The following is a 288,358-nucleotide window of genomic DNA, read 5'->3' on the forward strand; positions in this document are numbered from 1 at the left end:
CTTAAAGCCTGGCTCTTCGCTGTTTCAAAATCTCTGACTCACCATTTGTACTGAACAAAAATGACCAGGACTCCAGAGGATAAAAGTACGTTCACAAGTTACAGCCATGGTAGTATCTCTGCCCTGCCAGGGTTCAAGGTTCAGGTTTTACCTAAAGGCCTCAAGGACTTGATACCTGTGATTCCTGGACTACTGTCTTAGGCCTTTTAACAAACTCCACCTTGGTGCTTCTTGTTAGTTAGACTGGTCTTGCTGACTCTCTGAATCTGGAGTCTCACTTTTGACACCAGGGAAACTGCCTGTTCCTCCCTGCCTTGTCTGCTTCAGAGCATTGGTCAGTAAGCGACAAGTCATAGGTTTGATTCCTGATGCAGAGATTTGATAGTTTTGGCTGCATGGGCAAGTCAGCTTAACCTCTTTGAGTCTCTATGTCTTTTTATTTTTTAATCTGCAGAACGGGATTTCATGAATTTCTCCATATGGATGTTACGATAATTAAATAAAATAATAAATGCAGAAGTTGCTTTTACAACAACTGGTATATGAGATGGTCTCAAGCAATATTAGTTAAAGTTGGGTGTTTATCTGTGCCTCCCATATCTGCCTCCTTATAGTTTCCATATCCTCCAGATGCTTCTAGTGCAGACCTCAGCTGCCTTGCCCTTCTTCATTGTTATTTATACTCCTTCAAGTGCACACACTGACCTTTGCATTTGATGCCTGGAAAATAATTTGTCCCAGCATTCTAAGTCTATGTCAATTAAAATAAATTTAATGCATTTTTCAAGTCCTCCACATTCATTTCTACTGGAAAAATCCAAATGCAAATGAGACATCTGGTTCTCATGTACAGATGGTCTGTGCATTATTTGCATCTTTGTCAAATCAAGCTAATGTGAAACCTCATGTCATATGGTCTTCACGTCCTCTGTTTCTTTGCTAGGGATTAAATATGATGAAAAAATATGACCAGGATATGATGAAAATATTTTCCAAAGTCACACTAATTTGTGTTTTGCTGTAAGTCGAATCATTTGATTGCTCTGATAAAATATTTGTCGTGTTTTCCCATGTCTGTGGCACTGTTTTTGATTCTGTGGGAAATTCAAGAAAACCACGCTGTAGACTCTGCTCAGGAGGGTAACATCAGAAGCCCTGTCGTTTCATAGAGAAAGCATAGGATTATGCATTGCAAATCCTAGGACTGGGTTTTGTCCTTGGAGTCAAATTTTCCAAACTCTAGGTCTGATGATTAATTTAAAATCAATTAAAATTTAGTAAAGATTTTCAAAATGTATACTATTACTACTAGTAGTATACGTTCAGTGATGAACAAGCTTCAGTCCTTGCCCTTTAAGAGTTTTCAGTTTGATCGAGAGAGGCAGACAAGTAACTGGATAATTGTAATACAGTGGGATTAGTGCAAACGTCATTCCTATAAGAAGGCATTGAAAACATGCACTTACACACACATACAAGAGCTAGGGTGGATTTTAGTCCCAGCTCAAATGCCAGCTTCCTCCTCTCAACTCCCCCAGCGTTTTATCTGAACGTCCATGATGTCCCTGTTCCATTTTTGCATCCTCCGCAAGTATTTGTAGAATGAATGAACAATTTCCTTACCTTTTCCAAACACAGGAAGCTGGTATCTATAGCTGAATAGTTACTGCTCGATATCTGATCCTGCATACTATTAGGCAAGCTGCTAGCAGAGTGATAAAGTCCCTTGGAACCTCACCCCTGAGAACTTATATCTTTGCGTGACCCTGAAAAGGGTGGGAATTCAATGAAATGAGTAAATTATCAAAAACAAACAAGAAGAACCAAACTCTGGAATTTTAAACACGGATGACCTTGCCTCACATCATGCTGAGGTCATATGAAAGCCCACTTTGGCCAAAGCATCTTCCCAAATATCCACCCAAGAACACCCTCCTTCCTTCCCTTCACCCATGGTCCCCATACTCCTCAGTTTGCTTCTCCAGCCCCTGGGTTTACTCTGGCTTCTATCTCTGTGCCTGACCCTTCTCAGGTCTAGAGACTGGCCGTGGCGCCCGTATCTGATCTTTGTTTCCACCTTTATTCTCTGCTGTTTCTGTCCTCTTGACCTGAGTGTTACGTACGACTTCAAGTAAAGAACTCCTATAAGGTGGCTTCCTCTCTAAGAAACTCTCAGCCTAGGCAGGTCCCCAGTTTTCCACTAGGGAGGGAGAGTTTGGATAAGTAAAGAAGGATGGGATTGAGGTGTCTGGGTTCCAGGAACAGCACTTACCAAATGCGTAATCTCAGATAATGGGTTTTACCTATATTTTGCCTACTTTCCCATCTGTAAAAATGGAGGTAGTACCTACCTCAGGTGCTTGTGAAAATCAAACTTGAATCAATGTATGTATAAGTGCTTCAGAGGAAGATAACATTAAAAAAACAGCAGTTCTTTCCTCTCTCACCTCTCCCTCATGTGGCCTCAGTTTCCTCCCAGGCCCGAGTGTCAATGTGATATTCTTCTTAACGCAGAAGGATTAGGAAGTCCCCTTCCTAAGGACATTCCAGGCTTACCTATCTTTGATGCTTCTTCCTGGTCTTCAAAGATTATTTCCTGTTCACTCTCTCAATTCATTTCAGGAACACTGAAGTATCCCCCAGTCCAATGCTTGCCAATTATTTTGCAGCTAACTCATTGACAGTTGAACATGACATAAATCCAGGTATTGATAATAATAACCAAAAGAATCAAGGTCAGCAAGAAAGGACTCATGATGTGTTACATCATTTCCAATGGTATCAAGTAGAACTGTTCTGGCTATCTTACTTTTTACTTTTACCTTAAGGATTTTTTACTGCCTTTGTGTGTGCATAATTTTTGCCTTAGTCATCTGGATCTAAGTGGTTCCTTATCCCCTGAGCCTGACCCTGATGCTCTCTTGAGGAGGAATTTGTAATCCTTTGCTGACACACTAGCAGTGTGGGTGCATCAAGAAAGAGAAGCAATTAGAGGGGTTGCTAAAAAAGCCAAGAGTGCATTCCAAGACATGGAATCAAAAGAATATGTCAGAAGGAGCCCAAGTTTTCAACAATTTGGCTTTTATCCTCTACCTTCCAGAACTATGACTAAATAAATATCCTTGTCCTTGATCTTTAAAGGCAAATGCGACATTTACCCCATTATGTATTAGTCTATGTCCATCTCCATCTCCATCTTGTCTCTGTCTCTGTCTCTGCCTCTGTCTCTGTCACTAATCAATGTAGAGAGGTGTACCAATGTCTTTTGGGAAGTTTCTGCACCTGTATGGCCGTTGTATGTCATGCTATGTATGTGAGTGGATAGGTCTGCCTTTGTATTTTTTTCTACAATTAAGTGCATACACAAGAGCCAGTGAGCTCCCTATAATACAGGTTTTTGTGTTTGGGACGTAAGCACTGATTTCTGGATCTTGGAGTTGAATGCCATCATTGACAGGAAGGAGCGAGGTCAGTTGCCCTTCAGTCCAAGAGGTAGAAGGACTCCCAAGCCATTACATTCCCAGGCAGACAAATGAAACTATTACAGAGGCTGCTTCTCAGGCCCCCAGTCTTTCCATCCAGACTTTATTTAATGGCAGATGAGCATGCTCTAAAATGTGAAGAAGATGAGAAAGTCTATTGAGGATCAGCCTTGAAAAGATCTTGTCCTTCTACCATATTCAGCAATCAGTGAAGCATAGAAGAGAGGGTACACATGCTCTCCCTGGAGGAAGTACAACCTAGCACTGAGGCCAGTGTCTGTAGAGCCAGGCTGCCTACTTCCACATTCTGCCCTGAGCCCCTTATTTCCTAGCTAGGTGACTTTGAGCAAATTATTTATCTCCTTGGACTCCATTTTTCTCAGTTAGTAATATTGCTAATTTCATAGTGAAGTCTAATGCTATAAAGGACTTAGAACAGTGGCTATTTACAGGTAGAGCTCAGGGAAGAGTTATCTATTATTCTATGTCCTAAAATCTAATGAAGGGCTTATATTCTTTGCTCTCCTTCCTCAATCTCACATCTATCCCGCAAAATGTCTGGGAAGTTATTTTCCCTGATTTTTAAGCATAGAAACTGAGGCCTGAGTAAACAAGGGGAAATGGTCTGGGTAAGAATGAAGCTATCTAAATACAGAAACCAAAGCTCATGTTTTCTCCTATAAACCATTCTACAACATTACTTGCTCTTTAGGATGGGAAGAAAGGCATCATTTTAACCCAAATTCTCCCAAAATAGTTTGGGGTTTCTTTGTTAATACTCCTCTTATTGTTCCTCCTCTACCTCCAAAGATGCCTTCAACTTTTCCTTGAGTGGAGGAAAAATAATGTCTGCATCATACATATACAGCAAAAAGCCTGTCTCTCATCCACCCCCCATCCCCTGGTTATATACAACAAAATATCACGAATGCAAGGTGTCTTAAGGCAGGGATTTTAAAAATTGCTATATCCTCCACCAGATATTTGTTGAATAAATGGATGGTTGATGATTCATTTGTTTTGGTCTCCTTTTATCAGGATCTCATTAGGTGTCTGGTACTTCACTCTCTCAAGAAACACTTATTAAAAGCCGAGTATGGTCCCGCCACGATAGCAGATGCCAGGGGTGCAAAGACAGAGACAGAACTGGTGCTTTCAAGAGCCCAGAATCCAGCAAGGAAAGTGGGAAATGTAGAGAGATTTGGGGACACAAGGAGTGTTCAACTTTTGACATTACAACAGAGTGAAGGAATTGATCTGAAAATCTCAGCTTGCATTATGTTTGTAGTGTAAACCGAATGGAAATCGTCACATTAGAAAACTTAGCAAAACAATAGATGCTGAACCCTAAGAAACATAAAAAATATGTAGAGAAAGGAAACAATGCTATGCCATTTTTCTGTAGGTAAGAAGTGGTTCAACCAGATTGTTGTTGTTGTTGTTGGTTTGAAGGAACTATCTCCCTGAAATGTTTACATATGTCCTTTGCAGGCTTCCCTTTGCCACTATGTATGGACCAATTCATTGAGGTTCCTAATCAGCCCAAGGACTCAGAAATAAGAGCAACCCTACAGCTAACCACTCTATCTACCGTACCTCATAAGGATATAACTGAGCCTCTTCTGGCTATATCCACTAGGCCTGTTCTTGGCTTAACTGAGCTAACTGGCCGTAGGCTTGATTGAACTTGAGAAATGAGATTTTGGAAAGAAAATGTGACCTTTATCAAGGATCCTTATTAAGTATCTACCAGTATGTGGGTGCTGCCAGATCAGTGAAGACTGTGTCATTCTGCCTGCCTTCTGATGGCTCTTAATCTAGATGTTCCATGTATATAGATAAAGGATGGTAAAGGGGCTTGACCCTTTGGCAGTTGCATTCATGGCCTTCCAGAGGAATCCAGGGGCCTGCTCTTTGGCTTATCTAAGCATCAGGATCTCATTAAGCCTCCACGTGTGAGTGAGACCAGATCTCTTGACCCAGATACTTTCAAGTTGTGTCAAAGAACATACATACTTGCCTATCATTGAAATATCAGCATCACAGGACACCCAGAAACACCACACAAAGGGAACAGAAGAATTTGAAGAAACAAACTCTATCCATCCAGAAACCGGTCCATCGTTGGCATCTAGAGAGAGGTAGAAAAGAAAATAATGATGTGGAGACCAAAGGGCTTGCATTCTGCCTGAGTCTAGAGCAGACACCACCAATTGCTCCACAGCTAGCAGACCATAATCCTTTGCACACAACATGGTTATCATCCAGATGGAAATCCCAACATTGTAAAGTATGTCTGGGGTGATAAAACACATTGCTGGAGCAACCCTGTTTCTGAGAGGAGTTTCTCCAGGGAAAGTTGAACTCCTTTCTCTCCACACTGCCACACAACCTAGGTACAATGTAGCCAGGTAACCAACATTATGCACACATTCTAGTCTCTTTTTCAGACCTATCCAGGTTAAGTGACTTGCCTGAGACCACCCAGCAAACAGGTGATTCACTGGTGCTTATCCTTGCCAGCCTTTTATTTCTAGCCACATCTTCTCTATTCATTGTTTCTTCTCAGTCTAAATGAATCTCTTCTTTCTCTCCAATATAAACTTTTTACTCAAGCCAGGCCAGTTTACTCAGGCACCTTATCTAGAGTACGTTTTCATTTCTCCCTTGTCCACTTCATGCTTTTATAATTTGGCACAGAGGTCACCTGCATTAGCAAATATTTTCCAAAAACCCTGACTTACATTGGGCTCTAAATGAGGAAGGAAGGAGATGTAACAACAGGGCTAAGTGGGCTGGGGCCGAGCATAGTGGCTCATGCCTGTAATCTCAGCACTTTGGGAGGCTGACGTGGGTGGATTACTTGAACCTAAGGGGTAGAGAGCAGCTTGGGCAACACGGCAAAAGCCTGTCTCCACCAAAAATACAAAAATTATCCAGGCTTGGTAGAGTATGCCAGCCTCCCAGCTACTCAGGAGGTTAAGGTGGGAGGATCACCTGAGCCCAGGAAGGCAGAGGGTGCAGTGAGCCAAGATTGTTCCACTGCACTCCAGGCTGGGTGACAGAGTGAGACCCTGTCTCAAAAACAAAAACAAAAACAAAAAACAGAACTAGGAATGGGGTTCAGACAGGAGTTGATTAATAGATAGATGTCAGATTTTTAATAGATAGATGTCAGATTTGTGTGTGTGTGTTGTTTCCATTTCCTCAGCCAGAACTTTTACATCAGCCTTTACATCCATGCACATGCAGTCCAGTTTGCTTTGTGCATTTCATAGGAGATGAAACCAAGGCTCATAAAGGTGAAATGAATTTCCCAAGGTCACATAACTAGTTAATAAAAGCTAGAATCTAGGTATTTTTTTCAGTGAAGTCTTCTATTTTACAGGAAATGGCGAAGACTACTCCTCACACGCTTCTCCAAGTTTTCACCATTAGAATGCTGATTTCCATAAAAGGAATGTTATGTACTGCTGTTCCCAAAGCTGCTTGTCCTATCTCCTGACGCTGGTCCTTCCTTCTGCTGCATCCAGGTGGCACCGCCACCACGGGACACCTCCATCATCATTGCTAGTACAATGGGAGCCCCAAACCTTGGTTTGGTCACCTCCTATTCCCCTTGTTGGTGAGGGAGGAATTACCACCTTAGGATTTGCGGAGTGTCTGGCCCTGGACAGATGATATTTACAGTTCACTAGCTACATACACTCACAGTCTGGCAAAGGACCACAACACATACCATGCAGGACCACGCAGTGCTTGCCCTTAAGAACAGAGGGAATGACCAAGGTATGGGAGACAGGCTTTACAGTAACAAAAGGGCAAGGTGCCCCTGCTTCTTATGGGAGAAAACGATTGGCTTATTTGAATAACTCCCTGGGCTGGCAGGGATCTGAAATCCACTATTCAGGAATAAGCAGGAACTGCACGTGGTCCATTTGATGAATATTGCTTGGCTGGGGGACGTTATCTGTGGGAGCAGAGTGAGGAGAGGAACGTGTAGTTACGCCTTTTTGAGGTGCTCCTGGTTTCACCAAATGTCAAAGCAGCACGTAACACTGGCCCTGAATTTCAGGCCTTATGCACCAGCCCATCTGTGTTCTCACCAAGGGGAGAATGCCTCCCTCCCCTGTGCTTTACAGTTTGTTGAAGGCTTACCAAAGCAGGGTTTTCAGTATAAACAGTTCTTTCACTTTTGTTTTGTTTTACTACTCATAGAATCCCTCTTAACAGGGAAGACATCCAAATTACAGATACAAAGCTGTACTCACAAACCCCAGACCCCTTTGGACACTGGGACTTTGTTTCTGGTAAGCTCATCTGTCTGCCTCCCTCAGTCCTTTCCCAGGGGTCTTCTCAAGCTCTCAAGCAAATAGATCCACGGTTGGCCCTGCCCAGGAGCCTGGCCAGTGTTCACAGATTTAACAGACTCCAGAAGTGGTCAGGGTCTCAAATTGACATCTCTGTCCTACTAGCACTGCGTATTCAAGAGCAAGAGCAAACCATGTTAAGAGTCAGGGAAAGTAGCAGCTACTTAGTCCCTGTAGCTATTTTTGTTCATGCAGCCCCAGGCATTTCTGGTTGAATGCTGCCACTCACAGCATTCACACAAGATCTGGAAGCTATTTGGAGTTCAAAGGCACCCACAGACTTTAGCAAAGAAAAGCTGGAGTCAGCTCCCGGCTGGACAAAGGATATTAACATATATGTCCGTTTAAGGGGCTTGGAGGGTTCTCGGTAGAGTTTCTAGATGGAAAGTCACCACAGAAAATTCATGCCTGCAACATTTGCTCTGAGCCCAAACTCGGGTGGGTTTGGAATAGGACTGGGAAGCACCCTTAGCGAAATTATGCAGTGTCCAGAGTGAGATCTGTCAAAGGTCAGGAAATGAGGGTCCCTGTCCACCCTCTTCTCAGCACGCAAATGGCAAGGACTCCTGATTGCTCAGGATGCAAATGGGATCCCAGAATGCATTTAACCCAGAGTCTATTTTTGCTCCTTGGAGCACACAGCAGACTTCATGTGATGCTCAGATTTGGAGTTTCTGAACCAACAGCAAAAAGATAATGCTCAATTCTGCTTCTTATTTAGTAACTTCCCTTCTCTTTCCTTCCTTTCCTTTGTTTTTTTTCTCCTTTATGCTCTGTCTTCTTACCACGTCTTATTCATCCTCCCTCTCCCCTTCCTACCATTAGTTCCTCCCACATCCTTTTCTCCCTCCTCCTTTCTTTTCTTTCTCCCCTCCCTCCTATTCTCTCTTACTTCTGATCCTCTCAGAGCTGCACTTTGGCAGAGGCTGGCACAAGACCACTTAATCTAGAATCTCACCTTCTTGATCAGAGTCCAGTGGTCCTTCATAACTGAGAGGGAAGAGTGCATTCCTCCGGTGTTCATGAGTCTGAGCCCTGAGCTCAGAAGAAGATTGCTTCCAGCAATCTTGCTAACAACTCATCTCTCCACTGAGAAGCTGGACAGACTTCAAGAGTGAGACATGGAGGCAGAAACCACTGGGTAGACTCCTTGGGGCAGGCGTTAAGGAGAGGGAGGGCATGGAACCTGGAGAGAATCAGATAACCTGTGGTCTGATCCTTACTTTCCTTTTTGTGAGCTTTCGGGTAGGCACCTTCCCTCTCTGCATCTCAGAGTTCTAGCTGCAAAAATAATAATGCTGGACTCAAACAGCCTTATCAGTTCCTTAATTTCTGATCCCTTTTGTTTTAGCATTGCCATAAAACTTCAGGCTTTATCCCCACGTAATAAATGTTATCCTCTTCGATGAATGAACAGGCTTATAATGAGAGTGGCTTTGACAGAATTTCCAAGCAGAGATAGGAAAGCAGATTTGACCCCAGGACTATGGATTGCAGATTCTGCCTTGTCTTCTTCCCAGCTGCTGCAGTCTCTGGCTCCCACCCCAGTGGCCCCTTTCTTACTGACACAACCCACTGGCCCCAGGAAATGCTGACCTCCTCCTCTCTCCAGTGTGTCTGTGTGTGTGTGTGTTGGAGGAATCTTCCTTTTAGAAACTCAGAAGCAGGTTTGGAGGTTAAAAAAATGAATATTTACTGAAGGCAATACTACAAGGGGAAAAAACGTCTTTCTGAATTCAAGCTTTTGAATATATTTGGGTGCCAAGCCAGGATAAACTCTGGATTTAGGTTGTTTGGGGGCCAACTGAGTTTCCAGATCTGATGAGATCTTCAGACTGTCTTGGAAGACTTGCTTCCTCCAATTTTTATGGAAAATAAATTCCAGTGTTACCACAAGACTTCTCACAATCCCCAAAGCTGGCTTATGGGAATATGATCAATGTTTACTAAAAGTAGAGTCATCTATTGATGGCAGGGCGATGGTCAGGGGCCCATCAAAGATCACCCTCCTTCTGCAGAGAAGAGGGTGATCTTTACCACAGATTCTGCACACCTAGACCAAGGTTCTGGTCTTAGATCCCTCTGTAGGATACAAATGAAGAAAATATCAGCCTTTCTGTTCCATGGCCAGTGAAGTGTCGAGGGATGGAAAACTTAATCAGGAATTCATTTGGGGAAAGAATCACTGGCTTGTTGATTTGTTTTCTTGTCATCAGACTTCTTTTTGTCCCTGTTCATAACAGATCATTCCCATTGCCCTGATATGAGCCAGACCTACATGAGGGGTGTCAGTTATAGCCTTGGTCTTCGCTCCATTTCTGTGGTGAGGTGCTGCCAAGAGCTGTGGGGAAAGGAGTGGGGCTCAGAGCTGATGCCCATTTGTAGAAAAATAAAATAAAAGTTAAAGCAAATGACTTGTGTGAGAAAATGGATTGTGAGGAAGGAGATCTTAGAAGAAATGAATCAGGATAGAAAACAGATGCTGCTCCTGATTCACTGAATTGTAAAATGACCTGGTCTAGTTTCTTCTTTCTAATGTATTTCAACTTCAAATTCTTTGATTGATGGTACCTGGAGAGCATTGGCAACAGACGTCTATGATGTTCATACTTCTGTATCTCTTTAAACCTTACACTCTTCTTAAATTATTACATGAAGAGATTAATGGAGATATAGCCCTTATCCTTGTGATATGGTTTGGCTCTGTGTCCCCACCCACATCTCACCTTGAATTGTCATAATCCCCACATGTCAAGAGTGGGACCAGGTGGAGATAATTGAATCATTTACTGTATTCATTCTCATGTTTTCATGCTTCTATGAGGAAATAACCAGGACTGGGTAATTTATTTTAAAAAAAGAGGTTTAATTGACTTGGAGTTCCACATGGTTGGGGAGGCCTCAGGAAACTTACAATCATGGCAGAAGGCACCTCTTCACAGACTGTCATGAGACAGAATTACAGAGCAAAGAGGAGAAAGCCCCTTATAAAACCATCAGATCTCATGAGAACTCACTCGCTATCATGAGAAGGCATGGGAGAATGGCCTCCATGATCTAATCCCATGATTCAATTATCTCCACCTGATCCTGCCCTTGACACATAAGGATTTTTATAATTCAAGTTGAGAGTTTGGTGGAGACACAGAGTCAAACCATATCATTCCACCACTGGCCCCTCCTAAACCTCATGTCCTTACATTTCAAAACACAAACATACCCTCCCAACAGTCCCCCAAAGTCTTAACCCATTCCAGTACTAACCCAAAAGTCCAAGTCTAGAGTCTAATCTGAGACAACACAAGTCCTTTCCAACTATGAGCCTGTAAAATCAAAAGCAAGTTAGTTATTTCCTAGATAAATAGGGGTACAGGCATTGGGTAAATACAGATATTCTAAATGGGAGAAAATGGCCAAAACAAAGGGGCCACAGGTCCCATGCAAGTCCAAAATCCAATAGGGCAGTCATTATACCTTAAAGTTCCAAAATCATCTTCTTTGATTCCACTTCTCACATCTAGGTCATGCTGATGCAAGAGGTAGGCTCCCACAGCCTTGGGCAGCTCTGCCTCTGTGGCTTTGCAGGGTACTGCCCCCTTCCTGGCTGCTTTCACAGCTGGCATTGAGTGTCTGCGGCTTTTCCAGGCACACAATGCAAGCTGTTGGTGTATCTACCATTCTGGGGTCTGGAGGACAATGGCCCTCTTCTCATAGCTCCACTAGGCAGTGCCCCAGTGGGAACTCTGTTTGGGGGCTCCAACCCCAACACTTTCCTTCCACACTGCCCTAGCAGAGGTTCTCCCTGAGGGCTCTGCCCCTGCAGCAGGCTTCTGCCTGGACATCCGTGTGTTTCCATACATCCTTTGAAATCTAGTTGGAGGTTCCCAAACCTCAATCATTGTCTTCTGCGTACCCTCAGGACAAACACCATGTGGAAGCTGCCAAGGCTAGAGGCTTGCACCCTCTGAAGCAACAGCCTGAGCTGTACCTGAGCCCCTTTTAGCCACAGCCGGAACTGAAGCAGCTGGGACACAGGGTACCATGTTCTGAGGCTGCACAGAGCAGGGGGGCCCTGGGCCAGGCCCACTAAACCATTTTTCCCTTCTAGGCCTCTGAGACTGTGATGGGAGGGGCTGCTGTGAAGGTCTCTGACAAGCCCTGGAAACATTTTCCCCATTGTCTTGGTGACTAACATTCAGCTCCTCATTACTTATGCAAATTTCTGCAGCTGGCTTAAATTTCTCAATTTGTCTTCTCTATTGCATCGTGAGGCTGCAAATTTTCCAAACTTTTATGCTCTCCTTTCTAAGCTTTGCTGCTTAGAAATTTCTTCTGCCAGATGTTGTGTATCATCTCTCTCAAGTTCAAAGTTTCACAGGTCTCTAGGGCAGGGGCAAAATGCCACCAATCCTTTGCTAAAACATAGAAAGAGTCACCTTTGCTCCAGTTCCCAAGAAGTTCCTCATTTCCATCTGAGACCATCTCAGCTTGGACTTCATTGTTCATATCACTGTCAGCATTTTGGTCGAGACCATTCAACAAGTCTCTAGGAATTTCCAAACTTTTCCACATCTTCCTGTCTTCTTCTGAGCCCTCCAAACTATTCCAGCCTCTGCCTGTTACCCAATTCCAAAGTCACTTCCTCATTTTCAGGTATCTTTATAGCAGCACCCCACTCTCTGTGGTACCAATTTACCATCTTAGTTTGTTCTCACACTGCTATGAATAAAGTCCTGAGACTGGGTAATTTATAAGAAAAAGAGGTTTACTTGGCTCACTGTTCTGAATGGTTGGAGAGGCCTCAGGAAACTTATGTTCATAGCAGAAGGCACTTCTTCTCTCTCCTGCTGTCCTGTGAAGAGGTGCCTTCTGCCATGATTGTAAGTTTCCTGAGGCCTCCCCAGCCATGCAGTACTGTGAGTCCATCACATCTCTTTTCTTTATAACTTACCCAGTCTCAGGTATTTCTTCACAGTAGTGTGATAATGAACTAACACACCTTGTTACTATGCCTAGAAATGCTTGGGATGGAACAGAATTGGCCTCTCATTTCTCCTTCAAATGCCTTGTAATAATCATGACTGCCCCCCAGATCTCTTGGACTTATGTCAATACACTTATTTTTCTTTCACAGTTAAAAAACAAAGCCAAGTGACTTTTTATGACTTGATACACTGGGGTAGTATTAGAAATGAGACACTATCAAATGCTGCAACTTTCTGATACTTGTCCTACTTTGAAACGCAGGAATGTGAAAGAATGTTAGATATACATGTTCTCATTCAGAACCTCCCTTTGTAAAGCCCTGCCAATATCCCAGGGTGCATAATTTCCAGTCAAAATGGACACTGAGGTGAATGTAGATACTATGCTTGGGCAGTAGTATGTGCAAGACTGTTAACTGTTAGGAAAATCAATACCAGGAACACCTGAGATTCAAGGAAACCCCCTAAAGCTACATTTCTTTAATTGTTCTTGCTGCTATTTGAGTAATTTCCTGCCTTTCCTGTCACTCTTCCCATTAAGGGTTTATTCTTCAAAGACAAGGCCTCTGGGAACATCACCCTACCCCTTTTGTGGCTCCTCCCCATTGTTTCTTGGGCCAGATGGTCAGAGCTGACTTTACTACAGTGTGTGAAAATATCAGGCTATAACTCTCTCCTGGTGAGTAAGGATGTGCCTGCACTCATTACTCAGTTCGGCTCTGGTTGCTGCAGGGATAGTTTCATCATCCTCTGCATTTCAACTTCCTATTTCATGCTATCTACCACCCGCTCTGCTACCCTTTCCTGCCTCTTAAGTGAGAAATCTCTCTCATGCTCTCCCTTCATCCTCAGCTACCAAAGACAAACAAGAGTCTTTCTAGATGAATCTCAACTTCATAGGCTGTGTCTGTGCAAGACAGGTCTCCCCAAAATAAAATAACTCTTGACTTGGAAGTTTCTCTGGATTATACCCCCAGGATTTCCAGACATAGAGTTTTCCTTTCATGGCATAGACCCCAAGGGGAAAAAATCAAAGAAATATACTTCCAAGATGTTCTTTCTTTCAGTAATTATTCTGCCCTTTGCACGTCTGTCATCAGACAATGTGTAAATTTTTGCCTGCAATTTCTCCAAATCCTCGTACTTTTTAATCCACCACACAAGTCATTGAAGTATTTGAATAAGTTTCCATTTCCATATGATCGTCAATATAAATATGCATATATATATAACCTAATTATTTAAACTAAAATTGACACACATGTATAGTTTCTTCTTCCTGTGTCTGTTAAAGAAGACGTACTCATGTATATATCTGGGGGGATTTACTTTAAAAAATTTTTGGTTATTTGAATTATAAAAATAAAAGGTACATGTTTTAAAACTCAAAAGCATAAAAGGCTCTACAATTAAATTAATGGTCTCATGTCTTCCTCCTCCAGTCCCACAGTGAGAGGTATCCAGTGACATAGTATACACAAATAGATGAATACAAGTAATGTTTTTATTCAAAATTTGAAAATACGCTACCTTTTATTAGTCTTTAACTCTGTTTTTCACTAAATGATGTATCATGACTATTTTTCTTTATTAATATATGAATTTTCATGTTTCTGTTGTTTTAAATTACTTGTTTTAAGAGTAGATAAACTATGTAAAGAATATCTAGCCAGGAGCGGTGGCTTGTGCCTGTAGTTCCAGCTACTCAGGAGGCCGAGGCAGGATGGCTTCAGGCCAAGAGTTTGAGACCAGCCTGGGCAACATAGTGAGACTCTAAAAAAAGTTATCCAAAAAAAATTGGTGGGTGTGGTGGCACACTCCTGTAGTCCTAGCTACTCACGAGGCTGAGGTGAAAGAATCACTTGATCTCAGGAGACTGAGGTCTACAGTGGGCTATGATTGCACCACTGCACTACAGCCTGGACAACAGAGCAGGATTCTGTTTCTAAAAGTAAAAAAATTAAAGAAATAAATTTATGGTCTAATGGGCCGACTAGACAAGGGATTGAAAAATTTCCTCTTGCTTGGCCAGACGCGGTGGCTCAAGCCTGTAATCTCAGCACTTTGGGAGGCTGAAGCGGGCAGATCACGAGGTCAGGAGATTGAGACCATCCTGGCTAACACAGTGAAACCCTGTCTCTACTAAAAATACAAAAAGTTAGCCGGGCGTGGTGGCGGACACCTGTAGTCCCAGCTGCTTGGGAGGCTGAGGCAGGAGAATGGCGTGAACCCGGGTTGTTGAACTTGCAGTGAGCCGATATCACACCACTGCACTCCAGCCTGGGCGAGAGTGGGAGACTCTGTCTTAAAAAAAAAAAAAAAAAAAAAAAATTCCTCTTGCCTTCCCTCCAGTTAATGCTCTGAAAGAGATTTGGGCAGTGTGCTAAAGGAAGCACATTCCCTCTTTATATTTACTGCAAACTGTGGATTCCAATATTGACAGGCAAAGATCCCTCTGCTTGACTTGTTTAACCTTGCCTTGGCTCATCCCATACTAAATTCTCTATATCCCAAATCCAGTTTCTCTATGGTGGTTATATCAGACAAAATTATTTCAATGGTTTTCAGGTACATCACATACTGGGGAGTGAGGAGTTTGGGCTCAGAGTATGACTGAGTTTGTGGTTCAGATCAGTCACATCACTGGGAGAAGGAAGCCATTTGGGTTAATTTGGGTCTCAAGAAACACAACCTTTGGCATCTGCATAAATTGAAGCCCTTTTTAGGGAGGCAGCTGGGTATCTGATGGATTTCTAAAATAAGAGTTCCATTAACAAGGTTGCTGTGTTGTACTGTTATGTTAGCAATTATCACAGAGGAAGTTAGTCTGGGATTAGGACCAGATTTTCCAAAGTGGGACTTGTAAACACTATGGAAGTAGACTTTCCTGTTGGTGATAGAAAGATTGACATTTAACAGCAGCCTTTTGTGCAGCAGCAACAGGTCTGATTATCCTGAAATTTGACCAAGTGTGTAGGTTGATTAGATTACGGTTTAGTGGATGTCTCGATTTTCAGCTCACCAAGAGCTAGCTATAACCTGTGGGTCCAAAAATTTAATTTCTAATACATTTGTGCTGCACTAGCCTATGTGACATTTGTAGGTGAAGGGAAGGTTCTAGATTGTGTTAACTACTTAAAATTAAAGAGGAAGATCATAACACAGGCTAGTCATGGAAATCCCAGTCCTGTCACCCCAAATAGGCTAAAAGTTCTCATGAAACCAATTTGTACTTTTTATTCCAGAAGAATTTATGCTCCACTTCAGAATTTAAAAATTAAGCAATGCGTGTATTCACTAAATATTGGAAATAAGAGAGTGCACACATTATCTTTTTCCAAACTCAAATTGAATGAACTAAATCTTATTCTGTTGAAGAAATAGTCTCTTAGTTTCAAACAGTACCTAATATCTGGAACAGATTAAAATGGTAAGAAGCTTAATGTTGTTTACTTTTGAGCCAACAAAGTAAAACATTGGTGAAAAACAACTCTATTACGCAGAAGAGAGAGAAATGGGAAAGATTTCCAATTAGGTCAACTCCCAAAGAATGTTTTGACCTTACCTTATTAACTTATCCTGGACCACAAAAGGAGAAGTAAAAGCTGTTAATAAAAATAGTTATCATGCTAGCATTAATGAGGTAAACTTTTGATGTTATTCGGTGCATTATAAAAGAAACACTCAGATATCATTTTGTTTCAAGCTGGCTGATTATCTACAAAACCAGATTTAAGACACATGCTGAGAGAGTTTAGCAATGTACAAAAATCATCTATAATTAGTCAGTTCTTTCAAAGTGTTGTGGAATAAACTTAGAGACACATGGTGAAACATAAGGTTTAATATGGAGCAGAGTCTAATTTGAAGTCAGTGTTGATGCTAGTGTAATGAAAATTATTCCTAATGGTACTCACAAACCACTGAAATTAATAATAATATCAAAACCCAATGGACACGCTCTTTTGCTGGGTGATGTAAGTAATAACAGGGACTGCTATTTGTGATCACAGTGAAACTGGGCTGCACAAACTGATGATTATGTTGGCAGCTTACCCTTGGAGTCTCTTACTGCTGCAGGAAACAAGAAAAGTGGTGAGGAAAGACTGAGAAATGTTTTCATTAGCAGTGAGTCTCATGAAAGTCTGTGGCTTTCTCCAACAAGATGACACTAAAAGACATCTCAGTGACCCTGGATATTGTGATATAGCAGCTCAAATATTGAGGTGGGTATGAACCAACAAAATGCCAAAATAAGGTTTCTAGAAAAATATTAAATGGATAGTAGGTATGAATAGGAATGTGACATACTTTCTATAAATCCTAATAGTATAGAAACCTACAACTGTTTTCTAGACTTCCCTGCCTGTGTCTTCAGCTTTTCAGTTTTGCTTCTTCCTCTCAACCTGTGAAAATGTTTGTTTTTAGAGCTTCTGTTAGGATAATTTATTTTTAGAGCTATTGCTTTTATTCTTTCCTATCATCCTTAAATGTCTGAAAGGTTAGTATGCTTTTGTTATATGTATTTCCTTATCTGTATATTTTTGAATTGACTAAAATCTATGTTTACAATAACGTCTCTTGCTCAAGTCATCAATGACTTCCTAATTTCCCAATGCCAAAATCAGTAAGTGCCCTACATCCTCATCCTCTTTGATCTCTAATGCACTAACACTATTATGACTTCTTTTAAAACTCCTCTTTTCCTTTGAATTTTGGAGAACTTTTCCTTTTCCTTCTGGGTTGCCTCCTATCTCTGGTTCCCAGCCTTTTTTACGTGGGCTTCCCTTCTTCTTCCTTAGACGTCAGCATTCCATTAGGTTCTGTCCTAGCCTTCTCCTCAGCCATTAGGAACAGGCTCACTCCTTCCATGGCTTTAACAAATACTAATTTCCATCCCATGATTCCTAAAGTTCAATGACCATTTATAAGTTCAACATTCATCGATCAACTTATTGTGTGATAGGCAATGGAGAGATAATGAACAGGAAAGGGTATCTGACTTATGGACCTTAAAGGTCAGTGTGGAAACAGATACAAACAGAACGATAAAGGCAGAGACATAAATGGAATTATGCTTAAAGAACTACGTGAACACAGAAAAACACCTTCTTTTAGCTTCCATCTCCCTTTTAATTTCACATGTATATTTCCAACATCTTTAATTGAATATTTCTCAATTGCCACAAACTCAATATGCTGAAGTGAGAATAATGAGTTCCTCCATCCCACACTCACCCAATATCCCAAACCCACATCTTGTACTGTATTCCCTATATTGGCTAATACAGTGACAGAAACAATACATGTGCTTGTCTAAGCTTGGAGTTCTGTAAGCTTTTTCATCCATTTCTTCTTTCTCATTCTTTACATTCAAGTAGTTATCTCCTAAGTACCTCTCAAATGTATTTTTTCTTTTCTCCTTTTCATGTTTTTATCCTCTTCTCATTTTGATTTCTCTTCCTCTCTCCTATATTGTTCAGTCTCCTGAATGGCCTCTTTGTCCCCCAAATCTTCCTCTTCAACTCAAATTATCTTTAGAGTTAACATTTTAAATGTCAGGATTGTTTATGTTGCTACCTTGACTAGGAAGCCCAGCTGTGACAGCTGTACTTTTAGATGTCTCCAAACTTTTTGCAGCCAATGAGGCCCAGGGCATGTAAGAGACCCTACAAGTCATAGCACTTTCTATCTTCTTCTGCATTCCCTGGGACTGATTCTACTTTATAGAACTGGACTTCCTTTTGGGCATTTCTCATTTATCCTCAATATTACTGCATAATATTTAGTATCCCCATAGAACTAAGCGCATTCATGAACCCCAGATATTTTTTCCTTATTATTCTACCTATCACATCCATTTTGCTCATCTAGCCATGTAGTCACCTCAAAAATCCTTTGTTGAGCTCCTCTGAGGTACTATCCATTATACTAGGCACCGGGGATATAAATGTGTATAGAACTAACTCCTAGCCTTAGGAGACTCATGATCTCATGGGGACAAAATGTTCATTTAAAAAATAATTTCAATACTTCACATACAAAAAATTGGTAAAACAGGAGAATGCAAAAATATACAAAATTAGAGGGATTGTCATTCTGTATTTTCCAAATTCCCTACAACGACCCCTTATTACACTTGTAATTACTAAAGTGATCAACTCACAGAATGAAATCTCAAGATGGCATGTGGAGTACTTACGAAATTCTCCATAGGAATTCTTTGGGAATAGAAAAAAGATGAACTTAAAGCAGCTACTTTTTAGCCAAATAAAATAAAAATTCAAAGTATAAGTTTCTATGTAGACTTTATCTAATACCATATATTTTAATACAGCAGTTACATTTGCTCCGTGAGTGATACACTGGTATCACTTTCTCACTTTGTATCAGAAGTAAGAAAGAAACCAGGAAGGAAGCTGTTCCTCACTGACTCTTAGCCTCAGATTGCCCCCTTCCCTCTTGCTCCGAGCCCTCAGCAACCTAGATTCTTTCTGTCTTTGGAAACTCCTGTGTCCCCTCTCGCCTCAGGGCCTTCGCACGTAATGCAGCTTCCTCTATGTGACACTCTCCTGTCCCAACACAAACCCATGGCTGTGAACTTATGCATACTTTAGGTCAGCTGTTCTCAAGTGTGTGTGTGTGTGTGTGTGTGTGTGTGTGTGTGTGTGTGAACTGGATTGTTCCCCGGAGAATACTTGGAAATGTCTGGAGACATTTTTGGTTGTCACAACAGGGTGGTGGTGTTAGTGTCATCTAGTGGGTAGAGCACAGGGATGCTGCTAAATAACTCCCAGTCCTATAGGATAGTCAGCAACAACAGAAAACTATTTTGCCTTAAATGTCACTACCTCTAAGGTGAGAGAACTCTGTTTTAGGCCACAACTCAGGGAGATTTCTTTGCCAAAATTAGAACTCCTTGTCAACCTTTCTCAAACCACATTACTTTTCTTCAAAGGACCTCTCTTTGTAATAATGTATCATTTGAGGGTAGATTCCATGCCTATGTAGCTTGCCATTTTATCCTCAGTGCCTAGCTCAGAGTTAAATCAACTGAAAATTTGTTTGAAGGAAGAAAGAGGAAAAGCAGAGAGAAGGCAGGCAAAGGAAACAAGACAGGAGGAGAGACCTGGGTGTTCTAAGCCCTTCATCTGTTATAAATTTACTGATATAAGTCACACATTTTCCCCTCATTTGTAAGTCAGAAATTCTAATCCATTCTGTTTCCATGGGTTGGGTTATGTGAGAAATAAATGTGCTTCACTCTGTGATCAATCATAGCATGAAAAATGGTGGTGAAAAGCCTCTGATGCAGCAATCTGTACAGACGCAGATCTGGAGAGAAAGGGGTAGCATAGCGTCAGTCACCACAGAGAAGAAGCAACAGCAACAGTAGCAACAGTGCTCAGGAGTGAGATATTCATAGACTGGAACCACCTGCATACCCTGGCTGAGATGGCCAAAAACATGGCAAGTACCATCTACAGAGACAAGGTTAAAATCTTTAGGCAGGAGAATAGAAAGCTGATACAACTACCCAAGAAGAAAGAAGAAGCACAAAATGAAAACAAGGGTTAAACTCGTACAAAACTTCATATAAGCATTTCAGCTTCAAAAAGAGCATTTAGTAGACAAGGAAAGAGAGAGGATTCTATGAGGAGAGAACTCCAAAGGGTCTTATTTAAAGGATGATGACCTTGTAAGAAGATGGAAAGCATGTGATTAACTTGTATTCCAGTATGGGGGAGGTGAGCCGACCTGGTGAGTCTGCTCCTTGTGAGAGAAGCAGTGGAGTGAGGTCAGGAGAGGGAGCTTAGAACACATCTTCCAAAGAACCCCATCATGGGAAGTAGCAGAGCAGGAAAGAGAGCCAAAAAGTTGGCAAAGAACGATGGGCGTGCAGTGAGATCCACTGTCCTGTGACATTCCCATATTTTGCATAAAGTGGTTGAATACCATGCCATTCTTATGAATGCATTTCTTGTGGAAAAGACAGAGGACAGAATTTGAGATCTGAGTATGGTGTGGGATAGACCTGTGGAAGCTGCAGGGACCTGGGAGAAGTGGCAGAGAGAGGCCAAGGAGATAATAAATAAAATTATGGGAGGAGCTTTGCAGGCATTGCTCTCAGGTCTTGAGCCTCACCCTCTGAAGATCTGGGGATGTAGGCTTACTCTGGGATAAGGGCAGATATTGAGTGAGAAATTATGTAGTGGGGACATGGATGTTCAATTACATTGTAACACAATCTATAGATATAATATGGAACTTTCAATGAACTCCAGATTGAAAAGGAAACTGAATCTGCTTTTCTTAAAATTGATACATAGTATTTTACATATTTATGGGGGTACATGTGATATTTTGTTGCATGCATAGAATGTGTAGTGGTCTTTGGTGAAAAGGGCCTAGAAGTGTTGGAAGTAATTTTTTAACAAGCTAAGAAGAAAGAATCTCTTTTTCTTACAAACAACAAAATGTCATAAAGATATATATATATATATACACACACATATATGCTATATAAACATAAAATAGATATATATAACCTATTTATATCTGTATCTATCTATATATTTATGTATAATAAACAAAATTGTTATAAAAAGAAAGCACTTCCAAGAAAAATAAAATTTACAATTTGAATAAGATGGGAGCAAATATTTGAAATACAAGGCAGAATATAAACCATGCCATGAAAGGAATTTAAACAAAGAGCCCAGGGATTTAGGGATAAGGAGAGGTCAACTCCAGTTTCAATATCAAAAAAGGCTCTCTGTATGAGAAGTTTTGGAGCTGCCTCATACCTTCCATCAGAAATTCTATATAGAGACCTCATAAACCTCTCTTTAAAACTCCAAAGGTGAAGAAGATTAGTGTATGTTCAGAAACTATTGTTCCAGGAACCACAAGATGCTACAGTACATTATCTATTTAATTCTTACAAGAAACCCGTAAGATAGATATTTTTTAACCTCCGTTTTACAGATGAGGAAACTAAGGTTTAAATAAGTTAGTTAACTTGGCCAACTTCTTGCCCCAGAAGGTAGCAAAAGCCAGAATTGGAACTTAAACCTCTGGATTTCTGGTCCTACCTCAAGGGGCTCATTCTTAAGGAGCCTCAGCATTTACTAAAGAAGAATTGGGTTTGTAGCAAACTCAAATGAAGTGGGTGCAGATCGGTCATGAGCGCCATGAGAAACACAGGGCACGATTAGTTATGTAATTGGGAGTTGAAAAAAGGAACTGCTTATAAAGCCATAGGCAACAGTATCATGCCATTGATAGGAAAGGAATGACAGAGTACCTTGGGGGCTGGTAATAGCGAGATGCCACTCACCTCTAGGCTGAAGGGGTAGGGGAGGGGATGGTCACCAAGACCTGAGGCAGAGAGCTGTGAGGAGAGGACCACCTGAAGGATGAAACTGAAGGATGCTGCCAGCCAACAATGACCCTGCAGAGGGGGAGAGATGGGAATAAATATCTTGACACCACATTCCACTCAACCTCTGATCTCTTGCTGTGCTCTCCATTGGCCAAACTTGACTTGGCTCAGGGCAGATCTTGAGGAGGCTTCAAATAAAAGGAAGAGGAATGTGGGAAATAGCATCATGGTACCTTGGCTGAGACCATTAGGCTTGATATTGCTGTGATTCCTACATACAACAATGAACTTTCAAATTGTCCTGGTAGGCTGAGTTTTTCAAATTAAAGGATTATATCTCATACATCTTTCTATTCCCAATTTGAACATGAAGCCTAGAATGTTAGCAGGCTGTTAATACATGCTTACTAAATTGACTTGAATTAATAAAGGAATTTTGCCACCTGACAGTTATCAATCTAAAATGTTTTAGAAATATAATAGTCATCTGGCAAGTGATGCTCCCAAATTTCTCAGATTTCCAGGCTCACTGTAGGATTAGAAACTGAATAAGGAGCTCAAAAAAATGTAATTGGATAACTAAGAGATTTTGTGGGTGGCTCTCAAGAATGACCTGTCATTTGTAGACGGAGTTTTTATTGATTCCTCATGTCATTCCGTGGGAAGAAGGGACTCAGCATTAGTCTCTCAGCATTAGGGACTCAGCAAAGGAGGCTGACTCAGCATTAATGCATCTATTCACAATCACTGAACACATGCAGAAGAGCAAAGGCGATGCTGTCAACACCTCCTCATGGAGCAACATGGAAGATTCCAACACAGTGCATGTTGCTGTAAACAGTCCCTCCAAGCAACGCGCAGTGGGCATGGTGTGATGAGCTCTCAGATCCCCCTCTCTACTACTTAACGTTTTTCTTCCTGGAAAACACTCCTAACCATTCTCACTTTTAATCTCAAGCAGCTATGCAATACAATTTTTAAAGTGAGGGTATTCTAGATCCAAAGGATCCCTAAATATATTTTATTGTATCTTTTCATCCTGCAGAAGAGGAAACTGAGACCCAACATAAACATTTGTGGAATGCCTGACCGGATAAACCCTCACAGGACCAACATGTTGAAGCCCATCCCAAGGAAATGAAGTGTTCAAAAACCTTTGTCCTCCAAATTACTCTGGCTAATGAAAAGTGTTGTTCTCAACCAGAGTCTTACTTTTTGGAACCTCAGTTTCCTCATCTTAGAAGATGAGATCATAGTAACTTCCTCCTAAGGTTATGATGCAAATGAGTGAATGGATATAAGTTTTATAAACTCTAAAATGTAATAAAATTCATTCAATTATTTACTAATAAGTGAACAATACTTTCTGACAGCCTTCCTCTATTTAGGATTTGAAAATCAGGTTCTTTCAAGGATTTCGCTCCTAAATGTTCTCTTTCTCCTGCCTCATTTTTTAAAAATAAACCTTTTGTTTTAGAATAGTTTTAGATTTACAAAAAAAAAAAATAGGAAGATGATACAGAATTCCCAAATACCCCATATCCTGCCTCATCAATTTTTTCTCTCTCTGTAGCCCTTTGCAATCTGTACACAGACATAAGGGAGAGTGCCTTCCGTCTTAAAACAGCAGAGAAATGTCTTTTTCCTGTACATCTCTCTTCAATTGATATCCAGTTTCATCCACTTCACAGCAAAACTACTTAAAGAGGTATTTATCTCTATTTCTTATCTACTTCACCCCCATTATTGCCATCATCCACTTTTGTCCCCATGACTCCACTCATGCAGAATTGTCAAAATCCTCCTTGTTGCCTAGACCAGGGGTCACTTCTGTGTCTTTGTCTTATGCAATGTCTCATCAGCATTCATTTCGATTTATTTCTTCCTCCTTCTTAGAAGCCTCTCTTTCCTTGGCTTCTGTGATCCCACAAACTCTTATTTCACTGGTTGTCTTTCTTTAGTCTCTTTTGCAATCTACTTCTTCTCTGTGTGCTCTCTGAATGTTGACCTGCCTCTGGGCATGTCAGAACCTTCTTCCTCCCCCTGTCTCTTTCAATTCCTAGAAGATCTCTTTCATTTCATGGCTTCTATCCACTTTATATCCAATGACTCCCACGTTGATATTTCCAGTCGTCATCTCAATTTGGAGGACTGAAATATCTTCACCTACAGACTTTGTATCTCCACTTGGATGTCTAGTAGTTATGTCAAGTTTTGTACGGTCAAAACAGAACTCTCTGTCACTCCCTCTTCCAATCTGAACCTTCCTCAGTTGTACCTCTGTAAATGGTACTATCCAGTGGTCCAAACTAAAGAGACAGACATTGTCCTTGATTCTTCATTGTCTTGATCCCCTCAACTCTTCACATTCAATCTACCAGCATGTCCCTTCAACCTTACTTCAAACATATTCTCAACCCATTCACATTTTTTCCATCTCCAACATCCCACTTCACTTTATGTCACCAGCCAGCCTGCTGAAATGGCCTCCGAAGTGGTTTCCTTGCTTGCATTATTATCCACTTCCTACCTTCACTAAACTCATTCCCCACATGGCAGACAGAGTGATATTAAGTCATTGACCATATCCTGTCACTTTAAACTATTCAGTGGCTTGATAGTGCATTCAAAATAAATCCAAACTATCAAACATCTCTTGGCCTCCAGGGCTCTCTGCATGATCTGGCCTCATTTTCTTCTCTCTCTCAGATATTATGTCCTATCACTCTTTTCTTGCACATTAGCCACTCTGGCCTGCTTTATGTTTCGCAAATACAGGAAGGTTGTTTCTAAGAGTTTTTCTCTTGCCATTCTCTTGGCATAGCACACTCTACTCCACAAGATTATTCTATGATCAGCTCTTTACTATCTGGTTGGAGAGACTTTTCTTCACTACCTTTTGAAAAGAAACTTCTTCTCCCCTCCCTTTGTTACTCACCATTTTATATCCCTGTTTTAATTTTTTCATTGCACATATCATGGTTTAAATCTTGTTTATTTTAGAGCAGACACCCATCTCGCTTATTTACTACCTTCCCTGGAGCCTCAACACTGCTAGTATACAGTAAGGTGCTTGGTAGGTACATGAATGATGAAATGCATAAATGTCTTCAGTGATAGAGATGTAGTAGTAAACAAATCTAAAAGCTTGTGATGACTTTTACTATGTTCACAGCAGGGTACTTTTGATAGTGACCATATGATGTGGTTTGGCTACGTCCCCACCCAAATCTCATCTTGAATTGTAACTCCCACAATTCTCACCTGTCATGGGAGGAACACAGTGGGAGTTGATTGAATTATGGGGGTGGGTCTTTCTTGCACTGTTCTAGTGATAGTGAATGAGTCTCATGAGATCTGATGGTTTTCAAAATGGGAGTCTCCTTGCATAAGCTCTCTTCTTTTGTCTGCCACCACATGAGACATGCCTTTCACCTTCTGCCATGATTGAGAGGCCTCCTCAGCTATGTGAAACTGTAAGTCCATTAAATCTCTTTTGTAAACTGCCCAGTCTCAGGTATATCTTTATCAGCAGTGTGAAAATGGACTAATACAGTAAATTGGTACCAGTAGAGTGGGTTGCTGCTGAAAAGATACCCAAAGATGTGAAAGTGACTTTGGAACTGCATAACAGGCAGAGCTTGGAACAGTTTGGAGGGCTCAGAAGAAGACAGGAAAATATGGAAACCTTTGGAACTTCCTAGAGACTTGTTGAATGACTGCCCAAAATGCTGATAGTGATATGGACAGTAAAGTCCAGGCTGAGGTGGTCTCAGATGGAAATGACGAACTTATTGGAAACTGGAGCAAAGGTGACTCTTGCTATGTTTTAGCAAAGAGACTGGCAGCATTTTGCCCCTGCCAAAGAGATTTTTGGAACTTTGAACTTGAGACAGATGGTTTAGGGTATCTGGTGGAAGAAGTTTCTAAGCAGCAAACCATTCAAGAGGTGACTTGGGTGCTGTTAAAGGCATTCAGTTTTATAACGGAAGCAGAGTATAAGAGTTCAGGAAATTTGCAGCCTGACAATGTGATAGAAAAGAAAATCCCATTTTCTGAGGAGAAATTCAAGCCAGCTGCAGAAATTTGCATAAGTAACTGGCAGTTGAATGTTAATCCCCAAGATAATGGGGAAAATGTGTCCAGGGTATGTCAGAGGTCTTCACAGCAGCCCCTCCCATCACAGGCCTAGAGGCCTAGGAGGAAAAAGTGGTTTCATGGATGGGGCCCAGGGTTCCTGTGCCGTGTGCAGCCTGGGGACTTGGTGCCCTGTGTCCCAGCCACTTCAGCTGTGGCTGAAAGAAGCCAATGTAGAGCTTGGTCCATGGCTTCAGAGAGTGCAAGCCTGAACCCTTGGCAGCTTCTATGTGGTGTTGAGACTGCAAGTTCACAGAAGTCAAGAATTGAAGTTTGGGAACCTCTTCCCAGATTTCAGAAGATGTATGGAAATGCCTGGATGCCCAGGCAGAAGTTTGCAGAACAGGTGAGATCCTCATGGAGAACCTCTGCTAAGGCAATGCAGAAGGGAAATATGAGGTGGAAGCCCCACACAGAGTCTCTACTGGGGCACTGCCTAGTGGAGTTGTGAGAAGAGGGCCATCATCCTCCAGATCAAAGAATGATAGATTAACTGACAGCTTATACCGTGTGCCTGCAAAAGCTCCACTCAGTGCCACCATGAAAGCAACCAGGAGGGAGGCTGTACCCTGCAAAGCCACAGGGGCGGAGCTGCCCAAGACCATGGGAACCCACATTTTGCATCATCATGATCTGGATGTGAGACATGGAGTCAAAGGAGATCGTTTTGGAGCTTTAAGATTTGACTGCCCCGTTGGATTTCAGACTTGCATGGGGCCCGTAGCCCCTTTGTTTTGGCCAATTTCTTCCATTTGGAAAGGCTGTATTTACCCAATACCTGTATCTCCCTTGTATCTAGGAAGTAACTAACTTGCTTTTGATTACATAGGCTCACAGGCAGAAAGGGCTTACCTTGTCTCAGATGAGACACTGGACTCTGGACTTTTGAGTTAATGCTGAAATGAGTTAAGACTTTGGAGGCCAGGCGCGGTGGCTCACGCTTGTAATCCCAGCACTTTGGGAGGCCAAGGCGGGCGGATCACGAGGTCAGGAGATTGAGACCACGGTGAGACCACGGTGAAACCCCATGTCTGGGAAGTGAGGAGCGCCTCTGCCCAGCCACCTATCATCTGGGAAGAAGTGAGGAGCGCCTCTGCCCGGCCGCCCCGTGTCTGGGAAGAAGTGAGGAGCGCCTCTGCCCGGCCGCTCCGTCTGGGAGGTCTACCACGGAGGCCAGAAGCAATGTGGGGGCTGGACGTGGTGGCTCACGCCTGTGGTCCCAGCACTCTGGGGGGCGAGGCGGGTTGATCACTTCGGGCTAGGAGTTCGAGACCAGTCTGGCCAACTTGGCAAAACATGAAAAATACAACAGACAAACCAACCAACCAACTCAGTGACAACAAAACAGGTCTACCCTGGAGTCATACTCTAATTTTTTCTATTTTCCTCCCTTTCTGATCCTTTATCCCACTTTCTTTTTCTTCCTCTTCTCCCTCTTCTTTGTCAAATAGAGGATTGAGTTATTTTCACTGATCCATATAAAGTCCCTCTCTCATTTATTTTAACTCCCACCCCCCATTTCTATTCCCCGACTTCCCATGTGTAACCTTCCTAATATGTTTGATACGCATCTTTTTGTTTGTATGTATTTTTAGAAAATGTTTATTGTTTTTGTGTGCAAAAAAAATTAATAAAAAAATGTAAAAAAAATAAAAAGACTTTGAGTGACTGTTGAGAAGGCATGATTGGTTTTGAAATGTGATTACACAAGATTTAGGAGGGGCAAGGGGCAGAATGATATGGTTTGGCTGTGTCCCCACCCAAATGTCATTTTGAATTGTAACTCCCACAATTCCCAGGCATTGTGGGAGGAACCCAGTGGGAGGTGATTAAATTATAGGAGTGGGTCTTTCCTGTGCTGTTCTCCTGAAAGTAAATGAGTCATAAGATCCAATGGTTTTAAAAATGGGAGTCTCCCTGCACAAGCCTTTTTTGTCTGCTGCCATGTGAGACATGCCTTTCACCTTCCATCATGATTGTGAGCCTTCCCCAGCCACATGAAACTGTAAGTCCATTAAATCTTTTTCTTTTGTAAATTGCCCAGTCTCAGGTATGTCTTTATCAGCACTGTGAAAATGGAATAGTACACTATAGTTTCAAAAACCCACCCATGCAGGTATTTCCAAACTGCTTGGCCATGCAACCTGAAAAGAAGAATGAATTGAATGTTAAGAGTCTTGTGGTTGATTAGTGGATGGGAGGGGGTGGCTCTCAGATAACTAAAGGCTCCCTGGATAAGACTGATAGTTTTTAAGGATGTCAATACTATTCATCTACTTAGCAGTACAGAGGCATACAGAGTTCTATGCTGGGAGCCCTGCTCAGTGTTTCTCTCAGATTATCTCACTGAAGAATCTCAATAATCTCACAAAGCATCTTCCCATTTTGTAGATAAAATAACTGAGACAGAGGGGAGTCAAGTAAGTTGCAAAAAGTTACAAAACTGGTCAATGACAAATCAGAGATTTCAAAGCCTGTTTTCACGCTATTGCATATTTCAATTTTGACAACTAAGACATATTATCCAGATTATAGTAGCAGACAGGTGAACTAATAATTGGAGTCCAGGTGCCAGGAAGTCTAGAATTATCCAAGTTACTTCTAGTTTGGGTTGAATCTAAAGTGTCCCAGATACTGGCAAGATGAAGGATGTTTTGTGAGAAACTTAAATGATTATAAACAAGGGATTAGGAATTAAAATGAGCATTCTTCCTCACTTTATTCATTTCCCCAACTTCTAGGATTAACTGAGAGCCTACTATGTGCCAGGTACCTGCTGGATTCTGGGGATATAGTAGTGACAAGACAGACACAATGTCCTCTGGAAGTTTCCTTTTGAAGAAATGAGGGGACATTTAATCTTTCACTTATACCATCCACTTTCAGTTCCTTCGTAGCAATTGGGTTCTTAATAGAAATGTGATATGGTGTCAGCCAGGAATTTGTGAATAAGCATGCTCCAGAGGTCTCTATGGAGATGCTACCTAATGCAGAGCATCAGTGATGGAATCAAATGGTACCATTCCCAGCTAGGCCATCTTTGGTTCAGCTTGTGAGTGTGGTTTTCTTTAGTTAGTTAAGCTTTACAAATATTTGCTTATAGTGAAGAAATTCTTCCTGATACACTGTAAATTTATTGCATGAGTTAGGGAAATGTTTAGGAATTGGTATTGACAGTCTTTGGTGATTGCACGGATATGAAGAGGATGAAGAAATGGAAGAGTCAAGGATAATTTCCAGGCTTTGGGTTTGAACAATGGGGTGATTGGCAGTGTCATTTACCAAGAGGAAATACACTGGAAAAGAAGCAAAATGTTTTGTTTTGTTTTATTTTGTCTCATTTAGGAGAAAGATCATGACGTCTGTTTCAGATATGTTGAGATAGAGCTGTTTATAGACATTCAAGGGATGTTCAGTAGGCAACTGAATACAGGATGGGATTTCAAAAGAGATTTAGCGAAAATTTCCGGAAATTGTCAATAAATAATAATAGTCACAAAGCTGGAAAAATGTGTCTTTTGAGAAGTGTACCATGGAATTCAGTAATCTATATAGAGAGAGTAGTTTTTGCTATTTAGGCAAGGCATTTTTCATTTTGTGGCTTTTTTTTCTTTTTTGCCTTTAACATTCAAGTTTCTTCCCTTGGGGGGAAAATTCAACCAGTAAAAAAAAACAAAGCAAACAAAAACAAAAACCTACTACCACCTTCTCTTATAATATTGCCTTTAAACAAGCTTATCTTGCTGAGTCCTTTCAGCATCAAGTCAAATAATCATTTCCCCCAAGGGAAGAAGGCAAGCATGGAAATTGAATTAAATTCTAACAAAACAAGCCAATATATTTCCCCTCCACTTATGTGCAATCTGTTTCATCCCAGTTGTGACTGATGCCTCAGATAAAAGAGCCAGGCATCTGTGACTGATTTGCACAGAGTTATGCAACACACACTCTGTTATGATGAAAACTCTTGTTTTCTTTGAATTTTGTGTTGTTTGAAAGGGAGATTTTTCAGTTCTGCTTTTACTTGAGAAAAATGGTAGGATGCACGTGGATTTTGAGATAGAAGGTCTAGCTTTATCTCCCAGCTCTGCAGGTTTCCACTGAACAATTTTAGTCCATTCTTTCAGAAATGAGGTAACAATTGCTTTTAGGGGGTTCTGAGACTCACACATGCCCAGTGAAGGAGGGAGCTCATGGCAGACACAGTTAGTTGCCTGCCCAGTGTCTATGCTCCCCCTCTTTTTTTCCATTAGAACCCCAGTTTTCTTCAGGACCCTAATGGGCCCAACTCTGAATCTGAGATTGCCTCTTTGTTGGTTAAAAATGCTCAAATATTGGTTATTTCAAGTGGTTCATTCTCAAACAGATATCTCTTTCTTGCCTTTCTTGCAGCTTACGGTGGCACAGGGTTCTTCTGGTCAATGAGGTATTAGAGGAGGGATGTATGGAGGTGGCCTTTTCTAAATAAAAAAGTGAAGCCCATTTTATCCTTCCAGGGTATAGACATGATGCCTGGAGGAACAATTGACATATTTCAACTGTGAGAATGAAAATCATGCAATAGAGATGTGGAACAGAAAGCTAGAAGAATAATTCACTCAACAAATAAAACTTTTACTAGTTTAAGCCACAGATTAGTTTAGGTTTTCTGTTGCTTGCAGCTGACTGAAATACTTTATGATACTGTATTCACAAACTGTTAGTTTCTTTTCACCTCCTCCTTTAATAATCATCCCATTTTTTAAAATTCCAAGATGAGTAGGGGCCTGAGGCAGGGCTTCCTCTATCATTATTGGAGCAAGTTCAAGCTACTAGACTTACTAGTAGATCTCAGTCTGCGGAAGCTATTTGATGAAATGGCCTTGCCCTCAGAACAATCACTATTGTTTTTTGAGCACACACAGTGTGCCAGGCATCATGCTAAGCCCTTTGCATACAAGATCTCATTTAATTCCTGACAACAAGGCTATAGGAAAATAATACAAATCAGTACCCACCTTTTGTAGCAAAGGAAGATCAGGAAGAGAGTTTAAGTAACTTGTTCAAACCAACCAGCTTCTAACAGGCTAAAACGTGTAGCATTCACATGTCTTTCTAGCTGCTATGTCATAATGTTTTGGTTCATCCATTGTGCTATGACCAGTCCAGCTACCAATTTTCTTCTTCGCAGAGCTGTTTATTTTATTCTTCTATTCTGTCTTTCTCCATAACCGTGCTGTCAAATAGAACTTTCTGCCATGAGAGCAATGCTCTATATTTGCCCACTTCAGATATAGTAGCTACTAGCCACATGTGATTACTGAGGACTTGAAATATAAATAATGCAACTAAGGAATGACGTTTTAATTTTGTTTAATTGTAAGTGGTTTAAATTGAATAGTCACATGTGACAAATAGCTGCCATGTTGAACAATGCCACTTTAGAAGACCACAACCAGATGCTGCCCTGGCCAGGGCAAGCCAGGCATTAGATGCCTGCTCCCAGCCACTCTGCCCTTGAGAGTCCTGGTATTTTCCAGGACTGGTGGCTGTCCTCCACAGCCCTTTCTTGTGGAGCTGACTAGAGGGGATCAAGCCTTTCAGCAACACTCATACCTTTCTTCAAACTCAGCACTATAAACATGACAACATCTGGCTTCCCTGTGTCATGTGCAACCCTTGGAACAGAGGTAAAATATCAAAGTCACTGTGAAATGATGATAATAAATGTGTGACATTTTTGTGGGTTACAAAAGGTTATGAGACCATCAGTTTTTGAGGCGAGTGATTTATCTAGAGAATGTGAATATTTAAAAGGCACAGGGATAGGAAATAAAAACCAAATGAAAGTATAAAATCCCGTAATACTTTTATATTTCAAAGCTAGAATATCACCCATAATTTTTCTACTTGCAACCTGGGTATTGACCTCACTTTTATTTCATAATTGAGTTCTGGATGGTTTCTGACACTACCAGTTAGGTCTCTGCATCAGGAAGCAATTGATCTACTCAGTGGAATTTCTTAAGAAAACTATTTGTGTAGAGTCAAGTAGTTGGGACAGATACATGGCTATTTACAAACTTCCTTCTAGTGATCAAGTTGTGTGGTGTCTCAGGGCAGAAATGGTGATTACTCTTTTAGTTCCCTAACTGGAGACAGGGGATTAGAACCGTTAGATGTAGGGAAATAGCAAGAGCATGATGTAAGGGTTTAGGAAACCTGAATTTCCACAAAGTTGCTGTTACTTTGGGCAAGTCATTTAACCTCTCTCAACGTGTTTCATCATATAAAAGTCGAAATAATTAAGACGGTTGTTCCCTCTTCCAAAGTTTGCATTTTAAGGTGCTGGTGCACCCTGAGATAGAAGCAACATGGTGCTTGGGGTGAGCCAAGGAATATTGAGAGATTCCAGAAACTGTTGCAGTGGCTCGAGTCAATCCGCTAAGATGAGGAAATGGAGGAGGATGATCTTGAGGGCTTCTATAACAATAAGTCAGTGGTGAAAATTTGGAAAGAGACAACTAAGCCACAAGAGCAGTGGCGCGACTACAGAAGTTCGCATCCATGGATTCCTGAAATTTCTTCTTGTCTGACGTTGACAAGGGGTGTATTGTCTAATAGAATGTTTAAAGAAAAGAAAAGAACAAGCACACTGAAAAAAAGTGTGGAGGAGAACAGGGAAGGGAAAGATCCTAGAAGAGAGGAACAAAAGAAGAAGTGAGGTCGCAGAGGAAAACTCTAAGAAAAGAAAATTTGGCTTGCTATTATCTGCCATAAGTATCTTTTATCACAATTCTGGACATACACTAGTTCTGGCCACAGTCTTCACCCGTCTGGATGATTGCAATAAAGTCCTAATTGTTGCCTCTGCCTTTGATCTTGCCTCCTTCATGGCATTCTGCATATGCAGCTAAAGTGATTGTCCTAACACACAAATCTGATGGTCACATCACTCTCTTGCTTAAACTCCTTTGTCAGCCTTCCCATTGCTCCTCAGAATAAAGTTGAATGACCATCATGATCTGACTGTGTCATACCCCTCTAGCAGTGGTTGACTAATGTTTTCTGTAAAAGCCCATCCAGTAAACATTTTCTGCTCTGAAGGCCAAATGGTCTGTGTGGCAACTACTCAACTCTGCTGTCACAGCAAGAAAGCAGCTTAGGCAATATGTAAACGAATGGGTATGGCTGTGTTCCAACAAAACTTTACTTACAAAAACTGGGCCCCTCCTGCAGGCCCAGGCCTTAGTTTACTGACTCCTGCCCCATAGTCTCAAAATCAACTCCCTCACCCAACGCCTTAAATCTCTGTACCCAAGACCCATGGAAGGACTTGCAATTCCCTAACCATGCTCTGCTCTCTCTCAATATTGTACTTTTGCACATAATCTTCCCTCAGTCTAGCTCATCTTCCACCTAACTCATTGTCCAGTTAACCTCCAGTTATTTTGCGATTCCACTTGAACTTCCTTCACCAATCTCACTTGAACCTGTATTCTCACTTATCACACTCATAGACAATTTACCTGTTTGCATATGTCTCTCATACCTCATTATACCATAGGCTATTGGAGAGAAGGTACAATATGTTACTCATTTCTGTAATAACCACAGTGTCCCTGGCAATGAATGGACAATAAAATCTATTTCTCACTATAAGGACTTAATAGTCAAGATTTGTATGTCTTGCTCTATTGCCTAGCTACAGAATGAATACATGCCACTGACTGGTGAGTAATTGAGTTTACAAAATTAGAGGCCATATCTTTGACAGTTTCAGGTTCTAGAAGTAAAGAGTTTGATATAAAGCTCCAGAAAGAAGAAACTGAACTTAATTTGGAGCGCATTTTAGGAGAAAAGAGGGCAAAGGCACTGACAACATCATCTGACTTTATGAAAGACTATGGGTCACTTAAAGAGATATTGTGAGGAATGCACATAGTAAATTTAGCAGACAGATTTGAAATTTGGACTGGACAACAAATGAGCAGTAGCACTGTGACAAGGAGAGGATGCACCTGCCATGTCATTTTCATTAGAAACAGAGAACAGTTTTAGCTGGAAGAGCTGACAGCCAGATGCATGCCAAGTAAATAATCTGCATAGGGGGTGTAAGAATGCAAAAACATTTCCGACACGCAGAACAAGGCCTTGGCAGAGTTTTCTGTGAAAAGAGATTGTGAATAAGCCTCCATGAATGTGAAAATCACCCAAAAGGTTGCCCTAAGAAGAGGAGGAGCAATACTAACATTTTGTTGGGTGACTACTGTGCCAAGTACTATCTTACCACGAATAATCCTCACAAAAACTCTTGAAGAATGTTACAATTTTATGGGGGATAAAAATGAGGCTCAGAGGGCTTAAGCAACTTCTATAGAGTCACAAATCTCCATTCTTTCCAGTACACTAGCAGATGCAGCACAACCAGTGTCTAGTGTCCAAGAAAGGGAAATGAAAAGAACTAAGGTAGTAATGCCTGGCCAACTGAGTGTAGAGTGTCTACCTGGATTTGCAAAAGAAAGACAGGAGACTAAAATCTCATATTGGGCACCTACATTTTTATGTTTACCAGCATTCGGTCCCCTTCCTGGCAGCACTCCAATTTCCTGTTGGAGAATCACCCATGCCATTTTGTTTAATCTTGTTGGGGTTGTAAATATAAATGGCTGTCCCTTTCTTTTCTGTATGGGAGTTTAAGGGATGCCTGGAGGCTATTTCTACCAGATCTTTTCTAAAATCTCCCTGATACCTAGGCTTGGGCAATCACACTCCATCTCTCAGGACTTTAAATATTAAGTGGATAGACATAGGCTAAGGAAATGGCTGGAGTTCATTCCAGCAGCATTTCGAAGATTGATAGTTCCTATCGTATTTTAAACCTATTTGTCCAGCTTCCCCACTGATTCTCTGAGTCCTCAATTACCTCCCAGTAAATCTCCATTTTTGGCCAGCATTACTTTCTATTGCTGACAATAAAAGATGTAACTTGTTGCCTTGTTACCAAAAACAAACAAACAACAAAAACAGAATAAATGATACACAGTCAGCACTAAGATACATGCTTTGTAAAAATTCATCAAGCTGTATATAAAAGATTTGTGCTCTTTATTGTACGTTATAATTCAATTAAAATGTTTACAAACCTACTTCTCAATTCCAAAAAGAGTAGATGGTTTCCTTAGAAATAACAAGGGAAAAATGAAAACATATGCCGTACTATGAGGCAGAAAACCAGGTAAACCGCAAGACAACTAAAAAAATAAGCAAATGTAGTAGGAATAAGATCAAATAAATCAATTATGACAGTAATGTGGACAGGATTATCTTTTTTTACTAAAATCTCACACCCTTGCAATGGGCTGAAAAGTCACAATAAACTTTATGCCATCTTCAAGCAATACAAGGAAAAGAATGCAAAACAGAAATGTCATGCATTAAAGGTGTGAAAGGATATTGTAAGCAAACATTAATTAGAGGGATAACTCTTAATATCAAAAATATACACATTAGGCAAAGATGATAATGAAAATGCAATAGCTTTGGAATGTTAGGCAACAAATAATATCACTCAACCTGTCTTTCTCTCTTTTGCTTTCTCAAAAAAGAGAAATATTTCAGGTATACAAACATAACATACAGCCACGTTCTCACCAACTAGTTTACAGAATTAAAAAATATGGTTATTTCCACAAATTAATCTCCTCAGTAGTTACTGAACTAAATTTTCTAACCCTACTATCCTCTAAAGAATGTTTGTTGTGACACTTTGGCAATTGATGGGCCATTGTAGTGAATTGTGTGAATTATTTTTACTGATGATTCATTCAATACCATCATTATTTCTTTTTAGATACCATACCTCTACCAAACTAACTTATTACTTATAACCATCTTCAAAATTGTGGTTAGAGGGGATTGCTTTATCCTCTACAATTTCCATTAGCAACCCCCTCCCCTTTTATATACCTGAAACCAATTCTTTATTTTAAGGAATTATCATCTCAATTTTGTGAGATAGTGCTATGCAAACTCAGGATCAAACACTCCCTACCAACCTGATTACTGCCCCCAAGGACCCCTAGATAGAAATTCTGAAGCCAACCCTGCTTCTAAAGAATTAATTTTTAAAACTTTTTATTACTGAATATTTTACACATATATTAAAGTAAAGACAGTAGTATAATGACCTTCCTTGAACCTAGTTTTAATCATTATTTTTGGCCAATCTTTCACCTGTACTTCCCTTTGCTGTCTCCTCTTCAGATTATTTTGAAGCAAGTTCTAAATACCGTATTATATCATAGAACTTTTAAATATTTCAATATACAACTCTAAAAGGCTAGGAAATAAAAAGTAATTTTCCAGGTTGTTGTTTTTTGACTTCTCCATAAAATAACAGAACAGATCTATTTCCATTCACCATTGTATCTTTAGTTCTTATATAGTGTCTAGAATACTCTGAATAAATACTCTTAAATGAATACGTAAGTGAATCAAGAGAGGGTTTTTTATGTAAATTAATACTGGGCTGCTTCTCTGCTTGGGTCATAAAAAAGATTGTGCTTAGAAATAACAAAGTATGGTTAGAAATAACAAAGTATAGTTATAAATATTTTAGGAAAAAAATTTTTAAAGGGTGTATTGTACCTAACATGGCAGAAATATTGAGACCTGTAATATAACTATGAAAAAAAATTACTCCAGAAAGTAAAGTAATAAATATCATAGTAGGAAGAGAAATGGGAGAAACCAAAACAAAGGCTGATTTTGTAGGATGAGCTTGTAAGACATTGGAAATTTGACTAATTTGGCAATCAGAAGACAATATTAACTAAGAAGCTGTATTTAGCATGTATGTCATTTACTAACGACAGTGACAAGGATGAATGATTGAATAGATGTGAACATTGTTGTAAAACTATTAAAGACTATCTTTAAGTTTCAATAACTTTTTTTTTTTTGAGATGGAGTTTTGCTCTTGCTGCTCAGGCTGGAGTGCAATGGAGTGATCTCTGCTCGCCGCAACTTCTGCCTCCCAGGTTCAAGTGATTCTCCTGCCTCAGCCTCCAGAGTAGCTGGGATTACAGGCATGTGCCACCACGCCTGGCTAATTTTTTGTATTTTTAGTAGAGACGGGGTTCCTTTATGTTGGTCAGGCTGGTCTCAAACTCCCTACCTCAAGTGATCCACCCACCTCGGCCTCTCAAAGTGCTAAGATTACAGGCATGAGCCATCATGCCCAGCCTAAGCATTTTTTTTAGTTCCCCCAGGTTTAAAAGGGATCCAGAGTTGGAAGATATTTCTGACCTCAGGAGTTCAACTTGAAGTCAAAACTGAGATGAAACGAAAAAAATTGCCTGTGGTATTGATCATTTGTGCACCAGAAACTGTATGAATGTGCCAGATGCCTTCCACTTGCTCCTTGAGACGCTGTCTCCCCTCTCCACTCACCCTTTTCTCTGTCCCAGGATGTTGGCTTGCAGGAACCCCTCTGGCTCCTGGTGGGTATAGTCAGTGGGGCATGCTCTCAGGAGATGAGAGGGAGGGAAGAGAATGAGGTCTAGGTGTTTATTTCCCCACCTCCATCCTTGCAGGTTGCTTTACCCTGGCTGCTGCTCCTCTCACGTTGGTCCTCTACAGATTGATCCCCTGTTAGGATTCCATAATTCTCTCTGTATTAGTCTGTTTTCATGTTGCTGATAAAGACATACCCAAGACTAGGCAGTCTATAAAGAAAAAGAGGTTTAATGGACTCACAGTTCCATGTGGCTGGGGACACCTCACAATCATGGCAGAAGGGTACCTCTTACACGGCGGCAGACAAGAGAATGACAGCCACGTGAAAGGGGAAACTCCTTACAAGATCATCAGATCTCGTGAGACTTATTCACTACCATGAGAACAGTATGGGGGAACCGCCCCCATGATTCAATTGTCTCCCACTGGGTCCCTCCCACAACACGTGGAAATTATGGGAGCTACAATTCAGATGAGATTTGGGTGGGGACACAGCCAAACCACATCATTCTCCTATCTCATATCTTTGAGCCCTGGGTGATAACACATCTTCGTCTTCTGTTATCCCTGAGGAAGCTCACTGATAGCTTTGATGACAATTCCTTTATAGACTACCCTCAAATTATCCCATATTTTTTTCTTTTTAACTTTTACTTTAGATTCAGGGGGTACACATGCAGGTAAATTATCCTAATTTGAGTGTGTGCCTGTCTCTCCCTGGGTCTCTAACTGAGAAGCACTGGCAGGTATCATATTTTTAATCGTATTGGCATTTCTACTGCTCCTAGCCAGCTACTTTTGCGCCAGCCTGTAGTTACAACTCCTTGAGAACCCATGTTTCTTTCACCTTGTTGCCTAAAACCTGCTAATAAGAAATAGAAAATCAAATTGACAGGGATAAATGTGATAAGAGGTGGCAAGGAGGAAGCCCAATTGCATAAAGAGAAATCATGTGGAAATTAAAAACAAAACATAATAATAATCCAGGGGTCTGGGAGTTGAAAAGGGAAGTTTTATGTAATTCTAGCCAGTTGATGCCATTATAGCCAGTTCTCTGGCCAGGGAGGCCAGGGGAAGGGAGGATGTGAAGGTGAGAAGGACTCAGTCATTCTCCTTTAGATCTGAGGCTCAGCCTTATGTGTGCAACATTAGGTCAGTGAGAACAAAGGGATGTGTCTGAGCAACAGCCAAGGCCATTTCCCTGCAGAGATGGTTCCGCAGTCCCAAAGAGGGGCCCACTGTGAGTTAAACCTCTGTCATCCCTTTTGTGTCTCCTCCTCCCTCAGCCTGTCTTTCTGTGGCCTCCCAAGCCCATCCATGCAATGGCAACGCCTCTCAGGCTTCCAGCTCATCTGTGTTCAGGAATGGGAGGGTCGGGGCCACTGACACACACCAGTATCCTGCAGCCTATTATTTCCTGCCTGTCCTGGCTCCCCTCCAAGACTCAACATGACAGGTGGATGAAGTTCACAAGAAAGCACTGCAATGGGCCACTTTTCCAGGAATGCTGCTGCTAACTGGATTCACAAACTAAGCCAACTCCCACCACCCTAGGCTGAATGAGGAGGCAGCTGAATGGTGCAGAATTGATTTTTTTTTTCTTTACTTTTTTACCCTCTGTCTCCAGTCTAAATCCTGTGATTGTTCCAGCTGGTATAAGTGACTCCCTACTCAGACTCCAGGGTTCTAAGTGCTTCCAAGGCCTGTGCAAGAAACAAAGACGCTTAACTCATGGCTCTTATTTCCAAACCAATGACCCACAACTGAGAACTGGAGGGGAAAACAATCTGTGCCATTGTGGAGCGTGGGGGTGCGGGGGTGTGAGGGCTTCAGTCTGCTCTAGCAAGAAAAGTCTCAGAGTAATTTGATAATATGATTGTGGAAGGAGAAGATAGAGAAAAGCAAAAAAAAAAAAAATCACAATTGGCACTCTTACTTGGCAATCCAGAAAGATTTAGAGAGCCAGATTACGTTTAGAGAGGTAAATTATTTCATTTGAACAGAGTTTGGAGATTGTAAAAGTGGCTGATCATCCAATATACTTGTGACTCTTTTTTTTTTTCAAGTAAAACTGTGAGCTAATAGGGCAAATAACCATGCAGACGCTTCTTGTCCACTCCCTACGCTGAGCAGTTTAAAGCAATCCCAAAGTCATCACCTATGGTCCATTCAAAAGAGCATTCACTGCCTACCTAATCTTTGCCTCCCTTCATGCTGAGAGGGAAAGGAGAAGGGAGGATAAAGGGAAAACAAATATAAATCCCTACCCCTCCCCGGAGCTCCCAGGCAAGCAAGAAAAGCAGAGATGTAAATGTATAGATTATAATATGATGTGGCTAGCATTGAGGTAGAAGATGTGAAAATACCAGGACAACCTAGAGGAAGGATACCAGTAAAAAATACCAATGCTGAGGGCATGACAGTTGCCCTCTTTTCAATTCTGGGTAAACAATCCCAGATTAGGATGGGTCTGGCCCCAGATTTTAAGGTAGTAAGCCTGCTAATGGAACTGACAGTCAGAAAGGTGACTGGGTAAAACTACAACCTGTGGGCTAGGGTCAACATCTATTTATCTTGGGCTCTCATTGGATACTAAATAATTACCACCTCCTACTACTATGAGCTCAGGCACTAACTGAGTAGGCATTTTCAGAAGTCCTTAGAAAGTCCCCAAGAATCAGGATAGCTCCTGGAGGAGCTAGTTTTAGACTTCACAGATATCTTAGAGATCTGGGGGGAAGTTATTTAGGATAGATGTATGTATTCCAAGGCCCTGGCTAGTATCTAAATAGCTTACTTTTGTTGTTGCCTCCATGGTTAAATATTAAATATGTCTCCCCATGCTATAGCATTAGTGCAAAGGAATGAACCAGAAGAGCCAACCATCTTCAACCCCAAACCACTTTCACCCCACCCACAGATGGAAATGGGGAGGTAACTTGGATTTAAGGCTAATAAACTCTCCTACTTTTTCTGGACAAGATTTAGAAGGATGAGCAAAGGGATTGACTCAGCTGTGCATATGTAAAATACCTGCATCTTGGTAATAAGGTATTTGAAGATTATGTTTTATACAGGAAAATGTTTCACTTTTAAATAAGGATCTAGATTACATTTTTGAAATATTAATGTTTATTCTTGAAAGGAGGGGAGTATTTATGTATGTGCATACACCTGTGTGTGCCTTTGAAGCAATATTTATTTGCTTAGAAACTAGGACAAAAAATAAAGAATATCTGAATGTCACATTGCTAAGGATTTATTAAAAGGGACAACAGAGTCCCAAAGTCCACCCTGGGATGTTACTGGATCTTACTGAAATCTGAAAGTCCAGCCTTGACTGCCTTCCCAAAGTCCCTGTCATGTCCCCTATTTTCCCTTTCCCTCCCTGAGGTATTAGTCCAAAAGGAATAGATGAGGCTTTGTAAAATTACTGTAAGTTATTGTGTTGTAGTAATTATGCTGTTGTGATTGGCACAGAGATGAAAATGAATCCTATCTCTCTGAGAAGAGTGGAAGATTGTATTAGTCCATTCTTGCATTGCTAGAAAGAACTACTGGAGGCTGAGTAATTTATGAATAAAAGAGGTTTAATTGGCTCACAATTCCACACGCTATACAGGAAGCATGGCTAGGGAGGCCTCAGGAAACTTAAAAATCATGGTGGAAGGCAAAGAGGAAGCGGGCATGTCCTACAAGGCTGGAGCAGGAGGAAGACAGAAAAGGGGGAGGTGCTCCACACTTTTAAACAACCAGATCTCATGAGAACTCACCTACTTTACAAAAACAGCAAGGGGGAAGTCCACCCCCAGGGAGGGGCTTCCCACCAGGTCCCTCCTCCAACACTGGGGATTACAATTTGACATGAGATTTGGGCGGGGACAGAAATCCAAACCATATCAAAGATTCCAAAAGATTAAGGTTATTTGCAATGTAAAGGTTTAATACAAAAGCCAAAAGCATCACTCAGAGGAAAGGCCAGTCTTAGGACAGAAGAGTCAGGCTAGCTAGAGAGTAGAGATTATGCCCACAAGGGGCTTCCTCTGTGATGGTTTTAAATTATCTTGGTCCCTTGCTTTCCTCTACAAAAACAGTAGTATTTATTTCTCCTTTGTAAGTCCTGTCTTATTATGAGGGGAATTATAAGGCTGATTTCTCCTTTGTAATTCCCCTTTTATTAAAACAATGCTTTGGTAAAATTTAAAGGCTTTTGGGAATGGCATTTTAGAAATCAGAGTTTTTCTGTGTTTTTGTTTGTTGATTGAGATCCTTGTTTTATTAATAGCATCATCTTAAGAAGAAGAGTAGTCCAGCATTCTTGATGGGAGTAAGTCTGAGACAAAAGATCTTTTCCAAAAATACACCAGAGGTGATGGTGAAACCAGCTGGGCTTCTGGGTCAGGTGGGGACTTGGAGAACTTTTGTGTCTAGCTAAAGGATTGCAAATGCACTAATCAGCGTTCTGTGTCTAGCTAAAGGATTGTAAATGCACTAATCAGCACTCTGTAAAATTGCACCAATCAGCACTCTGTGTCTAGCTAAAGGATTGTAAACACACTAATCAGCACTCTGTAAAATGGACCAATCAGCACTCTGTAAAATGGACCAATCAGCAGGATGTGGGTGGGGCCAAATAAGGAAATAAAAGCTGGCCACCTGAGCCAGCAGCAGCAACCTACTCGGGTGCCCTTCCATGCTGTGGAAGCTTTGTTCTTTCGCTTTTCACAATAAATCTTGCTGCTGCTCACTCTTTGGGTCCACACTACCTTTATGAGCTGTAACACTGACTGCAAAGGTCTGCAGCTTCATTCCTGAAGTCAGCGAGACCATGAACCCACCATGAAGAAGAAACTCCAGACACATCTGAACATCTGAAGGAACAAACTCTGGATACACCATCTTTAAGAACTGTAACACTCACCATGAGGGTCTGCGGCTTCATTCTCGAAGTAAGTGAGACCAAGAACCCATGGGAAGGAATGAATTCTGGACACAGAGGGAGAGCATGTTTGAAAAGAATTGGATATTTAGATACAAGAGGGATTGCAAGAGAAAAAGAAAAAAGAAAAAAATCTCATGACTCTGCAACTCCTAAGGAAATTCTAATGTACTCAAGAGCATAAAGCATACAGTCATCAACTTTTCCACCTGAAGGGATCATTTGCCCACCCTGCCTTGCCCCAATTCGCTTTCCGTATTGTACCCCTATGTTTAAGAATGGAGTACAATCCCATCCACCCAGTCCAAGCCAGAAACTTGGGTACCAGGTTTGATTGGTTCCTTTTCCTCATTTCCCACCCCACACACAAATAATCTCAAAGTCCCATTGGTTCTATCCTCCCAGATACTTGTGATCTTTTCATTTGTTATGTCTACAGTGACATTGGAGAAGATAAGAGAATGAGGAAGCCACTGGATTTTGCAACCAGAAGAGCTTTACAGACCGATGAGGGAGGAATTTCAATAGCCAGATTACAAGGGGTAAGCCTGTATGGGTGAGAAGAAGAGAATATGGCCATTGTATCTGACAAATATTTTGGAGCAATGTTATTCATTCAGTATATACGCAACGCTTTTCAAAAGTCTAAATTATGTCTTCCCTAAAGAAACGAACACGCACTCTCCTTATTCCACTGCTTTATTTCACAATTTCTTTTTCCTTCTTAAAATTAATTTTACCTTCTGATAAATTAAGTATAAAAATTATAGTAATAATAATTTATAGAAATGTTAGCCTTTCTTACTGTGAGAGTCTGGGTAGAAAATCCTTGACCATTACTCCAAATGAATTTTTGCTCTAATGTCGATCTAATTCATTTACTGTCTAAGTAAAGTATACTCTCTTTTGGCTATCCAACAATTCAATCACCATACCTTCTTATTTTGGGGAGAATCCCCCTGTTATGTTATTTTTGGTGGGAGGTGATGTTAAATGCTCCATCTCTCCCCTCCCTGCTTCCATGGTACGAGCACTGACTTAGGCTTAGCCAGTCAGATGCTGTCTTCCCAGTGTTATGAAAACTGAGTGAGTGATGCAAAGACAAAGTGACAGTTGGAATTCATTGAAAGCTGTGGTCATGGGGTTGGCTGGGTCCTCTGGCAGTTGCAGTAGCAGTAGCATCTGGCTGGATTCTTTTGGTTACAAGTCTGTTGTGCTTCCTGCCACTGGGCCCTTGGAAATACCTTTGCTTCCAACTTCTTCTAAGCCTGGTCCTCTAGCTTTCTGATGGTTCTGTAAGCCATTGCTATTATCCCAATACATTCTCATTGTTCTTCTTACAGATGGAGATGGTTTCTGTTGCTTTCAGCCCCAGGAATCCTAACTTATATATTTCCAAATATGTCTTGTTGTTTCCACCACTGTGCTTTTTCCATGCCAATGGTGCATCTAGATTGCCCTTCTCACTTCTCTGTTTTTCCATATCCAGCTCAAATTTCATCTTTCTTGATCATCATAACATTTTCTGAGTCCACTATATGAACCAGGTCTTGGGCTAGGAGACAAAAAAGATATAGCCACTGTACTCAGGAAGATGTTATGTATAGTGAATGGCACACATGTAAAGAACAGTCACATTTCAAAAAGTTAAGAGCCAGCTTGGAGGTATGTGCTAGGCACGTTACAGTGCCGAAGCAAAAGTTCTTACTTCTGGTAAGCTTCCATAGAGAGAGAGCCAACCAGGCATTGAACTCAGGGAAGGGCAATGAAGGCACAAGGTGGGCACGAGCCATGAAGTGTCAAAAAAAAAACCTTAGACAAATTAAATTTAACAGAGGTTAATTGAGCAAAGGACACTCCATGAATCAGCCTCCCAAACCAGAATAGATTCAGAAAGACTCCAACACAGCCAAAGTGGTGGAAGAAGGTTTATGGCAGAAAAAGGAAAAAGACGTACAGAAATTGGAAGCGAGGTACAGAAACAGCCAGATTGATTACAGCTCATCGTTTGTCTTATTTCAACATAGTTTGAACAGTTGGTTGCCGAAACTTGGTGATTGATACAAGAGTAGGTTACAGTCTGTTTACATATCCAGTTAGGTGACTATTCACTGTGTATGGAGAAACCTTTAAGCTGAACCTAAAATATGTAAGGAGACAGTTTTAGGCTAAACTTAATTTAACAGAGGTGGGAAAGGACATAGCAATGCTGAGGAATGGCTGAGGTTCAGTGTGACTACAACATGAGGTGTGAGGGGAAGGAGGGTAGTAAGAGATAAAGCCGGGGAAGTGGATTCCCTATCTGACAAATTGAAGGATGTGGGCCCCATCCTCTAAGCCACAGACACCAAAACGTTTTGCTTGTGCAACCCATCAATAAAGTGCTTTGAGCTTCCCCCTAAATATATGTACACTTACTTATAAATTTTATACAGTGCTATGATTGATCCATATATGATGTACTAATAATATTAATTTCATATTGAAGGAAAAAAGTAACACTAAATGAAAGGCTAATATAGTCTTTCCACACTCAGAAGGATTGTCTTGCTTAGCCTTAATCTGTTGTATTAGAAGAGTTTATTGGAGGGCAATGGTATATTTGCGTTTTCATAGGATAACTCTGCCAGCGGCATGGAAGGACTGGAGCAGAATTCTTGAGCTTTAATATGTGTAAAATTAGGTGAATCTAGATTGCTTTAAAAATAAAGAGCCATAGTCCGCAATAAGTTAGTGGAACTGAGCAATGATCATCAATAGCTACTCATATTACAAAAAGACAACCAGATGCGTAGTGCCCCCAGATGGAAGCATTTGAAACTTCACACCACCTGTATTCTTGCCAAAAACATCAACTCTGAATCTAATGAAGACTTTACAATTAATGAATAATAAAATTGTTATTAGCTATTATATACTATAATAAAATATATAGTGGACTACAAAGTTAATTTTTTATAAATTATTATATAAACTAAAGGAAACATTGGGTCAAAGGACATGTTAAATGTACCACAAGGATATAACCAGCAAAATGCAAACCATGGGAAGTTCTATGGGACAAACAACCCAGTTTCTGCAACAAATAAGAAGCAAGGGGGAAAAAAGAGTGATGGAAGATGATATATTTGGTCTGTGTTCCCACCCAAAACTCATCTCAAATTGTAATCTGCATAATCCCCACATGTTGAGGGAGGGACCAGGTGGGAGGTGATTGGATCATGGGGATGGTTCCTGCCATGCTGTTCTCATGATAGTGAATGAGTGCTCATGAGATCTGATGGTTTTATAAGCATCTGGCATTTCCCTTGCTTGCACTCCTTCTCTCTCCTGCTGCCATCTGAAGAAGGTCCTTGCTTCCCCTTTGCCTTCGGCCATGACTGTAAGTTTCCTGAGGCTTCCCCAGCCATGCAGAACTGTGAGTCAATTCAACCTCTTTGTTTATAAATTGCCCAGCCTCAGGTAGTATGTTTATAGCAGTGTGCAGATGACTAATACAGAAGAGCAAACAAAAGAGGCAAGAGATGCATCAGCAGTTGCAATGCAGGACAGTTATTTGGTTTTTGATGCAAAAAATTGTGAGACAACGTAAGAAATTCGAACACTGGCTAGATATTTGATATAAAGGGAATATTGTTAATTTGTTAAGGTATGATAATGGTTTTTAGATTTTTTAAGTTTTTATCATTCAGAGGTACATGCTGAAATATTTACAGATGAAATGATATCTGGGACTTGCCACAGAATAATCACAGATGGGATATTAATCAAATAAGATTGGGCATAATTTGATAGTTATTGAAGATGGGTAATAGTTACATGGTGGTCCATTGTATTTTTCTCTTTGTTTTGGAATATCCTTCAAATTTTCCTAGTAAAAGGTATTTAAATTCCGGTATTTTGGTTTCATCTTCTAGAAATTCTGATACCATAGATCTAAGGTAGTGCTTAGAAATCCAAATTTTTAACAAGCACTCAAGGGAATTCAGAATCAGATGGCCACTAAGACCACAATGTGAGAAAATTAGACTAGACAGTGCAATGACTTAAATGGAGGAAATCAAGTAGGAGAAGTTGACAGTGTCTTTCATGGGGTAAGTGTTCATGATAAATATCTGCCAATTTTCTTTGATGATTATTTATAAATATTCAGCCTAGATCTTAATAGTGTTTGTGTATAATAATCATTTAGGGTGCAGTTACCAGTGCTATTTCCTGACTTGGGCCTTTTCTTTTTCCTATTAGATTTTTAAGAGTCCTTTAATGCTTGCCACATGAACCAAGGCTAATTCCCTGATTAGATAATTATCCTCGTGAACGCTTTCTTCATAATCACAATGGCAGGAGAGGTGTTGCCAGGTCTTTCAGGAAGGGAGAGACACCCAGTTGTGACCCAATAAATTGGCATCAGCTCTTACTCCACCCCTTCCAGGAGGAAAGGATTTAAAACCTTGGGAAGGGGAGGGAGCCGAGAGGTGACCCATCTATCCCAATGCTGTCAGGTCACATCACAAGGTACTCACTCCCCACCCTTTTTTCTTTCCACATTGGAGACCTTTTCAACTGGAAAGCGTCCTCAGCTCAGGGGCTGAGGTGTGTAATGAAGACAGAGCTGGCCGTGTTATAACGTAAACAAAATAAAAACTGGAAACTTCTGTCATAGCTCCTCAGAGCATGGGTCCCTCTCCAGCCATTAACTGCAGGTGGCACTTCCAGCAAAGTAACACAAAATGCTGCTACTGGCTGAGCCTCTCTGGAATTGCAAACATGCTTTCTATCTAAACTGAGCTCTGCCGTGCTGCCAGCAGGCAGTCTTCCAGAGGAATCTCCTTATCATGAGGGGTTCTGGGCTTCAGACCCATCTGGGATCAGCTCAGCTCAGGGTAGGTAGTTGCAGTGGCTGCATTCCACCCCACTCTAACACACCGTGAGCTGCAGTGGCCTTACCTCTCCTGCACAAGGCAGGGAAACCTCATTATGCCCCATTGATAAGGTAATGAAATAACAACAGCAAGAGATGGGCACTGTTCACAGCCTGATTTTATAGACAAAGACCTTGAGGTTTAAGGTCTCAGTGACTCCTCCAAAGTCACTCAGCTCAGGGTCAGAGCCAGGATCTTGATAATCTTGCTCCAGATTTTGTGCATTTAACCCCATCAGAAGTTATTTTATTTGCCTTGATGCAATCAACTTGTCTTCTAAGTCCTATTCTCCTCTGCCCTAAAGATAACCTACTCTTTCTCTAAATGAACTGCATGTGTTTCCCTGAACCTGTTCTACCTGTTCTTATATACTTCCTTTTTCTTTAGCCTTTTCTTCTTCTTGAAGAAACTTTCTTTCTCTCAATCCCAATTTTACCTATTGAAATTCTGCCCCAGCTTCATGGCCCATGTCAGATGCTATTTCTTCCAAGAAGCCTTTCATTCCTCCACTCTCATCTATAAGAAACATTTCCCCACTTTGCATCTTCATCACATTCTGCTGATAACATTTTTTTGTCACTCAGTTTGTTTCCTTTTCTTGGATTTAGTTGTTGTTGTTGCACTATGGCCGTGTTTGTATTTGCCTTATGATGTCTGTTATGTTGCAAATTTCCTGAGCCCAGTGACCATTTATTTTTATTTTTTATTTTTTATTTTTTTGCTTTTCTTATTCATATGGTCTAGCTTTGACCAGTGACCATTTATTACTCAACTTTTTATTTCCCCCAGGGTTTACAACAGTGCTTTGCATATACTATGAGCTTAAAAATACCTATTGGGTTGAATATGTGCAATACTGAAACACATATAACTTAGTTTGCATTTATGAGAATATAATTGAATGCATTGCGGAAGTTAGGTGCTGCACATGAGTAACCCTATGATTCATCTTTATGGAATTAAAACAAAAAAACTCCTTAAATATTGTAATTTATATCTTTGCTAAATCTGTATTTGTGTTTATTAAAAAATTGGAAATAAATGGCCACTGTGTTTTTAATGTTTTGCTTTCACTTCTCCCCATTACATAGATGAGACAGAGCTGCAGAGCTGCCTAGAAAGTTAATGTATTTGGTTGCTCACTCCCAACCTTCCTTGCCCTTTGATGATTCCGGATTGGATTGAGTGTGGGAGGAGGGAAAGGGCAGCTCTCTGGGGAGATTAATAATATGGTCTGAAGGATGAAGATCAAAGAGAAACCTTGGCTATAGACCACGCAGTGACCGTAGTAACCGGCAGAGCCTCTCTGATCTCCGTGCTCCTCGGTACCCCCTGTAATCTCACACTGCATTTTGCACCCTTTCCTGGGGTCAGCACTCATCTCAGTTACACATCTCCACTCCACCCTTGCTTCTCCAAAGCTCCACCTCCCGCAAGACTACAGATCTGCTGTTTATTCATGTATAACTCATTGTCCAGTCATCAGAGTACCACCAAAAAGAGGTTAACCAAACTGATATGAACCTGATAAAAATTCAGGGGAAATTTGTTTAAATATTTTTTTTAAAAAGTACTGCTTAAAAAGTAAAAATACTTAAAAAATACCTAATTGGTCTCCTGTAGACAGTATCTAACTTGACTAATTAAACTACAGCCAATCATAAGCCTTATAAAAGTTTGATTGTAAATCATCTATTGCATGTTGTCTGGGATATACTGCAAAATAATCTGGTGGTAGGTGGGAGTTGAGAATTGTTGAAACCAAAGATAGTTCCTTGGGGTTCATTACACTATGCTCTCTTGCTTTAGTATAGGTTCTTAATTTTTTCTTAATAAGTTCTTTTCTTTAAAAAAATTGGTTTTGTTTTCAAATTCTGCCACCAAATATTGCAGTGTGGTTAATTTTTCTGTTTTGGAATACGGGAATCACTTAGTTGAGTTCTCCGCCCCTTCTGCCTTCTTCATTGTCTCAACTTCTATCCTTGCCTTTCCTTTACCTAACTTGGTGAAACAGGGCTCTACCTGCTTGGTGAATCTCAATTACTGTCCACAGAATGGCCCAAGAACCTTGGGTATTGCCAGACTGAATGTTCAGACTCCTTTCGTAACCGTTTAAAAATATGCCATGGTAGCAGGAGTTCCAAGCTCGAGGGTTTTATTTTCACTGGGAACTTCAAATACCGCCACTGGGCTGCAAATAGAAACTAGGATGGTGGCTTGTTTCTGAAAGTCACAGTGTTTGTTCCTTTTCTCTTTTCTCTTTCCTTCTCTCTCTCTCTTTTTTCCCATGTTGGAAAAGCATCTATTGGAGAGCGATTAGCAATTCGGGGATACAAGAACTCTCTGGTGTTAAATATTTCCCAGGACATCAATAGCCAAGCTCTTTGGACTGCTATGAATGACATAGTAAACTGCCACCCTTTGTCCTCATTTTGGAGACGTATACCATACTGTTGGTCTGGGAGGAGAACAAGCTCCTAAACCAAACATAAGACCCCAGGGAAAAAGGTGACACGTATGTTGTACTTCGCAGGTGTTTTGGCACCAGCAAGTCAAACAGGGCATTTATTAAATCAGATGAGCAGACAGACTTGCCATTTGATCCACAGCAGAGTTTGTTCTGTACAAACCAAGTCCAAAATATTATTCTACGCAGTAGGCAGCTCTTTGCAACACCACTGATTGGCAGGCATCCCTTGAAAGCTGCTCTTGGAAACCTCTGAGGTGTTGCCTTTCTCTAATGTTTGTCTGACTCTGTGAGGCCAAAGAGTATTCCTTGAACAGCCAAGAAAGGCAAAATAAAGAAAAAGAGCAGTTCAAATGGTTAGAACCTTGAACTGTGGAAGAAGATGCACCAAAGAGCCTGGATTTACAAATGTCAATCATCCCTCTTATTTTACACAGGAAAGGCATTTCTTTAATCCACCTGTTCAATTATTTATCATGCTATGTGTTTCCTCTTAGTTGTCACTTGGGCAAAGCCTTTATGCTGTAAGGGGACACCCTCGTATTTTTTAATGACCTTAGGGAAAGTGATTGACACTAGATCCTGGAGTCAGATGTTCCTAGTGACGCAACTTGTTCTCCTAGTAGCAGAAAAGCTTCCTGCCATGATTAAGCTAGAGCTGTGAAAGTGCTAAAATGTGTAGTCAGCCTTCCTCTGATGCAAGCACTTTTATTATAGGGCCTAGTTGCGGAGAAGTGTAGCAACACAAACCCTGTCTCCAAATACCCCTTTTCTCTCTGAATTAGCCACTCGGTAGAGAAAGGCAATATGCTCTATCCACGTGCTGAGCACTTGAAATACTCATAATCACAGTTACATCTTCTCTATACTTATAGTTTTTCTGGCTCTACCCCTTTACTCTTGTCTACTTGTTTTTCTGAGTTCATACCACAATGTGATCACAATTGATTTATGACTGGCAGGCTGCCAGTCTCTGAACCCTCATCAACTACTCTAGTCAAGCAAAACAAGAAGCAATCCATTCTGTATTTGAACTTGAAATGGAAAATCATCTGTGTTTGCTTTTCTCGATAGGAGGCTGAGATGGAGCGAAAGTGTCATTGTATTTTTTTTGGACATGGCCTACACTTCCCATTGAAAATGTTTGAGAACTTGTGAGCAATGGGTGTCAGATCCACGGCTGCTCAACACTGGATGATCCACTCCGTGTTAAAACAACACAGAGGGCTTTCTCAACTCCTCTTGTTTTGGTTTTCTTCTCTGTGCCCACTACTTTTCAGGATTCCTTAGGCAAAGGGTATTTTTAGGATGTGACTATCTCCTGAGTGGCTGGATCATGAATAGTCTCTATTATCGCTGATTCATTTAGGTACCAATGTTGTACCACAACTAAGGCAATAAGACTAGAAGACACATGAGGCTATGGCCCATGAAAATTTGTGATTAACTTGGAAAGGAAGGGGATATCAACAGAAAGTAGGTTTTACTCCCATTACTTTTGTGCTCAAAGTATTATTACTTTTATCCTACTTTGAGCCTACTAAACCAGAATTTCTGGGGTCAGCACCTAAGATGAGTCTGATGCAGTCAGTACTCAAAAAGCATTTGGAAACCACCAGTCAAGACCATCTCTTAAGTTCTGATGCAGTCAGTACTCAGACAGGCGTTTGGAAACGACCAGTCAAGACCATCTCTTAAGTTCTGTTGAGATGTAAGCTTCTATTATTAAAAACAACAACAACAGCCAGGCGTGGTGGCTCATGCCTGTAATCCCAGCACTTTGAGAGGCCGAGGCAGGCGGATCACGAGGTCAGGAGATCGAGACCATCCTGGCTAACATGGTGAAACCCCGTCTCTACTAAAAATACAAAAAAAATTAGCCAGGCGTGGTGGCGGGTGCCTGTAGTCTCAGTTACTCAGGAGGCTGAGGCAGGAGAATGGCATGAACCCGGAAGGTGGAGGTTGCAGTGAGCCAAGATTGCGCCATTGCACTCCAGCCTGGGCAACAGAGAGAGACATCGTCTCAGAAAAAAAAAACAAAAAAAAAAACTAACAACAACAAAAATGAAAAGCTTCAAACAACAATAACAGAAACCTCAAAAGCAACAAGAGCCTGTTAGTAAAAAACTACATTGCATGATCATGTTTTATTTTCTACGTGATTTCTACACTTATTATAGATATTGATGCAAATTTTAATTCACCACTGTAATTTTTTTTTTTTCACATCTGGTACAATCAGAAAGAATGTAACTGTAGACACAACCAGTTTCAAGACTTGATGAACCATCCTTAACTGCATGGCCCAAGGGAGGACATTCCATGAGAACCTACAATGCCTGCATTAGCAAGACAGTGGCAAAATTGCAATGGAAAGAAGAGCTCTAGATCTGAGTATGAATTGTTTGTATCACATATGCACTATTTGATCATGAGCAAGCCATTTAATCTCTTCAAGTCTCAGTTACCACATCAAAAAATGAGGATAACATTTTATAGAGCGTCTGGAAGGAATTAGCAAGGCAATGCAAGTGAAAATGCTATGTCCACCTTAAAGCACCAGGCAAATGCTAATTGGCCCTCTATTAGGTAGTTTGATAGCATCAAAGTTATTTTTTAGCTATATAAATTTGGATATAGATATGCTAAATACAAAGAACCTTTGGTTTGGCCAAAAAAGTTGATATATGCGTGGATTTGAATTTTCTCTCAGTATTTGCAATTTATTTTTTTTAGACTTTATTATGAGCTTAAGTATTTGCAATTTTGCTCATGACATAAGCTGCTGTTTTTCTATTAATGTCCTATTTGACTGATTTCCTTGTAGCTTCTGTAGTTTTATATGTCACACAGATTCACTCAAAGCATATGTCAACTTTGAGACAGACAATAATCCTACCTAATGTATTGAGTAGCAGGCACTGTCATAAGCACTTTATATCTATTAACTCAATTAGCAATTACTACAACCCTATTATGAACCAACATTATTCCCATTTTGTTAATGAGGAAACTGAGGCAGAGAGAAACTGACTTGTGCAGAGATACACAGGTAGTAAGTGATAAAGCTGGATTCCAAGCCCAGGTATTTTAACCACAGTGCTACGGTGTCTTTAGGAAGATAGTACATGATATGATGATGAGGAGAAAGATTTTAGTTATAATAATTTTTTTTAATTAATGATCCCCAAGTACTTATGCAATATAAGAACCTGAACACTTGGCTGGACACAGTGGCTCACGCCTGTAATCCCAGCACTTTGGGAGGCCGAGGTGGTCGGATCACTTGAGGTCAGGAATTCAAGGCCAGCCTGGCCAACATAGTGAAATCCCGTCTCTAGTAAAAATACAAAAATTAGCCGGGCATGGTGGCGGGCGCCTGTAATCCCAGCTACTTGGGAGACTGAGGCAGGAGAATCACTTGAACCTGGGAGGCAGAGATTGCAGTGAGTCAAAATGGCACCGTTGCACTCCAGCCTGGGTGACAGAGTAAGACTCTGTCTCAAAAAAAAAAAAAAAAACAAAAAAACCTGAACATTTGATTATCTGATTATAGGTTTGAGCTCTATGGATATTGGAGTTATTTAACCCCTTTGCTTGGACAGAATTTTGTGGTTGATAGATAGCCTTAACAAATTCTTTAATTTTCACCCAGTGAGCTGGAGAGGCTGAAAGCTAGCTCTCACCATCACCTTTCGGTGTTCACTCATGGTGTTCCCTCTGTGAGTGCTCCTGATTGCTCCTCCTAAATTCCCCTCACCTGGTTAACTCCTTTATCTGTCCTGGGCTTATCAAGTCACTGCCTGCAGGAAGCCTTCTTTGATTTCCCCTGACATGTGTTATGTTCCAGATACGCACTTCCTTCGCACTGTGCATCTAGTGGCAGGCTGAGTCTGGCTTATAGTCTGAATCTTGAATTTGCCACAAGGGAAACTTAAGGAGGATGAGAATGAAAGCATCAGCCATATCTTTGGTGGCAGAAGATGTGGCTGGGGTCCTGAGCCTCATAAGACTCAGGAGAGAGTGTTTTGATATTTGTTAAATGCTACAAATAAATGGAGGTTGTCAGAAAAAGTCCTGGCTTCAGGTGGCAAATCATCCCATAATAATCTCTAATTTTAGTCCAGGTTTCTCAAAACTGTTACTGACCTTACTCTTTTTTTTTTTTTTTTTTTTTTTTGAGACAGAGTTTTTTGCTCTTTCGTCCAGGCTGGAGTGCAATGGTGCGATCTCAGCCCCCTGCAACCTCTGCCTTCTGGTTTCAAGCGATTCTCCTGCCTCAGCCTCCTGAGTAGCTGGGATTACAGGTACCCGCCACCACGCCCGGCTAATTTTCTTGTATTTTTAGTACAGACTGGGTTTCACCATGTTTGCCAGGCTGGTCTCGAACTCCTGACCTCGTGATCCACCCGCCTCAGTCTCCTAAAGTGCTGGGATTACAGGCGTGAGCCACCGCGCCCGGCCCTACTCTTTAGCTTAGACTCCTGAGACTGTGTTGCTCAGCTTCTACTTGAGACAGTCCTTCAAGAAGCAGGTACTGACAGTTTACTGTGTACCAGTCAGGATAGGCAATGTGGTTAAGTGAGTGGGATCTGGGTTTTGAACTCAGGCCCTAAGTTGTGCTCACCATGTGATCTCAATTAATTGGCTTCATCTTTGTCTCAGTTTCCTTATCTGCGAAATGACAATAATGGTATCTATTTCACTAGGCTGCTGTGAGGATCAAATGAGATATTCCATGTGGAGCTCAGAATATGACCTTTGGAGCATAACAGATGCTTGATAAATGCTGACGCTGGGACTGCCACGACGTAAACTTCCAGTCTCTAGTTTGGTTTCCTGATCTCCAGAGCAGTTCCCGAGAATTTCTCTCTCACTGCTTTGCTCCTCCAAAGTCCAAATCTAAATCCTACTTTCCCATTCCAAATCCTCCTCCTATCTCTAACTTGCTCTGCTGTATCGAGCCCACATTCTTGTGCTACGTCTCCTTTCTCAATACTTCAAAAGCAGATGTTACACTCATAAAAATGGCTAAAATGAAAAAAGATGAAAAATACTAAAAAATGGCTGAAGATGTGGTGCATCCAGACCCTGAAGAGTGCTGGCAGGAGAGTACACTGACTCAACCACTTTGGAAAACTTTCTGGCAATAAGGCTGAACATATACTGTCCTTTGATCCAGGAATTCCACACCTAGGTCTACCCTCAACAGAAACATGCACATACGTACATCAAAAATCATGTAGAAGAAATTTCATCAGAGCACAATATTAGCTACCTACTGCTGCAAAACATATTACCCTCAAGCTTAGCGACTTAAAACAACAGACATTTATTATCTCACAGTTTCTGTGGGTGAGGAATCTGGGAATAACTTAGCTGGGTTCAGGGCCAAGGTACGCGTTAGGTACGGCAGGCACCAGGCCTAGGGCCCACGATGCTTGTTAGTACAATTTCCTCCTTCCAGTGAGTGAGATACTTCCTTTCTGTTGTAATGGAGGAAGGGGCCTACAAAGACAAAAGTGCGTATGTCCCATAAAGTCACCATGCAGCCCTGGCTGGGTGGGTTTCTCATGAGGCCTGTCAAGCTGTCATCCGGGAACATGGTCCTTGAAAGGCTCCCCTGGGAAAAGATCCACTTCCATGCTCACTCAGGTAGTGGCTGGCAGTTCTCAGTCCTTCTCTACTTGTTGGCTGGAGGCCTCAGTTTCTCACCACATGGGCCCTTCCATGGCTGCCTAGGTATCTGCAGGACATGGTAGATGGCTTCCCTCAGAGAAAGAGGGAGAGGGAGAGCGGGAGCAATCAAAAGAGAGAAAAACCAAGATGTCTTTTATAACCTAATCTTGGAAGTCAACTACTATCCCTTCTGCCATATTCTATTGTTTACACAAACCAACTCTGGGACAGTGTGGGAGGAGGCCACAGAATCTGTGAATACCAGGAGTCCGGGATCATGTGATACCCTGTTAGAGGCTGGCTACCAAAAATACTATCTTCAGTCGTTAAAAACTAGAAACTATCCAAATGTCTATCAACAGTAAAAAGACTAAATAAATGATACTGTATTTGTACAACGGAATTCTACACAGCAATAAGAATGAACCATTTATAACTACATACAACCATATAGATTGTAGCTCATAAATATAATGCTGCAAGAAGAAGCCAGGAACAAATAGTATACTTGATATGATTCCACTGATGCAAAATTAAAAAAACAGGCAACACAACTCTGGGTGTTAGAGGCCACATAGTGGTTTCGCCTGGAGAGATACTGATGGAAAGTAGATACAAAGGGAGCTTTTGGGTGCTGGCAATATTCAGTATCTTTGTCTGGATATTAATTCCACAAGTTTATGAAAATTCGTTGAGCTATACAACTTTCTCTGTGTAAATTATACTTTAACAAGAGTTTTTCAAAAGTAGATGTTGTAATACCTGTATTGTCTCCTTTTGCTAAAGAGACATTCTAGAAATGATTTTGGTTATGGCTAAGCATAAAACTAGGTGCTATAGGCCGGGCATGGTGGCTCACACCTGTAATCCCCGCACTTTTGCATGCCAAGGCGGGCGGATCATGAGGTAAGGAGTTGGGGACCAGCCTGACCAATATGGTGAAACCCCGTCTCTACTAAAAATACACACAAAAAATTAGCCAGGCATGGTGGTGGGCACCTGTAGTCCCAGCTACTCAGGAGGCTGAGGCAGAAGAATCACTTGAACCTGGGAGGCAGAGGTTGCAGTGAGCCGAGATGGCGCCATTGCACTCCAACCTGGGCAATGGAGCGAGACTCCGTCTCAGAAAAGAAACAAACAAACCAACCAACAAACAAAACAACTGGGTGCTATAGACTGAATGTCTGTTCCCTTCCGTCCCCCAATTTATATGTTGAAATCTCATCTTCAATGTGGTATTTGGAGGTGGGGCTTTTGGGAGTTGATTTGGTTATGAAGGTGAAATTCTCATGAATGGGATTACCACCCTTGTAAAACAGGCCACAGAGAACTCCTTTGCCCCTTCTACCATCTGAGGGCACAGCAAGAAGGCTTCACTTATGAACCAGAGAGTGGGCCTTCCCCAGACATGGAATATACTGGCACCTTGATATTGGACCTCGCAGCCTTCAGAATTGTGAGAGAGAAACATTTCTGTTGTTTATAAGCCACCCGGTCTATGGTACTTTTGTTATAGCAGCCCAAAGGTTTAAGACACTGGGGCAACTACAATGTGTGGTCAACCTCTTGGTCCTGGTGCTAGGCCTCGCCTGCTGTGAGATCTTAGCTGAACAGTCACTTAAACTCTCTGAACTATAGTTTCCTCAATTGTAAAGTGGAGTGAACACTTACACTCCTAGCCTCAGAGTGTGGTGAAGAATATCAGTACGGTTGAGTGCTGTTACACTATCGAGCACTATAATATCAAGATCTTCCAAGTTCAAAACCATAATACTTGCCTGGAGACCAGGATATCTATCGTCTGTTTAACATCTCTCTCTGCTGTATTCCTCTCTTTCTCTTTAGGGATGGTGGGGGGGTGGAAAGTAGGTTTGAGGCTTTGTGATCTGGCTCTCTGGGGTTCATCCTTTGGCCTCAAACTTCTGTGCTATCACATGATCTCCTTGAGCAGTTTCTCTAGGCAGGATTCCCTAGATTAACCAAGAGAGTAAGGTGGGGAGCAGAGCCACCACACAGCTGTGATTCTCACCTGGGCCAGAGACCAGCTGCACAGAACAAGGTTAAAAGTTGTTTCTGTGCACTCTGGGATGTCTGGGTTTAGGGAGGAATTCCACTAGGTGATATAGCTGGTTTCTGATATTCTAGGGAGGAGTCAGATTATCTTTTTAATACATTTATGCATACATTTTATATGCATTCATTTATTTTCTGTCGCACCTGCATATTTGTATATAATACAACCATTTGCAAAGATAGACCTTACCCAATAAAAACATGTTATGAGATAATTGTGATAATTTGTAATCCCAATTTGGGTTTATTCTCCTCGTGGGAGTTGGGGTTCACAGCGTGTAGAACTATCTCTGCGCCGTGCAGCTCTGTAACAATATATACCTTTTAATGTGACTAGAAGCTCCCTACACGGAGCAAGTCTTTCCCGTACTAACAGAACCCCAAGATAGCCACTGTGAAGTGGCTTAGGGAAGTGTGTAAGGGTGGGATAAATGGAGAATCTCCATCAACTCCTCACGTCTAGGAGAGGTTTGATCCCATTTTGGTTATTACAATTTAGGTCTTTCCATAGAACTGTTTCTTTGGGGACTCAAATAGCAGCATGGGGCCCCCTGGTGGCCGGAAATAATTCACGCGTTTGCTTTTCAAGCATTTTGAAGGCCAGGTCAGGCTAGAGAAGTATAGAGAGTGAATATTCGCCTCCAACTGCTGCTTACAGTGGAGGCGTAATAGAGAGTGAGATGGCCTCTTCGGGGGAAAAATGAGAACTAAACTTTTTTCTTTAACAAGATTAGAATGGACTATAATTCTGGATAAACCATTCACTTTCTGATTTTTTATTCTTTGGCTCATTTAGCATCTTAATTAGGTACTTATTGAGTACTTAACCTCTGTAAGCCATTATGTTAGGCATTACACCAGGGTTAAAAATAGGATCTATCGCACACTTCTAAGGAGCTTTGGAATAAGGATAAAACTTATGCCACCAACACGACAGAAGATAAAAGGTGCCATCAGAGAATAAAAGATGAACTCACGAAAGAGCATTTACTTTCAGATAAAAGGGAAGACTTCCGGGAAGAGGTAGCATTTGAGCTGAGTGCTGATGAGAAGCAGGATTTGGGGAGATTAAAATCAAGGAAACAATGGCACTATAAGCGAGGGGGGAAACACAAGTTTGGACAGACATAGAGGCAGGAAAACCAGAGTTGGGTGCAAGAATGGTGAATAGTCTATTCTGGCTAACTCATAAGGAGGTTTGGGGGTTAGAGTGAGCATGAAAACTGGATACATCCTTTTGGATCAGACTGGAGAATCTTGAACCTTGTCTGAGTAATTTCATACAGCAATGCGGCGGCGGGGTGGGGGGTGGGCTTTGAGTATCTTTGCACGAGAAGAGGCATGTGAAGGCACAGACTCACTTGCGTTGAAATGAGCACAGCCCCCTAAACTTGCATTTGGTTGGGAGGAATGTTGATCTGTACGTGACACCATCTGACCCGCAAAGTCATTTTTAGGGTGTTTCCACTTAACCAAAACTACCTGAGCATGAGGGAGTAGTAAGGGACCCAGGGCTCCTGCCATGTTTAATTAAATTTCTGGATAGAAAGACTTTCAATGATTGTGCTATGCTAGGCTGATTTTGTTTTCCAAGTTTTAAGAAACCTTCACGCCTATCTTTTGATTCTAGTTTAAGGTGGTTTAAACTACATGAATGAGCTGTATTTCTGGCTGGAGTTACAGGGTAGAGTCCTAGCTGTGGACTAGCTCAATGTCCACTGAAGAATTCAAGCAGTAACTTTATTTGCATTGTATTAGATCTAACTGAGTAAGAAACCTGAGAATCTACATTATGCCTGGCATATAGTTGGTGCTGGCATATGTGTTAAGCAAATAATTAACAACTGATTCCATAAAAATGTAATATTCATTTAATAGCACATTATAAAATTCCTGACCAAAGACATTGATTTCCTAATTATAATAGCACAGAACTCCTTTAGAATTTAGTAAACGTAATTAAGACTATTCAGAAGTAATGAAAAACCAATATGATAAAAACAAAAATCCTCCAGTAAAGAAGAAGGAACCTGTCCATTTGAGAGAAATACAATTGAGAACTTGCAAATGAGACAAGGGAAGACGGCAATTTGGAACTGCAATAGAAATAACTATAACAGAAATAACCATTTAAGAAGTTTTAGCAGCAATAAGTATTTATTATTCTGAATGAAATGTACAGTTGACTTTTATATAAAAATCATCAAAAGTGCTATATTGGATTATTTTACTATTAATTTAACCCCCAACGGCATCTATTAGCTATAACTTTAATGGGTTTTTCTTTACTTCTGATACATCATTACAACTGGTTAAACTGTCCGATGTTAAAATATAAAAAATATTAGTTAACTCTTCAAGATAAAGTACCACCAGTGACGAGTTATTAAAAGTGAAAAATGAAAACAGATGCCAGTGAATCAATGTATTGAAAAACATTATCACAGAATTTCATAGACATATGCGAAACCAAAGGTAATTTAGATCCTTGGCAGAATGTTTTTATGATACATCTTAAGACTGTGGGTTATTTCTTTTGGAGGCAAATGTCTAGTGTGCCAGGCCTATCTTGTTATTTTCTCATCTTTTCTTGGCTACTTTACAGGGTGAACCAAATACTGTCTAATGCCGTGCACTCCCATGACCCCCGAAGTGTTTAATGTAAATAGAAAGCTGATTTTTCAGTCTCAGAAATAGCCCTTAGGGTTAAGTTTGTCATTAAAGAAGACATGAGTCATTCCTCACAAAGGAGAAGCCCCTCCACCCTCCCACCCCCATACTTCCAGTCTGCTCCAACGCCAAGTCTGTTCTCTCCCACCATGGTTCTGGGTGAATTGGGTGACAAAGTCAGAGCACGCTTTCCAGGCCCAATGGCCCATTTGGTCGTATTCAGTCTCAAGCAAACAAGCTTCTCTGATTTGCCACGAGAGCTGTCTGACTCTCCCGTCTCTTGGCTTTCTTGCTTCTTTGTCTCACTTTCCAGCACAAGGCGCTGGAGGCTAGTAAAAAAAGTCCAGATGACAGAACAACCAGGCCAAAGATGGAGATAATAGACCCATGGGAATTGAAGCTGTAAGCCACCGCGGTGACCACGATGCCGGCGATGAAGACAACCACAGCGAAGGGGATGACGCAGCGGTAGCAGGAGAGCTCGGTACCCCCTGTAGCAGCCATCAACTGAATCTCACTGACCAGGGGGACTGTAGTGACCACAACTTCACTCTTGGGGCTCTTCTCCGTCGTCGCCACCATGTGAGCCTTTGGGGCTCCCAGGATCTCCTTGATGGGCTCTTCAGTCATTTTTACAACTTCTAAGCTGGGTTTACAGACTAAATCTGGACAGTCTCACCAGGGTGAAAGCTGTGAAGATAACAGGAGATGTCAGCTACATGTATCAGAATGAACCCTGTAAGCAGAAATGAAAAGCTGGGGAGGCACCTCCTTTCCAGGAGGCACAGATCCATGTGAAAAGCAACTTTACTCTTTTTTTGAATTGGTTGTATTCTCTTTGCATTTAGGTAAAAAATAAGATGAAGCAGATGCATATGAAGGGAAGACAGAAAAAGCAGGAAGCACTTATAGTGTTTAATATACCCTGGCGGTCTACAAATGTTTTACAAGCTTTTCTGCTTTGTCTATTGCTTCTCCTTCCTCTGAACACACAGAAATGCCTGAATCCTAATCCAAAGATGGTCTCATTCAAGAGGAGAATACATTACAAACAATATTTCGTACCATTAATCCCAGAACTTACAGCAACTCAGACTCCGCCAGTCTTGCTGGGCATAACATGCATTCTTTCCAAACTATCACCCATTGGCTGCCCACGAAATCAATGTCAAGGCAAGTGGCCAGCAACAAATGATGTTCTTCTCCATTGAATGACAGCCAACAAATCTTTATTGTGTTACTATTACACACAGTGCAACCTGCTCCCTGGGGTCTTTTTATTACGCATTTTAGGTGGACAGTTCAGCAAAAAATTCATTGACAATGAGGTGGGGATTTGTGGTCTGAAATGTAACAATATCTTCCAATCTGCTATCAAAGAGAAAAAATAAGAAAAAAAATTCAACCCCTTCATAGGATATAATTTTGTGCTTTCTCCTGGCAAAAATAAAATCAATTATTTGAGTAATTAGCTGTCAATTCACACATTTTCTATTAAGCTCAACACAAAATTTCGATATTATGTATACTACAACATGCAGAAACAAATAAGCACGCTAGATTTTCAGGAAAATTTCACAACCTTCATTTTCCTCCATGCCTTTGTGTGTAAAACTTGCTGCAATGACCCTTTCTAAGTATTTTGAACCTGAACATTTCAGGACAAAGCTGGAGACTTTTGATCAAAAGTGTCTGGTTGAAATGTTGTGTATGAGAAATCAGTGAAAACTTGTCTGCTGCTCAGACATGGTTGAATCACCGTCTTCCATTCTCAAAAAGCTATCTAGCTGCTACACAGTTGAGCAGTTGTAGTTACTGAACAAGTTTAAAGAAACATTCTTGAGACCATTTCAATGAGATTCATACTTTGAATATATTAAGCATCCACTGAAAACAAATTCAACTCCAAATCAAACCTCACTGGTTCTTCCCTGCTCTGGAAAGTCAAAATATCACTCCCTGAGCAATGAAACTAAATCTTAGAGCTGCCTACTCACATGTCATTTTTAATCACCAAACTAATTAATCACTGGTGTCCAATGACACCCTAACTTCTGGTGAGGCCAGTTAAAAGATATTTGAGATTATATCTGAAAAAAATATCTTCACCCCAAAGCTGAGATTGAGCTAACCTGAAAATCAAGATCTGTCCCCAAATTACTTACACTCACCTCGGAGAGAGGCAATCCATTACCAGAGTAACCACTTGACTTGGAAGAGAAGAAACAGCAACGCTTGAGCCTCTTCGTCCAACTTCTGGGAAAGAGCCTCTAACAGCAAGGCTGTCAATAAAACAATAGGTTAGGGATCTCTTCTGGGGAAAAGAAAAGATGTAAAAATACTTTACTATAGGGTCTGGTCTGGTTTGGGATCCTGAAGTTCCTGCTTCTTTCAGGCTACCTCTGTTCCTAAATGACGCTTGTCTTTCCCTCCCTCTCTCTTTTTATTCCCTCCCCCTCCGGTTTGCCCCTCCCTAACATTTTTTTTTTTTTTTTCCTTCGTTCTTTTCCTTGCCAGCAGATTCGGAGTTTTGGCTTCCCCCAACTTTGCTCAGTGACATGATAAGTCCGAATCATTTCTACAGATTCCCCAGAGACAGGAGCCAGCTTTTACTTTTCTCTTGCAGCATTTACTAAGTGGACTGCTTTGTGAATCTGAATGACTCATTTTTTCCCCCGCCGACCTCCAGATCTTCCTCCCGTCCATCAGGCATTTTTATAAGAAAATCCCAGAGTCAGCGTTGCAGACCCAGCTGAGGGGACAGAGCCGAGGGGACAGACATTCTAGGGTGGCAGAAACAGCTGTGAAGTCATCAGGCAGCTGAATTCAGTCTCTAAGCCAGCAAAAATCCATGTTCCTAGGTTTTCCCATTATTCTTTATATGCGTGTGATAGTCATCTGAAGCTTAAAACCCCACTTGTTCAGTGTTAATTCATTTAGGAATGAGGGCGGGAGGCACAAATGTTTGTGGTTAAGGGGGAAAGCCAGTTATATTGATTTAAACATGATTGTTTACTGCTTTTGCAAGGAGGTAACTTTAGCAGCACCAAGATTATCATCATCATGATAATTGCTACCATTTATAGAGCACCTACTCTGGACCTGGCACAATAGTAAGAAATGTCACATATTAACATTAATTCTCACTAGTTCATAAATGAGGAAACAGGCTCAGAGAGGTTAAGTAATTTAACAGAGATCACCCAGTAACGGAGAAACCCGTGGTTTGAACCCTAATCTTTAATGGATACATATATCATTTGGGGAGATTGTTAAATTTAGATTCTGATTCAGTAAGTCTGTAACAAGCTCCCTGCCTATGTTGAGACCTCTGTTCCTTGGCCCACTTTAAGGAACAAGGTATTTTAAACATTCAAACATATACAACTTGACACATCATACACTCAAACAATAAAGTTAAACATCTATTTCCCACCCCGTAAACCTATAAGTGACTTTATAGGCTTATGCTTTCTTACAGACAAACTGTGAAATTTTTAAAACCTTGAAATACATAAAGCCCAAGATTGTCTTTTTGAGGAGAAAAGATAATACTGGGAGGTCATCCTACACTTTGTAGTTAAAAGTTTTCATCCTCCATTTTTTCATCTGCACAAGTGTTAATAACCCCTTCTAATTAATACTGTGAACCACAAATCCAAATTAACTCTTGGAAGATATTTGTTTTCCGTCTTTCTCTCAAATTGTTAGATTTCTCTAATAGCTGGCAAAGGGCTTGGATGTTCTCAAACATCTCACCTCTCCTCTATCAAAGCACACTCTCTCCAGCCTTGCCTTGTAGCAATACCCTGATGACTTGTGACAAAAAGAGAGGGACCAGAAGTTGTTTATTCTAGAGTGAAAGCCAGAGAGAGGGTATGTCATTGTAAAAAATAAAGTTGAAAAGTCCCTGAGGTTTGGGGGAGTCATGGCAAGTACCTGGAGGCCTTGGTCACCATGATCCTCACACTTTAAAAATGTCAGACCTAAAGAGACAGCTTTCATCCCTGAGGAGTACTGTCACTTGGTGTTGAGTGTCAGGAATACTTAAAACCAGGGCATTTCAGAACTTGCCAAAGTTGCCCCCGGAAGATGGTGAGATGGGGGCCGCTGGCTACGTACAATGGAGGTTCTTGAGAAGCTCCTTAACAGAGCTGTCTTCTCACTTGCAAACTCTGGCCCTTGAGGGCAATTCCCCTCTATTTTCTAGTACCACTTTGCCTGCAAGATAGCCCAGTAACTGCACTGAAGCTCTGAATATCACCTTATTCTGTTGAAAAGCATGCTTTCCTGTTACCAAAGCTAAAGGTGCAAACATTGAACTTCTACAGAGAGGACAATGGCACCTTTTTTCATGGTAAGCCCTTGACTGAGTCTACAATGAGGCACAGTGAGTGTGTCTGTGCCCTGGGAGCACGAATCTGTCATCACTTCCAATACCAAAGCTTTCTTCAACCTTGTCAGGCTCAGGTGCCTCATTCACACCGATGCTCCTCCACAGGGTGTGTGCACCTGCCTTGGTACACAGGTACACATCTGTAGACTCTGAGTAGACAACCGATGATTCGTATGTTAAATTCAAAGAGGTAGAAAGTTTTGGTATAAGGCAGACATTGTATCAGAAGAATAGATGCCTGTCATCCTAACCACTGACACACGCAGCTTTAACTGACTTTACCTCTTCAAATTGAAATTCAAAGAGAATTCCTAGTGATCTATGCCTGTTGCCTCTGAATGTTTATTCCTCCTTCCACTCTGTGTCTACAAGGTATGAAACACCCCTGGGCATCCTTTGGGGACACCTGCCCCCAAATGCAAAATTTCATCCACAATGCAACCAGCCTTATTTTTGCGAGCCCTCTATTTTCACAAAGAAGAGGAAATCTCTCTACTTCTTTCTAAAGCACGTGGCTTTAGGAGACTCCTTTAAGTTTGGAGAGCTTTTCTCAAAGCCTCCAATGCATGAATTATATCTATGCCCCTAACCCCCATAGGCATTCAACATTTCCTTCCCAGATCTTTCAAAAAGCAAAGCAAAGATCCTTACCTTTCCCAGCCAGAGTTAGACTGAGACAGCTGCCTGCCCCGCCAAGAGCAACCCAGAGAGGGGGATGCAAATCACCACATTAGGGACCGTAAACAAAGTACTCAGCAAGGCTTAAACACAATTAAGGGACCGGAGACAATTTGGTGAGAGGAAATCCCTTAAATGCTGCTGGATTTTACTCTGTTGTCCTCCATGAAAATGTAACCCATATGTGTGTGTGTGTGTGTGTGTGTGTGTGCGTGTGTGTGTGCGTGTGTGCGTGTGTGTGTGTGCGTGTGGCGTGTGTGTGTGTGTGTGTATACAGAGAGAGAGAGAAAGGGCATCAAGTTCGAGAAGAATATCTTCCTTCACTTTTCTCTTTTTATATCTTTATTCAGGCACTAATTTGCGAGGCTTTTCCCATCCAAAGCTCCAGTTCTGACGCTCTCCTCTGTGAATCAGAACCTGCAGAAAAGAATTTGTAATCTTTGCTCTACATTTCTAAGGGAGTATGGGGCTGGAAAGTGTGTATGTAGGGGAATGGGACCATAAACTATCCTCTTTCACCATAACAGGCAGGTAATAAAAGGAGTACAAGGAAGATAAGGATTAGTGGTGAAAATGGCATTTGGTGCCTGAGTGGACCCTCTCTCTAATGTCAGGGGAGTGGTCCTGTTGGTGCTGTTCATCAGAGGTTGTCAAGACACCATAGAAACTATGTTATACTGAAAAATCACACCTCCGAGGTGACCTTCCACCAAAGGCATTGTAAACGGCAGAGCTGGGAACATTTGCTGTTCCAGAGACAATGCCCCAGATTGCAAAAATCTCTCTTTTTTTTTTTTTTAGAAACAAAATGAAAGACAAAGTTACTTAGGGGAGAGGGGTCTAGAAGTGGAGGAGGGCAGAGAGCACGGTGGGTACTATGACAAAGAGGTCATTTTGCCCATTTCCCTAAAGTGGAAGCCAAAGATTCAGGCTCTAAGGTTGCAAAAGGGGATGTTTTGATTTTCCCATTGAGTTTATGCTGTTGAAGACCTGGAAATTTCTCCTCTGGGAACACATGAAGTTTGCATTTTGTGAAGCATGCCCCCATGTGCATTCGATTACTTGCCTGTCTTTATTTCCAATTTGCTTTTGCTTGGTGTGTTTGAGCTGGCTAATTTCCAGCAGCCTTGAGGATGCCAGTTCCTCTTGGCCTTCTGTCCAATCACCACATGCCTTTGATCTCAGTCATCACCCAGTCCAATTGGATACAGGGAGATTTGGGAAGCTGGCCAGGTTTTCTCCTCTCTAATGCTTCTTTTAAGGGTGTGCCTGCATTTATGTTCTGAAATCATGGACATTTTGGAAAGTGATCTGTGCTTCTGTGTTCATTTTGGATAGCAGGTCATGTTATTATTCCCCCTTTTCTTTTTTTCTCCTCCAAAGCACTTTTCTTTGAGGTCTAGGACATTAAATAGAGAGATCTGATAGTACCAAGAGGAACAATGAATGTGCCTTAGATATAAATATGTATTTTACTAATTGGTGGTCAGTTTCTAGGTATTGGAATCTCGTAAGATCCATGTGAATATAGAAGGGGAAACATACATCTTTTAGATGCACATTACAGTCCCCATTCTCTTATCCCATTTTGTTCTGAGTAACTATGAAAGGTCACATAAACATAAAAAAATAGAGCTGAGTAAATAATCTCTCACTTCAACAAGAACTAATTGCCATTCTGGCCTCAGATGAGAAGAATTGATTTTCTTGTCTCAAAATCAGAATATACACCGAAACTCCTGTCATCCTGATACAACCCCATAAATTTTGCATAGCATTTTATGTTTATGTACGTTATTCTTTGGAGGCCAAAGATGAGGAAGCCCGAAGTACGAGAGTTACTTCAAAATGGGCTGGCACTTTCTTTCCTAAGACAAATGTACACTCCTAGGGTCAGCCTCCCTTAGTGAGTGAGCCTCCCTTAGTGAGTGGGGCTTGCAGGAAACACACCATACTTGTTTTTTTTCAGGGAGGAGAAGGGAAGGGATCACAATGACCTCACCCCTTTGCCACTCCTCCCTATACCTGATAGCATGGAGCCCTTTGATGCCCGTTTACAGGAGAAATCTCCCCCTAGGCTCTGGTGCCAAATATCACTTGTCTTGGTCATAAAATGATGTACATAAACATTGTGTGGCACCCAATCAACTCCTAATCAGTGTACAATTTCTAGGCTTCGACACCAATCTGGTACTGGAAATTGGAAATCACCTTGCAACATGTAAAGTGTCCTAAAACCTGATAATCAATGGTATCTCTGTAAGGGCCAGTTAGCTTTTCCCCCATTCCATAGTCAAAGAGCAGAATATACCTTCCAACCGGATTGGCCTTGTCCTAGTTAGGTAGCACTGGCCTTAAAATGACTGGCTCAGGACGGGCTCATCAGTTTTGGCCTCCTCCAAATAATTGAAAGTACAATTTAAACCACAAGTTTTAAGTTGCAGGCTTGGTAAGAGGAGCATGGAGGATATTTTTCATGAATAACATTTTAATTCTCTATTTTGCTGAGAAAGAAATGGAGGGAAAAAAAAGACATGGAGGTTCAGAGACTGGCCCTGTTTCTGGGTTTAACTCCAGAACCTGGGCTCCTTCCTTCTGAACTGACCCACACAGTATGCTCAGTTTGAAGAGGAAAGGGGCACGTTAACACAAGCGTCTAACACGCACTACCCATAACACAGTCATCTCTCAGGTATTTGTATTTTATTTATAGAGAAAGTGGCAGAGCCAGGTTTCAAATCTAGGTACTTCTTTCTTCTTCTATGTTGCGTTGTGAGGAATTCATTTTTAAAATTAGATTATGTACATTTTCCGAAGTTTAGCTTAAGTCTCATTTTCTTGGGTTCAGGGTGATATACTCTCACTAGATTTAGTTTTGGAAAAGTGCTCTGAAAAGGGGTGCCTACTGCTTCTGGAATGATTAAACCATGTATTTCGCCCTGTATACATCTGGGCATTAAAATAGAGCTGCATTACTAAGCAGATTTGGGTAGGTTTGAGGCTGGGACAGACATAGGCCTGGTACCTGCGGAATCCGTGGAAGATGCCGTAGCAGTCGGGCCACTTCAAAAGTCACCCAGGCCATTCCTCTGCCTTCAGGAGCATTTTAGTTGCTGTGCTCCTTTGGGTGCCAGGAACTTGCTAAATGCTCTAGCTGAGCAGACGCAAAACAGTGGGCAAAGCATGGTCTCTGCTTTCATGGAGTTTACCATCCAGAACAGGAAAGTCACGGGGACACCAATGTGGGTAATCCTTTTCTAGAAGGAATAACAAACGGCTGTGGGAGGCCCAGGGAAGATGAAATCAATTCAGGCCCAGGGGTATGTGTGTGTAGGTGGTAGGGGGTGGTGGTGGTTGGAATCTTCATGGCACACAGGCGTTTAACATTATAAATAGAAAAGGAAAGAACACGATTCTAGGTGGAAGAAACAGCCTGTATTCAAGCATAGCTTTGAAAAGTGCAAGTCTTCTACAAAGAGCACTGAGTAGCTTGTTTGGCAGAATTTTAAAGAGCGCAGGGCAGGCAGAGAGCAGTCAAAATAAGACCGGAAATGGTTTATGGTCGGATTATCGCCTCGATGGCGAGTTTGGACTTTATTTTGAGAGCAATGTGGTTTTGAACGGGATTGCACAGTCAGCTCTGTGCATTCTAAACAGTAGCCTGACTTTATAGAGTGTTGGGATGTCCTAGGGAAAGTCAATATGGGGAAGAGGGAAAGCAGGTTGAGACACCAGTTGGGATGCCTCTGTGATCGTCCAGGTAAGAGGCAATGAGCACCTGGTATTGGGAAATGCGGACAGGTAGGAAATCACTGCAATGGTAGAATCAGCAAAAGTCAGCAATGAATTTCAAGTGGGGAAAGTTATCAAGGGAGAGGAGTTTGTAAGGTTTTAAATTAAGTAATTAATAGCTTGAGGTTGCTGTGAGCAGAAATGGGTGAGGACAAGGAGTAGATGTGGGGTGAGGAATATGTGATCGTTTTGTTAGCATAGCTATTCACTTCTCCAGTGGAGAGGCAAATGCCAGAGAAGGTTGGCATTACTGCCTAACTAGTAAGTTATGATGCATCATGTGAATCGTCAAAAAATTCTGTTATAGGCTCACGAATAAAATTTCCAGTAAAATTATGAATAATTTTACAATTCACTTCATTCCATATGCATATGCACACACACACAATTGCTGACACACATATAATATATACGCACAGGATGTGAGATTGCTAATGTTTTGCATAGAATAAAAAAAAATTTAAGAATTCCAATTTGAGACTTTATTTTTATTGAGCATATGCAAAGAATTTATTGATTATATGTTCAATTTTAAATTCCTTGAAAATAAGAACATAACTGTGCAATTCTTTTTTACAGTGTTAGACATTATTTTAAAATAAGCACTACATAGATATTTTCTGGTAATGAAAATATTTTCTCCAGTGGTTATTACTCTAAGGTACTACTCATGAAGAAGGAATATATAGAAGGTTCTTGTTTCACCACTTCACATATGGAGAAATGCTTTTGCCTTACTAAGAACTAATTGTATGTTGCCCCCATGAGTGAATGCTTTAAAAAATAGTAATCCAAATCCACTACAGATTTATTTTGAAATGTCCTGTTTTGGGCCTCATGCAATGGAAGCAAGCTTTTATGTTGAGGGGTTTACCATGGTCATGTTGGTTGGGAAATCATCTGTCAGTTCCTCAAGGACATTATCATCAATTTTGCATGCTTAGAAAGTCATTGCCAAATAAGTCAATGAATAAATAAAATAATGACTCTACATTGAAATCGGATGTAAATTTAAAACTTAGATAATTATTTAAATGGGTTATTTTAAGGTATCCAGATATTTAGTGCTAAGTACATTAATTATTCCTTATCATTATAATGATAAATATTAATTTATAAATGAATAGTAATTATGATAATTATTCAATTACATTTGGAAAATGGTGCCTAGGACTAGAACCAAAGTCTGATTGATGCCAAAGCATGTCTTCCTAATCCCTGTGGAATATCGTTTCTGTGTTCAAATGATGGCACGCTTTCTGTAGCTCATAAGGAGTAAACTTGCCTTCGAATAATCTCTTGGGTTTTAAAATGATTGCTTCGCCAGAAAAAAAAAATGTCATTGCCTTCCCACAGAACCTCTGTAGTGTTATATTAATTGAGGATAGAACTAGCTCAACAAATCTTTTGGGAGCATTTTTATCCTTTTAAAAAGTCTTTGATATTCACGATGTGTGTGGGTAGTAGGAAACAGAACAATTTGCCCAGCTGAACTGAGTTCAAAATAGAACTGTTTATCTTATGAACTTATCTTATGGAACAATGCAGAGAACAGATCTCTTGCTCTCTTTCTTTAGATAAAATTTTTAAAGTCTCGTTTTGTAAAGGAGACAGAACTTTGCTGTCTCCTTCTTGTTTACTTAAATAAACTATACAGGAAACAGGCATTATTGTCTTTGAAAAAGCAATGTAAAAACTTGGTAAAACCAATGATCCCCAGAGAGTACGCAGCCACAGAATGAGAACACGATGTTTCTTCCATCAGGGCACACAGAAGGGCACCGAGTCTACTTTGAATTCCAACTGTACATTTGTACCCAGTTAATGAATCTGCTGTTGATAACTTTGCATGACTTCCAGTATGATGGACTCAGCAGTCTCAGGGAAACCTTGCTTCCCTGATTTATTTCTTGCTATTTATTTTCTAAGTTTAACTTAGTTTGCAAAACTTTCTTTACAGTACTGACAGGGCTTGATTACCTTTTTTTAGAGCGCTAATAGGGCTCGATCATCTTTTTTCTAGAATCTAGCATAAGGTTTTGGATCGCTTCCACAATAAAATGAACATTTCTGACTCTCCGATATTGTTGTGCAATTAAAAGTAGCCATTAACTGAAAGTCGAGAAACTTGAGTTTGATTCTTTTCCTCTTTGTGGCTTGGGCAAGTCACCCAACTTCTGAGTGCCCCATTGTCAGATCTCAGGATTCCATCTGTAGATACTTTATTATTCTTTTCTTAGAAAAAAAAATCCTATCTGGGCTCAGAATATCAGAGAACTGAGACAAGACAACTTGGGGAAATAGCTAACACTACTACCCAAGCTACCAGAACAGCTGTAGGAAGCCTCTTTTTTAAAAAAATATTCCCTGATGCAACATCTGTCAGCAAAGCCACTGACCTTTTACTGTGGATATTCATCTATTTCCATGTGAAGAGAGTCACAGGCGTCTGGCTCAGGGACTGACTGCAGCACAAAGGTTTTCTTCAGTCCCGATCAGAAATTCTAGGTTTTCAGGTTTGCACACTAATTTTCACTCTTTGTTACCCAAAGCCAATGCAGTAAGGAGCGTGGGGTGTCCAATACCATAATAAACCGTAAACTGCATTTGAAAGGAAAGCAGCAGGGGCCAGAACTCACACTTGTGGAGCCTCACCCTGCTGTGACTGACATGACGTAAGTCGGAGACCTCGGTTCACAGTTTTATGTGACAGGACACAGGAGCAGCCAACTTTAGGGAAGACCGATAGGAAAGCCCAAGGGTGAATCTCTCTGGGAACAGGAAGCAGGTACCGCCGGACCAACAAGGCTTTTGGACAGAGGACTTTGACGGGTTTTGTAGAAGCAACTGGGCTCCCCTGAGGCTGCCAAGAGGGTGTGCTCTGATCACATGGACTGTGCATTTCCTTAGAGCACCTCCCTTCCCAGCCCACGGAATCCAGAAAGAAGCTGCTGTGCTGCTGTGTGACTTCCATCAGTGCAGTGGATTCCTTATAAGCACACGGTTCTCCTAAGCAGAGAAAAATATAACACTGTATATTCCTCTCTTCTCCAAATTTTCTTATTTTCTTTTTGGTAAGATAACAATCTTACCACTGTCAAATATGTCCTGTACACCAGGGAGGATTTGTGCTGCCTGCCTCAGAATCACACAGGGTGCTTGCAAAAAATACAGGTTTCTGGGCTCCACCCCAGACCTACTACATTACTGCGTCAGGATAGTGTGTGTGTGTGTGTGTGTGTGTGTGTGTGTGTGTGTGTGTGTTGAAAGGTCAGGAACTTGCGTTTTTTATCTGCATCCACATGAAGTTTGAGATCCTCTGCTTAATGCTAATACAGCAAGCTATCAAGTTTGCAAATCCGGCCTCACCCCTCTTTAAAACCTATCCATGATTCCCCCTCATCTGAGGTCTAGAATCTCTGCATGACATACAAATCTTCCCATGAGCTGGCCTCTCCCTTCCTTTCCAGCCTCAGCTCCAGCTTGGATCAAATTACAAATCACAAACAGCACATTATTTTATGTTTGTCATGCTTTGTTGGTTCCTACTCTTGAAGGCTCAAGATGATGTCTACTCATCTTTTCATGACTACCTCAAGCATCACCTGCTTCTAGAAACCTTCCCTGGTAAGTCCTCCTCTATTTTCAGATGAGGCAGCTTGAACTCCCTTCCCCCAAGTTCCTGTAATGTTTATGCCAGTGTTTCTCAATCTGGGTACTTTTGACATTTGGGGCTGGATAATTATTTATTGTGAGGAGCTGTCCTGTTCACTGCAGAATGTTTAGCAGCACCTCTGGCCTATACCCACTCTATGCCAGTAGCAACCCCTTCTCTCCTGCACAGTTGTGACAACCAATAATGTCTTCAGACATTGCCAAATCACCCTGGCGTGAAAATATTCCTGGCTGAAAATACTGCTCTGTGCTTACATGTATCATAGCCCTCAACAAATAGTGTGGAAAGTGGCTGTTTGCTTGTTTATCTTCTCTAATCTAAAAGACTGAGAGTTTCTCAAGAGTAACCAGTATACAAAATTAATCTTTGTGTCCCCTGCACTAAAGCACAACATCTAATGCATAGTTAGACATAAAATACACATTTCTCGAGCAAAACCTTACTGACGGACTAGATGTCAGAAACCCCAGCCAATCTTGGCTCTACTGCTTGCAATGTTGTGACTGTGGACAAATAAGTTAACAGCTCCGTGCCTCAGTTTCCCTTATTTGGAAAAGGGGGATAATAGTGCCCTCCTTGCATATTTGGGTCTTTATGCAGGTATGGGAAAGTATAAAGTGCAGGAAGAAGCCTGGTTACAGTAATGTGACCTAAAGGTTGCTGCTCTCATGTTTGCCTTCTCTGGATAACATTGAAAGTTCAGGGCCACCCACACATTGTCATCCACTTTAACAATAGCTGGAGGATTTCATTAATGCATAACATTATAAGTGTGAGAAATCTTATGGAAAATGATTGAACCTCCAGTATGGAATGAGACCAACATAATTGTTTAAAGAGTTCTCTTAACATAATGCTCTACAGCACACTATGAATATCCTATAGGTCAAACGCTCTCTTCCGTATCTGTTATGCCTCCTGCTAAAGACTCAACCAGGCCTAAAGGAGCCTTCTCTGCTACAGACCTGTCTGATTTTCTGTCCTTGAGGAACTGCCAATCCCATTCTTTGCACCCTCTTCTGTCCTCGTTCCTTTCTGCTCTGTGCTAGGACAGCCAGCTGCTTCCTTGCTTCCTGACTCTTAATATCAGTTATAGGAAACTAGCAGGTTTTGCATTGGGATGCCTCTCCTATCATTTATTACCTTCAAGAAGAGCTTTGTCTGTCTCTCTCATTGTCTCTTTCTCCATCTCTCTCAGTCTCTCTGTATCTCTGTCTCTCTCTCTCTCATTCTCTCTCTGACTTTCTGTCTCTCTCTCTCTCTGATTATTTTATGACTTCCTTTTATACTTTGGCCATTCCACCACTGTTGCCTCTGTGCTATCCCAGCACTGTGGTAAGCTGATTTATATACAGTATCATTCTCCCTACTTTTACAGAAATAATTAGCTTCCAGATTGTGTTCAGCTAAGAAGGACCACTGTTGCATGGAAATGTGGACTGCGCTTCTCCCTGCACCACCATCAACCCCCACCCCCCACCAGCTGCAGCTGCCCAGGCTTTCTTGTTAACCATTTCATGCCCCAAACACTTAGAGTACAAAAGCACTTAAAAACTGTAACATTCTGTACAAACGTGTCAAAAAGTCCTAAACACATATGCTGATAGTGCAGCAAGAAGGCTTGGAAATTATCTAATCTAGCTCTTTCACTTTAGACTTGGGAATATTGAAACCTGAAGAGATTAAGTGACTTACTCGTTACAATTTTCTTTGCATTTCTAATAATCTCAAAAGGCAACCTGAATCATTCTGTTATCTTTTTAGTGTATCACGACTAATCTTTATTTTCCAATCTTTCCTATACTTCATGGTCCCCTCTTTTAAGCTTAAAACAGTAAGTTCCTTTTAGTATAGGCTTTGGAGATGTTTCATCTGAAAGAGGTGATAGATGTTGTTTTTAAAACACTGAGTTCTATGTATCTGTTTTTACAAGTAGCACAAGGTTTAGGGTAATTAACAAGTTTTTATTTTTTGCATATATTTAGCTATGGGAGAATATATATCCATGTTTAGATTTACTATGGTACGTCTATTTATTTATTTTAAAATTTTATTGTGGAAAGAACATTTAATATGAGAACTACTCAATCATTGTTGACTATATCAGAATCGAGTCAGTTTTCCATATTATCCAGTACAGTATGTTCACTTTGAAAAAATTTTTCAATGTGCATTTTGCTATATTTTTCCCAAAGGCATGGAAATTCTTATTTAAATATTTCCTTTTTAGCTCATTGTATTAGTCTGTTCTCACGCTGCTGATAAAGACATATTGAGACTGGGCAATTTATAAAGGAAAGAGGTTTTATTGACTCACAGTTCAGCATGGCTGGGGAGGCCTCAGGAAACTTACAATCATGACAGAAAGAGAAGCAAACGTGTCTTTTTTCACATGGCAGCATCAAGGAGAAGAATGAATGCTCAGCGAAGGGGGAAGCTCCCTATAAAACCATCAGATCTCATGAGAACTAATTCACTATTATGAGAACAGGATGGGAGAAACTGACCCTATGATTCAATTATCTCCACCTGGTCCCTCCCAGGACATGTGGGGATCATGGGAACCACAGTTCAAGACGAAATTTGGGTGGGGACACAGCCAACTCATAGTACTCATTAACCTTAATACATCATTTGCTATCCTTTGAAAAAAATCCTTCTCAAGGCTGTGTTAATCTGTTTATAACCTACGATTAAAGTTTTCAAAATAAATTTTAAATAGGAGACTGCAGTGTATAAAGTATATGTCAGTGCCTGGCATAAACTAGACACTCATTTATTTTTAGTTCCCTATACCCACTAAAAGTATATGTTTTGACTTTCCCTATAAAATAATGCCAAACATTTCACGATGTGATAGCCAAACTGAAATTATGCGTCTATGATCTTTCAGCAATGTTCTTGGATAAATGAGTGAAAAGGAAATAAAAATAACCTTTAAGTGTTAGGAAACCTTTCAATCCAGCTACACACCAGCTTTACTCACTCACTTCCTTCTCTCTTCTGCGCCCTCTACCGACTACCGACTGCAAGTCTGTATTAAATTAGCAAATTTAACTGTTTTGAACAACAAAAAAGCAATTTTCCCCAGCCTATGCCTGAAAGTCATTAAAACACAAATGATTGCTTTAAAGAATCATGCTGTCTTTTTTCTTTTTTTAGTGGCACCAGGAAAACCTAGCTATAATGTAAAAAATGAGATAATATAGATAAACCTAAGTAAAAAATAAAAATCACATCAACTCCACCTTCAATAGAGCTACCAATATTTTTTGTATCTTCACTCTACCTTCTCTACATAATATGTACATTATTTTTCTTATAAAAATAGGATTATATATTTTGCATATAATTTGTATAAACTTTCTCTTTTTGTATTAACCATCCATGGCAAACTCTTTCCATGTCAATAAATGGATAATCAGAAATGGCTATATCGTGTTCCATTGCAAGGATGTCCCACAATATCTTTGTGGGAACACATTAAGTCTGCTTCCAGCTTTTCTTGTTGCATTTTTAAAAAATTTCCTCTCATGTCTCATCTTCTCCATGAACACATGATAGAAGCTAGGGCCAATAGTGATAATAATTAATCTCAGGGGCTACAAATGACAGGTATCTCAATATACACACTCTTTTGTTAAATACTTCTGCCTCATTCCGTTTCCTATACTGCTTATTCTTTCCTACTAAATTGCATCCAAATATGCAGTATTAGTGCACATTTAGTGTGCACACAATAGTGAACATTTTGTAAAGATGTAAATTTTTTTCTCAATTAAATTCAAGAAGACTTTTCACCTCCAAAAATGAGAATTGGCAGTCATGAAGAAGGTAAAATCTCAATACATAAAAATAATGAGAGAAAAAGATAAGAAATAAGGGCTCCTAATCCAAGGGATTTAATCTATGCAAAGTAGAAATTCCAGAGAATATAATGGAACTGAAAGAACAAAAGCAAAGGTGAAAACAATAGAAGGAGAACATTTTGAGCCAAAGAAATATTTAAATTTGTTACTTAAAAAGATTAACTGAAAAGAAATGGAAAAAATATCCCCACATTTCTAGGTATATCCAGGCAAAATTCTTGAATATAAAAGACAAAACCTTCTATGAGAATCAAGGCTTTACGCCTGTAATCCTAGCTCTTTGGGAGGCCGAGGCAGGCGGATCACAAGGTCAGGAGATCGAGACCATCCTGGCTAACACGGTGAAACCCCATTTCTACTAAAAATACAAAAAATTTGCCAGACGAGGTGGCGCGCGGCTATAATCCCAGCTACTCAGGAGGCTGAAGCAGGAGAATGGCATGAACCCCGGAGGCGGAGCTTGCAGTGATCTGAGATCGCTCCACTGCACTCCAGCCTGGGCGACAGAGAGAGACTCTGTCTCAAAAATAAATAAATAAATAAATAAAATAAAAAGAATCAAGGCTTTAAGAGCCCCATGTATTCTATAAGGGAATAGAAGTCAAGCCATTTTCCCCAAAGCTGAATGCCAAGCAGTCACTGTTTACAGAATTTTGAGCATGAAATCAAATTAGGAACTCATGAATAGTGAAGATGTAGTTTACAAGTACTCAAAGTAAGCAATAAAGTCATGCTTTGAAAACATTTTACAAATGCAAAAATATAATTCTTTACAGAGAACAGGCATGTTTTAAACCATAATAATACTAATCCAGATTTTTATTCCAAGGTATAAGCAAATCCAGGAAATGGCAGATGTTAGTGAGAGGAAGTATAAACTTACTATATTTATTTTACACAGAGAAAGTCGGCAACAATTTTTTTTCTTTATACTAACATACATGATATATCTATTCAAAACCTAAAGGTGACTATTAATAAGATTTTCTCTTTTTTAAAATAATTTCATTTCTTCATTTCTAATGTTCCTTCTTTTAAAAGACAGTCATATAGGATGGATGTCTTCTATTTTAGTTATCTATTCCTGCATAATAAACAACCCCAAATATCAGTGGCTTAAAAGAACAATAGTTATTTATTTTGCTTGTGAATCTGGAATTTAGCCCAGGCTTAGTAGTGACAGCTCATCTCTGCTCCAGATAGTGTTAGCTGGGGAAGCCCGACAGGATTGGGTGGGTGGGTGGGAGCATCTGCTTTCAAGAGGACGCCTTGATATGGTTGGCAAGTTGGTGCTAACTGCGGCTGGGGAGCTCAGGCTCCAGGGCTGCTGAGGCCAGGCTGTTGGCCAGGCCCTTTAGATGTCCTCCAAGACATCCTCTTCACAAGATGCTTGGGCTTCCTCCTGGGATGGTGTCTGGGTTTTGGGTTCTAAAATGATGTCCGAGTTCTGACTTTGCAGGCAAGACGTTTGAATTGTATTTAATGCACTGTCAAGTCATTGGAGAGTTTTAGGGAGGGAGTGCCATGATGTCTGGGTTCTGAGAGAGCTCCAAAAGAAACAGGAAGCTGTTTCATCTTTTATGACCAAGTCTTAGAGGTCACAGAACATCACTTCTGATGTAGTCAGAAGTCTGCTCCAACTTAAGGTGAAGGGACACAGGCTCTACCTCTTGGCGAGAGGAGTGTTAAAGTCATATAAGAGATTATGTGGGAAGAAAAATACTGTTGTGGCCATTTTTGAAAAATACAATGAGTCCATCTTCAAAATGCTAAAGGAAAAAAACTTTTTTAATTTTAAATTTAGTTTTATATTTTTAGAGATGGGTTTCACTCTGTCACCCACGCTGGCACAAGCATAACTCATTATAACCTCCAATTCCTGGGCTCAAGTGATCCTCCTGCCTCAGCCTCCCAAATAGCTGGGACTTATACCTGAGCCACTGTGCCTGGCCCAACAAAGTATTTTTAAAATCCCCAGATAGGTGCTCTTATTTGGCTTGGTGGTTATGAGAAATGCCTTGGAATAGAGGGATCGGGATTTGAATTCCATTTGTAATATTTACTTTCTGTATATCTTTAGAGATGTCCTTTAGTCTTCTTAAACCATCTGTTAAGTGGAAATGGAAATACTGATACTTAATTCACTGGGTTTGTAGTGAGATAATATACTTTTAAGTACTGAGCATAGTCACTGACACATATTATACAGTTAATAAATGGTACTTTTTAGTTTCTTGTTTTTTTTTTTTTTTTTTTTTTTTTTTGAGATGGAGTCTCGCCCTGTCACCCAGGCTGGAGTGCAATGGCGCGATCTCGGCTCACTGCAAATTCCACCTCCTGGGTTCAAGCAATTCTCCTGCCTCAGCCCCCTGAGTAGCTGGGACTTGACAGGTGCACATCAACACGCCTGGCTAATTTTTTGTATCTTTAGTAGAGATGGGGTTTCACCATGTTGGTCAGGCTGGTCTCAAACTTCTGACCTCGTGATCCGCCCTCTTCGGCCTCCCAAAGTGCTGGGATTACAGGCATAAGCCACCGTGCCCAGCCTAAATGGTAGTTTTTAAAAAGACAAGAAAGACTGCAATACTACTGTTTACATTGCTTGGGAGTTCTAGCCCAGTGATTGTCAAGTTTGTTTTTATCAGAAGAACCCTTTGCCTCTCTGGCCAGGTGCAATGCCTGTAATGCCAGCACTTTGGAAAGCCAAGGTGGGAGGATGGCTTGAGGCCCGAAGTTTGAGACCAGCCTAAGCAACACAGTGATATCCTTGTCTCTACAAAAATAAATAAATAAAAACCTTTGCTTCTCATAAACATTTCTTCAGAGTCTGAATGCAGAAAACCAACAACTTAGCTTTTATTTGTAAAGCAAAGATGACAGAGCCTAGAGCTCTGTACCTGCTAGTTTACCCTACTTCCTGCAAAGACATCAGGAGCATCTGCTGAGACATTATGAAAACCATTGTTTCAGCCCAGCTCATTTAATATCATGGGAAAGAAGAATGATTGGTACAGCTATTAGAAAAGCTATGGTAAAGTTATCTCCTTTTTTCCCCTTAACAATATGATTGTCTATTTAGAAAACTGAGGAGAACAACTTAAAAACTATTAGAACTAACAAAAGAATTTAGTTTGGTGACTAATTCATTTATCATTTATAAACACACATATATATACACACACACATATAGATCTATAGCTCTAGATCCAAATCTCTCTCCCTCTGTATGTACATATATATATATATATTCTAGATATATGTCCAGAATTCTTATATTATTTCACCCAATAGATATTTGCATACTTATTATGTGCCAGGTGTGTGCTAGTGACCAGGGAGGCAGTGGTGAGTAGGGTAGCAGGTCTCACTGTCCAGCTTATGCTCTGATGTGGGAGACAGACACTTAACTAATTACTAACTAACTGAGATTAGTGTTGGAAAGCAATTAATATTTATTTATTTATTTATTTATTTATTCACTTTTTATTGTTTTCCTCCTACCCCTACTGGGGTACAAATCCAATAATAAATGCAATAAATTTCATGCAAGAAGAAAAGGAAAGGCTGAAATAAAAAAAAAAAAAGAGTTGAGGGAGGGTTGGGATTAGGGGAGGAGAGTCTGTGGAAGGAGTGCTCAAGCTGATACCCAGAGGGTAAGGATGGCTGAAGTGCTGAGGAGGACAGGTGAAGAGGAGAGAACAGCCTGGGGGTGGCGTGATTGAAAAGAGAACACAGGACTTTGTAGGCAAGGAGTTTGAATTATATTTAATGCTCTGTGAGGGTGTGGCATGATCTCCTTAGCATTTTAACACAGCTCTCTGTCTCTGTGTAGGGAGTGGATCCAGCAGGGAGATGTCAGAAGGTCACTGAATCATCAGGGCAACATTGATAGTGGCTTCAGCTGGGTGGGCAGTCCAGATAGAAAGAAATGAACAGATTTCAGCTATGTGGGAAGTAGAAATGGAAAAATTGTTGACAAATCAGATATAGGGTTTGAAGAAAGCAGAAGAATATAGTTGTAAGGTTTTCAAACTTCCAAACAAATCTGATTTGTCCTCATGGACACACAACCTTAGTGAAAAAGCAAGTAGGAGGTGCCCAAATACGTTTTCTTCCCTGGTGGAAGTGGCCTATGTTAAGTCTGCTGAAGTCACCCAGAGCATAGTCTACTTTCCCAGAGAAAGACAGCCAGGACTCTGATCCAAGCTTGAGACCTCCACTATAAAGAGAAGATTTCAGGTGCAGGAAAAAAGGCACCGACATTTACGCTGATTAGTATGAGGGTGCAGTTCTGTAGTCTGGGGATCACAGCCCAAGTGTAACTCTAGACTTTCGGGCTGAAATATCCTGGTGTTGAACTTGGATCTCCTGCCATGATGAATCAGGGAACGGAAGGGACTTCGTAATACAATACACCCAGCTTGTCTGTGGAATCCCGTTACTGGAAGAAAGGTGAATGGTGACTTTATTCTTTGATCCCTTCCAGGATTCAAACAAACCTAGTGTTCTGAACTGTCAATTTTATTTAGTGAGTTTCACATAAAGTATCTGTATTAACAGGCAAAACTGTAAACTCATCTTTCTTAACATCTGATTTTCATGTTCTTATTTTACTTATGTTAGCAGGCTAAATATACCATGGACTCTCAGTCTTTATGGATGTACGACAACATGGTTTGACTAACTGAATAACAAAGTTGTTATCCGATGTATCCTTGTGCCTCAATTCCCTTATCTGTAAAATGAAAGTGGTAGACTCGATAACACATAACATATACATAAAATGATTTCTCCAATTCGTTGTTTGTGTTCATGTGTTTACATGGACTACTGGTTAAGGATGAGATTTGGCATCTGATACACCTTTGTACTCTACAACAGCCATTAGGGCCATGAAACCATAAAAATTCAAACTGAAGGAGCTTTCAGATGTAGCCTTTAATGTATTCTTGTATCTATTAGTGTACTCACTCATTTGACAAATATTTATTAATGATAAATACACAATTGTCAAGTGAATGAATACATAAATATGAAAGAGAATACATTAAAGGTGATATCTGAATTATTTTTCAGCATGACATTATATGAGATTTATGGCTATAATGGTTCATAAAAAGCCTTTTGGTAATGAAGACCTTTATAAATGTAATGGGGTTAGAAGCTATGTTCACTGTTTCATGCCTGCAGATTCGACATCCATAATAGATGCCCAAAACATGAGAAAGGGGGCTTTAAAATCTCACAGAACTGACTCTAAACTCCAACTCTGCCTTTGACCTGCCCATGAGACCTTGGACAAGTTACTTCACTTCTCTAAACCTCAGTTTCTTCCTGTGCAACCTGGAGATTATAATAGAACTGACTTCACAGTGGCATTGTTGGGATTAAATGAAAACACTTAGCATAGTTCCTAGTCCATAATGAGTACTCGGCAGGCTTAAACTGTTATTAACTGACTGTTGCAAGTTATTTTATAAGCTTTAGAGGCCAGCAACAGTTCTCTCTAAAGCTTATAAAATGACATTTTTTTTTTGCTTCTCCATTGCCCTACCATGATAAAACTCTAGTGCTTTTGTGTGTGTGTGTGTGTGTGTGTGTGTGTGTGTGTGACGTACTCTCACTTTGTCCTCCAGGCAGGAGTGCAGTGGCGCAATCTTGGCTCACTGTAACCTCTGCCTCCTGGGTTCCAATGATTCTCCTGCCTCAGCCTCCTGAGTAGCTGGGATTACAGGTGTGCTACTGTACTTTAATAGGAGTAGACATTCAGTAGTACAGGTTGAATAGACTAGAACTAAACTGATTTGGATGGCAATTGAAACATTAAAATCCACTCTGCTGTAGAATTTAGAAATGCATATCAAGTTTTCACTTTCACTTTTCAGAGTGCTTTTGCTCATGTTATCTGTTTAATCATGTCAGCAAGTCCTTGAGATTGGCATTATTATTTTTACATCACTGTTAAGTAAACAGGTTTAAAAAATTAAAGTGACTTGTCTGGTTCTTAAAGTGACTAGAACTTGTCCTTGACTCTTATCTTGGGAATCCACATACCAAATTAATTCTGCAATGTGAAAAATATCTTTAGGGACAGTGACAAGTTCTGATCTTACCCAGATGTTTTCTCTATGATATCACATATTTCATTCACTTCTCAATTGCTTGGTGCACAATAGCTTTTACTAGTAAATGAGAACAGATACAGTAGCCTCCCCTTAGCTATGGTTTCCTTTTCCCAGGTTTCAGTTACTTTCAACTGAGATCTGAAAATATTTAATGGAAAAATTCCAGAAATAATTCATAAGTTTTAAACTGTGTACCATTCTAAACAGCGTGGTGAAATCTTGCACCACCTCACCCCCTTCCACCTGGGACATGAATTATTCCTTTGTCCAGTGTATCCACTCTGTCTATGTTAAGTGACTCACCTGCTGGAAGGCAGCCAGCTCAGTTATCAGGTTGTCATGATAATTCAGTGCCTTTCTTCAAGTAACCCTTATTTTACTTAATTATCCTATGTGGTTATTAGTTATTGTTGTTAATTTCTTACTGTGCATAATTTATGAACTAAATTTTATCATAGGTATGTATAGGTAGGGAAAAAACGTAGTGTATATAGGGTTCAGTAAAGAAAAATCATAGTGTTTGTAGGGTTCAGTACTATCTGTGGTTTCTGGTACCCACTGGGGGTCTTGAAACACATCCCCTGAGGATAAGGGGGGACTACTGTATACTTTTAATATCTCAATTTTTTGAAAAAAAATTGATCAACAGGTAATGCTTGTGTGTTCTCTATGCAGCTAGACATCTGTGAACATGCATTCATTCATTTTTAATAGCATTCCAAAATGGTGTTTTTTCTGCTATTTTTTCATTACATCTTTATTAGAATTTTTAAATTTAAATTATGTGTAATTCAAAAACACCAAAAAGGGCAGATAGTAAAAGAACATTCATGAACCCACCACTCAGCATATACATTAATATTATGCCTTATTTAGTTTATACTTTTTTAAAAAAATAAAATATTACAGCTACCACTGAAGTTAATCTGAATCCCTCCTATTTACATTTGAAACACTTCAGGGCATATGTATAGTTTATAAACACTATAAAGTTTCTTACCCTGTACATCCTTCTGTGACTTGCTTTTTTCATTTAACAGTTTTCAAGATTTATCCATGATATACAAGTATATATATTTTTTATTTCAAAAACTATCAGATGAACATATTTATTATTTACTCTGTGGTTGGTGGATATTTATGTTGTTTCCAAGTTTTTTCCACTAAAATAATGTGCATCCTTATGCAATATTGTCACTTCTCTCAGGTATACTCAAAAGTGGAACTGCTGGGTCAGACTCTGTGTATTCTCACATTTAATAGGTCTTGTTGAGTTGTTTTTAAAATTACTACTTGCACTTTAACCAGAATGTTTTATGTTGGAACTTTCATTTCCCTGAAAATTCACCAACACCTAAAGTTAGATTTTAAAGTTTTTGCCAATTTTCTGTAAATGAAGTGGTACAACTGATTTTGCATTTTTCCAATTACTATGTAAGTAGAACAGCTTTTCCTTGTTTATATGCTGTTTGGGTTTTTTTCCACTGTTCATATTTTCAGTTGCATTATTTGGGCTTTCTTATTGATTTCTAAAATTTCATTGTATATTTTCAATATTGATCCTTTATTGGCTATGTGATTAACAAATGTCTTCTACCAATCTATGTGATGGATTTTAGTTTATAGTGTGTAACTGAACAGGAATTCTTGCTTTTTAAAGTAGGCAATAATTGATCTTTTATGGTTTGTTCTGTGTTGTGTCTTTAAGAATTTTTTTAACTGTTAGGTAATAAAGCTTTACTCCTATATTATAATTTAAAATTTTCCACGTTTTGCCTTACGCAGTTGGTTCTTAATATTTCTGAAATTTCCATTATTTTACGATATGACACAGGAATATAATTTTAAAAATAAGGATAGCCAGTTGTGCCAACAGCAGTTTTAAAATTGTCCATTCTTGCTTATGTACTGTGTTTCAAAACGTACATGGATTTGATGATGGATAGAAAGCTGCTACATGAGTTTTTTTAAAATCATTTTTTCCCTAGCCCTAGGTCAATATTATATTATTTTCTTTATGATAAATCCTAATATCTTATAGGGAATATTTTTATTTTTTCCCTCCTACTTTAAAAAATTGCTTTCCTGTGTTTTCAAATTGCTTGACCTTTAACACTTTCTTATAAATTTTAGAATTGGTGTGTCAAGTTCCTTGAACACCCTTTATGGAAATCTATTTAAATACCATTGGATTTATAGTTTCCATAGCTAGAAATGGTGTTTAAAATATTAAATATCTTAAGCCGTGTGTATAGTATCAGTGAGAAGTCAGTGCAGAAAACAAACACTCTCTAGGTATCTAAGCAGAAAGGAATTTAATTCAGGGAATTAGCTGTGGGCTAGCTCCTGGAATAAGTATGTATTTGTTTTGCTTTTTCGTTTCCAAATGTATAGGGGGCAGAAACCGGCTATTTTTGTTTATTTGCTCTTCTTCGTCTTCTTTTTCTTTTTTCTTGTTTTTTGCATTGTCATTGGAGAACACTATTTATTCTTCTATATTTGTCGAAAACTTCCTTTGTGGCTTACAAGAGTGCCAATTTTAATGAATGTTTTATGAGGATTTGCAAATGTTAGGTGTGTTCTACTTATTGAGTATGAGGTTCTATATATGACCTTTAGATCAAGCGTATGAGTTTCATGCTGAAATCTTCCCTATCTACCAGTTTTTTTGTCTGCTTGGTCAATTTCCTAAAAAGGAGCCTTAAAATGTTCCACTGTAATGATGAATTTGCTGATTTCTCCTTATACTGATGATAATTTTTGCCTTACGTATTTAAGATTAAGTTGTAAAATGACTACATACAAATTTAAGCATTCCGAGAACCTGAAGAGTTGTCCTTTTACCATTAACTCAGAAACTTCTATTAATTTTTTCTTTTAAAGTCCATTTATTCTGATATTTTAGGAATCACACAAGCTTTCTTTTCTTTTCTTTCAGATTTACTTGTAAATATTTTCCATGCCTTTAACTTCACATTTCTGTGTAATTATGTTTTAGTTTTTGTCTCTTATAAATACATATATCTGGGTTTTTCCTAAATTTTTATTTTGAATAATTTCAAATATGCAGAAAAGTTGAAGAAATAGAAAATAAAATCCTGGCTACCTTTCATCTAAATTTATCAATTATTTAGTTTTGTCACTTTTGCTTCTCTATCTATATATCAATCACACTTTTTTTAATGGAACCATCTGAACGTAAGATGCAAGTATCATGCTGCTTCACCCCTAAATAATTCAGCATTCATTTCTCAAGAATAAGAATATTATTCCACTCAACCACAATAATGTTGTTTACACCTACAAAGTTAACAATAGTTTTATAATATTTTCTAAAAGTGGTGCATAAACAAATACCCCCAATTATCCCAGAAATGCCTTTTAATGGCTTTTTCCTAATCCATGACTCAAGATTTATGCATGGCACATAATTGTTATTTCCCTTGACTTTTAGAATAGCTTCTTTCATATTGAACTGTTTTACTAGTTATTCTGAGAAATTTTCCACTTACTGGGTTTGTCTGTTTGGGGTCTTATGACTAGTTACAAGTTAGACATTTTGGCAAAAATGTTTAGATGATATTATAAACTTATTGCATCACGTCATGGAGGCTGTGATGTCAGTTGTTCCACTATTTGTGATGTAATTGATAGCTTGATTAAGGTGGCAACCACTAGATCTTCCCATTATAAAGTTACACTTTCCTGACTGTAAGTAGCAAGTAATCGATGGGTGATTCTTTGCAATCAAATGCAAAGTCTAATCTGCATACCCTTTCACCCAGTGGTTGCAGCATCCATTTATGATCCTTGCCTAAATCTATTAATTATTAATAGGGGGTCAAAGAATGCAAGTTTTCAAATGTTGACATTCTTTCTACCTGAATTCTTTGGCATTCTTTTCTAAAGAAGAAACTTTTCTCCTCTCTGTCTTCCCTATTTTTCTTCCCTACTTTTTTTTTTAACTGAGTAACACTGTGGAAACACAGATTTCTTTTTAAATCCAATATTTTATAATCTATTACTGTAACTATTCTTTGTGAAATTTCCCAAAATTTGGAGACTGGGAACTCTTTCAAGCCAACTTCCATATCTTTTAGACATAACTCTAATTGTCTTTGAACATCTCTCCTTATTCTCAGGAACAACATGTTTTAGGCTTACTTTAGAAGTTCCGTGCCCCAGTTCTAGAATCAGTCTTTTTTCCAAGAATCTTTTAGTAGACAATGATATGTAGAAGCCAAGAACTGGGCCACAGGTGTGCTCAATGCTAATGGCGTGCCAATGCTTCTAGTCTTCCAGATCATTTTAATGGACAGATCAAGGAACACACACACACACACACACACACACACACACACACACTGAATCGTACTGCATTGATGAATATATCACAACTTGTTTTATCCATTCACCCATTGAAGGTCATTTGGGTTGTTTCCAGTTTGGGGCTAATACAAATAAAGCTTCCATGAACATTTGTGTACAAGTCAATGTTTGAACAATGCTTTATTTTTTTCTCTTGAGTGAATACCTAGGAGTATGATGATTGGACTGTATGGTAAGTGTATGTTTAACTTTTTTAAAAAATTGTTAGTTTTCCAAAGCGTTTGTACTGTTTTCATTTCTACCAGCAATGTATGAGAGTTCTAGTTCCTCAGCATCCTTGCCAACACTTGCTTTGATTAATCTTTTTAATTTTAGCTATTCTAAAATAGCCATAGTGGCACCTAATTGTGATTTTAATTTACATGACCCTATTGACTAATGTTGTTGAGCATCTTTTCATATTCTTATTTGCCACCAGTATATATTTTTTGGTGAAGCGTCTGTTTAATTTTTTTTTACCTATTTTTATTGGGTAGGTTTTTTTTATCATTGAGTTTTGAGAGTTCATATCCTTAAAGTTTAATATGCACAGTTAAAGTAAACTAAACAACACTAAAGTTAATATCTTGCATCTGCCTCCTTAACACAACTCTGACCTTGCCCTCCCTTGTTCCAGGTTTCTGTGGGTTAGAACTTTAGTTCCACTTTATTTTTATATGTACCTTTTTTTTTCTGTATTCTCCCCACCTACCCATCCCATCCCCTGGCCTCTTTATTCTCTACTTATCGAGCTTCAGTCAGAAGTGTTTAGCCTTTTCAATGTGTCCTTCGTGTTTCTTAATTACTCTTTCATGTTTTCCATTTCTTTATACCTCTGTTCTGCTTCCTGGGAATTTACTCACCACAGCTATTTTCTTATTCCCCGATCTCTCTTGAACTGTGCTAGGGCAACTATATTACCTTTCTTTTAAATTCTTAATTTTAATAACTATATTTTGTATTTATGGAGAGTCTACTTGGTTATTTTTCAAAGTCGATGCTCTTCTCTTCCCCACCTGCATTCTGAATCAAATTAAAGGTAGATGCTAATCAGACAATGGATCAGCATTTCACCTTTATTACAAATAAAGCTGCTTGGAGAACAGGGCTTGGGTTTGTGGCAACAATAGAATTATAACGCTCTGCCTATAATCAAACTTGCCCTCCAGGCACAGGTATCATTAGGAAACCTAGATTCTGGTGTCAGAGCCTGTCCTCTTGAGTCTACTATACAACCTAGGGCAGATGAGAATGCATATTTTCTACAAGTAGACAGTTGCCAAAAAGGAAGAGCCAGAAGGGTTGATCTAGACCTCACCAGTATTTCCTTCTGCTAAACTCATCATCTACAGTCACGCATATCATAATAACATTTTGGTCAATGTTGGATTGCATATATGATGATGGTCCCATATGACTATAGCACCATATTTTTATTTTACCTTTTCTATGTTAATTAGGTTTAGATACACAAATACCATTGTGTCACAATTGCCTTCGGTATTCAGTAGAGTAACCTGTTGTACAGGTTTGTAACCCAGTAACAATAGGCTCTACCATACAGCCTACATATGTAGTAGAATCTACCATCTAGGTTGGTGTAAGTGCACTCTATGATGTATGCTTTAGGATGCAATTGCCCGATGACACATTTCTCAGAATATATCCCTGTTATTAAGCAATGCATGACTGTATTTAAATCAGCCATCTTCTCCAGAGTAGGAGTTGAGCAAATGAGTGAGGTCAAACGTATTTCCCTAATGGAAGTTCCTCCACTGGGAAACATTGCATGGGGAGGTGGGAAGAGGACCAGTCATCCATTCTAAGGATATCCAGGAGCTGGTGTTGCTGGCTTTCATTCTCTCTTCCCTTTCTGAAACCTGGAAGTACCCTTTTTCACTTTTCAGCTAAGCTATGTATTTACAACTATTTTCAACACGTTTTAACCAACATTTCCATGTTTGAAGCCAGGAGCTTTAGCTGCCATTTTGCCAGAAGTTGTTTCACAGACTTTTTTTTTTCACAAAGGAAAAACAGGCTATTAAGGCAATTTCTCAAGAACAGGCCTTCCTGGATCCCTTTCCTAGCTGTTTTTAGACTTTAGAGATACCATAAAATATTTCCTAACATTATTCTTTCATTAACTGTAATAAAATAACTGAGTGTAAATTTCAGCATATTCAAGGGTATATTTATTTTTCTCCTGAGTTTAGTAGGCAACACACTTTTAAACACATACAATAAATACAATTTGAATTGCATGCCTTATATCTTGCATGATGTCATTTGTGCTCTTATGCTTGTCTCCATTAGTCTGTTGCTATATAGTAATAAAGCTTTATCAAATCACAACTTTATAATGGATTCCTTGAAGATACTTGAAAATACTTCATAGCCAACAGTTTTTACACAACTGCTTTTTCCAGCAATGAATTTCCATTTAAATAAAATATAGATTTACAATACATAGAAAATTTACAAGGCGTTATAAAACAGTGGGAAAGTATGTCTAGTCTAAACTTTTGTGCATTTTGTCTAGGAAAATTTCACATCCCTCTTTCCACACCTATAAAACGAAACAGAACCAGGACTGACTTGAGGAGAGCAATTATTTATCTCTGCTGTGTCTAACTAAGCAAGCTGCCAAATGTGATCATTTGCCTGATTGGAAATTCGCATAAATGAAGACTTTGCCATCAACTTTCTTTCAAGTAAGGAAAGAAAAGCATTTCGATATAGTAACGCAAAACAAGTGGAAATTTTTATTGAACATTTACTTGGACGGTCACTGTGCAAAATTATTCCTTGTCCAACCACCTCCTCAGCTGTAACTGGTAGCACAATTCCTGACCCATTTTACAGATTAGGAAACATGAGTTTCCAGAGTTTATTGGCACTCATGTGGCTGTTACATCGTTTTGATATTTAAACGACCTACTTTATTCAAAGTCAGGTAGTACAGTCTGCTGGTGGGAAATACAGTATTACCCAAGGGACTTCAAAGGAAGAAGAAGATGTTTGAGTTGCACGGTGAGCTAAATTATGCAAGTTGCAGAAATCCTAGGTGGATAGTATGACACCTTTCAGATCAGTTTCTACCCTCAAGGGTGGCAACAACCTTGTAGATCCATTATGGATTAGGTTTCTAAACTGTTTTGGTGTCATGAACCCCTAGAGTCTTCTGGGGAATCCAATGGACCTCATCTCAGAATAATGTTTTAAAATGTATAGCAGAAAGAAGAGAAATTATATTGAAATACACTTCTGGCATTTGACCCCTTAGGATTTTTCCAGCATTTCTACTCTGCCCACCTCTCCTCTCATGTCTACCAAAGAGGCTTTCTCTACTTTATTCGGAAAGGTAAATGAGAGACACTCAAACAGGTCTGCAGGTTATGGGCGTAGCAGGGAGTATGGGATGGGTTACTGAGGAGCTGTTTTTGAGGTGACATCACTGTCTCCCTTCCTCTTCCTTTTCCCTTCCCTCTGGAAGCCTCCTCACTTCTCTAGCTCTTCCTTCCTTCCCCACATCAAGTCCAATTTTTCTCCTTTTACTTCTTGTCTATCCTCCTCACTCCTTGCTCAGCCCCGCCCGCTTTTCTAGGCCCGCCCCTCCAGGGCCCCACTCTCAGGCCGCTCCTCCAGTCTAGGCCCCGCCTCCTCCTCAGTTTCCTGCCAATGGCGCTGGGGCAGCCGGGGCAGCCCTGTCACCCCGCCCCGAGGAGGCCCACACCGAGGGTGGCCGCGGCCTGCCCCTCCAGGCGGAGGAGCCCGGACTGCGGAAGGATGGAGCTGGCCGCGGGGGGCTTCTCGGAGGAGCAGTTCTGGGAGGCCTGCGCCGAGCTCCAGCAGCCCGCTCTGGCCGGGGCCGACTGGCAGCTCCTAGTGGAGACCTCGGGCATCAGCATCTACCGGCTGCTGGACAAGGTAGCGGCCAACCCGCTGGAGGACCGCGGGGCCTAGAATGCGCCGGGGTCGACCTCCCCGCAGGGAGTGAGGGCCGGTAGTCGCGGAAGGGACAGGGGCGGGTCTTCTCCGGCTCAGGAAGGAGCTCCGCCCGGACCCTGTCTCAAGCTCTGAAGCTAGCGCAGGGGCGGTGCCTCCAAGTGACTGCCCTGCAGATCCAGGGGAGTTGCAAGGTCATAGGAGTTCAGCCTCAGGTCAGGACCGACGGGGCATGTAGTTAGAAGTTAATGACAGTTGAAACGTGGGTCAGCTGGTTCCTAGGCCCGTGCACAAGTCTGCAAGGGACGTTGATCCTCACTCTCCAATGCGTGCCAGTGGCATGTGGGGGGCTGGGGGTGGGGGAGGGGCGGTATCTTAGGGCTTTGATATAGGAGGAAAAGAAACAGGACTTTTCAAGGACTGGATGTGCAGGGTGGTGAGTGTCGGGGGTTGTCGAGAAGGGCCCTACTATTTTAGTGACTCTTTAGTGTTTCTTTTGGTTGTTGCCCCTTCCTTCCAAGTTGCTCTTAATAAGTTGAGTCTGAAGCTTCAGGCAGAAGGAGTAAAGATGTAGGAGGAATGGGATTGGTTGTTGAAGTCTTTGGAACCAGGTAGCCATCCAGGTGGAAGGTATTGCCCCTTAGGCCTGTCATCCAAGGCTTGTCATCAGTTGCTTTGTGTAATAGTCGCAGCATGGCAAGTAGGTTAAAAGTCGCCTGCAGGTAATGTGGGTGAAACTGAAGTTTCCTAATACAGGACCAGGGTATTACAGTGTTAGAGTTAGGAGGATACCTCATGCTCACCTGGTTAAACCAGGTGAAGTCACTCCTGAAATGGCCCAGATAAGTGAATAGCAGAGGTGGGATTGGAGGGTTCCTGATCTTGTGAATGTCAAACATGTGGTTGCCTTTTTAGGCAATTGCATTTTTGTTTACATCAGATATAGTATTTTTATATTTTAAAACAGAAAACAAATGTTTGCAATATTTAGAAGTTGCTCACCTGTTAAACAGGAATGAAAACTCTGCCTGCCTCGTTGCGGGGTTGTTAGGGGGTTCAAATCCAATCTGTCAGATATGTGTGAAAATTTGATAGCTGTAAATAACTCTACAATGCACAGGACAGTGACCCCATACCTCTCCCGGGGAAGAATTATCCAGTCCCAAATTGTAATATTGCCAAGGTCAAGAAACCCTACTCTAAATAAATGGAGAATATAGGTATTATGAAGAAATTTCCTGTCTAAATACGTATGTATTTGCTTTGGATGCAGTCCGTCCCTCTCCAGTTAGTGGGACTGTAAGACATGCCACTTTGAATACTTACAAATTAGTAGGGCTGGCCTTTTCATAATCCAGAACACAGCAGATACTGCAAGTGGCTGAGCTGCCATATTTACTTTTTTTCTGTATACAGGTGTTATAACTTGATGGATTACTCACTCAACAAACTCTGAATGCTTGCTGTGTACTAGGACCATTGGGTTTAACAAGATGATCAAGAAGCTCACAGTCTAGAACAGGCAGAATTAATTTCTTAGGTTAACTTTAAAAGGTACCCTACTTTGAAAACTGATACATTTTCAGACAAAGTCTTTCTTTTAATTTTTATTTTTTAGAGATGAGGCCTTGCTATGTTGCCCAGGTTGATCTTGAACTCCTGGGCTCAAGCAATCCTCCTGCCTCAGCCCTCAGCCTCCCGAAGTGCTGGGATTACAGGGATGAGCCACCATACCCAGCCAGGCAAAACTCTTTTATCTTCTCTGCTATTCCATTTTTCTTACCAGCCACATCAAGGCTTTGGCCAAGTTTTGTTGATTCAACTGCTCAGACGTATCTAGCATCTGGCTTATTTCCTCCCATTTTCTTTCCTTTATCTTTGCTACTTTGGGTACTCAGCACCCCTCACTTAGAATTGCAGTGACCTCTTAACTAGTTTCTTGGCCTACAACCTCTCTGCTCCTGTCTATCCTACACCTTCCGGTGCAATCAAACATCTGAGAAGCAGTGATCTTATCACTACCTTTTCAGTGGCCTATTGATTGCAAAAATAATAATCATCATCACTGTAATAGCTAACATTTATTGCATGATTTCTTATAATTCAGGTGCTAAGTGTTTTGGAAGTACTGATTTACTCAATCCTTGCATCAACCCTATGATAAGGTACTATGATGATCACCTTTTTACCTATATGTAAATGAATGCATAGAAAGGTTAAGTTGGTTGCTCAAGATTCCAGCTAGGATCCAAACCCAGCTGTCTGCCTCCAGTCCTGTGCCTTCAACATGCTCCTGCATTGCCTCTCCAAACAGAAGGCAAATGGTGCCTGGTGGGTACACTGAACTAATTTGGTCTCAACTCACATTTCGATCATTCTCTCCTATTACTTTTCCATAGACCTGACATCTTCTCCTCTAGCCAGCCCAGACCACTGTGCCATCTTCCTTGGGTACAAACGAGGCAGTTGAGGTCCAGAGAAACTCAGTGGCATATACAAAGTATATGGCTAAGAAGTGGTGAATAAAACTGGGATTTAGATCCAAGTCCATCTGCCCATGAAGCCCCTACTCTTTCCCCAAGCCACACATGCTCTTTTTCTAATAAAGCTTCCCGCATGTGGGATGGACCACCTTAGGAGCGTGAGTCCTCATTATTGGAGGTACAGTACTGTGTTGGAGAAAAAAACTCAAACTGTGTTTTTTTCATTATCTCAACATCACCAGCCACACAGAAGCACAGAAGACTCCTGTGACCAAATGTCTGAGGATTTCTCCCCAAACACCAAGTAAGCAGTCAGTTTTGCAGTGGACATCAGTTGGGTGTCCTCCTGTTCAGTGTTGACACTACCTACCTGGAAATAGTGTCAGATCCCATAGGTTGAGGTCCCAGTCCCACAAGATTAACCCCCTCTTCCCTGCCACTTGTAATGCTAGTTGAAAGCCCCAGGTTGTTTTACCTGTGCTTCTAACCAACTGGCTATAAATAGGGGATCCCATGACCCCCTCCTTGGATTCAATTAATTTACTAGAGAGGCTGACAGAACTCAGGGAAACACCTGCTTACACTTACTGGTTTATTATAAAGGATATTACAAAGGATACAGATGCATAAGATGAGGTATGGGGGAAGGGTCTTGGAACTTCCATGCCCTCCTTGGATGCATCACCCTCCAGGAACCTCTGTGAGTTCAGCTATCCAGAAACTCTCTGAACCCCGTCCTCTTGGGTCTTTTATGGAAACTTCATTGGCTAGGCATGATTGAAGCATGGACAACAGTTGAAATGTGACTGGACAGAAAGGGTCTGAGCTCATATTAATAGACTGATTGGGGAAACCCAAGAAGGCCTGTCCAGATTCTTCTGGCCTCTCCATGCAACATTCCTTCTTCCAGGATATGGGGCAGGACTCTCCCTGGAATGAAGGTCTTGCAACTCTTGGCTCAACTCCTGAGGCCTAAAATGCACCAACATACAAAAGACTGTAACGAGGGCTATGAGAGTTATGAACCAGGAACAGTGGATAGAAACATATGTGTGTGTGTGTCTGTGTGTATTGGATGTACAGTACTGGAGTATGTGTGTGGGTGTGTGTGTATACTCTGTGTCCAATACACACACCCCCTCACACATATGTATACACACATATGTACATTATATATTTATATACATACATACACATATATGTATATGTATATATTATATATATATAGCTCATAATATCACAAGTACTGTATTCAGAAAGGAGACCAGAGACCATTTGTTTATATACTTCATTCAGCCTTTATCGAGGATCTGCAATGGGTCAGATTTCCATCTATGGAAATGGATCTAAGATAGAGTGGCTTCCCTGAAGATTCTAGTGGCTTAGTTCTGAAGTTATGGGCGTCGGTTGAACTGATGGTCCTTTAAGGACCCGATTGTGCATAGCATGCTTGCCACTGTGTGGTCCGAGCTGGTTGTGATGATCCTTCGCTTTGCTTCCCACACTCAGCATAGAGGTGGCCAACCTAAGGCCAAAGCTATGTGGCTTCTTGGGGCTCTTGAACAGGATTTGAAACAAGGATAGGGAAAAAGAAAACTGTGACCATGATTTAAATGATGCTGTAACAAAGTTACTGTTATGTGTCAAAGACTGAAACGAGAGTAGAGGCTCTTGAAAGAGATTTCAATGTAGCAAATTGTATTTTAAAATAAAAATAATAGAATTGTGTCCTTTTTTATAGTAGACACAAATGATTCTGAATCCTGTTCTTGGACAAGTGGGCAATTTTGATGTACAGCATTTTGATAATTTTTTTTGTTTTTTATTTTTCTCTTAAATCACAAAATTCTGGACTGGAAAGTTTCTTCTGAGCCATGCTGTCCAACACCATCATCTTTTTCCACTATTTCTTCTTTCTTTGGCTACTCTATTTCCTTCCTTTCTTATTTCTTCTTTATGTTGTAATGATAATAACTTTATTTGATGCTGCAAATTATAAATGCTGTCATATAAGTTTTCACTTATCCTTCTAAACAGATGTGGAAGATAGGCAAGAACGGGCTTACTTTACAAATGGAAATAAGATCCAGAGTTGTTGAGCAAGCCACATAAGACCTCATAACTAATAACTAACATGAACAGTCTACTATGATAAACTCAGTACCAAATACACAGCTTGCTTCCAGACAAGAACTACATTCTGTTTCCGGAGGCTACAGCGAAACTAGACCAGGGCTGCCATGGGTATTGTGGGAAAAGCATGGATTTTGGAGTCAGATAGTCCTGTGTGAGAGTCTCAGCTCTGTTCTTCTATCATTCATTTATGCATTTGGGAGATATTCATCAACTGCCTCCCATGTGCTACTGTCTTCATAGACCCTGGGGATAAGTGGTGAAGAAGGAACATGGTGCTGCTGCTTCAGTGAATGAGCTTCTTGAACATGGATCATATTCATTGATGAGAATAAGCCCATAGTATATGATGAAATGTCCAGTGGAAAATGCTATAAAGTGCTTTAAAGAAAATGCTATAAAGAAAATAAAGCGAGATAAAGGGATAGAGAGATGGCATGGTAGGGTAGCCAGGGGTGATGTGGTGTGCTTCAGATAAGGGAGTCCAGAAAGGCCCTCCGTGGAGGTAACATTTGGCTGATTTGAATAACGCAAATATCTGGAGGAGAAATGAATCTGAGAGTGTTTCTCAAAGTTCAAGCACGTTGGAATCACTTGAGAGAGCTTTACAAACAACACCAAGCCCTACCTTAGGGATTCAGGTTTAACTGCTCTAGGGTGGGGCTTGGGTGGTCCTTTTGATGGGCTCCCCCTTCACATAGGGGTTATTTCGTACTCTCTCCTTTCGTGTATGTTTGAAATCTTTCATAATAAAACTGTTTTATACACGTGTGTTGTGTGTGTGTGTATGATGAATGTGTATATATATATAGGCTTCTCAGGAGATTCATATGAGCATGCTGGCTTTTAAGCCACTGAGATAGAGGGAACACTGGGTTCTAGTCCCTCAGCCAGGCTGAGCTTGCCTCATTTTCCAGGAGGAGACAAGAGGCCCACAGGACTGGAGTAGATATGGGATTGAAGAGTGGCCAGGGGCCAGGCCCCACTTACTGGCCAGGTGATATTGATCGGTTACTTTTTCATTTTGAAATCTCAGTTTCCTCATTTGCAAAACCTGGACAATACTTACCTTTCAGGGTTGTTGAGAGGATTGAACGAAATGATAACATGGCAGAATGGTTCTCAAATTTGAGTGTGTATTAGAATCTCAAACTTGAGCATGCATTGAGTGTGCATTTGTATATATATATATGTACACACACAAAAGCATACATTGAGTGTGCATTAGAATGTATATACACACACACGTTTGTGTGTGTATATACACATATACGTATATACACATATATACGTATATATGTGTATATACACACACAAGCGTGTGTGTGTTTATACATTCTAATGCACACTCAATGCACGCTCAAGTTTGAGATTCTAATATATACTGAAGTTTGAGAACCATTCTGCCATGTATCATTTCATTCAATCATCTCAACAACTCTGAAAGGTAAGTAGTATCCTGGTTTCGCAAATGAGGAAACTGAGATACACACACACACACACATATGTATATATATATATATATATATATGTGGAAAATACTATATGCGTATATATATATATGCACACATATAGTATATATGAATATATACACACGTATATATTATATGTGTGTGTGTATACTAATCACACACATCAATCAATGTGATCCACATTCTCATCAATGAATAAGTTCTATGTTCATGTATGTATGTGTATAGATAGATAGATAGATAGATAGATACTCTTCTTTTTTATGCATTATATTTCTAACCAGCTGCTGAGTGATGCTGATGCTACTGGTCCAGGAACCACACTTTGAGAACCACTGGTGGATGGGGAGCATCTAGCATGGTGCTGAGGCAGTTCTGACATTGAGAGCTAAAGTCAGAGGCAGGAGAATACCCTAGAGATGAGATGAATGGAAATTGAAAGGTGAAAGTGAGACCAAAAAATGTCTTAAGACAAAAGCAACATCCACTTTAAGGCTCCCTCTCCCTGATGTTTAAGTTAGTGGCCACTCGGGAGTAAATGTGGTCCCCTGAGCAGTGCTGAGAAGTTCCCCTGAGAGAAGGGCCATAGGTCACTTAGAAAAGCTCTTTCGGTGATCAGCAGGCAGGCCTTGCAGGAGCTTTGGGCTTCGTTACCATGCCATTAACCACTGCAGCATGCTCATGGAGTGTGAAACCAGTGCGCAGAGGCTCACAGCTTCAATTTAGACAAAATAAATGTTGGACTGAAAAGCTCTGGCTGATGGTTTGACTTACTAAGTTTTTAAATCTAAATGTCTGGCACTGTGAGAAAGGACAGCCTACATTGTGTTTTTGCTCTTGAATAGGCCTTCTGATCAAAGAGTTTGGTGAGGAGCAGACAGTACTTTCCCAGGGACTGTTCTTTCCTGTGCTCTTGACCTACTAAAATTCTCAAAGGCCAGCATGACCGGAAAAACTGCATTTGGGCAGGCTGGGCTGAGAGAAAGTTTGGACTTTAGAGAGAAACACAGATCCAACTCACAGGAGAACAGATTTCACTCTATAGATGTGAAATCCCTACTCCTATTTCCCCAGATGGGATAATAATCCAATTAGCATCATGAGCCCCTTTACTTTAGGATTGTAAAACTGTTCTGCTCTTTTCTCTCACCCTTCTGATTACCAGCATGATTGATGGAATAATTCTTTAGCCCTGGTCACTTATGGAGTTGAAATTTACTTGTGGGCAGGGCCACCATGTCTCCAGGACACCCATCTGTGGCATTCTACTTCCCACCGTAGACCAAGGCCAGCTTCTTCTTTTCTGTCTCCCTTGAGTGTGCAACTGGATAGATAAGTTAGAGCCTCAGTTTTTTGCTCTCCTTGCTTCTCTCTTAGGATAAGCCTGTGGGTATGAGGCCATGCGAGAATGCTGGTCTCAAAGTTCAGGTTTGGTGGAAGGAGGGGAGAGGAAGGAGTAAGATGCCTCCCTTCTGTCTCCAGGTATAAGCCAAGGTTTATGCTCTCACTCTGTCTTTCACCAGATTGCTGTATGGTGATTACAGGAGGTGGCTATTAATAAAACAAAAAACCGATATTTCATTCAGCCTTGGGAATCCCTTGAGAAGAGAGGTGACTTGTAGGGAAAGGTATAGGCATTCTGAATGCTTGGACATAATACCATACCAACATCTGGAGTGAACCAGCGGGTGAATCGGGGACAATGCTGAATGGAGGTTTTTGTCTCTATAAATGTGCCTTTTCTAGACATTTTGGAGAACATCTTTAAGCCTCAGTTTTCCTGTCTGAAAAGTGGGTTTACTGATGGTCCATACATCGTATCATTATTTGGATTAAGTGGGATAATCCATGTAAAAGCACTTGAATCAGTGCCTGCTATTCAGTAAATACTCAGTAAATATCAGCTATCAGTATTGTTTTACCCAGCTGTGTGCAACCCTTAGGGATTAGACCTATCACATTTTCTTAGAGAGGTCTTAAATATTAAATCAGATTTAGTCAACTGTCTGTCCTTGTAGAGTCTTGGCACATAATTCCCAGCAGCAGCTGCAGCTTTGACTTCTGCTATTAGAACTGCTTTACTTTGATGAAAAATGCTTACTTTTCATACCATCTGAGTCTATTACTTGCCCCAAAGTGGATGGACTTGGACAACTTTTAGATAAATAGATTGGGGGGGTTTCTTGTCCCTCTGAGGAATAGAAATGAGCTCTTCTGTGAGAGGCAAAGAGAACTCAGTGCACACTCATGAGTGCATTCACAGGATTTGAGAATATGTGATTTATCAAGACCGCCTTGTAGTTAGTGGTGTAAATTCGGATAAACACCGTAAATTGGAGGGAATGAGCGGTGCCTTTCTCCAGGCCTGGTTGGGTGATGGGACATCTACAGGAGATTACTCCTGTGTGGGGATTGCAAATGTCATTTGCAAACATTATGACATTTTGACACATTTCATATGTAAATACATAGCATCTCTTTCAGAGTTTATTCTGCTTGGGACAAATAAGTGTACTATTGACAATAGTATCTCTCAGAATACTTTAACCTTATAAATATAATTGAAAATAAATTGCACAGCTGTTTTTTTTCATGCATTTGAATCACCATTGCTAAGAAATATGCCAGTTTAATGTTTAGACAAGTTAGCCAGAGTAATGGCATCTCAAAAATTAGTGATAACAGTAACAGATTTCCTTGCCATGCATTCCCCTGTCTCCAGCCTCCATTTCTTCACTTATAAAGTGGAGTTAACAATGCTTACATCACAGGATTATTGCAAGTATTCATGATTAAGCCCAGCCTGGCTTAGAGCAGGTTCACTGTAGATATTGGTTTTCCTGAAAATGTACATTACGGTTCTGAATCCTAGTTCTTTAATCTGGAAAAAGGAGATTATCATACCTACCTTATTAATGAAATAGTAACCTACCTTATTAATGGGAATGATATCTAATATTTACTAAGTGCTTATTATGTACACCACATAATAGAACTTTAGATGGATTATCTAGTTTAATCCTCATAATCATTCCATGAAGTAGAAACTTATTAGACCCATTTTGCAGGTTAGTAGCGGAAGAGTTTAGATTCTACCCAGACGGTGAATCTGAGCCCGTGCTACAACCACCACACTGTCTTTTCTGACTAGCTTTTCTGATTTATGAGACAGCACTTTGGAATAGTATATGGAAAAACTTCGCACAGTACCTCATCTGTTGAAAGTGATAATATTCATCCTTTCTCTATACCTGCCTTTCTCCTGGTTCTTTTCTGAACCCTTCAGAAGCAACATCTAAAAAAAATACTTCTTCTGGCCCTTTGGAGGCCTGTTGGGCAAACACACCAGGCTTAGGGACTCAGGGGAGCATCTCAGTGGGAGGTCCGTTCTGGGTGGCCTGGAGCAGGAGTACTGGCTTAGGGAAGGAATGGGTTCCCATCCAGGCTTCGCCACCAACAGCGTCATCAGCTGACTCTTGGCAAGTCACTCACATTACACAGCTGAGCTAAGACCCCTTCCTGCTCTAAGATCCTATGTGATGGGTCTTCTTTATCTTTATCATTAGGTTGTGGTCTGGAACAATGATTTGGGGATGACATGCAGAGAAAATACAGCTAAATAAGGAGACATTGTAGGGAATAGAAGGGGCCAGTGTGCAAAGACACACCATTTCTTTCTGTCTGTCCTGTTACTAGCTGTAGGACTTAGGCAAGTAAGTTGGCCTCTCTAAGCATCATTTCCTTTTGTAAAGGTAGAGATAACACAAACTTCCCTATCTACATCACAGGGCTATCTTAGCTGTTACATGAGAGAATGAATATAAAACTTTGGAAAGTGGACCATCCTTAGAAAAACAATGACTAGTATTATTGAAAGAATTTGTAGCAGGTCAAAGGGATTAGAAAACTCCTTCAAATACAAAATACATGACTTTTGCTGTATTGCTAATAAATCACCAAGGGAAACAGAGTCCAATCTGCAGTCAAGTAGAAGCCTCTGCTTGATTTCTTCTTGGAATCAAGATGTAGTGAATACCAGCAGGTATTCACTATATGTACTATAGCAGGTATCTATAAAAATATATATACCTACTGGCATTATATATACACATATATATCTGCTGGTATTATATATAAAATATATAATATATAAATATATGAATATATATTCTATATATAACATATTGTATTTATATAGAATAATATTTATGTATATTTTTGTATATTTATATATTTTTTCTGAGTTAGTTATTCAAAGGAGACAGTACTTTTTATAACATGGCATGTAGGGTCTTGTATGCGTTTGTGCAAAATTAAATGTTGTACTTCAATTTAATATCCATTAAAGTGTCCATTATCTCTTCTTTTCCTTGACAGTGCATTTTAGCAACATTTATATACTTCTGTATTGTTTTAATGAATTTACGTATAATTATATTTCTTGTAAATATTCATAAGTCTTATGTCAGCCTGCTTTTTTACCTTGATGTCAAATTTTTAAAAATAAATCTGGACTTGGTAAGTCTTGTATTCAAATGGATTATTTCAAGGAGTTACAGAAAGAAGTATTACAGTAGGAAAAGTGCTTTGCCAATAAGCTTTGCAGGCATCTTGGGAGTTGCAGAGCTGTTCTTTCATAAAGAGGAGCAAAGAACGTTAGAAAGAACAGTATGCGGGGATGTGGGATGAAAGGATGGCGTGATCGGATAGCAGATCAGAGAATACTTTGCCCTGAGCCCAGCCTGTTTTCAGGAGGGACTGTATGCTGGGTCACGTTTAGGATGGGCCAAAGTTCAGGGGCCTGGAGGAAGGAGAAAAGTTCAACCAGTTGGGTTAACAAGCATTTTGTTCTGGTTGATCGGTGGGTGTGGGCAGCTCAGCTAATCATTTATAAGACAAAGAAAGGGAAATCTGGAGGGTCTGTGTCTGGCCTTGTCATAGGTAAACCGGGGCATCCGTAAGTCTTAATCTAAGTCATATGGGGAAGGGTAGTGGATCTTCGCGGTAAACTTAATGAAACACAAAAGGTGGGGGATTTCTTAACCTTCACTGTAATCTAGGATGACGGGTTCAAATAAAATTCAGCATTGTTGATAAGGACCACTATGTCTACTAGGATTGTTTTTAGCTACAAGTAATAGAAAATTGAACAATCAATGACAAACAGAGGCGTGTTTATCTCACCTAATAAATAGGTCAGAGTTCTACCTGTTGGTAGAGTTTGCTGTCATTGATTTAGCAATCAGTGATGCCAGCAACCTTCTGAGTCTTTCTACTCTATTTCTCATGTTGATTTCCTCTTGGTCATAGGATAGTTGCAGCAGTTCCAACCATCATGTCCACATTTAAAACAGGGAGAAGTCACATGGCTACCTCTCCCTGCAGAGGAGACCAGGGAAGTTATTGGCTGTTTACATTGCTACAGGGTTCTCTTAATATGGAGAAGGAGTGTTAACCACATCAAGTCTTATGTTTCTTCTGGCAGTTGTATTCTGTACGTGATACTGGCTAATTCTCTACTACCAACATAATTCTTTTACTATTTGAATTGTAGGAAACTAAATGTATTATAACTGGAGCATTAGAAAAGTATCCATTATATTTTAGTCTAGATAAGGAAATTGAACCACTGTTAGAGGTGGTTTTCTGGAGGAGCTTCAGGAAAAGCCAAGAATCTCTTGAGTAAACTTCTTTGGAGTCATTTATTCAAATGTTAGTAAGCTTGGAAAAATAAAGCCAATATTGCAAATGATTTATATCTTTAATTTTCAAGAGATCTTATACATCAGATCTTATTATAGTAGCAATAAAAGCTTTGCCAAATAAGTTTTGCTTTTTCATATCAAATTGTTTGTGTAAACAATGGTGCCCAGTGCTGGTGAGATGCTCCTTTGGAACTGGTGAGAGTACACGCTTGGTGCACATGTTCTGCAAGGTGTGTAAAAAGTATAAAGAGCCTTAAACTGTTAATCTACTTATCCTAAAATTTATCTCTAAGAAAGCATTTGTAGTAAAAAAAAAAAAATAGAATTATGGACCAAGTATTCTACACAAACATGAATATTCTGGAAATTTTTTCTCATAAAAATATTTGAAAACAAATATTTTTTGGAGAATAATTGAGTTAGGTATGGAGTCTTCGTAACCTCAGTATAATATTTAGTTAAAAATAGGAATACAAACTATTTATACCATGTGATTCCCGTTTGATAACGTACAGACATATTTATTTACTTAAAGGAAATAGGTCAAATATTATCAGTAGATATTTTTGGATTATGGGGTTACATGTCACTTTTTAAAAATTCTTTTTGTCATTTTTATAATCTTTTTAATTATAAAAGGCTTTATTTTTTAAAATATGAAGTAAAAATGAGTGTGGTTGCTGAGATCCTTTTTAAAAAGAAATAATGGGTGAGAAAATGCTTTGATTCAAGAATGTGGACCAGGCTGTTCAGCACTTGGACATTGTATTGATGAAGTAGGAAAGGTGTTGCCGTGTTATTGAGCATTTGGTTCCTCTGGAGCTCTGGCATTGCTCAGTTCTGCCTCGAAGGGAATGTTTAAAGGAAGTTGTCACAATAGTTCATTCTTCTGTATTCACGCAAATCATGGTTGTTCTATTTTTCTGTTCCTCGAGAACTTTCTGTTCTCTTTTTCTATGCCATATAACAGGATGGAAGTCACTATGGGTTGTAACTACATTCAGGAGAAGAAGGGAACCAGTGTAAGGGAACAGTGTGTTTTGATTTATGCAGATATCCAATGCTAACTTATTTAAAGGTTGAGGAGGTCATTATCTTAACACATAAGAATTCTTTTTGCTTAGAATGTGTAGGAAACAAGGCCTCAGTATTCTTGAATAATTGCTATTTGTCTCCCTCCCAAAGCCTACTAATGAAAACAAGTGTGTATGAGTGTAAATGTGTGGGTATGTGTAAATCCTTACTAAGTTCTCTTGTGTGTGTGAGGGGAGGGGGCAAGAGAGAGAAGATGTTTATCTTCCTGACATCTCTCATCAGACCCTGAGGTCTGCCCTTCGACTGGGGCATCCATGGCATGGCACATAAGGGGTTCAGATAGACTAGTTTGATATTTGCTGGTTGGAAATTCTTGGTATAAAATCACATGCTTTTAGAGCTGGAAGATTCTTATGGATTCAATTTTAATTTTACATTCATTTTTTGCCAGGTACTTCCACATACATCTGAGATTCCTAAACCGGGATGTATTTATCCCTAGGTTATACCACCCAAGCCAGAAGACCCTTAAAGCTTCAGGATCTCTAGAAAGATTCAGCATGTTTATTCCTTGACTTCCCCTCAGTCCATGGCACAGTGTTTAAGGAGAGGGCTTCATTCATGCATGATTAACCAGTAACACGGCCTTAGCGTATGGATGCAAGAGTTCATCCAAAAGTTCATGTTTGTTCATTTGTTTCTTTGCCTTTGTGTTGAAATTAATCTAATAGCAGTTGCTTTAATTTTAATAATAGAGCCTTTAGGCAAAGCTGAGGGTCAGGAATTGTAAGTTGTCACCGTACAGAGAGTGGAATGTGTGATGGAGACAACTCTAGGCCAGGACCCTCATGGATAAGCATATGGCTTACCAAGAAAACAAGGGAACTGTCTTGTACTTTGGAATCTAGAAAGGCCTTTTTCCAAATAAAAAGAACTTACGTGATTTGAAGCAGATTTATTTGTTTTTCATTTTCAGTCTTTTATACAGAATCAGAAAGAAGCAGTTGTTGAAAAACTCTGTCTTGGAATTGATAAAACAATGTGTTGGGTTTTACTACGCCACATGGCTATTTAAAATATAACCTTTCCCGAGAACTGTAGCTGCCTATGTGACACCCTTACTTGGACGCTTAACAAACATCTTAAACTCAACTTGTTCGAAAGAGAACTCTTAATTACCCCAAAATCCCACCAATCACCTCTTCTCCAAGTTTTTTTCTATCTTAGAAGATGGCATTCCCATCTGCCCAACTTGGCTTATAAAAGTTATCCTTAATTCTTTGCTTTCCCTTTCCCCAGGATCTATCAGGAATTCCTTTTTACTTTACCTCCAAAATATATCCTTAAATCACTGACTCCTCGCCATCACTGTTGTTACTTCCCTGTTCAAATCACCATCATCTCTTATCTGAACGATTGCACTGGTTTTCTCACCCATCTCCTTGTTCTCTTATGATCTATTTTCTACCAAGCAGCAAGAATCATCTTTAAAAAATTAATTTGATTGGGTCATTCTTAAACTGAATTCTGAATCAGATCTGATCATCCCTCTGTTTAAAGCCATCCATTAGTTTTCCATAGCAATGAGAATAAAATCTTTACCTCTTACCCTGGTTTACAAAGTCTTTGGGGTCCAGCCCTGACAACCTCTCTAACCTCAGCTCCTGCCACTCTCTCTTTTATCCAGAGTTCTCCAGACCCCAGGTTCTTTAAAGATGCCAGCCCATCAATCTGAGGAGCTTCCTTCTACCAGGAACAGGCTTTTCCTATCTTCCTATGGCTGGCTTCTTCTAACATTTGGAACAAGATGCTCTGATAAATGTTAACTCTCATAGAGGCCTTTCCTGATCACCTGATTACATAGATGTCCTCCCCATCCCCGCCCTTGCAAGGCATCATTTATCACACAACTCTTCTTACCCTATTTAGATTACCTGGATGGCAGTTATAGCTATCTCTAGCACTGCTGCCTTCCTGAATTTAAGATCCCTGAGAGCAGGGCCTGCGCCTGCTTTTTTACCATTGTGTCACCAAGACCACAGAGGAGGTCAGTGTTTGGTGTGGCATGAACCTCATCATCAGCTGCTTTTCATATGATGTAGAATCCAGCTGTCTCTCAACTTGGGAACCAATAGACATTTCTACCTGTTCTGTTTTTATAGAAGACTGGACTTTATGAGTATAAAGTCTTTGGTGTTCTGGAGGACTGCTCACCAACTCTACTGGCAGACGTCTATATGGACTCAGACTACAGAAAACAATGGGACGAGTACGTTAAAGGTGAGTGATGCTTGCTTTTTTTTTTTTTTTTTTTTAGACATAGTTTCACTCTTGTAGCCCAGGGTGAAGTGCAAAGGTACGATCTCGGCTCACCGCAACCTCCGCCCCCCAGGTTCAAGTGATTCTCCTCCCTCAGCCTCCCGAGTAGCTGGGACTACAGGCACCTGCCACCACACCCTGCTAATTTTTGTATCTTTAGTAGAGACAGGGTTTCTCCATGTTGGTCAGGCTGGCCTTGAACTTCTGACCTCAGGTGATCTGCTTGCCTCGGCCTCCCAAAGTGCTGAGATTACAGGCGTGAGCCACTGCACTCGGTGCTTTTTTTTTTTTTTTTTTTTTTTTTTTTTTTAATCATTAGAAAGTAGATCTATTCTGACCAGGTGCAGTGACTCACACCTGTAATCCCAGCACGCGGGGAGGCTGAGGTGGGCAGATCACTTGAGGCCAGGAGTTTGAGACCAGCCTGGCCAACATGGTGAAATCCCATCTCTACTAAAAATACAAAACTTAGCTGGGCATGGTGGTGCACACCTATAGTCCCAGTTACTCAGGAGGCTGAGGCACTAGGAGTTGCTTGAACCCAAGAGGCAGAGGTCGCAGTGAGCCAAGACTGTACTTCAGCAGGGGCAACAGAGGGAGACACTGTCTCAAAAAAAAAAATGTGTAATCTATTTTTATTTATTCTTGCCAGTAGAAAAAAATAAAATTAACTTATACTACATAGTACTTCCTATTAAATTTTGGCACAAAAGCATTTTAAATGTGGGACTGAAATGCACTTTTGCTATTGCTAGGACTTGCTCCTTACCTAGCCTTAGATCCTCTCCACAATTTGCTCTTGGGGCTCCTTTGCTGCCACTTTTAAGTTGTGTGATCCTCCCGTGTATCTAGGTTGTCGTGAAAGGGGAGGAGGTGCGGTCCAAGTTTTGGTTTGAGAGTTGAATCAAAATTTTCCAAACAGAGAAGAATAGATGTATGTGAGGAGGTGAGAGAGGGACAGGATGACTGGTTAAGAGCATTCTAGGCTCAGGGGTCAGCATTAGTAAGGTCTGGAAAGCATGAAGCAATATGTTCAATAGCCACCAGCAGTTTGGTGTTGTTGGGTTGGTTGGAGGAAGAGAACCTACCTAGGCCTTCGACTACTGTTAGTACTAGTTCTACTACTACTATTGTTAGTACTGCTAGTACTAGTAGAACTAGCTAATAGAACTAGTACTAGTAGTAGTCGAAGAGCTAGGGTAGGTTCTTCTACTGCTAGGCGAACTAGTTCAGCCGTTGGGTCCAGATCCTCCAGGGCCTAGCATGGCGACCAGGCTATCGGTCTTAGATTTTTCCCTGTTAAGTGATGTGTTATGAAAGACATCACATAGGGACTTCTCCTGCCGCTTAGAGCTGGAGTAGCCTCTGCCAACCCAGTCATAGTGGAATGGAACTATGAAACTAGCTAAAGGCACATAAAGCCTTTAGTCAAGACTCTTGGTTGCAAGTAACAGAAAGCCGACTAAAGACAGTGTAAGAAGAGAAAAAGGAGTTTCTTAGTTCATGGCATTGAAAAAAGTCCAGGGGTTTCTAACTTTGAGGACAGCTGCAACAGGGAACTTAAATAATTTCATGAGAATTGTTTCTTTCTCCATCTCTAGACTCTGTTTTCTTCTGTGTTGACCTAATTCCTAGGCAGATTCTTATGTCATGGCCAAGATGTCCGCCAGAAGATCCAGGTTTATATTCTAACCATACGAATAACCCCAGAGGAAAGAGAATTCTACTTTTCTAGGGATGGCAGCCAGATGCCAGGATTGGCTCTTGTCAGCTCAGCTTGGAGTTTGTGCTTATTTTCTGTGGACATTCATCACGGTTTTGGGCAACTTAGTGTTCTCAAATACCCTTCCTATTTAGGGGGCAGTGGGATGCTTACCTATCCAAGGGAACAGCCAGACACTGTCTGTCCAGGCCTCCCTTGCAGCCAAGATACGGTCATGTGACATAGACTCTGCCAATAAGACCCACTTGTGGCTTCAGTTTGGAAAAGAGCCATGCGAGGAAGCGGGCAGCATGGAAGATCCATTTTTCAGTGGCCAGTGACGGATCTGACTTTAGGGAAAACAACTGCTGAGCCTCTGATGTTTGCTCCCCGACATCAACAGCTTTCACTCCGGGTTCTCTGATCCAGTGGAAGCAGCAGTTAGGCTTTGCTGGAACAATCTTGAGGTTGGAAATCTGACTCTGGTCCATCCGAGAGCTTTACTAAATCACTTTTTGCTCTCAACTTGCTAGAGTGACTAACTACGACTCTGGACAGATCTGCCATCCCTGAATTAGTCACCATGGCCGTGGCTTGCTCATTTTCCCAGCCCTGAAATTACTGCAGAGTCAGTCTTGCTGAAACCCTGCAGCTGAGAAGTAGGGGAAGGGTGATGCCCTGAAGGAAAATTGAGACGCTCAAGGGGGATCAGTGCTGAGCATGTAAAAGCAACAGATGTCCACTTCTCCCTTTCCTTTAAGGACTGTCATCAGCCTCCTGTGACCCTAATGGGCTGGCATGCTCCTTAATCTACAGTGTGCTTCTAATAGATTTTCTTTCAAAAGCTAAATTATCCCTCCTTAGCATCTCCTCCAGGGACTTTGGGCTCCTTCTCTAACTGGAGGTAGAAAGAAGTTTACTGTACAGCACAGTCTGGGGACAGAGGGTGTGCATGCCATTAAATTTCTTTGCTATCTCCCTCCAAGAGTTGGCTGCTGTTTGCACATAATAGTAAGATGGAAGGATTATTAGGGAAATTTGGTCACCCTAGCTGTGGCATAGTGAGAAGAAACATGGGAGAGAAGAAAGAAACTTGGGGTAAGCCACAGTTCTGCTGATCTCTAACTGTTTAAGAAGGACGTTGCTCATCTGGAACCTTCATTTCCGACCTGTGAATGTGCTAGACTGGGTGACTCAGTTCCAGGTTAGCTGTAATGGAATAGGGAATCCTGAAGGGGAATTTAAGGGCTCAGAAGCAAAACTTGGTACTCTAGTGACATCTGGTGGTTATCCCGAATTAAAAACTTCTGACTATTTTTTTGATGTCTGATTTTGTTTCATTGCATTCTATCAAGAATATTGATTATGCTATAGAATGGCCAAGATTTGTTGGCTTCTTTTATTTGCGCTGTGTTTTTCTATCCACTAGACTCTGTCCCGGGGCAATAAGCTTTCAGTGGAAATTAATAGGTTTGACTTTTTTCTAGAATTTTATACCTTATGAGTTAGTGGTTTACCATAACCTAAGAGGTCATCTTTTTTTTTTTTTTTTTTCTCGAGATGTGGTGTCATTGTGTCACCCAGGCTGTAGTGCAGTGGTGCAATCATGGCTTGGCTTCCTGCAGCCTTGACCTGCTAGGCTTGGATGATCCTCCTACCTCAGCCTCCAATGTAGCTGGGACTACAGACATGCACCACCATGCCTAGCTGATTTTTTTGCTTTTTTTTTTTTTATAGAGATGGGGTTTCACCATATTGCCCAGGCTGGTCTTGAACTCCTGGACTTGAGCAATCCACTCGCCTTGGCCTCGAAAAGTGCTGGGATTATAGGCATGAGCCACCGTGCTTGGCCTAAGAGTTGTAGCTAAAAAGACTTCCAGATGCATTCACTTCTTTTGCTTTCCTTTAGAACTCTATGAACAAGAATGCAACGGAGAGACTGTAGTCTACTGGGAAGTGAAGTACCCTTTTCCCATGTCCAACAGAGATGTATCCTTTCCACAAGGTACTCATTCCCTGGCCCTCTAAGCGTTTTGTGTTCCTCAGCTGCAGTCTATTGCAGAGAGGTAGAGCTGGTTTCTCAGCAGGCACAGATAACATTGTCTCTGATACTTGCAGCAGCATTTGCTAAAGATGTTGCTTCTTGTGTGGTGTTTGGAGAGCTCAGAGTGTGATTTCTGGGCCCGACCACATGAAGTGTCTGTAATTATGGTCACTGGAGAGCAGCTCTTACTTTCCTAAGAAGTTTCCTAGGCCTTGAAATTGTCAGGCCACAGAATTGGGGACCTGGAAGGAACTTTTTATAAAAAGTGCTTGTTACACCTCCCTCAGTCTACAGAGGGAAAAAGGGTTCCCAGAGAGGTGATATGACAGAGGCACATAAGTGGTTAGTGGCAGAGTGGGTGCTGGAACTCAGGCCTCTGAGTTTCCAGCTCTCTCCACCTGCCCCATCTCAGTAGACTCCACAGAAATCCCTCTTTGATTGTTGGCTCTGGACACTGACTGTAAGCTTCTTCCCCTCAGTGTCCTTCTTTATGAAATGAAGCAGTTGAATGAAATGTAGGGAGGCTTGGCTGGCACTGTAAGGTTTTCAGAAGGCCCCTTAGGACTAAGCTGGGGGGGTAGGATGGAATTTTGGGGGTGGGTAGGATGCAGGTAGGATGACTCCTAGGTAAGATTTGTACTCCTTCACCATCCTCTTCAATCCCAGCAGCGGAGTGTTTTATAGGTTCAAGTTCCATATAAGAGCCTTTTAGCAAAGGGTCTCATGAAGTCAAAAAAAAGTTTGGAAGCCGCTCAATTAGATGAACTGCCAACACTTCAAAAGTGTTCTGCCAAATTTTAATCACTATATCAAGGTAATTCTTCCTCCGTGGAGTATCAGATGATATCTATCACACGAGCTGAGAAAGTTGGGGGAGTGAGTGGAACAATATTTGCTAAAAAGAAAAAGTAAAAGGTGTAGGAGAAAGGAACCCAGTGACAAATCAACATCTCTTTCCTGAAACATTTAAGAACTTTACTCATTAGTACATAAGAGCATGGAGCAATAGACTGTCCAATGTGAGGGTGGGGCAACAGAGGGCGCTGTCAAGACACAGAGGTGGGGCTGAACGCGGTGGCTCACGCCTGTAATCCCAACACTTTGGGAGTCCAAAGTGGGCAGATCATTTGATGTCAGAGTTCGAGATCAGCCTGGCCAACATGGAGAAACCCTGTCTCTATTAAAAATACAAAAATATTTAGCTGGGTGTGGTGGGCGCCTGCAGTCCCAGCTACGCCGGAGGCTGAGGTGGGAGGATCACTTGAACCCGGGAGGTGGAGGTTGCAGTGAGCCGAGATCGTGACACTCTACTCCAGTCTGGGTGAGACTCTGTCTCAAAAAAAAAAAATAAAAAAAATAAAAAAAGACACTGAGGTGGGTGGGGGCTGAGACGGCTGCTGTGTTATAGTAAGTCTAATTGTGTTGCGCATAGTGACTTTTTTATTATTTTAGGTTTTTGATTCCTTTGAGTGTGAAACCCAAAATTCTGTTGTGTGAAAGTGTAACTAACAAACTAAATATCTGAGCTCCATCCAGCTATGAAATTCTAAGTAGGCTTTGGAGCCAGATCTGGGATAACAATTCAGGTTTCATCACTTCAGTTGGGATGTGGGATTTTTGGCAAGGTTCTTTTCCTCTCTGAGCCTCACTTTTGTCATCTGTAGTATGGGGATACTCATACCAAACTCACAGGGTCTTTGTAAGGATCGAAATTTAAGCTGTATATCAAGTGCATGATGTTACATGATAAGGGCTCGATAAGTAGTGATTCCTGTTGTTTCATAGACTTTCATAATTCTCCCTAGAATAGTGCCATAAACTTAAGGGTTCTTCTGTCAAGGCTGATGGACATGAAATGGTTTTGTTATTCTTGGTGAACTGGTGTTAGCCCAGAGAGGACATCTGCCTACGAAATATTCATGTAGTCCCATGTCTTCCTATGGTCATCAGTTTTAACATTGCTTGACCATTTACTATGCATAGAGGTCAGTAATTAGAGCATTGGGCGAGGCCAGAACAAAGAGGAATGACACCATTGTCTGTCAAGAGCTTACTCTGCCCAGGCCTTTCTCTAATGCCCCCACCAAGCCTGTCTGGAAGGCAGTGTTACTCCCTTTCCTACACAGGGAATGTGAGTCTCAGCAAGGCTGAGTAGCTTACCTAGGACCACACAGCTGTTTCGTGACTATTCCTCTGTCATCTCCTAGTGCCTTCTTGGAGAAAGGAAAAGTGGTTTCCTCACATCATTAAAAGCATGAAGGGATCACTCACAGGTAAGTAATACATGTTCTTTGGTGAGAACACTGGGTGGTGTGAGGCACAGTCTTGCAGTGCAGGTAGAGACAGGGCAGGTGAGTGAGCTAGTGGTAGAAAGGAGCAAATGCCAAGTGGAAGGCACAGAATCGCCTCCCTTTGCTTCCAGCTTGTGGCGCTTTCCTTCTGTCTGTCTACAATGCTGGCGTCGGTGTCTTGCCTTGACTGGCCATGCAGTATGTCTACCTTCGGCAGCGGCGAGACCTGGACATGGAAGGGCGGAAGATCCACGTGGTCCTGGCCCGGAGCACCTCCACGCCTCAGCTTGGCGAGAGGTCTGGGGTGGTCCGGGTGAAGCAATACAAGCAGAGCCTGGCGATCGAGAGTGACGGCAAGAAGGGGAGCAAAGGTAAAACCCATGGTGCCTGTCGGCGCACCCAGCCAGGGGCCCCCCACGGGAGGGCCAGGCTGATTGGGGGGCATGTTGAGTACATGAAGCATATCCCTGAAGGCCAGAGGACAGGCACAGGTGCAGAGCAGACCAGGATCAGCACCTAGAGAGAGCCTCATTCCACCCCAGCAAACTTGAGTAGAGTATGAGGTTGATGTTTAACTCTGACCCAGTCTATTTTCTCCAGACTCATTGATTGTCCAGATGAAACCAGATCATTATAAGTAAGCCAGAGAGTTTAGAAATTCACTTCCAGCTGGTCCTGTGGATACATACGCTGGGCCTAAGGGTAGGCAAGAAAGCTGGCAGGTTTGTCTTGGAGGTCTCAGCTCTGGCTCAGAACAAACTCAGAGACTCAAGACCTGCCCAGCCCCCAGGGAGGAAAGCTGCAGACAGAGAGTGGGGCACGAGGCCACCTGCTCTACCAGAATGAGTGTACCCTTGCATCCTAGGCAAAAATCTGAACTATAGTTAGATGGTCACCTTGAATATGTCACCTAATTTTTATGAGTATCCGTTTCATCATTTATAAAATGGGATTAATTTTACTATCTCCTTAGGATTGCTAGAATAATTGAATGAGAGGCTATATTCAGGTGTCCAGCACTTGCCAGGTATTTAATAAATAGCAGCAAAATGTGTCTGTGGCTGTTTTCAAAAGTGCCTATATTTAAGTATGCCGTAAGGGAAGTCAGTGGAGAGAAGTCCATCTAAATTATATGCTACCTCCCTCTGCAGTTTCTGAGCTTGAATATGAAGATATAAAGTTTGCACAGTTTTGTTGCTATATTTTTCTGGTATTTTCCCTTTTTCTGAATTGTCCTTTCTTTCCCTCTCTAGTTTTCATGTATTACTTCGATAACCCGGGTGGCCAAATTCCGTCCTGGCTCATTAACTGGGCCGCCAAGGTGAGATCCCAGGAGGCGGGGCAGCGGGGAGGGATGGGGGAGTGTGTTTGACAAATGTTGACTTAGCCCGCGGGGCTGTCAGGCTGAAGAGACACATTGTCTCAGGCGTAATGAGGCTCTTTTATGAAGAGTTTGGTTGAGTGACTCTGGTTAGGGCTGGGGTTGCCAACATCCAAGACGGAGGCTGGGACAAAAGACAAAGAATTATCAGCTTGGAATGCCAGCCTCTCCCTGCTTGTGCCCCAAGACCCCACCAGAATCAGTCTCTGGAACCTCTGGACAATAGTCTGCTCCTAGTAGGAACAATAGTGCCTTTGGACCTACGTTCCTCTGCTTACTGGGGAATAAGACAGACTGACCTGGCTTGGAGACAACCAGATATGTCCAAGCCTGAGGGAAGCTTCCACTTTTGTTGTTGTTGCCTTTTTTTATCTTCTTTTTTTCTGTAAGGGAGGGAACTGCAGTGGTAATTTGTATCACTAGAGACCGCCCAGGAGCCTGGCATTATGGGCACCATCAGCCTGCTTTGCACAAGATCTACTACTAGAGAGCTCAGCAGATTCCTTGGAAGAGTGAAAAAGCACATCAGCTTTGGAGTCAAACAGATGCAATTTCAAATCCTGGCTCTGCTACTGGCTGTCTTGTTTTATTTAAGGAAGCCATGCATTTCTTCCTTTTTAAAAATGAAGATAGATGTCTTCTACTGCATAGAAGGGGAGTAAATAAGACAATATTTAGGAAAAGTCTTGCCCAGTGCTCAACATTAATTAAATAATAATATATCCTACTCCTTGATCCCCAATCCTTAGCATTTTCTAATTCAGTAAAGCAAGTCCTTTCATTTCTTTGGAAGAATGTAACAATCCAGCCCAAGCCCATTTCTTGTGTTTTCTTTTTTCAAGAAACACTGTTTCAGAAACATCTTTGCTTTTTCCTAGAAAAAGCTAACATATAAGGCCTTTTTGCAACAGAAGTTCCTGTTGACTAGTCTTACTTTTGTCCTGAGTCCTACTTTTTGTCATCATCTGCAACAACATTCTGTTGAAATCCAGTTAAGGAGCCTATTCATTTTTGTTAGTCCTAAAGCTGACATTGTTTACCTTCTGCCACATCCCAAAGAGTCAAGAGTGACCACTGTGAAGACACAGAAATGACAGTCTCATTTCCTTTGCAGAACGGAGTTCCTAACTTCTTGAAAGACATGGCAAGAGCCTGTCAGAACTACCTCAAGAAAACCTAAGAAAGAGAATTGGGAACATTGCATCCATGGGATGATGTCCCTGGAAGTGCAACCACCCAATGTCTCTGGAAATGCCACCACCCACCGCTGCTCAGCCTTCCCCTGCTGTTTCTGTCTTCAGAGGCCTACACACTCTACCACATCCTTTCTAAGCATGTTCGCCTGACATCCAGCTCACTCGCCTGCTTCCTTTCTCACTGCCCCCATCCTGGGCTGGGCTGCCTTCTTCTACAATTCAATATGGGGCAGCCTAGGGAAACCTTTGCTTGCTTGCTATTAGGAAGGGAAGTCTTCAGTAGGGAGCACGATCATTCCGTCGTGCAATTTTATGGGGATGGGTGGGCGGAGGGACACAACAACATTGAAGAATGACTATTTGGGCAGGCTGGCTCTTTCGCAGCTTGTGATTTCTTCCAACTTGGGAGGGGCTGCTGGAAGTGGCATTCAGTTCAGAGCTGACTTTCAGTGCACCCAAACTGGACGACATGTGCCAATGGCCATTTGCCTTATGCTTTGTGGAGCTGATTAGGCTGGGATTTGAGGTGATAATCCAGTAAGTCTTTCCTCATTCCTACTTGTAGAGGATCAGTAGCTGTTATGATGCCAGACCATTTGGAGAAGTATCACAGGCCTGACCGGACACATAATATGACAACCACATTTTTCCTCATCATCCATGTCTGTTTTTTTCTCTTTTCCGTATGTCACTGGGGAAGGGCTGCCTGTACCTCTCAAGCTTTGCATTTTACTGGAAACTGAGGCATCAAGATGGCTGTGGCAGCTAGCAAAAGCAAAGATGCTTTGTGCATAGCCTTGTGAAAAAGTATCTTTCTATGCAATAAGATGAATTTTCTTCCCAGAATATTTCAAAATGTAGAAGGGATAACAGTTCACAGCCAGGTAAAATTTAACTGGTGGCTTAATGACTCTGCACCTTTTTCTCAGGAATTCTGCCTAAGTTGTTTGCCTTTTCTACCACCAAAAAGACTTTTAGTTTTCTATGGTTTCTCCTGAATTTTGGTAGGGTAAGGTACTTCTATGTCAAAGGCACAGCCTGGATGATCTCAGGGAAAAATTTTAATCACTGTGTATAATGATACTGAACCTCGATTAATAACAGAAATTCAGGATGTAAAGCCATAGAATGGGATTTATTAACGTGGGATACCTCAGACTGTTTGTTTTCTTTCTGGGAAGAAAAGTATGTTCTATAATGAATAAATATAGAGTGGTTTTTACTTGTCCTGTGTACCACTTCCTTCCTACCTTCTTCCTCTTGTGAGAATGCATCAGTTAGATCTCCTTTATTTGCAAGTGATATTCAGCCTAATTTGTAGACTTGAACATAAAACATAATTTTGGGCTTACTTATATGCAAGATCAGGTGTAGGTAGCTTCAGGTAGGGATCAATACAGGTGCTCAAACTGAGATTAGAATTCAGATCTTTTAGTATTGGTCTGAATTTGCTGGTAGCATTGTCGCTAACAGCAATAGGTGGGTTTGCATCTTCCTAGGCTCATGCCAAGCAAAACAAAAAAGACAATGTTTCTTTCTAGTAGGACCTGCACTATTCCATAACTTAGAGCCCCTCTAAAAAATATGCTTATCTATGCCCTGCTCATTATGGTCATCTGGATAGAATTATATAAGTAAGTGAATGCCTCATAAAATTATCATTAAAATATCATTATCAGTAATGTAGCTGAAATCTATTCTAGATAAACTAAATCTGAATGCCTTCTGTTAATAGAAGTCAAGTTGAAATCTTATGAATAGATTCTTTGAAATGAAAGCACTGAGATTATAGTCACTGAAAGAGAATTTGCATGAAATGGTGTCATGTAAACCATTTCTTTAAATAACATTAAACAATTTGCTAAGAACTCTAAAAATACTAAGAATGCTGAGTTTCTAGGTAAGGTACTTATTTTAAAAGGTCACAGTGTTTGCTGTAATGAATGGAGCTATGACATTTTAGCATTTTTACTTGCTAATTTGGAGTAGTGGACAGTCCTCACGAGCTGAGGTTATATAGGAAACTGAAAACTCTGGAGCTATAGTAAGTGCCAAGGGCAAAAAAAAAAAAAAAAAAAAAGAGAACTGATGGTTTAGGCCTTTACTTAGAGGGGCTTGCACCTGAGTTCTCAGGGTATGTTTTTCTGCAGCAGCTGGATGTATCACTTGGAATTTGTAAGTTATATTGTCATTCCTCTAGTACTATGTTTTACTTATTTTTCCCATATCTGTCTTTCCAAGTAGACGATAAGCATTTGTGGATAGAAGCAGTTATATCACTTTGATTACTGGTCCTTGGGGTAGTATATAGTAGGCACTCGAATGGTGACTAAATGAGTGAATGAATGATTTAGAGAAGATTGACCAAATGGCATGAACCTGGAAGACTAAATCCATTCAGCTATAGAGGCTCAATCCCCATGGATTCAAGCCAAATTATTCCCCAAGTCAGCGTTTTGTGGGGTGCAGGGTGGAGGGGGGCAGTTTCTAGATTTCCCAGGTTCCCATTGGTCCTTCCTTGAAGTATCAATTTCCTCTCTCTGTTACGGGGTGGCTTTGCTGGTGTGGCTATGGGTTATATTTTAATGTTACAGAAATGGCACAGTTTGAATTGAGTCTGGTGATTAGTCAGGATTCCAGCTGAAATTTAATGGCAAAAGTAGCACTACTGTTTGTGCTAAATTTTTTCCACAGGCAAATTATTCACACTGCATAACAATTCAAAGTTAATGACCACCTTGGAACCGAGGAGTTCCAGCAGAGGGTCACTTCCCTTGAAAATGTTCCTATTTCACAGCGAGAGTCCTGGCCTGACTCCCTGGCTGAGATTCCTCACCCAGAATCCCCATCTATAATGCTTGCCCTTCCAACCTCCCACTTCCTAGCTGGACTTGCAAGAGATGAGGCAGGAAGAGCCCCATTCAGTTCTCACATTTCTAGTAGCACCACCCAGTCAGCTCAGAGAATTATCTTTAAATGCATCGAGACATTTAGTTCTTTAACAGATATTTCTCAAGAGGCTGGAGTCCATCGGCATTGGGGTAGGCATGGCGTTTGCGGGATGAATGAGAAAGATATGGTGCCTGCCCCTAAGGTGCTTATGGTCTAATGAAAACTCAGTGAACAAGCTGCTGAAGGATGATAAGTGCTCAGAAAAGGAAAATAAAAGGTGCTGTTAAAAAAAAGGGCAGTAACCAAGTTTGAGGAGCAGAGGAGAATGTGTTGGAATTGTGGCTGGATGAAGATTGCAGAAGAAAGCTGTTCATGACAGAAGAACCATTTGCACAAAACCTCTAAGGAGGAAGGACTCAGCAGGAGAGTCAGTCACGTCTGAAGAATGACAGAAGGCCAGTCTGGCTGAAGCACTGACATGAAGGAGAGGCATCTTGTATGTGGCTGGAGAAGTAGACAGGCCATGGGGGGTCCTGAGAGCAACGGCAAGGATTTGGGACTTTATCCCAAGAGTCCCAATAAGCTTTGAAAGATTTTAGATTAACGAATGACCTAAAAATATGTATTATTCTTAACACCGCTCATTTTTCTCCATGATTCCCCAGCATCTCTGACAGCCTCTCCAGTAGCATTGTGTGGGGCTACTCAAGGTGCTTTAAGCCCTATTACTTGGAATCCTGTCCATTGTCAGGCAGCATGCAGAGTAGCCCATACTTAAATCAAGTTTCCAAAGTGCAACATCAGTTTCTGAAGTTTAACTGAAAAACAAAAGGCTGGAGGGATGGGACCACCCATGCACATCCCCTCTGTCTCTCTTGGCCCATGTTGGGGTGCAGCATACCCTCTCACACATCTGCATCATGCAGCCCATCAGAGCAGAGCCATTTAAGGGGCCAGAAGTGGGAAAGAAAAAAAGAAAGGCAAAAAAATGTAAGCAGATCCACTTTCCCTAAGTTCCTTTTTTTATATTCATCCTTAACTGCAAGGAAGAATTTTTTTTTTTTTTTGCTTGAGAAGACAGAAGCATAACATATTGTTTGTTTAGGTTGCAGAGTTTAGAACCAACAAAATGGGAGGACTTCAGAAAAATTATTTACATTGCTCATCTATTTATATATGTGTACGTCCATGTGTGTCTCTTTGGATACACATAATAGATGCTGCATTTCATAGGATATAATAATGGAACAACAATTAAACAGTACACTATGTAAGTGACTTTCTGAGTTTCTTGTGTGATATGCCAGGCCCACTGCCAGGGAGTGGAGTACATAAAGGTGGGATGCAGTGACTTTAGAATTAGTAGACAACAGATCCTGTAGGACAAGGAGCAGTTTGCTACAAGCTCTTAAAGTATTACATTTTCCTTCCATCTGTTGGTGGTCACATCCTTTCTGATTATTATAAACACTTGTGCACATATTCCATGTCCTCTGCAGACTGCTATAATTCCTGAATGGAAGAATCCGCCCCACATTCATGTAGTCCACTGCTTAGCAATGGACCTGGCATGACATGTAGAAAACTTGGAGTCACTCATGTAGCACACTGCTTAGTTGTTGTGTTATTGTATCTTATGATTCCAAAGTCAGTGCATTTTAGCGGAGTGCACAGCCACCCAGCCACCCTTGCAGTAAAGTGTGGCCATGGTATTTAATTCTGGCCAATATCATATGAGCATAAATAATATGTGCCATTTCCAGCTCAGGATCTTCAAAGGAAAAGGTATGAACTCAGCTTGTTCTTACCCCCTTCACCATGTCTGGGAAATGATGAGAACTGGAACAAATGCCTTGGAATCAAGGCTGAAAGCTAAGATTAAGGATGACAAAATAACCCTGCCTCCCTTGGACTGTTACAAGAAAGAGAAATAGACTTCTTTCTTATTTAAGCCACAGCATGTAAAAATAAAATAGCAGCTTTGCCTATACCAACTCATGAATAGGTCAAAAAGAGTGTCCTTTTGGACCAGGAGATCAGGAACCAGCTCAAATCCTCCTCATCTATAGACTTTGGATCTCCTGGCCTGTGCCAAACAATAAGTGATCAGCAAATCTCTAACTTGTTCCAGTTTCATTTAATGTGGTCAATAAATGTTGGCTGTTATTAGCTGTTACTCCCAGTTGTACATCTCTATCTGCCTCTCGTTGTCCTGCCCCATGCTTTGCCTCAGGCTACTCTTTTTATTTGTGGAGGAAATCTTCCCCAAGTTTTGTGAAATTTCTGTCAAAATTGAAGCCTTACTATAAATCTATTCCCTCTAAGATATTCCTTGGATTTAGAAAAAACTTAATCTATGATGGTGCTGAATAAATGAAATCCAGCATCTTCAGATTGGAGCTACTTCTATTAATCACCTTTGATAGACACTGTATTAGCCCAGGTTCTCCAGAGAAACAAAACCATCAGGATATACCTTGTCATGCACCACATCATGATGTTTCGGTCAACAACAGACTGCATTCCAGTTCATACCACTAACTAAAAAGAAATAAACAAAATAAACTAAAAACCCCAACGATATGTATGGCAGTGGTGCCATAAGATTATAATCCTATATTTTTAATGCACCTTTTTTAGCTACACGAATACATATCATTTTGTACCGAATACTGTAGGCAATTAAAACATGTTGTACAGGTTTGTAGCCTAGGAAAACAGGTTACACCATATAGCCTATTTGTGTAGTAGGCTATACCATCTAGGTTTGTGTAAGTATACGCTACGATGTTTGCACAATGACCAATCACCTGACACATTTCTCAGAATGTATTCTGTTGTTAAACAGCACCTGATTGTGTGTGTGTGTGTGTGTGTGTGTGTGTGTGTGCGCGTATGTGTGGAATTATGGAATTGGCTCATACAATTATGGAGGCCAAGAAGTCCTAAAATCTTCAGTTGGCAAGCTGGAGACCCAGGAGACCTCATGACGTAGTTCCCGTCCAAAAGCTGGCAAGTTGAAAAGTCAAATAAATGATGTTTCAGTTCAAGTCTGAAGGCCAGAAACACCAGTATCTCAGCTCAAAGCAGTCAGGCAGGAGGCATTCCTCCTTCCTCAGAAGAGGGTCAGCCTTTTTGTTCGATTCAGGCTTTCAACTGATTGGATGGGAACCTCCTATATTGGGGAGAGCCATCAGCTGCTCAATTCAAACATTAATCTTATCCTCAAACACCCCTACAGTCACACTCAGAATAATGTTTTACCAAATATCTGGACAGCCCATAGCCTAGTCAAGTTGACACATAAGATTAAACATTATACTTGGTTAGAGCCCAGTGTTCTAAGATAAGGAAAAAGATTTAACATTTTGAAGCTCTTATTGTGTGTGAGGCAATAGATTGGATGCCTTTACTTATAGCTTAGTCTTTGGTGAGATAGGAAATACTATCTCTAAATAATATGCTTAAGGTAACTCGGCTAGTTAGGTGGTAGACTGGGAACTCAAAGCTAGGCTTCTCTGATCCTAGATCCCATGCTTCCACATTCCCCCTCACATTCCAACCTTTTTAACCTTCCCTCTGTTCCATCAATGTGCCAAGCTTGTTTTTGCATCAGTCATTGTACCACTTGTCCTCTCTGCCCAGAGTGCCCTGCTCCCTGATCCACACAAGCCTGAAATCTTTAAATCATGCAAGTCATTGTTTAAATGTCACCTCCTCTGAGAGGTTTTGCAGTAGAAGTCAATCCCTATTTCATTACTTTGTCTGCATAGCATGTAATACTTTCTATTAAATGCATTTATTTTCTGTTCATTTATTTCAGCTCCAAAAGGGTACATAACTTTGTCTTATTCCCAAATTATATACTCAATACATAGAACACAAAAATATTCTAAAGTATCTGCTGAAGGAATAAATGAATCAATGGTGGGGCAACAAGCTCAAAGTCCCATGATCTCAATTTGACCAATAATGCCTGAAAGATAGGTCCAAAAAAAATGTATTCTTAATCTTGTGTTCCACCTAATTTTTACCAAAGAGGGAACATTGAGGACAAATTAGTTTTTAGTTTTTTTTTTTAAAGCTAGAATTGCTTTGTTTTCCAGGGTTTTGCTCTTTATTAATTTTTTTGACTTTTCATTCTAATTTAACACGTTTGGAGAGCTCATACTAGCCCCGTAGAAGTCTACTCACTAGAGTGATATTACTGATGTAACTAGGGGAAGGGAGAGAGGCTGGAGGCAAAACAGAGCTAGAAGAGAAGATCTTTTCATTTGCAGGCCAGAATCCTGAAAGAAGAAAACCTGTATCCCCCATGGACAGATATGGGGAGGGGCTGTGGGTGGGAGGACAGCCCGTCGAATTCATTTTCTCTTATCTATCTTATCCAACTCCTCTCTAGTGGTTCATAAACTGAGAAAAAGTCAATGGAAACCAATCAGGACAAAAACTGCACTTAGAACTCCATGCAGGGCATACAGCAACGTTTGCTTTATGTCAAACAGCTTATGAGGGGCTGGATCTGCTTTTAAGTGGTCATGGATTCTGCTTACCAGTGAATGTGGTGTTTCATTTTCCAAGGGAGATTGAATGATATTCTTCACGAGGAGCCTATATTTTAGGCCTGGTATTGAATAATTACTGGACTGCGGAAAGCTTCCAAGTAGGAGTTCGCCCTTCACTACACAGTTTGGCCGATGTTCCCATTTCGGCTACTTTAAGCTGTTGTAAACAGCATTCGTTTTCCATTACAAGCTAGGAAATGTGACTTCAGCGACGGTGCCGAGTCCCTGGAGAGCGCCTGCCAGGGAGGCCGTTTCCTCACCTCTCATTTTAGTTTGTAACTTGATGGCGAGGTTGAGTAATCGCTGAAACTCCATGTCTTCCCATCCTATTCTGTTCCACTAACTTATAAAACAGCCAGTGACCCGCTTGAGGACTAGCGGATCAACCAGATGTTTCCTGAGCAAAGACAGCATGCGTTTCCCCTTGCACATCATCTTGTGAGAGGGGAGGGCTGGCGGGCCACTCACCCCGTCTGACATCATTGGGCGAGGTGGCCTGGGGGAGAATTTCAAAGCAGAGCAGCTTGGCCAGGGAAGAGCTCAGCTGGCAGCTGTGAGCTGGGATTAACTGACCCAGATAACTAGGGAGAAGGAATTGGCAATCTAAGTGTTTGTTCTCCAGCAGGAAGTAGACGGCCTCCTTTCCACTCCCTAAATATCTGTGGCTGTAGAAGACCTTCCCCCAATGGCTCCACATACACCGTCAGGATTGCGTCCACTGTATTCTTCCCATCCCAACTTTTTATTGTCCCTGGCTTTTGCATAAGGTTGACGTGGCACAAGCTCAACCGATTGCAGTGTAATAATAATAACCATAATAATAATATCAATGAATTATTCTTCCCTAAGCAACATTGAGAAGCTCAAATTCTAAACAATCTGATTTCAAATAGTCTCCTTATAGATCACTAGCTTGTCAGATTTGGGGTATTAAGAACCAGTAAAATAAAATATTTTTTATAATACAGGGAGCAGCTGACATGTAATTGTCAGCTTCCCCATAGAAAGGTAATCAAAAATAAGACAAATAAAAAGTAAATCCAATATACCATTTACCATCACTATGATTTCATAAAAGAAAGGTTTAACCTCTTCTGCTCTAATGCATCCAAAGTCTTTTCTTTATATTTATAATCAAATCCAAACTACTGAGAGCTAAAAAATTCCATATTACTTAGGATCTGGCCCATGCCTGCTCTTCAAGCTCCACTTCCTCCTTGACTTATTCCTCTCTAGCCTTTTCTCTGTTCCTCAAACATACAGTGGTCTTTGCATTTACTGTCCCCAACATCTGGAATGCTCTCCCCCACATCTGTAAATAGCACACTGCCTATGGTATGCAGCTTTCTGACACAGCTCCCAATAATCCCCACATCTGTATATTCACTTATTTGTGTAATGCCCTCCTCTGTATGTGGAGTGGACCTGGTGACTTGCCTCTAAAGAATAGAGTAGAGCAAGAGTGATGGGATGTCACATCCAAGACTAAATTGTAAAAAACTGTGCCTTTGTCCGTTCTTGCTCACTTTCTCTCTCTGGATTGTCTCACTTGCTTTCTCTCATGAAGCAAGTTGCTAATTATGAGTGCTCTATGGAAGGTCAATGTGACAAGGCCCCTGGCCAAGAGCCAACTAGGAGCTGAGACCCCTCAGTTCAGCAGTTTGGGAGGAACTAAATCCTGCCAACAACCTCCTGAGTGAGATTAGAAGAAGATCCTTCTCAATAGAGCTTGTCAGTGACTGCAGCTTCAGAAGACCTCTTGATTGCTGCCTTGTGAGACAGCCTGAGCCAAAGGACTTAGCTAAGCCAAGACACGATGAAACTGCAAGATAATACTGTTCTAAGCCAGTGAGATCTATGTAGCGATAGATAACTGAAGCAATGCCTCATTTATTTAGATCTTTGCTCAAATGTTTTCCTCTCCAAAGTCATCTCTCTCTAAAACAAACGAAACCAAACCAAACAAAATGATCACACATTATTTTCTCACATCTTACCCATTTTTGTTTTTCTTCATAGCAATTATCACTACCTACATTTATATCATAGATTTATTTGTTAGCTATCTTCCCTATTAGAATGAAAATTCAGTGAACAAAATACCTGTCCTTTTGCTGGTGAACAAGATGGACACGCATTTGCCCTGATGATACTTGTTTATTTGACAAATATTGATTATAAGGCTACTTTGTGCCAGGCTCCGTATTTATAGGTTATTTGTTCCTGGTTCTGTTGTATCCAGGCTAATTAATTTTAGTACATTGGTTCAGCTGTTTTGTTTTAAATTCAGTTCAGCTGCCCTTTGATAATGCACCTTTCTGTATCTTTCACTGAGTGTGAAAATTTTAATGAAAATGCCATATGTGGGCTGGGCACGGTGGCTCATGCCTGTAATCCCAGCACTTTGGGGGGCCGAGGCAGGCAGATCACTTGAGGCCAAGAGTTCAAGACCAGCCTGGCCAACATGGCAAAACCCCTTCTCTACCAAAAAATACAAAAATTAGCCAGGCGTGGTGGTGCAGGCCTGTAGTCCCAGCTACTCGGGAGGCTGAGGCATGAGAATAACTTGAACCTGGGAGGTAGTGGAGGTTGCAGTGAGCCAAGATCACCACTGCACTACAGCCTAGGCGACAGAGCAAGACTCTGTCTCAAAAATAAAATAAAATAAAATAGCTACGTGTGGTAGAGTCAAGAGTAGAGCTTGTGTATACTCTGTTGAAGTCCATTGTTGAATGAACATAATTATTTGAAAAGATACCTAATGTAAATGACGAGTTCATGAGTGCAGCACACCAACATGGCACATGGATACATATGTAACAAACTTGCACGTTGTGCACATGTACCCTAGAATTTAAAGTATAATTAAAAAAAAAAGAAAAGTTCTCACTTTATGCTATGCTGACATCTGCCTGTTACTTTCATCTATTGACCTCAGATTTACTGTCAGAAATAATATAGAAAGTGTCTATTCTTTTTCTCAAATCCAGTTAAAATTGCTCTGTTAACTCTATCTCTTTGGGTATAAGTTCTATTTATCAAGTTTATTGCCTCTTTTGTGCAATAGGTTTTTCTTGGATGTTTAGTCTGTCTTCATTTTGTGGTCATCTTGTGCAGTTAAGATTGCAAGTTTAACTTTCTGCTTATTTGAGAGCAGATCTGAGAGCTATCACTGTGGCTCCCTCTCCACCATTTCCAATGAGAGCAGTGGGGCTCCTGGTACCATCAGCCATGCTTCCAGGGATAGGATCCTGCATCACTCGTACCTAGGAATTGCCCCATCTTTCTGTCTCAAGCTCCCACATTCATGAGAGAATACATCTCGAGGCAGATTCATCAGTTTCTGGCATACGTGTGTATGTGTGTGCTTGTGCATATGCATGTGTGAGCATGTGTGTGTGTGTGTGTGATAGACTGGTTAGTTAACCTGGCTACCTTACTGCTCTCATCAGAGACCCCAGAGGTAGACTACCTCTGGACATCAATCGTCTTCATTGTTTTTCTCATCTTTAAGAGCTGCACTTTCCACCAGTGTCCTAAGCTATAGCTTTTTCTGCAATTTTATCTCATGTGTTTTCTGCTTGTTTCTGGACCACAAAATGTAACAACTCTTATGTTTCAATCCTTGTGTTTTAATTCTTATGAATGTATTTATACATGCATTTGTGTGTGTAATCATATTTTATGTTTTTTAAGTATATAAAATATGAATACGTATATATTTTTTTGAGATGGAGTCTTGCTCTGTTGCCCAGGCTGGAGTGCAGTGGCATGAAATCGGCTCACTGCAACCTTCACCTCCCAGGTTCAAGCAATTCTCCCTGCCTCAGCCTCCTGAGTAGCTGGGATTACAGGCACACGCCACCATACCCGGTGAATTTTTGTATTTTTAGTAAATACTGGGTTTCACCATGTTTTCCAGGCTGGCCTCGAGCTCCTGACCTCAAGCAATCCACTGGCCTTGGCCTCTCAAAGTGCTGGGATTACAGGCATCAGCCACCACACCTGGCCGTGAATATATTTCTGTTTTAGATCCATATGTGTGTGTGTTTATAGGTCACCTTATCTACCATCTTGAGCCATTATCTCCACTGCCTTTTCAATCGGTCAGCACTTCAAATATTTAAAGATAATTATCACATTCTCTATTGCTGTTTCCTCATCAGTCTAAACATCCTCAGTTCCTTTAATGATCATCATCTACAATAATTTTCTGACCCCTTATCCCCTAAAATTCCCTTCTCTATTCTTCTCGACACATAGCATTTATTCAACAGCACTGTCATATAATATGGCCCTCAGAGTTGCGAGGGACACTCAGAGTACAATGGGACTGTTACTGCTTGTACTCTCTCTCTATTTTTCTATCAATGCTGTCTAAGTCTGGTTTATCTTTTTAAAACCACATATTTATACTACTGGATTGTAATAACCATTTTCCTTTCTACCTCTCTTCCGAATTTTATATATCTAAACTCTGCCAAGCAACAGGCTCCTTATTCTGTACTTGTGTAATTGATTACCAACCAAAATGAAGGAGTTCACACTAGTTCTTAATGATTTGTCCCATGCTAGCTTTAACCTCTCCACATCCTTTTGTAGTGTATGTCAGAATATGCAGCAAGACAAGCTTCAGTTTATTCTTGTCTTTAACAAACTGACAACCCTCTGGTATATTGATCTCCGGTGAATTGTGGTTCCTTCCTTCTATGGAACACCTTCTCCTATGTTACTAACTGATTAGAGAGCATATTATTAGGTTCCTTAGCCAAACCCCATTTTTACTTGTGGGGATTATGTTATTTATTTACTCAACAAGGATTTATCAAGGGCTAACGCTGTGCCATGAACCAAGTTGGGCATTGGCTATACAGAGTTAAATAAACTCATCTTTGACCTCATGGAACTTATGATCCAGTATTTACATATTTATAATTATGTATAGACATTATACTTATGATTGCTAGTGATTACATAGTCAGAATTTTACTGAAAAAAATTGCCAATCTGGATAAAGCAAATACAGCAAAATGTTCATTATTGAATTAAGGTGATGGGGTATCCAGGTGTTCACTGCACAGTTCTGTCAACTTTTCTGTATATCTGAAATTTTTCATGCTAAAGTGTTGGAGGGAGATTTGCCTGTCCCTCATGAGCTATATTTCTTTTATAGTCCTCAGCTATGCAATGGGACATGTCTTTCTTTTAAACTCTTGGGATTGTTTTACTCGCTTTTTATGAACTTCAGCATACCCTCACCTTTTTCTCCCAGGGTTCCTGGAAGAAATTGTGACATAATAGAAAGAATACTGACATTGGAGACGAGCTAGGACTCAAATTTTGAGCCTGGCACCTACTGGCTTCCTGCCTCTGGATAAGTCATTTAATGTCTTTGAGCCTCAATTTTTCTTATTCCTAAAATGGAGTAATTATCTTCACACTTTGTTGTGAAAATTAAGTAAAATTATGTATGTAATCATTTGGCATATTTAATATGCACCCTTCCCCACTTCCATGACTTTATCCATCTGTCTACCTCACACATCACCATTATTTCCTTTCTTACAAATCAGAATTAAGTGATTAGTACCCATTTATGCTTCTTTCTTTCCTCTTTGAAAAATAAAATTCTCAGAAACTCAGATCCTTAATGCGTTATTGGATACTTTTGTTTAGCAAATATGGTATCAGAAGATATGAATTCATTCATAACCTTCAAGTTTCCTTTTTGTTCGGATATGGGATTAATGTTAGGAAGGTACCGTTAATATCCTGACTAAGTGATCGCGAATTGCTGTTAAGTTGTAAATGCTTTATTGCCAATTCCTGTCTTGATTTTGTAGGTTTATGTTGTCTGTGTCCTAATGGCTGTGTCTGCAATGTTATCTCCTTTCTTCTATTTCTGCGAAAATCCTGTGCATCCTTTGAGATGCACGGTTCAATGCTCTGTCCTCCTGTGAAGGCTTCCTAAATCCCTTCCTTCAGATCTTACTCAAAATATTCTCACTGCACCTGTTGCTGGAGAGGATGTGGAGAAATAGGAACACTTTTACACTGTTGGTGGGACTGTAAACTAGTTCAACCATTGTGGAAGTCAGTGTGGCGATTCCTCAGGGATCTAGAACTAGAAATACCATTTGACCCAGCCATCCCATTACTGGGTATATACCCAAAGGACTATAAATCATGCTGCTATAAAGACACATGCACACGTATGTTTATTGCGGCACTATTCACAATAGCAAAGAGTTGGAACCAACCCAATGTCCAACAACGATAGACTGGATTAAGAAAATGTGGCACATATACACCATGGAATACTATGCAGCCATAAAAAAGGATGAGTTCATATCCTTTGTAGGGACATGGATGAAACTGGAAACCATCATTCTCAGTAAACTATCGCAAGGACAAAAAACCAAACACCGCATGTTCTCACTCATAGGTGGGAATTGAACAATGAGAACTCATGGACACAGGAAGGGGAACATCACACTCCAGGGACTGTTGTGGGGTTGGGGGAGGGGGGAGGGACAGCATTAGGAGATATACCTAATCCTAAATGACGAGTTAATGGGTGCAGGAAATCAACATGGCACATGGATACATATGTAACAAACCTGCACATTGTGCACATGTACCCTAAAACCTAAAGTATAATAATAATAAAAAAAACCTGAAAAAAAAATATTCTCACTGCACCGTGTTATGTCGTAAAATATCTCACATAACTTACCACCAGATAGTAAGAACTGTGCGGCCAGAAAAAAGAACTTTTTCAGCTTTCTATCCCTAGTGTATGGGACTAGAAGCAGCCAGCAGGTACTTCTTAGAGATAATTCATGGATGCCTGGGGAGGTGAGTGATTAGAGTTCATTATCCCTGGGCCTCAGTTTCTTCCTCCAGGAAATAAGATAGATCACCAAGTGACCTCAAAAGCCTATCTAAGTAAGCAGTGAAATTTTATGATTCTTAGCCTTTCTATTATGTTACTCACTCACATGCAGTATATCTTTTTCATTTCAAGTATTTGTCTTAATGTCAGAGCTTTATGTATGGATCTGGAGGCTCTTAATTTTTAAGCAATAGGGATGGATGCTCACACATTCCCTCTCTGACTCTTTGCTCTGATTTTCTCAGTGGCTTTGCACCAAGGGTATGGATGAGTTCCCCAACATATCATGGATCCCCAACATATACTCCAGTCCAGACAAACAAAGACGCATCTCCTTATGCCCTTCAACCTCACCCTGCCATCCCCTCCATTTTGCAGATCACCTATTTTGGAACATCTCTTCTGTCCTGTGTCCTAACTCTCTGAAGACGGCCAAGTGGATTCACATATCCTGGAGTCTGGTGGGTGTCTAGATTAATATTAAGATGATGCTGGCCTGAGTCTTAGACCCATTTATCCTTCAGCATATGCTGAGTTTGAGTTGCTGGAAGATATTTGATTCTAACCTTCCGTGATATTTGTGAGCCTCATCTGATTATTCTGGACAGTCAGAAACACTGAGGGAGGATGAGGGGGCATGTTAGGGAGGTGCAGGACCCCACATTTTCACCCCTGTTTCCTAACCCTTTAAATTCCAACAATGCTGAACATACTTAATGTTCCGAAATCTCTACACTCTCGCTCACCCCATTTCCCTCCACTTAACACACTCTTCAAATCTTCTCTGCCTTTTTGCCTGATAAAGCTTATTCACCATCTGAGGCTCAATTGAAAACCACTTCCTACAGAGACAGTTTTCTGATTCTCCTACTATAACTCTTACTAAACTCTTTGGTGATTGTCTGTTTATTTACATGATTTCTTCACTTAATGGATGCCATCGTTCTTGTTCATTATTGTAGTCCTAGAGCTTAGCACACAGTACCTGAAACACGATAGTTACTTAACTTGTCTCTATTGAATAAATTAATAATAAATGAGAGCAGGTAGTCCCTGGTCTCATTAAAGAAATTAAAACACTATAGAATGCACAAGATAAGCACACAAATAACCAATATATTGATGCCTCTCATTTTACAACTCCCAAGGATCCTGTGGAGATAGCATTGTTTCTACCATTTTGCAGAAAGGAAAATGTAGCCTTAGAAGTTATATCAATTATCAAGTTATTCTACAGCTAGAAAGTGGCGGAATTGAATTTGAATGCCAGCCTTCAAAGTGTTCTCTCCACAATATTGCAACAATATGCAACAACTGTTGCAAAATTGGTACAAAAATTGGCTGCATTGCAGAAATGAGAGAGTTACTCCTAGATGACATTTAAGCTTAGATCTGAAAGGCAATAACTTGTTTTAAAAAATATTTTCAACTGCCAGAACAAAACCAACCTCCTTTTTTGTATTATAATAAATTAAACCAATACAGCCATATTTAATGTAAGAAGTGAAAGCTCATTCCCCTCTTGCTCTAATTACATTCCCAAGACATAACCATCATAAAGCCTATCTATATACATGATATGGTGGTTTTATGTTATGTAAATGAAATCATACTCTAAATGTCCAACAGTCTTCTTCTTCTTTTTTTTTTTTTTAAAGTCAGTACAACTTGGACAACCTTCTATGGAGTATATTTATATCTACCTCCTGATTTTTAGCTGCTACATTTCATTCCTTTGTAAGAATGTTCTATAATTTGTTTAACCCATCTCTTATTATGGGCGTTTAGGTGTTTTTTTTTTTTTAATTTTCTCCCTTATAAATAATTCTACAAGAATTCTCCTTGTATATACGTCTCTGAGTCATCATTAAAGATTTTCTGTCCATCAATTCCTAAAATAGGATTTCTTAAGTTAAGGGTTATATGCAATTTAAATTATAAAGGAGGCTGACAGAATCGCACAGAATGTGAAAAAGTTGAAATTAGAGGGCAAAAACATTCAAGGTGGAACAAGTCACATAAATAAAAGCACCTAAAAGCATAAGTCACATTCTTTTATTTTTCCCAAGAAGCTTCCGCATTTTGACCCTTTGTGTGAGCTCTAATGACAAATTCCAGCTCCTGCCGAGAGACCACAAGCTATTTGTCAGTTTGTCTTTTTATTCTCCTTCTTGTCCCTTCAGTGATGAAGTCCCCAGAGGTTAAACACTCTCATTATTAATCTTACCACAAGAATCCCAGAAAACCAATGTTTGCTGCCCCTTGGTTCTTTATTTTAATGACTCCTCACCACACACAGACCCCTTATTGTGCTATTCACAACTTTCCAGATGAAACCAAAGGCTTGATTCAACTGTAGTCAAAGAAAATGAATTCTCCCCAATTCCACACACATACACACACTAACACTCCTCTTTTCACCAGTGCCTAAAACTTAAAATTGAATGAACATGACATGAGATGTTTCTAAAGAGCTATCCCCCTGCCATCAGTTTTATTAAAGGCATAAATGTGCAGTCGCATTTAATGGTGTTTATTTTGAAACATGTGATGTTTACCCTTGAAAGCCTATTATGCATCTCTCACCTTACAGTGAACAAAAGGGCATTGTAACTTCATGTAGTCTGACTGCTTGCTTAAATTTAGGTCTGCACTCAAATGAGAAAAATACTTGAGTATCAGTCATCTTGGAATCCAAGGGACTTATTCATAGAGCATGTGGGGCTCTATTCATAAATGATTTATGTCTTTGCATAAAGGGGAGTGGGGGTTGTATGTGTTGCCCAGAGAACCATCGTCTGCCTTTCCTGGGTAATTTATACAAGATCAATATTTATCAAGGTGAGCCAAGAATTGTGCCGTAACTCTCTGAGAGCCAAATACTTCATTTACAGTTCCTTCACCCATGGAAGGGAGCGTGACAGATTGAAATGTTTGCATAAAAGCTACTTAAAGAGGTTCTCACTTGGTTCCTGTTGCTTTCAATGCAGGGTGATGCCTTGCAAGAAATTGCAGATTTCTCTCATAGATATTGCTCATTGACTAACACATAGTAGATATTAAAAAATGTACTTGTTGAATTAATGACTAAAGGGAAATAAACAATCATAATAGAAATATTACTATTCCCAAAGAGAAAGACTGATTGCCCACTTTGTTTATTCTGTCAGTGAATATTAATTGAGCATCCATTAGGCATTTTGCATTGAATAAAGTCACAGTTATTACCTGGAACGATCCCTATACATATGTGTGAACACTTTAAAACATGTTAATGAAATATATGCTCTATTAAAAGTTCAAAAAAGTGTTCTGATGATACAGATAAAGGATCAACTAGTTCTGCACAGAGGCATCTAGGAAAGGATAAGTGTAAGTAGGAGTTAAACAGAAAGTAAATGAGGAGGGGAATTTTTGGGGGAGGTAATAGTACGAATTAAGGCAGCATGAAAGACCTTTGGATTGCAGGAATGGGATAAATATGTTGCCATCAGAGATTAGAGTACTTGTGTCAGTAATAATAAATAAATCTGAAAATTTCTTTTAGAACTGGATTGTGAAAGGCATAATACACTCAACTAGTGAGCTCTTACTTTATTTTGTAAGCAAGAAGAGACTCTCATAAATTTGTAAACATGGATATTACATGGTTGGATTTCTCATAGGGATATATCTCTGGTAGCACAGTCTATACTATTTACCATCTGGTGGAGATGAAAGAGAGGAGAGGACAAGTTGGTGTAAATTTGTTTATCTCTGGTAGTGTCTCTTTGGAGTACTGTTTTGAGAAGGATTTTAAAACTTCATCTGGACTCACTGGGAAAGGCTTCAGTATAAAGAAATGATGCCTACCATGAGTGGAAGAAGGAAAGCAGAGGAAGTGTCAGCAGACATAGCTAAGCATTTGCCATCCCTGGGTTAGCAGGACATTGGGAAGGTCTAGGTGAGATATCATTAGTCTTTAATTAGGACAACCTCAATGTATGGGAGATGATAGGGGTGAGTTTATATATGATTATGATCTCCTGTGCACATGTGACTTGATGAATTACGTGCAGTTTAAAATAGAATAGAGGATGACTTTCTGAAGCTTGTAGTTTAAAACAGATCTTGAGAAAAGCAACCATAATTAATTAAGATGGAAAAAAGTAAATCAGTAGTGGTAAAGAGGAAAAAAAGATTATTTCTGTATGATTTTTACACATAATGAGTGTAAAAATGCCACAGTGTTTGTAGCATGAGTTTGAATCCCAGAGAGTGCTCTGAAATGAAGATTTAAACCTGGGATTTATCTGAATATAGGCAACATGTCTCATAGTTCAGGGATAATATTACTGAAGGAGAAGTCCAGTGGAACACCAGCATTTAAATAATGGATAGTAGAAAAGGAAGATCCATGCAGATGACTTCACATTTTCAGAAAGAATATTTCCAATTTGAGAAAAACGTAAAATTCGACCCTCTACTTTTCATTGTCACACACACAGAAAAACAAAAGGGATTTCCATTCCTGACTATGATAACTAGTTAGCATCTGAGCAGCTATCCTGCAGAGAATAACCGGAAAAGCTAGATTCAATTTTTAAAAATGTGCTTTAAAGTACAGGAGATTTACAAAGAAAGCGATAACTTAAGGGGCTAAAAGGAGAGGTGCAGAGATATGAACCTAATGTTAAGGTTTTATATTTTCTCTTGAGATTTTTGTGAATTTATAAGTGAAGGCAAAAAAGCCAAGAGAAAGCAGAGCTTATACATTCTCATGGGGCTGTGAAGCAAAATATGGAATTTAGAACCTGCCAAGGATAAATGCCTGGTAAATACCACAGGATTTCAGTTGGTACCAGGGTTAACACTGGTAAGAGGCAAATGAGGCATGTATGGCATAAAATTTTAGGAGGCACTCACTCATTAAATCATGTGCCCTAGGTGGCTCACTTGCCTCATGTTAGTCCTGACTCACACTGGGATACTTGGAAGGTTGTCTACAACTACAGAAAAACTGGAAATAGATCACTGTTTATAAAGACCAGGTCTAAAAGAGATGGAGTCAGAATTGTATTGAGACTTGCCTCTAGTATAACTGCCTGAGAGAAACAAAACTGAGTCCTCTCTGGAAGAAGAAAATGTTATCCAGAAACTCAAATTATTGCTACGCTTCTTTTTTGACAAAATGCCTTCAATAAAAATTTACCAGGTAGGCAAGGATATGAGGTCTAGTTATTAAAAAGCAAAAATAAAACAAGAATAAAAGCAGACAAGAGTGCCAGACTGGTAGGAGATCCAGATACTAAATTTATAAGACATAAACTTTTAAAAAACTGGGATTCATATGTCCAAAATATTAAATAAAAAGATGGAAAACTTTAGCCAGAAATCAGACTCTATTAAAAAAATCAAATAAACTCATAGACCTGAAAAAATAAAACTGAAGTTAAGAACTCATATATGAGCCTAACAGATTAAACACAAGTGAAGTGAGACTTAATGAATGTAAAAATGTCAGTTGGAAATATACAGATAGAATAATAAAAAGAAAAATAGAAAATGCAGAAAAGGGTCTAAGAGATATATGGGGCAACATAAAACTGTCTAAACTATGTGTAACTGCAATCTCATAAGAGTGAAGAGGGATGATATAGCAGAAGCAATATTTGAAAAGATAGTGGCTGAAAAGCTTATACAATCGCTGAAGGACATTAGCTACAGCTTCAAATTGTGTTACAAACACCAAGCAAAACAAACAAAAATACTTCCAAAAAACCACAAGGAAACTCACATTTAAATTCATCACAGTAATTACTGATGAAATGAAAGAAAATATTAAGGGCAACCAAAGGGAAAAAAGATACGTTAGCATTAAAGAAAGAATCCTAAAACTTACAGCTAACTTATAAAAAATTATAAAAAACAGGAGACAATTGAATGACACTTTCAAAATACTAAAAGAATAAAAAACTACCAGCCTCGACTTCTATACCCAGAAAAATATTCTTCAAAAATATTGGCATAATAAAGACATATTTAGAAAATGCAAACTGAGGGAATTTATTAGCAACAGAGTTATAGTACATAAAATACTAAAAGAAGATATTTGTGTAGAAGAACAATGATTTCAGATGAAAAAAGAAAAATGCAGAAAATAATGAAGAACAACATAAAGATTACATCTGTGCTTAAATGTAAATGAGTATTGACTGTATAAAACAACAACAGTAATGTTATATAAGGTTTACAATATCTGTGTCATTAAAATAAGTGAAAACCCTAGCATAAAAGACAGCAAGGGTAAATATTTTTTAACTGTTTGCATAGTCTTGCAAGTAATAAAAATATATATTTATGTTAAATATTAATAAATAAAATATTTATGTTTGAATCTCAAGGATATACATTAAAGAATTTGTAAAAGTCTTAGTAAGCTAATGGGGGGGAATGCAATAATAGAGAATACTGGACTAATGCAACAGCAGCTAGAGAACAGAGAAAAAGGACATAGAAATCGATTTAATGCCAAATATATCAATAATCTCTTGAAATGTAAGTGAGTTAACTATTCAAACAGACAAAGATTTTTAGATGAAAAAAGAAGCACAACTATATGCTGCTTAAAAGAGACATAATTTAAATGCAAAAAGGTTAAAAGTAAAAATGTACATAAAGATAGCATAATCTTTTTCATCTTTGTTGGTTTAAACTTGTTTTATCAGAGGCCAGGATTGCAGCCCCTGCTTTTTTTTCTTTCTTTTTTTTTTGCTTTCCATTTGCTTGGTAAATATTCCTCCATCCCTTTATTTTGAGCCTATGTGTGTGTTTGCACATGAGATGGGTCTCCTGAATACAGCACACCGATGGGTCTTGACTCTTTATGCAATTTGCCAGTCCATGTCTTTTAATTGGGGCATTTAGCCTATTTACATTTAAGGTTAATATTGTTATGTGTGAATTTGATCCTGTCATTATGATGCTAGCTGGTTATTTTGCACATTAGTTGATGCAGTTTCTTCACAGTGTTGGTGGTCTTTACAATTTGGTATGTTTTGCAGTGGCTGGTACCGGTTTTTCCTTTCCATATTTAGTGCTTCCTTCAGGAGCTCTTGTAAAGCAGGCCTGGTGGTGACAAAATCTCTCAGCATTTGCTTGTCTGTAAAGGATTTTATTTCTCCTTCACTTATGAAGCTTAGTTTGGCTGGATATGAAATTCTGGTTTGAAAATTCCTTTGTTTAAGAATCTTGAATATTGGCTTCCATTCTCTTCTGGCTTGTAGGGTTTCTGCTAAGAGATCTGCTGTTAGTCTGGTGGGCTTCCCTTTGTGGGTAACCCAAACTTTCTCTCTGGCTGCCCTTAACATTTTTTCCTTTATTTCAACCTTGGTGAATCTGATGATTATGTGTCTTGGGGTTGCTCTTCTCTAGGAGTATCTTTGCAGTGTTCTCTGTATTTTCCTGAATTTGGATGTTGGCCTGTCTTGCTAGGCTGGGGAAGTTTTCCTGGATAATATCCTGAAGAGTGTTTTCCAACTTGGTTCCATTCTCCCCATCACTTTCAGGTACACCAATCAAATGTGGGTTTGGTCTTTTCACATAGTCCCATATTTCTCAGAGGTTTTGTTTGTTCCTTTTCTTTCTTTTTTCTCGAATCTTGTCTTCACACTCTTTTTCATTAAGTTGATCTTCAATCTCTGGTATCCTTTCTTCTGCTTGATCGATTCAGCTATTGATACTTGTGTATGCTTCATGAAGTTCTTGTGCTGTGTTTTTCAGCTCCATCGGGTCATTTAAGTTCTTCTCTAAACTGGTTATTCTAGTTAGCAATTCCTCTAATCTTTTTTCAAGGTTCTTAGCTTCCTTGCGTTGGGTTAGAACATGCTCCTTTAGCTCAGAGGAGTTTGTTATTGTCCACCTTCTGAAGCCTACTTCTGTAAATTCATCAAACTCATTCTCCATCCAGTTTTCTTCCCTTGCTGGTGAGGACTTGTGATCCTTTGGAGGAGAAGAGGCATTCTTTGTCATAAATAGCTCTTATTACGTTGAGAAAAATTTCATCAAAACCTAGTTTATGGAATGTTCAACCTTTTTGCACTGTTTTTTCCTCATCTTCGTGGATTTATCTACTTTTGTTCTTTGAAGTTGGTGACCTTCGATGGGATTTCTGTGTGGACATCTTTTTTTGATGTTGCTGGTATTCCTTTCTGTTTGTTAGTTTTCCTTCTAATAGTCTGGCCCCTCTGCTGCAGGTCTGCTGGAGTTTGCTGGAGATCCACTCCAGACCTTGTTTGCCTGGGTATCACCAGTGGAGGCTGCAGAATAGCAAAGATTGCTGCCTGTTCCTTCCCCTGGAAGCTTCGTCCCAGAGGGGCACCCACCAGATGCCAGCTGGACCTCTCCTGTATGAAGTGTCTGTTGACCCCTGCTGGGAGGTGTCTCCCAGTCTGGAGGCACAGGGATCAGGGACCCACTTGATGCGTTACATAATGGTAAAAGGATCAAAGCAACAAGAAGAGCTAACTAACCTAAATATATATGCACCCAATACAGGAGCACCCAGATTTATAAAGCAAATTCTTAGAGAACTGCAAAGAGACTTAGACTCCCACACAATGATAATGGGAGACTGTAACACCCCACTGTCAACATTAGACAGATCAACATGACAGAAAATTAATAATTATATCCAGGACTTGAACTCAGCTCTGGACCAATTGGACCTAGTAGACATCTACAAAACTCTCCACTCCAAATTAACAGAATATACATTTTTCTCAGCACCACATCACACTTATTCTAAAACTGACCACATAATTGGAAGTAAAACACTCCTCAGCAAATGTAAAAGAACGGAAATCATAACAAACAGTCTCTCAGACCACAGCGCAATCAAATTAGAACTCAGGATTAAGAAACTCACTCAAAACCACAGAACTACATGGAAACTGAACAACCTGCTCCTGAATGACTTCTAGGTAAATAACGATATTAAGGCAGAAATAAATAAGTTATTTGAAACCAATGAGAACAAAGACACAATGTACCAGAATCTCTGGGACACAGCTAAAGCAATGTTTAAAGGGAAATTTATAGCACTAAATGCCCACAGGAGAAAGTGGGAAAGATCTAAGATCGACACTCTGACATCACAATTGAAAGAACAAGAGAAGCAAGAGCAAACAAATTCAAAAGCAAGCAGAAGATGAGAAATAACTAAGAACAGAGCAGAACTGAGGGAGATAGAGACATGAAAAAACCTTCAAAAAATCAATGAATCCAGGAGCTGGTTTTTTGAAAAGATTAACAAAATAGATAGATGGCTAGCCAGACTAATAAGGAAGAAAAGAGAGAAGAATCAAATAGACACAATAAAAAATGATAAAGGGGATATCAACACTGATCCCACAGAAATACAAACTACCATTACAGAATACTATAAACACCTCTACACAAATAAACTAGAAAATCTAGAAGAAATGGATAAATTCCTCGACACATATTCCCTCCCAAGACTAAACCAGGAAAATGTTGAATCCCTGAATAGACCAATAACAAGTTCTGAAATTGAGGCAGTAATTAATAGCCTACCAACCAAAAAAAGCTCAGGACCAGATGGATTCACAGCCAAATCCTACCAGAGGTACAAAGAGGTGCTGGTACCATTTCTTCTGAAACTATTCTGAGCAATACAAAAAGAGGGACTCCTCCCTAACTCATTTTATGAGGCCAGCATCATCCTGATATGAAAACCTGGCAGAGACAGAACAACAACAACAAAAAACTTTCAAGCCAATATCTCTAATGAACATAGATGTGAAAATCCTCAATAAAATACCAGCAAACCAAATCCAGCAGCACATCAAAAGGCTTACCCATCACAGTCAAGTCGGCTTTATCCCTGGGATGCAAGGCTGGTTCAACATATGCAAATCAATAAACGTAATCCATCACATAAACAAAACCAATGACAAAAATCACATGATAATGTCAATAGATGTGTAATAGGACTTCGATAACATTCAACACACTTTCATGCTAAAAACTCTCAATAAACTAGGTTTTGATGAAACGTTTCTCAACATAATAAGAGCTATTTATGACAAACCCACAGCCAATATCATACTGAATGGGCAAAAACCGGAAGCATTCCCTTTGAAAACCAGCACAAGACAAGGATGCCCTCTCTCACCACTCCTATTCAACATAGTATTGGAAGTTCTGACCAGGGCAATCAGGCAAGAGAAAGACATAAAAGGTATTCAAATAGGAAATCAAATTGTCTCTATTTGCAGATAGCATGATTGTATATTAAGCAAACCCCATCGTCTCAGCCCCAAATCTCCTTAAGCTGATAAGCAACTTCAGCAAAGTCTCAGGATACAAAATCAATGTGCAAAAATCACAAGCATTCCTGTACACCAATAATAGACAAACAGAGAGCCAAATCTTGAGTGAATTCCCATTCACAATTGCTACAAAGAGAATAAAATACTGAGGAATAAAACTTACAAGGGATTTGAAGAACCACATCAAGGAGAACTACAAACCACTGCTCAAGGAAATAAGAGAGGACACAAACAAATGGAAAAACATTCCATGATCATGGATAGGAAGAATCAATATTGTGAAAATGGCCATACTGCCCAAAGGAATTTATAGAGGTAATGCTATCCCCATCAAGCTACCACTGACTTTCTTCACAAAATTAGAAAAAACTACTTTAAGTTTCATATGGAAACAAAAAAGAGCCTGTATAGCCAAGATAATCCTAAGCAAAAAGAACGAAGCTGGAGGCATCACACTACCTTACTTCAAACTATACTACAAGACTACAGTAACCAAAACAGCACGGTCCTGGTACCAAAACAGATATATATACCAATAGAACAGAACAGAGGCCTCAGAAATAGTGCCACACATCTACAACCATCTGATCTTTGGCAAACCTGACAAAAACAAGCAATGGGGAAAGGATTTCCTGTTTAATAAGTGGTGCTGGGAAAACTGGCTAGCCATATGCAGAAAACTGAAAGTGGACCCCTTCCTTATACCTTATACAAGAAGTAACTCAACATGGATTAAAGACTTACATGTAAAACCCAAAACCATAAAAACCCTAGAAGAATACCTAGGCAATATCACTCAGGACATAGGCATGGGCAAAGACTTCATGACTAAAACACCAAAAGCAATTGCAACAAAAGCCAAAATTGACAAATGGGATCTAATTAAACTAAAGAGCTTCTGCAGAGCGAAAAAACAAACAAACAAAAAAAAAAAACCAGGATCAGAGTAAACTGGCAACCGACAGAATGGGAGAAAATTTTTGCAATCTACCCATCTGACAAAGGTCTAATATCCAGAATCTACAAGGAACTTAAACAAATTTACAAGAAAAAAACAACCCCATCAAAAAGTCAGCAAAGTATATGAAGAGACACTTCTCAAAAGAAGATATTTATGCAGCCAACAAACATATGAAAAAAAGATCATCATCACTGGTCATTAGAGAAATGCAAATCAGAAACCACAATTATCAAAATCATCTCACTCCAGATAGAATGGCGATCATTAAAAAGTCAGGAAACAACAGATGCTGGAGGGGATGTGGAGAAACAGGAATGCTTTTACACTGTTGATGGGAGTGTAAATTATTTCAACCATTGTGGAAGACAGTGTGGCAATTCCTCAAAGATCTAGAACCAGAAATGCCATTTGATCCAGCAATCCCATTACTGCGTATATGCCCAAGGGATTATAAATCATTCTACTATAAAGACACATGCGCATGTATATTTATTGCAGCACTATTTACAATAGCAAAGACTTGGAACCAATCCAAATGCCCATAAATGATAGACTGGATAAAGAAAATGTGACACATATACACCATGGAATACTATGCAGCCATAAAAAGGATGAGTTCATGTCCTTTGCAGGGACATGGATGAAGCTGGAAACCATCATTCTCAGCAAATTAACACAAGAACAGACAACCAAGCACCATATGTTCTCACTTATAAGTGGGAGTTGAACAATGAGAACACATGGGCATAGGGCGAGGAACATCACACACTGGAGCCTGTCACAGGGTGGGGGACTAGGGGAGGGATAGCATTAGGAGAAATAGTTAATGTAGATGACAGGTTGATGGGTGCAGCAAACCACCATGGCACGTGTATACTTATGTAACAAACCACACGTTCTGCACATGTATCCCAGAACTTAAAGTTTAATAAAAAAAAATTTAAAAGATGGCATAACTACAGTAATATCCTACAAAATAGATTTAAGGTGAAATTTAATATAGGTTTTTAAAAAAAAACACTTTATAGCAGTAAAGGGGTCAGTTCACCAGAAACGTAGCACAACCATGCATTTGTATGCACCCAATAAGATCACTTTAAATTTATAAAGCAAAAATTGATAGAACCAGGTGAAGTAGACAAGCCCAGAATTATTGTGGGGAACTTCTTGTTTTGTTTTGTTTTAATCAACTGAATTTGGGGATGGGTTGTTTTACGTCAATAGATAAACAGAAGTATACATCTCCTCATTATCAAATTATTTTCCTAGTTTCTTTTTAAACTATTTTATTTTAGATTCAGGGGTTATATGTGTTTTTTTGTTACATGAGTATATTGCATAATGGGTGAGGATTGGGCTTCTAATGCACCCATTACCCAATAGTGAACACTGTACCCAGTAGGCAATTTTCAACCTTGTCCTCCTTTCCATCTTCCCCTGTTTTGTAGTCCCCAGTATCTGTTTTTTCATCTTTATGTCCATGTGTACCCATTGTTTACTTCCCACTTATAAGTGAGAACATTCAGTATTTGATGTTGTTTCTGAGTTAGTTCATGTAGGATAATGTCTTCCAGCACCATCCATGTTGCTGCAAAGGACAAGATGTCATTCTTTTTATGGCTGCATAGTATTCCATGTGTGTGTAGACACACACATATATGTATATATATACATAAATGTACATATATATATGATAGGAGATTTTAATGTACCTCTGACAGAAGGTGAAAAACAAGAAGACAAAAGACACATTTAGTAAGAATATAGATCTACACAATACAATTTAAAAATGTGTATCCATTTGGCACCAGATTTGACTCTCTTCCCATTGCTGGGAGTAGTTCCTCATATTGTACCTATTCAATCTTTTGGAAGAGAATTTTGTTTTGTTTGGCCCTGCTTTTGAAGTAGGGTATGAGAACTCCAGTTATGATCTCTCCCTCTCTCTCTGTCTCTCAATCTGTGTGTGTGTGTGTGTGTGTGTGTGTGGTGTGTGTGTGTGTGTGACTTCAGAGAAATCTCTTTGGCCTCATTTTTGGCGAGAGTGATACATCCTAAAGAATGAAAACATTTTTATTCTTCTCCAAGTGAAGGGAAACAGGCTAATACAGGGTGGGTTCTCCTGACCTCCTTAGAAAGATAAATAACTTGCCAAGTGCTTAAGTTATTTTCCAAAGGGCCTTAAGTTCTTTAAAATGGGCCATGGACCACAGAGTCCTATTATTAGAAAATAGAAGTATAGGCAAGCAAGAAAAACAGAAAGAGAGGTGATCTAGACTCAAAATTTGGAGATCTGGGTTTCATATTTGAGAGTGATCCTCTACAGAGAGTGCCAGAGCAATAAACCAGGAGAAGGACTTTATGACAGTGGTGTGCTGGAGGTACTGGTTCATACTGGCTTGCAAGAAACCTTTGTGTGCATATCTTCCCAAATCCAAGTTCAGTACCATTACGTTGGTGGCTTAAATGTATATGTGGTAGAAGTATTTATATCAGAGAAATTGGCAAATGGTACAAAACAAGACTGTGTGTTGGGGAAGCTAGTTTTTAAACATTTATGATCATACCATAGCCAGAAAATTACCACTGAATTTACCCTCTGAAAATACCATCCGAATATAGGACTAGAATGAGACTGCCAGGTAGGAAACAACATCCTACTCTAGGATAATGACCCTCCTTCATAATTTGAGAATTCTCTCAAGTTTCAAGTGAACATCTGTACAACTAATGAGGGCAGGGTGAGGAATTAAGGAAGGAAGTCTCCCAGTTAAACCTTGGGACTGGACAGGAACATGTTGTTTTTTTTTTATTATTAATTTTTTTTTGCACACAAAAACAAACATTTTCTAAAAATACATACAAACAAAAATATGCGTATCAAACATATTAGGAAGGTTACACATGGGAAGTCGGGGAATAGAAATGGGGGGTGGGAGTTAAAATAAATGAGAGAGGGACTTTATATGGATCAGTGATAATAACTCAATCCTCTATTTGACAAAGAAGAGGGAGAAGGAAGAGGAAGAAAAAGAAAGTGGGATAAAGGATCAGAAAGGGAGGAAAATAGAAAAAATTAGAGTATGACTCCAGGGTAGACCTGTTTTGTTGTCACTGAGTTGGTTGGTTGGTTTGTCTGTTGTATTTTTCATGTTTCGCCAAGTTGGCCAGACTGGTCTCGAACCCCTAGCCTGAAGTGATCAACCCGTCTTGGCCCCCCAGAGTGCCGGGACCACAGGCGTGAGCCACCACGTCCAGCCCCCACATTGCTTCTGGCCTCCGTGGTAGACCTCCCAGACGGAGCGGCCGGGCAGAGGCGCTCCTCACTTCTTCCCAGACGGGGCGGCCAGGCAGAGACGCTCCTCACTTCTTCCCAGATGATAGGTGGCCGGGCAGAGGCGCTCCTCACTTCCCAGACGATGGGTGGCTGGGCAGAGGCGCTCCTCACTTCCCAGACGGTGGGTAGGAACATGTTAATACCTGCTGAGTTTTAGATGGGAGTGTAGACATCACTATTACAGTGTTTGTGTTTGTGTAAGTATTTATACAAGATTGTGCCTTCCATTTCCTATATATTACAGAGCAGGAAAATGTTGTCAGCTTCATCATGAAAAAGAGGTTTTTGGAAGAGACAGAGATTTCTCAATTGAGTCCTGAGAAGACTTGACCTTTTATATTGCTAAGTTTCACACAGGTCATGGATGAGTGCTAATCTGCTAATGACTCAGACTGCATTTGATGCAATGTTCCCTGTATCAAAAATGAAACTTGTATAGATGTATAGAAAAACAAAGTAAATCAGAACCTGTGAAGAATGAGGGAGACAGTGATAGTGATGGTGGAAGTTTCTTTCTGATTTCCAGAATTCTCCTTTGATGCAGAAGTTAGGCCATAATAGTCTTCAAAAATGAGCTATTAATGATAGTCTAGTCTTTGCAGCAGTAAAACCATGTTGATAGGTTATGGGATTTCTTTCTTTATCATCACCATGACTGCTTCTTGGAAACCACTGAGTTGGCAGCAGCTGTGTTCATTAAAGGCTGAGTTCTCAGAAGTGTTTATAAAACTAAACAACCCATAGATTTCTACTGGCAGAAACTAGTCATTGGCATTCTATGTCTTAGTCGCTACTCCTTTTTCACATGGGGCTTGGCAAGACTGACATATGTATCAGAATCATATGTACAATTTTAGTTAAACACGGACTCTCCTTCCCTCCTTCCCATCTCCTTTGGGCACAAAGAGAATTTTTAGATCCTTATTTTTCTCCCTATTCATAGGTTTAAGAGAACATTGCCTTATATAAAACAGTAAATCTCTGACTGATACCCCACCCTTTTTGATGAAATGTGCTGTAGAATATTTGCTAGACCTTCTTGTTAAAGCTTTAATATGAAGTCAGTAATTGAGTAATCAATGTATAGTTGGCCTTTATAAGTGCCAACACCATGGTCTGAAGATTAGTGAAATATGTTTGCCTTTTCACTTTAAGTCAACTTTCAGCATTTTCAGGGTTAAGACTCTAGACTAACTTGAGTCAAGACTACCGTGGAATTCACAATAATTCTCTTAAATTCAATCTATTACATTTGAAATTATATTTGAATCTCCCCCAGATTTAAATGCTTCTAATTTTTTTTGGTACAAAGCATTTTCACATTCATTATCTTATTATAACCCTCAAAAATTCTAAGGGTAAATACAGTAGATATTAGCGATAATGATAATTACTGTGTTGGTGAAAATAATGCTTTTAATAGTGATGATAATGATGGTGGTGACTACAATTTAAATGCCTCCTAGGTCCCAAGTCTTGTGATAGCTTTATATATATTATATCATTTAGTCCTCTGAACAATATTGTGAGGTAGAGTACCTCAACTCAAATATATGAAGTGATTTGTCAAAGGTCACATAGCTTATAAATATTAGATCAAGGTTTGGAACCCAAGTCTTTAGTCTTCTGGGCCAAGTTATTTGTAATCTATGAATTGCCAAATGTAATGCATAAAATGCCTTTACAACTCCATAGGATGGTTGACACACCTCACCTCCATCAGAACTTGGATTAACCTCACTTTCTTTGAGAAGCATTCTCTACCACTTATCAGCCATCTGATTTTAAGCAAATTATTTGACATGAGTTTACTCATCCATAAAAAAGAGATAACTCATCCATATTGGCTCAGTCTTTGCTGCAAAGATCCAATAACTTAACCAAAAGGCCTGGAAAAGTCTGGCAAATAATATGCACTTATTAGGTTGCGGTTCACATTTCCACACTGGCCACTGGCCTTCTTATGCTTTATTCCAATTATGAGAAGCACATATGGCAAAACAAGGGTCACATCAACCCAAAGCTCACAGAGTTTGGATGTTAGCACATTATTCCTAATCACTCAGATTAGCCAGCAAGTCATACTCTTTTTTTCTCTGTCCAAAGCTCAGCACCATTACACTGGACCTTAATCCTGCTATAACTAAGGGGCAGTAATATGTCTTAAAGAAAGATCTTTAAGAGAAAGGAAAACTGAAGAATCCTGGAAGGTCCACCCTGGAATGAGCCAAAGCTAACACTTCCTCAAAAAACAGAGGAATTTCCTTCCCCCTCAACCCCGCCCAGCGTATTTTATATATATTTTCTAAGAGGTCAGCTAAGAATAATGGGCTTGAGCCAATCCAGTATTGACCAACTACTCTAACATATTTCTCTTCAATACCTGGTGAGGCAATGGTGTTCAAGAAACATCTACACAATGCAAAGTGAGCAAAAACCAGCCAATCCTAAATCCTACATCAGTAGTCTTCTCCAACCTTGGGGTATAAAAGACATGTTTGGCCAAAGACTATGAAGTAATGCTCTTTATTAGCTTACTTCTTCTCTGTGTCCAAATGATAAAATAAAATTCTGATGTGAAAAAATAATATTTAGAATTTTCCCTTTATAGTCTTCAAAATAGTGGTTGTCCTCATTGTCTCTCCTTCTCTCAAACAAAAAACAAAACGCAAACTCTTTATAAATTTAGATTGAGTTGACTTATTTTTCCTTTATTTGAAAAGTTTCTTTATGTATGATATCACATCTATTATCTCTCTGTATTCTATACCCCTTAAGGTAAGCAGATGTCATAATCTCTATTTTGTGGATAGGGAGGGAAGCTTAGAAAATTTTGTAACATACTGGTATCTCAGCTAGTAAATTGTGGAACCAGGACTGAAACCTACAACTTCTGACTTGAGATTGTTTCTCAAAATCAGAGCATTCTCAGAGTGTTTTTTTTTTTTTTGAGACGAAGTCTTGCTCTGTCACCCAGGCTGGAGTGCAATGGCGCTACGTCAACTCACTGCAACCTCTGCTTCCTGGGTTCAAGCGATTATCCTGCCTCAGCCTCCTAAGTAGCTGGGATTACAGGTGTGTGCCACCACACCCAGCTAATTTTTCTATTTTTAGTAGAGATGGGGTTTCACCATGTTGGCCCAGATGGTCTCGATCTCCTGACCCTGTGACCCGCCCGCCTCGGCTTCCCAAAGTGCTGGGATTACAGGCATGAGCCACCGCACCTGGCCAGAGTGTTCTTATTTTGCTTTTGTTGTTACTGTTTTTGTGTTGTGTGTGTATTTTCTCTATACACAACGTGCAGAAAGGACTAAAGCTGCTATTATTAGAAATTTACCTTCTAGTTGGTAGATATATAACATTGTTCAAAGCAGGAAGCAAAGTCAGTATTATCATTATTTCTAAAAGACAGGGTCTCACTCTTTCACCCAGGCCGGAGTCCAGTGGTGGGATCATCACTCACTGCAACATTAAACTCCCAGGCTCAAATGATTCTCCTGCCTCAGCCTCCATAGTAGCTGGGACCACAGGCATGCACCATTATGTTGGCTAATCTTTATTTTTTGTAGAGACAGGGTCTCACTATGTTGCCCAGGCTGGTCGCAAACTCCTGGCCTCAAGTGATCCTCCCGCCTTGGCTTCCCAAAGCATTGGGATTGTAGGCCTGAGCCACCGTGCCTGGCCGAGCAAAGTCAATGTAGTTAAGTACTGGGAAGGCCGAGCAAACCAATGGTAAAATTTGGATGAGAGTCACTGGGGAGGTTTCTGGGCATAGTTGAATATCCACCTACCTATAAAATCTAGAGCCCTGGCTTTCCCATCTACTGAGACTCCAGGGGTAGGGAGCCTGTCCCACTGAATTGTCTGTGCTTCTGGGAAGCTCCTTCATTGTATGTGAGCCTAATGTGCTTTTATTATCCCCTACTACCTTTATCACAGCAGTGAACCTCATCTACTCGTTGTCCCTAAAACATAACAGAGCCTCTCACTGTTTACCCATATCCAGTTCATGAGACTGGTAGGAGCTCCCTGTGGATGTAGTATTTGGAAAAAAGATTTTGGATAACTGTGTCAACCTGTCGGGATGCTTCCCTAAGAGTCCACTAGAGGAAATCATAGTCAGGAGGGAAATTGGGGTTTAAAATTTAAAGACAGAACTATGTGTTGAGCCAATGGGGCAACACTAGGATAAAACAATAGCTGGGCAGTGAGAGTTAGTGGCTTAATGACCAGGAGAATAAAAGCAAGAATTGATGTATGGAACAGGTGAAATTAGGCAGTTTAAGCAGTCTTAAAACCTTGGGTTTTTCTTTTTCTGCAGAGTTACATCCAAGCTGCCAGAGTTCTTCAAAGACATCAGGGGAGGTCGGACAGTTTTCCCAAGCTATTCCCCATCCATAAAATGCCCTTCTCTCCCTATTAATTACTTTGGTTTCTACATTTTCTGCACGGCCTACCTCTAATATTTTCTTCTGCAGAAAATTGTTCTTAGCCACTCAGACTATAAGAATCATGCTCAGTTGTCATATATTTCAAACAGTTCTGTGTCACCATTTCCTTTGTTACATACAAAGTCTTTCCTCCAAATAGAATATAAACCTGTTGTAGAGAGGCAAAAACATGATGTCTTTTGAAAATCCTAAAGGCCTTAGCACATTAATTATTATCGTTATAGCAAACACATATCTAGCACTCACTATGTTCTCTTCCAAGCACTTTTCACACATTATCTCATTTAATCCCGACAACCGACTGTGCAGTATTTCCTACTGTCATTTTATTTTACATATGAGGAAACTGAGTCCTAGGCAGTTTAAGAGATAGTCCCAAGGTTACCCTGCTTGAAACAGAGATCTCTCACCCAGAACAGTTTCTCACTGGCACCTTCTCTTTGCTCGGCTGCCAAAAAAGTAGATATTGACGTGGAATCTGAATACAGCACCTGGCTGGAGAGCATTGCTTGTCTGATGATTCACACTTTTAAATAAAAATAATAAAACCCTTGGCTGCACAGCTTCACTTCCACAGTCCAGCTGGGATGTGGTCACCGTGGTTCCAAAACACACTTGGGTGATATTTCAGCTTGAATAAGTGTAATTTGCACATTCGGTTGTCAAAATTCTGCACGGAGGTCTTGCGATCACACTCCTTGTCAGGCAACTGCCAAAAGCTTGCTAATGTTTTGGCTCCCTTGTCCTGCTGGTTTTTGCTGGAAGTGACCTAGAGGAGCATGGGATGCCTTCTCCTTTAGTTGAAACCCAAGTTAAAATGGGACAATCTGGGTGAGTGACCCAAACCTAAGTCCTGATTCAGCCATTATTTACTGAGCACTTAGCATGTATCAAGTATTTTCCTGTATTTTATTACATTGAATCTTCCTAATAGCGCTCCGAGGTGGGTGTCGTGATCTGTATTTTACAGATGTGGAAGTAGATTCAGATGTGAAAGTAACTTGCTAAAGGCCATTCCGTGAGTAGAACTAAAGAGATCTGATTCTGGGTTTCCTGCCCACATCTCCATATCAAGGTGCTTCTGGTTCACTTTGAGGTGAATAAAGTAAAGAATGGAGGGGTAATATAATAAAGATGATAATAATAATAACTACAAACATCACTACCAACATTTCTTGAGTCCACACTGTGTGCCAAGCACTATGGGAATGCCTTATAGGCATCACTTCATTTTACCCTCACAACACCCATAAGAGGTAGTAGGCACTAGTATTTCCCCCATGGTACAAAGAAGGAAAATGATGCTCAGAGACGTTAAGCAGGTTAGCAAATGGTGTGCGAAGATTTAAGCCCAGACATTCTGTTGCCAAGGCTTGCTACAACAGCTATATGAAAACATGCAATGTGGGAGTGCCGGATTAGATTCCTCACCTGCCCCATATCTTCAAAGGAAGCACCAAGAGAAAGTGTGAGGTCAATGATTTGAAAAAATTAATCAGACTGTCAACATTTCCAGTGGAGTCCATTCAGCCAAAGTCCCCATTTTCAATGTGAACCGCCATGTCGCAAGGCTGACTTAGGAATGTTGCACTCACAGACTCTGAGGAAGATGATAGATTTGTTGAGATGGAGCCTCACCTGGCTTGGAGCCCAGGATGTCCAGGCTAAATCTGTGTCATTTAGTCCCTTTCACCCCATCTTATTTGGAGTAAGCTGGAAAGAAAATTTGGGTGCTTTGCCAAGGCTTTGGGAATTCACAACCCTGTCACTCAGGGATGAGAAGGATCCTTTAGTTAGAAAAAGTTCTCAGTCACCCCTTCTGGAAGAGAATCAGTGATGTGCCTTTCCACAGTCATGAGAGTTATCACTCCTCCCCACGGGGAGAGTGGGCAGTCACGGTGAATCCTGGAAATGGGAGCTGCTCCCAGAGTGACTGAGAACAGAGCTGAACTCAGTTCCTCACTTCTTGGTACCAAGGGGTTGGGTTGTGCCTTGCAAAGAGAGAGCAAGAATGAAAAGAATAGTAGAATGAGGTTTCGTTTTATATCCAGTAATTAACACACCAAATTAAAAATGAGCAGGGCAGTTTTGTGTGTGCTTGTGATTTGTTACACTGTTTTCCTTTCCTCTCTTATTTTAAAAAAATGCTATTTAAACAATATTATAATGACATTAAAAGAAGTACATTACTTATTTATTTATTTTGAGACAGCATCTTGCTCTGTTATCCAGGCTGGGGTGCTGCAGTGGTGCGATCTCGGCTCACTGCAACCTCCACCTCCCAGGTTCAAGTGATTCTCCTGCTTCAGCCTCCCGAGTAGTTGGGATTACAGGTGTGCACCACCATGTCCAGCTAATTTTTGTATTTTCAGTAGAGACAGGGTTTCACCATGTTGGCCAGGCTTGTCTCGAACTCCTGATCTCAGGTGATCTGCCTGCCTTGGCCTCCCAAAGTGCTGGGATTACAGCTGTGAGCCACCATGCCTGGCCAGAAGTTTAATAAAGAAAATATTCACGTTCCACTTTTGGCTTGTAGAATACAGCATAGTCTTTGCTCATGCATCATCTATTCTTATGTAACTGTAATCAGACAATAGAGTGAGCATTTTTCCTTGTCGTCCCATATTCCTTAAAAATATTCCTTGTTGGGCATGGTGGCTCATGCCTGTAATCCTAGAACTTTGGGAGGCTGAGGCCAGAGGATCTCTTGTACCCAGGAGTTCGAGACCAGCCTGGACAATATAGTGAGACCTTGTCTTTATTAAAAATAAAAACATAGCCGGCCATAGTGGCACATGCCTGTGGTTCCAGCTACTCAGGTGGCTGAAGTAGGAGGATCACTTGAGCCTGGGAAGTCAAGGCTGCAGTGATGAGAGATCGAGAGATCGTGTCACTGCACTCCAGGCTGGGTGACAGAGGAAGGAAGACCCTGTGTCAAATAAAAAGAAAATTTGTTTCAAAAGAGAATTCAATGCGTCGATTACAAAGCCTATTGCTTCTTTCCTGTCTTAATTTTGCTGACACTCTGATATTTTAATCTTCATTCTAGAGTGTGAATGAAGAGAGGAAGGAGGAGGTTTGAAAATGAAGGGACATGCACATTTGTCTACCCTGTCATGTGTTTATGGTTCCCATTAATAATAAAATAGATAAGAGGATTAGATAAGAGGATAAACAGAAGAGAAAAAGATCAAAAGTGTTCATTAAAATGAGTTGTATTCCAGTTATTTTCAAGTTAGGAGAACCAAGGTGAAAAAATGCACTAACCAGCTGACAAACAGCTCTGCCCTCCGGAGGCTTGGCAGACACTTAGCAGCTGCTCCCAGGGCCAGGCACCTCTGGCTGTGCCAGCAGCTGTGCCAAGGCTGAACAAGGTCGGGGGGAAAGAAATGCTTCACATACCTTTGGATCTGTTTAGTCATTGACGCAGGAAATAGGTCTGTGTCGCTCAGCTGGTAGCATCATTGCGTTTGCCTGGAAGGTCAAGGGTTCAAGGACCACACTAGAAAGTTGGCAGCTTCCCAAAGCCAATGCTTGCACTGTCATGGAAGGCAGGTGGTGGTGAACACTGGAGAAAGGAATGCTCTCTCTGCATGTCCCAGGGAAATGGGGCTCACAGGGGCAAGACAGACACCACACCACTGTTTACTTTGACCCATAAGCTTCAAAGTACTCCAGTGTGGAACTAGCAGAACTCTCATCCAGGGGACAGGATTGTGTCATAGACACTTCTAGAAGGCAAGTGGAGTTTGGGGCTCTCTGATGCATGCTCTACCATCTTTTTTACTGAACCCTCAGCTCAGCCTCTGTTTCAGCTTTGAGAAACTCAGAAACCAAGAACAGCACAAAATTGTGGCAGATCCTCAGGAAGAAAAGAGGCCCCACACTTACTGAGCAAACTAAGCCTGGAATTCATGTCCACAGCCCAGTAGAATCATCTCTTTGTAAACTTCTCTAAAATGTTTATGTGCATTGCTGCTTGGAAGTTCAATGTTATGCACAGAAGCAATTTACTATAATATTTAAGATATTTAAATTAGTTTAAAAGTTTAAAAAGCATGATTATATTTGAAATTATTTGGAATTATTTATAGTAAATACACTTGATAATTTAGCTTTTAGCTAAATATTGGAAATTTGGGGAAATAATCCAAAAAATGATAGTAGAGAGGGAGTTCAGCAAAGGTAAATGTGGAAATACATCTTTTAAAATTAATCAAGCCCACCCCACTAAAAGACAGATCACTTAAGCCTGAAATACAATTTATCCTTCTGCCTAAAGAATTTCTATGGCAGCAGGTGTGGCCTGAACAACAGTGCACACCTGAGTTGTTTGTGCGTGGAGTAACATTTTGGCTTACAAGTTACCACAGGGCTAATTGTTGCTTATTTATTTTGTGGGCTGCTCTGATCCTAGATACATTTGTTCCAGGAATGTGGGAGATTGAGTAGGTGTGGGGATGGTGCTCTTCGGTAAAATTGTCTCTAGACTGGAGAAGGTACAGTAACAGGCAGCTTCTTGTTAGTCTAAAGGAAAAAAAAATCCCTGACTCCTTTCCCCTTTAAATAAAATACCTTGCTTGCAACCAGCTATAAGAGAGGTTTGAGGTTGGCTTGCATCGGGACCCTGCCAACAGGTTCAACTCTGATGTTCCTGCTCCCAGGATACCTTTTGCTGTCTTATCATTAGTTTTTTTATTTATTCAGTTATTAGGAGCTGTCTTTCTGCTCCTACTCTCAGAGACCTAAACATGACCTCTCGTCTTTTGAAACCAAAGACAGAGTGAAACAGTCCCCAAAGAAAGGAAATCTAACAAAGTCTAATGGAAGTTACACAGTTTTGGATTTCCCTTGGCATTTTGTGGTACCTGTCTCTAGTCCTTAGTGCTGTCTACCTGAAATTATTAACATTTCCTCTCTTCGTGAGGACAAGGTGGTTCTTCTTTAATTTTTTAACAGCTTTATTGAGATATCATTCACATATCTCACATACGATTCACCCATTTAAAGTATATGCTTCAATGGCTTTTATTATATTCACAGAGTTGGGCAGCCATCATCTTAATCAATTTTATGACATTTTCCCAAAGAAATCCAAAATGTTTTAGCAAACATTCTCCAATCCTCCTGTCCTCCCAGGTCTAGGAAACCACTGATGTAATTTTTGACTCTGTGAAATTGTCTCTTCTGGATATTTCATACAAATGGAATGAAGGCTCTCTTTAAGCATCCTACTATTCTTCCACAGAGCCTGGCCAAAAACCTCGTACCTAGTAGGCCTTTTAGCAAGGCTATATTAGTTACTTGATTTAGGTATATTAAATGACTCTTTTAGGATCAACATAGCTCATTAATGGGTAACTGGATAGTCCTAGATGAAAGACCTCATATGCCGTTACCCATGGCGTGTTAATGGTCTGGACAGTATCAGAATGAAAAGACAGCCTATGAGTCATAGCTTCCCCTAGGTGAGGTCCCACAGACATGGCCCCCTGTACTACTCGTCTGTTCAATGATATAACATGGACGCCTTCAGCTCAACAAATCAGAAATCGATTCCCTAGAAGACTGGAGTTCTCTTATGAGTTGGCACACCACGCTGCGTGTTAACAGGCAATAACACTAAAATGCACTAAAGACCATGTAATTTATTCCCAACATGCTGTTATTCTTTCCAAAACATTAGCTTTGGAGCAGAACGTTTGCTAAATGTTGTCTTTATTTCCAAAGCTTGGGGTAAAGATCATATGCAACCAAGGACTGAGAGATAATTGGCCACTTTACAGTTTTAACCTCAAATGAACTCCCCCGTCTGAGTAAATTTCCTGGTAAAAGATCCCATTTTAATAGAATGTGAAAGCTGCAAGAAAGATGGAGCTTACAGATCACAGTATGGTCTGTTAGATAAATGACCAGGAGTAATATTTCTTAAAACCACATTTTGTAGACAGAGTTAACAGAAAACCCAGGAAAAAAATACCCAGTGGTTCAGCATTCATGCTTAAATGAAAATAGCATGTGTGTTTTCAGCCCAAGTTGTGCCAGGGCTTGGAGGGAAATTGGCAAGGATTAAAACCAGGAGTCTTTTGGGGGTTGTTGGGTATTGTCATCCTGGACCTGACCTCACAGCTTTCTCTTGGAGGAGAAGGCAAAGAGTAGCTGTGCTAAAACTTTGCTCTAAGAGTTGCCACAGAGTTCAGAAAGTTCCTCTTCTTGCAGTTGGCTTATTTTCACTGAGCTGGCATTGAGCCAGAAGTCAAGTTATTGTTTTGTTTAATAGCTGAAGAAATGACCGTCTTGTGCTTTTTAACCTAAAGGTGGCCTTGACTGCAGATCCCTGGATGTGGGGAAGCACCTAAGAAGGTCAGTTCTTCCAATAGAATGGGAGGGTGCTCTTGCTGTGCATTTAAAGTGAGTTCCTTGGTTTCCTCCTTTGGATTATCATCTTTGGTGAGGTTTGTCTCATGGAGAACTGATGACTGTGAGTTGTCATGTACAAAGTGGAAAAATAGCTTTATTGTCTTAAGCTCAAATTTCACAGGCTTGCACTCCTTGGTTTAGAATTCAGATTCCTCAGTATGAAAGAGAACAAGAAAATGTTGCACCTTTTAATCTATTTGGGCAGAAAGAAAATTTAAGTCTAGTCAGAGAGGGTATCTGTCTACAAGAGCTCATCCCGAAGACTTCAATTCGTTATTCAAGAAACCATGGCTAAGAATGCACTATGAGCCAGGAACTATCCTGGGTCCTAGGGGTTACAGAGGAAAACTAACCATGACTCTACCTTGAAGGGCTCACAGTTTATTGGTGATTGGTCATAGGGGAGAGGGAGAGGGAGTAAGACCTAAGTGTGGTGAGTACCATGATACAGGTATGTACAGGATATGATGGAGCACAGCTTGGTGTGGGTCAGAAAGACTTTTCAGGAGGAACGAATCCAAGGTTGGGTCTCAAAGTAAGAATAGAAGTTAGTCAGGCATCTGGAAGTTCACAGTTGCATGGGGGAGGAAGTTTGCCTGAAGTAGAGGGACCAGTATATGAAAAAGCACAGGAACGGAGATTGCATGATGTGGTTCAGCACGTCTTGCCTGGGTGGGCATGTGTTTTTTGAAAGACGAAGTCAGAGAAGTTGGCAGAGGCCGGATCAATAGCAGCCTTGGGTTTTAAACAAGACCACTTTCCCAGCTCCTCCTGGCTGTTCCAACATGGCAACTGGTGCCCTGAGTTCTATCTCAGCATTTGTCACTGTGTGAGTATCCCTCTTTTTCGCTCTAAGCAGATAGATCTTGCAGATCTGTAAAAAATTCTGGTTCTGCCACTTCCTATGTATGTAACCTTGGACAAACTACTTAGCTATATGGAGGCTCTGTTTTCTCTTCTGTAAAATGGGTCAAACAAAAAACAACTTCATAAGGTTATTGTATTACCAGGAGCAAACAAGAACAATGACTGGCATGAAAAAAAAAGTGGTCATGAAATATTTGTGGAATTAAATTGGGTACAGGAGTGAAAAGGAAATTCTTCTGTCTGGAAAATAGCCTTTAGCTTTCCAAACACCAGTAGCTGCCAAAGCAGTGTAGGACACCTGGAAAGAGGTAGAAAAGAGATCCGAACCATGAAGAAGAGTGACAGGAAGCCACAGACCCCAAAACTAGAAGATGGTAAGCCAGTGAAGCAGATCAAAGTGGTAGGGGTGCATCTTGTGCCAGAACAGCAAGGGCACTGCCAGGTCAGAAGGGTGGACAGGAGGGAGGAGGTGGCAGATGCTGGCTCATAGGGCACTTCAGAGAGTGAACGCATGGCAGCCTGTGGCTTTGTCTTTCCTGATGTTGTCCTGGTATCCTACTAGGCTCTGGAAAGAAATCAAAAAATAAAAATAAAAATAAAGGAAAGAAGAGAGGAAAAAAGGGAAGAAGAAAACAGTGGCATTGTTGTTTAATAACAGCAACACCCCTTCGTGATAGAAAACACATAACAAACTAGAAATAGAAGGAAACGTCCCCAACCTGCTAAAGGGTGTTTATGAACAAACCACAGCTTGCATACTTAATTGTGAAAGGCTAAAAGCTTTCCCCTTAAGATCAGAAATAAGACCAAGGTGTCTGTTCTTTTTTTTTTTTTTTTTTTTTATATACTTTAGGTTTTAGGGTACCTGTGCACAATGTGCAGGTTTGTTACATATGTATCCATGTGCCATGTTGATTTCCTGCACCCATTAACTCGTCATTTAGCATTAGGTATATCTCCTAATGCTGTCCCTCCCCCCTCCCCCAACCCCACAACAGTCCCCGGAGTGTGATGTTCCCCTTCCTGTGTCCATGAGTTCTCATTGTTCAATTCCCACCTATGAGTGAGAACATGCGGTGTTTGGTTTTTTGTCCTTGCGATAGTTTACTGAGAATGATGTTTTCCAGTTTCATCCATGTCCCTACAAAGGACAGGAACTCATCATTTTTTATGGCTGCATAGTATTCCATGGTGTATATGTGCCACATTTTCTTAATCCAGTCTATCGTTGTTGGACATTTGGGTTGGTTCCCACTCTTTGCTATTGTGAATAGTGTCACAATAAACATACGTGTGCATGTGTCTTTATAGCAGCATGATTTATAGTCCTTTGGGTATATACCCAGTAATGGGATGGCTGAGTCAAATGGTATTTCTAGTTCTAGATCCCTGAGGAATCACCACACTGACTTCCACAATGGTTGAACTAGTTTACAGTCCCACCAACAGTGTAAAAGTGTTCCTATTTCTCCACATCCTCTCCAGCACCTGTTGTTTCCTGATTTTTTAATGATGGCCATTCTAACTGGTGTGAGATGGTATCTCACTGTGGTTTTGATGTGCATTTCTCTGATGGCCAGTGATGATGAGCATTTTTTCATGTGTTTTTTGGCTGCATAAATGTCTTCTTTTGAGAAGTGTCTGTTCATGTCCTTTGCCCACTTTTTGATGGGGTTGTTTGTTTTTTTCTTGTAAATTTGTTTGAGTTCATTGTAGATTCTGGATATTAGCCCTTTGTCAGATGAGTAGGTTGCAAAAATTTTCTCCCATTTTGTAGGTTGCCTGTTCACTCTGATGGTAGTTTCTTTTGCTGTGCCGAAGCTCTTTAGTTTAATTAGATCCCATTTGTCAATTTTGGCTTTCGTTGCCATTGCTTTTGGTGTTTTAGACATGAAGTCCTTGCCCACGCCTATGTCCTGAATGGTATTGCCTAGGTTTTCTTGTAGGATTTTAATGGTTTTAAGTCTAACATTTAAGTCTTTAATCCATCTTGAATTAATTTTTGTATAAGGTGTAAGGAAGGGATCCAGTTTCAGCTTTCTACATATGGCTAGCCAGTTTTCCCAGCACCATTTATTAAATAGGGAATCCTTTCCCCATTTCTTGTTTTTGTCAGGTTTGTCAAAGATCAGATAGTTGTAGATATGCGGCATCATTTCTGAGGGCTCTGTTCTGTTCCATTGATCTGTTCTAAACACTCCTATTCGAAATTGTGCTGGAGGCTTTAGCCAGGGTAATTAGGCAAGAAAACGAAATAAAAGACATTAAGATTGGAAAGGAAAAAGCAAAACTATCTGTTTGAAGAAACACAATTTTATATATAGAAAAACAATCTTGAAAAAGAAGAACGAAATTGGAAGATTTGCAGTTCCTGATATAAAAATTTACTACAGGCTGGGTGCAGTGGCTCATGCTTGTAATCCTAGCAATTTGGGAGGCTGAGGTAGGAGAGTGGGAGGATCTTTTTAGTTCAGGAGTTCAAGACCAGCCTAGGAAATATAGGGAATCCCAAATCCACAAAATAAATAAACAAAAAATTAGCCAACCATGGTAGTGTGCACCTGTCGTCCTGGCTACTTGGGAGGCTGAGGTGGTAGGACTGCTTAAGCCCAGAAGGTTGAGGATGCAGTGAGCTGTGATCACTCCACTGCACTAATAGAGTGAGACCCTGCCTAAAAAAATAGCTTACTACAAATAACTTGGTACAAATCTATAGTAATCAAGACAGTGTTGTACTGGCATGAGGATTGATATATGAATCAATAGAATAGAATTGAGGATCCAGAAATCAACCCTCTCAATAACAATAAATTGATTTTCCATGAAGGAGTATCGAGAAAATTCAATGGGGGAAGAATAAGCTTTTTCAACAAATGGTACTGAGACAACCAGATATCCATATGCAAAAGAATGAAATTAGATCTCCTGCCACCGTATATAAAAATTAACTCAAAATAGATCGAAGACCTTAAATGTAGGAGCTAAAGCTATAAAATTCTTAGAAGAAAACATAGGGGCAATTTTTTTATGGATTTGCCAGTAATGTCTTAGATCTAGCACCAAAAGCATAAGCAAAAAAATAAACAAAATAGATAAATGTAACTTTATTAAAATTAATAACTTTTGTGCTTCAAAAGAAACCATAAAGAAAGTGACAAGACAATACACAGAATGGGAGAGAACTTCTGCAAATCATATATCTGATAAGGGGCATTCCTGTTGCTATAACAAAATACTGAAGAGCAGGTAATTTATATAAGTAATAGAAATCTATTTCTCATTGTTCTGGAGGCTGGGACATTCAATATCAAGGCACTAGCAAATCTAGGGGCTGGTGAGAGCTGCTCTGTGCTTCCAAAATGTGCCTTGTTGTTAGGTCCTCACATGATGGAAGGGATGAAAGGGCCAAAGGGATGAATAGCTCTCTTGAACCTCTTTCATGAGGTCATTAATCTCATTCATGAGGATTCTACTCTCATAACTTAATCATCCCTAAAGGCCCTACCTCTTAATACTATAACATTGGTGATGAGACTTTGACATATGAGTTTTGAGGAAACACATTCAGGCTACAGCAGGGCTTGTATCTAAAATATGTAAAGAAATGATACAACAAGAGACAAAAACTTAATTAAAAAATGGAAAATAATCTGAATAGACATTTCTCCAAAGAAGATATACAAATGGCCAATAAGTGCATACAATATGTTCAACATCATTAGCAATCAGGGATATGCAAATTAAAACTGCAGTGAGATGCCACTTCACACCCATTAGGATGGCTATAATGAAAAACATGAATAATAACAAGTGTTGGCAAGGATATGAAGAAGTTGGAGTTCTCATACACTGCTAAAAGGAATGTTAAGCAGTGCAGCCACTTTGGAAAATACAAGGCAGTTTTTTAAAATGTTAAACACAGAGGTTTAATGTTCAAAAGGTTAACATTTGACTTTGAAATTCTACTCCTAAGTATAGATACAGAAGAAATAAAAACATAGGTCAACACACAAACTTGTACGTAAATGTCCATAGGAGCATTTTTCATAATAGGCAAATAATGGAAATAGTCCAAATTTCCAATGACTGAATAAAATGTAGTATATCTGCACAATGAAATATTATTTGGCAATGAAGTACTGATACATGGTACAGCATGGAGGAACTTTGAAAACATTATGTCAAATGAAAGAAGTCGTTCACAAAGGATCATGTAGCATTTCATGTACGTGCAATGTTCAGAAAGGCAAATCCACACAAAGAGTAAATTAGTGGTTGCTTGGGATTAAGAAGAAATGGGAAGTGGTGCTAATGGATATGGAGCTTCTTTTGGGGGTGATAAAATCTTCTAAAACTTAGTGTAATAATGGTTGCACAACTCTGTTATTTACTAAAAACCATTAAATTGTACACATAAATTGGTTCATTGCATAGCATGTGAATTACATCTCAATAAAGATGTCATAAAAACCAACGATACAAATAGCTGTTGTTAATTTAGCACTTTCTAAATGCTAGTTACTGTGCTACACTATATAATCTTACCTAAGTCTCATAATAAATATGCCAGGAAACTTAGTTTTATTTACAAAGGGAAAACATGAGTTCAGAGATAAGGAAATTGCCCAAGGTCACAAAACTAGTAATTACCATACTAGTTAGGATTTTAACTCATTTTTGTCTCATTTTGAGTTTCAGGGTCTTACAAAAGGACATTAGATGGATCTTGTGAGCCTCCTCGTGTACAAGGCTGGCATGTTCACAATAGTGACCAACACAAAACAGTAGAAATTAGTGAAATCTCTGCCTCTGACTTTCTCACCCTAGAACTGGGGTGAGGTGTTGGCTCCCAGGCACTGTGGATATGGGGTGGCAAGGAATCTATCCTCAGTTAACTGTGCTCTCCTGCCTTCTAAGGACATATTTGTTTTAGAGGTTCCCTTAATTCCTTAATTCTCCCTCAGATATGTCACAGCTGTCATTCTGGAGGTGAGACTCTTGACCCTCCACCCCCAGCACCTGATTTTACAGATTATGTCTTGTGTTTGAAACTGAGTCCTGTTACTGTTGGCTCTGCCTGCTTCCTAGTTCTAAGAAACAAAACGTGAGAAGGAAGGTGTTAAGCCCACAAGACAAAGACGTCAAATAGTTCTCACCAAGGAACATTTGGATGAGTTTTGGGAAAATGACTGTGAAGCAGATGGATTACATTTTCTGTTTGGGCTCAGTAATTAGGGGGACCCAAGCCAAATGTGCTGGGATTTTGTCAAATTCCAAATGTTGGAACACATTTCAGGATGTTTGACTGAGTTTGGCAGAATCAGTACCTTGACTGTGGTCTCTTCTTGGACAAAAGATGACCGAAGAGCCTACAATAATCCAAATCTGAAAGAAGCCACAGGCACCCTTTTGTGGGAAATGGCACAGTGGTACCCTTTGTCAGTTGGAATATTTCAGTGGGGGGATTAACTATGCATATGGTTATTCTTGCAGGGTTTTTGAGAAAGAAGATAAAAATCAACTCACACAACACAATTTAAGAACATATTCTTTCATTCTATTCCTTGTGATCCAGAGGCTAGAAGTAGAATTGCATCCTTCCATGACTATACAAACCCCTTATTCTGTGCATCCTGAAGTATCCCCAGGAATTTTTGTGGCTGTACTCACTATTATCCTTTGCTCTTTCCATTTGATTCTTTAGAATCAGAGCAGAACCAAGCGGGAAGCTCAGAATCAGAGAGATCTCATCAAGTTTTCGGCAAACCCAAACACTCTGCAATGGATTGAGTGGAAGGAAGAGGAAGGACATGATAAAGACATGAGAAAAGAAGCTGAGTCTTTGTTGAAACACTGAAATGGTTGCAGGTATCATTTCTTATCTCATTGGTTTTTCTCATAAGCCCTGAATTAATTCATTTATTCACAATATTTACCATGTGTTCACTATCATCTACGTACTGGGAAGATAGCAGTGAATAAAATGGACAAAATTACCTGCCCTCTTGGAGCACGCATTCTAATGAATAAAATGCCATTGTCACTTGGAGGATATGATTATCAAAACTTTTAGAGGTCAGTTGCTTAGTTGGTCAAAGAGCAGTAGAATTTACATTTTTCTCCTATAAGTAGCTACAATGCTTTGTCTGAAGTTTTACCCTAGTATTACAAATATTTATTCTATTTTGCTGATAAATTTAAAAATGGCCTTCACTGTCTTCCAGATGGGATATGTTGCTTACCATTGACAGAATATTCTGCACCCAAAGTTAAAATTTCTAAGAAGAAAACACAACTAAGTTCATCCTTTAAAACATTTTTTTCAAATGACTAAAAAGTAGTGATTGGGAAGTGCTGATATTAAAATGGCGGCAAAGCTTCCACCTCAGAGCTCTCTTTTCTTCTCCCTGTCTTCTCATCATCAGATCTTTTTTTATTCACTGAAGAAGCAAAATTTGAAAGTAAATATATAAATTAGAAACTGGCAAGAGAAGTAAACAGCAGTCTTGGGTTTTCACTTCAAGGCAAAACGATGGCTCCTAGTGTCCCCTTCTGCAGTCAATCTTGTATATCAATTCCCTGTGATAGGAAACATTATTTTCAGTGGATTGAAGTCCAGGCAATTGTCAAGAGAGCTCCTATGTGGCAGCTGTTTTGGACATGTCCAGAGGCACAACTTTTTCAATGCTGCATCAGCCCCAGCCTGGTTTTCACTGCTTCTGTATCCCTAGCTGGTCACAGCTAGCTCTGCTGATGCTCCACATCTGCAGGCACAGCTCCACCTGAGCTATACCTGATGGAGATGAATAGTGCTGCATGACTCCCTATTGCACATTGGTTTCACGTTAAGTCTACTGTCTAGACTTGAGACTTAATGGCCCCAGATGTCTGAGGGACTCCCACACTCCTTGCTGCCAATTAGATCTCATATCTACTGGTGGTATTCATGACCATAGGGGACTAAGTTTGGGTGGTAGCTCCCTTCTTTTACCTTCTCCCCCTATATTCACTCAGTCCATAGAATAGAACTGCAACCTTGATGTCCTCTTTTTAATCCAACCAATCAACTTGTCTAATGCACTAATCCCAATTCTGGAGATCCTAGTTTCAGTGACCCGGTTACTGACCTGGGTCTTCTTGCTTACAAAGACCTCCGAGGGTATACCCACCTGCCTGTTAAACTGGCTAATTTCCACCAATCTAAGTGTAGGTGCCAATTACTAGATACAACTTGTTGGTACAGCCATTTCTAAAATGAGGATGGAAACAGGTACAGCCCCAAAGACAGTAGGCATGACCTGACCTCCTGCACCCTTAGAGTTATTCCTTGTTCCATCTCAGTGCATGTCTCAAATTAATTAGTGCATGTCTCAAATTAATTCCTGCTCCATTTTACAGCTTGCCTGATAATACTATAGGTAACAACGCAAAGTATCTAATGTCAAAGTCTCAAACAATGATAAACTGTAATTGGAACTACTTCATGGTGGGAGAGAAGCTTTTGTTATCAACATTTACTAGGCCTGCTGGACCTTCAGTAGGTCACTCGGTCCCTGAACACAGAGATAAGTGGACCTGGGTTTCATATTTAGTCTCCTTGCAGAACAAATTTAGCCTTGGAGAAGACCAAGGCTTTGGGCCCAGGAATGGCCTGGAAGTTCTCTGGGACTAATTCAAAGCCTCACCAAACTCCCTCTTGGAACATCTTAGGATCCATAGCCCCAGATTCCTTGGTACACCCAGAGCATGATATAGACTTTGTAGCACTGCCAGTCCTTTTTAATGTTTCAATCTTTATCTTTCATCTTTATTCTAATGGTTCCTTGAGAAAAAACAGCATTGAGTATACAAATGAATTTGGGAGTAACAGAGAGGGATCTGGGAGAAAAAATAAAAGTGAAGTTCGAATAAACTTGTTTGGGGAACTAAATGGCTCTTACGTTAACAAGAGTGGGCTCATCCCCACCAGGTGCACAAATTTTTTTAATGTCTTTTCTTATTTAAGAAAAAAGGTAATTTGTCCAAATTCATGACCCTTTGTCCAATATGGAGGGTATTAGATACTTGATCTTTTCTTCTATGTCGAGGGCATGGCTGAAGTCTTTTAATCAGAGCTCCGAGAGTCCAGTGAGAAGTTTGTTGTTCGTAGCTTGAGACATTCTTTTCCCTTTAAAATTTTGTGAGTCTCTAAGTCAACTTCAAAATAAGGACTGAGAAAAACTCAAGGCTATCTCAGTTTTGTGTTGAGTGAATGCTTGCTTGAAATAGAGAAACAAAAGAAAAACAAAGGTAAAATGGTTTGATCATTCACCAAATTAAGCGTTAGATGTTACTGCCATCTAGCGATGATTTAACACCTGGCTGCCAGGGGAAGGTAGAGTCATCTTTTTGCTACATCGGCATCGCCTTAGGGCCTATCATAGACTTGCAGGTTTGGGAACAAAGGTGACATCTGGGTAAACTTCCAAATTACCAGAGGGTGGTACTATGGTGACAAGGTCCCACAACTGTGAGAAAAATGCATGTCTTCGTATTAAATCCTAAGCCTCTCTGCCCATAATATTTCTTTAAAAAAATCTTCCTTGCAACAATGAAAACAGGTTTCTCTTAACTCCATGACTCCAGGATCCTTAATGCATATTTAAACATTCACAGGCAAGTTATATGCCACCTCTCCATTGCATCTGCCTCCAAACCCTGTCTCAACACATCACTTAACAGAGCTCCAATCCCATTCCTCCTCATTCGGACTGCGCTAATTCCAATTCTATTCCTCCTCGTTCTCACTGCACTCATGTGGTCACTGGAGGTGGGGAAGAGGAAGAAGGAAAGAAGATGATACTGTGCTTACCTTGAGTAGATGCTTTACAATCATGGTTGCCCTCACTATCATCCCAGAAAGTGGCATCATTCCAGTGTGAAAGATGAGAAAATCAAGGATCAGAAAAATTAGGTGATTGGCCAGAGATCACACAGTTAAGTGTAAGTAGCAGAGCTGGAATTTGAACCCAGCGTACCTAGCCTCATCATCTGAGGAGTTGTTTTGTGGCTTGGTAAGCACAGTGATATGATGTTGGAGAGGAACACAGAATGTGGAACAGTGGGAAATATTCTCTGCTCATCAAAGAGCAGAGTTCAAGAACATCCTCAAATGGCCTCCTCTGGAGCAGGTACAGAAAAACTGGGAAGGTACAGGAGTACTTGAGTGTAAAGGCTTAGCAGGTTTTGGAGGCACAAGCAAATCCGTATCTAGAGCAGGGTTGCCAGAAACTGATGGTGACTCTAGGGTGCTAATTTCATCCCCTTCCCTCATCTGAAGAAATGCCACGCTTCATGAGGGTATCCATCTCTGAAGGATTAAAAAGATAAGCAAAAAAAAAAAAAAAAAAAATGTGATCCGAGCTAAGCCTGGCGCCAGCAGTCCCCTTGGGTATATGGAGGAAAGAATACTGAAGTTGGTGAAAAGGATATAGATTGGGAATTCTGTTGCCTTGGGATTTGGGCTACAGCCATAAAGCTAAAGACAAGAGGCAAAGCGTATTTAGTTTTCTTCATTGTCATCAAACAACCTTCCCAGATGCCTTTGCAGTTAGATGGCTCATGAAATCTTAGCCAAGTTCAGGCCAATGCAAATGATGTAAGCCTCTCTAGGTTTGGGCTCTGAGACATCCTATGTGATCCTTCACATCCTCTTTCTTCTTTCACCTGAGGGCTACATGTGGAGTATTCATAGCGTAATTCTGAATCCAATTTGGAGCCTTGAAAAATTACTTGGCGCAAACATTCTTCTCTCTCCAACACACACCAGCCCCTCATTGGACTGGGTTGTGAGTAAGAAAAAAGCCACTAAGATTTTTTGTTTGTTGTTTATTATAGCATTTCATGTAATTTAACCTGATTAATATACAACAACAGATACAAAAGATACCTACCGTGGTAAACAGCCAAAACAAAAAAAAAATGGCCAGAATTCTCTATTGCTCCTTGTATCCAAGCTCTTTGCAATTTGACTTTGCACTTTGTCTCAGTAAGGAGGAAAAGTCTATTTCCCTGCACCTTGAGTCTGAGCTAACCTGTGACTTCTTTCATGCAAGTAGTAGCCATGTGCCACTAGGAGTCTAGGTCTCCAGAGGCTTTGCATGCTTCTGCCACTCATTTAGAATCCTGCTCAGCCCCAGTGAAAACAAGCCTTGAGCTGCTGGACAAGGAGGGGCATGAGGTCAAGACACCCCAGCCAACCACCAGCCAATGACATCCTAGTTCAATGTTCAGCCAGCCTCCTGCCACCCACGGCTGACCACAGAAGCATGAGTAAGCTCAGCTAAATTCAGTTAAGCCTGGCCCACGGAAACAAGAATGCCCAGCTGACGGCATGGTGTGTTTTAATACTTATTATTTAAGCTACTGGATTTTGGGGAAGCTTGTTATACAGCATTAGCTGAAACACCTAGATTTTAAAAAGATCTACTGCTCATATCCCAGCAGGACTTACTAAGAGGCTAGCAATACTTGTTTTGCTGTTATCAACCTACCACAGTCTCCAAAATTGGAACATTCCCCATTAGAGGAGACATCACTGGGATCAGGGATTAGAGGGGTTATAGCAGCCCATGTTCCTGATAAGAACTTACTCCATTCTGCCTCGCTGGGAAAAGATCACAGGTGTTTTCTTTTTTCAGTGAAAGTCCAGGCTAATTAGGGGAAGTGCTGAGAAAACCACCTGTAGAAATCGGTGGGAGTCGATTCCAAGAGGACCTGCAGGAATTGGGGCTTAGCTTATCCCTCCCTGGCGAGAAGCTTATTAGGATGCAGGTCCTGTAAAACCACTGTTACTCCCAGCAAAGTAAGCATGATGGAGTAGTTTTCGATAGAGCTGAATTTTATGCTATTTGTGTTCAAGGGTGTATATTAATATAGTGCCTGGTGCTGCTTCTCACTTGGAGAATTTTGAAGGCAGGAAACTTTCTAGGGGCACTCTGGTGGGAAGCAAAGGAACAGAAAATTGGTACACTAAACTCTTCTATAATTAATTGGAGAAGCAAGGAGCTGTAAGTTTTCCTACGTGAGAACGGAATAGATAGTTGGATTGGAACATTTTGGCAGAAGAGTGTCTGTATTAGACTCCTAGGGCTGCTGTAACAAAGTACTACAAATTGGGGGGCTTAAAACAACAACAGTGTGTTCTCTCACAGTTTTGGGGGCTCGACATTTGAAACCAAGGTGTCAGCAGGGCTGTATTCCCACTGAATCCTTTAGCAGAGGACCCTTGCCTGCCTCTTCCAGTTTCTGCCTGCACAAACGTTCCCGGCTTGTGGCAGCATCACTCCAAACTCTGCCTTCATCTTCATATGGCTGTCTTCCCTCTGTTCTGTGCTTTCACGTGGCATTCTCTTCTCTTTGTATGTCTATTTCCAAATTTCCTCTTTTTATGACACCAGTCATTGGATTAGGACCCACTCTAATGACCTCATCTTAACTTGATGACATCTAGAAAAACTCTGTTTCCAGGTGAAGTCACATTCACAGGTATGGAGATTAGGACTTCAATGTGTCTGTGTGGGGGAGGGTGGGAAGCAATTTCACCCAAAACAGCGCCCAAAAGGGCTGGCTTCTGGGTGAGGGAGCCCAGTAGTAAGAGCTGTAGGCAATAGCAGAAGATGGGGGAGGGGGCAAGATGAGAGCATGCAGCAGTGCCGGGCCTTCTGAAAAGTGGGCACGAATCACTTTAAGGAAACCGATATTTGGACTTCTGCTTCCCAGTGGGCATAACAGCCAAGGGAGGGCCGGATATGGCCCCAGTCAAGAAAAAGAGCTTCTTGCTCCTTTCCCTCAAGTCTTCTTCCCAGTCCCCCCTACATGTTGAAAATGGAAGAGATGCAGAAGGATGAAGTGTCCCAGGAACAAAGGAGCAGACACCTGTGATAATCATCACTAAAGACCAGAGCCATGGGGAAAGCTAGCACCGGAGAGAGAAGAGGAGACAGTGGGGCTGAGTTCAAGATGAGACTGATAGTTAAGCCAGACTTTGTGAAACCTGAGTGGATATACAGGTTGAGATTTGCCCAAGATATGATCAAGAGGTGCAGAAAGGAGCTTCAAAGGCCAATATGTGAAAAAAAAAAAAAAAAAAAAAAGACATACTTACACTTCACCTAGTGAATCAGTTTGGTAGAAGAGTTATAGGTGTTAAAGTCTAAACCGTGTGATTTTTTATTTTTTATTTTTTTTAGGTGGAGCCTCGTTGTGTCACCCAGGCTGGAGTGCAATCGTGCGATCTCGGCTCACTGCAACCTCTGCCTCCCCAGTTCGAGCAATTCTGTCTCAGCTTCTTGAGTAGCAGGTGAGACAGATTTTTGTATTTTTAGTAGAGATGGGGTTTAAACTCCTGACCTCAGGCTGATCTCAAACTCCTCACCTCAGGCGATCCACCTGCCTTGGCCTCCTGAAGTGCTGGGATTATAAGCTTGAGCCACTGTTCCCGGCATAAACTGTGTGATCTTGACCAATCTTTTACCACCTCTGAGCCTCAGCTGCCTCATCTATACAGTTTGGATAATAATTTAAATACACACACACACACACACACGCACACCCTCTACAAGCTTGTAAAAGAACTTGCTATGTTTGAGGTGCTGTTGTCACTGAGAACAGAATCCACAGATGGTGGCTTGTGTTTCCACATTTGGTTATAGGTATCAGACAATGCATTCAGCTTTTCTGAGCTTCAGCTTTCTCATCTATAAAAAGGGGCCATGATTCATGGGGCAAATGGAAAGATGAAATGAGATGTGAAATTGCTTTTTTATTTTGCAAATTGTTTTATACTTGTAAAGCATTTCAGGCATGTCTCCTAATGTCTGTGTTTTTATGATACCAAATAGCGGTAGCACGTTGAATTAAATGTAAGAATTTATATTGCTTGAATTCTGTTGATGAGAATTTGTAATGAGCAATCAACCTTGTATAATATAAACCCCCTGGAAAGCTTTAAAAATACTAATGTCTGGGTTCTGCCCCCAGAGATCTCCACTTAATCAGTCTGGGCTAAAAAACCTGGGCATCAGGGAGATTTTTCCAAGCTCCCAGGAGATCTGACTGTGCTGCGGGGTAGGGGGAGGTGGTTTGAAAACCATAGAGTAGAAAGTTCTGCTGCTGTGGCTGAATGATTGATTGCCACATTGTTATCTGTTTTGTGTTTCTGTTTACCTCTGACAATTTTTAACTGCACTGCAAGTTTTGTTGATGGACTAGGAACATGTTGATTTGGGTGTGATTTTCTGGCTAGTCAGTGATTTTTTTTTCTTTTAGCTTTGTCAGTTTTTGTCAGTTTTGATCAACTACTTTATCATTTTCTGCTTGCTACATGAGAAGTGTACCTGTCACCTTAAAAATGAAAATTGATTGGTAAAATTCCAAATTCTGACAGGAAAAATAACATCGTTTTTGTGAATCTGAAAGATGGTTTCCTTTCCACCACTGGAACAACTGCTTTTATTTCTTAATAATCTGAGGTATCTTAGGACTGCAATTACATTGTAGAAAAACACGTGACATTAATAAAGCAGAATAATTAAAACAGTGCAAAACAAACACATTTGTAAGTGCTGAGCAGAGAAATACACAGAAAAATTAATCTTTTTAGTTGAGGGGTTAGGGGAGATGGAGGTTGCCATGATGAAATCAGATTTCTGGGAGAAGGCTTAGACATGCCTAGGAGCACGTGAACTGGTGCAAGGCCGGCTGCTGTGAGGCAGCAGTATAATAGTCCTGCAGGAGAAAAATTAGATTTCAGAGGGGTGGCTGTAAACATGAGGTCAAAACTGATACAGAGGCAGATTTGTTCCGAACAGAAAACCCTCTTGCCAGCTGTCGGCGCCTTCTCTTCCTGCCAGGTTTGCAGGGCGGGGGCAGCAGGCTTCTTCCCTTTTGCCCAAATAGGAGAAGAGCCCATTCAATCGATTATGGGCTGTCCAAAGTGGGCTGAGACCAACAGGTTTTCTTCTTCTCCTCCCACTTTCCCTCCAAAAGCAGCAAGGGTGAAACACCAGGTTTAAAAAGCGACTCGGTAGCTGACAGTTCTTGTAATACTCCCAGTCTCAGCTGCTCTCCTAACTCCAGGGTATAATTATCCTTGTACTTAATTAGAGGTTCAGGAGAGCTTATTAGCTTGCTCTGTTGTTGCATAATTCAGGAGTTCAGTTCAAGCTTCCTTAAAAGTGAAGCAAAGGCACTTTGTGGTGCAAGAAGCAAGGCTGGACAACTGAGCAGGGTCACCTGGCTCCATGCCTTCCCTGTTCTGCTGCTAATTCACTGGGGTAGCATCAGCCAAGTGGCCAACCTCGTTGGGCATCAGCTTTCTTCCTTGCCAATGAGGAGACAGACCTGGGTTAGTATTTGTGAAAAGGTGTTCCCTGAAACACTTGCTTTTCAAGAGCCTTCTTTAAAAAAAATGGTTTTGTGTCCTTAAATAACTTCAGAAAATGTTGTGTACCAGGCATGCCTGTGTATACAATAGATTGTCTCACTCAACATCTGTTCCAACATCAAGTATGCTACCTAAACCCTGTATTTCCCAAACTCCTTTGCACTAGAGTTCCAGATATGATTAGGCTACCAGTCAGATGTATTTGCATAAGACATGAATTTGAAACTGGGGTAAGTAGGCAGGGAGACATTTGTTTAACTGTCATGGAATGGTTCCTGTGGCAGTTTCCGGATCGTAACTGAGTTCCCTCAGCAAGCCAGTACTCTGCTGTGATTCTGAAAATTATTCCTGCAGGCCCAGCATGGAGCTTGCACTGCCAGTGTTCCAACAATTTTATAAGCTCTCAATTCCTTGTGTCAAATCCCTTGCTAATTAAAATAAGAGTGGTTTTATTATCTGCAGCTGAATTTGACTGATGCACAGCCTCTTAGGTATTGACAGTACCTATAAACCTGTTAAATGTTCTAAAATTTCTGGCAGTAAAGAAACCTATTTTACCTGGCGTGTTTCAAACTTACTGACTTTAACTGTAAACCAGGGGTCTATATCTTATATTGACTCTTCCTATACCTTTCAGAGAACAGTATACACTTTTGTTTTCTCATTGTCTTAGGGTAAAGAGGAGGCAAAGTCTACAGCCTTTAGAAAGCTGCAAATTCTGATCACCTCTTTGCATCTAGCCTTCTTGATGTAGGCTATGCAACTAAGGGGTTGATGAAGAAAGATGTTCATGATACTTCTGCCTCTTATTTCCTTGTAAGGATTCATTCTCATAGACATTTTGATTCTCTAGGTCTGAGGAGAGGCCCTAGGATCTGAGTTATTAGCAAATACTCCAGGGGATTCCAGTATAGCTGATGCATGGTTGGTCCTCCTTAATAACTGCACAGGCCTCAGAATGAAATCATCAGCATTATGCTCACAGTTAGTTGTCTTCCTGGAAAAACCCTCCACCGCCCATGCAGAACTTCAGCCTGAGACCAGGTATCTCAGCAGTCCCTCCCTCTTCAGCAGCTGGCAGGGACACCTTGGTTACAAAAGGAATATTTTAACTGTTTTTAGTCAAACAGACTTTTTTTTTTTCTTTCTTTTTGAGATGGAGTCTTGCTCTGTAGCCGAGGCTGGAGTGCAGTGGCACGATCTCGGCTCACTGCAAGCTCCACCTCCCAGGTTTACGCCATTCTCCTGCCTCAGCCTCCTGAGTAGCTGGGACTACAGGCGCCTGCCACCACGCCCGGCTAATTTTTTGTATTTTTAGTAGAGACGGGGTTTCACCGTGTTAGCCAGGATGGTCTCGATCTTGTGACCTCATGATCCACCTGCCTCAGGCTCCCAAAGTGCTGGGATTATAGGTGTGAGCCACCACACCCAGCCAGTCAAACAGACATTTTGCCATCAAAACAGAAACACCTGGCCAGACATGGTGACTCACGCCTGTAATCCCAGCACTTTGGGAGGCCAAGGCAGGCAGATCTCGAGGTCAGGAGATCGAGACCATCCTGGCTAACACAGTGAAACCCCGTCTCCACTAACAAAAAATTAGCTGGGCGTGGTGGCGGACACCTGTACTCCCAGCTACTTGGGAGGCTGAGGCAAGAGAATGGCATGAACCCGGGAGGCAGAGCTTGCAGTGAGCCGAGATCGCACCACTGCACTCCAGCCTGGGCGACAGAACGAGACTCCGTCTCAAACAAACAAATAAACAACAACAACAACAAAAACAAGAACAGAAACACCCAAGCAAGCTTGGGTTTCTCTCTCTCCTTTCTGCACACCACAATAGCTCTGTCACTATGCTGTTGGAGGTATATTTTGAAAGCTCACTTTCAGGTGAGGATATGAGATCCTTGAGGGCAAACTCTGTGTCTCAATTATCTGTATTCCTTAGTACCTAGAATGTTGATTGCACAAAGTATCATGCTATTATGAATTTTACTATTTTAATGTCCAGATACATCCTTCTTCTAAAATGGCTACTGCCTTAGGACGTTTGAAGGGGGAAAAGAAGAAGAGAAATTTCTGCTCCAGGAAGGCTTGGAATGAAGAACACAGATAGCAAATTGTTCTTCTCTCCTTTCACCTCTACTCCCAGTTTTTAAAGTCTCTCACCTGCAAACTCATTGGTGGTGTTCCTTCTTTGCTTGCAGTTCTTACAAAGGCAAGAATGCCTGAATACTTGGTTGAAAGAGCATCGATGGCTTCAACCTGAGTGTGTTTTCCAAATTCATGCAATGTATTATGCCCCTAGGCCTTTGAGAGCTGCTGTGTGTAATCCCTAATGCTATGGCTTACGCATGTTTCTATCAAATTGTGTCTTGTCTGAGCCTTCTGGGCACAAGAGAATATTCCCTTGCTCAATATGCTTGATGGGCTAAAAAAATTTTGCTGGATATCAAATATTGCCTGTGTCCTGTCCAGGCCCTGGACATTGGAGTATGATTTCCAACACCCCATTTGTTTTGATCAGCACCCCAAGCTAAGTTGAGGGCTTTTGGGGCTCTAAATGGTTGCAAAAGCTTCAGCACGATTCAGTGTAAATGGCTTAAGAGTTTAAAGAGACCATCCTTCTCCTCTGGGGCAGTTTCCTCTTGGTTCAACTTTTGTCATATGTTCCCTGGGAACACTGCAAAGTACTGAATGCTTCACATTCACCGCCACTCTGTTCTTCAGAGGGGTGTGGACTGAGGTGGTTAGAGATGGTCTTTGAATGTGTTCACTTAGGAAATATCACTCAGGGGAGCTGCAGGAGCAATATTTGAGCAACATCATAGATGTGAGGGTATTAGAGCCAAGAGTGATCTAAGAGATAAAATAATTCAATTATTTTATTTGAGAGATAAGAAACCTGAGACCCAAAGACGTTCCACAGCTAGTATACATACAGAAGCAAAGTTCTCAGGCTTGGAATCCAGCATCTTTTCTGAATACAACAAGTAACCTCCAAAATTTATACTTTTGAAGGAACAACCTGCAAAGAAACTTAAATTGTGCCTTCTACATACTTTGTCTGAATTTCTCTAAAGGCTTTTCAAAAATGAACAATTTATCCACAGTGCTGGTCCAAACGAGGGAAGTATCCTCCCACACAAAGAAAAGTTTTTAAGTGCTCGCATGCACCGCCTGGCACAGTTTCCTCACCCAATGCCAGACTTCAAAATTAGTGGTTTTCAAAGTATGTTCCCTAGACCAACAGCATCAAATCACCCTGGGAATTGTCAGACAGGCAAACCCTTGTGTGCCGATCTACCAATTCATACATTCAGAGGCGGTCCTAGATCTCTGTGCAAGCCTTCTAGGTGACTCTCATGCATGTTCAAGTTTGAGAACCACTTATTAATTTTGAATTATCTTTGCACAATGTTATTTAGAAGCAATTGGAATATTCTCATCCCCCCCCAAAAGACCTTGCCTCCTGCCTTTTTTTTTTTTGCCATTCTTTAGTTTCGTATCTTTGGATTAAGACTTCTAGCTCTAGATTATCCTGGACTATAAAACATGTTGAGCCTTCAAATCCTCCACATATCAGTGTGTACAACCATATCAGAAACTTCTTTAACAGCAGATTTAGATAGAGTATATTTATAACTTATTTATGTCTGAAGACTGACTTACACAAATGTAGGTGAATTAGAATAATGAAAGAGGTGTATCTAACGGAACACAAACACAAGGAGGAAGCCCCTGAGTCTCAGGAGCTGACGGACACCAGAGCCTGAATGCCCACAGCACCCCTACTTTTCTCTTGTATCTACTCTGCTTTTGGAGTCAGTTTTATTCTCTCTGTTTTTAAAATTATTATTTTTTTTAATTTTAAGTTCTGGGGTACATGTGCAGGATGTGCAGGTTTGTTACATAGGTAGACATGTTCCACAGTGATTTGCTGCACCTATCAACTCATCCTAGGTAGTAAGCCCAGCATGCATTACCTATTTTTCCTGAAGCTCTCCCTCTCCCTGCCCTCCACCCCCAACAGGCCTCAGTGTATGTTGTTCCCCTTCCTGTGTCCACACTGGCTTTCTCTGCCTCTCAGTCCATATGAGAAAAAATGGCTACAGCCTGCAACTCCTAAGTGGAAAAGATCTAGCCACCAGGAAAGAGCCCACATGTCTTTCCCAGTCTCAATTCCAAGTTCCTAGAAGGGGGTTTTAGTTTAGGAAGGATCAGCTTTTCACCTGGGGTCCATCTCATGTGTGTGTGTATAGGAACGTGCCCTTTGGGAGCCCCATGCATGTAATGGTGTGGATGGTGTATGGGTAGAGTTTTCTGAAAATAGGGGAGGACTGGAAAGTTAACCTGATAGACAGACAGCTTGGATCCTGGATAAAAAAGTAATTAGAAAGAGTTCTATTGAATGGTGGAGGGGATGTGAAAAAGAGGAAGGGTGCAGAGGGATGCAAAATAATAAATTTCCCAGGTGGTAATTCTAAGGGTTTAGGCAAGTCAGTATTTGTAATAGGTTGAGTTGTGTCTTTCAAAAAGATATGTTGAAGTCCAGCCCCAGGCACCTCAGAATGTGACCTTATCTGGGAATGGGGTTATTGCAGATGTAATGAGTTAAGATAAGGTCATTCTAGAATAGGGCAGGCCCTAAATCCAATACGATCATGGCCTTATAAGAAGAGGGAAATTTGGACACAGATGCAGAGCCACAGAGGGAAGACAATCATGGGAAGTTGAAGGTGGAGCTTGGAGTGATGCTGCCACAAACTAAGTAGTCTGGGGCTGCCAGAAGCTTGAAGAGGCAAGGAAGGATCCTCCCTTAGAGACTTCGGAGGGAGCATGACCCACCAGCACCTCGATCTCAGATTTCCAGCCTCCAGAAGTGTGAGACAATAAATGCCTGCCATCCCAAGCCACCAGTTCATGGGACTTCATTATGGCAGCAAATACAGTATTCTTTAGCCCTTTCATGCATGTTGAACTGCTACCTGTCCCATGCTTCAAGCACCACAAAAGCCTAATCTCCTGCAGTCCTACTTTTCCTAGCTTGGTTCATGACAACCATTCACCTGTAGCTGAAAAATCTTCCTTCCTCATTTTCTGATTTCCACTTTGCCTCTGGCTCATTGACTTATTACCTCTTCTGGCCTCATCATTCTTTGGATTTTGATATCCTTTACTATTTGCTGTAGCCAGTTTCAAATTATTCCCATTGCAAGGGACAGAAACTTAAATATGGAGGATTTATTAGCTTAGAAGTATAAAATGCAGAGATAGTCTCACTTCAAGAAGAGTTGGTGATAAAAACTCAAACATTGTCACTAGGACAATGTTTCCTTTATCCCATGGGTTTGCTTTCCTTATCACTGTCCCAAACCTCCATCAGGCTCTCCTGTCTGGTACAAGGTGGCTACCTGAAGTGCCAGGCTGAGGTCTGATCAGCAGAGTGACTAGGAGGATGTCTTTCTCTTGATAGTCCCAATAGGAGTTGGGAGACCACAGACTGCCTACTTACCGGTAATGAAAACTGAGGGGACATACTATTTTAATTGATTCCAACTGGGTCATGTGTCCTGCTTTGGAGCTTTGGGCTGAAGTCAGCTAAATCTGAATCAAGTGTGCCCACAAAACACTTGCTGAATGCGAGATTGATATTGGGAAGGCAAAAATAAAAAGTATCTAGTGCATCTTCAACCTCAACTTAGATTCTTTCTTCTTCTGTGTTGCAATAGGCTAGCAAATACCTATTGTGGTATAACATGACCCAACCCTGTAGGTTCACTTAGTTTTTTCCCACTCTGCAGGAGAAGTAGGAGAATGAGTGCCTTATGAGTTCAACCAAGGTGTTTACTCATAAAAATTCAATCAAATGACATAATTAATATTTTCCAATTCCTAAAAAGTGACATAACCTAATGGATAGAATTTGATAAACTACGTACTTTTAGCCCAAAAACGTTTTCTAAAACCTTTGGCAACTGATACTACTTGTGTATACTAGAAACTAAAAAAGAGTGCTTTAGTCTACCATTATGTCTTTAATTATTTTTTCATTGAACATACCAAGTACCCCAAAGACAAGGTTGAGTCAGTGGACTTCTGTCTGCCTGTGAGGTCAAGGGTCATCTCTATCCTTGCCTCATCTATCTCTTTGAAGCACTTTCCTTCAATGGCCACCGAAGGCATATTCTTTGCAGAACTGGGAGACTTCCTGGGTTATCTTCAGCAAAACAGACTGCTACTCTTCACAGAAACAGCATTCTTCTCCTTAGAAGTTCTTCCCAGGCCTAGGGCTAAACTATCAAGTATGTTTTTGAATATATATTGGCTTCAACTCCATACCTTTGTCCTGCCATTGTTTCTTCCTGGGACACATTGAAGACAAAGATATAGCTTTATTGTCTTCTTCCATGAAATTTTCCTTGGTCACCTCCATGTGAAGACTGCATCAATAAGAAATAAATACATAGCCCTTGTTCTAGTAAGAGTGACTTATTATAAGCCAAAATTATACAAATAATTATGTAATTCCTGTTGTGATAGGTAGTGAAAAGGAGAGTGCTGGGGGACTGTACATCAAGGGGATCTAACCTAGTCAATGGTGGAGCAGGGAATAGAGAAGGTGTCCCTGAGACTGTGGTGTTTAAATAGAATCTTGGAGGAGTAGCAGGACTGTCTGGTGATGTGAAGGTCGTATGGTGGTATGATGGAGTTTGATCACAGATATGGTAGTTACAGGAAGGAGTTTGGCATATCTGAGAAATGAAAGGATGATGACATGGAGGCAACAATGAGTAGAAGGAAAGTGAGATGAGCTCATTCAAGGATAGAGGTGCAGCCAGTGATGAGGGAGAGTCTTGTGAGCCGCATGAAGAACTTTAGACATAATGCTGCAAGTAATGGGTGGTAATAACAAGATTTCAGACAATAGCAACCTAAATGGATTTGCATTGGTAAAGGCCATTCTGGCTTCCATGTGCATAATGGGTCGGGGAGAGACAAGAATGGGTGCACAAGACTCTTAGATTGTATTTGTGTGGTGTTGAATCATCACTGGGAAACTTCCTTTCTTCGGTACCTATATGGTACTTGCCTTTGGTAAATGTGCCTCTTAGAAGATTTGGATGCCCTTAAAACTCAGCATGTCTAAAACCTATCTTATCGTCTTTTTCAATGCCCTTTTGCCCCATAAAACTCCCAACCTGGGTCACATGTCTTGGCAAATAGCGCCAATTTTCATTTGGTTTTGTAATCCAGAATCCTCATATTTCTTCCTTTCTCTTTGTCTCCCTCACCACCTCTCACTCCAAATCCTTTACCAAAATTCTCTATTTAATCCCCTTTAATCCTCAAATCCATCGTATCTCTCCATGTCTGTAACCATCTTCTGACAGAGCCACCATCATCTCTCTTGCCCAGGGGACCACTGCTTCTTCATTCACTTCATTGTTCTCACTCTGCCAACTCCCCACCAGTCTGATCTTCACACCAGAGTGTTCTTTTCAAAATGCAGGCTGACTGCTGTGGCTCACACCTTTAATCTCAGCACTTCAGGAGGCCATAGCTGGGAGAATCGCTTGAGGCCAGGAGTTTGAGACCAGCCTGGGAAATATAGAAAGACCTAATCTCTACAAAAATAAAAAATAAAAAAATAGCAGGGCATGATAGTGTGAACTTTTAGTCCCAGCTACTTAGAGGCTGAGACAGGAGGATCTCTTGAGCCCAGGAGATTGAGGCTGCAGTGAGCTATGATTGCACGACTGCACTCCAGATTGAGTGACAGAACAAGACCCTGTCTCAAACAAAAGAGAACAAAAAAATGCAAATTTAATAATATTTCCCTCCTGTTTAACATCTTATAATAACTTTCTTTGCTCGTAAGCTTCAGACAGAATTCCTTAATACAGCCTGCAAGCCCTATTCAGTGCCTGGTCAATAACCACTCTCAGCCGCATTCATCTCTGCTCCAGCCACAGTGAAATCTGCCACAAAGGTTGTCCCTGCTGTCCCCTCTGCCCTATTCTCATCATTTTGTTAACACATATTCCTACATCTCATCTCAGTTAAAGGTTCACTTCCTCAGGAAGCCTCTTCTCTTCCCTGACCAGGTCAAATTCTCCTACTATAGCATCTCTTAGCTCCATGTTCGTGCTTGTTGCAGTTGCAATTTTGCATTTGTCTCAGTTAATTTCTCTTCCCTCACTAGATTGTAAGCTCCATGAGAGAAAACTTAGCACTGGTTTTTGCTCATCATTTTAGCCCAGAATCTCAAAGACCTTCCATGATATTTACTGAATGAAGAGTGACTGAATAAACACATATCAAATGGTACTTTTTATTGAATATCCAATGTGAACCAAGCATTTTATGTACATTATCCCAGACCTCACCACAATCTGGAAGACAACTTGGATTTATTTTTTAATTTTAAAGATAAAACTGAAGCTCAGAGAAGTGTACTTATTGGAGATTACAGAGCTCATAAATGAGCTATTTAACCTATCCAGTATTAAAAAGCTAGTCTATCTGTTTTTACGGGCTGTGCAGTTTCAACGATAGCATACAGAATGCTAAGGCTGGGAGGAAACTGGAAGGCATTTGATCTAATTCTGTCATTTTGCTAAGAAGGAAGCTGAGGCTCATGGTTAACAAAACCAAACCAAACCAAATCAAACAAAAACAAAACAAAACCAAACATACACATTCACATAGAACATCCATAAGAGAGCACAGATAGAATCTGTATCTCTTGACTTTGTTTTTTCTATTATCATACGTCATTTTAATCCTCTAGTAAAGAGTAACAGCAGTGACTTAACAGATTTTTTTTCATCGCTGCTGCTTCTTAACCCCTTTGAGCCTCAATTTCTTTTCGTATAAAAGGGGAGCAATAGTGATTTTGTAGAGATGAGGTATGCAAAGTCTCTGGCTGCAGCGAGCACTCAGCAATAAGTGCTCTTTATTGGGCCAGGATTCCAACTACTTTCATAAAAATAGCAGGAAAGTCAAATGGAAAGCTGACTTGATGGTAGAGGAGGCTTCTACCCACCAACTAATTCCATGTTTCTCAACCCTGCACTGAATGTTAAAATCACCTGGGGAACTTTTGAAAAATTATGATGTCTGGTCCCAACCCCATGGAGCCTGGTTTATACAGGGACAAGAAATCTATAGGTTTTTAAAGTTTCTCCAGGGAATTCTAATGACCACCCAGGGTGGAAAAGCATGGACCTAACTGGGGTGCAAGACCAGTGTCCTCACAGGAAATCAAAGGTTTGGTGGTAAACAACCACTGAAGCACCTTTTCAAGGTGAGATCCATTGGAATATATATTCCTGTCCTTAAACTCAATTCCATTTAAAGTGATGGATATCTTTTTATTTTTTCAAAGAAAAAAAAAACAACAGATTTTTTAAAATTTTGCACCACCCACCATTGCCAAAAGTGGCCATCCAGTGATCATAGCTGAATTGTTCTTGTATCGAGGAATTCTAGAAAACTTCAGGGCATAGAGTCTGCTGGGGCAGGGTGAGAGTAGAAATCCATGACTGGACTAGTAAACAAAACCAATTTTCTTGTTGCTGGCTTTCTGGCTACTTAATGTAAAGCCATAATCATTTCCATAGCAACACACTCATCACATACAACATGAATATGTAGATTCCACAGAGGGAAGATGGAATAAACTGTATCTTTGTACAATTTACTTGAAAAAGAAAAATAAAGCTTGTATAATTCCAATCCACAGTTGCATAAACAGGATTTTACATCCATGTAGATAATTATTCCAAATTCATCTATAACCACCAGAAATGAATGATGTGCTCACTAAGGCCATAGAAAAATACCCTATACGGTAGTGCACATCCATGATTTTGTTTTCCATGGTTTTGGTTGCCCATGGTAACTACAATCCAAAAATATTAAGATATTGAGAGAGAGAGAGAGAGTTCAAGAGTGAGAGTGCAAGCACACATTCACATAACCTTCATTATGGCATATTGTTATAATTGTTTTATTTTATCATTAGTTATTAATGTTGACCTCTTACCATGCCTAATTTATAAGTTAAACCTTATAATAGGTACACATGTATAGAAAAAGAAACAAGAGTACAAGGTTCAGAATTCCAAATCTGAAAATCCGAAATCTGAAATGCTCTAAAATTTGAAACTGAGTGTCAACATGATATACATTGGAGCATTTTGGATTCTGGATTTTTGGATTTGGGATGCTCAAGCAGTGCAAATATTCCAAAATCCAAAAAAGTCTGAAATTCTAAACACTTCTGGTCCCAGGTGTTCTGGATAAGGGATACTCAACCTGTATATATAGGGTTCAACGCTATCTGCAGTTTCAGGCATTCACTGGGGGTCCTTGAAACATATCTCCCACGAACAAGGTGGGGACTACTGTAATTGATACATATGTGTACGTGTGTTTGCAAAAGACAGAGATAGAAACAGAAAAAGATAAAGAGACACAGAAAGACTTGAAATCATAGTACATGGATATTTTTAGAGAGAAATCCATGTCATTAGTAGCCTCCTTTCAGAATTAAAGCTCTAAGTACTCTCATTATTGAAGCACTTGAGGCATTGGTACTAGATGGGCTTGCGGCTTGGAGATTGCGCTATAGGCTGTGGATCATTCAGGGAAAGAAGAAGAGTAGTATTGTGGTTGTGGAACTTCCACAGAAGAGAGGTTGTGGGTAGCCATCTGGTGAGAAGGGCGCAGTAGAGTTGGGTGAGCACGGAGGTGTCTCAGAATATTTGAATTGAAGTCGTACTATGGCTTTTATGCAGATTATATTTTTACTGAGTTTGACTTGGAAATGGAGATGTGATAAAACTTTCTTGAGTCACAACTTTGGTATTGCCACTGAGAAGAGCTCTCCAGTTTTCTCCTTTACCTCTTTAATGCCAAGGTCTGTGGTTTCGAAGCTTCTCTAGGATCTGTAATTCTGGATCTCAGGTGAATATTCCAAGTGAGGAGCGGGCCATCATACCTTGGGTGAGATCAAAATAATGAGCACAGGGACTATCCTGGATTTCCTGGAAGAATCTCAATTCCAATCAGTCCTCTGTGATTCCACAAGAAATTTGTAGATTGGGTATGCAAATTACTCGTACAGAAATCATTGTGTGTAGAGGTATGACATGGTGATTCTCATTCTGGCTGACTCTGTTTTAATGTTCTCTCTCCTTATACCTTTTCCTATACTCCGATATAAACACAAAACTATCTCTATCTACCTACCTATCTACCTACCTACCTACCTACCTACCTACCTACCTACCTATCTCTTCACCTCTATTTACCAATCTAGCTAATTCTCCTTATTGAAATATAGATGTGAGTATGTGTGTATATAGAAAAAATACATAAGTACACCTCCCATATTCAGAAAACATTTACTGAATATATATTATGCACAAGGTACTCTCATATACTCTTAAAATACTTCAATGAATAAAAAAAGAAAAAGTCTTTGTCCTTGTGAACTTTACATTTTTGGGGTTGAGGGAAGCAACAGGCAATAAACAATAACTATAATAAACAAGTTGCAATAAGAGATACACAAAAATTAGTGTGGGGCAAATGAAATGGGGCATGGGGGCAGGTTGCAATTTTAAATAAGGGGGTTGGGAAATTCTACAGTGAAGGTACACTTGAATAAGTACAGGCGTATATTATCCAGGACTGGCTCTTGAACTTCAGAGCAAATGGGAACTGTTTGGTTTAAGTTATGTGTTTTTTCCATTGCCTTATTTTCATTGAGATGTTGGAAGTCCCAGGAAATTGTGTATTGTTATATCAGTTCTTGAACGGGCACAAATTTGACTGAGGAAATCCAGATCCTAAGTTAATCAGAAAGAGACTGCAAAGAGCCAGGCTTTAGTTTAAAAAGTGAAGAACCAGACTGGAGAGATCAAGACCAGATCTTGATGACAGGTTGGCGTCAGCTTGGAGGCGTGAAAAAATTGGACAATTTATGGTCAGCCAGTCAGGTTGCATCATAATTCCTAGTCTGCACAAGAACTCAAGGGAAAGAACAAATAAGTTTTCCGGTTCTATTTTCAGTTTATTTGCTCTCTGTTTTATGGATTTCAGACTCTTCAAAGATACTCTTTAGTGGCTTTGTTTCCAAATGAAAACCAGAAAAATGATACTGGAATTTCATAGAGGCAGCAGTGGATGGAAGAGGGCTCCTCCTGTCTGTAACCCTGGGAATATTGTTTTTGATTGTAGACCAACTAACTGCAAAGAGAGAAGACACATAAATAAGACAAACCCTGGAAAGCACATGTGGTGTGACGGTGTCCTGCCGAAGCCGAGAAGACACAAATAAAATGGAATTATTTACTGTTTGTAAGAGAGTGTTCTAAACCCAAGACACTGATTCATAGATGTTATCATGGCCCTGTAAACACATTAGAAATCAAGTACAGGTTATGTTACATGCACCCAGTTCATCTTACAATGGTAAAGTCCAGAAATTGTCAACAGTCTAAAAAAATTCTAACTACTCTCATATTAATGATGTGTAATAATGTATAATATTGATAATATTTTATATTGTAATATATCTTATATTATCTTATTTCTTCTAGTCTTGATCTTGTTTGTTTTCAGGTCTTAGCCATGAGAGCATTTAAAATGTTTTCCGATTATATTTAAGGATGATTGCGCTGCATGAAATCCTTCAGGGGCCTCACACTTCTTTTAGGATAAGATTCAAATGGCTTATGAAGGACTAGGAAGTCTTTTTGACCTGCCCCCCTCCCCATCTACCTCTCCAGACTTATCCTGTGCCACTGTCCCACAGGCATCCTTCCTGCTGCCAGAACAACTTTATGCAGTTCCACGAATAAACCGTAGTGTTCCATGCAGCAGTGTCTTTGCTCGTGATAGTTCCTTTGTCTAGAACATTCTTCCTGCCCTCACCACCAGACTGGATTTATCTCTTCCTCCGCATAGTTCTTCTAACCTTTCTTTCTCAGTCAGACTGAATTGGGATCTGAGTCCCATAAGACCCCAGGCAAACCTCTCGCATGGCTCTTACCAGATTGAAATGTTAACAGTTGCTCTTTTTGTTTCTTATGCCAAAGACTAAGAATTTCTTGAGAGTAAAATTGAAATGATCTCTTACCCCAGCTTCTAGAATAGAGTAATAGTTCTTAGTATATATATAGTGGCTCAATGTATATGTGTGTATATGAAATTAAATTGAAGGACTGAAGGTCTCAAATATTGCAATATCCACAAGGTAACGAATCTGGGAACTTTCTGGCAATCATTACACTAATGTCAGTGACAGAGATGGAGCTCAGTAAGTTATAACTATTATTTTAAGAAGCAATTTTCCAAGGTCAGCGGTTCACCATGAGAGCCTACTGACTTTCTCCCTAACCCACAGGAGACAGATTTGAGAGAGGAAGCGATAAATGGCTTTTCAATTCCATTTACTTCCACAGTTTTTAAACGTTACATCCCTACTGTCTTCATATAAACTCCAACCAGCATAGACATCGTACTATAAACGGAACTGATCACCTTGTAACATGGCAGAATAGTTTGTCTTTGATCTAAGATAGACCAGCTAACACCTCTGTCTGTGCAAGGCCATTTTGTGTGCAAATTAGAAAGCAGGTGGAATCTGTGTAATTATAGGACACACATCTGGACCTGGCTCCTCTCTCTATGCCTGCATTCCATTTGCCCAGGCTCTGGGTCCCCAGCACTGTGTCCTGCCCCCATTGCCACACTACTGCTTGTCCAAACCTTCCCATCTTGAGGCTCTTTTCAGTGCTTCTGATTTGCCAATCTATTGAACTAATTCCTGTTAGGCTGCCAGTGCCATAGATTCATAGAAGCTTAGAGTTTTAACCCTTGAGGTCTAATGCAGGACCTTCATTTCACAGAGAAATAGAAGATCTGGAGAAGGGGAGGTAACCAGCCCAAATTCATACAGCGGACAGGCAGAATTATCATCTGGGTTCTCCCTGACATTCCAGTACAGACTCACCGACCTAGACTGTAATCCCTGCTCAGCCATTTACTGATATCATTATGGAAAACTTGCTGAAACTCTCGAAGTCTCTGTTCTTGTCCTCTGTAAAATCCAGAAAATGGTAACTGCCACCTCACAGGGTTGTTATAAAGGTTAAATAACAATATATAGACCGGGCGCGGTGGCTCACGCCTAAAATTCCAGCACTTTGGTAGACCCAGGCGGGTGATCACCTCAGGTCAGGAGTTGGAGACCAGCCTGACCAACATGGTGAAACCCTGTCTCTACTAGATACAAAAAATTAGCTGGGCGTGGTGGCGCATACCTGTAATCCCAGCTACTCGGGAGGCTGAGGCAGGAGAATCCCTTGAACCCAGGAGGCGGAGGAACCTGGGTTCCTCCTCTTGGTTGCAGTGAGCCAAGAATGCGCCATTGCACTCCAGCCTGGGCACTCCAGCCTGGGCAACAAGACCAAAACTCCATCAAAAAAAAAAAAAAAAAAAAAAAAAGACATCTATCACGGATTTAGCACAGCTTCTGACGTGCACTAAACACTTAATAAATGCTGAACAACTTGGAGCAGGATCTTAGAGGAGATGCTTTAGAGCAGGGTTCCCTGTTAGCCTTCAGCTCAGCCAGTAGGTGTTTATTTTGACCACTTCCAGTAATGCACTTTGCTCATAGGTCTTTCAAGATAAACGGAACGTCCCTAATAATTAATGTTTTGGTTATGCGCCCACTTGAGAAGAGATGCCACTTCAGCCTCTTCCGTCTCCGTGGTGCAGCCCGGCCCTAGCGTCTCTCCATCCCTGTCCCCCACGGGCTCCCAGGACGGCGTTCCCGGGCCCCTGCGTCTCTGCGGAGGGTTTCCGCGGGATGCTCAAGGGGGCAGTGTGGTCCTGCCGAAGAGGGCCGCCTCGCCTCGAGGAACGCCTTGGCCATTTTCACAGGAAAATGTTTACCCTGGAAATTAAATTATATTTGGGATTTTGGGTTTCCCCTCCCCCACCCCGCCGTGGGAGGTTTCGGAAAGTTACTGCGGTGCCCGGCGCAGTCAGAGGCCTGTCAGCATTTCAGCTCCGCGCGGCGAGCCCTGCGGCCTCCTTCAGCACCTGGGACCCCCGGGACCCCGGGCCTGTGAGGGCCGGGCCCCCCAGTGAGGCCCCTGGCTCCGCACCAGCCCAGCAACACCCCCTCCCCCCGTTCTCCCAACTTTAGCCACCTTCGGATCAACAGCTTAGGATGAATTTCAAACTTAAGTTGGATGGTTTGAGAGGGTTGGGGTGTGTGTGTGTGTGTGTGTGTGTGTGTGTACGTGTGTGTTGCCAAATATTTCTCAGAAAGTGCTCTTGAAATGCGCCCTGTGTATCCATGGATTCATGCATATTCATAGCCTACTCCTCTCTGTAGGTTCAAGTTTTTCGTTTCTGTCAAACGAGGCATTAAATAAATTCTAAGGTCTCTTGCAGCTCTGACATTCCAGAGTTCTAGATATATAAGAATAGAGAGGAATCTGTGAAAAAGCCTAACCCTGGGGAACTCCTTCCTTTCTCTGTGGCTTTACACAATGAAACCATCACCCAATGCCCGTGATAACTTAAAGATGAAAATTTCCTGTTCTCCAGATATCCTGCTCAATTCGCCCATCATGTACCATCAAATATAGATTCATTGCACTTTGTCCTGTTTCAGGGACAGGGGTGGCTTCTGCACATAAAGTGGTGAAGAAAACAGGTACAGTCCCTGCTCTAATGGGCCTTGAGGATTCGTGGGGATATCGATGCTACATCAATAATCACACATAGAGGGGGTGAAATTACAAATGGAGGTGAGTGCTGTGCAGGAAAAGTAAAGGGTAAGATAAAGTGTAAAGAGGACCGAATTTAGCATTAGGGGTCAGGGAAAGGGGAAATGATTTTCTAGCTAAGATATGAAGGACAGGTGGAAGGTGGCCAAGCAGAGTGTCTGTGTGGCACATGATGTGTAAGAACCAAATTACTGCCATAGAATGGCTGTTTGAGAGTGATAAACCCCCTCTTTTGGCATCCAAGGAAGAAATTAAGTCACTCTAATTCTCAGAGAACACTTATAGCAAAGTCCATGATAGTTTTTATAGGTAGTTTATATTGTCAAAGATTCAGAGCCTCTCACAGTGAGATGAAACTCAGAGGTCACCTGACTCAAATCTGTACTGATTTAGGAATCTCCTTCAAAATATGCTATACAATTATCAAGATTCTGCCAGGAGTCTCAGCTACTCAAGAGTCATTTTTCCCACTCTTGACAAGTCATTTTCCTTCCATTGAGTTCTTAGATTCCCATTACTTAGATTTTCCTTGCTAGACTGTAAATTCTGTAGGGCAGGAATTTTGTCTTCTTCGTTCAATGGCGTTATCTCAAGTGTCATGAACAGTGATTGCCATGTAGTAGCGTTTCAAAGCACATTTATTGAATGAATTCATTGAGACTGAAATAGGCCTCCCTAAATTTTTGCTCATTGGCCTTAGTTCTGCCCTCTAGAACAACAAAGAACAAACCTAACATCTTATGTAAGGACAGTCTTATTGTCATTTAAAAATAGCTCTCATTTTCTGGTTATTCTCTTCTCTCTGTTAAATATTTCCAAGTATGTAGTTTTGAAACTCTCAACATTTTGATCACTATTTGGGATTCAATTTGACATGACCAGTCACCTGATGTGTTTCGGCTCCGTGGCCCCACCCAAATTTCATCTTGCTTGTAATCCCCAGGTGTTGAGGGAGAGACTTGGTGAGAAGTGATTGGATCATGGGGGCATTTCCCCTATATGTTGTTCTGGTGATAGTGAGTAAGTTCTCAGGATAGGTAACGGTTTTAAGTGTGGCATTTCCTCACTCTTTCTCTCTCTGTCTCCTGCTGCCATGTAAGACATGCTTTGCTTCCTCTTTGCCTTCCACCATGATTGTAAGTTTCCTGAGGCCTCCTCAGCCATGTGGAACTGTGAGTCAATTAAACCTCCTTTCTTTATAAATTACCTAATCTCAGGTAATGTAAGTTCCAGTCTGAAAGCTGGCAGTCTAAAAACTCAAGAAGAGGTGATGTTTCAGCTTGAGTCCAAAGACTACTGTCTCGGCTCAAAGCAGTCAGGCAGGGAGAGTTCCCTCTTGTTCAAGGGAGGGTCAGCCTTTTTGTTCTATTCAGGTCTTCACCTATTGGATGATGTCTATCCATATTACAGAGGGCAATCTACTATTCAGTCTACCAACTCAAATGTTAATCTCATCTCCAAATAGCCATATCCAGAATAATGTTTTTTTTTTTTTTTGGTTTGTGTTTTTGAGACAGAGCCTCACTCTGTCTCCCAGGCTGGAGTTGAGTGGTGAGATTTCAGCTCACTGCAACCTCCACCTCCCAGGTTCAAGCAATTCTCATGCTTCAGCCTCCCAAGTTGCTAGGACTACAGGTGCATGCCACCACACCCGGCTAATTTTTGCATTTTCTTAGTAGAGACAGGGTTTCACCATGTTGGCGGCTCCTGAACTCTTGACCTCAAGTGATCCACCCTCCTCAGCCTCCCCAAGTGCTGAGATTACAGGTGTGAGCCACCGTGCCAGGCCCAGAATAATGTTTGATCAACTATCTGAGCAACCTACGGCCTAGTCAAGTTGACATATAAAATTAACTATCATATTACCTATCAGACTATTAAAGAAAAGTGTGTGTAAGGAAGCTTTGAAGAATTAACTTACAGTGAGAGATAGTACCTCATAGGTGAGAAGTAGCTAGTGGCATCTTCTGGGAGGAGGGTAATTGGTTGGGTTTGTATACAGGCAGAGGGAGAAGAAAGTTTTACCCTTACTAGGTCCAGAGGAACCTGTGGAACTAATGGCAATCATGAGAGCAGATGGGACAGATTAGATTCAGAAAAACTCCTCATGCACTAATAATTTGCTTGAATAATTATTCTTTCTAATACTTACCCCCTCCACAATTTTGCTGTGAACTGGCAGTGAAGGCAGGACCAAAACCAATAAAGAACTTATTCATTCTGAAGCATTCTTTAGGCTTGGAAACTGGCCTTAACCCATTCAATCCAAAGGTGATAACTGTGGCCCAACCCCTTACTGGCTTCAGGATAAAACACTGATAATGAGAGGCAAACCCAGAATCATCAGTGCCTACAGCAACAGAGCTGGAAGTTGGGAATTGCGCTAACCAGAAATGTATTTGACTTTATAATGCTGGGGTCCAATCCCAAATTAACTTATCTCATAATAAAATGTAAATGATCACTCTCTCAATTTAGCTATCACACATGGAAAAGAGTTCATACTTACTGGAATAAATCAAACAAAATAGTGGTATAACTCAGTCTCCATTGTAATTCCATGCACAATTTAATACAATAAAATACTATTAGATGTGAACAAGCTAGAAAATAATATCTATCATCAAAAAATAATTCAACAAAAACACAGATGAACTAGATGTTGCAACAAGCAGACAAGGAGTTACATATTATTATAATAATGTTTTAGGATGTATAGGAAAAGATGAAAAAGTAAATGAATAGGCAAAGATCTCAAGAGAGGTTTGGAAAGTATTAAAAAAAGAGCCAAAATAGAAATTCTGCAGCTAAAAAATACAGTAGCTAAAATAAATACATATTAGATGGCCGAAAAGGAAATCTCTGGCTCCAGATGGTTTTACTGACAAATTCTACCAAACATTTAAAAAATAGCACTAGGGTCAGGTGCGGTGGCTCATGCTTATAATTCCAGCACTTTGGGAGGCTGAGGTGGGTAGAACACCTGAGGTCAGGAGTTTGAAACAAGTCTGGCCAACATGGTGAAACCCCATCTCTACTAAAAATACCAAAAAAATGACTTGGGGTGGTGGCGGGCACCTGTAATCCCAGCTACTCAGGAGGCTGAGGCAGGGGAATCGCTTGAACCCAGGAGGTGGAGGTTGCAGTGAGCTCAGATTGTGCCACTGCACTCCAGCCTGGGCAACAAGAGCAAAACTCTGTCTCAAAATTAAATAAATAAATAGAAATAAAAAACAGCACTAATTCTACACAATATCTTCCAAAGAATAAAAGGAGAGGAAATATTCATTTTATAAGACGAACATTACCCTAACACTAAGACCAAACATAGACATAGATCAATGCCAAAAAAACAAAACTATAGACCAATATTTCTCATTATCCTGGATTCAAAAATTCAAAAAATTTTAGCAAATTGCATTCATCCATATAAAAGTATACCACAACCAAGAAGAGTTTATTCCAGGAATACAAAGACTGGTTTTGTATTCAAAAAAATTATCAATATAATTTGACATATTACAGTGGATTTTGGTTTATATTAACTAAAGTTTATATTTATTAGTTTATACATAAACAGTTTAAATAAGAAAGACTTGACGATCATGTCAAATCATGCAGAAAAACCATTCAAAATTGAATATAATGTGGCCTAAATTATACTCATTTTTATACCAATTTGGTCATAAAATGTAACTTTTTGTATCTTTTATTGAGAAAGGGACCCTCAAAGGCAAATGTACCTAGGGCCTATGAAAGTCATAAAGCAATCCTACTCTGGAATTATATAGATAATAATTAGTTGGTAATCTTAATCAAGTTATATCACTGTAATATATCAGTTTGTTTTCTCATCTATACAATAGGAGATAATGAATAGTTTTTATTTAATAGGAGTGTCGATTTTCAAAAGGTTATACAAGCACCTAAAACTTATTAAACTGCTTTTTGTATAAGCAATAACAATAAATGGTAGCTGCTCTTAAAATGCATATATATGATATGATATATACTTTGCTTAAACATTCTGTATTTTTAGTTTATCAGTGAAATTGGGTTAGGACATTTGTATTACAAGACATCATACATTTTTGGAGATTCTTTTCCAGTTTCACAAAGTTTGCATAAGGCTTATAAACGGCAGTTATACTTTGCATACTAATTCCCATCCTAGCATTTATGCAAAGATCTACGAAGATCCAACCAACTCCTGTGGGCTTTTTATGGGATGATGATTCTGTCATATACTTTCCATGGCACATAGGTGTCAGTTATCTTCTCAGTAGGAGAAAAATGACTTATATTCACCCACTTTTACTTTATACTTAGTCCTCTGTTTATTTTTCTCCTCTATAAAAAAATCACTTAATGGTAGAAAAGCTTTTAAAGATATAATTTGTTATCATTGGTCAGAGATTTTTCTCCATATGAAATTCATTGATCCTATTGGATCAAACTGGTCTGATTAGCATCATATTCTAATTTAGTGATTCTAAAACCCACCTACAGAAGCGGAGGATTGTTGCTTTTTAATACGAACCATGTCTCTCACTCTGCTGATTCAGGTTTCCTAGATAAATTATTTTAAAAGCTCTCAGGTGATTCTAATGATTGACTAGATTTGGAAACCAATATCTTCTCAACTATCCAAACTATCACTCATGTGAAAAAGCATTGTCATTTTATGAAAATGGACTAGGGCAAGGGGAAGGAGCTCTGGCCATTGATGCCAAAAAAGCTCTTAGATCCTATTTTTTCTTAGAAGTCTGATTATGTGTAGAGTGATGAAAGTTTGTTTGACATACTCATCTTAGTCATTACTGAAGCATAAATGACTTTGAGAATCTTATCAGTGCTATAGATAGACCCTTTCTCCAGGAAATTCAGAACATTTCACAGACAGTTTCAGAGAGTTAAAGATTTTTTAGAATATTTCTAAAACAGAGCTTTCAGATGAGCTGAAATGGACTATGGAGGTTGTCTGTAAGGTGACCCACTCAAGCTCTCAGCTAGCACATTGTATTGGATGATATTGGGTAATACTGGAGGCCAACCACACTGCAGAGTTTATTCTACTACATTCAGCTTTCTTTTCTTTTCTTTTTAAAGGAGGATAATCTAACATATGATGTCTAAACTTTAATTACTTGGCTCACAAATAATAATGGAAACCTCCCTTCTCAAAGAGTGACAGAAAATAAAATACAGGCTGTGGGGAAACTCTATACATCCTTGGGTCTCAGTTTTCTTCATAAGATGAAGGGACTTATTGGGTCAAAGCAATGGATTTATTTTTTTTCTGACTATGTTTTTAATTTCAAAATGTTTTAACCATACTAAATGAAATGATATAACAAACCCACATATATTTATCATCTGAATCAAAAAACCTTAATATTCTGCCATATTGGCTTCCGGTTTTTTAAAAGAGGTAAAATGGAACAACCACAATTGAAAATCACCGTATGTACTATCCAGAGGTAGCTACAATCCTGAAGCTGCTGTGTGTCACTACATTACTGTTTTTGACTTATATTACATATATATCAAAAAATACAATATAATTCTACAAGTTTTGGAATTTGAGTTGAATCAAATTTTATCAGACTCTACGTATTGTTTTGCAATTTTTTTTTTACTCAACTTTATATTTTTGAGATATTTCCATTTTGACATTTGTAGCTCCAGTTCATGCATTTTAAGTGTTATATACTATTCTGTTGAAGTAATATATACTAGAATCTCGGAATAAGTGTGAAATTCAAGTGCAATGGAATTTATCTTTGAAGAATAAGACAAGAGTATGTCTTCTTATCTCCAGTATCCTTTCAGCATAATTTCATTGAATATAACCCTCAAACAAAAGGAGGTGACAACGAACTGGAAAAGTCTTCATACTGTAACCACTCTCCTGGAATTTTATTCCAAATATAAGGCCAAGAAACACTCCCATTGATATTTAAGCTGGGTTATACAACTTCACCAAGTACTGCCAAACCATAGATAGTGAGACCCAAGACCTGCAAGATCTCATAACTAAAATCCTTATCTTACCTGGCTGAACGTTTGAACCTCATTTATTGTGTTTTAGAGAGATTTTACTGTGCAATAATTAATTTATATGTTCTCCTGTTGATGAATATTTTGGTCATTTCTAATCACTCATTCCTAGTGTTTTTAATATCATTTTATGTTTTCTTCTACCCAGGTTTGAGTATTTCTCTAGAGAATTCATCTAGGAGTGAAAATGTTGAATAAACAGCTCTGCAGATCTTCTCCTCCAAGTGATTGTACTAATTTATTCTCCAACCAGCCATAATGGGCTGAATATCTATGCCCTCCTCAAACTCATATGTTGAAACCTCAATCCCTAGTATGATAGTATCGGGACCATTGGGAGGTAATTAGGTTTAGACTAGATCACAAGGGTGGAGCGTTTATGATGGGATTAGTGTCCTTATAAGAAGAGGAAGTGAAATGAGAGCTCTCTCTGTCTGCATGCACACAAAGAAGAGGTCATGTGAGCACACAGAGGGATGTCAGCTGTCTGCAAGCCAGCAAGAGGGCCCTTACCAAGAGCAGAATCTGCTGGCACCTTCATCTTGGACTGCCCAGCCTCCAAAACTGTGAGAAATAAATGTCTGTGGTTTAAGTCACCTAGTCTAAGGTATTTTGTTATAGCAGCCTGGGCTAAGACACTAGAATTTACAAAACTTCTCATTGATCCACGACTTCATTCAGCATTTACTGGCATTGTCAGATTAATGCAAATCTGATAAACATAGAAAGGTATCCCATTTTGGTATTAATTTACATTTCCCTGATAACTGGGGAGGTGTAATACGTTTTAATGATTTTGGTCCCTTCAATTACCACCTGCAAATTAACTGTTTACATATTTGTCACATTTTTAAAAGAATAGTTGTCTTTTTATTATTGGTTATGTTTATATGTCATAGGTCTGTTTATAATATATTAACATATGAATTTATATTTTAAATATAACATATATCTATTTATAGAAACTTATGTATATAACACACACGTTTATGTAACATATGTTATTTATTTATATAAAACATATATGTTACTTACATAACACATATTTATAACATGCTATAAATATAACATATTTATAGTATGTTATATATTACACATATAATATTAAAATATATTTATGTTATAATACATTATATATAGCATATTTTATATGTTATGTGTTATCTGTTACACATATATTAACATGTAATATGTTAATAGTCAACATGACATATTTAAATTATAACAAATTTATAACATATACATATTTTAACATATAAAACATGTATATTTATATGTTACATATTATATCATATGTTGTAAATATAACAACATTAACATATATTATATGTATTAATATTATCTTTCAGTTCATGGCTTGTCTTTTAATTTTGCTTATGGTGGTTTTCTGTCCTACACAAGTGTTGACTTAAAACAACTTCTTGAAACATAAGCTATACACAGGAAATTGCACACAGCATAGGTGTACAGCGTGAAGAACACACCTATGTAGCCAGCACCCCAGAGGCCCCATCATGCTCCCCCTCAACAAACCTTCCTACAAAGGTGACCACCATTTATCTACACTTTCAACACTACTTAGTTGTATCTGTTTTCTGAACTTCATATAAATAGAATAGTGCAAAATATATAATTTTCCTCAATATGGTGCTGCTTAAATGTTTCTGTGTTTTTTTGTTAGGCAATAGTTTGTTCCTTCTCCTAATCCTATATTTTATTATTAGAATATACCATAGATTATTTTCTCTACTATTAATAGACTTTTTCTTCTCAGTTCTTGGCTAATACAAATAGTTTTCCTATGAACGTTCCTATACATGTTGGAGAATATATGCAAACAGAACATTTTGGTTTGACATATAGCTACAAGCGGAATTGCTGTTCCACACAGTATTCCTAGTACTACACATTATTTCAGAATTTCACACCAATCTCTATTTCTACCAGCAGTGCATAAACAGTCCTATTGCTCCACAACAATGCTGTCTTCTGGTATTGACAATAATTTTCATTATAGCCATTCTTTATGTGTAGTATAGGCTCTTGGTAGTTGTAATACATATTTTTCTGGTGACTAATGAAGCTGAATATCTTTTAAAATTAAGTTTTTTGGAATTTGGATTTCCTCATCTTTTGTAAGGGGTGTTCAAGTCTTTGGTTTATTTGAAGGAAGGGTTGTCTGTATTTACCTTTTCTTTGTATATTCTAGACCCAAATATTTAACATATACTTGTTATATATGTATATGTATGTTACATATGGCATGTTATATATGTGTAAAACATACATAGGTATGTATATATGTTATACATGTTTGTATATGTATGAATATGTATATTCACTCAGAAATATATATACACATATGTAAGTATACATACATAATAGATGATATATATTTTTATATGTGTGTGTGTGTGTATAAAGTATCTTCCCTCATTCAGTGATCTGTCATTCAATCCCTAATGACATTTTTTTCTTCACTGTATGACTTTTCTATGCTTTCTATATTTTATATTTACATATTCTATATTTTCCATATATCTTGAATCATAAAATTACCTTTTAAAAATTGAGCCATAGCATATTCACAGAAAGGCACACTTCAGTGCATAACTCAAAATTTCATATATTGAACATGTCCATGTAACCAGGCCCCAGATGAAGAAACAGGATACTGTAAGTCCCAAGTCTTCCTTGCATTTCTTTCCAGTCACAGTTTTCCAGGTGGAGGTGGGGAGTCACTAACCTGACTACTAAATGCATGGAGTGGGTTTTCATATTTTTAAATTTAATATAAATAATGTGATACTTCTTTTGGGGGCGTCTGGTTTGGTTTGTTTAATAATAGGTTTTGTTGCTGTCTTAGTCCTTTTGAGCTACTATAACAAAATACCATAAACTCAATGGCTTATAAGAAACAGAAATTTACTGCTCACAGTTCTGGAGGCTGGGGAGTCCAATATCAGGGCACCAGCAGATTCAGTGGCTGGTGAGAGTTCATTTCTGGTTATAGATGACACCTTCTAGCTATGTCCACATAAGGTGGAAGGGAGAAGGCAGATCTCTAGGGCTTCTTTGGTAAGGCCACTAATCCTATTTATGAGGGTAGAAGCCTCCTGTCCCAATCACCTTTTTAAGTCCTCATTTCCTAATATTATCACCTCTGAGGTTAGGTTTACAACATATGACTTTTGCAGACACACAAACATTTAGACCATAGCAGTTGCTTATAGCAACTATTTTATTGTTAAATAGAATTCTCTTCTATCAATATGCCATAATGTATTAATCCTACTCTAGATGGATATTTTGATAATTTTTATGTTGTAGCTGTTACAAGTAACACGGCTATGAATGAACAATATTGTAGATTTTTTGAGAGCATTTCTTAGGTGTAGATGTGCATTTCTTAGGTGTAAAATTGCTAGTTCATAGTTCATAGATATGCATGTGTTCAGCATTAGTGGATACTTCCAAACAGTTTCTTCAGTCTTTCTTTTTTTTAAGCCAATCTATACTCCCCTCAGCTGTCTTTAGATATTTGAAGGAGCCAGCCAAGTCCAGAAAACTAAAAAGCCCACCTACAGACTTGAAGTTGAAACAAATGGTTATGGCTTTGAACAATTGAGATTGGGGGTAGTTTGTTATACAATATTATTGTCTCAATATACACCTGCTTGACTTGCATTCTTGGAATAAGCTCTCATTTGATTATATTATCATTTTATATACCACTGAATTCTAATTGTTAATATTTAGACTAATGTTTTTAAAATTTTTACATCTATGTTCATTAGCCTGTTGACCTTTAAATTGCCTTTTTTGTAATGCCCTTGTCATATTTTAATATCAAGCTATGCTGACCTAATAATTTGAGATGAGAATATTCCCCTCCCCAATTCTAAACATTTCCTCCCCTAATCTCTGGAAGAGTGTGTGAGAAATTGGTGGTGTTTCTTCCTTAAATGTTAGGGAGAAATCACTGTGAAAGCCTTCTAGTCCTTGAGATTATTTAGTAGAAAGAATTTAAATTATAGATCAATTTAATTAATATATATGAAATTATTAATATTTATTTCTTCTCATTTCAGTTTTGGGGATTTCTAGAAAGGTGTCAATTTGACTGAAACTCTCAAGTTTACTTATATAAAGTTGTTAATACCCTTTTATTATTTCGTAATACCTGCAACGTCTATCTGTGGTGATGACCTCATTTTAAGGTCTGATATTAAGGGGTTTTCCCCTTCTCTGTTTTTGATCAGCCTTTTTAGCTGAGTCCATGAATTTTATTAGCCTGTTTTGTTTTAAGAACCATTTTATTGTTTAATTTTTATATTAATAAATTTGTCTTCTATTTTATCAATTTGTTCACATTAAGATTTCTTGATTTTTTTTCACTTTCTTAGGGTAAGTTTTTTTTCAACTTTTTTAGGTTGGATACTTTCATATTTTCTAATATATTCACTTTAAGCCTATAAATTTTATCCTTAATAGCTTCAGCTTTACTTCACATCATCTAATAGCAGTACTTTCATCATTATTGAGCTCAAATTCCTTATATTATGTTTTGTTAATTCTATTTTGATGTGAATTATTTGGAAGTATAGTGACTATTTTTTAAAGAGTAGAAATTTTCTGGTGATCTGTTTTCAATTTGTTGGTTCATTCTCCTGTGGTCAGAAAACAGGCTCTGAATGATGTATCTATCCTTGTTCTGTGTCCCAAGCAGAGAACAGGTTCAGGGTATAAAATTATCACGCCAGCTTCAAATGGAGAGTTATAGGGTCTTGTGGTACTCTGAGTTACCTAAGAGTCAGAAAGAGAAAAATCAGGCTGAATTCTATTCTCCCCCTGCCCTATTTCATTTTATTTACAGCACATCTACCTTATCTGTTTTACTTACTAGGTTTTGGTATAAGATTTTTTAAAAAAGAATTTCGCATCTCGACACCACTAAAAATACAAAAATTAGCCAGGCATGGCGGCGTGCACCTGTAGTCCCAGCTACTTGGGAGGCTAAGGCAGGAGAATCACTGGAACCCAGCAGGCAGAGGTTGTAGTGAGCCGAGATCACCCCATTGCACTCCAGCTGGGAGACAGAGCAAGACTCCGTCTCAAAAAAAAAAAAAAAAAAAAAAAAAAAAAGGATTTCACTGCTGAAAATGTTTATTAACCACTGTATTAGAATATCCTGCAGCAGTCTAGTTATAAAATTTCATTATTCTATGTATTTTGCTATTCACAAAAATCATATTACTCTGCTGGGTTCAGAATGATCTAATCAGGTTAACATGGTATGCTGACCTCTATACAGTTGATTCATTAAACTGATCCAGTTACATTATTATTATGTTAATGTACATATATGAGCTGGGTGTGAATGACCAGATGGACCTTTGCTAAGTTTTGTAAAAACCAATATAGCTAGTTATCAAGTAATCTAGTAAAAAGTATTCAACCCATCCTAAAGATCAAAGATATGCATGTTAAAGCAGCAGTGTCATATAATCTTCTTTATTTATCAGAATGGCAAAGATTAAGTATTTTTATAGACTTCTGGTGAGAATCTGTATTTAAAATTAGTTGGCTTTTTTTTTTTTGTCTAAGGAAGGAGTTGGACCAGAGTCAAGTGTCACAAACTCAAATGCTTACAGGAACCAGAAAAGGGAGATCAGATGGACATTTCTCTTTCCCATGGAAGCATTTAATTTTGAAAGCTTACTATAAAGTTCTAGGAGTGTGTCTAAAACTAATGAGTAGAGCCAGTATGTATTTCAAGCATAAGACAACAATTAGATATACTCAAACATGAAGTATTTCACCACCAAACAACCCTTCTTATCCCAAATGCATACATGCACTTTGCTGACAAGTTCTGCTTTAAAAGCATAAAGCAAAAAAAAATTAAATGAGAACTGAAGGAGCCATAGTAAAAAAAGTATTAGTGGTGTGTGCTGAATCTTTTTAAATCTAAAACTAATATAAGCCAATTATGCAAATAATATTTATGGAATAGATTACTCATATGACAAAATATAATAAAGATAATGATAAACGTAACAAAATTACTTCAAAGATTTAAAAATGCAGTTAGAAGAGGTAGAAGAAAGTGTGAGATTTTTCTTTGGTAGAGTGACTGACAGGGTCAAAATTGAAATTTGCTAAAAAAATCAAATACATATAGATTTCAACTGCTACATAGCCTTTCATCAGTCTTAGAGGGATATTTTTGGAAAATAATAAATAAGGTCATTACACTTTTTCGCCTTCTATGAAAATCAAGTTAAAATAAATGCTTTTATGCAAAATCACTGCATGATCTTTTTAAAATAAGTTTTCAAATCCATTACTGTTCTATGCATATAAAAATGATATTTGAGATGATAGTCCCCTAATAATAATGGATATTTCTTGGCGGAAGATTTAAGGTGACAAAGGTGTTTTCTTCTTTCTACTGTTCTCCAAGTCTAAAATTATTTAAAAAGATCAGGCAATAATGTTAGAAGAACTTTAACTTACCATTTTTCTTCTTCAAATAAAAATAAAGCAAATATCAAACAAACACATAAACAAAATTGTGTGCTTCATTCCATATACTAATTGTGACCCAAAAGATCATCGAGATTTCTGTAATTCTAAACCATATCAGTCTGGTTCTAACTAATGAGCAATAAGAAAACTCATGAGACAGCTGTCCTTGCCCCTCAGAGGACATCCCATCTCCTGTCTACTCTTGCCTTGGGACTGGAGCTATCCTCCCTCCCGCCTCTATCCAGTAGCTGCCCCTTTCTTCTGCTGTCTCTGTGTAAAGGTTCTTCCATGGTCTTATGTAAATTGAAATTTAAATCCTACAAACTACATTGTAAGACTAATGGATCGGAAGAGATCTTTCCTCCCTGCCTACTTCTGCCTTGAAGGGAACCGTATTTATTGCTTTAATCAGAGCACCAAGCTGTAGGAGTAAATGCAAGTCTTCAGCACTTCTCCTGACAGCTTCAAATTGGGGAGGCAACTTGGAAAACTTCTGTTGCAAAAATGCCAGCTGGATAATTAGTACTATGTGGCTAACAGTTTAAAAAAGCTGGGAGGGGAGATGAGAATTGGTGTAAGCATCTTTAACACACTTTAACATTCTAAAATGGGTTTCCAAAAATGTTGCTGCTGAAATGTTTGCAAGATTTTTGTTAAATGTGACTTCATGTATTAATGTTCTTTTTGTGTGGAGGGAGGAGGAGGTGTTGACATTCATCTAACCTGCAGCAAGTGTCATTGGATTGCTGAGCTGGCTTTCTCTCTGTGTTGAAAGGAAAGAATAATTCCCTCCAATTATTCCTCCAGGGAGAATTACATTTGCCAATTGATTAAGGCAAGAAAAGACAAAGTTTCTCAAGGAATTTTGGGAATTCAGCAGGGTCTGAATAAGTCATAAGTTTTTAAGATAATAACCTGTAGTGTGTCCAGGGTGATGTCCAAAATTGCTAATGACCACTGAGGTACGGCCCAGGCCAATCAGAATAGAAGCTTGGCATTATGCTGTACAGGTACATGATACTTCAATATTAGCTCTGGTTGAATCTCCTTTTTGCATGCAATGTACCTCTGCTTGTTTAGAAAGAAGGATAGAAGCTTTTGGTGGTCTCTCTAGAAGATGAAACTGTTTATAGTCAGATTTAACTACTTTTTATAAATTTTGAACACGATCATCCTTCATTCACTTATTCATTGAAGCCACTACGTGCTGAATAGTAAAGCTTCAAAGACAAACAACAAAGACCACAATGTCTGCCTTTATAGGTTTGTGTTTTAAAGCAGGGATCAGCAAACATTTTTTGAAAAGACCCAGATAACAAATATTTTCAGCTTTGCAGATATATGATACCTGTCACAACTATTCAACTCTTCTGCTGTAACATAAAAGTAGCCATTGGCAATACATGAACAAATGAATGTCGGAGTGTTCCAATAACACTTTCTGGATACTGGATATGGAATTTCATATAATTTTTACATGTCATGAAATACCATCCCTCTTTTGAATTTTTCTGACCATTTGAAAATGTTAAAATCCATCCTTAGCTGATAGGCAGCACTAAAACTTGTGGTTGTCTAGATTTGATCCATGGCCTGTAGGGTCCCTGATCTAGAGAGTTGACAGTGGAGAGGCTCAAGTCACTAGGGTCAATTGGCTGATGTTGAAAGTGAAGTGACAGAACACCATCTGGCATAGATGACTGCACACCCATCGATGTGTGAATTGAAGAACCTTGGTGCTGGAAGAAACCTCAGAGAGGCCTTGAATGCCTTTAAAGGGTATTTGCTTCACTTTCAGGTCATTTTCAAACAACTGACCCAGTCACCTTCAATGGCAGGACTTGGAAACTTCCCAAGGCAGCCCACTTTATTGTTGGATAGAGACATTTTCATTAAATTTGTACTTTTATTTCCTACAAATATATGGATAAATAAGGACTCTGAATCCCAGTAAGACTTAGGATCCTTATTTTGCAATCTTTGGCAGGCCTCAGAGAATGAATGTAAACAACTTTTCCACAAGACATATATTACAGACAGTTATCCCATCACTTGTAAGTCTTTGGCTATATTTTTTTGCCAATTTTTGGTCACATAATTTGTTTTTCCTTATTGGAAGGTTGAAAAGGCATGGTTCTAGGTTTCCTATTCTTTCTGATTCCTTCAAGTATTCAATACGAGCTCATTTGTTTACAGAATGGAGAAAATTAAAAAGAAGCTTAAGGAAAAGAAAATTAGATTGTTCCCTTTTAAAGTGGTGATTCAAAACATATTTGCATAAAAATAACAATATGAGCCAATGTGCCCTATTAAAATTAATCTGCTTATATGATAAGGCTTTTGGACCATGAGGCATAGCGGTTTTGCCTTGAGAAAAAGTGCTAATCCCAAATGAGCCTTGTCTTCTTTGCAAAGTGAATATTACCAAAGCTAGCAAGTCTCCTAACCTTTCCTGTAATTTCTAATCTTTATTAAAATATAAGGCAATTTGTTAAAGTCATTTTAGTAACAGAGGTTGTATTTAAATGGGCCAAAGTACTGGGGCAAAAATGCATGCCGAGTTGTGTGTGTAGGGGGGGTGGTGTATGCATGTCTCTCTGTGTGTAACTGCATTTATAACACTATATTTTAATTGCTGGACATCGTGTTGTATAATAAATATTGCAGACTTTGAAGTTAAACTGGCTATATCAAATAGCTCCATCATATAACATTTGGATAACTGTGGGCAAGCTACTTCTCAACTTATCTGTAAGTCTTAGTTTATTCATTTGTAAAATGAGAGTAATAATATACATTTTATAGCATCAAATGAAAAACGTTAGCAAACTGTTTAAGAGAAAGTTCTGGTATTCAAATATCATTATCTTCTTCTTCCTTTCAGCCTCTACCAAATTGCTTGTAAGGCTAATAATTGACAAAGTGGGAGTAAGAGAGAAAAGAAAATGAGATGCTGGTAACCTAGAAGGAAAAAATTTCAAGCTGGAGCTACAAATATATTATCCAAGAGATTCACTCTCTAGTTTCTTTATCCTTTCCCTAGAGTAATTAAAATATGATTGTAATATGATTAAATGTTTAGCTTAAAAAGAAAATCTCTTCCTCATCTGGAAATTATTACAAGGAAGCAGGCTGGTGTGGTTCTCATTTAAAAATGTAAATGTTGGTTTAAGTGTGTGAGATTGTCTCAAAGTCTAATAAGAAATAATTTGGCTCTTCTAATTGGAAGGTCGAAAAGACGTGGTTGTAGGTTTCCTATCTTTCTGATTCCTATTGCATTCCTGGAGGTTGGATTAAGTTTGGGCATCAAGATATTTGGATGCTAGCTAACAATTTTCTAGCAGTTTGCTCTGTACTTTTTGATTATGCACTTTATGAGAATCAATTTCGTTAGTCCTCACAACGAAGTGACAGACACTATTATACTCCCACTTTACAGATGAAGAAACTGAGTCAGTTGGGACCCACATTAAGTTAGCCACAGAGCCAGAATCCCAATCCAGGCTGGCTGGCTATGGTTTGCATTGCCCTTCCTGAGTACCCCAGGGCATTACTCCCTTCTCCACTTCCCTCATCCTTTCTTCCCATTTCAGTGGGAGAAAAAGGTACTATAAACCTGATGAACAGGGGTCCTAAATCTATACACCTATAAGGCTCAGCAGATGACATGAACGAGTGCAGGCCTTATAAGGAGATATAGACCGAATGCCATGTAAAGGAACAGTCACCACTCAGCTGTAATTAATTTTTGAATAAAGGGAATTCAATTTGTTTAACATTTAGCAAACACTTAACATATGCCAGATAGTCTCCTTGGCATTCAGACGGCTGTGGTTAAGGAAATAAAACCCCTGTGTTATAGGTTTTTATAGTGTCTCTCCCAATAAAAACCAAAAAACATATCCACTCAGAACTTCAGAATGTGACCCTATCTGTAAATAGGATCTTCACAGATGCAATTAAATCAAGATTGTGGATGAGATTATACTAGATCAAGGTGGGCCCTAAATCCAATGAAAGTGCCTATAAAAAAGAGAAGAACACACCGACACTGGGGAAGACGAGCACCTTGTGAAGATGGAGAAAGACGTCGGAGTGATGTCTCTGCAGGCCAAGGAACGTGAAGCATTGCCGGTTACCACTAGAAACTCGGAGAGAGGTATGGAGCAGATTCTCTGATTTCACCAGTTTTTCAGCCAAAACACTGGAAAATAACTAAACGACCAGAAGTCCAGGAATTGTTAAGCTAGAATTTGACATATTCATATGATCAACCATTTCGTGGCTATTTAAAAATAATGTTAAAATATTAATTTGAATGCAAAGATACAGTGCCATATAAAGTTAAAAAGCAGAAGAAAAGATATCTGGCCTTAACTGTAAAAATATATGCATAGAAAAAATTCAGGAAGAGACTGCAATAAAATGCAGTAATTGTTTCTCTTTGTTTTGGGGTTATCTTGATATTTTTCCGTATTCTTTTATTTATTTTGCATTTTTTTCTTACGAATATGTGTTGATTTTAATATCAGAAAATAACATTTGTTTTAAAAAGCAGAAAAAGCACTGAGTGATGGATGTTTTCTAGATGTGCATTCTATTCAGTATTATCAGTAGCCTCTCAACAACAAGATGGTAAAAATTGGCCTTTAAACCTGAAACAACTCATAGATCTGGGAGAATCTGAAGGGCAGACCTTTAACTGTTGATTTTATTCTAGCCCAGGGAGGATGAGTGCAGTAAAAAATGTTAGGGCTAGAAGGATAACTGGAGCCTGGAGGTCTCCACTGTGCTACTTTGTAAGAAAAATGTGTGATAATGATATTTTTTGAGACAGTAAAACACAGACCTCTAGGTGTGAATAAAACACCTAAGAGAAATCTATGTTAAGAGGCCAAATGATGAAGAAATAGCCTACAATTCAATAAAGGTAAGCATAGGGTTTTGTTTATGTTTGTTCATTTTCACTTGATTAAAAGAGAATTTTACAAGATGACTACAGCAGGGGATAATGACTTACTTTTCAAAAAGAGATGATTTTAGAGTTAACAGAAAGCTTTCTTGATACATAAAAATGTCCAATTTTTAATCATTGAAACTGTCAATAAGAACGTAATGGAAAAAGAAACAATTAGGGTGTGAACAGATCATTGCCAAATTGCAGATCCTCAGAAATGAAGGCAAATGATACTAGAAGTCAACAGGATTAGTGTATAAACACTTGGTTTATAGCCATGTCTTTGGGAATTCAGCTTTAGGGAATATCCAAATTAGATTTATTCTGAGTTGCTAGTCAAACAAGACTAGTGAGTTGAAGCTACAAAAAGTCAGCATTTCAGTTCAATGTAAAGATTTTTTTCTATTCATTAAGAATATTTTCAATGGATTTGGACTACCTTCTGTGCTAATGACTCAAGTCACTATGGAGCCCCATCAGAGGTCATGCCATTGCAACTGGGTTAATGAAGCTCCCATACCATGTAGTATCTGGTCATCCCACCCCCTCATGTGGTCTTCTTTCCTTATTTCCAATTGGGTTAATGATATCACCATATTCTAACCAATTGCCTCAGTTGGGTAATCTCAAGGTCATTTTAGCCTTATTCCACCTTCTCATACTGCTATAGTTCAAACCTTTGTGTCATCCCAAAATTTATAGGTTGGAATCTTTTCCAAGGTGACGGTATTAGAAAGTGGTCCCTTTGGGGGGTGATTAGGTTATGAGGGTGGAACCCTCATAAATGGGACTACTGTCCTTAGAAAAGAGACTACAGAGGGCTAGCTAGCACCTTCCACTGTGTGAGAAAGCAGCAGGAAGACTCCCTCTTGAACCAGAAAGTGGGCCTTAGACAGACACCAAACCAGTCAGTGCCTTGATCTTGAACTTCCCAGCCTCCAGAGGTTTTAGAAAAGAAGGTCTGTGGTTTATAAGGTACCTAGTTCAGGATATTTTGTTTCTGCATCCTGAATGGACTAAGACATATACCAAATTGGGTGTAAATGAAAGCCTTAGAGAAGTGCATGGAATGTACGAAGTGTCTACTAATCATTTTACTCCTCCAGTGCCATATTGTTCAAGCTTTTGTCATCACCCATGTGAACTTTTACAATAAACCTGTTATTGGCCTCCTATTCTTTCATTCTTGCTCAATCAATCCAACTAATTTTACGGATAGATTAAGAGCTCAGTTTATTAGCTCAAAGACTCACAACTTATAGGCACTCAATAAATATTTGGTGAGTCAGTGAATAGATGAATATGTATAATAAGTAATAAAATACCAATCCAAATATGCCTTCCCTGCTTAAAAGCTCCTCCAACCTTATTACATACAGGTTAAAGCTCAAATCTTTTAATTTGATCTGTCTCCTGCAAAACTTCCCAAGCTCATTTCTTGACACATATTTTGATGCACAGTGGGTCTCTAGTATTGAACTAGAATAGTGATTCTCAAACTTTATCATACATCAGAATAAGCTGGCAGGCTTGCAAAAACACAGAGATTGATAGATTCTACATCCAGTATTTATGACTGAGTAGGTCTAGGGTTGGGCCAGAGAATTTGCATTCCTATTCATTTCCCACATGTTGATGCTGCTGCTGGTCTAGGGACCATACTTTGAGAATCTCTAGGCTAGATTATCTAAAAAATTCTTTCAGCTATGATAGTCAGTGATATTTGGTATTAAAAACACCTCGAAGACTTCTATTTGTAACTCAAACTAGTTTTATCTGATATGATACTATTTGAAGGGATGATTTTGTTTTTAAGCCAGATCAGAAAAGCTAGAGAAATGTTATAGAAGGGAATATGGTGTCTTTTCCTTTTTTTTTTTTTTTTAAAGTTTCTGAGCTGTAGGGTATAAAGACACATTATGCCCTGGAGCTCAAAAAGTAAAGAAAAGAAAACCTATCACTGGCCCTGTAGAGTTACTAAGTTCTAGCAGTTAAGAATGTAAGCTTCATCAATGTAAAGACTTATGCTGAGTTCCAGCCCTGCCCTCACTACCTGTGAAATCTTAGGCAGCTTATTTAACCTTGTTAAGCCACAATCTCTCCATCCGTCAAATGCAGATGGCACCAGGATCTATGTCCCAGGGTTGCTAGGGGGATTAATGTATATAATGTGCTTAGCTAGATGCCTGGAACATAGTTGTGTGCAAGAAGTAATGCCATTATAAGTTTAACAGGTAAGAATCTTGGTCCACAGAGTCAGTTGACAAGTCATGGGTCAAGCAGGTCACCGCTATATTATTCTAAACCATAGATCGCTTTAAGTTAAACTTTGTCTCATCTGCTTCTTTACCACCTGTGAGGACACAGGGGAAATTCTGCTGCTGTCCTAGACTTCTCTAAACCAAGGGAATACACTGGGTTTGTTGAAGAGCCTTCCTCTGTGGTTTCCTGGGAAACAGAGGAAATTGTTCCACTGCCTCCAGCTTCTCACTGGTATATGTGGGGACTCTGGGGATCTGCCTCAATCCAATGTGCACATAGGTAGCGTGCCTGATATGGCTTGGTTGTGTCCCTACCCAAATCTCATCTTGAATTGTAGCTCCCATAATCCCCTTGTGTTGTGGGAAGGACTGGTGGGAGGTAATTGAATCATGGGGGCATGTTTTTGTCCATGCTATTCTTTCATGATAGTGAATAAATTTCATGGGATCTGATGGCTTTATAAAAAAAGTTTCCCTGCACATGCCCTCTTGCCTGTTGCCGTGTAAGATGTGCCTTTGCTACTCCTTTGTCTTCTGCCATGATTGTGAGGCCTTCCCAGCCATGTGAAACTGTGAGTCCATTAAAGCTCTTTTTCTTTATAAATCCACCCAGTCTTGCTTATGTCTTGGCTTCTAATTGATATAAATGGATAAGCCAAGGAAGAAGATAAAATAAAATCATAAACAATGTTCAACTAACCCAAGAGAAGTCACAAAAATAAGGAAGCAGAAAGAAAAAAAATAAACTAAATATTAAATTGGTACAAAAGGCATTGTGTTTTTTGCAGTTATTAATAAAAGTAATATGGCAGGTATTGTATCCTAGGGGATCATAGATATGGTCTTCTCTTGCTCCTCTTACAGCTGTTGCCTGGACTCCATACTATTCCTGTTTTTCTTGTACATATAGGAGTTTTTCTTTCTAAATCTTTCCCCAATATGCAGTAGGTTTTCATTAATGCTCTAAAGGCAAGGATGTAATGATGTAAAAGTAATTAAAGTCAGAAAAGAGCTGACAAGATGAAGATATTAACTCAATATATTAATATCACATTTAATATCAATATATTGAATTTTAAAATTAAAATTCAGAGATTGTCAGAATGGGCAAGAAACAAGACCCTATACTGTCTACAAGAAACTTAATTTAAACAAAAGCAGATTAAAAATAAAGTGCTAAAAATGATATACCATGCAGACATTAATGAAAAAGTGGGAATAATTATATTATTAATAATATAAAGCAAAGTAGCATTCAAAGCAAGAAATCTTATTAGGAATAAAGAAAAATACTAGGTAATTATAGGTCAATTCTCTAAGAAAATATAAAAGTCTTCAATATGTGTGTACCCAGCAATAGAGTTTCAAAATTCATAAAGCAAATACTCACAGACTTGAAAGAATAGGGAAATCCATGTTAGGCTGCACTAATTGCAGGCTGATGGCTCTATTATTTAAAAAAAAAAAAATGCCCTGGGGCATAAATTGTTCCATGGCTTGATCCAATTAAGTTTGGGGAAGGGTAAGTTTCAGTGCCCATCTTTGAATGTTTTCTGACACCAGGAGGGTTCTAAACTGTCTTTCCCTCTGGTTCTCTCTAGTGAACCAGCTGGAGTATGGTTTAGCTTGTCACCCTTAATCCAGAGAAACTATTGTTTTGAAGCTTAGGTTTACACTTCTCACATTTTGTTTCAAAAAGTCAGTTTCTTTGAGAAGAGATCTGGAGCTATCTGCTCTTATGGGCTGCATGTTGCCCTGGACAGACATCTCTGATCCACTATGTTAGGTATTTGGTAGGGCAATAGCCTCTGGTCTACTTATCTTACTTCTTTCAGTGTAAAACTTCTGCACTCTGAGTGAGCTGGAATGAAGGTGATCAGGGGCCCAGCATTATTGGTATTCCATGCTTGGGGGAAAACTTTTATCCTATGCATGAAGGCTGGGTGGAAAAAGGAAGGGAAACCCAGATCTTTAGGGCATATTCACCAAGAATTTAATCTCTGCATTTTGGAGTTGGGTGAGGGATAAGTAAAATTTGTGGCCTGGCCTTCTCAGTGAGATACTTGTTTCAGGCAGTTCTTGCATTGCTATATAAAATATGCTTTGTAAATGGGTAATTCACAACGAGAAGAGATTTATTTGTCTCACTTCAGCCTGTACAGGAAACATGGCACTGGCATCTTCTCAGCTTCTGGGGAGGCCTCAGGGAGCTTTTACTCATGGCAAAAGGTAAAGTGGGAGCAGATATTTCACATGGCAGAGCAGAAGAAAGAGAGAGAGTAGGGGTGGGGAGGTGCCACACACTTTTAAATGAGCAGATCTTGTATGGACTCAGAGTAAGAACTCACTTATCACCAAAAGGATGAGCCAAGTCATTTATGAGAAATCCATCCCCATGATCTAAACACCTCCCACTAGATCCACATCTAACATCGGGGATTACATTTCAACATGAGATTTGGGTAGGGACAAATATCCAAACTACATCATTCTATCCCTGGCCCCTTCAAATTTCATATCCTTTTCATATTGCAAAATACAATCATGTCTTCCCAACAGTCCCCCAAAGTTTTAACTCATTCCAGCTTTAACTCAAAAGTTCAAAGTCTCAGCCAGGTGCGGTGGCTCACACCTGTAATCCCAGCACTTTGGGAGGCCGAGGGGGGTGGATCACGAGGTCAGGAGATCGAGACCATCCTGGCTAACACAGTGAAACCATGTCTCTACTAAAAAATACAAAAAATTAGCCGGGCATGGTGGCGGGCGCCTGTAGTCCCAGCTACTCGTGAGGCTGAGGCTGGAGAATGGCGTGAACCCAGCAGGCAGAGCTTGCAGTGAGCCAAGATCACGCCACTGCACTCCAGCCTGGGCGACAGAGCAAGACTCCATCTCAAAAAAAAAAAAAAAAAAGTCCAAAGTCTAGTTTGAGACAAGGCAAGTCCTTTCCACTTATGAGCCTATAAAATCAAAAACAAATTATTTACTTTCAAGATAAAATGAAAGTATAGGAATTGGGTAAACATTTTCATTCCAAAGGAAAGAAATCAGCCAAAACAAAGGGGTTAAAGTTCCCATGAAAGTTCAAAACCCAGCAGGGCAGTTATTAAATTGTAAAGCTTCAAAATAATCTCCTTTGACTTCATGTCCCCCATCAAGGGCACACTTCTGTGAGGGATGGACTCCAAAGGCCTTGGAAGGTTCTGCCCCTGTGGCTTTGCAGGGTTTAGCCCCCACAGCTGTTCTCACAGGTTGTTGAGTGCTTCTGGCTTTTCCAGATGCAGGGTGCAAGCTGACAGTGGATCTTTCATTTTGGAGTCTGGAGGACAGAGGCTGCCTTCCCACAGCTTCACTTGGTAGTGCCCCAGTAGAGACTCTGTGTGGGACATCCAACCCCACACTTTCCCTTCACACTGCTCTAGTGGAGGTTCTCTGTGGGGGCTCCTGCCTTGCAGCAGGATTCTGCCTGGGCACCCAGGCTTTATTATACCTCCTCTAAAATCTAGGTGGAGGCCACCAAGCCTTTACTTTTGCTCTCTGTGCACCAGGAGGCTTAACATCACATGGAAGCTGCTAAGGCTTATGGTTTGTATTCTCTTAAAGTGGCAGTTTGAGCTATGCTGGGGCCCCTTTGAGCCCTGGCTGGAGTTGGAGAGGCGAGGATGTGGGAAGCAGTGTCCTGAGGCTCTGCAAGGCAGTGGGGCCCAGGGCCTGGCCCACAAAACCATTCTTCCCTTCTAGGCATATGAGCCCATGGTGGAAGGACCTGCCATGAAGATCTCTGAAATACCTTTGAGGCCTTTTCCCTATTGTCTTGTCTATTAGCACTTGGCTGTCTTTTAGTTATGCAAATATCTCTAGCAAGTGGTTGCTTCACAGCCCACTTGAATTCTTTTTTTGAGGCAGAGTTTCACTCTTGTCACCCAGCTGGAGTGCAATGTCTCGATCTTGGCTCACTGTAACCGCCACCTCCACAGTTCAAGAGATTCTCCTGCCTCAGCCTCCCAAGTAGTTGGGATTACAGGTGCCTGTCACAATGCTCAGCTCATTTTTGTATTTTTAGTAGAGATGAGGTTTCACCATGTTAGCCAGGCTGGTCTCAAACTGCTGACCTCAGGTGATCCACCTGCCTCAGCCTCCCAAAGGGCTGGGATTACAGGCATGAGCCACTGTGCCTGGCCAAAATCTTCTCCAGAAAAACTTTTTTTCTCTGCCACATGGCCATGTTCTAAATTTTCCAACCTTTAATGCTCTCTTATGCACTTTTATTAAAAGTAATGGCAAAAACCACAACTAGTTTTGCACCAACCTAATATAAAGAAAAGAGGTTTGATTGGCTCAAGGTTCTGCAGGTTGTACAGGAAACATGGCACTGGCATCTGCTCAGCTTCTGGGGAGGACATTGGCTCCAATGCAATGCCTCACTTGTCTTACTGAGTTTTAGTAGATTTTCTTGTGTAAATGCTTATTTATTTCTAGAAGACTTTAGGATAACTTCCAGACGCTTTAAATGGTTGATGTTAGTCAGATAGGTAGATAAATAGATAGACAATATACATCTATATACTATATATTTCTCCCTGTCTCTGTCTCTCTTTCCAAATATGTATCAATCAGTTATGCACATTTCTCTGGGGAGTGGTTTTGCAGACTCTTGACTGGGACCTAAGGGAAGAGAGGCTCCTCATACTGTCATCCTGGTGAAATTTGTAACGGCTTTTGATAGAAATTATGTTTGAGAATATGCCAGGGTGGAAATAGAGAAACATCGACCCTATATAGAGTTGAATAGAGGCAGGAAGTCAGAGCCAGAGGTAATTGTAAAAATATTAGTCCCCTGGGAGTTTATGGAACTCTTGGGAGAGCATTAGAATCTCCAGGATATGAAACAGGGATGTAGAAGAAGAATCAACTTCACCCACTCACTCCTAGGTTTCAGCACAGAAGAGTCTTTGGCTTAGTGGGTAGATTATAGCTTTGAGATATAGGCCATTACCTTGGAGGCAGATTCCACAAAGAATATGCCAGAAAGACAGTTGAACCGCACCTTTGTACAACTCTCTGGCTGCATAACTTCTCCCCTTAGACCAAAAAAGGAAAGCCCCTATGAACAGAGGAACTGGTATTTATCTCTGGTTTGGCAAGGAGTGAATTGTTACACAGCCCAGGAAGAATTTCCCATTAAACTTAGTTTCTGCATTTTAAAACCCTTCAGAAAAGATTAAGTGTAAGCTTATTTTTTTACACTTAAAAAGCAGGCTTTTCAAACTGAAAAGACAAGCCCAAACTGGTCTCTTTTATCAGACAGGTCTATATCTAGAGTTGGTTTCAGCTTCAGCAAGACTGATTTTAGGGGTAAAATGGACGCTTTCAGGAAGCTAATAGAAACTCTTGGGGAAAGAGGGCAAAGTTCTAATTGCTTTGTTCACAGTTCTGTAATTTTGTTGGAGCTCTGTGGTTGTTCACACCCTTGTGCCACATTAATAATTATTGGGCTATATTATTAAACCAATTTCAGCTCTTGGGAGACCAAAGTGTTCCTTGGCAGCATTGGCCAATATGAAAAACAATATCAAAATGTTAACACTGGAAGAGCTTGGAGACCTTCTACAATCAATGTTTTCAACCCACATTCTGTAGAGCCCAAAGGTTCTGAAGAGAGACTTAGGTGTGAGGAGAACTAGGGGGAAGCTGAGGAAACAGTCCAATAAAACCTCTCACCCCTTCAACCAGAGCAGTTCTACCTATTTGTTTTATGTTTTTCTGGGGCTCCATATGAGATTTTGTTTAATATAAACTAGTACTTTTCTGCCTTAGAAAAAAGTCCACGATGGCAACTACTGATCCAGTTCAGATGTTGGCAAACATTCTTTGTAAAGATCCAGAAAGTAAATATTTTAGACTTCAGGACCACATATTCCTGTCACATATTCTTTTTTTTTTTTAAATCATTTTTAAAAAAGTAAAAACCATTCTCACCTTGCAGGTCACATGCAAATAGGGCAGAGGAATGACCTAGTTTGACTATGCCGTTGTTTTAGACGATGAAACTAGAGTCTGGAGAGGGACAGTATCTTCTTTAATCACAAAATAAGCAAATAGCTGAGACAGGCTTTGAACCTGTGTATAAGGAGCACTCTGCAGACACATAATTCCTGTGTTTCCTAACAAGGCTCTCTGCTTCATCAGCCACACTCTCAACCTGTTTTGTGATCTAACTGTTGTTTATTGCAACAGCAACAAAACCTTTTCAGTTTCTCTGCTACAAATTTGACAGCCACAGCACACTAAGCATTTTTTCAACCAGGGAAACGTATGTACATTTGGATATTTTCCCAAGGCAGCATCGCTTTATCCACCATACCTTCTCAATCTGGAACCAATTTATGGGATGTTTCTCTGAGCATTGTGATACCCTGGGAAGAGAACTCAACCACAAAGTGCCAGACTTCTGATCTATGGAGCTGTGAGCTATAAAAGTGGGTACTGTTTTTAGCCACTAAATTTATGGTAATTTGTTATGCAACAATAGAAAATAAATACAACACTCCTCCTTGCCTCGTTGCAGAGTAGGAACTCAATTTCCACTTGATAGTCGGGATGAATCACCTCAGTCACTAACTTTATTGTTTGCCCAATGTAGTGGCATGAGGAACCCAAGGTGGCCAGGTGGCAGTCTCAGCTTCTATTTTAATAAGACCATTTTTATGTACCCTGGTGGACACATACATCTCCTAGGCACTAAGATCTTTGAACCAGCAGAGGTCAAATTGTTACCAAGCAAAAGGGCTTACTACACAATTGGTTAGAAGCCAAAACTATGACACCAGGTTTTTGAGAAAAGAAAAGCTTTTTATTGTAGGTTGACCAACGAGACTGGAGTCCAGCTAAAATCTATCTCCCTGTGCTGGATTTTAGGTAGTAATTTTATTAGGAAAGATTTAGGTGGTGGATTCTAGGATTAGTAGATGACTGGTGACAGAAAAGGGGAGGTCTAGAAAGTCCTAGGACATACGCAGTTATTTCTTCATGCTATTTCATGGATTACATGTGCAAATTCAGGGGATATTAGTATGACACATGTGGTGGAAGTTCAGACTGTGATGTCAGTAAGCTTGTTCTGTGCAGACTCCAGTTGGTATATTGGTTCTAACTGATTTCAGCCACTTTTGTTATCTTACAAGCTGAGGGAATTTCAGAGTTTCAACAAATTGTTTTGTTTTTTATCTGCCATCCTGTAAATTCAAGAATTTCTCTTAGTCACTGGTTTCTTTAACTCTTTGGGGCATGGTTCAAAAGTTGTAAAATTTTGCTATTGAATTTTTAGGGGTAATAGTGACAGGAGCCACTCCCATTTCCCTTGTTTGATGTCCGGACATATGTCTTCTAACCATGGGTAAACAATACCATATACCGAATGATGAATTACAGCATACAACGTATCTTGGAGGGCATTATTTCAGCTCTGCAAAGTGTTGGCACCCAGTAGATGCCATACCATTCCTGATGGACATAGAAAGTCATTTCACATATATATTATATATACACATTCCTACTAGTGGCATGTGGAATTCTGGGTAGGGTAGGCGTTTGTTTACTGTGGGAGATATTGCCAAAACATTTTTCAAAGTAGTTCACTTAATGAACAGAGTTCTAGTTCCCCTATATGTCTGTCAACATTTGATATTGTTAGTCTTTTAAATTTTAGCCATTCTGTAGGTATATGGTAACAAGTCTCATTGTAGTTTAATGTGTACTTTCCTAGTGACTAATGCATTGAGCACCTTTCATTTACTTTTTGGCCACTTAGATTTTCTCTTTTGAGAAGTGCCTGTTCAAACTTTTTGCTATGTTTTTTTATTATACTTTAAGTTCTAGGGTACATGTGCACAACGTGCAGGTTTGTTACATATGTATACATGTGCCATGTTGGTGTGCTGCACCCATTAACTCGTCATTTACATTAGGTATTTATCTTAATCCTATCCCTCCCCCCTCCCCCTTCCTCTCACCCCACGACAGGCCCCAGTGTATGATGTTCCCCACCCTGTGTCCAAGTGTTCTCATTGTTCGATTCCCACCTATGAGTGAGAACATGCAGTGTTTGGTTTTCTGTCCTTGTGATAGTTTGCTCAGAATGATGGTTTCCAGCTTCATCCATGTCCCTACAAAGGACATGAACTCATCCTTTTTTATTACTGCATAGTATTCCATGGTGTATATGTGTCACATTTTCTTTATCCAGTCTATCATTGTTGGACATTTGGGTTGGTTCCAAGTCTTTGCTATTGTGAATAGTGCTGCAATAAACATATGTGTGCATGTGTCTTTATAGCAGCATGATTTATAATCCTTTGAGTATATACCCAGTAATGGGATGGCTGGGTCAAATGGTATTTCTAGTTCTAGATCCCTGAGGAATCACCACACCAACTTCCACAATGGTTGAACTAGTTTACAGTCCCACCAACAGTGTAAAAGTGTTCCTATTTCTCCACATCCTCTCCAGCACTTGTTGTTTCCTGACTTTTTAATGATGGCCATTCTAACTGGTGTGAGATGGTATCTCATTGTGGTTTTGATTTGCATTTCTGTGATGGCCAGTGATGATGAGAATTTTTTCATGTGTCTGTTTGCTGCATATATGTCTTCTTTTGAGAAGTGTCTGTTCATATCCTTCACCCACTTTTTGATGTGGTTGTTTGATTTTTTTTCTTGTAAATTTGTTTAAGTTCTTTGTAGATTCTGGATATTAGCCCTTTGTCAGATAGGTAGATTGTAAAAATTTTCTCCCATTCTGTAGGTTGCCTGTTCACTCTGATGGTAGTTTCTTTTGCTGTGCAGAAGCTCTTTAGTTTAATTAGATCTCATTTGTCAATTTTGGCTTTGTTGCCATTGCTTTTGGTGTTTTAGTCATGAAGTCCTTGCCCATGCCTATGTCCTGAATGGTATTGCCTAGGTTTTCTTCTAGGGTTTTGATGGTTTCAGGTCTAACATGTAAGTCTTTAATCCATCTTGAATTAATTTTTGTATAAGGTGTAAGGAAGGGATCCAATTTCAGCTTTCTACATATGGCTAGCCAGTTTTCCCAGCACCATTTATTAAATAGGGAATCCTTTCCCCATTTCTTGTTTTTGTCAGGTTTGTCAAAGATCAGATGGTTGTTGATGTGTGGTATTATTTCTGAGTTTCTATGAGTTCAACTGTTTTCGATTTCACATACAAGTAAAAACACATTTTCTTAGTTTAAAAGACAATGGTTTATTTCCATTAGGATATCCAATTGATCTAAGCAACATTTATTGAAAAATCCATTCTTTTCCCAACTGAACTGCAATAACATCTTTATTGTAAATGAAGTGATTGCATATGTGTGAGTTTGTTTCTGGATCTTCAGTTCTATTCCATAGTTTAGTTCGTCTATTCTTGTACCAATAGCACAGGTCATAATTAACTGAAGATATATCGTTAACTCTTTTTTTTTTTTTTTTTTTTTGTGATGGAATCCCTCTCTGTCGCCCAAGCTAGAGTGCAGTGGTGCGATCTTGGCTCACTGCAACCTCCGCCTTCCGGGTTCAAGCTATTCTCTTGCCTCAGCCTCTCAAGTTGCTGGGATTTCAGGCTTGCGCCACCATGCCCCGCTAAATTTTGTATTTTCAGTAGAGACAGGGTTTCGCCATGCTGGCTAGGCTGGTCTCGAATTCCTGACCTCAGGTGATTCCCCTGCCTTGGCCTCCCATGGTGCTGGAATTATAGGCTGAGCCACCACGCACAGCCAAAGATACACAGTAACTCTTAATATGCAACCATGTAAGTCCTCCAATTTTGTTCTTCTTCAAGGTTGTTTGGATTTTATTGGCTCTTTGTATTTCCATATAAATTTTAGAATCAGTTGTTCAATGAGCCCACACCCCAAAAGAACCATTTAGGGTTTTTATTAGGATTGCACTGAATCTATTGAATGTATGAATCAGTGTGGAAAAGAAATCTTAAAATTATGAGGGTTTTTTGATATATAAGCATGATACACCTCTATAATTACTTAAGTGTCTTTAATTTCAGCAATGTCGTAGTTATCAGTGTGGAGGTCTTGCACACCTTTTGTTAAGTGTATTCCTTAGTATGTGATGATTGTGACGTTATTACATATGGTAATGTTTTAAATTTTTATTTTTTAATTGTTTGCTGCTAGGAGGTAGAAATGCATATTTTGTTGTTTATTGAACTTGAATTCAGTGACCTCACTAATTCACACATTAATTTGAATATTTTGTTAGCAGGTTATTTCAGATTTTCCACATACACTTTCTGATATTTATAAATTTTATTTATTCATTTATTTATTTATTTTGCTTTCTGTGTTAGCTGGAGCTTCCTGTACAACTTTAAACAGAAGTGTTAATAGAAGACATTTTGTCTGTGTCAATAGATATTTGTATGGAAAAAAGTAAAACACTGTTTCCAAAAATTAATTTAAGATAGCTATTAGACCTAAATTTGTAAAGTAAACCAGTAAAGCTTCTAAAGAAAACATAAGAAAACATCTTCATTATCTTGGAGAATGCAAAAATGTTTTAAACCAAACACAGAACATTCAAAACAGAAAATATTGAAAAATTGAAATTCATTATAATGTAAAAGTTTTGTTCATCAAAACACACCACTAATGGAGCAAAAAGGCAAGCCATAGATTGGGAGAAAATATTAACAAAATAAACCCAATAATACTGTATTAGAGAGAGAGAGAAAGAAAAGAGAGAGAGAGAAGGACACATTCTGATAATTTTTTAAAATAGCAAAAAACATCCCTGTCTGACAGCTCTGAAGAGAACAGTGGTTCTCCCAGCACGGAGTTTGAGCTCTGAGAATGGACAGACTGCCTCCTCAAGTGGGTTGCTGACCCCCACGTAGCCCAACTGGGAGATACCTGCCAGTAGGGGCTGACTGACACCTCATATAGCCGGGTGCCCCTCTAAGACAAAGCTTCCAGAGGAAGGAGCAGGCAGCAATATTTGCTATTCTGCAGCCTCCGCTGGATACCCAGGCAAACAGGATCTGAGGTGGACCTCTAGCAAACTCCTACAGACCTGTAGCTGAGGGTCCTGACTGTTAGAAGGAAAACTAACAAATAGAAAGAAATAGCATCAACATCAACAAAAAGGACAGCCACAACAAAACCCCATCTGTAGATCACCATCATCAAAGACCAAAGTTAGATAAAACCACAAACACAGGGAGAAAGCAGAGCAGAAAAGCTGAAAATTCTAAAAACCAGAGTGCCTCTTCTCCTCCAAAGGATCGCAGCCCCATGCCAGCAATGGAACAAAGCTGGATGGAGAATGACTTTGATGAGTTGACAGAAGTAAGCTTCAGAAGGTAGGTAACAACAAACTTCCTTTACAGCTAAAGGAGGATGTTCGAACCCATCGCAAGGAAGCTAAAAACCTTGAAAAAAGATTAGATGAATGGCTAACTAGAATAAACAGTATAGAGAAAACCTTAAATGACCTGATGGAGCTGAAAACCATGGCACGAGAACTACGTGACACATGCACAAGCTTCAGTAGCAAATTTGATCAAGTGGAAGAAAGGGTATCAGTGACGGAAGATCAAATGAATGAAATGAAGCGAGAAGAGAAGTTTAGAGAAAAAAGAGTAAAAAGAAACGAACAGAGCCTCCAAGAAATATGGGACTATGTGAAAAGACCAAATCTATGTTTGATAGGTGTACCTGAAAGTGACGGGGAGAATGGAATCAAGTTGGAAAACACTCTTAAGGATATTATCCAGGAGAACTTCCCCAACCTAGCAAGGCAGGCAAAGTCCTCCTTTGTTCGAGTTCCATCTCTTCTGGAGTCCTGCTCAATCCTGAAGTATTCTCTAGGCTTGATGACCAACCAGCTGTCACCTGGGAATTTCCTTCACTACTCTTTGGATTCGAATCATGATTCTACAGATCCCACTTTTTGCTCTCTCTTCATTTAAACTTTCCAGTAACTTTCTATGAACAAAATCCACTGGCAGTAATGTCCTAGCCCTGCTTTTATTTTATCCTCACATTTAATTGGTAGTTTCACTGGAGTTGGAGTCCCCTCTGCCCACTAGACAGTATCCATCTTCTTCTGGTGAGCAGCGTTGCAGAGGAGAAGTCTGAGACCAGCATGGCTCTTCTTCCTTTACAGTTGTACTGTTGCCTTTAGCTTTTTCTCTCTCTGGACACTTAGAACCATCTTTTTATCCTAGGTGTTTTGATATTTCATAATGATAACAAGGTATCTCCTTTTTAAAAATTCACCAAGTTAAGTACTCAGAGGGGCCTTTTAATGAGAAGATTCATGTTCTTTAACTTTTGAACATTTACCTCTATTATTTATTTAATAGCTTTTTCCTGCTTTTTCTCCAGATTTCTCTCTCAAAATCCTATTAGTCAAGTGGTAGACCTCCAGTCTCTCAAACTTTTTATCACTGCCTTTTGCTCTTACAGTATATGAGATTTCCTTAATTTTCAAAATCTTCCATTCTTTCTCTTTTTCACCATATTTTGAATTTTCAAAGATTCATTATTTGATTGTCCCTTTCTCCTTAATTTAATAGATGAAATAGTTTTTGATGTTTTTTGAGAATTGTAATTAGATTTAATTTGATTTTTCTTTTCAATTTCCTGAATTATGCATTTCCTTCAAGATCAACTTGATAATGGTTTCCTTCTTGCTATTTTTCCTTCATGCTGAAAGTTTTCCTCAAGGGTCAATAGATCCTGGACTTTTCGTTTATGCTTAAGAAGTAAGTGTTAGAAAAGCTGAGACAAGGTTTGGGAGTGAAACTTGTTTACTAACAGGATTCGTTTTAAGTGTAGCAGGAGTGGGTCCTGCTGTGCATGGAGGGACACATAATGTGCCAGAACACAAGACCACGTTGCTTCTTTCACTGGAAGCAATATTTTACATTTTATTCCATTTTTTTAAAGTAAGAAACAACTACATTTTCCATAAAGCATATAAAAGCCTGTTTTGTGGTAGACATAGGATCAGAGAAGGGAAAAAGGTAGTTAGCGTCTGTGTACACATGTTCACACCCGTGTTTACCATGCCGCCTACCCCCATTACATCAGGTATCTCTGAGTCAAGAGTCTGTCTGGAGTTCTTCTGGGGTTCAGCTTTCTCCTCTAATCTGTTATACCAGTCAATGTTTCTCCATCAACTTTGAGTCTGCAGACAGGTGTTGAAGCATTCTATTCCTAATGACTTTACTCTCATTCTTTTTGTTTTTATGGAGGCACATGAGTTTTTACTTAATTTTTCATTGCAAGTGGCCTTCCAAAGGTCGAGGAGTAAATGGACAAGTTCAGTCCTCTATCTTGGAACAGAAGCTCTAATTTACATTTTTAGGAGATCCCTCTCTGAAATCTAAAATAGTTGAAATCATAGAAACAGAGTAGAAGAGTGGTTAACAGGGGTCAGAAGGTTAGAAAATGGAGACATATTGATCAAAGGGTACAAACTTGCAGTTATGAGATTAATAAGCTGTGAGACCTAATGTGCAGCATGATAACCTTTGTTAATAATAATGTATTGCATACTTGAAATTTGTTAAAAGAATAGATCTCAAGTGTTTTCACCACCAAAAAGAAATAAAAGTAACTACTGAAGGTGATTGATATATTAATTAGCTTGATTGTGGTCATGATTTTAAAATGCATAGAATGTATACAAAAAATCACGTTGTACACCTTAAATATATACAATTTTTATTTGTCAATCATATGTTGAGAAAGCTGGGAAAGAAAAGATACCCTTGCCTGCTGTGGGGTAAGTGGATGGGACATGGGCAAGAGTAAATCCAGAGAGATCTGGATTTCAGTAGGAGACTATGGCACAGTTTTTTGAGAAGGATGACACTGTTTTGAAACAAGATAGAGAAAAATGTTGTCACAGTGGCTGCACCATTTACATTCCAATAACGTACAAGAGTTTGAATTTCTCCACAACCTCACCAACATTTGTTGTCTTTTGTTTTTACAATAACACCATCCTTACAGGTGTTAGGTGATAGCTCATTGTTGTTTGATTTGCATTTTCCTGATGATTAGTGATGTTGAGCATCTTTTTACTTTTTGGCCATTTGTATGTCTTCCTTGGAGAAATACCTATTCAGATCGTTTGTCTATTTTTAAATTGGGTTATTTATTTACTTATGATTTTGCTATTGAGCTTTTGTTAATAATTTCAACTTTTATTCTGGAATCGGGGCTACACAGGCAGTTTTGTTACATGGGTATAATGCATGATGCTAGGGTTTCGGGTATGAATGATCCCATCACTGAGGTAGTGAGCATAGTACCCAATAGTTAGCTTTTCAATCCCTGCTCCTCTCCCTTCTTTCTCTTTCTAGTAGTTCCCAGTGTCTATGGTTGTCATCTTTATGTCTATGAGTACCCAATGTCTAGCTCCCACTTATAAGTGAGAACATACAGTATTTTTGTCCCTGCATTATTTCACTTAGGAAAATGTCCTCTAGCTGCATCCACGTTGCTGAAAAGAACATGATTTCTTCTTTTTCATGGCTGTTTAGTACTCCATAGTATATACATACCACATTTTCTTTATCCAATCCACCATTGATGGGCACCTAGGATGACTCTATGTCTTTGCAATTGTGAATAGTGCCGCGATGAACATACAAGTTTGCGTGTCTTTTTGGTAGAATGATTTGTTTTCTTTGGGATAGATACCCAGTAATGGGATTGTTGGGTCGAATGGTAGTTCTAAGTTCTTCAAGAAATCTCCAAACTGCTTTCCACTGTGGCTGAACTAATTTACATTCCCACCAACAGTGGGAATTTCCTATATATTTTGGAAATTAACTCCTTATCAGATACATGGTTTGCAAATATTTTCTCCCATTCCATTGGTTGCCTTTTCACTTTATTAATTGTTTTCTTTGTTATCAGAAGCTTTTTAGTTTCACGTAATCCACTTTTTTATTTTTGCTTTTGTTGCCTATGTTTTTGTTGTCATATAAGAAAATTATTGTCAAGACCAATGTCAAGGAGATTTTTCTCTATTTTTTTTCTAGGAGTCTCATGGTTTCAGGTCTTATGTTTAAGACTTTATTCTATTTTTAGTTGATTTTTGTGTATGGTGTAAGATAGGCATCCAATTTCATTATTTTGCATATAGACATACAGTTTCCCCAGAACCATTTATTTAAGAGACTATTCATTTCCATTGTGTATTCTTGGTGCCCTTCTTGACCACATTGCATGGGTCTATTTCGGGGTTTTCTAGTCTACTCTGTTAGCTGATGTGCCTGTTTTTATGCCAGTACCATAATTTTAGTGATTGTGCTAAAATCAAGCTAGGAAGCTCCCTCCCGTGGACCAGTATTTTTCCAATGGGTCCTCAAGGTATTCTCAGTTTTTCCTTCTTTTTTTCTTCTTGTCATCTCTTCTTCTCCCATGGCAATCAAGGGGGAGAATTATTACAGAATATAACAAGATGAGTTGGATTCAAACAGACATGAGTGTTAATCCTTATTTTGCCATTTATTAACATTGAGACCTTGAAAAATTAATTTTTCTGAGGCTGGAAGAATAATGATAATATTGCCCTGCATTAGCTAGCTAAACTGCCATGGTAGAGACCAAAACAACAGTGAGTCAAACAAGATGGATATTTGTTTTGCTCTCTTCTAACAGTCCTGGGAGTGCAAAAGGCTCTGTTCCTTCCATCTTATTGCTCAACTGTCCTTTGGACAGGGTTTCTCAACTTCAGCATTATTCACATTTGGGGCTGGATAATTCTTCGTTGGGCAGTGGGGGCAGGAAGTGATGTTGCCCTGTGTATTGTAGGATGTTTAGCAGCATCCCCAGTCCCTACTAACTAGATGCCAGTAGCACTCTGTCCCTGGTTGTGACAATGAAAAAGTGTCTCTGAACACTTTCAGTGTCTCCTGGAGCAACAAAACCACTCCCTGGTTGAGACCCACTACCTAAGGATGTGGTCTTTGGTCATGTGATCAAAGCTGGTTCACCAAGACCATATTTATATTCTAGTTCATAAGATAGAGGAGGGAGAAAAAGTGGAAGGCAAACAATTTGCTTTTAAGAGAGTTATGTAAAGGTTACACATATCAGCCATGTTCATAGTCTTTGTGCTAAAACTTGGTCATTTGGCAACAGTAAGCCACAAGGGAGGCCCAAATAAATTGTTGGTCTGCTAAAAAGCAGGGAGCCTCTATTTCTAAAAGGATTAGGGAAATATGAATAATGGGAGGAGGCATGTAGAAGCCTCATTACCCTTATAGAATTGTTATACAATTAAATATAATAATGTACCTACAGTACCTAGCATGGTTATGTAGTAAATTCTTAGTAAATATTACCTTTCTTTCTCTTCTGCTTCTCCATTCCCAAGCACTTGGGCCCATGTCTTTCACACTGAGATTTAGTCTTAAGTCATTCTGATAAATAAATATTAATAAAAGTGATTCTCTACAACCCTGTGTCTGGGCCAATGTTGGAACTACTCCCAATCTATAGACTACTCCCAATACATGTTTCTCTTTCAGGATTTTGTTCCCTTTTTCTTTTGTCCTCAGTAGCCTTGACACCAACACCATCTCCCATGAGCACACGTGCACAGGGACCCCTATGCGACGATCCTGGAGGTCCTACTCTAAAATGAACGACATCTTGGTAGTGATGACAAGCTGAACTGATTTTTTTTTTTTTTTTTAGACGGAGTCTCCCTCTATCACCCAGGACATAGTGCAGTGGTGTGATCTCGGCTCACTGCAACCTCCACCTCCTGGGTTCAAGCAATTCTCCTGCCTCAGCCTCCCAAGTAGCTGGGACTACAGGTACATGCCACCATGCCTGGCTAATTTTTGTATTTTTAGTAGAGACAGGGTTTCACTATGTTGGCCAGGCTGGTCTTGAACGCCTGATGTCAGGTGATCCTCCCACCTCAGCCTCCCAAACTGATTTAAATTCTGGCTCAAGAACTTCCTAGGGATGTCACTTTTTAGTTATTTGTATATGTGGTGTCAACATCTGAGCTCAATGTCCTCATCTGAAGAAAATGGGGATAGTAATATTTGCTTTACAGAGTTGTCATAAGTGAATTGGAAAGAAGAATGTGCTAAGCCCCTATTTGCCTGGTCATTTAAGTATTATTCCAAAAAATTATTTATAATACCCTATACACTCTGAAATAGTATCTCAATTTTCTAGAAAAGTAACTGTAGCTAGGTAAGGCAAATTTGTTTGCCTAAAATTACACGTGCACACAATATCAGGAGGAGAAATAGATGGGATTTGAACTCGGGTCTCTCTGATAACAAAATCAGTGCCCTTTACATTGACAAAGGTTTTCTTTCATGTCTTTCTCTAGCATAGATTACCCAAGAGGCTTTAAACTACTTCTCTCACTTAAAGTGGGAGCTAAAGGATGAGAACATCATAGAGGGGAACAACACATACTGCGGCCTATCAGAGTGTGAAGGGTGGGACGAGGGAGAACATCAGGAAAAATAACTAATGTGTACTTGGCTTAACACCTGAGTGATGAAATAATGTGTACAACAAACCCCCATGACACATGTTTACCTATGTAACAAATACACATCATGCACATGTATCCCTGAACTTGAAATAAAAGTTAAAAAAAAACAAAAAACAAAAAACAAGATGCCCTGTGTGTGAACTTACAAAATGTGAGACAATAGCTTCCCCAAGTGGGAGATTACAGAACAGAACGGACAGTCCTCTCTTTGCCTTGGAAAGAGTAATGGTGTGGAGAATGACATGGTTCAGAGAGTGGTCTTGGCCACCGATCTCCCCTTCCCCCGCCTGGCTCTTACCAAAACCACGATCAGGCAATCCCGGCAAGCTGAGCTTATCACTGGGATCCTGGCATTGTTGAAGGGGCTGACCCAAGCCTGTCTTCCACGCCTGCAGCTAGTTGCACAAGCTGCTGACCTACATGGAAAGCATCGCATTTCATGAGAATAAAATAGGACATTGGACAAGAGCTGCACATTTCCTGCCATCAGATTTACTTCATTTTCGGGAATGGCCCTGCTAACCTATGATTTCAAAGGAGTCCAAAGAAGTTTGGAGTCTAGCAATCAGTTTTACTCGTAGTCTCTTTTTTCCTCTATGTCTCTGTGTGGCATGTTCCTTTCTGCATGTATGCATTCACACGCATTCTTAAATACAGGCTTGAGGAACTCTCTGCTCCACATACAGCAAGGTATCCTGTGGTACATCAGAGCAGCTGTGGTATAACGAAAGGAGCACAATTTTTGGCATCAGAAAACCTGGATTAAAATCCTAGGCTTCTTACTTGCCATGTGACCTGGGGTACTTCTCTGAGTCTTAGCTTTTCTAAATGGAAAACAAAGCTAATAAACCCTACTTCATGAAATTGCTGAAGGATTTAATGATATTACAGATGAGTGACAGTGTGTTCAGTGTGCTGTCATGAAAAGGGACCTGAGTTCAAATCCAGAATCTATCTCCTAAAAGCCACGTGAATCAGGCCAATGTATTAAACTTCTCTTTTCCTCAGTTTATGCATCTCTAAAATGGGAGTCCTAATGATACCTCCACCCAGGGTTTGGTTTTGGGGTCAAATGGGACAACGGTTCGAATCCTCTAGTGAGGTCCCCAGTATACAGCAGTGATACAGTAAGTTGCTTTCTTTCTAGCCTTTTCTCGGCCATTATGTGAAAACTCATTGTACACTTCCAAGTGGTGTTCAAATAAAAGATGATGCTGTAACAGTGGTAGTTGCCAAAGTAAGTGACATGACTCACTTCAAGGAACCTAGTAAAAGACAGGGCTGTGCACTTTGAAACGGAGCAGGCTGAACTGTGTCTCAGAGAGACTTCTTCAAGAGAGTCTGTTTCTGTAGTTGGGCCCCTGGGGCTTCCTCACTGCTGAGTTAACGGGCTGCTTAATGGAAGCGCCTGATTATGACTCAATGGAGAACCCACTTGTCTCCCTCTTGGGACACAAAAGGCATTTTAACTGCTTTTATTCCTCTTTATCATTTACTGCTGCAGCCTAACTGGGTGGGTCACAAGAGGATTGTCCTCCCCAAGGGTCATCTCCTGAATTACCAGCCCTAGGTGCCAATCATTGCCTTCGTAAAGATCCATCTTGATCCTGGATCCTCCCTCTCACCTTATTTTATAACTGGCTTCTCAGCGTCATAAGGAGCAACCAGTTTTTCAGTAATAGGTAAGGTCAAACATGGCCCTTTGGAATGTGTGTTGAGGGACATTCATCCCAACTCTGAGAGCCCCACATGGGACAAGATTTCATCTTCATGAAAAGTCCAGTGGGGTATGATATGGTTTGGATCTGTTTCCCCACCCAAATACCATGTTGACATATAATTCCCAGTGCTGGAAGTGGGGCCTGGCGGGAGGTGATTGGATCTTGGGGACAGTTTCTAATGGCTTAGCACCATCCCCCTAGTGCTGTTCTCATAACAAAGTTCTCAAGAGATCTGGTTGTTTTAAAGTGTGTAGCACCTTCCTCTCTCTCTCTTCCACCTGCTCCGGCCATGTGAGGTGCTTGCTCCCCCTTTGCCTTCTGCCATGATCGAAAGCTTCCTGAGGCCACCTCATGCTTCCTGTACAGCCTGCAGAACCATGAGACAATTAAACCCTCTTTTCTTTATAAATTACCCAATCTCGGGTACTTCTTTATAGCAGTGCAAGAACTAACTAGCACAGGGTAGAATTTTCCCTCAAGCTCCTTCTCTTTCAAGCTCTAGAGAAGGCCTTAAGGAGAACTTTAAATTGTATCTTCCTGCCCTGTCCTGACTACCTGCTTAGTATTTCCCACCACCTCCACTAGCCATACCCTCACTCTCTGTCCACAGGGCCATTCTGTGCCATGGCTGACAAAGCCACCCACCACGGCATTCCGCCTGTGCCGTTCTTCTCCATATGCTTGTCCTAGGACCTTAAGGGCCCACAGCTGACAGGAAATTATATACTGGACTAATTTATTATTAACAAATAATAATACATTATTTCAATTTAATTTAAATCAAATGTGTAGTCATCAAGCAGCAATGGTCCCGGTGCTGTGCCAGGCACTATGTAGACAGACTACACTACTCTAGGAAGTTTATACTCTTTATCTCATTTAATACTCAAAAAGGAGGCATAACTATTCCTGCTCTCAAGGAAAAAACTCAGACCAAGAAAGGCTGGCCGACTCATTCAAGGTTACTAGGCCGTGTCTATTGCACGATTTGTGCAACGGATACCATTCCCATAGTAGCCCATGCAAATGGTACTCCCTGGATTTGTGGTCCAGGACATAGAATACGAAGGGAATAGTACTCCTGGAGTCATGCACAGCAGTGGTTTTTTCATTTTTTGTTTGTTTGTTTGCTTTGTTTTGTTTTGTTTTTTGAGACGGAGTCTCGCTCTGTCGCCCAGGCTGGAGTGCAGTGGCGCGATCTTGGCTCACTGCAAGCTCCGCCTCCCGGGTTCACGCCATTCTCCTGCCTCAGCCTCCCAAGTAGCTGGGACTACAGGCGCCCGCCACCACGCCCGGCTAATTTTTTGTATTTTTGGTAGAGACGGGGTTTCACCGTGTTAGTCAGGATGGTCTCTATTTCCACAGCAGTGGTTTTGATGGTCACCCAGCAGGTAGTGACAGGATCAAGAACTGAAACTATTTCTAATATTGAAGTTCAGTGCTTCTAGTTCACACACCAGAAATTAATCTCTAGCATAATGTCAACTCTCTTTACTTATAAATCACATGAAAAAGGGGTGGTTGTCGGCCTGCATAAAATAACTTGGATGTTGAAGTGAGGATGGCTAATCCAAACAATGCTTAGCATTCTCATTTGCATAAAGAGCTTTGAGTTCATATGCAGTACTGGGAGTAGCACTCCAAGGTGAGTCCTCACAGTTCAGAAAGGTATAGCCAATATCCCATATAGGAAGGAGCCAGGCAATGGGGGAAGAGCATAGGTCAGACAGAGCTGGGCTTGACTCTGCAATTTGCCATTTGCTAGTGTGACCTGGGACAAAAAGTAAGTTCTTCTGAGCTTCACTTTTATCTGTTGCAGAGAACAGTACATTTACTTAAACCTAGTTACCTTAGGTTCACCAGATAGGATTCACTGAATTGTTTCTAATGCCATAATTCAGTGCTTTTAAAAGTGAATAAAATTTTGAGGTTACCAAGACAATTTTAAATTAAATAGATAATTTTAAAAATCTCCTTTATCCTGAATAAATTTTAACAACTACTTTCTTCAATTGTAGACACTGTTCATAGTCAATGGGTGGATCCTGCATTTTAATCAGTTTTACCGATTTTAAAGTCAATGTTTCTTCTATTATATTCCCCTGTCCTCAATTGTTGTTAACTCATCTTTTAAAACAAGCTTAAAATAATACGTATTTCAGTTATGCTGTAGTGATTTTTAAGTACTCAATCAACTTTTCATCCAGCTCTGGTCATATATTCTGTCGTCTACTTTGTTGGTAGCTTAAGCGGTTGCAAGTATGCCAGTTCCCCCGTGGGGACCACTGTCCACACACACATTCCGCTCTTCCCCTTCAGCTGCTCAAAGATTCTCTATGCAGCCCTTGTGAGTTTTTGTGCTTGAAGAATCAATCAGAATTAGGAGATGTGCTGACAGCCACACAAGCTGATTTCCTGGACCTCTTAGTCCACAGGTCCAGAAGGGAAATGCAGACTCTCATTTGTAATAAAATGACAAGGATATTGTGGTGGGAAGCCTTGTCTCTTCCTAATATGGGCCACTTACTGGCCTTTTTCTTCATTTTTATGTGAGTTAAATTCCCATTGATGTGGGTGATGACTGTTGGTCAAACACCACTCCTGCCTCTGGGTCCGGCATACTCCCTCAGTGTCGCAGTGGTAAACAGAGGAATTGAAAGACAGAATGACTTCACCTCTGAAGTCCTATTTGGTGCACATTTTGAGCCCAGGGACCAACCATGCAGGAGGCCTAGGGTGTTTTCACTCAGGCACAACCATGAAAGTGTTGTGTATTTTTTTCCCCTTGGTGGAAAAATGATGGCTTTGCTTTCTTGAAGCATTCCTGTTGGCTTATTCATGGAACCCAAAGAGGGCGACGTCCAAGGAGGGCAGCATGCAGCCTTCTGTTTCCCAGCCAGAGTCAGGGTTTGGCAAAGAGTTAAAGCTGGGAGGGAGGCGGGACTGCCCAGTGCAGTAGGTGAGAGAAGAGTTGGCCAAAAGGTAGGAAAGACTTGAAACCAAAATCCACACTCTGATGTGCGGGGCCTCCCAGTGAGAAAAAACACTCACCAGACACCCACATACTTATTTGGGTTGGAATAGGGTATGCAGCGCCCAGGAGGCTGTTGAAACAGAGTATGGACACCCTTCAATGGGCTGGGGGAGCTGTGGAAAGCAGGGCCTGGGAGGAGGAGTGAAGGGGAGAATGGCCAAGGCAGGGCTGTGTCTCCCTTGCTGAAAGAATCCTTTTTGCAGGTTTACTTGGGATGCAGCTATAGGCTGTGTCCTGTGTGGGTGGTGGGTGGCGAGACTTATGAGAAGTAGGGAACTTTCTTTTCTCTGGAGCCAGACAGACTTAGGTTTGAGTCCAGACTCCACCACTTATGAGCATTGGAATCTTGGGGAAAAGTCACTTAAGTTGTCTGAACCTCAGTTTCCTAATGAGTCAAATGGGAATAAAATTGTGGTTTTTTAATGAGTACTCAGTTTGGTATTGCATATGAAAAGTTAGCCTTGGTGTGCCTGGCCCTCGTCAATTTTCAGTAATTAGCTGCTAATTTTTCACATGTTAGGTGACAGGTTGTATATAGGAAGGGCGGTCTCATAGAATGGTGTTAGAGTGTCTCCTTCTGGGTATAAATTCTGGCTTTACCTGGTACTGGGCTTATGACTTAAGCATGTTTCTTAACATTGCTAAACTTCAGTTTATTCCATCGTGAAAAGATTATCATATCATTCTACTTTTTCATCACGAGGACTAGTTGGGATAATGCGTGAAAAGCACTTAGCATAGTGCCTTAATAAATAACACCATAAGAGTTGACTGAGATGATAGCGATGGTGAAGCTGTGATTGTGTATAGCTTCTGAAGACAGAGATTGCATAGTCTAGACCATGGCTCCTCACTGAGGGTCCTCAGGGGACATTTGATGATGTCTGGAGACAATTTTGGTTTTATAACTTGTGGGGGAACGGGGGAGATTGCTATTGTCATCTAATGGAGAGAAACAAAGAATGCTTCTAAACTTTCCACAGTGCATGGCACAGATCTCCACAACAAACAATTAATAAGCCCAAAACATCAATAGTGACAAGGCTGAGAAACCCCAGTCCATACCAGGTGCTTTGGAAAGACTTAATTGACATAAAGTAGACATCAGAAGGTCTACCTGAATTATCATCAGGGATAACTAAGTTTTTCAGTTGTTAAAACACAAAGCATGTGTCTCCCTCTAGGTTGTGTATCTCCTAGAGACCTTGCCATAGTCACCATTATCCCCTGTAACTTGGCACAAGTTATGCATTTACAAAATGTCTTTCAAATCAATGCATAAAGTTGCCTGATGAGTTCCAGTGTAAGGTTAAATATCCAACTAGTATTTGATAATCTGTAGAGGACTTTCACCTTGAAACAAAATGGGAAAATGGGTCAGTTTTTGGAGAGAGCATCACCCAGGGTAATCAAAACTGGAACTGAGAAACTAAAGTAGCAGAAAACACAGGAAAGTTACTGCTTGGCATGTACCACCAATTTGGGACTGGGAAGGCTGGGAGTGGATTTGCCTTTCTAATTAGGTTTGACTTGGGCTAATATTGAAGTGAGCTTTTGTTCCCTAAGTAGACACCAGTTGGGAGGTGGTCCAGGAACGTGCTGGGTGGTAGGGTGAAGTCAGCCTGATATTACACATTTTCTCTGGGTGACCCATAAATAGATCATTCACACATGGACATATGAGACCAGTCTATAAACTTAGCTCTGATGCAGAATGTCCTGAGAGGTTAGACTCCTGAGTCACTCTGGATGACAGTTCAAATCCAGTCTCCATTACTTGCTCACTGTGTGGCCTTGCAAAAGATATTTAGCTTTCCTGAGCTCCACTTTTTTCTCAATCTGGAAAATTCAGATGAATAATATTTACTTCAGGAGTTGTTATGAAGGATAAAAAAAAACAAAAGAGATAACAGATTATGTTGACTCCTACTACAGAAAACCTAGAAGGGGCTAAAATGGATTACACCATGTATTGATTTAGGGAATAACCCCCCTAGGTAGATGAATTATTGCTTACTTAATTTTTATATTACCTCTGGTACCTACCAACACTTACCTATCCCATTGTTTGGACTCCTAAATGCTCTTGCAGATAATCCCTTCTACCTCACCACAACAATTGTCCTTAGAAATACTTGAGAGCACTCCTAAAGGATAACACCAGTCAAACCACTCCAAAATTTGGAAATGCTTCTTGCAACCTACAGAAGATAGTCTAAAAATTCTTGGCAAGGCATTAAAGCATTCATCCATCTAGTCTCCACCAATGCCCCACTCTTAATTCTTGCCAATGCCTGCATCCCCACACACAGGTAAATTCTGGGCCACAGGCTTTCCAGGTTCCTTGCTGTTTCCAGAATATTCGTATAATTGTTATTCCTTTAGGTCTTTGCTCCTGTTCTTTCCTCAGCTTGAACCAATCCTTTTTAATGTAGTCATATTAAGTTTTTGATGCCCAGGTCAAAGCTCATCTTTTTCTAGGAAACCTCTCTTCATTTTACTTATCTTAGTTGGAATTATATCTCTTATTCCATGGGCCTCCAAAGCACTTGCTGGCTTTATCTTATGATATCTGTGCTTTCTGTCCATGCTTTTATGGCAGTTTAGCTACACATCTTTACTCCTTTGTGAAATGAGGAGCTTTATACAAGCATTAGAAATCTTTGTTACCCTTCCTTCCATCACTCTCCCTGCACCTAGAACAGTATCTTGCAGTGGGGAGGCACTCGACGAATGTTGGATTAAGCCTCAAAATTATCAAGGAGTTCATCCCTTAAGGGAATTTCTGTTGCCAAAGGTGTATCCCTTTATCATACCAAAATGTCCCCCTGAAAGAAGGAGAGCTGGAATAAATTTCATTTTCTCTACAACCAGAACAAATTCATGTCTACCCTCCACTCTTGAGGTAACTTGGAAGTCCATGGGTTACTTCTTCATATTTCCTACATCTCAATGTACTCCTTAGCACTTTTAAAGAGTACAATATGGAAAAAAGAGGGGGCAGAAAAGTCTACTGGAGAAACATGACAAACACCACCTTAGCCAAGCGACCAAGACTAACACCAACAGTGGTAAGTTGTGTTGATACCCTTCATATAATACAATGAGAATGGAGCTTCTCCTTTGGACTTTCTCCACAAAGTGCTGTATAATCATAGGAGAAACATCAGAAAAACTCAAGTTGAAGGATATTCTACAAAATACCTGATCTGTATTCCTCAAAACTCTCAAGGTTATTAAAAAGCAATAAAAGTTTGAGAAACTATCACAGTTTCTCAAAGAGGAGAAAGAGGAGCCTAAGGAGTCATGCTATCTAAATGTAATGTATCCTGAATGGGATCCCGGGACAGAAAAGGAACATTAGGTAAGAACTATGGGAATTTGAATAAAGTGTGGATTTTATTACTAATAATGCATCCATATTGGTTCTTTGGTTGGGACAAACATGCATAGCGAATTTAGCTGTTAACGATAGGGGAAATTGGTGTGGGGCATATACACACTCTCTGTACTACTTTGCAGTTTTGTTGAATGCCTAAAGAGTGAACGATAAAGGGTGTTTGGATTTGACCTCCCTGTGAAGAATTAGAAAAAAACTGAACAGTTTAAAACATGTGGCTATGGTGTAGTGATCAATAACCCTAAGCAAGTTATTTGAACCTCTCTGTTTACTCATTCATTTAATAATAGTTTGTAAAAGTGTGGCATAGGACAAATTAATCTATAGAAGTGCTCAATGAATGTTCCCTTCCCTTTGTTGTATTAGGCTTGCTGGCAAATCACTTAACCTCTCTATGGACAATGAGGTATTTGCTATTGAATGGAATTGAAAGAACATTTACTCAAAACAAAAACTATAGCTACTACTGCCTTCTAATTGAGTGGGATAGCGTCTAATTTCTATCAGCAGGGAAATAAATATCTATACTCTCTTCTTCCAGTTACAGAGACAGATGGAAGAACAGGAAAGATCAAAATTTCAAAGCTTCTCACATTTCTTCTGTGCTGATAAAAAGTGAGTCCAAGGGTAGATGAACCTTTGTTTTGGCAGGCACATTAATGAAATGGTATTTTAAAAAATAGACCTAGAATCCAGTAGAGGGTGGAGAGTTCACAACAGCTGACCCATTCTGCATAATTAAGTTAGGGAATTAAGATGAAAAGAGCATAAAAATGTGTGTGTGTTTTGGTGAGTAGTGTTGAGCTACAGAGCAGGAGGCTGCAACCTTTCCAGAAATGTGACCAGTAAGAGATCTTCTATGGAGGCACAGTTCAAGGACTTTTATCTACTTATTTTTTCAGGATCTTATTCAAGATACATTTTATTTTTCTTTTCTTAACTGTTATTTTAGTTTCAGGGGTACATGTGCAGGTTGGTTCTATAGATAAATTACATGTTGTTGGAGTTTGATGTACTGATTATTTCATCATTCAGGTAATAAGCACAGTGCCTGATAGGTAGTTTTTCAGTTCTCACCCTCCTCCCACCCTCTACCCTCAAGTGGGCCCCAGGGTCTACTGTTCCTTTCTGTGTGTCCATGGGTACTCAATGTTCAGCTCTCACTTATATGTGAGAATATGTGGTATTTGGTTTTCTCTTCTTGCATTTGTTCACTTAGGATAATGGCCTCCAGCTGCATCCATGTTGCTGGAAAGGGCATGATTTTATTATTTCTTACAGTGGCGTAGTATTCTGTGGTGTATATGCACCACATTTTCTTCATACAGTCTACTGTTGATGGGCATTTAGGTTGATTCCTTGTGTTTGCTCTTGAAAATAGTGCTGCAATAAACATACATCTCTTCATGGTAGAATGAATTATATTCCTTTAGGTATATACCCAGTAACGGGATCACTGGGTCAGTATTTCTGTTATAAGTTTTTGAGGAATCACCAAACTGCTTTCCACAATGGCTAAACAAGTTTATATTCCTATCAGCAGTGTATAAGCATTCCCTTTTCTACAGAACCTTGCCAGCATCTGTTATTTTTTTGGCTTTTTAATAATAGCCATTCTGACTGGTGTGATATGTTATCTCATTGTGGTTTTCATTTGCACTTTTCTAAATTAGTGATACTGAGCATTTTAGCATATGCTTGTTGGTGACTAGTATGTCTTCTTTTGAATACTGTCTATCCATGTCCTTTGCCCACTCTTTAATAAGGTTGTTTTTTGCTTGTTAATTTAAGTTTCTTATAGATTCTGGATATTAGACCTTTGTCAGATGCATAGTTTGTAAATATTTTATTCTATTTTGTAGGTTGTCTGTTTAATCTGTTAATAGTTTTATTTATTTATTTATTTATTTATTTATTATTTATTTTGCTATGCAGAAGCTCTTTAGTTTAATTAGGTCCCATTATATCAATTTTTGTTTTTGTTGCAATTGCTTTTGGCATCTTCTTCGTGAAACCTTCGGCAGGGCCTATGTCCAGAATGTTATTTCCTAGGTTTTCTTCAAGAGATTTTATAATTTGGGGTTTTATATTTAAATCTTTAATCCATCTCGAGTTGACTTTTGCATATGGTGTAAGGAAGGGATCCAGTTTCAGTCTTCTACATGTGGCTAGTCAGTTATTCCAGCACCATTTATTGAATAGGGAGTCCTTTCCCCATTGCTTGTTTTTGTCAACTTTGCCAAAGATCAGAAGGTTTCAGGTATGGAGCCTTATTTCTGGGTTCTCTCTTCTGTTCTGTGGGTCTATGTGTCTGTTTTTGTACCAATACCATACTGTTATAGTTACTGTAGCCTTGCAGTATAGTTTAACGTCAAGTAATGTGATGTCTCTAGGTTTGCTATTTTTGCTTAGGATTGCTTTGGCTATTTGGGCTCTTTTGACTTCCATACGAACTTTAGAATAATTTTTTTCTAATTCTGTGAATAATTTGATTGGTAGTTGGATAGAAATAGCATTGAATCTGTACATTGCTTTGGGTAGTATGGCCATTTTAAAAATATTGATTCTTCCTATTCATGAGCATGGAATATTTTTCCATTTATTGGTGTCATCTCTGATTTCTTTCTGCAGTGTTTTATAGTTCTCCTTGTAGAGATCTTTCACCTCCCAATATTAGCTATATTTCTACGTATTTGGTTTTTTTGTGGCTATTGTGAATGGGATTGCATTCTTAATTTGGCACTCAGCTTGGACATTGTTAGAGTATAGAAATACTACTGATTTTTATACGTTGATTTTATATCCTGAAACTTTACTGCAGTTGTTTATCAGATCTAGCTTTTGGGCAGAGACTACGGGGTTTTCTAAGTATAAAATCATATCATCTGCAAACAGGAGTAGTTTGATTTCTCTTCCTATTTGGATAGTTTTTACTTATTTCTGTTGCCTGATTGCTCTGGTTCGAACTTCCAGCACTATGCTGAACAGGAGTAGTGAGAGTGGGCATCCTTGTTTTGTTCCAGTTCTTAAGGGGAATGCTTCCCACTTTTGCTCATTCAGTATGATGTTGACTGTGGGTTTGTCATAGATTCTCCTATAAGTTTGAGATATGTTCATTCAATGCCTAGTTTGTTGAGAGCTTTTAACATGAAGGGATACTGAATTTTATCAAAAGTCTTTTCTGCATCTATTGACATGATCAAGTGGGTTTTGTTTTTAGTTCTGTTTATGTGATGAATCACATTTATTGATTTGATACATTGCCATGAACCAACATTCCATCCCAAGGATAAAGCCTACTCAATTATGGTGGGCTAGCTTTTTTTTAATGTGCTGCTGGATTCAGTTTGCTAGTGTTTTGTTGAGGATATTTGCATCTCTGTTCATCAAGGATATTTTATTTGCCTGGAGTTTTCTTTTTTATTGTGTCTCTACCGTGTTTTGATATCAGAATGATTCTGGCCTCATAGAATGAGTTAGGGAGGAGTTATTCCTTCTCAATTTTTGGAGAGTTTCAGCAGGAATGGTACCAGCTCTTCTTTACACATCTGGTAGAATCTGGCTGTGAATCCACCTGGTCCTGGGCTTTGTATCTTTGGCATGCTTTTTATTACGGACTCAATTTCAGAACTTGTTATTGATGTGCTCAGGGTTTCATTTTCTTCCTGCTTCAATCTTGGGAGGTTGTATGTTTCTAGGAATTTGTCCATTTCTTGTAGATTTTCTGGTTTGTGTGCATAGAGGTGTTTATAATAGTCTCTGAAGGTTTTTAAAAATTTCTATGGAGTCAGTGGTAATGTCCCCTTTGTCATTTCTGATTGTGTATTTGGATCTTCCCTCTTTTTTTTTAGTCTACCTAGCAGTCTCTCGATCTTATTCTTTATTCTTTCAAATAACAAACTTCCAGTTTTGTTGATCTTTTGTATGATTTTTTGCTTCTCAATTTTATTCAGTCTAGCTCTGATTTTGATTATTTCCTGTCTTCTGCTAGATGTGGGGTTGGTTTGCTTCTGTTTTGTTTTTTTTTTTTTTAATTCCTCTAGGTGTCATGTTAGGTCGTTAATTTGAGATATTTAAAACTTTTTTATGTAAGTGTTTAATGCTAGAAACTTTCCTATTAACACTGCTTTAGCTGTGTCCCAGAGACTCTGGTATGTTGTACATTTGTTTACATTAATTTCAAATAATTTCTTGATATTTGCCTTAATTTCATTATTTATCCAGAAGTCATTCAGGAGCAGGTTGCTTAATTTCCATGTAATTGTATCACTTTTGAGTGGTTTTCTTAGTATTGAGGTCTATTTTTATTGCACTGTGGTCTGATAATGTGGTTGGTATAATTTCTTTTGTAAAAAAATAAATTTTGCTGAGAATTATTTTGTGGCCAAGTGTGTGTTCAATTTTAGAGTATGTGCCATGTGCAGATGAGAAGAATGTACATTCTGTTGTTTTTGGGTGGAGAGTTCTGTAGATGTCTGTTAGGTCCATTTGGTCAAGTGTTGACTTTAGGTCTCAAGTATCTTTCTTAGTTTGGCTATGAAATCTTTTCTAGCCTCTGTGGACAGTAGTCTTGCTCGGGCCCACTAGGTTAATTTTGCCCACTCAGCCTGGCAGGCTGTGCTCAGCTCATGCTACCGGCCTGGATGCCACATCTCCAAGGGAGACTGCAAGTCAAGCACAGAGCGAGGGGTGTGTGAGTGAGCATGAGGTCCAGCCACTGTGCAGTCGGACATGCTGGCTGCTGCTGCAGGGTAGGCAGCTCCAGGTGCTGGCATGGGCACCAGCTCTCTATAAGGCTGTGGCTGGATCAAGAGCACTGAAAGCAGCTTCCCCGGCTGGTACTGGGGAATTTCTTGTCCTGTGACAAGGAAGAATGAGGTAGGCAGACAAGTAGAGGGTGAGCAAGATGAAGAAGAGCTTTATTGAGAGATAGAACAGCTCAGGGGAGACCCACAGTGAGTAGTGGGTAGTTCCTTTCCACAACCAGGTGTCCCAACAAGTGTTCAGCTCCTAGCAAAGAGGAGACCCTGGAGTGGGAAGCTCCTCCCTGCAGGCAGATCATTCCATTGTCTCTGCAGCTCTCAGCAGAGAGGAGGCCCTAGAGTGGGTGGCTCCTCTCTGCAGACAGGTCATCTTGTTGTCTCTCCCGTCATCTTTCCATCTTCTCAAGTCTGACTGAGCCTGGGGTTTTTATGGGTCTCAGAGGGGAGGAAGTGCATGCTGGGTGGTCCATGGGTGGCCATGAGTGGGCCCAGGGTAAAACACCACAAGTTCCCCCTCTGGTCTGCGGGACTGGCAGCCTGGTCCCCAGGCTTCAGGCCCTCCCCAGCTTGAAGATGGGGCTTCACTGAGTACCCACCCCCTTCCATCTAGAAGCTTGTCTGCCTCCTGCTGCTGTTCATGGCACCCAGAATATTTATGTCCAGGGACACACCTGCAGGCCAGTCTGGGCTGTCCTCAGCACCCCCTTGGCCTCCCTCCCATGCTTGTTGGTGCACAAAGTCTGGAGGTGATTGAGGCAGCAGGGGGCTGGCATGTCAGTGCTGCCCCAAGTGTGTGCACACCCTGCCGGGCTGTGACAGTGCTTGTGCTTGGCCTGAACTCTGCTCCATGATCAGAGCAGGTGCGACAGTGGGAAGAGGCCCAGCGTGGGAATAATACCTCTGAGCCTGTGGCAGTAAGGGGGGCTTTCCCAGGACCCCCAAGAGTGCAGAGATGCCTGGGTCTGCAGCTGCACCTTGGGCAGCCACAGCTGTGCTCAGGGGGCTCCCACCCCACCAACTTAGCATGGGTGGGGCTCCCACTTGTGCCTGCACCCAGTGGCTCCATGGAGTGTGCTGCCCTGGCTGCACGCCCTCAGAGCCTGGTGTGGGGGCTCCAGGTCTTCGCTGGGCCTGGGCTGGTGTCTGGGGCAGAGGTGACATCACCATGAGCTCCCCCATGGCCCTGGTGCTCAGAGGAGGCACAGGGCTCCCCATCGCCTGGCTTGTGGCCCTGCCCAGGGGGTGCATCTGGGAGTGGATTGTGGGCCCTGGGCCTGGCTGTCAGGAGTGTCAGGCTCTGCAGTCACCCCGATATGAGGCAGACCCCAGGGACGTGGCCCAGGGCAGCCCCCCACAAAGCCACCTCCTGAGGCACAGGAATCCTCCCACTTCCTGTCCCAGGCCCCTGAGTCATGGCCCCAGCTTCATGCCCCAGGCCCAGTCCCCGCACTCCATGTGCAAGCAGAGCACTGCCCTTGGCCCATCTCTGCCTCAGAGTCCCTCTCTGCCTGACCACACTGCTCCCCTACTGGCAGGCAACTTGGCCCAGCCCCATTTCAGTGGCCGCCAGGGTGGCAGGTTGTAGGGGGCTCACAGGGGTGGGCTCCAGGACCGTCTACCTCCTTCCCACACTCTCCCTGCAGTGCCAGTGGGCGAGAGCAGAAATGCAGGGCCAGGGCCCAGAGCAACAGAGGCTCTGGGACTGGAAGTGGATTCCACCCCACAGTGAGAGAATGGGGGCCACACAGTTGGCCATCTTGGTTATGCAGGGCACAGCGGACCCACCACCACCACTGTCACTCCTGCAGCCATTCCTGCTGCTACTGCTCACAACTCCCCACTGCAGCCAGCATGATGGCAGCAGCTGCTCCAGATGGCCTGCCACTGCCCTCATTTTCTGCCTCAGTTATCTGTCTAATATGGTCAGTGGGGTGTTGAAGTCTCCCACTATTATTGTGTAGCTATCTAAGTTTCTTTGCAGGCCTCTCAAAATTTGTTTTATGAATCTGGCCACTCCTATGTTGGGTTCATATATATTTAGGATAGCTAAGTCTTCTTATTGAATCAAACCCTTTAAAATGATGTAATTCCCTTCTTTTTTTTTTTAAGTCATTCTTAGTTTAAAGTCTTTTTGTCTAAAATTAGAATAGCAACCTCTGTTTTTTATTTGTTTGTTTGTTTGCTTGGTAGATTTTTCTCCATCCCTTTAATTTTTACCTATGGGTGTCATTACATGTGAGATGGGTCTCTTGAAGACAGCATACACTTGGGTCTTGCTTTTTAATCCAACTTGCCACTCTGTCTTTCAATTGGGTGTATTTAGCCCTTTTACTCAAGGTTAATATTGATATGCACAAATTTGATTCTGTCATTGTGTTGTTAGCTGGCTATTATGAAGACTTGGTTGTGTAGTTGCTTTATTCTGTCAATAGTCTATGTATTTAAGTGTGTTTTCATGGTGGCCAGTAATGGCCTTTCATTTCCATATTTAGCACTCCCTTAAGGACTTCTTGTAAGGCAGGTCTGATGGTAACAAATTCCCTTAAAATTTGCTTGTTTGAAAGGGATTTTATTTCTCCTTTACTTAGGAAATATAGTTCGGGTAGATATGAAATTCGTGGTTGGAATGTCTTTTCTTTAAGATTGCTGAATATAGGACCCCAGTCTCTTCTGGCTTGTAGAGTTTCTACTGAAAGGTCTGCTGTTAGCCTGACTGGGTTTCCTTTCTAGTTAACCTGCCCTCTTCTCTTTAGCTGTCTTTCATATTTTTTCTTTCACGCCGACTTTGGGGAATCTGATGACTACGTGTTTTGGGGATGGTCATCTTGTATAGTATCTCACAGGTGTTCTCTGCATTTCCTAAATTTGAATATTGGCTGCTTTAGTGAGCTTGAGGTAATTTTCTTCAACAATATCCTCAAATATGTTTTCCAAGTTCCTTGCTTTCTATTCCTCTTTCAGAGATGTCAATGGGTCCTCTATTCGGTCCCTTTACCTAATCCCATATTTCTCAGAAGTTTTGTTCATTTTTTAAATTCTTTTGTCTTTACTTTTTTCCCAATTGAGTTAATTCAGAGACCCAGTCTTTGAGCTCTGAGAGTCTTTCCTCAGCTTGGTCTTTTCTGTTCTTAGTACTTGCAATTGTATTATGAAATTCTTATAGTGAGTTTTTCAGTTCTGTAAAGTCAGTTTGGTTCTCTCTAAAAATGGCCATTTTCTCTTTCTGCTCCTGTATCATTTTATTGTATTCCTTAGATTCCTTGGATTGGGTTTCAACTTTATTCTGAATCTCAATGGTCTTCATTCCTATCCATGTTCTGAATTCCATATTTGTTATTTCATCCATTTCAACCTGGTTAAGAGCTATTCCTGGGAAACTAGTGTGGTAGTTTGTAGGTAAGAAGACACTGGCTTTTTGAGTTGCCAGAGTTCTTGCACTGGTTCTTTCTCCTCTCTGTGTGTTGATGTTCCTTTAATCTTTGAAGTTGCTGTCCTTTGGATGGGATTTTGCTTTATCTTCTTTGGTGCCTTGGGGGTTTGATTGTGGCAACAGGTGGATTCAGTTGTCTGGCTTCATTTCTGGAAGACTTCAGGGGCCAAATCTCAGTTCAGCACTCCTGAGCTGTATGCTGTAACTCTGGGGGCCTGGTACTAGGCCCTGTTTTGTTCTCTGGCCCCTCGCAGTAGTGGTGTAGTGGCGCCGTGTATGCATTCACACTGGCAGCAGTGGAACAGTGACATTCTTGCATGTGCTCACACTGATGGTGGTGGCAGCAGTGTTGCAATGGGAGTATAGTGCCAGTGGGGACAGGGCAATGGCATCTGTGCTCACACTCATGCTGGTGGCAACAGTGTGGTGGGATGTCTGAATGTTGGCAGGAGTATGGCCCTGGCAGAGGCAGGGTGGTGGGGGGAGTAGGGTGTGTGTTCACATGAGCACAAACAGGGGAATGGGGGTGAGGTCCACATATTCATGTATGCCAGTAAAGCAGTTGGGGTGTGAGGTGTGAGTGAGTGAATGCCAGCAAACTGACATGGGGAGGCTGCAGTGCAGGAAGGCTGTGGGTGGCTGGTACACATTAGCACAGGCTGGCCAGCAGGAGCTATCTAACAATAAGGTGGGGTCTTCTGGTGAAGGAGCTATGATGAGGGCTCCTGGAAAGCACCCTGCTTGGGCATCTGAGGCTATGGTGCAAGCAGGCATGGCCAGGCTGGGACCCTAGGAAATGCTGGCACACAGGGGAGCACTCAGATCAGACTGGCACTGGCAAGACCACTGTTCTCTGCCCAGGTCCAAGAGTCACCCAAAGGCTAAAGTCTCCTAGAGGAACAAGGTGAGCCTTAGGGGATGGACATTCCTGGCCATGCTCCAGTGCAGCTGTTCCCATGTCAAACCCTCTGATCTCTGCACAGCCTGGAGTCCTGTCTCTGCCACCCCTCTAAGCAGCTCTCCCTGCTGGCTGAAGTGTCTGTGGGGTTTATGGGTTCTCCCACAGCTAGGATTCCAGAGGTCTGTGGCAAGAGTCAGCTACCCCTTGCCTGTTCAACTCACCCCTTCCCAAGGAGTTGCTGGGAGCCAGGAATTAGTCCCAGCACTCAGCAGCCTTGTGCAGGGTTTCTAGCTTTCTCCTTCTTCAGCCTAGTGTCTACATCCTCCCTCCATCAACTCTCAATGCCTTCCCTCCAAAGATCTGCTTGGAGTGTGCCAGTCTTCCAGACTGGCAGTCTCTCATTGGTAGATGCTCCTCCTGGCTGTGTCCAGTTGGCCATCTTGGCTTCTGGCCAAGGACTTTTAAAGCAAAGATGACTAAAACTTTCATTTTAACTTTTGTTTCTCTGTAATACAAATGCTTTCCAGCCAGGCACAAAGGCTCACACCTGTAATCCCAGCACTTTGGGATGCTGATGCAGGATAATCACTCGAGGCCAGGAGTTTGAGGTTACAATGAACTATGATTATGGCACTGTACTCCAGCCAGGGTGACAAAGTGAGACCTCGTCTCTAAAAATAAATAAATAAATGCTTTCTATCATCCCAATTTTCAAAAAGTCTACTAAGGTTACAAGATGCTGGCATGAAAGATTCTGATGAAAATCAAAATCCTCATCATCTATATTGGTACCAAACAAAAGAAAAAGTACCAGCCAGGGGAATGAAACGAAAAAGAGATTTTAGGTTTATCAGAAAGAGAAATTTGTATATAGAAATAATCATGGAGTACATATATCCCTGGGAATTTGCAGAAAGTTGGGTTTGGGCATTAAATTTGGGCTGATTTCAATAAGTGGGAACATGTATGTGTTGTGAGTGTGTGATTATGTATGTGTGTGTTCACCTTCCCAGTATAGGTCCTCAAGGATAAGGTAAGGACTAATGTTTCCTATGCTTACAGTACTCTCAGACATGTGCCCTCCCCATGGCTGATAGGTCCAAACGCACAAACAGAATTTGCCATAGCCTCCATACTCCTAAGCCTCATTCCCTGATATGCTCTCCCATACCAGAATCACCATACCACACATAATGTCCTTTTTTTCAGCTTTATTGGGGTATAACTGATAAATAAAAATTCTATAATTTCAAGATATATGTTTTGATATACATTGTGAAATAACTTCCACAATCGAATGCATTAACATGTCAGTCACCTCACAGTTACCTTCTTTTGTAGGTATAGTAAGAACAAATTTCAAGTATGAAATACATTATTAATATGGTTAGGCTTTGTGTCTCCACCCAAATCTTATCTTGAATTATAATCCCCATAATCCACACGTGTCGAGAGAGAGACCAGGTGGAGGTGACTGGATCATGGGGGTGGTTTCCCCCGTGCTGTCCTCATGATAGTGAGGGAGTTCTCACGAGATCTGATGGTTTTGTAAGTGTTTGGTAGTTCCTTTCGCGTTAATTTTTCCTTCCTGCCACATTGTGAAAAAGGTGCCTTGCCTCCCCTTTGCCGTCTGCCATGATTGTAAGTTTCCTGATGCCTCCTCCATCATGCCGAACTGTGAGTCCATTAAACCTCTTTCCTTTATAAATTACCCAATCTCATGCAGATCCTTATAGCAGTGTGAGAATGGACTAATATAATTAACTACAGTCACCATGCTGTGCAGTAGATCTCGAGAACTTTTTCATTTTATAACTGCAAGTCTGTACCTCCTGCCCAACATCTCCCATTTCAGGAAGGACCACAGTTATTCTCAGTTTTTTTTACCTACCCCTCTTCCCCACCAAGACTGTGGGTACAGACGACATAGACCCTGGGGAGTTTCATCTTGGGTCCCCCGAGCACAGAGCACAGTGCCTTGTTCTTAGGAAGTGCTTAATAAATATTTGGTGAATGACTAACTCAAGATCTCCCTTTCTTGGTAGGTTTAATCATCTGGTTCTTACAAAATGTCAGATGTGGATGCCTTGACTAGTTAGCTTCCTTTAGCATAGAGATTCTCAAACCTGTCTTCACACTGGAATCATCTGAAGGTTTTAACAATTATTGAAATCTGGATTTCACCCACTTCATCCTCATTTAAGTGGTTTTGCTGCAGCTTGGGTGTGGGGACTTTGGAAGCCTCCTCAGCTGGTGCTGATGTGCAGCTGGGTTGAGAAGCCTGGTCTAGAGTTCAGTGTCTTGCTTGGGCTCATTTTCTTCTTTTCATTCTCACTACTGATTGTTGCTGGCTTTTCTTTTTTTCAAGGCCAGTCTTGCAGAGCTGTCTACAAATAAAATCATAGATGTGAAAGCACTTTAAGGAAGTTAAAAGTGTGTTGGAACTATCTGATTAATATAGGAATATCTCCTGAGTTGGATTTGGCTTTCTTTTTTTTTTTTTTTTTTTTTTTTTTTTTTTTTTTTTTGAGACGGAGTCTCGCTCTGTCGCCCAGGCTGGAGTGCAGTGGCGCAGTCTCGGCTCACTGCAAGCTCCGCCTCCCGGGTTCACGCCATTCTCCTGCCTCAGCCTCTCCGAGTAGCTAGGACTACAGGCGCCCGCCACCACGCCCGGCTGTTTTTGTATTTTTAGTAGAGACGGGGTTTCACTGTGGTCTCGATCTCCTGACCTCGTGATCCGCCCGCCTCGGCCTCCCAAAGTGCTGGGATTACAAGCGTGAGCCACCGCGCCCGGCTGGATTTGGCTTTCTAAGCCCTAAGTGAGGTCATTTAAGTTTCTTCCTCAGTAGAAACTAGTAAGGAACTAATAAAGGACAACAGTGGAGCATTATGGTTTCTTGGGAGTAATGCGCTTTTGTTCCTCCTTCCAATAGCTACCTATGCAGCAGGAGTGGGATGTGAGAAAAGAAGGATGGAGACATTCAACTATGACTCTGTGCTGGCTTTTTCTCCACTGATTTCCTTGGAATTAAAAAAATAGTCACCCTCCCTCGCCAATCCCCCACCTCCATTCCATACGCCTGGCAAAATGTCAAGCAGCTCCGAGATCATGGGCAAAGAGCAGACATCAGGGCCCTTCTCACAGGCCCATCTCAAAGCTGCTCCCTCTCAAGGTGGTGCCCTGGAAGCTCTTCCTTACCCAGTGTGGGTTAAGTCATGATGCAGAAAACCTCAAAAGCTTAGAGGACTGGGTGTCCACTGCTCCCTGGAGACACTCTACTGTTTTCTCTGTACTCTTAGCACTTGCCATGACAGATGGTTCTTCCCTAGAAGTACCACAGGCCATCCTCTTCGGGCCACTTTCTAACCTCTCAACCTATGGTTAACATTTTAAATTAACATCCTTTTGGTCTTTCTTCTTTGGTGGATGTGACTTCACAAACACACACACATGTAGACTGATATGGTTTGGCTGTGTCCCCACCCAAATCTCATCTTGAATTGTAGCTCCCACAATCCCCACATGTCATGAGAGGGACCCAGTGGGAGGTAATTGAATCATGAGGGTGGGTTTCTTCTGTGCTGTTCTCATGATAGTGAGTAAGTCTCGTGAGATTTGATGGTTTTATTAAGAGCAGTTCCCCTGCACACATTCTCTTGCTTGCTGCCATGTAAGATGTGCCTTTGCTTCTCCTTTTCCTTCCTCCATGACTGTGAGTCTTCCCTAGCCATGTGGAACTCTGAGTCCATCAAACCTCTTTTTCTTTATATTCAGTCTCAGGTATATCTTTATTAGCAGTGTGAGAACAGACTAATACATAGACACATACACACTAATACATACATGAACAGAAGTGTACATATACATTTTTAAAAGACAGCTTGTCACCTAGGCTGGAATGCAGTGACATAGTCATGGCTCACTGCAGCCTCAAATTCCTAGACTCAGGTAGTCCTCCCACCTCTGCCTCCTGAGTAGCTGGGACTGCAGGCACGTGCCACCATGCCCAGCTAATTTTTGTATTTATTTATTTTTTGTAGAGACAGGGTTTCACCATGTTGCCTAGGCTGGTCTCAAACTCTTGGGTTCAAGTGTTCTGTCTGCCTTAGCCTCCCAAAGTGTTGAGATTACAGGCTATATTCTTATAAATAACAAAGATATCTCTTTATAAGCCTTATGCACAACCATCTGTACCCCAAATGGTGTTTTCACAGCATTCATGAACTCATAGTGGAGTTACTACCAAGAATTGTGAGATCCCTGGAATGCTCAGGATTTTCCCAAAAGGACCAAAGAATCAGGAAATGGTGCCAATGTTCCATCTCTGCATGACTAGGTGACTGAGAAAATCATGTTACTTTTCTGAACCTCAATTTACTTGTCTGCCACGCAGGCTTAATAATACTTATATTATCTAATACAGACTTGTAGTGGGGATCAACTGCATAATGCAGGAAAAAGTGCTTAGGGTGCCAAGAATACACAATGAAGAAAGAATAGTCTTGTTAATAAAAGGTGTTGAAAGAACTGGCTATCAACATGCAAAAGAATGAGATTAGATCCCTATCTTACACCATACACAAAGATGAACTCAAAATAGATTAAAAACTTAAATGTAAGATCCAAAACTATGAAACTATGAGAAGAAAACATCAAGGAAAACTTCATGACATTGGTCTTGGCAATAATTTCTTGGATATGGCATCAAAAGCACAGGTAACAAAAACAAAAATAGACAAGTGGGACTACATCAAACTAAAAAGTTTTTAACACAGCAAAGGAAACGATCAACAGCATAAAAAGGCAACCTATGGAATTGCAGAAAATGTTTGCAAAACATATATCTGATAAGGGGTTAATATCTAAAATATATGAGGAACTCCTATAACTCAAAGGCAAAAAAAAAACCCTGAGTAATCTGGGTAAGAAGCGGGCAAAGGACCTGAATAGACATTTCTCCAAAGAAGGCATACAAATAGCCAACAGTTATAAGAAAAGTGCTCCATCAACATCACCCAGAATCAGGGAAATGCAAATCAAAACCCGTGAGATATTACCTCACATTTGCTATAATAGCCATTATCAAAAAAAAAAAAAAAAAAAAAAAAAGACAGCAAATGTTGGTGAGACCGCAGAGAAATTGAAACCTTTGTACCCTATTGGTGGGAATGGAAAATGGTGCAGCTGCTGTGGAAAACAAGAGGGAGGTTTCACAAACATTAAGAATGCAACAACCATACGATCCAGCAACCCTTCTTATGGGTATATATCCACAATAACTGCAGTCAGAATCTCAAAGAGCTCTACACTTTTATGTTCATAGCAGCATTATTCCCAATATATAAGATATGGAAACAATCCAAATGTCCATTGGGTATATACATTCAATAGAATATTATTCAGCCTTAAAAAGGATATCCTACCATTTGGAATAGCATGGATGGGCCTGGAAGACATTATGCCAGGTGAAATAAGTCAGTCAAAGAAGGACAGATGGCCGATCCTACTTATATAAGGTATCTAAAATAGTCAAACTTACAGAAGCAGTAAACAGAATGGTGGTTGCTAGGGAATAGGAGGAGAGGGAAATGAGGAGTTATTCAATGAGTATATATTGTTCGTATCAGTTACACATGATGAATAAGCTCAAGAGGTCTTCTATACAACTAGTGCCTATAGTTAATACAGTACTGTGCACTTAAAAATTTAAGAGGGTAGATCTCATGTTAAGTATTCTTACCACAAAAATACCCCTCTACCCCCCACAACACAGAAGGACACAAGGAAACTGTTGGAGGTGATGTGTATATTTATTACTGCTGTGCTGAAACCCTGTCAACTCCAGTGGGGATGGTACCAGGCTGAAGAGCTCAAAGAAGAGACCCAGGGACTGCAAACAAGACATGGAGTTTTTCTGGGAACTGATATCCAGGAGAAAGAGTTCAGTAGTGGCAGGCTGGACAGGATGACTGCATAGTCCAGTTGTGGCGGGGTAGGCAGCAAAAGGCATGCAGTTTATACAGCATTTTAACTTAACACCATTCCCCTAACAACTTCCACCTGGCAACCTTCACGTAACTCAAAATAAAGGGCCTTGATCCCGCATATGGCCTGCATTTCGTGGGATCGGTCGGAGGCTCAGTTGTTCCTCATAGATAAGGAATGACTCTCCCGGTTGGCCTCTTCTGGATTCCTTAGCTCAGAACTCAAAACTACATTCAGGTGCGTCTGCGATACAGGGTCATTCTCGAGGCATGCTTAAGTTACTGCTGGCAGGGTGCATTTGTCATAAATTACTTTGATTATGGTGATGGAATTACAGGTGTTTGCATATGTCCAAACTCATAAAATTGTATATATTAAATATGTGCAGTTTTTATATATCAATTATACCTCAATAAAACTGTTTTTTTTAAAGTGCCTCATTCAAAGCATCCTGGACACAGACAGTGATGCATCCATTTGTCCTCGGACCCCTCTTACCATTTCCAGGTGCCCATATGCTGGCATGTGTGTGCTTTGCTCCTGAAGGTCAGTAGCTCTTGCTTTCTTGGAAAGACCACTCTTGGGTTACTGGGGCTGTTTTACCCGAGGCTTCAAGAATCAGAGTCCCTTGAAGTGTGTATCCCTTTAGGGTAACCTTAGCCAATGACTAAGGATGAGAATATATGAAAGTGCAGCCCCTTTTTCCAGAGTTGGGACATCCTCTAGATGTAATTGACACTCCAGTGTCCCTGTGAAGACCAAACCTGAGACTTTGCCTAAAATCCCGTGCTGGTTTGGCTTCTTCTCCTTCCAGGTCCTGCTTCCCCAATACCTCACAGGCTTCTCTGAGGAGCACTTTATAATTCAGTTACTGGTACACAAATCTCTTCTTAGTCTGCTTCAGGGAAGCTGACTTAAGTCATAAATATAACATGATATGATGGTGTAATTCCTCCCGGCAACTTGGCAATGACAAAAATATATACTTACCAAGCACCTTCTTAGACACTGTTCAGTGCTTTTTATTTGAAATGTGGATCATCTCATTTAGTCCTCAATCCAACCCTTGTAGATAAAGAAATGGGGGTTTAGGGAGAGTAAGTAACTTTTCTAAGATTACATGGTAGTTTCGTAGCGAAGAATAAGCCTGATTGAACCCAAAACTCCTGTTTTGGTTTTTTCCATCAAAATGAAGGTTTTGGGGATTTTTCCCTACCTTTTTGTTTGGTTTTTCTACTTTTTCTTTTTTCTTTTTCTCCTCACCTCCCTTTCAATCATCTTAGCCCAGAGACAGGTTTACGAAGAGAAGCATGTTTTCCTGACAGGCAGATTGGAAACAAAAACTGTTCACGGCTTGGCAAGAACAAGGGTAGTGATTGATCTTAGGCTGCTACTCCAAATGGCAACCACTTTAGAACCAATCCTGCCTCTATCCTGAGTAGAGAAAGCATCATTCACCACATTTCCTATCCTCCCTGAGCCACTGCTTGAAGCTTGCAGCTCAGGTGTGAGAAGTGAAGTGAGCTGTCAAAACAAGGTCTCATTGCTAGGTGAGGGGTTAGGAGAGGAGGAGGCTCAGGCAATATTTCTGCAGGGAGACAGATTGATTCGAAGATCATTTTTCGTGGCTGCTGGTCACTTTATTATTTAATTCCACACAGAGTATTAAGCATCTGCTTAGATGGCAGATGTAGAACAGAAATATGGGTAAGGCCTGGTTTTTGCCCTGGAGGAATTTGCAATCTATGGATGAGACAGACACATTCAGCCAACCAGAGCCCAAGAATAAGAACTGGAATCCTAGATTGAGAACAAGTTCTGCCTCGGAGGTCTCCAGATCTGCCTTGGAGAGTCATAGAAGGCTTCAGATTTCCAGCAGCATTTTAGGTAAAGTAAGTAAAACATGGTTGCAGTTTCTTCAAACAGTGTAGTGGGGAGTGTGGGGGTGTGGGTTGAAGGTATTTCAGGTGAAGGGAAGAGAATCAGGAATGGCACTGAGGTCATGGGATGCAGAGCATATTCGAGGAATGGTCCAGGGTATTTGGAGTTGCTGAAACCAACAGTGAGGAAAGGCACAGTCATAATTTACTCAAATTGTATTACATGCCTACTACATACCATGTAGGGTGCTAGTCACTGTGAAAGAAAAGAAAGATGAGTACAATGCAGGCTGTTTTCCTCTGATTGCTCACAGGTGGGGGAGGCAGACAAGCAAAAAGAGAGCTACAGCAAAATGAAATTTGTTATGAGTGGGTGCAAGAAAGTAGATTGAATAGAACGAGGGAGACTTCCTGGAGGAGGGGACACTTGAGATAAGCCCTTACAGTTGAAGGAGCGATGAGATTGAAAGGGTGGGCTATGGACTGATTGCTGAGTGCTTTATGTCAAACTAGGGAGTTTGGAGTTAATCTGCTAGTGAAGATTGGAATCAATACATATTTAAGTGCAGTGGAGGCCCACTGTTAGACTTGTGTTTCAGAAAGATCATATGAATGGCTAAATATGTGTGGGTCCTCAGGTCTCCTGACCCTTGTACTGACTGATTAATGTGGCTGTGCCCTCTGTTATGCGACATCAGTCCCATTGTCCTAGCTAATTAATAGATTTACTTTTATCTCTGCAAATTGGTGGCTTAAGATTCTAATACAACCGGGGGCTGAGGCAGCGTTGTGAGTGGAGCAGAAAGAGGTTTCACCTCACCTGCTCAGCTGCATCCTCTCGTTCAGTGTTCTGTAACAGGCAAGGAAATGGATGGAGACTCAGAGTGCTGATTTGGTAACTATGGTAATGGGCAGGCTTTTGTCATTTATGAGGAGTCGGAATGGATTAGACGTACCTTTTAAAATGCTTGCTTGTGAAGAGGTGACTAAACACGTCTTGATTGTTTGCCTCTGACAAGCCTGTTTCCAAGCCTGGAGAGACAGGATTTTAGAAGGCTGAGCTTCAAAGGCATACCCAGCCTTCACAAATAGAGAAAGGAGACTTGAGGGACACTCAAGCCTGGCCTGAGCATTTCCAACTAATGCTGGGCAGCTGCCCCTAAGCCCTCCCCAAGTAACCCACAAAGCAATGGCTTCGCTTTGAAACTAACACTCTGCAGCAAATATCCATCTATTTATAACAGCAACAAAAACTGCCGCCCCTTTGTTTCACATCCTTCTACCAGTCCTACCTTTGGAATCTCTTTTGAATTCCCAGAATAATTCATCTCTCCCTCTTTTCTTTAGTATCATGAGGGTATTTGGCTTCTATCGAAACTTCTTAGAAAATGAATTTAGACAGACTCAGATTTCAATTTAATCTTGGCAGCTTGCATCTTGCTGTGTGACCTTCAAAAAATCATTTAGCCTCTCTGAGCCTATTTTCTGATTTGTAGGACAGAGATGACAGTGCCTGTTTCAAAAAGGATATGACAAGAGTTTGTCAAAGTCCTCAGTCTTATCCATGGCATAGAGTGAATATTCAATTAGCGGTGATTCTTTAGCTTTCCATCCTCATCCCATTCTCCCAAGTCTGTTAGCTCTGTGAAGACAGACTCTGAGTCTGTCACGTGTCTGCTTCCAGTTCAAGGTTTAGTGAGTGCATAAGGAAAAAGAGCTAGAGAAATGAGTCTGGATTGAAAAATTCTGTTTAACCAGTCTGTGCGGTCTACTTAGTTTATATATTAATCAGTCAGTTAGACTGCTGAGTTGATTGAGGCCAACATCTCAAGTTAGAGAATAGCACTGTTGCTGGTCCTGACTTCACTTGGATCCTACAATGGGAATTCAATTAACAGATGAATGCAACCCTGCAAGCAGGTCTCCACTTCCAAAAGAGTAGGCCCAAGGACCTGACTTATGGGCGGACAGAGTTGCAGTTCTGCAAAAATAATGGATCATTGGAATGTGTTGGCAAGAAGAGAACTCTCAGAACACCCCCAAAAGGTTACTCAGTCCAATATCTTGAAATTTTGGGGCAGACTCAGAATCTCTTTGTATCCTTAAGCCCTTCATTTCCACCTTGTAATCCTCCTCTATTTACCTAGAACGTGATTTGCTTCTCTCTGCTGTCAGTCCTCTTTACCCTTTTAAGTCCCACGCTAGTTACACCCTTCCCATGACGTTTCCTCTGCCTCTGTGGGTCTCTCCATTTCAGAGGAGGAGAAGCCCTCATGGTTTGTGTAGTTACCACTGAGAATTCACTTCGCTTTAAAAAATAACCTATCTTATTTTTTTAGAGACAGAGTGTCTGTCACCAGGCTGGGGTGTAGAGGCAAGATCATAGCTCTCCGCAGCCTTGACCTCCTGGGCTCAAGTGACCCTCCTGTCTCAATCCCTCAAGTAGCTAAGACTACAGGAAGGTGCTACCATGCTGGCTAATTAAGAAAAAAATTGTAGACATGGTATATCACTTTGCTGTCCAGGTTGGTCTCAAACATCTGGCCTCAGTTGACCCTCCCACCTCAGCCTCCCAAAGTGCTATGACTATAGGCATGAACCATTGTGCCTGGCCCAAAATAACTTCTTTTTTTAAAAAAATTGTATTTCTAAATTATAATGCAAAGGTGCCACAGTGCTAAAAATAAAAAATTTAAGAATAGAAAAACCAATAACCTCAATCTATATGTTTTAACACAACTGTAGTTGACATTGTGATGTATTTACTTCCTGTGTTTTAATATTACAAGCATTTTTAGCTTATGAATAAGAATTATATAAGACTGTATCTACAACAGTCTGATTTTTACATCAAAATGTTAGCTTTCTTAATATTACAACGTAATGTTCACAACAATCACTTTTCATGAATGGATTACATTATGAATAATTCATACTCTTTACTAAAATTCTCTTTGGTAGTTTGTCTTTACCAAATGGTAGTTTATGCTTTTTTATTACAGATTGAGCATCCCTAATTCAAAAATCCAGAATTTGCAATGCTTCAAAATCTGAAACATTTTTAGTGCTGACATGATGTCACAAGTGTAAAATTCCACACCTGACCTCATGTGATGGGTTGCAGTCAAAACACAATCAAAATTTTTCTATGCACTAAATTATTTAAAATATTTAAAAAAATTACCTTCAGGCTATGTATGTAAGGTTTATATGATACATAAGTGAATTTCATGTTTAGACATGGGTCTCATTCCCAGGCTATCTATCTCGTTATGTATATGCCAATTTTCCCAAATCTGAAAAGAACCGATATGCAAAGCACTTCTGCTCCCAAGCATTTTGGATAAGGAATATTCAACCTGTATTATAAATAATGCTGCTATCCATATCTTTTGCTTATACAATCATATGGGTTAGTATAGACTAACATTTCAATGTATTAAAAAAAAATACAAATCTTTTTCTATTTGTCACTCACATCATAGCCCAGGGTCATCATTTTTGCTCTCCTCCACTCAGCTCCACACATCAGTTAGGGATCAGGCTTCTTTCATCTGGTGGCTCTGCCATCTTCTAGGACTTCAAAGGTTTCAGATGGTCCTCAAAATTCAGCAGACAGATAAAGGAAGAAACAAAGCATGAAGAATTTCAAAGGAGGCTTTAGGAGTCTGCTTGGAAGGGATGTACAAGATTTATGCATACACACCATTGGCCAGAATGCAGTCACATGACTTCACCTAGCTGCAAGGGATGCTAGGAGAAGCAGTCCTGCTATGTACCTGGAGAGAAGAGAAAATGGTCTTGGTGAGCATGTAGAACTATCTCTGCAATTGTTTTCTTTATTTTATATTACTTGTTTAGGCTTGATTTCCGGAGGAGTTATTTTAGCTCAAAATTTAATAATTTTTATATCTATTAATGTTTATTACATCATCATCTCTACATCCATTCATTTATTCAACAAGTCTTTGAGTGCCTGCAATGATATAGCTACAGTGCTGGATAGGCCCTAGGATGTAACATAGAACAAGACATATAGTTAGATTTCTAGCAAGGAAAACAGACAATTAGCCAAGCCATCTACTGTATACTCTCTTGTTTTGCTCTTAAATGTTTCTTTGTGTATAAATCTCCATGAAAGTTTTATATTCCTTGAAAGCCATATATTTCTTTTATGCTTTCAGTAGTATTTGGCTCAATGCTGGGCACGCATAATCTAAAATGTTATAGATTCTGTAAATGATGTGATCAGTCATCAAATATTCTTTATGAACAATACTCTGAGAGGTTAAATGACTGGCTAAACATCTATAGTGCAATCCTAAAACACAATAGCCAAAGAAAAGTGTCCAAGTGAATTGGATGAGACATCAAATAATCTTTCTCCTAGGAAAGGAAAAAATGCTTTTGATCATGAGGAGGATTTTCCCACCTCCACTCTGTGCCTGAAATAAGCAAACACAAACATTGCATTAACTCACAGCAGGAGGGACTTAGAGCAAATGCAGAGTTTCCTGTCATGATGGTTTGCATTAAAGTCAAGGGAGATGGTAAACTTTCTAGCCAATGCAATGCTAAGAACAAAGCCAATTTCCTGTTAGTCTGAGGTGACTTAGAAAAGTTCAGCTCCCAGGAGAGGGCGAATCTTTTGCTTTACCTTCATTTCTAAAGTATAACTTTCATTTTTAGGCACAATGCTGCTTCCTTTATGTTACTTTGCTTTTTTTTTTTTTTTTCCTCAATAAAGCATTAAAAGAGAGTCTGCTCCCTACAGGGAATTATGGTTTCTCCCTCAATTCTCATATTTCTCAACACCTGTTGGGCAGCTGCTACATCCTGCCCAAGCAGTGGCTGCATTTGCAAGGACTAAATTCTAACAATATGGAAAGTTAGTGATATACTTAAGGGATTTGCAATATGAACTTAACTATAGAAGATTGCTGGAACCACACTCTCAAATTTCCCATGTACTTCTGTGGTCTCCATTAAGAAGCAATAAAAATAACAGAGCTACTGAGTTCACTGGCTACGTAGCTATGACTCTTTTCCTACATCTGTGTATAACCACATAAATGCAATATTTTTATTAATAGAATAGCTCTATATCTGGCTGTGTATATCTGCTAAATGTAATGACGGTTTCTTAATTGCATTACAGTCACACTAATGCTCAGCATTTATCAGGCATTGGTCTAAGCATGTTACATACATCAATACATTTAAACTTCAAACAGCCTTAAGAGGTAGCTATTATTATAATCCCTATTTTATAGATGAGGAAAATAAACCCCAGAGACATTAAGCAGCTTGCTCCGGGTCACATAGCTGGTAATTGCAGAGGCAGAATTTCCAGCTGGACAGTCTGAATCCATAGTCTATGATCTTAACTGGTATATACAGTACTTGCATTTAGTAGTTGATGTTAGATTTAAAAAACTACACCTCATCGTACAAAGTGAGGAATGTTATCATATTTCAAACTTGCAACAAACCATTGAGATAAGCAGGACAAATACTACCGTAGTTATTGTTAATATTACTATTTCTCCCATAATAAAAGTGAGACACAAAGTAATTAAGTGACTTTTAAAAGCTCATATAGTTGGTAAGTGAAAATTCTGTATCCTGGTTTTATATATATATATATATATATACTGTATATTATATATGTAATATTGTGTGCATTGCCTGATGTGTACAGCACTTGGATATTTATAAAAATATATAATTATACATCATATATAGATATATAATAATTAACACAATTTGGGAATGGCATTTGAAGACAAATGCATTAAGTTGAAATACAACAGCACTATCCAGTTCTTTTTAATATACATTTACTTCTGAACATTTTACAGATTGAAATGCCCTACCCTAGGAAGAAAGGTAAGGGATGTTTTATGGTCTAAAAGAATTAAGTTCCATATTTCTTGTGAAAACAAAATGCATTGCTTAGTGACAAAAAGGTTACAGGTTTCTTATAATAGTTCAATAAGCCAGGTTATTAAAATTTCAGAGCCATTCAACATTCCATGAATACTTTTTGTATCTGTGGAGGTCTGAAATAAATGAGATGAAAGATCTCTTGAGCCAGAGTTCTGGTCTTAATTCTGCTAGAGATTGGTCTCTGGTAACCAGGAACTAGTTCTGTAGCCTCTCTGGGCTTCAAGTTACTTATTTTTAAAATGAACCTAGGGATACAATTAGTAAATATTCAAAGGTCCTTAGAGTTCTGGCCAACTGTTACTCAAAGTTACTTAAAGCAGTGAAGGTGACAAGAAGGGCAGTTTTTGTGAACTGTGACATTGAACCTGTTGGAATCCAACATTCAGTCACACTCCAGCAGAATCGGGTGAAAAGGAAGTGTTTCACGTGGCCATCTCTTTCTGTATTTGGGGATTCATTCTTTCCTTCATGAAATAATTACTGAGCACCAAATATGTGTCAGGCACCGTTGTAGATATTGGGGAGAGAGCTAGGAACCAATACAAAAGTCCCTGCTCTGATGAAGCTTGCATTGGGTTTGAGGAAGCCAGACCTTAAGCAAATGAACAGGACAGTACATGTTAAGTGTTAGTAAGTGCTATGTAAGAAAATAAAGCAGGATAGGGATGGAGAGAAAAAGTTTAGAAGTGGATTTTATTTCTCATTTGATAGGAAACGTCACTTGAATTGACATGAGGCAATTTCTCAGTATTGTTCATCTAATTTGGTGTGCTTGTTGCAGAAATATCCATGTATTTGAATATTGGATGCTGCCCCAGACCTAGATGGGGGTGTTCTGTGATATAAATTTATAAAATCTGAAAAAAATGCATTTTAATGTGCATCTGCACAGTACGTTTTCAGATAAGAGATTGGGGAGCTCTACCAGCCAGACTTCAGGAAAGAGGTCAGGACTAGGAATATAAATGTGAAAGTTACCATTGTATAGATGGCATTTTAATAAAGCTGAGTGGCTGGGTAATAATATCTAGGGGTTGAATATATGTGACCAAAAAAAGAGGAACAAGGACTGGACCATGGCCTACTCCACTGTTTTGAGTGATAAGATGGACATAAAAAAGGAGACTGAGAAGAGGTAACCAGAGAGGTAGGAGAACAACAAAGAAGGATTGCTGTCCAGAAAGCAAATGTAGTGTTTCAAGAGCATGACAGGAAGGAAGATCGCCTGTGTGGAATGCAGCTTACAGGTCTAGAAAAATCAGAATTGAACAGTGAAAGAAAAGCAGTAGCAGCAGCAGCAACAATATCAAGAATCCTTTCTCAGAAGTCCTAGCCAGAACAATCAGACAAGAGAAAGAAATAAAGAAATAAAAGGCATCCAAACAGGAAAAGAAGTCAACCTATCTTTACTGACTATATGATTCTACACCTAAAGACTCTATCAAAAGCCTCCTGGAACAGATAAACAACTTCAGTAAAGTTTTATGATAAAAAAAAGTACAAAAATCAGTAGCATTTATATACAATAACAACATGCAAGCTGGGAACCAAATTAAGAACACAATCCCGTTTACAATAGCCATAAAAATTTAAAATACCTAGGAATACATCTAATCAAGAAAGGGGAAGATCTCTACATGGAGAACTATAAAACACTGTAGAAAGAAATCAGAGATGGCACAAACAGATGGGAAAACATTCATTCCATGCTCATGGATTGGAAGAATCAGTATCTTTAAAACAGCCATATTGCCCAAAACAATCTACAGATTCAGTGCTATTCCTATCTAACTACCAGCATTATATTTCACAGAATTAAGAAAAACTATTCTAAAATTCATATAGAACCAAGAAAGAGTCCAAATATCCAAAGCAATTCTAAGCAAAAAGAACAAAGTTGGATGCATCACGTAACCCAAATTGAAACTACACTCTAAGGCTATGATAACCAAAACACCATGGTACTAGTACAAAAGCAGACACGTAGACCAATGGAAGAGAATAGAGAATCCAAAAATAAATTCACACAACACCAGCCATCTGCCACACAATGCCAGCCATCTGATCTTTGGCAAAGTTGACAAAAATAAGCAATAGGGAAAGGACTCCATATTCAATAAATGGTGCTGGGATAGCTGGCTAACCATATGCAGAAGAATGAAACTCCTACTTTTCACCACATACAAAATTAACTCAAGATGGATTAAAGATTTAAATGTAAGACCTCAAGTTATAAGAATCCTAGGGAAAAACCTAGGAAACACCATTCTGGATATAGGCCTTGGGAAAGAATTTATGACTAAGTCCTCAAAAGCAATTGCAACAAAAACAAAAATTGACAAGTGGGACCTAATTAAACTAAAGAGCTTCTGTGCGGCAAAGGAAACTATCAACAGAGTAGGCAATCTACAAAATGGAAGAAAATGTATGCATCTGACAAAGATCTAATATTCAGAATCTATAAAAACTTAAACAATTCAACAAGCAAACCACTAAAAAGTGGGCAAAATACATGAACAGACACTTCTCGAAAGAAGACATACAAGTGGCCAAGAAACATGAAGAAATGCTCAGTGTCACTAATCATCAGAGAAATGCAGATCAAAACCACAATGAGATGCCATCTTACATCAGTCAGAATGGCTATTATTAAAAAGTCAAAAAGCAACGGATGCTAGCAAGGCTACAGAGAAAATGGAATGCTTATACATTGCTGGTGGCACTATAAATTAGTTTAGCCACTGTGGACAGCTATCTGGAGATTTCTCAGATAACTTAGAACTACCATTTGGCACAGAAATCCCATTACTGGTATATATCAAAAATAAAATAAATTGTTCTATCAGAAAAGACACATGCATTCATATGTTCACTGCAGCACTATTCACAATAGGAAAGACATGGAATCAACCTAGGTGCCTATCAACACAAGACTGGATAAAGAAAATGTAGTATATATACACTGGAATATTATGCAACCATAAAAATGAAATTATACCCTTTGCAGCAACATGGATGCAGCTGCAGGCCATTATCCTAAGTGAATTCATGCAGGAACAGAAAACCAAATACTGCATGTTCTCACTTATAAGTGGTAGCTAAACATTTAGTTAACATAGACATAAAGATGGCAACAGTAGACACTGGAGATTACTAAAGGAGGAGGGAAAGAGGAGAAAAGGGGTTGAATAACTATTGGATACTATGCTCACTACCTGGGTAATGGGATCAGTCATACCCCAAACCTCAGCATCACATGGTATAGCCATGTAACAACCCTGCACGTGTATCTCCTGGATGTAAAGTAAAAGCAGAAATTATTTTTAAAAAGGATTATAAAAAAAACCCCTGTCTCTTTTTCATTATTATCGCCAGGATTTATTAAACTGATAGCCATTCTTGATACACATTTGATCCCATTTCTAAAATGATTACTTACTAGTTGCTACTTTGAGGCACTTAAACTACTTTATATTTCCTGGAGGTGAGGTGCATTTCGTGAAGACTATGTAATACAGTTAAAAAACATAAACTTCAAGTCCACAAAGCACTGGATGCAAAATATACACCTAATTACACTGCCCACACGTCAATAGGTCAATCTCGGATAAGTTACTTAACATTGCTACATCTCAGTTGTCTCATCTGAAGAATGAGGCTATTAACAACAATCTCAAATGCATGATGAAGATTAAAAGCAATAATTTCCATAAAGGTCTGGAGCACATAACAGGTCCTCAAAGTTCTTCCCCTTTTCTAGGGAAAGTGGACAACCTACAACAGAGAAATATGGCAGTAAGAGGAAGCACATACTGAATGAATCCTTAGGAGACATGGGCTAGAGTTCTGGCCTTGGCAGCTACATTTTGTGAAACCCCAGGCAACTCACATCACATTCTTAAGCCTTGGAATCAGAGGTCAATAATCTACAGGCCCAATCTGCCACGTTGTAGTTGACTGGAAACATATTTTTAGGTGGTTGTTTGTTTGGTAATGTAGGTATTGCTCTCTAGTTTGCCATAGTCGATCCTTTTCTCATGATATGGCTCATTTACATTATCTTCCTATCCCTTGAATTGACTCAATTTTGCAGCCCCTGGAGTACAAAATCCTTCTGGTCCCTTCATTTAGAGCATTTTACACATTTTGTAACTAGCACTCCTACATATCCTTGTTCAGGGTACCTTTAATTATTGAACGCTACAGACACAATGCTTAGATTCTACACTGTTTTCAATACCACAGGAAATATTTTAGGCCTGAAGATAAAATGATGGTCTCTGAAATAAGAAAGACAAACTGCAAAAGTAAATGATAGAAGTTGTTATATACAAAACATATAATGGCATACCAGCCACTCAACAGCAAGTCAATTCAGGTAGTTTGATGTTTAAAAAATGAAGTTTAAATTGCAAGAATGAAATTAATAGTTTATTATTTTTATTTCTTTTTTTGTAGAAAAAGAGTCTCACTATGTTGCCAGGCTGATTTTGAATTCCTGGGCTCAAGCCATCCTCCTGCCTTAGCCTCCCAAAGTACTGGCATTACAGCTGTAAGCCACTGCACCTGGCCAGTAATTTATTCCTTAGGCAACCTGGAATTATAGAAAATTATCAAAATCTTTTCAAAATTTTTAGGGCAAATATTGCACTTAATGCTAATGTGGAGGTATAGAATGTTATTCTTTAGGAACTGTAGTTACTCTTGTTTTTCTGCCATTCTTGGGAAATGTATCCCATAATTTTGAACTTTTGTCATCTATTTCCTGCACCCATTTCTCTAAGCTATCAAAGAAGTGAGGAAGAAAATGGTTATCTATGCTTCCATATTCACACATTTGTCTTATTATGGATCATTCTGTCCTTGGAACTTAGCACATTGTAGGTGCTCAGTGATGTTTATTGGCATAATCATCTGCTGAGGGGGAAGGTAGGAACGACAGGTGTTCTGTGAAAGGGCCGTATATACAAAGTGGGCCTCAAATGCAGAAGGAGCTGAGAAATCAAAGAAGGAGGCAAACAAATCTAGTTTGTCATTTTTGGGTTATTTATTAGAACTTACAGACAGAAGTGTAGTCTTGGTGGCCACAAGACAGTTAGAGATCCACACTGCAACCCTCAGGCCCATGGCTTATATCTTGGGGAAAGTAACGTGCTCTGGAAAGAATATGTAGGTGGCTATGCGTGTCACCACCTATGATTTCTGCAACAGCATCAAGAGTTCTTGTGGAGGAAACTTACAGTGAATAAGTGTTTCTACATAAAGAATAATACATCGGCTAGACATTTCAGAGGCACTCCCAGACTCAGGGTTAGTCTGAAGTTACACGGCAGATTAGCATTTAAAATAAAGTCATTCTCATCCCCACAGCAGGGGTCAGGTGCCTGGAAGGGATATAATGTAAAGTTTTGATTGGTTCATCATAGGGTATCTAAACTCCTATATTGTTCGGGGAAGCAATATTCCCAGCATCCCTTGCCTCTAGGAGGAGACATGTGACGTATTTGCTACAAAGAGGCATATGTCTGTTCAGGTCTCTAGAAAAGCTTTTACTTTTCTGACTTAATGGGATAGCTGCAGCTAGTATTGCGTGCGCTCTTTCTACCTAAAATCCAGGAGTGATACCTGGAGGAGCAGATGACGTTTTGGCAATGTTAAGTTGACAATCGTGCATGCTGGGAATGGTGGAATATAGGCTGAAGAACATTCGATCTTTGATTTCATCGATAAACAGCTGCACCAGCTCAGATCGTCTACTTTCATATTGCTTATTACAAGATAAAATTGAACCTCATAATAAGCCATAGAAAGTCAGGGTTTTTGGGATTTGTTTTCATTTTGTACTTGCAGCCAAGATGATGTCTGATTGCTATACCATGAGGGGGGTTAAAAATGGAGGGAAGATGGAGATCATTGGCATGTTTAGAAACTTTGAAGCTAGGACACTGAAAGGATGTTCTGGAAGGAAAGTGACTTTATGTATACAGATTTTTTTAAGCCTTTAAGAAAATAACAATGATTATGCAAGCAGGGGATATGTATAGCTTTTTATACCCTAAAGTATAAGACATGAATAGATGCTGGGGCAACCAGGTACTCAGTATAGAACACCTCAGTCCAGACACATAGCTTCCTGGTATTAAAGATGATACAGGAATAGAGCTTAGAAAACAGAGAAATTGATGCCTAGCCTGCCCCTTACTTACATTATTTATCTATGCACATCAATTTTCTTACCAATAACTTTTGGCAGGAGTATGAGTGGTAGATAATTCAAGCTAAACTCCTTGGAATCATATGAAATGTATCTTTTCTCTGGCTACTTCATAAAACATCCCCTACTAGACTGAGATACTTAAGGGAACGAACTAGAAGAGAGGAAAGGGTTTGTGACAGTGGGAAAGGGTTTGGAGATGACTCAGGCAAATGTCAGGCAGGGAAATATTTAAGCTGCTTCAAAGTGGTTTTTGAAAAAAAATGATTAATTTTGGATAAGCAATCAGGTAAGGAAGTAATGTCTGTCCTGTGGCCATTTATAAATAAACACATATCCAGAGATTTCAAAAAGTGTATCTTTAAGATACATTATTTAGCATTTCTTTTCCAGTTTCATTCTGTTCTTTGGCTTAGAGAAGCCTCCTTTTTTAGCTGTGTGCTGAAACTCAGTTAACTGGGATGTGGTGCTAAGACACTAAAAGGTGTGCCTTTAATTTTCATTCCTGTCATTGAATTCTGTTCCCCCAGTGAAGATATAATAACTATCATGGTACAGGAAAATTAGTTCCCTCTGTGAGCCTGTTTCCACACTTGAAACGAGACAGTGGACCAGGTGTTCATAAAGGTGGCTGCCTGTTCTAACATTCAATGGTATTGGAATTCTACAATATAGATTCTCTTACCTTTCAGTCCTGAGGTGCAGTGGACAATGAGATAGCTGATGACCACTCATTTTCCAGACATGCCAAGTTCATCCTCTGAGAGCAAATGGCTTGCATGGCTTTCTTAGGCAAAGAATAGCTCATCAACACTAATTATGGGAAGCCTAGTAGTTGCATCTGCTTTCTGGAGAATTTTAAAACACAAATAAAGATCTTTTCTTTAAATTATTGAGATCAGAATAACTTTACTTAAAGTAGAGTGAAAAAAAAAATTTGGAATTGCCCTAAAATCTCAATGTATGGATCCTGATTTTTCAAAAGATCTCAAATTATCTTTCTTTTTTTATAAAACCCTGACAAAAATTATCTCATTCAGAATTACATAGCTCTAATCAAATATCCACTGCATGCCATAATCAGGGCTAGGCCATTTCAGTACATACTCGACAATAAACAGCTCCAGAATGTGTCTTGTTTTTATGCATTTGTATCTTTTCAGAGCTTGGTACAGTGCATGACATGTAGAAGACACCCACAAATGTTTAATGTATTTGTAGCAATAATTTCATCCTATAAAATGTTAAATAATAATATGAGGTAGGTAACTACTACTATTATTTTCATTGCATATCTATGTAAATTGAGGCTCAAAGAAGTAAGAAACCAAAAATCTGGTCCATGGTCACAGACTAGTTACTGGCAGAGCTTTGGTTTGAATCTAAGCGTCTTAGCTCCAGAGAAAGTACTCTTTATACTAACTGGATTGTACCTTTTTAGAAATTATTTTTTAAGTTTCTAACTGGCAAATAATAATTGTATATATTTATGAAACACAGTACGTCAAAAAGATATCTGCATGCCCATGTTCATTGCAGCATTATTCACAATAGCTAAGATATGCAATTAACTAGGTATGCAATGGATGAATGGATAAAGAAACTGGGATATACACAGAATGAAATACACCACTAAAAACAAAGAAAGAAAAGAAAAAAAATAGGATACTATTCAGCTTTTACAAAGAAGGAAATTCTGTCATTTGTGACAACGTTGGGTAAACCTGGAGGACAATATGCTAAGCAAAATAAATCAGGCACAAAAAGACAAATACCACACGATCTCACTCATGTGGAATCAAAAAAAGCCAAACTCATAAAAGCAGAGATCAGAATGGTGGTTACCAGTGGCTGAGAATGGGGGTGAAGGGGAATGGAGAGATGTTGGCCAAAGGGTATGAGTGTCAGGTAGACAGGAGGAATAGATTATGCCATCTTATCATGACTGTCCACCTATTTGCCTTTTTCTTAACTCTCCAAGCTCTTTTTTTTTAATGAGATGGAGTTTCGCTCTTGTTACCCAGGCTGGAGTGCAATGGCAAGATCTCGGCTTAACACAACCTCTGCCTCCCAGGTTCAAGCGATTCTCCTGCCTCAGTCTCCCAGGTAGCTGGGGTTACAGGCACCACACCTTGCTGATTTTATATTTTTAGTAGAGACAGGGTTTCTCCATGTTGGTCAGGCTGGTCTCGAACTCCTGACCTTAGGTGATCCGCCCACCTCGGCCTCCCCATGTGCTGGGATTACAGGCGTGAGCCACCGTGCCTGGCCTCCAAGCTCTTACAAAAGGATTTTCAGCTAGAATATGGAAATAACCTGCTTCTGATAGATTTTTTTTGAAAAACCAATTTTGCAGCAAAAGATATCCTTCCTTGAGTTTAGCTTGGAGTAGTATGCCCCAGTGCCATCCCAAGAGAACAGGAAAGAATTAAAAGACTGACAAAGAAATGATACACGGGAAAATAGGAGTCTGATTAAATAGAAGTTACAAGGGTAAGAGAGTGGGCCCTGAGCCACTGGGCGAGGTGCAGGGGCAGGGACAGGAAATGAAATCTGCAGCAGTACAATGAAGAAGCCGTTTCCCCAAATCCAGTGCCCAGGTATAATCTTAAGTCTAGAAAAGTTTGTATTATTTCATTTCAAACTCTTATGGGTGCTTGATTAACAATATTATTTAGAATGTGGTCTGTTCTTCTCACTTTCATGATAATTATAAAGTTCTTGGGTAACAAAATGGTAACAGAGTTACGCCATTAACTAGTTTGTAATCTGTTATACCAAGCAGTTTTTCATCTACATTGCAGTACCTGCTTGATTTTGTATTTGTAATAATATTACTAAAACGTATCTGAAACTCAGTTTTCTGGAATTTGGATGAAGCTGACTGGTTCAGCTCACGACTTTATTCTGAAAGTTTTCTACATGTTGGGAGGTTCTTCCCTTCCTCCGCCAATTATTCACTGAGCTCCCCATGCCCTTAAGACTACTAAGTATCTTCACAGTTTCAACTGAATTATCCTTTTCCCAGGAACACAAAGAATTTAGGAATGGGTTTGATTGCCGTTAACCATTCATGCCATGAACTGAAGAAGTTGGATTCATTAAAGTATTATTTATTAAGTGGTATCTATCATATTAAGGGGTTATATAGGGTTTTTAAAAATCTTTCTGACGCAGCCAGGCATGATGGCTCACGCCTGTAATCCCAGCACTTTGGGAGGCTGAGGCAGGCGGATCACCTGAGGTCGGGAGTTCGAGACTAGCCTGACCAACATGGAGAATCCTCGTCTCTACGGAAAATACAAAATTAGCTGGGCATGGTGGTGCATGCCTGTAATCCCAGCTACTCAGGAGGCTGAGGCAGGAGAATCGCTTGAACCCAGAGGGGCGGAGGTTGGGACGAGCCAAGATTGCACCCTTGCACTCCAGGTTGGGCAACAAGAATGAAACTCTGTCTCAAACAGACAAACAAAAAAGTATAACTGGAACTCTCATACATACCTTGTTGGTAAGATTTGTTAAATGGTGCTATTATTTTGGAAAAGTATCTGGAAGTTTCATATAAAACCAAACGTATACCTAAACTATGATCCAGCAATTTCAATCCTTGGATTTACCCAAAATAAATGAAAACATATGAACCCAAAAATACTTGTACAAGGAGGTCGATAGTGGCTATATACGTAATGGCCAATATCCCAGGTATATGAGTAAATAAATTATGATATATTCATACAAAGGACTACTATTTAGAAACAGAAGGGAAGAAAAAACATAGATAAATCTTTAAAACCTCGAATGAAAAAGATTCATACTGAAAGTACGTACCCTGTGATCACATTTATATAATGTTCTAACAGGCAATTTTATCTTTGACACTAAAGAAATCAGAATGCCGGTTGCCTGTGGAATGGGAGTGGAGATTGAATGGGAAGAAGCTTGAAGAATGATGCTTTATTTATGGAGTGATGACAATGTATATGTCTTGATAGGCATATGGGTTATTTGGGTAAACACATTGGTCAAAATCCAACAAATGTATGCTGAATATTTGTGTATTTAAATTGCATCAAATGAAAAATACTGAATAAATATTGATCTCTAATCATATAAATGCTGCAGTATTTAGGTGTTATAGATATCTACAATTTATTTTTAAATTCATCAGAAAATAAGTTGAATTGATGGATGTAGAGAGGGATGTCATAGAACAAAAGGAGGTGGTGAATATGGGTGTTCATTGTAAAATTCTTTCAACTTTATTGAATGTTTGAATTTTTAAAATAATTTTCAGAGGAATCATTATTGCCCCTAAATCTGGGAGTTTATTTTCTTCTTTTCTTTGTTTGACTATTTTATAAGCATTCTTATATTGGCTCCAACCTGTGCAAGTTCATATTTTCATTCTCACCTTAGAATCAACTCTCAGAAATGAAAAAAGAAAGTTTTAAGCTAAATGCAAATAAACAAAAGAACTTACAGCTATAAATGACATCAAAGATTCATTTAATTAGAAAATAATAGTACCCTCACCCCAACCAAGACTATTTTGGAGACTCTGATTTTGTGCTTTCCTGCTTATCAGGCAAAGAAATTGGTGCAAAATAATTCAGCTTCAGGAAAGATCTGGCAAGATGGCTGAATAGGAACAGCTCTGGTCTGCAGCTCCCAGCGAGACCAACACAGGAGGGTGATTTCTGCATTTCCAACTGAGGTACCCGGTTCATCTCATTGGGACTGGTCAGGCAGTGGGTACAGCCCACAGAGGGTGAGCAGAAGCAGGTTGGGGCATCACCTCACCCGAGGAGTGCAAGGAGCTGGGAATCTACCTCCCCCAGCCAAGGGAAGCCGTGAGGGACTGTGGTATCTGGCCCAGACACTACACTTTTCACATAGTTTTTACAACCCGCAGACCAGGAGATCCCCTCTTGTGCCTACCCCATCAGGGCCTTGGGTTTCAAGCACAAAACTGAGAGGCTGCTTGGGCAGACACCAAGCTAGATGCAGTTTTTTTTTTTTTTTTTCATACCCCAATGGCACCTGGAACCCCAGCGAGACAGGACCACTCACTCCCCTGGAAAAGGGGCTGAAGCCAGGGAGCCAAGGAATCTCACTCAGCAAGTCCCTCTCCCACAGAGCCCAGCAAGCTAAGAACCACTGGCTTGAAATTCTCACTGCCAGCACAGCAGTCTGAAGTCAACCTGGGACAATCAAGCTTGATGGGGGGAGGGGCATCCATCATTACTGAGGCTTGAGTAGGTGGTTTTCCCCTGACAGTGTTAAGGAGGCTGGGAAGTTCAGACTGGGCGGAACTCTCCACAGCACGACAAAGTCGCTATGGCCAGACTGCCTCTCTAGATTCCTCCTCACTGGGCAGGGCATCTCTGAAAGAAAGGCAGCAGCAGTCCCAATCAGGGGCTTATAGATAAAACTCCCATCTCCCTTGGAGAGAGCACCTGGGGGAAGGGGCAGCTGTGGGTGCAGCTTCAGCAGACTTAAACATTCCTGCCTGCTGGCTCTGAAGAGAGCAGCAGATTTCCCAGCACAGCACTCGAGCTCTGCTAAGGGACAGACTGCCTACTCAAGTGGGTCCTTGACCCCCGTGCCTTCTGAATGAGAGACACCTTCCAGCAGGGGTTGACAGACACCTCATACGGGAGAGCTCTGGCTAGCATCAGACAGGTGCCCCTCTGGGACAAAGCTTCCAGGGGAAGGAGCAGGCAGCAATCTTTTCTGTTCTGCAGCCTCTGCTGGTGATACCCAGGCAAACAGGGCCTGGAGTGGACCTCCAGCAAACTCCAGCAGACCTGCAAAAGAGGGGCCTGACTGTTAAAACAAAAACTAACAAACAGAATGCAATAATGGCAACATCAACAAAAAGGAACCCCAAACAAAAACCCCATCCAAAGGTCATCAGCATCAAAGATCAAAGATAGATAAATCCATGAAGATGAGGAAAAACCAGTGCAAAAATGCTGAAAATTCCAAAAAGGAGAATGCCTCTTTTCCTCCAAATGATTGTAATGTCTCTCCAGCAAGAGTACAGAACTGGATAGAGAATGAGATGGACAAATTGAGAGAAGTAGGCTTCAGAAAGTAGGTAATAACAAACTCCTCTGAGCTAAATGAACATGTTCTAACCCAATGCAAGGAAGCTAAGAACCTTGATAAAAGGCTATAGGAACTGCTAACTAGAATAATCAGTTTAGAGAAGAACATAAATGACCTGAAGGAGCTGAAAAACACGGCACAGAACTTCATGGAGCATATAAAAGTATCAATAGCCAAGTCAATCAGGCAGAAGAAAAGACATCAGAGATTGAAGATCAACTTAATGAAATAAGGTGTGAAGACAAGATTATAGAAAAAAGGATCGAACAAAGCATCCAAGAAATGAGGGACTATGTGAAAAGACCAAACCCACATTTGATTGGTGTACCTGAAAGTGACAGGGAGAATGGAACCAAATCGGAAACTCACTTCGGGATATTATCCAGGAGAACTTCCCCAACCTAGCAAGCAGGCCAACATGCAAATTCAGGAAATACAGAGAACACCACTAAGATACTCCTCAAGAAAAGCAACCCCAAGTCACATTGTCAGATTCTCCAAGAAGGAAAAAATGTTAAGGGCAGCTGGAGAGAAAGGTCAGGTTACCTAGAAAGGGAAGCTCATCAGACTAACAGTGGATCTCTCTGCAGAAATCCTAAAAGTAAGAAGAGCATGGGGGCCAATATTCAACATTCTTAAAGAAAAGAATTTTCAACACAGAATTTCATATCCAACCAAACTAAGCTTCATAAGCAAAGGAGAAATAAAATCCTTTACAGACAAGCAAATGCTGAGGGATTTTATCACCACCAGGATGACCTTACCAGAGCTCCTGAAGGAAGCACTAAATATGGAACGGAAAAACTGGTACCAGCCAATGCAAAAACATACCAAAATATAAAGATCAAAGACACTGTGAAGAAACCACATCAAATAATGTGCAAAATACCAGCCAGCATCAGAATGATGTGATCAAATTCAGATACAACAGTATTAACCTTAAATGTAAACAGGCTAAATGCCCCAGTTAAAAGACACAGACTGGCAAATTGGATAAAGAGTCAAACCCATCATTGTGCTGTATTCAGGAGACCCATCTCACATGCAAAGACACACATAGGCTCAAAATAAAAGGATGGAGGAATATTTACCAAGGAGATGGAAAGCAAAAAAAAAAAAAGAAGGAGTTGCAATCATAGTCTCTGATAAAATAGATTTTAAACAAAAATCAAAAAAGACAAAGAAGGGCATTACATAATGATAAAAGGATCAATGCAACAAGAAGAGCTAACTATCCTAAATATATATATATATATATATATATATATATATATATATATATATACCCAATACAGGAGCACCCAGATTCATAAAACAAGTTGTTAGAGACCTGCAAAGAGACTTAGACTCCCACACAATAGTAGTGGGAGACTTTAACATCCCACTGTCAATATTAGACAGATAATTGAGACAGAAAATTAATAAGGACTTGAAATCAGCTCTGGACCAAGTGGACCTAATAGACATCTACAGAACTCTCCACCCTAAATCAACAGAATATACATTCTTCTCAGCACCACATAGCACTTATTCTAAAATCAACCACATTATTGGAAGTAAAACACTCCTTAGCAAATGCAAAATAATGGAAATCATAACAGTCTCTCAGACCACAATGCAATCAAATTAGAACTCAGGATTAAGAAACTCACTCAAAACTGCAGAACTACATGGAAACTGAACAACCTGCTCCTGAATGACTACTGGGTAAATAACAAAATTAAGGCAGAAATCAATAATTTCTTTGAAAACAGTGAGAACAAAGAGACAATGTACCAGCATATCTGGGACACAGCTAAAGCAGTGATAAGAGGAAAATTTATAGCACTAAAATGCCCACATCAGAAAGTGGGAAAGATCTAAAATCCACACCCTAAAATCAAAGTAAAAAACCTAGAGAAGCAAGAGCAAATGAATTCAAAAGCTTTCAGAAGACAAAAAATAACTAAGATCAGAGCAGAACTGAGGGAGATAGAGACATGAAAAACCCTTCAAAAAAGCAATGAATCCAGGAGCTGGTTTTTTGAAAAGATTAACAAAATAGACTGCTAGCCAGACTAATAAGGAAGAAAAGAGAGAAGAATCAAATAGACACAATAAAAAATGATAAAGGGGATATCACCACTGATCCCACAGAAATACAAACTACCATCAGAGAATAATCTAAACACCTCTATGCAAATAAACTAGAAAATCTAGAAGAAATGGATCAATTCTGGTCACATACACCCGCCCAAAACTAAATCAGGAAGAAGTCAAATCCCTGAATAGACCAATAATAAATTCTGTAATTGAGGCACTAATAGCCTACCAACCACAAAAAAGCCCAGGACCAGACAGATTCACAGCCGAATTCTACCAGAGGTACAAAAAGGAGGTGGTACTATTCCTTTGAAACTATTCCAAACAATACAAAAAGAGGGACTCCTCCCTAAATCATTTTATGAGACCAACATCATTCTGATACCAAAACCTAGCAGAGAAACGACAACAAAAAAAATTTCTGGCCAATATCCCTGAGGAATATCGATGCGAAAATCCTCAATAAAATACTGGCTAACTGAATCCAGCAGCACACCAAAAAGCTTAACAACCATGATCAAATCGACTTCATCCCTGGTATGCAAGGCTGGTTCAACATATGCAAATCAATAAACATAATCCATCACATAAACAGAACCAATGACAAAAACCATATGGTTATCTCAATAAACACAGAAAAGGCCTTTGATAAAATTCAACACCCCTTCATGCTAAAATCTCTCAATAAAATAGGTATTGATAAAACATATCTCAAAATAATAAGAGCTATTTATGACAAGCCCATAGCCAATATCATACTGAATGGGCAAAAGTTGGAAGCATTCCCTTTGAAAACTGGCACAAGACAAGGATGTCCTCTCTCACCACTCCTATTCAACACAGTATTGGAAGTTCTGGCCAGGGCAGTCAGGCAAGAGAAAAAAATAAAGGAACTCAAATAGAAAGAGAGGAAGTCAAATTTTCTCTCTTTGCAGAAGACATGTTTGTATATTTAGAAAACCCTATCATCTCAGCCCAAAAACTCCTTAGGCTGATAAGCAATTTCAGGAAAGTCTCAGGATACAAAATCAAGGTGCAAAAATCACAAGCATTCCCATACACCAATATGGGAATGAGCCAAACCATGAGTGAACTCCCACGCACAATTGCTACAAAAAGAATAAAATACCAAGGAATACATCTTACAAGAGACATGAAGGACCTCTTCAAGGAGAACTACAAACCACTGCTCAAGGAAATAAGAGAGGACACAAACAAATGGAAAAAAATTCCATGCTCATGGATAGGTAGAATCAATATCATGAAAATAGCTATAATGCCTAAAGTAATTTATAGATTCAATGCTATTCCCATCAAGCTACCATTGAGTTTCTTCACAAAATTGGAAAAAAACTACTTTAAATTTCATATCAGACCAAAAAAGAGCCTGTATAGCCAAGATAATCCTAACCAAAAAGAACAAAGCTGAAGGCATCACACTACCTTACTTCAAACTATACTACAAGACTACAGTAACTAAAACAGCATGGTACTGGACCAAAACAGATATATACACCAATGGAACCGAACAGAGGCCTCAGAAATAATACCACACATCAACAACCATCTGATCTTCAACAAATCTGACAAAAACGAGCAGTGGGGAAAGGATTCCCTATTTAACAAATGGTGTTGGGAAAACTGACTAGCCATATGCAGAAAACTGAAACTGGACCCCTTCCTTTCACCTTATACAAAAATTAACTCAAGATGGATTAAAGACTTAAAACCTTAAACCATAAAAACCCTAGAAGAAAACCTAGGCAATACCATTCAGGACATAGGCATGGGCAAAGACTTCATAACTAAAACACCAAAAGCAATTGCAACAAAAGCCAAAATTGACAAATGGGATCTAATTAAACTAAAGAGCTTCTGCACAGCAAAAGAACTATTATCAAAGTGAACAAGCAACCTACAGAATGGGAGAAAATTTTTGCAAGCTACCCATCTAACAAAGGTCTAATATCCTGAATCTACAAGAAACTTAAACAAATTTACAAGAAAAGAACAACCCCATCAAAAAGTGGGCAAAGGATATGAACAGATACTTCTCAAAAGAAGACATTTATGCGGCCAGTAAACATATGAAAAAAAGCTCATCATTACTGGTCATTAGAGAAATACAAATCAAAACCACAATGATCAAAACCAACTCACACCAGTTAGAATGGTGATCATTAAAAAGTCAGGAAACAACAGATGCTGGAGAAGATGTGGAGAAATCAGAATGCTTTTACAATGTTGGTGGGAGTGTAAATTAATTCACCCATTGTGGAAGACAGTGTGGCCATTCCTCAAGGATCTAGAACCAGAAACACCGTTTGACCCAGCAATCCCATTACTGGGTATATACCTAAAGGATTATAAATCATTTTACTATAAAGACACATATGTTTAATTGCAGCACGATTTACAGTAGCAAAGACTTGGAACCAACCCAAATGCCCATCAATGATAGACTGGATAAAGAAAATGTGACACATATACACATGAAATACTATGCAGCCATAAAAAAGAATGAGTTCATCTCCTTTGCAGGGACATGAATGAAACTGGAAACCATTAACACAAATTAACACAGGAACAGAAAACCAAACACTGCATGTTCTCACTCACAAGTGTGAGTTGAACAATGAGAACACATGGACACAGAGAGGGGAACATCACACACTGGGGTCTGTCGGGGGGTGGGGGGCAAGGGGGGAGAGAGCATTAGGACAAATACCTAATGCATGCAAGGCTTAAAGCCTAGATGACGGGTGGATGGGTGCAGCAAACCACCATGGCACATGTATATCTATATAACAAACCTTCAGTTCTGCACATGTATCCCAGAACCTAAAGTAAAATAATAATAATAATAATAATTCAGATTCAAACACCATTAGAACACCAAAATAACTGTTGCAAGCAAGGTCCACAAATGGATGCTAAAATTAGTAGGCAAAATTTGAAAAGAAACAAGATATTTGCATAGTCTCAAGTATCTGCCACCAAACTATTAATCACAAAGACAGAAATAGGCACCAAGTGATAAAAACATATTAACCAAGTGATAAAACATGTCAACATTATGTAATTCTTGATATGACAAAATGAGGTCATGTCATGTCTCTTGTCTTGGCAAATCTCCACAAACAAGTGCATAGCTTTCATATAATCATTCAAAACTTTAGGTAAGCCCAATCCTAAAGTTATTCTACATAATAAGTAATCAAACCTCTTCAAAATTATCAAGGTCAGATGAGGAGAGACTGAGGAAATGATTGGAGGAGACAAAGGTGACCTGACATTTAAATGCAATGTGGAATCCTAAACCAAAAAAAAATTACTGGAAAAACTTGTGAAATCTGGATACAGTTTTTAGTTTAGTTAATAGTATTGCATCAATATTAATTTCTAAGTTTCCATAATTATACATTAGTTATGTAAGATACTAATGTGAGGGGAAGTTGGGTGAAAGGTATATGGGAGATTTTTGTATTATTTTGTAACTCTTCTGTAAGCCTAAAATTACAAAGTAAAAAATAAAAAAGAAAAGCAATTGCAAAACAACAAATAATAAAACTAAGTTTGGATATTAAAGATTAAAGGGAGAAAAAAGAGGAGAATAAAGATAAGAAGGAGAAAGAGAAGGAAGAGAAGCAGAGGAGGAGAAGAAGGTAACCATTCCTGTTTCTGAGTGGTCACAAAGAAATTGCTTGACCAGGCATTCCATCTGTCAGCTGAAACAGTCTTCAAGTCGGCCTGCCCACATGAGATCTGTTCCTGAAGACCATTGTAATGAAAAATCATAAAATTTTACTTAAAACATCAAAGAAGATCCCCATAAAATAACATTCCATTTAAATAAACAATAGGGTTGTTGCGGGTAACTTCACAAATTGATCAAATTCATCTAAGTCAATATGGAGTACTGGAATGGACTCTGGAGCCAGATCACTCAGGTTCAAATCTATTTCAGAATGGCATATTTCTGTATCTTTAGGCAAGTTACTAAACTTTCTGTGCCTCTGTTTCCTCATAAGTATAATGGAAATATTAATAATAATATTGATATCATTATTTTGTTGGGAAGATTACATTGGGTTAGTACATATAAATTACTTGTCTAGCATACAGTTAATGCTAAATTAATGTTAGTCCATATAGTTCATCTGGGGAACTGATGCATAAGAATCGCCATGCTTTGAAAAATGAGAATAATTGAAAATGTTGTCTGCCAATGCTCAAAACATATTATGAAGCTATAGTAATTAAAAAGTGATATTGAACAGCAGTAGATAATTAAATCAGAGAAACCAAATAGGAGTCCAGAAATAGATGCATTTTATATATGCATATGAATATATATATTCTCATATGTATTAAGTGAAGAAAGAATAGATTATTCAATAAATATATTTGGAACATGTGATTGAGCAAATAACTAAACTCTTATTTCACACTTACACCAAACAAATTATAAATGGCTTAAAAATCTTTACTTATTCCCTTTCCCTAACCACCCATTTCTAATCAAACTGGAAAGCTCTGCCACAAAAATATATCCCCAATCCGACCACTTATTAGCCACTCCAGTGTGCATTTTGCCTTACTCCAAGCTACAATAATCTCTATAGCAAAAGCTTCCAAACTAGCTGTCTTGCTTTTGTTCTTACCATCACCCAAACATATACACCATGTAACCTGAGCCAAAATATAGAGCCCTATCAACATGCTAGAAAGTTCCCCTGTGTCCCTTTCCAGGATACCAGGAGGAGTCGGGCTTCTGGAAGAGGAAATTGCTATTTTGAGGTAAGCATGTTTGGCTTTAATAGATACTGCTGGCCAGGCATGGTGGCTCACGCCTGTAATCCCAACACTTTGGGAAGCCAAGGAAGGTAGATTGCCTGAGGTCAGGAGTTCGAGACCAGTCTGGCCAACATGGTGAAACTCCATCTCTACTAAAAATACAAAAAAATTAGGTGGACATGGTGGCATGCACCTGTAATCCCAGCTACTTGGGAGGCTGAGGCAGGGTAATTGCTTGAACCATGGAGGTGGAGATTGCAGTGAGCCGAGATCACACCACTGCACTCCAGCATGGGCGACAAAGTGAGACTCCATCTCAAAAAAAAAAAAAAAAATAGATACTGCTAACAAGGTTTTCAAAGGCCAGATTTACAAATTTACATTGCCATTAGCATTGCATAAGAGTCCAAGTTAATCTACATTTTCACTAACACTTGGTGGTGTCAATGATATTAAATTATAATCATCCTGGTGGGTACATACTGATATATAGTTGTGGTCTTAATTCACATTTCCCTGAAGATTACTGATGTACAAAACCTTTTGATAGATTTTGGTCATTCAGATATCCCCTATTATGAACATTTAGGTTCTCTAGTAATTTTTTATACATCTCTCCAATGTCTTAAAATGTGATTTAATTTCTCACCAAACTGATGCTTTTGTAAAAAAATATGATTTAAAAATAATTTTCATATGTTTGTTCGCCACATAAATGTCTTCTTTTCAGAAGTGTCTGTTCATATCCTTTGCCAACTTTTTGACGGGGTTGTTTGTTTTTTCCTCGTAAATTTGTTTAACTTCCTTGTAGACTCTGGATATTAGACCTTTGTCAGATGGGTAGATTGAAAACATTTTCTCCCATTCTGTAGATTGCCTGTTTATTCTGATGATAGTTTCTTTTGCTGTGCAGAAGCTCTTTAGTTTAATAAGATCCCATTTGTCAATTTTGGCTTTTGTTGCAATTACTTTCGGTGTTTTAGTCATGAAGTCTTTGCCCATGCCTATGTCCTGAATAGTATTGCCTAGGTTTTCTTCTAGGGTTTTTATGGTTTTAAGTTTTAAATTTAAGTCTTTAGTCCATCTTCAGTTAATTTTTGTATAAGGTGTAAAGAAGGGGTCCAGTTTCAGTTTTCTGCATATGGCTAATCAGTTTTCCCAACACCATTTATTAAATAGGGAATCCTTTCCTCATTGCTTGCTTTTGTCAGGTTTGTCAAAGATCAGATGGTTGTAGATGTGTAGCATTATTTCTGAGGCCTCTGTTCTGTTCCATTGGTATATATATCTGTTTTGGTACCAGTACCACGCTGTTTTGGTTACTGTAGTCTTGTAGTATAGTTTGAAGTAAGGTAGTGTGATGCCTCCAGCTTCATTCTTTTTGTGTAGGATTGTCTTGGCTATATAGGCTCCTTTTTGGTGCCATATGAAATTTAAAGTAGCTTTTTTCTAGTTCTGTGGAGAAACTCAATGGTAGCTTGGTGGGAATGCATTGAGTCTATAAATTACATTGGGCAGTATGGCCATTTTCATGATATTGATTCTTCCTATCCATGAGCATGAATTTTTTTTCCATTTGTTTGTGTCCTCTCTTATTTCCTTGAGCAGTAGTTTGTAGTTCTCCTTGAAGAGGCCCTTCATGTCCCTTGTAAGTTGCATTCCTTTGTATTTTATTCTCTTTGTAGCAATTGTGAATGGTTCATTCATGATTTGGCTCTCTGCTTGTCTATTGTTGTTGTATATGAATGCTTGTGATTTCTGCACCTTGATTTTGTATCCTGAGACTTTCATGAAGTTGCTTATCAGCTTAAGGAGTTCTTGAGCTTAATCAATGGGGTTTTCTAAATATACAATCATGTCTTCTGCAAACAGAGACAATTTGGCTTCTTCTCTTACTGTTTAAATACACTTTATTTCCTTCTCTTGCCTGATTGCCCTGGCCAGAACTTCCAATACTATGTCGAATAGGAGTGGTGAAAGAGGGCATCCTTGTCTTGTGCCAGTTTTCAAAGGGAGTATTTCCAGCTTTTGCCCATTCAGTATGATATTGGCTATGGGTTTGTTATAAATAGCTTTTATTATTTTGAGATACAGTTCATCAATACCTACTTTATTGAAAGTTTTTAACATGAAGGAATGTTGGATTTTATCGAAGGCCTTTTCTGCATCTATTGAGATAATCATACGGTTTTTATCATTGGTTCTGTTTATGTGATGGATTACATTTATTGATTTGTGTTTGTTGAACCAGCCTTGCATACCAGGGATGAAGCCAGCTTGGTCGTGGTGGATAAGCTTTTTGATGTGCTGCTGGATTCAGTTAGCCAGTATTTTATTGAGAATTTTTGCATTGATGTTCATCAGAGATATTGGCCTGACATTTTCTTTTTTTGTTGTGTCTCTGCCAGGCTTTGGTATCAGGGTGATGCTGGCTTCATAAAACGAGTTAGAGAGTAGTCCCTCCTTTTCAACTCTTTGGAATAGTTTCAGAAGAAATAGTATCAGCTCCTCTTTGTACCTCTGGTAGAATTTGGCTGTGAATCTGTCTGGTCCTGGGCTTTTTTTGGTTGGTAAGCTATTAATTACTTCCTCAATTTCAGAACTTGTTATTGGTCTATTCGGGGATTCAACTTCTTCCTGGTTTAGTCTTGGGAGGGTGTATGTGCCCAGGAATTTATTATTTTTTTCCAGATTTTCTAGTTTATTTATGTAGAGGTGTCTATAGTATTCTCTGATGGTAGTTTGTATTTCTGTGGGATCAGGGGTCATATCCCCTTTAGCATATTTTATTGTGTCTATTTGATTCTTCTCTCTTTTCTTTTTTATTAGTCTGGCTAGCAGTCTATATATTTTGTTATGTTTTTCTAAAAACCAGCTCCTGGATTCATTACTTTTTTGAAGGATTTTTTGTGTCTCCTTCTCCTTCAGTTCTGCTCCAATCTTAGTTATTCTTGTCTTCTGCTAGCTTTAGAATTTGTTCACTCTTGCTTCTCTAGTTCATCATCCCTGGTCATTAGATAAATGCAAATCAAAAACCACAATCATATATCATCTCATGCCAGTCAGAATGGTGATTATTAAAAAGTCAGGAAACAATAGATGCTGGTGAGGCTGTGTTGTTCCACAGCTATTGTGGAAAATAGTGTGGTGATTCCTCAAGGATCTAGAAACAAAAGTACCATTTGACCCAGCAATCTAATTACTGGGTATGTACCAAAAGGATTATAAATCATTCTACTATAAAGACACATGCACACGTATGTTTATTGCAGCACTGTTCACAACAGCAAAGACTTGGAACCAACCCAAATGCCCATCAATGATAGACAGGATAAAGAAAATGTGGTACATATACACCGTGGAATACTGTGCAGCCATAGAAAAGAATGAGATTGCGTCCTTTGCAAGGACATGGATGAAGCAGGAAGCCATCATTCTCAGCAAACTAACACAGGAACAGAAAACCGAACACCACATGTTCTCACTCATAAGTGGGAGTTAAACAATCAGAACACATGGATACAGGGAAGAGACCAACACACACCCGGGCCTGTCAGGGGGTTGGGGACCAAGAGGGAGGGAGAGCATTAGGACAAATACCTAATGCATGCGGGGCTTAAAGCCTAGATGATGGGTTGATAGGTGCAGGAAATCACCATAGCACATGTATACCTATGTAACAAACCTGCACATTCTGTACATGTATCCCAGAACTTAAAGTAAAATTTAAAAATATATAAATAATAATAATAATGATAATAATTTATCACTTTTTTCTTACTGCATTGGAATCATTGGCCCACTGTGACCTACCTCATCCTAGTTGGAAGTGGAAGTCCTGATACACACACACATACACACACACACACATTTGTTTATTTTTTATTTCCATTGGTTTTTAGGGAACAGGTGGTATTTTGTTGCATGAGTTATTTCTTTAATGGTGATTTACGAGATTTTGGTGCACCCATCACCTGGGCAGTATACACTGAACCCAATTTATAGTCTTTTATCCTTCACCCTCATTCCCTTTCCACCTGAGTCCCCATAGTCCATTGTGTCACTTTTATGCCTTTGCATCCTCATAGCTTAGCTCTCACATATGAATGAGAACATATAATATTTGGTTTTTCATTCCTGAATTACTTCACTTAGAATAATAATCTCCAATTCCATCTGGGTTGCTGTGAATGCCATTAGGTCATTCTTCTTTATGGCTGAGTAGTATTCCATCATTTATATACACCACAATTTCTTTATCATGTTGATTGATGGGCATTTGGGTTGTGATATTGTTTGGCTGTATCCTCATCTAAATCTCACTTGAATTCCCATGTGTTGTCAGAGGAACCCAGTGGAAGGTGATTGAATTATGGGGGCAGGTCTTTCCTGTACTATTCTCATGGTAGTGAAAAAGTCTCATGAGATCCGATGGGTTTTTAAAAGAGAGTTTCCCTGCACAATTTATTTTCTCTTTTCCTGCTGGTATCAACCTAAGATGGGACTTGCTCCTCCTTACCTTCTGCCATGATTGTGAGCCTTGAGGAACTATAAGTCCAATTAAACCTCTTTCTTTTGTAAATTGCCCAGTTTTGGGTATGTCTTCAGCAGCAGCATGAAAAGAGACTAATACAGTAAATTGGCACTGAAAAGACTGGGGTGTTGCTGAAACGATACCTAAAAATGTGGAAGCGACTTTGGAACTGGGCAACAGGCAGAGTTTGGAACAGTTTGGAGGGCTCAAAAGAGGTCAGGAAAATGTGGCAAAGTTTGGAACTTCCTAGAGACTAGTTGAATGGCTTTGACAAAAATGCTGATAGTGATATGAACAATAAGGTCCAGGCTGAGGTGGTCTCAGATGGAAATGAAGAACTTGTTGGGAACTGGAGCAAAGGTGACTCTTGTTATATTTAAGCAAAGAGACTGGTGCCGTTTTGCCTCTGCCCTAGAGAATGGTGGAACTTTGAACATGAGGGAGATGATTTAGGGTATCTGGTGGAAAAAATTTCTAAGCAGCAAAGCTTTCAAGAGGTGACTTAAGTGCTGTTAAAAGCATTCAGTTTTACAAGGGAAGCAGAGTATAACAGTTCAGAAAATTTGTAGCCAGACAATGTGATTGAAAAGAAAATCCTATTCTCTGAGAAGAAATTCAAGCTGGCTGCAAAAATTTGCATAAGTAACGAGGAGCTGAATGTCAACGCCCAAGACAATGGGGAAAATGTCTCTAGGGCACATCAGAGGTCTTCACAACAGCCTCTGTCATCACAGGCCTGGAGGCCTAGGAGGAAAACATGGTTTCCTGGGTCAGGCCCAGGGTCCCCATGCTGTGTACAGCCTATGACAGAGCAGAAGCACCATCATCTTGGACAAACACCACCACTTTAAGTTCCAGCTCCCTTTCTAACCTCATGCATTTCAAGGAAATCACTTCTCTTCTAACTACAAACAGCCAGAAAGAGTAGACAGTAGGACACAGATAAGGCAGCTTGGGCACAGAGGGAGGTGGCGGGAAAGTCTCTTGGGTAACTGCCAAACTTCACCCTCATACATGGGCCCCAGTAAAACAGTGGGCCTTAATAAGCACATTCCTTTCCCTTCGGGTGCACTAAGATAGGGAGGCTAAAAGCAGACTCAGGGGGTATGCCTGCAGCTGCAGAAGGATGTATGGGAACAGACACACAACTCTCCCTCCCAGATAAGCACAACAAAGAGACACAGAAGCATCCCAAGCCTCTGATAAGCTCTCCCACCCTGAATCCTTAAAAACTCTTAGTCTGTAAGAGAGTGTGCCTCTGACCTAACCTGGCCAGATGCCCCTCTCAGGTTTGTTTTCTCTAAAATGAACCTGTCTTGACTGCCAAGCCACTTTCATATTTCTTTTCTCTTTCTTTAATTCTTATAGCCTAGGGATTCAGTGCCCTGTGTCTCAGCTGCTCCAGCTGTGGCTGAAAGGAGCCAACACAGAGCTTGGGCCATGGCTTCAGAGGGTGCAAGCCCCAAGCCTTGGCAGCTTCCACGTGGTGTTGAGCCTGTGAGTTCACAAAAGTCAAGAATTAAGGTTTGGGAACCTCTGCCTAGATTTCAGAAGATGTATGGAAACACCTGGATGCTCAGGCAGAAGTTTGCTGAAGCGGTGGGGACTTCATGGAGAACCTCTGCTAGGGCAATGTGGAAGGGAAACATGGGATCAGGGCCCCCACATAGAGTTCCTGCTGGGACACTGCCTAGTGGAGCTGTGAGAAAAGGGCCACTGTCCTCCAGACCCCAGAATCGTAGTTCCACTGACAGCTTACACTGAGCACCTGGGAAAGCTGCAGATATTCAACACCAGCCCACGAAAGCAGCCAGGAAGGAGGCTTTACCCAGCAGAGCCACAGGGGCAGAGCCGCCCAAGACCTTGGGAACCCACCTCTTGGATCAGCATGACCTGGATCTGAGACATGGAGTCAAAGGAGATCATTTTGGAGCTTTAAGATTTGACTGCCCAGCTGGATTTACGATTTAGCCCCTTTGTTTTAGCCAATTTCTCCCATTTGGAATGGTTGTATTTACCCAATGCCTGTACCCCCATTGTATCTAGAAAGTAACTAACTTGCTTTTGATTTTATAGGCTCATAGGTGGAAGGGACTTGCCTTGTCTCAGATGAGACTTTGGGCTGCGGACTTTTGAGATAATGCTGAAATGAGTTAAGACCTTGGGGGACTGTTGGGAAGGAATGATTCATTTTGAAATGTGAGGACAGGAGATTTGGGAGGTGCCAGGGCGGAATGATATGGTTTGGCTGTGTCCCCACCCACATCTCATCTTGAATTCCCATGTGTTGTGGGAGGAACCCAGTGGGAGGTGATTGAATCATGGGGGCAGGTCTTTCCTGTGCTATTCTCGTGATAGTGAATAAGTCTCATGAGATCTGATGAGTTTATAAAGGGGAGTTTCCCTGCACAAGCTCTCCTCTCTTTGCCTGCTACTATCCAAATTAGATGAGACTTACCCTTCCTTGCCTTCTGTCATGATTGTGAGGCTTCCCCAGCCATGTGGAACTGCAAGTCCAGTTAAAACTCTTTCTTTTGTAAATTGCCCAGTCTCGGGTATGTCTTTATCAGCAGTGTGAAAACAGTTCCATATTTTTGCAATTGTGAATTATGCTGCTATAAACATGCAAAACACATATATTTTTAAATACTTAAACTTTCATTTTAGATTCAGGAGTGCATGTACTGTTTTGTTATATAGGTAAACTCAAAAGTTTGGTGACAGATTATTTCGTCACCCAGGTACTAACCACAGTACCTCAATTTTGTTTTGTTTTCTGAATCTCTCCCTTCTCTCACCCTCCTCCCTCAAGGAGGCTCCAGTGTCTTTTGTTTCCCTTAAAGGATTCACTTCACATTAGTACTCTGCTTTAAGTTTTCTGATGAAATGATAATAAACTGAAGTGGCTGATGGATGGCTTCTCTGGTCCCATCATCAACCTCCCCTTTGTTCTCTGCTGCCCTCCTGCTGTGGACTCTTTCTGCCTCTTGGACATATGTAATTCACTTCTTCTTTTTTTTTTTTGAGACAGACTCTTGCTCTGTCACCCAGGCTGGACTGCAGTGGCACAATCTTGGCTCACTGCAACCTCCACCTCCCAGGCTCAAGCAATGCTCCTGCCTCAGCCTCCTAAGTAGCTGGGATTACAGGCATGCGCCACCATGCCTGGTTAATTTTTGTATTTTTGGTAGACATGGGTTTCACCATGTTGGCCAGGCTGTTCTGGAACTCCTAGCCTCAGGCAATCCACCTGTCTCAGCCTCCCAAAGTGCTAGGATTACAGGCATGAGACATAATTCACTTCTGCTTCAAGACCTGAGCGCTGTCACCTCTGTCTGGGCTGCTCTCCCATAATGTCATTGTAAGTTAGATTCTTCCAAGGATTCAGGTCTCTCCAAATATCAGTTCCTCCGAGAGGCATTTCCTGTGCTTCCCAGCTAAGGTGCCTACACATAAGCTCATCTTTCCCCTTGACCTATTTCATTCATTGCATAGAATTGATCACTTTCTGACATACTATATATCTGCATAAGGGCTCATTGCCTGTCTTCCCAGTAAACTAAAAGCTCATGAGAGTTGAGAATTTTTGTATTATTTATCACTGTTCACAGCCTGGCACATACTAAGCACTGAATAGATATGTGTTAAATATTAAATAAAAGATTAAAACATACAAAATAACTGGAGGAGAGAAAAGATAGAAAACTAATATTAAAATCTTGTGAGAGAGGAGGCTTTTCAAAGACTACCACTAAGCTAAGAAGCATAATGACAGACAGATTTGTTTATACAGAAACTTGTAAAACTTGTGTATAGTAAAATCCTTCACAGCAAAGTTAAAAGAAGGAAATATTTATAGCATATATAATTAACATTGGTAAAGACCCAGTTCAGATTAGCCCAACCACATATTTCAAACCTGTTTAGAGAAGAGTCATCTTGCGGATTCAGTTTTGCCCAGACAACCTTTAAAATAAGTGGAACAATAATCGCCATGGGAAATGCTACAATACAAAAGACAAACAGCCCCATAGAGAAGTGGGCAAAAGTTTTGAATAGGTAGTTCACACATGCAAACGAATAGCACAAGACAGGAAAACATTAGCAAACTTATTAATAATTTTAAGTCCATATTTACACAATGAAATACAATTCAGTTGTCTATAAAATTTGTATAAATTTAAAAAATTAGTAACTTGCTATGCAGTCATCTGTGTGGGGAAAACAGGTTCTCTAACATATGATTTGTGAAAATCTGAATGGGAATGACATTTCTGGAAGCCAATTTGGCAATGTCTATCCAAATTTAAATGTGCAGACACTTTGACTTAGCAATTCCATTTCTAAGAATGGATCTTTCCTATCAATAGGCCCAAGTACTTAGGCAGACATGTCTATACAAATTATTGCAGCATTGTTTAGTAGAAATATGGTAACAATCTAAATGTCTAAAAATAGGAAGAACAATAAATAAAGTATGGTACACCCAGAATGGAGTTCTGTGTGACCCTTAAAGAGAAAAGTAAATCTGAATTGAATATATTAACTTACAATGACATCTATGATATATTAAGAGAAAAATAAGTTGAAGATCAATATGTGTACCTGAGTTCCTGATCAGAAAGAATGCTATAATCTGCAAATACAAGACTCTGGATGAACTATGGCTAAAATAGCAAAGGCATCTTGTCCTATACAACAAGAAGTCTGGTGGAATTGCTGAAGGATTATTTCCATACCCAATGATGTCCAAATGCAGGATCAATAACTTCATGATTTTCTTGGCCCTTCCCTCCCGGTCATATAATGATTGCAGCTGCTCCAAATAACAGACTCCACACCAGCTTTCCAATCTGAAGAGAGCAGAGAACAAGGCCTTCTTCTCGAATCTTTTAGTACCCTGAAAGATAATCTCTCATAGAAACCTCCCGTAAGAGTTGCCTTAATTTCATAGTCTGAAACTAAGGCACATGGTCACATCTGCCTGCACAGCAGCCTGCAGAAGCATCATACAAAGGAGAATGGAATTTGATGGCCAGCTTAGAGGTGTCATGATCTAGCCACAGAGTTGGAGGAGGAGTCTGCTGCCCTAAAATTAAATGATCTCTGAACTCAAAGACACTAGCCATAAAATAAAATATTAATAATATGGGCCTTATAAAAATTAAGAACTTCTGCTCATCAAAAGACATCATTAAGGAGTATAAAGAGACTGGGAGAAAATATTTATAATTAATATATCTGATGAAGGACTTGGATCTGGAAGACATAAAGAGTTCCTATAAATTAAAAATAAAAAGAAAAATAATTAAAAATGGACCAAAGCCTTTGATATCTCAGAAATGAGACATCCAAATGGTCAAGACACTTATGTGAAAAGGTTATTAAAGTTTATATAGAAAATACAAATAAAAACTACAATGAAATTCACTCTATAGCCACCAGAGTGGTTAAAAATAAAAAGACTGACAATATCAAATGCTGGCGAGGATGTAGAGCAAGTAGAACTCTCATACATTGCCGGTGGAAATGTAAATTCGTTCTGCAACTTTTGAAATTTCTTTGGTGATATCAACTAGCTAAACTTACAAATACTGTATGACCCAGCAATTCCACTTTAGGGTATACACTCACAGAAATGAATCCATATACTCACCAAACTATATATCACAAACTATATGTCATGAAATGTTCTCAATAGCTTTATTCATGATATCACAAAAATGGAAGCAGCCAAGGTATTCAATATATTCACAAGAGAACGAATAAATTGTGAAATATGCATGTAGCGAAAAACCACACAGCAATGAAAAAGAATAAGCTTCTGAATCATGCAACAAAACATAAACTAATTTTATATGAATGCTGGAAGAAGTCAGGCACAAAAGATTACATACAGTATTATTAATTTATATGAACTTAAGAATTAGCAAAACTAATCTACAGTGATAGAGACCAGGATAGGGGTTACCTTTAGGAGATATTGACCGGGAAGGGGTACAATGAGGCCTCCGGGTGGTGATGCACGTAATCTGTTTCCTGAGCTGGGTGGTGGAAGATGACTGCATACATATGTAAACATTCATTGTACTTCAGATTTGTGAACTTTGCAGTATGCATGTTACATCTCAGTTGTAAAGAACAAAACAAACAAAAACCTCAAACCAGAAAAAAGAGATCTCTTCTTTCTGTCTTAGAAAATGGGGGTTCTTTTAGCTAGAAAGTGGAAGTTTGATGCTTATGGCTGTCGGCTTATCAAAAGACATTGTCTGCCACAATTCCATTCATACACACGCATAGACACAGACACACAGTAATTCATGTGTATGTGTTTATACAAGCATAGAAAATTTTCAAAGAATATATGTTCAACTGATAACAGTAATTACATTTGAAGATAGAACTAGACAGAGGTTTTAATATTTTCATACATTTCTGATTATTAAAATAAAAGAGAAAATTCATAGAGTGAGAGCAAGAATCTTAAGGGTCACTAATAAAATGGTGTTGGGTGAGGGATTTGTTCTCTATGGTGAATAAATGGAGATAAACAGATAAAAGATGCCCAGGCACCCAGAACTTTTGGGGGTGGCAGTAGAAAAGGTTCTGAAGTGTTAAAAGCCCTTTCTGAGCTTATTTAATCGAAATGGAAAAAAAATCTACTAGGAAAATTAATATGCCCCCCATGAATAATTGAGAACTGCCTACAGTCTATTCTCCTGAAATGACATTTTCTCTCATCTGAATGATGAAAAGAGTAGGAAAGCAAACTTAGAGGTCATCTAATTTAATGCCCTCAGCAAATGTGCCAATCTTTTTCATAATTCTTACATTTAAAGGGTCTCAAAAGTTGTGTGACAAGTGGAAAACGTACCTTTACTACCAAGTGTGCAGAAGACGTGTGCTGTATAATCAAATGGCTAGAAAACAGGCTGAGGAAATCTGCCTTGGTTTGTTTTCTTTGCTACCTGCAGCAGTGCCGTGTGTGTGTGTGTGTGTGTGTGTGTGTGTGTGTGTGTGTGTGTATGTGTAAGAATTGGAGAAAGAAAAAGAGACTGGTGATGGAAAGGGAAGGTAGCTGGTTTGGGAAACCCACCTAGCAGCACTTACTTAAGTATCAATGCGTCTAACATTGACAGAAAATAAATCTAGATTTTAACTTCAATCCTTTCGTTCTTGTTTGCTCTGAATCAAAATTGCATCAAGAATAAGTTTTAAATTTCAGAACAAATTTAAATGTCAGAACAAGATTTGTTCTGACAAGGCTTTCTGTAGGTCCCATTCTAAGTCCCTGAAGGCAGCTGAGCTTGAACCTAGAGGTATTGTGCGTTTTCTGATAGTACCCAGTGGGCTTTCTATTGTTATTTATTGTTACTCCTTGGTCTTTCTCCCAACCAAGTAATTCCCCCAACCACTCAACACACAAGTTTCACACACCCTTTTCCCTCTGGCTTTTGAGTTTCCAAAGCCTGGATAGTGAGGGAAATAGAAAGGACCCAAGCATGTGAAGAGTAGATTTTAAAAGAATAGCTGAGGAGCAGAAGCCAGGCTTCTGTTATCCTCGAATAATAGAGCCCTCAGAATGGGGAGGAGAAAAGTAAGGGAGGACGTGTTAAGTACATAGACACTGGCCATTCCTGGGGTAAGGGGAGTTCTGCGCTGGGCTTCTTGGGCCAAACCTGGTGTGAGCAGAGGAGAATGACTTCAGGTCAGTATGTTGAGGGTCCTTACATTTCACTGCTGAGGCATATTTCTGGAGGTGCACAGTGTGGTGAGTCTAGGCTGATAGGACTCGAGATAACCTCCTAGATTTTCTCCATATGCAGTGTGATTTAGATGCAACAGAAAAATTCCCCCAAAAGTGACTGAGAAGTAGTATAGAGAATCCAAATGGAAAGGGCCCAGTGGACAGGACAATCAGAAGGGAAATGGGCATCTCCAAGGAGACTAGCATGGGCAGTGGCCATCACCTTAGCAATGCATAAACCTCTGAGGAACTTAGACAAACTCTGCAAAAGGAAGGGGATAGGGGTTGAATTACTGAATTGACTGAGACTGATTTTTTTGCCACCTTATTAGAATTTGGGTTCAAAATCAAAATTGAGTTACAAAAAAATTAAAAGTTATATATCTTCCCTATGAAAGTTTCATCACCATCCCATAACCATGGAAAAAGCAGGACTTTATCAGCTTTCATTGTTACATAATGGGTTCAAGTTCCACCACATTTTTCTGAGGCAGAGATTTTTGTTCCAAAAACTCAAAGTGTTAAGTAGACTGATTTCTTAGAAAGTCTTTGTTATTTCTTAGAACTCCACTGGACATGCCACAAAGATCCTTGTGGATGACTGGTTCAGAAGAAACAGCAAGGGAGGTAATTGTGGAAATTGCCTCAGGACTGGTCCCCTTTAGTTGAAAACACATATGGGCAAAGAAAATGCAGGGCCAAATGAACTTTTCTTCACACATCTCTTTCAAACTGCAGGAAAGTTTGCTTTCTTTAAGTGTTAGAGAAGCCAACAAGAGCAGATGTGCTGGGATGATAGGCATCTCGTGGTGAATGTAGAATCAACCAAGCATTTCACGGTAGCCAGTGGAGTTCAACCATAAACATTAGATTAACTGGAAGCAGACCACCACATCAGAGCTGGGCAGAAAGCTTGGAAAAGTAACCCAGCAAACAAAGTTCTGCCTCCTGGGCACTCCCACCATGTGGTGAAACGGCACCACAAACCAGAGGCATGCCTGAGAGCAAAGACTTTAACGGGGTGCCCCTTTTCTGAAATCACCCACTTCCTCTTTTCTCCTCATTCCTTCTCTTCCTCCTTTTTCTTCTCCTCCTCCTGCTGCTTCTTTTAATTGTTCCCAATTCAAAGACCCAATGGTTCACGTTGGGAAGGCTTTTAATTTTAATGATGGAAAATGTATCATCTTCCACTCATCTTAAAATGTATCATCTTCCACTCATCTTTCTTTCTAGTCCTCTGCAGCCCTTCTCCACATGCACTATAACACTGCAGGACTTCTGTCAGCTCAGCTGTTTTGTTTTTTCTTTTGCATTACAGATGCCTTCTTATAACTAACCATCTGGCCTTTACTGCTCTGGGAACCCAGTGAACTTCCTCTCCTTCCACATTCTACTCAGTTTTTATTTAGTTGGATCTTCACTACACAAAATTGCTCTAAAAATGTACCTGAGATTTGTTTAAGTCAAATATGGTAAGACACACAGACAGAAATGATTGTGATCAAGGAAGAAGCCTATATTCACAAATCACAGATCCTTGGACACAGAAGTCAGGACATGCCATGCAGGACATTGGGAAGCACTAAATCAGCTGGGAGACAGAAGCAGGAGGGGGCAGGGCATGCCCAGAGCTCCTATTGGGGTTCTCCTGGGAATGACTGGGTGAGGCAGAGTAGGTACACTCTCAAGTTTAGGATTGGGTAGTTTGAATAATTTCAGTGGGTTCTGGGCTATAAGACTGGTCCCCAGTTGTCTAGTACCAGTCCCTGGAGTAATTTAGGACAGAGAGAGTATTGGCCTGGTGTGTGAGAAGTTGATAAAGGAGATAGTTGAGGTTGTGAGCTCCAAATTTGTTGGTTTGTATAACACAGCTGCACTCCCGGAGGAGTCTTTTGCTGTCTCTAGGAATTAGCTAGCCTGGAAGAGGCAATCTATCTAGGATCAAGGCCCCAAATGCCAGAGCATCAAAAAAGAAAAAAAAAAAAAAAAGAAAGAAACAAAGAAAGAAAACACTGTCAATACAAACTAGATTTATAGCAACCATTTTCAGGACACACTATCACCATTGGTCCATGCATATCCCCATTACTTCATGTATTTATTTCTAAAATAACAACTGGCCAGGTGTGGTGGCTCACATCTGTAATCCCAGCACTTTGGGAGGCCAAGGCGGGCAGATCACCTGAGGTCAAGAATTCGAGATCAGCCTGGCCAACATGGTGAAACCCCATCTCTACAAAAAATACAAAAATTAGC

At 40.0% G+C, this 288,358-nt stretch overlaps 2 protein-coding genes across 10 annotated transcripts; one reads left to right on the forward strand and one right to left on the reverse strand.

Moving 5' to 3' along the window:
* Positions 1 to 59,786: 59,786 nt before the first annotated feature.
* TMEM100 (transmembrane protein 100) lies at positions 59,787 to 71,967 on the reverse strand. Of its 3 annotated transcripts, none has more exons than XM_030827989.1 (3): positions 71,874 to 71,967; positions 62,780 to 62,890; positions 59,787 to 61,298 (listed from the first exon to the last, which is right to left on the reverse strand). In XM_030827989.1, exon 3 carries the CDS (start codon positions 61,236 to 61,238, stop codon positions 60,834 to 60,836), a length of 405 nt encoding a protein of 134 aa, XP_030683849.1. In that variant the 5' UTR covers positions 61,239 to 61,298; positions 62,780 to 62,890; positions 71,874 to 71,967; the 3' UTR covers positions 59,787 to 60,833. The 3 variants fall into 3 exon arrangements, with proteins under 3 accessions (XP_030683849.1, XP_012358746.2, XP_012358745.2); XM_012503292.2 differs by lacking the exon at positions 71,874 to 71,967 and adding an exon at positions 65,656 to 65,685; XM_012503291.2 differs by lacking the exon at positions 71,874 to 71,967 and having other exon boundaries at positions 62,780 to 63,031.
* A 19,217-nt stretch (positions 71,968 to 91,184) lies between these two features.
* PCTP (phosphatidylcholine transfer protein) lies at positions 91,185 to 192,429 on the forward strand. Of its 7 annotated transcripts, none has more exons than XR_004033329.1 (7): positions 91,185 to 91,439; positions 106,448 to 106,565; positions 110,216 to 110,295; positions 112,841 to 113,012; positions 113,895 to 113,962; positions 115,137 to 116,025; positions 118,236 to 119,100. XR_004033329.1 is itself a non-coding variant. In XM_030827699.1 (7 exons), exons 1-6 carry the CDS (start codon positions 91,191 to 91,193, stop codon positions 161,792 to 161,794), a joined length of 840 nt encoding a protein of 279 aa, XP_030683559.1. In that variant the 5' UTR covers positions 91,185 to 91,190; the 3' UTR covers positions 161,795 to 161,805; positions 192,392 to 192,429. The 7 variants fall into 7 exon arrangements, 6 of the variants coding, with proteins under 6 accessions (XP_030683559.1, XP_012358738.2, XP_030683561.1 ...); XM_030827699.1 differs by lacking the exons at positions 115,137 to 116,025; positions 118,236 to 119,100 and adding exons at positions 161,642 to 161,805; positions 192,392 to 192,429; XM_012503284.2 differs by lacking the exons at positions 115,137 to 116,025; positions 118,236 to 119,100 and adding exons at positions 161,642 to 161,805; positions 168,168 to 168,205.
* The last annotated feature ends 95,929 nt before the right edge of the window (positions 192,430 to 288,358 follow it).

This window comes from Nomascus leucogenys, chromosome 14 (genome assembly GCF_006542625.1).
Source record: "Nomascus leucogenys isolate Asia chromosome 14, Asia_NLE_v1, whole genome shotgun sequence".
NCBI lineage: Eukaryota > Metazoa > Chordata > Mammalia > Primates > Hylobatidae > Nomascus > Nomascus leucogenys.

Bases quoted from the DNA above. Each gene is read 5' to 3' on its own strand.
- PCTP (XM_030827699.1), top strand. From the start codon at position 91,191: ATGGCGCTGGGGCAGCCGGGGCAGCCCTGTCACCCCGCCCCGAGGAGG. The intron at 91,440-106,447 runs GTAGCGGCCAAC...CTGTTTTTATAG, and splicing joins TCTACCGGCTGCTGGACAAG to AAGACTGGACTTTATGAGTA. The intron at 113,963-161,641 runs GTGAGATCCCAG...TTGATTCTTTAG, and splicing joins TCATTAACTGGGCCGCCAAG to AATCAGAGCAGAACCAAGCG.
- TMEM100 (XM_030827989.1), bottom strand. From the start codon at position 61,238: ATGACTGAAGAGCCCATCAAGGAGATCCTGGGAGCCCCAAAGGCTCAC.